The sequence below is a fragment of the Lissotriton helveticus genome, chromosome 5_2 (genome assembly GCF_964261635.1).
Source record: "Lissotriton helveticus chromosome 5_2, aLisHel1.1, whole genome shotgun sequence".
Lineage (NCBI taxonomy): Eukaryota > Metazoa > Chordata > Amphibia > Caudata > Salamandridae > Lissotriton > Lissotriton helveticus.
The window spans coordinates 12,817,105-13,105,462 of record NC_136066.1 but is presented as its reverse complement, the minus strand read 5'-3'; the positions used below and the strand labels follow the sequence as shown (position 1 = coordinate 13,105,462).

The window sequence follows — 288,358 nt, the reverse complement described above, 5'->3', positions numbered from 1 at the left end:
TGGTCGCGGCAGTGTAATCTGGAACTGGATATGCTTCTGTCCACCTGGACAAAGCGCATACTACTACGAGGACATACTTGAAACCTCGACATCGCTCCATCTGAATATAATCCATCTGGAGGACTTCAAAAGGGTGGTCAGGAGGATGGAATCCACCTTGTTCCACCGGGACACCTTTACCTGGATTGAACTGACAACAAATCATGCAGGTACGCACTTTCTGCTTGGCTGCTGCTCGTAAATGCTTGTTGAACCAAAGGTTCTGAATACTGTCTAGCATGGCTTTTTCTCCTAAGTGTGCTGGACTATGTGCGGTGTTAATAATAACTTGAACCATAGAGTCGGGGAGAAACCATGTGGCTTTTCCCTTCGTCAACCATCCTTGATCTGTCTGGACCCCTCCTTGTTCAGACCATTTCTTGATTTCATCGGGAGTAGCATGTAACTGTATATCTAGTACGTCTTGTGTAGGGTCCTTAACTGTCATACAAGTAGTCTGATCTGGAATGTGTGTCTGTGTCGTGTTAACTGGAATGTCTGGAGTCTGAGCTTTGAGCTTGGCTGTTCGATCTGCTAGATCGTTACCCTGGGAAATAATGTCAGTGGCTTTCGTATGTGCCTTGCACTTCATGATAGCGATAGCTGTCGGTAAATGTATTGCATCTAACAGAGCTTGAATGAGGGGGCCATGCTGAATCTTGGTTCCATGAGAAGTCATAAAACCTCTTTCTTGCCAGAGTACTCCAAAGTCGTGTACGACTCCGAATGCATAACGTGAATCTGTGTATATGTTTACTTTCAGGTTCTTAGCTCGTATGCAGGCTTGAGTCAGAGCGACAAGCTCTGCTGCTTGAGCAGACAGGGTGTCAATACGATGTGTTTCCATAACTGCAGTTTCAGTAGTCACTGCATACGTGGCTACTAGTTCTCCTGTACTTGTTCTCATACATGAACCATCCACATAAAGTGTCAGGTCGGGATCAGGTAATGCAATGTCTGTCAAGTCTTGTCTTGGCTTTGTCATGGTGTTAACAACTTCCACAGAGTCATGTGTGGCAGGATTTGAAGTAACTGACGGTAACAGTGTAGCTGGATTTAAAATGTTGCAGCGTCTGATTTCTATGTGTGGCTGAAACAGTGTCAGTTCATAACCTGTTAAACGTGCAATTGTTAAGTGCTGAGTCTGTGTTCGGTTTAAAAGAACTTCCACGGAGTGTGGAACTTGTACTGTCAGGGAGTGTCCTAACACTATGGAATCACTTTGTCTGATAGCTAGAGCTGTGGCTGCAACTGACTTGAGGCACGCAGGCAGAGCCTGGGCCACCGGATCTAATGTGCTAGAAAAATAAGCACAGGGCTTGATTTGTCCTGCTTGATCTTGTGTGAGAACAGATAATGCAGTACCATCACGTTCAGTGACAAAAAGTGTAAAAGGCTTACTGTAGTTCGGTGTTGCTAGAACAGGTGCTTGGCATAAAGCTTTCTTTAACTCATTAAAAACAAGTGTATGTTCTTGGGTCCAAGGGAGGACAGTCGATACGGCTGCCTCCTGTGTCGTTAACTGTATCAGTGGCTTGGCTAGAAATGCGTACTGAGGAATCCATTGTCTGCAGTAAGAAGTGAGGCCGATAAAAGCTCGTACCTCCTTCTGAGTCTTGGGCTGTGGAAGATGTGCTATTAACTGGATACGGTCTGGTGTCAACTGCCTACCCCTCTTGGACAGTAAGTGTCCAAGGTAGACCACTTGCTGGACACAGAATTGCAATTTGGAAGAGGACACCTTGTGCCCCATTTCGGCCAGGAAATACAATACTGTAAGTGACGCACGTTCGCAGTCACGTTCAGAACGGGCTGTGATCAATAGATCATCGACATACTGGAGCAGGGCAGTGTCAGTTGGCATGTGAATATCGTCTAGTTGTCTTTTCAGTGCTTGACTATAAATGCTAGGGCTTTCTGTGAAACCTTGAGGAGCTCGTGTGAATTTATAGCTTCTTCCATTTAAACAGAATCCGAAAAGGAATTGGCTGTCTGGATGAATGGGGACACTAAAGAATGCGTTCTTGAGATCGATAACTGTAAAGAACGTAGCTTCAGAATCAATGGCAGTCAATAGGGAAGAAATATCTGGAACCACTGGGTACTGGGGTATGATACATTTATTAAGTTCTCGAAGGTCAATCACTAATCGATAAACTGGAGGTGCATTGGGATCAGTACGTTTCAGAATCGGAATGATAGGAGAATTACATACATTGGAATCAGTTTCTACAACTACTCCTTGAACAATCAGCTCGTCAATAATTTTGGATAAGGCTGCTACAGCCTCAGGTGGCAATTTGTACTGTCGGATTCGTGGTAATACAACACCTTTCTTCAGAGTGACACGATGGGGTGTGATGTGCATACAACCTACATCAGTTGGACCTTGCGCCCATAAATGCTGTGGTACATTCAATAATCTTGGATCAAAATCACGCAGTACATAATGACCTTTAAAATCTCTCAAAAACAGTCGCACCCCTTCTGGGGAACAGCATATTACTGCTCCTAATTCTTTCAGGGTCCTAATGCCTAGTAAATTTTCTGGACATGATTTCGTGAGTAACAAGTCTGTAGTTCGGGACAATGGACCAACTTCTAGAGTAACTGGTTTCGATATTTCATTAACAATAGGCTTTCCTGAAAATCCAAGGGAAACATTTCTAGAGCCTGAGAGTGGAGCCCCTGGAACCTCGTCATGACTGATGGTAGTCCTACTTGCCCCTGTATCAATCAGAAACTTTCTGTCTTTCCCTAATACTTGACTGTGTACATAGGGACCCTCTTGATCTACAGGAACCTCGATGAGAGGCAAGCCAACCTCCCTCTCTAGGCTGTTTCATGAATATGGCTGGTAATCTGGATACTCTGACTGTGCGTACTGGTACATCTGCTGTGTAACGTGTTGCGTTGCAGCTATAGGCTGCGGCACTGTAACTGTCTGTTGTGCATTCTGCGGTGGCTGAGAATTCTGTGAAACTTGTTCTTGTCTAGGCGGACGTGGTCTCTCTTTCGTTTTACCAGTAGCTATGTTGTGTTTCAGAACTGCACATTCGTTTATATAATGACCTGGCTGTTTACAGTAATTGCAGGTCCCTTTAACGGGAGCTGTAGGATGACTGGCTTGATTCGGACCCCTCTTCTGACTGTCTTGCGGAACAGACTGTGCAACTAGTACTTTCATTTTCGTGTCTTTCATACGTCTCCTTTCGTGTTCCTGCTCTTCCCTGATTCTGTTCTGGTGGTACTGTAGCATCTGGAGCATCTGTGACGGAGTGTTAGCTTGCCAGGTACTTTCGACTTTCAGTACTCGATTTTTAACTTGTGGACTTGAATTCTCAACTAGTTTGGTGACGAAAAGATGGGGATACGATTCACTACTCGTTTTCAGACCACTATTAATAATGAAACATTTCTCAAATCTAGAATAGAAATCACTAGTATCTTCGTCTTGTTTCTGTTTACAGGCTGAGATGGCATCCCAATCTTCCTTTTTCGTGGCTAGTAATCTTGGCAAAACTTGTATTAAGAACTCGGGCAATGCTTTAGCTTTATCCCCAAGACCGGTACCTGGAACTCGTGTGTTATCTTCAGTTTCTAATGCGGTCCAATCTATCTTTTTCTCTCCCACCTCCCATTCTTTTTCTTTGAGTTTTTCATATATGCCCGCAGGCAACAGGACTTTTAACATTTTAATGATATCAGGATACGTGTATTCTCCCATACGGAGCATGTCCTTTAGTTCACGGTGGAACCCTGCTGGATCTTTATCGTGACAGGGAATTAACTTCTTCATTTCCAAGAGTTCTATTTTTGTGATAGGGGTGTAAACAAATACTCGTTCTAGGCCACCCCCCTCTACCTTAACTGGATGTACTTCTCGTAACGGATTCTGTCTGTCTGTGTAGAATGATTTTCTTTCTGGGGGTCGAACGGGAACAAAATGTGGATTCAGGAACGTTCTGAATTTGTGGCGCTGTTCTAATATGACACTAATTAAATCGGTACCTAGACCTTTCCATCTGTTTAGGAGTAACTCGTTTAATACATCATGTAAAGGACCTGGATCAGAATGCTGATCCTCATACAGTGTAATGAGGTGTTGGATCATATACGTACCCACCAGACGCTGCTCGGCTGGGGGCAGTTTCAGAAACGTTTGGGCCACTATTTCATCTGGAAACGTGGTAGAATCACTAGTCCATCGGACTGCTGATCGGGCTAGTTCTTGTTCATGCATTGTACTAAGCTCGCTATAACCTATTCGTGTTTTCAGAATTTGATCGGTGGCCTGGAATACTTGTTCAAGAGAACACTGTTCTGGTACTGGAGGAGTAAAAACTTTCTTGTAATCTAGGCGTGAATGTCTGTCGGAAAATCTAGTTCTACCTACATACGCTATTCTGGAGGGATTCTCGCTGTCTACCTCTTCACTAGAAGAGTCATACTCTTTCTCGGTTGCTCTCTTTGCTTCCTCTTTCTGGTGTATACTTATAATTTCCTCACGGATTTTCTTGTACATACTTTCTACACTACCTTGTGTCTTGTGTTTTCCCTCGGCTATATTGTCACTCCACTTAGTCAGACCTTTCATCTCGTCTTTATCTTTATCAGGATAATCTTGCTCTCTTATTAAACAGTTAATCAAGAACTGTAAAATCATATGTTGAGTCTCGACTTTTCTGTGTGCCATAGCTTCGTGAATACTTCCTGGATTCTCTCCTGTATGGATAAAACGATATATTCTGTCTAGATGTTCCTTCATGTCGGGCAGGGTGGCCAGAAAGTTGGCAACCCGTCTTAAACGTAATGAATATATTACCATGTGATCTTCGCCTGGAACTGGATCATATATACAGTCAGTAAGAAGTCGCTTGAGATCTGCGTGTGTAGCCAGTTTTGGCGTACGCTGTAACGCTGCGTCGTGCGGCGTCAGTCGTCTTACATGAGGCGGGGTGATAGGAGCACTTCCCCCCACTGCTCCTGAACTAGAATCGTCAGTTAATACTGTACGTGCTGGCAAAGTGACTGGCAAAGCGGGTACATTTACTGTGGGCTGGTCCGGGGGTACTGGCACATTAACTTGGCCCCCGGGACCAGTAGCTGGAGGAACAGGAATTACATTATTTACAGGATGCTGAGGGTGAACGGGCGGAATAGGATTTGCATATTCTGGGACTGTGTCGTCCAAGTAGGACGAAAGAAAAATGTCAGCTGCGGTCGGTTTATGACGTAGCTTAATCGGGACCAATGGTGGCGGTAAATTACAGGGTGCTTCCGGGGTTGCCTTCGGCAAGCCCTCGGCAAGAAGGGGATACATACCTTTAATAAGGGCATTTCTCTGTCTGTCTGACTGTTCTGCTCTAACTCGTTCACCTTCTTCGATTAACTCTCTTTCTTGGGCTTTTTCTGAGGATTCCCTACTTAATTCTGTTTTTCTGAATTCTTTTTCGGTTCTTTTATGAGATACTTTGCGCCATAACTCGATGGCATCTTTCTGGGACTGTCTGGCTTTCTTCTTCCATAATGCTTCTTCTACTCGCATGATGCACTCGGCATCCCATGTACCTGATACAGGCCATCTATATTTCTCTTCAAGATCTTTCGTATAATCCGCCCATAAGTCTAGATATAATGTGGCATCTAAGCCATGCTTGTGATACATGAAATGTCCAGGACTGTCCCTAGGGGGGACAGGAACTGCTTCTTCGAGTAACCCTTTTCTGGTTTTTATCTGACGTAATTTCGAGAACAGAGGCATGACTGAGTTATACTTGGAACACAATACACAATAATCACAGTAATGAAATGGCAAACAAATCACTCATACCACGACATAGAAATACATTAATGACAGTTCGAACAGAATACTACCTGATACACTGAAAACATAACACTTGAATTTCTCGAGAACGGACTTACTAGAATTACTGGATGCACTGCTAAAACAGTACAGAACATACCGGTCTCATAAAGAGACACGTCATACCATATCCACCTAGGTGAATACTTCGGACTGGATCTGTGTACCCAAACCCATCGGACCAGGAACAAACTAATGAACCTGTCTAGATACTTCCCCCGCAACGGTACTCACCGGGAAGCAGAAACTGAAGGCCTCGGACTGGACTGGACTGCTACGACGTCGGACTACGAACTTCGGACTTCAGAAACAGGTGGGCCTCCGGATACCTCGGACCTTGCTCTCTCGGCTTGGGCTCTGGTCGGGACGAACCGCATTCCACACCGCCTCGTCTGGATGCCGGACCGCAGTTCCCGTCTCCTCCGTGGGCCTGAGGGAGACTTGAAGCAGAAATATCTGCACGTGCACGGTAGAGTTCCGTCACGGCTGTAGAAGGGTCAGGGGGCCTGCGTTACATCGCCGGCACGTGGGGAAAGGGCTCGTCCCTATTCGGGCGCCATTTATGTGGTAAATAAATAATTAATTACCGGTACTATTTTTGAATACATTAATAATAACAGATAGCTCAATAAATAAGAGGCAGGATCCGATGTATCTGAGTCGAACAGGCTTTATTCAGGCACAAGGGAAGGGACAGGATCGGGACAGCCTGAAATAAAATAGAGAGGCAGCTGCAACGTCTCATTAACAGTACAAGGTATATATAGTAAAACATCACAATTGCATTACATACAGTAGGCGTAACAAGCGACAAGCGTAAGATAAGAACACATGGGCGTGAAAAGAAGGCGTGCACAGGGCGTACACGTAGACATGTGATGAGAACGTCACAGAAGTGTCATAAAGTGGGTGGAAACATGGAGGGGGCTACCTGAGCAGCTGGAACCTTTAACCTAGTGGTGCGCGCAAACGGGCTATGACGTGTTACCGGGGAGAACTGGGGGCTACGACTTCTGCACTAGAAGAGGAGACTAAAGTCTGCGGTGTCAGGACGCCATGTACCTATAGCATATCTGGTATCTGGTGTTTGGAGTGCATGTTGATAGAATCTAAAAGTTATCAGGGCAAAGGCTACTTGACACTAAGGCTGGTGCATGCATATATTCTACATGTATTGCGTGTGCTATGAATCTTCCATGAATATTAATACAGTAATTCACTTGCATGAAGACAGAAAGACTAGACTATGACTGAAACTGTTTATATGGTTCGCTAGCTTAGGAATGTGAAGACGGAGAGCTGAACTGATAACTAGAGGCATAACATATTCTTGGCAGACAGGCAGGCAGAGCCAGGCCGGGCACCGCGCTGCGCGGCAGGAAGTAAGTGAAGGGTCAGGGATGCAGGTGGGGGCTGCATCGCTCCTCGGAGTGGGTTCAGGAGACTGGAGATTGAATCTGGTGTCCGGGCCCTTTGAGGCCTAGAAACGGGGACAATGCGGGGAATTAACGTGCACACTGTAAAACGTGGCGACATAGGCCTGATACTCGTTGCTTTCACGAGAACTGGAAACTGGCATACTAGAGTTGGACACAACTATAATTGCGTCTTTAATCGATCATAGGGGGATATATGCATGTCGATCATGCACATATAACATAGGATGGGGAACACGTAGGCACACATGACAAGGCAAAATTAAATTTTCCTCATTGGTGGAGAGGGTGTCATTGCTGTCTGAAGTGATGCTCTGGGGGTCGGGAGGAGTGGTGGAGAGGGTGTCACTGATGTCTGAGGCGATGCTGTGGGGGTTGGGAGGGGTATTGGAGAGGGTGTCACTGATGTCTGAGGCGATGCTGTGGGGGTTGGGAGGGGTGGTGGAGCGGGTGTCACTGCTGTCTGAGGTGATGCTGTGGGGGTGGGAGGGGTGGTAGAGAGGGTGTCACTGCTGTCTGAGGTGATGCTATGGAGGTTGAGAGGGGTGGTGGAGAGGGTGTCACTGCTGTCTGAGGTGATGATCTGGGGGTTGGGAGGGGTGGTGGAGAGGGTGTCACTGTTGTCTGAGGCGATGCTGTGGGGGTTGGGAGGGGTGGTGGAAAGGGTGTCCCTGTTGTCTAAGGTGATGCTGTGGGGGTGAGAGGGGTGGTGGAAAGGGTGTCACTGCTGTCTGAGGTGATGCTGTGGAGGTTGAGAGGGGTTGTGGAGAGGGTGTCACTGCTGTCTGAGGGGATGCTGTGGAGGTTGAGAGGGGTGGTGGAGAGGGTGTCACTGGTGTATGAGGTGATGCACTGGGGGTTGGGAGGGGTGGTGGAGAGGGTGTCACTGCTGTCTGAGGTGATGCTGTGGGGTTCGGGAGGGGTGGTGGAGAGGGTGTCACTGCTGTCTGAGGTGATGCTCTGGGGGTTGAGAGGGGTGGTGGAGAGGGTGTCACTGCTGTCTGAAGTGATGCTCTGGGGGTCGGGAGGGGTGGTGGAGAGGGTGTCACTGCTGTCTGAGGTGATGCTGTGGGGTTCGGGAGGGGTGGTGGAGAGGGTGTCACTGCTGTCTGAGGTGATGCTCTGGGGGTTGAGAGGGGTGGTGGAGAGGGTGTCACTGCTGTCTGAAGTGATGCTCTGGGGGTCGGGAGGGGTGGTGGAGAGGGTGTCACTGATGTCTGAGGCGATGCTATGGGGGTTGGGAGGGGTAGTGGAGAGGGTGTCACTGATGTCTGAGGCGATGCTGTGGGGGTTGGCAGGGGTGGTGGAGAGGGTATTACTGCTTTCTGAGGTGATTCTGTGGGGTTTGGGAGGGGTGGTGGAGAGGGTGTCACTGTTGTCCGAGGTGATGCTGTGGGGGTTGGGAGGGGTGGTGGAGAGGGTGTCACTGCTGTCTGAGGTGATGCTGTGGGGGTTGGGAGGGGTAGTGGAGAGGGTGTCACTGATGTATGAGGCAATGCTGTGGGGATTGGGAGGGGTGGTGGAGAGGGTGTCACTGATGTATGAGGCAATGCTGTGGGGGTTGGGAGGGGTGGTGGAGAGGGTGTCACTGGTGTATGAGGTGATGGTCTGGGGGTTGGGAGGGGTGGTGGAAAGGGTGTCACTGCTGTCTGAGGTGATGCTCTGGGGGTTGGGAGGTATGGTGGAGAGGGTGTCACTGCTGTCTGAGGTGATGCTCTGGGGGTTGGGCGGGGTGGTGGAGAGGGTGTCACTGCTGTCTGAGGTGAAGCAGTGGGGGGTGGGAGTGGTGGTGGAGAGGGTGTCCCTGTTGTCTGAGGTGATGCTCTGGGGGTCGGGAGGGGTGGTGGAGAGGGTGTCACTGCTGTCTGAGGTGATGCAGTGAGGGGTGGGAGGGGTGGTGGAGAGGGTGTCACTGCTGTCTGAGGTGATGATCTGGGGGTTGGGAGGTGTGGTGAAGAGGGTGTCACTGTTGTCTGAGGTGATGCTGTGGAGGTTGAGAGGGGTGGTGGAGAGGGTGTCACTGTTGTCTGAGGTGATGCAGTGGGGGTTGGGAGGGGTGGTGGAGAGGGTGTCACTGCTCTCTGACGTGATGCTGTGGGGGTCGGAAGGGGTGGTGGAGAGGGTGTCACTGCTGTCTGAGGTGATGCTTTGGGGTTGGGAGGGGTGGTGGGGAGGGTGTCACTGCTTTCTGAGGTGATGCTGTGGGGGTTGAGAGGGGTGGTGGACAGGGTGTCACTGCTGTCTGAGGTGATGCTTTGGGGGTTGGGAGGGGTGGTGGAGAGGGTGTCACTGATGTCTGAGGTGATGCAGTGGGGGGTGGGAGGGGTGGTGGAGAGGGTGTCACTGCTGTCTGAGGTGATACTGTTGAGGTTGAGAGTGGTGGTGGAGAGGGTGTCACTGCTGTCTGAGGTGATGCTCTGGGGGTCGGGAGGGGTGGTGGAGAGGGTGTCACTGCTGTCTGAGGTGATGCAGTGAGGGGTGGGAGGGGTGGTGGAGAGGGTGTCACTGTTGTCTGAGGTGATGCAGTGGGGTTTGGGAGGGGTGGTGGAGAGGGTGTCACTGTTGTCTGAGTCGATGCTGTGGGGGTTGGGAGGGGTGGTGGAGAGGGTGTCACTGTTGTCTGAGGTGATGCTGTGGAGGTTGAGAGGGGTGGTGGAGAGGGTGTCACTGTTGTCTGAGGCGATGCTGTGGGGGTTGGGAGGGGTGGTGGAGAGGGTGTCCTGTGGCGCACATTAACTGGCGCATCCCTGGGGATGCGCCAGTTAACGTAAATCTGCCCCTTAGTTTCATAAAAACCGCAAACAGCCGACGGGTTTCGGTTCTTGTTGCCGAAGGACTTTCCTCAGGGCTTCGATCTATAAAGAGTGTATCTGACCTCTGACCTCCGTGTGTTGGAGACACTGGAAGGCACCGGGTCAGGGGCAGGAGCGGCATCATGATGCCGGCCCCAGGGGTGGGGGGCACCTGTGCCCGCCTTGGATGACGCTTGAGGGCACCTTCCTCATCTATGAACTCCTCTGAGATGCAAATGAGCTGCGATCAAAGGCTGCTGAACAAAGGACGCGTCTGATCAAAGACAAAGAAGGCTCAGGGGCAGCGAATGAAGGAAGAAATATATTTACATCAAGCATTGGTAACAAAGCAGCGCAGGCCCAGGAGCTGCTGCCCCCCCAGACCCCCTCCAAACACAAACAGCCTTCAGTGCACCCCCCCTCACGGGTCCAGAGGGTGAGGCCTGTCCTCCCCCCCCCATCACGGGTCCAGAGGGCGAGGCCTGCCCCCCCCCACCCCCCATCACGGGACCAGAGGGTGAGGCCTGCCCCCCCACCCCCCATCACGGGTCCAGAGGGTGAGGCCTGTCCCCCCCACCCCCAATCACGGGTCCAGAGAGTGAGGCCTGCCCCCCCCAACCCCCATCACGGGTCCAGAGGGGGAGGCCTGCCCCCCCCACACCCCATCACGGGTCCAGAGGGTGAGGCCTGCCCCCCCCACCCCCATCACGGGTCCAGAGGGTGAGGCCTGTCCCCCCCCCATCACGGGTCCAGAGAGTGAGGCCTGCCCCCCCCCCCCCCCCCCCCATCACGGGTCCAGAGGGTGAGGCTCTGTCGTTGGGACCTCTCCCACTGGATCCACGTGTCGCTGATGGGCCCCACGTTTGGGACGCCAATTGTAAAAAGGCAGGGCCGATGTCGACCAAGAACCTTCAGTGTTTGCCCGGCGATAGCCGCCTCTCATACCATTCAATATTACCAAACAAAGAGGCAGGCGCTGGAGACTGGAAGGCAGGAAACAGGAGTTTATTCCGACGGAGCAGAACACGTCAAATCAGACAACAGGTTATCTTCTCGAGGTGCTCTAACCGCATCTCTGAGGCCTGGCCTCTTATACACAGGTTTATGGCTTTATTACATACATTGCATCCGTAATGTTTCTTTGAAGGCCAGAAAAGACATCCTCGGAATCCCCGGTCCAGGCCCGTTCCCACACACATCTACAGTAGAGTTCCCACCCCGATCTCAGCATGTGATGGTTATCGCGCAGCTGGACATTCCGCTGGGAACGGGAAAGTGGGCGATCGGTCGGATCTGGAGGTGTGAGGGTATTGATTAACCCCCGCTCCTTTGATATGGGGTGAGTTCCTACTGTAGGCGCAATAAACTGCAGCTGCAAGGCTAGGTGGTGGCCTGGGAACGGTTCAGACAATGGACGAGGAGGGAGAGTTTATCAAAAGGCCCGCTCGCGTGAGAGAGATGAAAGGAGTGCGAGGGTTCAGCACGGGATGTGGCTCTGGGGCAGGGTCGCGCTGGAGGTGCGTTTATGGCCCAAGCAGGAGAGACCGGGGGCTGTCGGGGCGCGGGGGAAGGCTTGCGAGGCCGGGGAATGAGAGGGAGAGACGCGCAGGCTATTGGCAGTGGGCAGAGAGGTCATGACACACAAAATGGCTGTCACCTACGTGCATGATGGGGCCTAAAAGGGACAAGATGGCGTGGCCACTGTTTTGTGATTTTCACTTTACTTTCAAAAGTGGCTGTGGTGAACATAAATGAACGCCGCTTATGTATACCTAATTTTAGTCATTTTCCCCAGTTTTTATCATAAGTTCGTTCATTCCTGTTCATGTCATAGGTGAGGATGTACAAGCCGACATTAGTTATACAATTCGCTTTGGTAGCCCATAGGCATTACAGGCAGATGGAAATAATTCTGCTATCAATGTAGACAGAATCGTACATAACCATATGTAGTCAATGTGATGGGCGGGGAGGCAGTGCATACAAAATGACATTAGCTGTGTCATACATTAGACCTGGAGGTGGGGACATTACTTAGATGATGTAGGGAATTTGTTCGAATACAAACATGATGTCATACAAAAAATGTTCTGGCAGAATAAGGGCTATTATCACTTGAGGTCTGGACTCCGTGGGGATCAAAACTCGACAGCATGTTCATGTGTATAACTGGTGTTCTATAATCATCATGATACAGAGTTAACACTTTCTTAGTTACCCATGTACAGTTGAAAGTGACCGATGTAAGGTTTCGAAAGCTCAATTGGGTGATAATCAATACAAAGTGGTTGGGAGAGGAATACAACTTAATACAAGGGACAGTCAAGGGGTGGCAATGTTCAAAAAGGGTTCGTCTTCCCAGTGTCTTATTTACAGCGAGCCCTCACTGGTAGGCTCTCATTGTTCTTCCTCTTTCGTTGGCACTGTTGAGCACCGGCGGTGGAGCTATGCGTCCAGCTCTACTTTAGATCTCGCGTTGCAGGGTGTGGCCATTCTTTGCTCTCGGACCACAGTCCTGTTTTTGTCCTGTTCCCTAACTAATCTATCATAGGTACCTTAGGCGGGGTACCCGCATTCCGTTCTTCCTTCGTGACAAACCCTATTCTATCTTTTGTGCTGTCTTTCTTCTCCAAGTCAAGTTCAAAAACTCCATATAAAAAAGGGGGGGGGTGATGGGGCGTGCTTTGGGAGGCCGAGGGAAGAGAGGGTGGAGTGGGATCAGATCTGAGACGGACCAAGGAGGGCAGAAATTTCAAGCAAGTGGGCCCATCAATCGGGCACAATGGGCTGGGACTTTCGGCACGAGCTCATCAACATGCAGGGGCTTCTGGGCAGCCCTTCTTTCCTTCACTTTCCACGCTGAGAATGGTGCCTTGTCCCGCAACTCTTTGCTCTGTGGCTCCACCTTGGTCGAGGTCATAGATATTCCCCGATCTGCAGCCAGGCTGTGCGTCACGTCCGGCCCCTCTCTTTCGACGACTGCAGGTTATCTTTAAATGAGTACAAAAAAACTAGTCTTAGAGAACTGGCAGGGGAAGACGTTTACACACTTTAATTTCTCTCCCAACCCCAAGTAGTTGGGGAAACGTTTATTGGTCACGATAGGGTGGATGCTTAGTAATCCTTACAATCGGTGTATGCTGTTAACTCATGCACCATTGCTGTAGTGCAGGTCGGCAAGCATTTTTCTAAACATCATGTCTGTCTGGTGTTTAATGAAGTAGTGTGGCTCACTGGTTAGAGGCGGCAGACCCGAGAGCAGAGGACGGCCCGGGACCAGGGTTCGATTCCCGGCGCGGCAGGTTTCTGGACCAGGGTCAGCGGACTCGATAATTCTCTCGCCTCGGTGCCCACTCTGATCAGCGATCACACTCGGCGACTCTGGGCATTAGCTTGCCTCATCTTCACTAACGGCCCCACCAGACCGCCGGGGATGCCTGGTCTCACCCTGGAGATACCCATTAAGGGACCATCTCTCAGGGAAGCCAGGAAGGGTTTCGCAGCGGTCGAAGCGCCTTGGGACCCTACGGGTAAGTAGTGCGCTATATAAATGCCTATACACATTCCTGTTATATTTGCGAACGTGGCAAGAAGTCTGATATCTAAAAAATTACATGGTTTATCGAATTCAAACCGGCTCCTCCAGTAGAGACTCGTGTTTTTCTAAAGCAAATCCTGTTGAGCTATATTTTTCTTCAAGGTCTGCTAATTTATAAAAAGTGTGAAGTGCTATTATCATGGGCGTACAGCTACTTTTTCCAGGGAAGGACATACGTTAAGCATTTTTTTCTTTTCTGAAAACAACGGCTAACCTTCATCAGTTTTAGACGATTTATCTTTAAAAACAGGGTCATCAGCTACAGTCTTTAAGATTTTCTGGGACGGCTGGTACAGAACTGGGACCATTCTGGAAAAACGGGGACGTTTCGGACATTCTATTTTTGTGCAATGGGCGGTGGTAATCCGAATGATGAGGGTGGTGTTACTAAAGCACTAAAACAAAAGCCACTGACATATAGTTCCCTTTTAAGGGTCAGATTAGGGGACATCAGTCGTCTTACCTGTCCTTTCTTTCTCAGCCAATTAAGTTCCATCATTTTACAGAAAGGAGAGGTAGTAATATGGCAAAAATACGATCGTTTTGTTTCTGTCAATTTGTTCAAACACTGTCGTGTCTAAAAGCCAATTATACCTGTACCGGCGAGGTACAGTGTCGTCATTTATTCAAGAGGGAGCAAGGGAGCCCTCAGAGGGAGAGAGCGTCGTGCGCACCAAATAGGCTATTAGTAAACGTACAACATAAAGAGAGAGAGAGAGAGGAAAAACGTGTATAATAATAGGCTGTTCAGTGCACACACATATAGAACAGTACGGGTCAGTTTTACGTGTAAAAACACAAGCTGAGGGAAAACATAAATTCCTAGTTTACGTACACATGGATACCAGATAGGGCGCGACAGTACATACATCAAGTACGAAAACCTAAGACAAAACACAAACCTATTTTGGGCAAAAGGACTTTGTCATGCGTGTTGCGTATTCTCAGTATTCCAATTAATTCATTTGGGGGTCGAGCTCTTTGTTCTCCTTCCTTCCTAATAGTAGACAATTTTGTTAGTAACCTCGTTTCAAAAATACTTACTCCTTTTAATTGGTCGGACACTAGTCCAGCCGTGCTTGTACTCACGGTGGGGTCTTCCAACATCTAGCAAATGATGATGATAATGGTACAATTCTGATTTTCCTATGAGGATGGAAGAAGAAGGGGTAAATCTAAAACATGACAATATCCCTAATTTCTGGGCTGAGGGGGATTTTGGATGAACCCCGACCCGGGGTACTCCCAACTTCTCTTATTTAGTCAGCACATAAATTGACTCACTGGTGCGCGTTATTACGGATATATATATTTGGGGTATCGGTTGGGGTCGGGTTCGTTGCACTGCAATAACCCTTCAAGTTTCTGGTGTAGGCCACTCTCCCATTTACTAGCTCCAGAGAGAGAGTCGTCTCTAATTAAGGAATGTGCTATATTCTTATTCGTTTTTCACATGCAGGTAGCATGTTCAGGCTTAATTTTCCTATCCCATTAACCATTCGATCAACACCTCAGTCATACAAAAAGCATTCCTTAGTCAACCCAGACGTACGCCACACGTAAGCATTCATACGACACAAATCAGGGCCCATGCGCACATTCATACCATACAAAATGTTTTTCTTTTTGCGTGGAACACGGTGCGTTTTAGGTCTTCTCCATACTTCAGCTGAAATTCCGATATTAACCTGCAGAAAAAGAAAAGAGGGGGGGGGCAGCGTTCAAAGCACATCAGCGCGCATAAACACGAAAATGTTTTTACCTACCACGTACCTGACTTATCTTCTTTGGGATGCAGTACCTCGCATCTCGGCATTGAAGCCCAGAGGAACTGGTCTACTGTCCTATTCATAGATATATCTAAATATCAGGATCTTTACCTATTGCTTATGCTGCAGGAATGTAAAATACGATAGATCCTGACTATTCTTTTCGCATTATTTCTGTGTACCATGTCTTTCTAATTTTTCATAACCAAAATTGCTTCATTTTACTTGCCCTTTATTTATTTGAGTATAGTAGCCTTTATTCGAGAACCTACCAATCTAAGTGACTGTTATGAGGCTAGTTCCACATATTTAAAAAAACTTTATTTGTGAAGATGCCAGCATTCAAATACGGGCCTCCAACCATGTAGGCCGGTCACGGAGCAGACGGGAAACGCATGAGGTAAGGAGACATTACACTGTAGTATAGAAGTAAGTAAAGGACGAGCCATTTAATTAAAAAACTAAACACGACTAACGGTTGCAGGACCAGTGAAGGTTTATTTTATAGTTGGAAGTATAACAGGATCAGTTACATACGCACACCATGGGCGAGTATCATGAGTAACATTACTTTGAAGCTATAATAATACAATAATTAATAATGACTAAAAACCACATCAATAGGGTTGTCCGCATGCCCAGCCAGTACCCTTCCCCGCCCGCCGTGTGCACAAAGACCGCATACATATCCCATAACATCAAGGCTTAAGCAACTAGAACGTCATAAGGAGTTGCGAAGTGGAGTGGAGAAGTGTGGCTCAATGGTTAGAGTGGCAGACCCTGATGCAGAGGTCTAGCCCGGAACCAGGGTTCAATTCCCCGCCTCGGAGGGTCTTGAGCTAAAAAATTCCACGGACCTGATAATTCTCGCCTCTGTGCCTATTCCAATCATTGAGTCCAACTCTGCAACTCTGGGCAATAGCTTGCTTAATCTCCACAACGGCCCCCACAACGCTAAGGATGCCTGGCCTCCACCTTGGGGGTGCCCAGGAGTGGACACCTCACAGGGAAAGCCAGGATGGGTTCCACAGCGGTATTCGTACAAGCGCCTTGAGACCCTTGCGGGTGAGTAGTGCGCTATACAAGTATCAATTTACATTTACAATTTACATTTACAAGTCCCGCCTATACTGGCGCCATTTTGGTCGAGGCCGGGCGGGTCCAGAGTATAGTCCAAATGCCTCCAATAACTAGTGGTCGGACCAGAACCCTTTTCGGCAGTTCAAAAAAATTCCGTTAACGCCAGCAGAAAGGACAGGCGGCATGAACCGCGACTTAAAGGTGAGGAAGGCAAAATCTTCCCTACCGGGTCACGCTGAGGTCCCACCGGAGCTGATCGAGTTGACAGTCTACAGTGTCTCTTAGTAATTCGGACAAAAGCTGGCGTCAGCATGAGAGCACCGCCATCTTGTGACAACGTTGTGGCCACTCCAGGGAGCGGGACAGCAGGCGTGTCCCTCCACCGATGCGCTGAATCAGCCTTTCCTACGGCACCAGATGTGGCTAAGGCGGCGGTCACCCGGGGCAGCGGCATCCATGGGGGGATAGTCGAGCAACAGTGGCGGTTGCCCCCACCGGGAGTCCTAGTGGACCAGGCCCAAATCCGGGGAGCCGGCCGCCATCTTGAGAGTCCCGCAGCAGCCGCCTTCACCACGGCCACCGGAGCGGGTCCCCCGGCCAGTCAACCGCGGGGGCCCGTTGAGTGGAACGCTAATGGCAATCTTGGTGCAGGAGAGGAACTTCCACCTGGAGGGGGAGGGGGCCGTCCGCGACGCCTCTCCGCGGGCGCCCCACGCCATCTCCTGGCGAAGGCATACAAAATGGCCGGACCCACGACCCTGAGTTTAAGAGTCTCATGCTCGATCGATTGAGCTAGCCGGGCCCGGCAACAAAAAGGAGTGCGGGGGGTGAGGAGAGCCATCAGCAAGGCATCCCCCGCACACAACTTGCTGGACACCACCTCTGGACGTTCTGGGGACGGCCTCGGCGCGTGGTGTTGCCTCCGGGCTATTCGCACAACGGTCCTCCACCCCAGGCAGCCACCGATGCTACCTCGCCGGCTGATGGCTTTTGTAGACTTTCTATAGCCCAAAGCCAACTAAAAAGTAGCCCAAAGTAGCCCAACATTGCTACTTTAAGGAAGGAGGGACAGGAACAGCGTCAAGCAGACGGCGGATGCATTGGGATTGATGTTGCAGCCGGCTGCCATGTAAATATTTGTATAATAAAACGTTTTAACATATTACTTTGTGGTTCTCAAAATCCGGACCCTGGTGTTCTTCCGATATCGAGGTCCAATACCCGTGTCTCGAAACCTCAACGTATCGAGACGATTTTGGTGTCTACGAACCGATAATGATTAGGACATCATTCCTATGTATTTGCGTTACAATCGAGGGTTGCCAACACCCCTAAATCACAGTTTCCGTCCCGTCCCGTAAACTCCATTTTGTGAACGGCATCCATCTTGCATCTTGCCCTCATGATAAGTCAATTAAAGGTCGAGCTTGATCCAAATAGACACGTCCACCTTTCGTGACTTTCCCCTGACCTGTCCCAACTGACTCCACTGTCTTCGGCCAAACCTGTTTAGGCAGCTCCTCGCCCAGTGGCCGAATGCGATAGCATCTATGCATAGCATTCCATGAACCATTCACTACATACAGACCATGCTTTCTGCAAACATGCACCTGTCCGCGTTCCTTGTTTATGGCCAGGTTTATGACTGGGTTGTACCTTTCTTTATTGAGTTTCATCGATATCTGATGGGAGTTCCAGGCATAACTGGGTAATCTATCAACTGACTGGACATCTAAAATATGGGCTTGCTTACATGACTTCGCTCTTTGTATTATTGTAGAAATAATTATATTTCCATACCATAAACTCAAGAATTCTTGCTTGAAGCCATGTATCTTGTATATAAGGAGAAGGCTGGTTCTGTAAAAACGAACAGTCTCCCAAGAACCTACTCCCCGTGTGGTGTACTTCTGGGACACGTGTTACTTGGTAGCTACCAATAAACCTTGATCTTTGACTGCGACTAGAAGACTCCGTGTTTCTGTGGTCCGGAACAAGGGAGAACTCAGAGGTCTTCGGGTGTTGTCCCCTGACGCCAGCGGGTTCCTAAAAACCCGTTACCTCAGTTGGCGCCCAACTCGGGGCGATATCAAGCGGTGACGGTCCAAGCCAGATGTTCGTGAGGAGCTTCGTGTGAAAATTCCGGAGGACGGCCAGCCACTTCAGCGACCCCTGTATGTCGACGTGGTTCCGAAGGTCTTTGCTGCGAGGTTCCCCGCGTCCCGACGGCTACGAAGGACTGCTGCCCTGACTATCTACCCAGTGATCCTTGGTAGAGCGAAACGATAGACGAGTCTTCTAGCGACGTCATCGATCTTCAAATACTTCAGTTAAGTATAAGTGGAGCGTCTCCCAGTCCTTAATTTGTCCTTAGTTTTTGGTATCCTTGTGATACGACTTGATTTGGTACTTGCAAGCCCCAAAGCCGAAGGACTCGTGTATTCACGAGAAATATCGTAACAGATAAACCTTTGAAGTTTGAAGCTAGACTAGTGAGCGAAGATGCCTGGTTTTAGCAGACTTGGAAACTTGTTTTGTCTTGGTTGTAGTAAGGACTCCCAATTGGAAGATTCTTGTCCGGGTCCTCCAATTGGAACTCCAACGTATGAACTCTATGTGAAGCACGGTGTAGGTCCTATAACATATAACGAGGTATGGATAAAATACACCCGCAAGGATGGTGTTTTGAAATGGCCCCAATATGGTAGTTTCGACTCAGAAGTTTTAGATAACCTAGAGGTCAAATTGTTCAAGAAGAAAGCCCGGCCGGCGATGTTTGACTCTTTCCGCTTATGGCGCAAAGAAGCCAAACAGAAAGAAATAAGATTAGCTAAAAATAATAAAAGAGGTATGTCAATGGTACAAGCTGCCGTTGCATACAGAGATAACGAGGAAGAGCAGGAGAGCGAACAGATGCTTAGGAGCAAGAAATTCGCGATAGATAAATGTTACCCGATGCTGCCAAATAAGGGACAGGGTCAAAAGGAAGGATCCGAGAAAGATCCGTTAATGTCCCACCTACTAAATTCTCCGCCACCCTATGCACAAAATGCCACAGCACCTCCGCAACCTTTAGTTGCACCTTTGGTAGCTGTAATACAGGCTCCTTTACAGCACTCACCGGCTACTCTTCAGCTGGCTCCTGTTTCTTTGGCGCAGCCTCCTCAAGGCTCACCGATCATGTCTATTTCTCCTACCGTTCCCTCTAAAATTTCGCCTAGCGCACCTTCTAGTCTCTCTGATACTCGTTCTACGAACATTTCTGTTTCTGCTTTGCGTGACTCTGTTCTACTACCAGTTATTCCTCCACTTTCACCTTCCGTCTGGCATAAAATGGCCAGCATTGTTACTAACTTTCCTTCACCACTTTTTCGGTCGCCTAAAACGACCCCTAACACGGAACGAAGACAATTACGAAGCCAAATGCCTGATTATCAGGAAAGGGAATCATTGAATAAATTAGCACGAAATTGGGCTATGGATACAGCGAGATATGATGTAGAGTCTGTCATGAACGTCTTCCGTCAATGGGATGAACCAACGCAAAGATACGTCTTTGAGCAGATGTGTGTTTTCCTGTGTGAGGATTTGGAAGATAATGGTCAGAAGAGCAACCAGCAAGAGTTGTGTAGTGTGCGATTTAAATTTGGGGAGGGTATGATAGTTGGTCCCGATGTTGAAAAAGCAGTTGAGATATTATTATCACATCGAAGTACGGGTGGTAATTCTGGGTCATCCTCTGACAGTGGTACGTCTAGTAGGAAAAGAGCGAGACAGTACCCCATGAGAGAGGTTCCTCCGGTTTGGAGGGAAGGTGATGCAAACGCAGTTCCACCGGTTCTGCCTCATTTCCAGCGTGTATGGGTACATGTCCCCTGGAAAAGATCCGAAGTTTTAGCACTCAAACAGACACTACCCGATCCCCGTAAAAACCCGACTGGGTTTTATAAGGAGTTGTCCCAAACTGCAAGCTCATGTATAATGAATTTAGCGGATATAGACATGCTGTTTGGGAACGTTGTTCCACATCCTTTATGGAGTAAGATGCGTCATACGGATCATGACCAAGAATTAGGTGACTCATGGGCGAACATTGCGACTACAGATGCTAGACAAATAGGTGGTTTCAAGCCTGAGCCGTTAATAGCTGAACTTCCTGGTAGAATCATTGCGTACATGAAGACAATTATGCCTGAAGTACGTGTAAACTGGGACAAGCTATTCGCGTGCAAGCAGAAGAAAGACGAGAATGTGTCTGACTTCTTCACGAGATTTGAGGAAACTTTCACTGACCATAGTGGTCAGGATATGGCTACCGAGGGTGGCCAAAGACTGTTTGTAGACAAGTTTGTACATAACTTGCTTCCTGAACTGTGTGCTAAACTAAAAGACTCAGAAAGTGCTTGGGCTGTCTCTACGTCAGCGCAGATTCTAGCAACAGCCCAGTACTATGAAAATAGGCGTAAAGACGAGTTAGACAAGGCAGACAAAAAGACGAAAGATTTGAAAACTAAAGTTCTGCTCCAACAGGCCTATCCGCCTCGTATGGCTAGCCTGCCCAATTATCAACAGAATCAGCAGTACTCTAGAGACACGCGAGGAAACGAGCTTTCCCATCCGCGTCCTACGTATAGCCCGCATCAATGTGCGTATTGCAAAGAAGAGGGTCATTTTAAAGGTAATTGTCCGGCTCTTGCACGACGTTTAAACGGTGCCCAAGGTGTAAGGGGAAGAGGTGTTCAGCATGCACCTAGAGGTAGAGGCCGTGGAAATCTCACTCAGAATATAACTTCGTTTCCGCCTCAGAAATCCATGAATAGCTTTGATCAACAGAGTAATTCATCGTCCAAGTCAGCTCAGTACTATGCTGACGACTATTACACCGAACACGACAATGAGGGTAACGATCGCTAGGACAGCCATGGACAAAGAGAGGGAGTTGTTTCAGTTCCAGTAGATCAGGATGGACCTTATGTCGAGGTAATTACCTCAGGAGTGTCAGAGCCATTTCTGCTGGATACTGGTGCTACAAAAAGTTCTATTATGCACTCAAAACTTCCTGGCGCACCTTTGTCTGGCGAAATGAATGTCTCAGTAGGCTTCTCTGGCGCCCCTGTTAGAAACCCGATCTCTAGTCCTGTTTCCCTTTCTGTTGGCCCCTGTGAATTAGAAGCACCCCTCATTCTTACAACAGGTTGCGGTGAAAATTTGTTAGGATTGGATTTACTAAAAAGGTTATACGCGACTTTGTACTGTTCTCCCTCGGGAGTACAGCTTACTTTAGGGAAAAAAGTCGTTTCTCCAATGTACTTGTCAAAAGAAGGTATCCCAACCGAATTGTCATCACTTCCGGATATACTGTGGGCTAATGGTTCCAACGACGTAGGTCGTTTAGAGATAGCACCGTATGTCATAACTTTGAAAGCAAACGTCAGATTGCCACGTATTCCCCAATACAAAATATCTAACGAATGCGAGATGGCATTGCTAACGATCATTTATGATTTGATCGATAAAGATGTTATCAAAGAAACAACAGGAAACATTTGTAACAGTCCAGTTTTACCGGTCTTAAAACGTACTGATCCTTCGCAGCCCCCTGTGTATAGGTTTGTGATTGACCTCCGAGAAGTAAATAAGGTAGTTATACCGCAGTTTCCAGTCGTCCCCGACATTACTGCTTTATTGACAATGGTTCCAGCTTCAGCAGCCTGGTTCTCGGTGATTGACCTGAAGAACGCTTTCTTCAGCGTCCCGATCGCCGAAGAGAGTAGAGACCTTTTCGGCTTCAATTTAGGAGGACGAAGCTTCCGCTTCAAATGCGCTCCTCAAGGCTACTGCGAAAGCCCATCAATATTCAGTCAGGCTCTGAAAACACAACTAGACACAATTGTACTGCCAGATGGGTCAACATTGATTCAGTACGTAGACGATCTACTGATCGCTGCAGACACTGAAGAGATTTGCAAGGAAGCTACGTTGTCGCTATTACGTCACCTATGTGACATGAAGCACAAAGTCTCCCTTTCAAAACTGCAATTTTGTCGACAAGAAGTAACCTACCTAGGTCACATCTTATCGAAGGAGGGAAGGAGACTGACACCAGAAAGAATACAGGCGATCACAAAACTAAGTGCCCCAAGGACACAGAGAGCTGTTCGAGCTTTTTTGGGCATTACATCGTACTGTAGACAATGGATACCGAATTTCTCACTACTAGCCAAACCCTTACTGTCACTACTCCGCAAAGACACGCCTAAGCCTATGCCTTGGTCTGAAGATTGTCAGACGAGTTTCCACGAGTTGCGCGATGCATTGTGTTCGGCCCCTGTGTTGGGAAACCCCAACTACAGTAAGCCTTTTACATTGTATGTCCACGAAAGAGAAGGTTGTGCATTATCAGTCTTAATGCAACTCTTTGGGGACAAACAGCGCCCATGCGCGTATTTTTCGGCGACTCTGGATCCAGTGGCTAAGGCACTGCCAAGTTGTCTAAGAGCAATAGCCGCAGCAGCTGTCTGCATTCGACAGTCTGCTGGATTAGTCATGAATAACACGTTGATCGTTATGGTTCCGCATGCAGTAGACATTTTACTAAATAGGACAAAGACACAACACCTTACTAGCGCTCGACTATCCAGTTACGAACTTACCCTGCTAGCAAGTCACATCCATATAAAGAGGTGTGATACACTCAACCCCGCTACGTTATTACCCATCCCGACAGAGACAGACAAGATTGACAAACATGACTGCTGTTTCAGGACCGAGGAAGAGACAAAAGGGAGAGTAGACTTACAAGACACTCCCCTTCCCGAATGCAATGATACTCTATGGGTTGATGGTTCATGTTTCAAGTTGCCGAATGGTGATACGACTACAGCATATGCCGTAATGACGTTACACACCATTGTAGAGACTGCACGCATTTCCCACAGTTCTGCACAAGCTGCAGAGTTGATAGCGCTTACTAGAGCATGTGTGTTGGCGAAAGGAAAGCGAGTGAATGTGTACACTGACAGCCAATATGCCTTTGGTGTGGCTCACAGTTTTGGGAGATTATGGCGTGAACGTGGGTTCCTTACGTCCCATGGTGCAAAGATACAACATGGCCAGCTAGTCAATGAGCTCCTTGAGTCACTCACCTTGCCCCTACAAGTCGCCATTATAAAATGCAGTGCACACAAAAAGATTCAGGATGATGTTGGCCGTGGGAATGCATTTGCAGATGAGGTTGCGAAAGAAACTGCAAGGAACACAATGAGTCGGATGTATGTTACGGGTCCCGCTAGATGGATTGCTGATGTGGGAATGTGTGAAGACACCATTGAAAGCGTAAAATCGATACAAGCCGAGGCCACTGAGAACGAGATGAATGAATGGAGAGTGTGGAAAAGTAAATTTTGCCATGTTCTGTGTCCCTACGCCTCATCCATCATATGTTATGTGTGCATGACCAATATGCATATGTTATTCCCCATGTCCGATTAATGACGCAATTACAGTTGTGTCCACCTCTGGTATGTCATTTTCCAGTTCTCGTGAATACTACGAATATCAGACCTAGGTAAAGTTATGTTGCCACGTTTCTTAGTGTGCACGTTATTCCATTATAAAGTCCCCGTTTCCAGGCCTCAAAAGGGCCCGGACATCAGATTCAGCTCCTGTCTCCTGAAAGCCTCGCTGAGGAGCGATACAGCCCCCACCTGTATCCTCGACCCTTCACTTACTTCCTGCCTCGCAGAGCCCGGTGCAGCTTGGCTCTGCCTCTGAGTCTGCCAAAAGTATGTTATGATTCCAGCTATCAGTTCAGTCCTCCTCTTCTGCATTCCTAAGCTACTGAACTGCATCAATAGTTTCCGTCATTGTCTAGCCTTCTCGTCTCCATGTTAGAGAAATACTGTATTTAATGGTCATTTAGTATTCTTCATCACGCATTTCATGTAGAATAATGTATGGTCCAGTCTTAGAATCAAGTTAGTCTCTCCCCTCATGACTTCTAGTTTATATCAACATGTTCCCTAAACATTAGATACCAGATAGGGTTTAGGTACATGTCGCTCCGACCCTCCAGACTCTAGTCTCTGCTCCTAGCACAGAGTTCGTAGCCCCCAGCTTCTCCTAGTGATACGTCATTGCCAGTTTTCGCGCACCACCAGGTTAGAGGTCCCGGCTCCTTAGGTAGCCCCCTCCTATGTTTTCCGCCCATTCATGACATATTCTGTTACGTTTGCATCACATGTCTATGTATACTCCCAGTTACACCTCTTTTCACTGTTATCTTTCGCGACTGCTACGCGTCACGCCTTCTGCTCCACCCACTGCTACGCCTACTGCAATGTAATGCTATGTGTTTGCGCTATGTATATAAGTTGATGTATTGTTATTAAAAGTTAGCGCGCTCATCCCAGACCAAGCCCCAGCAGCTGCTGGGTCATCCTATGCAGGTTGTCCTGATCCTGTCCTTATGCTGTAATAAACCTGCAGAAACTCCTACTACCTCGAATCTTGACTCTTATTTTATTGAGCTATCTGTTATTCATTCATTCATTCAAAAATAGATCCGGTATTATTTATTTATATACCACATAATGGCGCCCGAATAGGGACTTGCCCTTTCCCCACGCGTCGGTGAAGCCACGCCGACCCCCTGACCCTCTGCAGTCGTGACGGAACCATACCGTGCACTGGCAGATATTTCTGCTCCAAGTATCCCTCAGGCCCACGGAGGAGACGGAGGAGGCGGTCCAGCATCCGAACGAGACGGTGGAGGAACGCGGCGAGTCCCGACCAGAGCCCAAGCCGAGAGTCCAAGGTCCGAGGTATCCGGAGGCCCATCCGTAACTGAAGTCCGAAGTTCGTCGTCCGTCGTCCAGTCCAGTCCGAGGCCTTCCGTTCCGTGCTGCCCGGTGAGTACCATTGCTGGGGTAGTATCTAGACAGGACCAATCTAAATTGACTCCTGGTCCGTGGGTTGGTGGTGCCCAGACTCACAAACGAAGTGTTCACCTAGGTGGATACGGGTCTTGATGCGTCCCTTTATGGGACCGGTATGTTCCGTACTGTTACAGCAGTGCATCCAGTAATTTTAGTCTGTTCCGTTCTCGAGAAATTCTGTTCTGTTTCTGCTCTCAGTATTCCAGGTAATATTCTGTTCGAACTGTTATTTATTATGTTCTTCATGTATTTCAATGTCGTGGTATGAATGAGACAATAAGTATCGTGTTTACTGTGTATTGTATTGTGTCTAGATTACAGTTCAGTCATGCCTATATTTTCCAAGTTACGTCAGTTGAAAACTAGAAAGGGTCTGTTAGAAGAAGCAGTTCCTGTCCCGCCTAGGGACAGTCCAGGTCACTTTATGTATCAGAAACATGGCATAAGCGCCATAATGTATCTAGATTTATGGGTAGAGTATACCAAACAGTTAGAAGAAAAGTATAGATGGCCCGTATCGGGTACATGGGATGCCGAATGTATCATGTGAGTAGAAGAAGCATTATGGAAAAAGAAAGCCAGACAGTCACAGAAAGATGCCATCGAGTTATGGCGTAAAGAAGCGCATAGAAGAACGGAAAAGGAAGTCAGAAAGTCAGAGTTAAGTAGAGAATCCCAAGAACGAGCCCAAGAAAGAGAATTAATCGAGATAGGTGAACAAGTCAAAGCCGAACAGTCAGACAGACAGAGGCATGCCCTCATTAAGGGTATGTATCCTCTTCTTGCCGAAGGTGTGCCAAAAGCGACCCCAGAGGCATCCAGTAATTTCCCGCCACCATTAGTTCCGACCAAGCTACGTCACAAACCGACCGCAGCTGATATTTTTATTTCGTCCTATCTGGACGACATAGTCCCAGAATATGCAAATCCTGTTCGCGCTCCGCCAGTCCCTGTAAATCAGGCACTTCCTGCTCTTCCAGACACCGGGGTGCCCTTAACAGCCCCCCGGTCCAGCCCGCCATACAAGTCCAGCCCACGTTACAATTACCGACTCTGCCAGGACGAAGAATGTCAGTCGACGATTCTAGTCTAGGGGCCGCAGGAGGAGGTCTTCCTCAAACCCCGCCGCCACACAAGCGTTTAACATTACTCGAATTACATGCTCAAGCGTTACAGCGCACGCCCAAACATCAGTCTGTTACAGAAATCAGGCAAACCCTTACCGAATGTGTCTATGATCCAGTTCCAGGCGAATATAATATGGTTTTATATTCCTTACGTGTAAGGAGAGTGACCGAGTATCTAGTCACCTTACCGAATATGAAAGAAGATCTAGACAGAATATATCGTTTCATCCGTACAGGGGATGATCCAGAAAGTATTGGCGAGATTATGTCTCAAAGGAAAGCCGAGATTCAGCTCATGATATTAAAGTTCCTGATCAATTGTCTAATAAGAGAACAAGATTACCCGTCTAAAGATCCCGCCGAAATGAGAATCCTGACAAGGTGGAGTGATAATATAGCCGAGGGTAAGCACAAGACCGTCGGTGCCATGGAGAGTATGTACAAGAAAATTCGTAAAGAAATAATAAAGATACACGAACAACGTAAAGCAGCACAAGTAAGCGAGAAAGAAAGTATCTCTGATCCTGAAGAGGACGACGAGAATTCCGCCAGAATAGCGTATGTAGGAAAATCTAGATTTCCAGATCGTCATTTACGTCTAGAACACAAGTCTGTTTTTCATCATCCAGCACCAGAACTAGGTTCTCTAGAACAAGTATTTCAAGCTACCGATCACATTCTGAAATCACGAGTCGGTTACAGTGAATTAAGTACCATGCATGAACAAGAACTAGCCCGATCAGCAGTCCGATGGATTACTGATTCTACCACTTTTCCAGACGAAATAGTGGCACAAATGTTTCTGAAATTGCCCCCAGCCGAGCAACGACTGGTGGGTATGTATATGATCCAGTACCTCATTACTTTGTATGAGGGTCAACACTCTGATCCAGGCCCGTTACACGATATCCTGAACGAGTTACTCCAGTATAGATGGAGAGGTCTAGGTACCGATTTAATTAGTGTCATTCTAGAACAGCGTCACAAATATAGAACGTTCCTGAATCCGCATTTTGTTCATGTCTCACCCCCAGAAAGTAAATCATTCTACATAGACAGACAGAATCCGTTACGAGAAGTCCACCCAGTCCAAGGGGCGGGTGGCGAAATGCAACGAGTGTTTGTATACACTCCAATTTCAAAGATGGAACTTCTTGAAATGAAGAAATTAATTCCCTGTCATGACAAAGATCCAGCAGGGTTCCATAGAGAATTAAAAGACATGCTCCGTATGGGAGAATACACTTACCCAGATATCATTAAAATGTTAAAGGTCCTGTTACCCGCAGGGGTGTATGAAAAGTTAAAGGAAAAAGAATGGGAGGTGGGAGAGAAAAAGATCGATTGGGCAGCTCTAGAAGCTGAAGACAAGGCACGAGTACCAGGTACCGGTCTTGGAGATAAATGTAAAGAATTACCAGAATTATTGATTCAAGTTTTACCCAGATTATTGACAACTAGGAAGGAAGACTGGGATGCAATCTCAGCCTGTAAACAGAAACAAGATGAAGATATTAGTGATTTTTATTCTAGATTTGAAAAATGTTTCAGTATCAACAGTGGTCTCAAGACAAGTAGTGAGTCATACCCTCATCTTTTTGTTACTAAATTAGTCGAGAATTCAAGTCCACAAATTAAAAATCGAGTTTTGAAAGTCGAAAGCACCTGGCAAGCAAATACTCCGTCCCAGATGCTCCAGATGCTCCAGTATCACCAGAATAGAATCAGGGAAGAGCAAGAACACGAGAGAAAACGTATGAAAGACACGAAAATGAAAGTGCTAGTTGCACAATCTGTTCCTCAAGACAGTCAGAAGAGGGGTCCGAATCAAGCCAGTCATTCTGCAGCTCCCGTTAAAGGGAACTGCAATTATTGTAAACAGCCAGGTCATTTTATAAACGAGTGTGCAGTTCTGAAACATAATATAGCTACTGGTAAGACTAAAGAAAGACCACGTCCGCCTAGACAAGAACAAGTTTCACAGATTCCTCAGTCACAGAATGCACAACAGACAGTTACAGTACCGCAGCCCATTGCTGCAACACAGCACGTTACATCGCAGATGTACCAGTATGCACAGTCTGAGTATCCAGAGTACCAGCCATATTCATGAAACAGCCTAGAGAGGGAGGTAGGCTTGCCTCTCATCGAGATACCTGTAGATCAAGAAGGTCCCTATGTTCACAGTCAAGTATTAGGGAAAGACAGAAAGTTTTTGATCGATACAGGGGCAAGTAGGACCACAATTAGTCATGCCGAAGTCCCAGGGGCTCCGCTCTCAGGCTCAAGAAATGTTTCCCTTGGATTTTCAGGAAAGCCAATAGTTAATGAGATTTCTAAGCCAGTTACTCTAGAAGTAGGTCCATTGTCCCGTACTACTGATCTGTTACTTACTAAGTCATGTCCAGAAAACCTATTAGGCATTAAGACACTGAAAGAATTAGGTGCAGTTATTTGCTGTTCCCCAGAGGGAATACGTCTGTTCCTACGTGACTTTAAGGGTCACTATGTATTACGAGATTTTGATTCAAGATTGTCTAATGTTCCACAGCATTTATGGGCGCAAGGTCCAACTGATGTAGGTTACATGCAAATCACACCCCATCGTGTGACTCTCAAACCAGGTGTAGTGTTACCCCGAATCAGACAGTACAGATTGCCACCTGAGGCTGTAGCAGCCTTATCCAAAATTATTGACGAGCTCATGGCTCAAGGAGTAGTTGTAGAAACTGACTCCAATGTATGCAATTCTCCGATCATTCCAGTCATGAAACGTACTGATCCGAATGCACCCCCAGTATATCGATTAGTGATTGATTTACGAGAGCTTAATAAATGTATTATTCCTCAGTACCCAGTTGTCCCAGACATCTCTTCCCTGTTAACTGCTATTGATTCCGAAGCCATGTTTTTCACTGTCATAGACCTCAAGAATGCATTTTTTAGTGTTCCAATTCATCCAGACAGCCAGTTTCTTTTCGGATTTTGTTTAAATGGAAGGAGCTATATGTTCACACGCGCTCCTCAAGGTTTCACAGAAAGCCCTAGTATTTACAGTCAGGCACTCAAGAGACAACTAGACAATATTCACATGCCAACTGACACTGCCCTGCTCCAGTATGTCGATGACCTACTGATCACAGCCCGTTCTGAACGTGACTGCGAACGAGCGTCACTTACAGTTTTGTATTTCCTTGCCGAGATGGGGCACAAAGTGTCCCCTTCGAAGCTTCAATTCTGTGTCCAGCAAGTGGTATACTTAGGACACTTGCTGTCCAAGAGGGGTAGGCAGTTGACACCCGACCGTATCCAGTTAATAGCGAGTCTTCCCCAGCCCAGAACCCAGAAGGAGGTACGTGCCTTTATCGGCCTTACTTCTTATTGTAGACAATGGATTCCTCAGTATGCATTTCTAGCCAAGCCACTGATACAGTTAACGACACAGGAGGCAGCCGTATCGACTGTCCTCCCTTGGACATCTGAACATACACTTAGTTTCAACGAGTTAAAGAAAGCCCTATGTCAAGCTCCAGTTCTAGCCACACCGAACTACAGTAAGCCTTTTACACTTTTCGTTACTGAACGCGAAGGTACAGCATTATCTGTTCTCACACAAGATCAAGCAGGACAATACAAGCCCTGTGCCTATTTTTCGAGCACATTAGATCCAGTCGCCCAGGCGTTGCCTGCGTGCCTCAAGTCAGTTGCAGCCACAGCACTAGCTATCAGACAAAGTGATTCCATAGTTTTAGGACACTCCCTGACAGTACAAGTCCCACACTCCGTAGAAGTTCTTTTAAACCGAACACAAACGCAGCACTTGACAATTGCACGTTTAACAGGTTATGAATTGACACTGTTCCAGCCACACATAGAAATTAGACGCTGCAACGTCCTGAATCCTGCTACACTGTTACCATCAGTTAATTCAAATCCAGACCCCCATGACTGTGTGGAAGTTGTTAACATTACGACAAAGCCAAGACAAGACCTGACAGATATTCCGTTACCAGATCCTGACCTGACACTTTATGTGGATGGTTCATGTATGAGAACTAGTACAGGAGAACTAGTCGCCGCATATGCAGTAACTACTGACACCGACGTTATTGAAACACACCGTATTGACACCCTGTCCGCTCAAGCAGCAGAGCTAGTCGCTCTGACACAAGCCTGTATACACGCCAAGAACCTGAAAGTTAATGTCTACACAGATTCACGTTACGCATTCGGAGTTGTACACGACTTCGGAGTGCTCTGGCAGGAGAGAGGTTTTATGACTTCTCATGGAACCAAGATTCAGCATGGTCTCCTTATTCAAGCCCTGTTAGATGCCATACATTTACCGACATCTATTGCTATCATGAAGTGCAAAGCACATACGAAAGTTACAGACATTATTTCCCAAGGTAATGATCTAGCAGACCGCACAGCCAAGCTTACAGCACAGACTCCAGACATTCCAGTTAATCAGACACATACTCCAGATCCGATTACATGCATGACAGTTAAGGACCCTACTCAAGATGTCATAGATATCCAGTTGCATGCTACTCCCGATGAAATCAAGAAATGGTCTGAACAAGGAGGGGTCCAGACAGATCAAGGATGGTTAACGAAGGGTAGAGCCACATGGTTTCTCCCCGACTCTATGGTTCAAGTCATTATCAATACCGCACATAGTCCAGCACATTTAGGAGAAAAAGCTATGTTAGACAGTATCCAGAATATTTGGTTCAATAAGCATTTACGAGCTGCAGCCAAGCAGAAAGTCCGTACCTGTATGATATGTTGTCAGTTTAATCCAGGTAAAAGTGTCCCGGTGGAACAAGGTGGTTTCCAGCCCCCTGACCACCCTTTTGAGGTCCTCCAGATGGATTATATTCAGATGGAGCGATGTCAAGGTTTCAAGTATGTCCTTGTAGTTGTATGCGCTTTGTCCAGGTGGACAGAAGCATATCCAGTCCCAGATTACACAGCCGCGACCACTGCCAAGCAGTTGGTTCGTGAATTTTTCCCTAGATATGGACTCCCTAGAGTCGTATATTCTGATAACGGTCAGCCATTCTCCTCAGAGTTAATGAAGCACGTTTCCCTGTTGTTAGGGTACCAGTGGAAGTTTCATTGTGTACGCCATCCTGAAGCAGCCGGTCTGGTCGAGAGACATAATCAGACTCTGAAAATCCGCATTGCTAAAGTCTGTAAAGAAAAAGGTGTGGACTGGCTAGTAGCTCTGCCAGTCGCTTTGTTTTATATGCGCATGGTCGCACATTCCAGATCAGGTCTGTCCCCGTATGAGGTCGTATTCGGCCGCCCCCCTAACATGTGGGGTACTCCTAGACCCCGAAGTATTACTGATGTTTCATGTAATATGCTGACAGATTACCTAGCTTCCTTGATGTCTGCCCTCAACTCATGTCGTTCACAGGTTGCTGCCGCCTTTCCAGACAATACCGAGGTGGCACCACATGAAATCGTTCCAGGCTCCCTAGTGATGGTCCGGAATTTCGACAGATCAAGTCCGTTGGAACCACGTTGGAAGGAGCCACGTCAGGTCCTCTTGACCACCCGTACAGCCGTCAAGTTGGAAGGCAGAAAAGGATGGATCCACCTGTCTCATGTTAAACTTTTTAAAGGATTGAAACCGGTTTCTAAAAACATTTCCAAGGATTCCCAAGATTCTAAAGACTGTCAAAACATTGTTTTAAAGGACTGTCCCGCACAAGACATTATTACAACCCCTCCCTTGTTAGAGAAAACTCCGCAGCAGGAGTATAAGTTAAAGCTCAGGTCTAGTAAAATAAGTCAGTCAGTTTGATTGTATAAGTCCTCCCCTAGGTGAAACGGTTAGACTGTTTCTGACATGTATAAAATAGACCCCCATAGTGAGAGAGTCAGTCGAAGTTCAATTCAATGTATCGTTTTTCTGAGTTTCGTATTATTCATCAGCATTTTGATTTCCTGCACCAGCTATGCGTTCTATCTGTATTTTCCAGTTCCTCATGTAAATATGTCTGCTAATGCTACAGTAGAGCACACGTTTAGTGATCTGCCTCCTCACGAATATTCATACCGCCTCGCTATGCGCAACAACACATTTATCCGTATGTTACATTATTCACACCAGACCAGCAATGCCACTAATTGTTGGGTGTGTGGTCGACTCCCCCCTTTTCAGACACCGAAGGGAGTTCTGCCACTCTTTCCTTATCCATTCTCACACAATGGTTCGTGTGGAGCATGGTCCACGTTAACGTCATCCTCAACAGATATGTCTTTTCTTAACAGTACATGTTTTCCAGACAAGCAAGGTTTCCCCCACAGAACAGGTTTAGATCTAGAAAATGAAGTATATAATTTAGGTAATTATTCGTCGAATTTCATGGTCCTGAATGTTCAGTCTGATACTACTCCAGACTTACCTGCTATTTCAGTACTACCAGTCAAAGGCGAATTATGTGTCCGTAGTTATGGTTCTATACATGTAGGTCATAGTGACTGTACTACTGTTATCAAGTATAGTGACAGTAGGAAATCTGTTTTCAAAGCTTCACGTCATTCTTATTTTATTTGTGGTCAGACTGCCTATGTCCGTCTGCCCCTCGATTGGGAGGGAACCTGTTACATTGCTTTCCTACTGCCACCTGTTTTCCTAGCCCCATCTGATTATCACCGAAACACACATCTAGTACACATTAGACATAGAAGGGAGTCCCCAATTGTCGATTATACTGAAACTACTCTAGAACAGTATACAGATTTCAATAAAGGTTTCTTCTTCTTTGTAGGACCTGTCCAGAATAGTAAACTAATCCGTAGGTTAACAAGAACCCTTGAAGCTGTAATAAATGAGACTGCCTCTGCTCTAGGTAACTTAACCGAAGAACAATCTGCTATGAGATTTGTCGTTTTGCAAAATCGTCTCGTCCTTGACGTCATACTGGCCGATAGGGGCGGGGCCTGTAGAGTCATCGGATCTAGTTGCTGCATTTTCATTCCAAATAACGCGCCGTCTGTTTATTCAGCTATAACCAGACTCCATAAAATTGCCCATCTGTTACACCAAGATTCAGGCACCTGGACATGGTCCGGTTGGTTCTGGAATATAATTTCCGCATGGGGATGGAAAGTCCTGTCCTTTTTGGGTATTGCAGTAGCGATCATATTTAGCTGCTGCCTCTGTATACAATGTGGCCCTGCGATTTGCAGCATGTGTGCTACCTCTTGTATTCCTAGTCCCAAGCCCCGTTCTAAGTCCCGTTCCAAGACAATTCGAGACGAGCAAATGATACTGTATGAAATGATAGATGGTATCATGAAAATTGATGTTTCCTGATGGAAACGTAGTGACAAGGAGGGAATGTGGAAAAGTAAATTTTGCCATGTTCTGTGTCCCTACGCCTCATCCATCATATGTTATGTGTGCATGACCAATATGCATATGTTATTCCCCATGTCCGATTAATGACGCAATTACAGTTGTGTCCACCTCTGGTATGTCATTTTCCAGTTCTCGTGAATACTACGAATATCAGACCTAGGTAAAGTTATGTTGCCACGTTTCTTAGTGTGCACGTTATTCCATTATAAAGTCCCCGTTTCCAGGCCTCAAAAGGGCCCGGACATCAGATTCAGCTCCTGTCTCCTGAAAGCCTCGCTGAGGAGCGATACAGCCCCCACCTGTATCCTCGACCCTTCACTTACTTCCTGCCTCGCAGAGCCCGGTGCAGCTTGGCTCTGCCTCTGAGTCTGCCAAAAGTATGTTATGATTCCAGCTATCAGTTCAGTCCTCCTCTTCTGCATTCCTAAGCTACTGAACTGCATCAATAGTTTCCGTCATTGTCTAGCCTTCTCGTCTCCATGTTAGAGAAATACTGTATTTAATGGTCATTTAGTATTCTTCATCACGCATTTCATGTAGAATAATGTATGGTCCAGTCTTAGAATCAAGTTAGTCTCTCCCCTCATGACTTCTAGTTTATATCAACATGTTCCCTAAACATTAGATACCAGATAGGGTTTAGGTACATGTCGCTCCGACCCTCCAGACTCTAGTCTCTGCTCCTAGCACAGAGTTCGTAGCCCCCAGCTTCTCCTAGTGATACGTCATTGCCAGTTTTCGCGCACCACCAGGTTAGAGGTCCCGGCTCCTTAGGTAGCCCCCTCCTATGTTTTCCACCCATTCATGACATATTCTGTTACGTTTGCATCACATGTCTATGTATACTCCCAGTTACACCTCTTTTCACTGTTATCTTTCGCGACTGCTACGCGTCACGCCTTCTGCTCCACCCACTGCTACGCCTACTGCAATGTAATGCTATGTGTTTGCGCTATGTATATAAGTTGATGTATTGTTATTAAAAGTTAGCGCGCTCATCCCAGACCAAGCCCCAGCAGCTGCTGGGTCATCCTATGCAGGTTGTCCTGATCCTGTCCTTATGCTGTAATAAACCTGCAGAAACTCCTACTACCTCGAATCTTGACTCTTATTTTATTGAGCTATCTGTTATTCATTCATTCATTCAAAAATAGATCCGGTATTATTTATTTATATACCACAAGAGAAAGCACAGGTAGATTGGATGCGAATGGTTGTTGGGTCGAATTATCGGAACACCAGCGATGGCTATTACCTAATGCATACGTACTTGCAGTGGTAACGATGGCTCACGGAATGGCACACATCAGTTCGAGAGGAATATGTAAACTATTGGCCCCAGTATGGCAGAATAGCAATATCCCAAAATGTGCAAAGAATGTGGTCGAAAAGTGTATGGTATGTTTGAAGTACAATCCCGGTAGGGGAACGCCAACTCCAGCTGGTCATTTTGCGCCTCCAACGTACCCGTTCGAGGTTTTGCAGCTCGATTTCATCCACATGGAGAGGTGCAACAATCTGAAATACGTTCTCGTTGTTGTTTGCGCCTTTTCAAGGTGGGTGGAAGCGTACCCCCTTAAGGACAATACCGCTTTATCAACTGCCAAAGCCCTTGTCAAAGAGTTCTTCCCTAGGTTCGGTATGCCTAGAATCGTCTGGAGTGATAACTGAAGTGAATTCGTAGGATGCGTGATGAAGAGAGTGTGTGAGTGTTTAGGGATCCACCAAAAATTCCACTCTGCAAATCACCCCCAATCAGCTGGATTAGTAGAGTGCTACAATGGCACTCTAAAACTCAAACTAGCCAAGATCCAAGCCAGTACAGGTCTTAAATGGCCTGACGCCCTGCCTCTAGCACTTTTGTCAACCAGGACGACTGTCCACTCCAGGTTAGGACTAAGCCCCCATGAGATTGTGTTTGGCCGCCCAGCCAACGTCTGGGGCGTGCCAAGACCCAAGAAACTAAGCGAGATAGAACACCCCGTACTGTTTGACTATTTGTGCGAATTGACAACTAAATTGCGTGTTTTACACCAACAGGTTCACAGTTCTTCTCCACCAGCCTCTGACGATCCAGGTCACCTCATCGAACCCGGTTCGTGGGTTTTGTTGCGGAATTTTCAGCGCACCAACAACGGACAACCGAGGTGGACCGGACCGCACCTGGTACTACTTTCAACAAGATCTGCTGTGCGAGTGGAAGGCAAGAAGAACTGGGTACATGGGACCCACTGCAAACGGGTCCCTCTACCCCTTCAATACGACCGGTGGGTCAACAAAGGACTTGCCGACTCTGAGACAGAATCCGTACCTCGCTTCATCCCTTTCAGCGATGCCCGTTTGAAAGAAATTAGTACCGAAAAGGAGAGTGATCATATTTTGCAAGGACTTGTGTCACCATCTATGCAATTGGACACTACTGAACCTGAAACGCTGTTTGAAGATCACACCGTACCTGGGAAACGACGATACAACCTGCGATCTAGACAAAAGAACTAAATAAAAGTTTGATCTAATGTAATTTCCTTTTTCCCCTAAGAACTATTTTTGAATTTTCAGCTCTCTCGTCCCAAGGGAACTAGCTCATTTTTGATTTTTTGAACCGCCATCCGGTTCTGCTGCTAGGGTCGCGGTCGAAGTCTGGGGAGTGCAACTGGGAAGTTCTAGGTCCACGGTTCTGATTGGTCCACGGGAGTTACCCTGGACTGAGCAGAGCGCGCTCCCTGGGAGAATCAATCAACCACCGCGGGCAGCAACTAGAGGATGGAGTTTCCAAGGGTAGAGAGACCTGTCAGGCTCACGAACTTCAGAAAACAGTTATGCACAATACTGTCCAGAAGAAGATTCCTGATACTATGTGTTTTAATGTTATGTAGCATACTTGTGTTTTTTACTAGTTATACGCTATTCGTTTTTAAAGTTACCTTTTCGAATGACACCCAGCCACCACCTCCTCCCACTATTTCTCCACACTACTTTCACCCTTTACCTGAACACGAGTCTGCTCGAAGACTCGAATTTGCAAACAACTCTTTCATTCAGCTTCTACACCAACACCAGTCCATAATGAACACGTCAAACTGTTGGATGTACGGACTTATGCCACACACAACCGATAAGGGGATCCCATACTTCATTTTGCCATTCAGCTACTATGGTTCTCTGTGGGCTTTCCAGACCATGTTCTTATTCGCCCTAGAACCGTACCCGACCCGTTCCGCTGCGAGCGATTCCAGCAACAAGGCACTAATTGCAGGGATAAGGAACATGAGTAGGGATATCGACACATATCTGACAATGCCCAAAGAAGAACTGAGTCCCTACACCCGTTGGAACGTGACCAAACATGGGGTCTACCTGGTCAAAAGCCAGGCAGCACAGAAATCTCGCCCAGTTTAGATAGTTCCCCACCGAGGTCACTTATGCTTACAGGGTATTGGTAGGAACCCCACAGCACAGTTGGGAAGGAGCGTTTGCACGGAAACATATGTATTTGCTTCCCGAACTTCCCCTATACTTTTGGCAGCCAAAGGCACGTATTTCGTTTGCCACGACCAAGCCTACACGTGGTTGCCCCTTGATTTCTCAGGTATATGTTTTATTTCATTTCTGCTGCCTCCTACCTACACGGCCCGAGCAGATTACCATCGGACAAGGACAGCTAGAGGTGTCGTGAGTAAAGACGACACCACGGGTCAGGAATTCGCTGACTTCGCAAAGGGTTTTCTGCCATTTTGGGGGCCCATGGTGAACAGCAGAAATATTCGACAGTTAGCGAGGATAGTTGAATCCGCCGTGATTACTACGGCCGGAGCCCTTGGCAATTTGACAACAGAGCTTCAGTCGGATCGACTTATGACCCTTCAGAACCGAATTGCCTTAGACATCATACTCGCCGATCGTGGTGGTGTGTGTAGAGTCATCCAATCCAGTTGCTGCATATTCATCCCTGATAACGCACCGACGGTATACCAGGCCATCTCCAAACTGCACGAAATATCTGGTTCCCTTCACATTGAGAAAGGGGATTGGTCCCTGCTGGGGTGGTTCTGGGAACTGATCACTGCCTGGGGATGGAAAACTTTGATTTTCATTGGGATGATCTTGGCACTTCTGTTCATGTTTTGCTTGTGTATACAGTGTGCTCCTGCACTATGTGGCCTCTGTGCTACCTCGTGTGTACGGAAGCCTGTGTCGCAGGACGAGCTGAGTAACAGAATGATGCTACAGCAACATCTCCACGAATTTCTTCATACCGATTTGGACTCAGATTAGCATGAGTTATTGGCTTATATGAGGGCAAAAGGAGGGTCTGCGGTTCTCAAAATCCGGACCCTGGTGTTCTTCCGATATCGAGGTCCAATACCCGTGTCTCGAAACCTCAACGTATCGAGACAATTTTGGTGTCTACGAACCAATAATGATTAGGACATCATTCCTATGTATTTGCGTTACAATCGAGGGTTGCCAACACCCCTAAATCACAGTTTCCGTCCCGTCCCTTAAACTCCATTTTGTGAACGGCATTCATCTTGCATCTTGCCCTCATGATAAGTCAATTAAAGGTCGAGCTTGATCCAAATAGACACGTCCACCTTTCGTGACTTTCCCCTGACCTGTCCCAACTGACTCCACTGTCTTCGGTAAACCTGTTTAGGCAGCTCCTCGCCCAGTGGCCGAATGCGATAGCATCTATGCATAGCATTCCACTAACCATTCACTACATACAGACCATGCTTTCTGCAAACATGCACCTGTCCGCGTTCCTTGTTTATGGCCAGGTTTATGACTGGGTTGTACCTTTCTTTATTGAGTTTCATCGATATCTGATGGGAGTTCCAGGCCTAACTGGGTAATCTATCAACTGACTGGACATCTAAAATATGGGCTTGCTTACATGACTTCGCTCTTTGTATTATTGTAGAAATATGTATATTGCCATACCATAAACTCAAGAATTCTTGCTTGAAGCCATGTATCTTGTATATAAGGAGAAGGCTGGTTCTGTAAAAACGAACAGTCTCCCAAGAACCTACTCCCCGTGTGGTGTACTTCTGGGACACGTGTTACTTGGTAGCTACCAATAAACCTTGATCTTTGACTGCGACTAGAAGACTCCGTGTTTCTGTGGTCGGGAACAAGGGAGAACTCAGAGGTCTTCGGGTGTTGTCCCCTGACGCCAGCGGGTTCCTAAAAACCCGTTACCTCAACTTTGCTGGAGTGTTGTATATATTTATAATATTTGCATAGGGTTTGTCGTCATTTGGGCGGGGTGGGCGGCGGAGTCGAGCTGTCTTGCGGCCATCATGGCGTCGAGCTCGGCTCCTCTCACTAGTTTCATATTTCTCATGAGGGGTTGTTCCTAATGTTTCTATTTTAGCGAGGTCAAAAAAAGAGATCCCATCAGTGGCCTACTGACTTCGCTCGATTCCTTTTGTTTTTCCTAGCGATTTTTATGTCATAGTTCGTTGCAAAGATACAGCGGCTAATCCGCATTTTATATACATGTCCTTTTTATTAGGGGTGCCCTCCGGTGGAGCCGGATGATCTACCTCTAATAAACGGTCCGGGCTGAACCAACTACCAACAAACGGGGCAAAGATAGGCATGACGGGTTACAATGGGGACAAAAGTCTGCACTACCTATCCTTCACTATTCACAAAGACTAAACAGAGTATTGCGACTCTGTGCTTATTTGTAAATAGAGAATAACCCAAAGAGAACCAATTCCGAACGATCAATGTTCGGAGAGACAATCAATCAAAATGAGGGATAAAAATAGGCACGACGGATTACAACGGGGGCAAAAGCCTGCGTTACCTATCCTTCACTATCTGCAAAGACTGAACAGAGTATTGCGACTCTGTGCTTGTTTGCAAATAGAGAATGATCCAAAGAGAACCAATTCCAAAACAGTAAATGCTTGGATAACAATCAATCAAATGGAGAGGGAAGCAGGCACGACGGATTACAACGGGGGCAAAAGCCTGCGTTACCTACCATTCACTATCTGCAAAGAGAGAATACTCCTATTCTTCCCTGTTTGCAGACAGAGAATCTCTCAGAAACAATCAAATGAGTAATACTAGTATTTTCAAACAATCAAACAATCAATTCGCAATTCGTCGTGTTACACGACCTTACCCGGACCGCATGGACAGTTTCTCGTCTTCCGCTTCCAGCGCCTGATCGTCCTCTATTCTCCGTAATTGCTGTGGCACTCCTGATGGTTCCCAGTCAGGACCGTAGATCACTCGAGAGAGGTCTGCTCGGAACCGGTGAAGTTCGGATGATCGGCTGCCAGACGAGGGTCTATCGGGCAGGTGCACTTCCCGATCGTTGCAGTCGTTCACTCTGTCGTTGGGACCTCTCCCACTGGATCCACGTGTCGCTGATGGGCCCCACATTTGGGACGCCAATTGTAAAAAGGCAGGGCCGATGTCGACCAAGAACCTTCAGTATTTGCCCGGCGATAGCCGCCTCTCATACCATTCAATATTACCAAGCAAAGAGGCAGGCGCTGGAGACTGGAAGGCTAGAAACAGGAGTTTATTCCGACGGAGCCGAACACGTCAAATCAGACAACAGGTTATCTTCTCGAGGTGCTCTAACCGCATCTCTGAGGCCTGGCCTCTTATACACAGGTTTATGGCTTTATTACATACATTGCATCCGTAATGTTTCTTTGAAGGCCAGAAAAGACATCCTCGGAATCCCCGGTCCAGGCCCGTTCCCACACACATCTACAGTAGAGTTCCCACCCCGATCTCAGCATGTGATGGTTATCGCGCAGCTGGACATTCCGCTGGGAACGGGAAAGTGGGCGATCGGTCGGATCTGGAGGTGTGAGGGTATTGATTAACCCCCGCTCCTTTGATATGGGGTGAGTTCCTACTGTAGGGGCAATAAACTGCAGCTGCAAGGCTAGGTGGTGGCCTGGGAACGGTTCAGACAATGGACGAGGAGGGAGAGTTTATCAAAAGGCCCGCTCGCGTGAGAGAGATGAAAGGAGTGCGAGGGTTCCGCACGGGATGTGGCTCTGGGGCAGGGTCGCGCTGGAGGTGCGTTTATGGCCCAAGCAGGAGAGACCGGGGGCTGTCGGGGCGCGGGGGAAGGCTTGCGAGGCCGGGGAATGAGGGGGAGAGACGCGCAGGCTATTGGCAGTGGGCAGAGAGGTCATGACACACAAAATGGCTGCCACCTACGTGCATGATGGGGCCTAAAAGGGACAAGATGGCGTGGCCACTGTTTCGTGATTTTCACTTTACTTTCAAAAGTGGCTGTGGTGAACATAAATGAACGCCACTTATGTATACCTAATTTAGTCATTTTCCACAGGGTCTCACTTGCTTCTTCTCTCTCCACAGAGCTCCTCTGCACCGCACCCTCAGGGGTCCCACTTGCTTCTTTTCTCTCCACAGAGCTCCTCTGCACTGCACCCTCAGGGGTCTCACTTGCTTCTTCTCTCTCCACAGAGCTCCTCTGAGCTGCCCCCAGGGGTCTCACTTGCTTCTTCTCTCTCCACAGAGCTCCTCTGAGCTGCCCCCAGGGGTCTCACTTGCTTCTTCTCTCTCCACAAAGCTCCTCTGCACTCCTGCGTAGGTGTCTCACTGCTGCCTCCTCTCTCCACAGAGCTCCTCTGCACTCCCTCAGGGGTCCCACTTGCTTCTACTCCCCCCACAGAGCTCCTCAGCACTGCTCCTCAGGTGTCTCACTTGCTCTTTCTCTCTCCACAGAGCTCCTTCGCACTCCCACAGGGGTCTCACTTGCTTCTTCTCTCTCCACAGAGCTCCTCTGCGCTCCCTCACAGGGGTCTCACTTGCTTCTTCTCTCTGCACAGAGCTCCTCTGCGCTCCCTCAGGGGTCTCACTTGCTCTTCCTCTCTCCACAGAGCTCCTCTGCACTGTACCCTCAGGGGTCTCACGTGCTTCTTTTCTCTCCACAGAGCTCCTCTGATCTGCCCCCATGGGTCTCACTTGCTCTTTCTCTCTCCACAGAGCTCCTCTGTGCTCCTTCACAGGGGTCTCACTTGCTTCTTCTCTCTCCACAGAGCTCCTCTGCACTCCCTCAGGGGTCTCACTTGCTTCTTCTCTCTCCACAGAGCTCCTCTGCGCTCCCTCACAGGGGTCTCACATGTTTCTTCTCTCCCCACAGAGTTCCTCTGCATTGCTCCCTCAGGGGTCTCACTTGCTTCTTTTCTCTCCACAGATCTCCTCTGTACTGCTCCCCCAGGGGTCTCACTTGCTTCTTCTCTCTCCACAGAGCTCCTCTGAGCTGCCCCCAGGTGTCTCACTTGCTTCTTCTCTCTCCACAGAGCTCCTCTGAGCTGCCCCCAGGGGTCTCACTTGCTTCTTCTCTCTCCACAGAGCTCCTCTGAGCTGCCCCCAGGGGTCTCACTTGCTTCTTCTCTCTCCACAAAGCTCCTCTGCACTCCTGCGTAGGTGTCTCACTGCTGCCTCCTCTCTCCACAGAGCTCCTCTGCACTCCCTCAGGGGTCCCACTTGCTTCTATTCCCCCCACAGAGCTCCTCAGCACTGCTCCTCAGGTGTCTCACTTGCTCTTTCTCTCTCCACAGAGCTCCTTCGCACTCCCACAGGGGTCTCACTTGCTTCTTCTCTCTCCACAGAGCTCCTCTGCGCTCCCTCACAGGGGTCTCACTTGCTTCTTCTCTCTGCACAGAGCTCCTCTGCGCTCCCTCAGGGGTCTCACTTGCTCTTCCTCTCTCCACAGAGCTCCTCTGCACTGTACCCTCAGGGGTCTCACCTGCTTCTTTTCTCTCCACAGAGCTCCTCTGATCTGCCCCATGGGTCTCACTTGCTCTTTCTCTCTCCACAGAGCTCCTCTGTGCTCCTTCACAGGGGTCTCACTTGCTTCTTCTCTCTCCACAGAGCTCCTCTGCACTCCCTCAGGGGTCTCACTTGCTTCTTCTCTCTCCACAGAGCACCTCTGCGCTCCCTCACAGGGGTCTCACTTGTTTCTTCTCTCCCCACAGAGCTCCTCTGCATTGCTCCCTCAGGGGTCTCACTTGCTTCTTTTCTCTCCACAGATCTCCTCTGTACTGCTCCCCCAGGGGTCTCACTTGCTTCTTCTCTCTCCACAGAGCTCCTCTGAGCTGCCCCCAGGTGTCTCACTTGCTCTTTCTCTCTCCACAGAGCTCCTCTGAGCTGCCCCCAGGGGTCTCACTTGCTTCTTCTCTCTCCACAGAGCTCCTCTGCAGTCCCTCACAGGGGTCTCACTTTCTCTTTCTCTCTCCACAGAGCTCCTCTGCGCTCCCTCACAGGGGTCTCACTTGTTTCTTCTCTCCCCACAGCGCACCTCTGCTCCCTCAGGGGTCTCACTTGCTTCTTCTCTCTCCACAGAGCACCTCTGTACTCCCCCAGGGGTCTCACTTGCTTCTCTCTCCACAGAGCTCCTCTGCACTGCTCCCCCAGGGGTCTCACTTGCCTCTTCTCTCTCCACAGAGCTCCTCTGTGCTCCAGCAGGGGTCTCACTTGCTTCTTCTCTCTCCACAGAGCTCCTCTGAGCTGCCCCCAGGGGTCTCACTTGCTCTTCCTCTCTCCACAGAGCTCCTCTGCACCGCACCCTCAGGGGTCTCACCTGCTTCTTCTCTCTCCACAGAGCTCCTCTGATCTGCCCCCAGGGGTCTCACTTGCTCTTTCTCTCTGCACAGAGCTCCTCTGCGCTCCCTCAGGGGTCTCACTTGCTCTTCCTCTCTCCACAGAGCTCCTCTGCACTGTACCCTCAGGGGTCTCACCTGCTTCTTTTCTCTCCACAGAGCTCCTCTGATCTGCCCCATCTGTGCTCCTTCACAGGGGTCTCACTTGCTTCTTCTCTCTCCACAGAGCTCCTCTGCACTCCCTCAGGGGTCTCACTTGCTTCTTCTCTCTCCACAGAGCACCTCTGCGCTCCCTCACAGGGGTCTCACTTGTTTCTTCTCTCCCCACAGAGCTCCTCTGCATTGCTCCCTCAGGGGTCTCACTTGCTTCTTTTCTCTCCACAGATCTCCTCTGTACTGCTCCCCCAGGGGTCTCACTTGCTTCTTCTCTCTCCACAGAGCTCCTCTGAGCTGCCCCCAGGTGTCTCACTTGCTCTTTCTCTCTCCACAGAGCTCCTCTGAGCTGCCCCCAGGGGTCTCACTTGCTTCTTCTCTCTCCACAGAGCTCCTCTGCAGTCCCTCACAGGGGTCTCACTTTCTCTTTCTCTCTCCACAGAGCTCCTCTGCGCTCCCTCACAGGGGTCTCACTTGTTTCTTCTCTCCCCACAGCGCACCTCTGCTCCCTCAGGGGTCTCACTTGCTTCTTCTCTCTCCACAGAGCACCTCTGTACTCCCCCAGGGGTCTCACTTGCTTCTCTCTCCACAGAGCTCCTCTGCACTGCTCCCCCAGGGGTCTCACTTGCCTCTTCTCTCTCCACAGAGCTCCTCTGTGCTCCAGCAGGGGTCTCACTTGCTTCTTCTCTCTCCACAGAGCTCCTCTGAGCTGCCCCCAGGGGTCTCACTTGCTCTTCCTCTCTCCACAGAGCTCCTCTGCACCGCACCCTCAGGGGTCTCACCTGCTTCTTCTCTCTCCACAGAGCTCCTCTGATCTGCCCCCAGGGGTCTCACTTGCTCTTTCTCTCTCCACAGAGCTCCTCTGTGCTCCTTCACAGGGGTCTCACTTGCTTCTTCTCTCTCCACAGAGCTCCTCTGCACTCCCTCAGGGGTCTCCCTTGCTTCTTCTCTCTCCACAGAGCTCCTGTGCGCTCCCTCACAGGGGTCTCACTTGTTTTTCTCTCCCCACAGAGCTCCTCTGCATTGCTCCCTCAGGGGTCTCACTTGCTTCTTTTATCTCCACAGAGCTCCTCTGTACTGCTCCCCCAGGGGTCTCACTTGCTTCTTCTCTCTCCACAGAGCTCCTCTGAGCTGCCCCAAGGGGTCTCACTTGCTCTTTCTCTCTCCACAGAGCTCATCTGAGCTGCCCCCAGGGGTCTCACTTGCTTCTTCTCTCTCCACAGATCTCCTCTGCACTCCCTCACAGGGGTGTCACTTGCTTCTTCTCTCTCTCTCCACAGAGCTCCTCTCAGCTCCCTCACAGGGGTCTCACTTGCTTCTTCTCTCTCCACAGAGCTCCTCTGCACTCCCTCCGGGTTCTCACTTGCTTCTTCTCTCTCCACAGAGCTTCTCTGCACTCCCTCAGGGGTCTTACTTGTTTCTTCTCTCTCCACGGAGCTCCTCTACGCTCCCTCACAGGGGTCTCACTTGCTTCTTCTCTCTCCGCAGAGCTCCACTGCACTGCTCCCCAGGGGTCTCACTTGCTTCTGCTCTCTCCACAGAGCTCCTCTGCGCTCCCTCACAGGGATCTCACTTGCTTCTTCTCTCTCCACAAAGCTCCTCAGGACTGCTCCCTCAGGGGTCCCACTTGCTTCTTCTCTCTCCACAGAGCTCCTCTCAGCTCCCTCACAGGGGTCTCACTTGCTTCTTCTCTCTCCACAGAGCTCCTCTGCACTACTCCCCAGGGGTCTCACTTGCTTCTTCTCTCTCCACAGAGCTCCTCTGCACTGCACCCTCACAGGGGTCTCACTTGCTTCTTCTCTCTCCACAGAGCTATTCTGCGCTCGCTCACAGGGGTCTCACTTGCTTCTTCTCCCTCCACTGAGCTCCTCTGCGCTCCCTCAGGGGTCTCACTTGCTTCTCTTCTCTCTCCACAGAGCTACTCTGCTCCCTCACAGGGGTCTCACTTGCTTCTACTCTCTCCACAGAGCTCCTCTGCACTGCACCCTCAGGGGTCCCACTTGCTCTTTCTCTCTCCACAGAGCTCATCTGCCCTGCTCCCCCAGGGGTCTCACTTGCTTCTTCTCTCTCCACAGAGCTCCTCTGAACTGCACCCTCAGGAGTCTCACTTGCTTCTTCTCTCTCCACAGAGCTCCTCTGCACTGCACCCTCAGGGGTCCCACTTGCTTCTTCTCTCTCCACAGAGCTCCTCTGCACTGCACCCTCAGGGGTCTCACCTTCTTCTTCTCTCTCCACAGAGCTCCTCTGCACTGCACCCTCAGGGGTCTCACTTGCTTCTTCTCTCTCCACAGAGCTCCTCTGCACCGCACCCTCAGCGGTCCCACTTGCTTCTTCTCTCTCCACAGAGCTCCTCTGCACTGCACCCTCAGGGGTCTCACTTGCTTCTTCTCTCTCCACAAAGCTCCTCTGGGCTGCCCCAGGGGTCTCACTTGCTTCCTCTCTCTCCACAGAGCTCCTCTGAGCTGCCCCCAGGGGTCTCACTTGCTTCTTCTCTCTCCACAAAGCTCCTCTGCACTCCTGCGTAGGTGTCTCACTGCTGCCTCCTCTCTCCACAGAGCTTCTCTGCACTCCCTCAGGGGTCCCACTTGCTTCTACTCCCCCCACAGAGCTTCTCAGCACTGCTCCCTCAGGTGTCTCACTTGCTCTTTCTCTCTCCACAGAGCTCCTTCGCACTCCCAAAGGGGTCTCACTTGCTTCTTCTCTCTCCACAGAGCTCCTCTGCGCACCCTCACAGGGGTCTCACTTGCTTCTTCTCTCTGCACAGAGCTCCTCTGCGCTCCCTCAGGGGTCTCACTTGCTTCTTCTCTCTCCACAGAGCTCCTCTGAGCTGGCCCCAGGGGTCTCACTTGCTCTTCCTCTCTCCACAGAGCTCCTCTGCACTGTACCCTCAGGGGTCTCACCTGCCTCTTTTCTCTCCACAGAGCTCCTCTGATCTGCCCCATGGGTCTCACTTGCTCTTTCTCTCTCCACAGAGCTCCTCTGTGCTCCTTCACAGAGGTCTCACTTGCTTCTTCTCTCTCCACAGAGCTCCTCTGCACTCCCTCAGGGGTCTCACTTGCTTCTTCTCTCTCCACAGAGCTCCTCTGCGCTCCCTCACAGGGGTCTCACTTGTTTCTTCTCTCCCCACAGAGCTCCTCTGCATTGCTCCCTCAGGGGTCTCACTTGCTTCTTTTCTCTCCACAGAGCTCCTCTGTACTACTCCCCCAGGGGTCTCACTTGCTTCTTCTCTCTCCACAGAGCTCCTCTGAGCTGCACCCAGGTGTCTCACTTGCTCTTTCTCTCTCCACAGAGCTCCTCTGAGATGCCTCCAGGGGTCTCACTTGCTTCTTCTCTCTCCACAGAGCTCCTCTGCAGTCCCTCACAGGGGTCTCACTTGCTCTTTCTCTCTCCACAGAGCTCCTCTGCGCTCCCTCACAGGGGTCTCACTTGTTTCTTCTCTCCCCACAGCGCACCTCTGCTCCCTCAGGGGTCTCACTTGCTTCTCTCTCCACAGAGCTCCTTTGCACTGCTCCCCCAGGGGTCTCACTTGCCTCTTCTCTCTCCACAGAGCTTCTCTGTGCTCCAGCAGGGGTCTCACTTGCCTCTTCTCTCTCCACAGAGCTCCTCTGCGCTCCCTCAGGGGTCTCACTTGCTTCTTCTCTCTCCACAGAGCTCCTCTGCACTGCACCCTCAGGGGTCGCACCTGCTTCTTCTCTCTCCACAGAGGTCCTCTGATCTGCCCCCAGGGATCTCACTTGCTCTTTCTCTCTCCACAGAGCTCCTCTGTGCTCCTTCACAGGGGTCTCACTTGCTTCTTCTCTCTCCACAGAGCTCCTCTGCACTCCATCAGGGGTCTCACTTGCTTCTTCTCTCTCCACAGAGCTCCTCTGCGCTCCCTCACAGGGGTCTCACTTGTTTTTCTCTCCCCACAGAGCTCCTCTGCATTGCTCCCTCAGGGGTCTCACTTGCTTCTTTTCTCTCCACAGAGCTCCTCTGTATTGCTCCCCCAGGGGTCTCACTTGCTTCTCTCTCCACAGAGCTCCTTCGAGCTGCCCCAAGGGGTCTCACTTGCTTCTTCTCTCTCCACAGAGCTCCTCTGCACTCCATCAGGGGTCTCACTTGCTTCTTCTCTCTCCACAGAGCTCCTCTGCGCTCCCTCACAGGGGTCTCACTTGTTTTTCTCTCTCCACAGATCTCCTCTGCACTCCCTCACAGGGGTCTCACTTGCTCTTTCTCTCTCCACAGAGCTCCTCTGCGCTCCCTCACAGGGGTCTCACTTGTTTCTTCTCTCCCCACAGCGCACCTCTGCTCCCTCAGGGGTCTCACTTGCTTCTTCTCTCTCCACAGAGCTCCTCTGTACTCCCCCAGGGGTCTCACTTGCTTCTCTCTCCACAGAGCTCCTCTGCACTGCTCCCCCAGGGGTCTCACTTGCTTCTCTCTCCACAGAGCTCCTCTGCACTCCCCCAGGGGTCTCACTTGCCTCTTCTCTCTCCACAGAGCTCCTCTGTGCTCCAGCAGGGGTCTCACTTGCCTCTTCTCTCTCCACAGAGCTCCTCTGCGCTCCCTCCAGGGTCTCACTTGCTTCTTCTCTCTCCACAGAGCTCCTCTGAGCTGCCCCCAGGGGTCTCACTTGCTCTTCCTCTCTCCACAGAGCTCCTCTGCACTGCACCTTCAGGGGTCTCACCTGCTTCTTCTCTCTCCACAGAGCTCCTCTGATCTGCCCCAGGGGTCTCACTTGCTCTTTCTCTCTCCACAGAGCTCCTCTGTGCTCCTTCACAGGGGTCTCACTTGCTTCTTCTCTCTCCACAGAGCTCCTCTGCGCTCCCTCACAGGGGTCTCACTTGTTTCTTCTCTCCCCACAGAGCTCCTCTGCATTGCTCCCTCAGGGGTCTCACTTGCTTCTTTTCTCTCCACAGAGCTCCTCTGTACTGCTCCCCCAGGGGTCTCACTTGCTTCTTCTCTCTCCACAGAGCTCCTCTGAGCTGCCCCCAGGGGTCTCACTTGCTCTTTCTCTCTCCACAGAGCTCCTCTGCACCGCACCCTCAGGGGTCCCACTTGCTTCTTCTCTCTCCACAGAGCTCCTCTGCACTGCACCCTCAGGGTCTCACTTGCTTCTTCTCTCTCCACAGAGCTCCTCTGAGCTGCCCCCAGGGGTCTCACTTGCTTCTTCTCTCTCCACAAAGCTCCTCTGCACTCCTGCGTAGGTGTCTCACTGCTGCCTCCTCTCTCCACAGATCTTCTCTGCACTCCCTCAGGGGTCCCACTTGCTTCTACTCCCCCCACAGAGCTTCTCAGCACTGCTCCCTCAGGTGTCTCACTTGCTCTTTCTCTCTCCACAGAGCTCCTTCGCACTCCCACAGGGGTCTCACTTGCTTCTTCTCTCTCCACAGAGCTCCTCTGTGCACCCTCACAGGGGTCTCACTTGCTTCTTCTCTCTGCACAGAGCTCCTCTGCGCTCCCTCAGGGGTCTCACTTGCTTCTTCTCTCTCCACAGAGCTCCTCTGAGCTGGCCCCAGGGGTCTCACTTGCTCTTCCTCTCTCCACAGAGCTCCTCTGCACTGTACCCTCAGGGGTCTCACCTGCCTCTTTTCTCTCCACAGAGCTCCTCTGATCTGCCCCCATGGGTCTCACTTGCTCTTTCTCTCTCCACAGAGCTCCTCTGTGCTCCTTCACAGGGGTCTCACTTGCTTCTTCTCTCTCCACAGAGCTCCTGTGCACTCCCTCAGGGGTCTCACTTGCTTCTTCTCTCTCCACAGAGCTCCTCTGCGCTCCCTCACAGGGTCTCACTTGTTTCTTCTCTCACCACAGAGCTCCTCTGCATTGCTCCCTCAGGGGTCTCACTTGCTTCTTTTCTCTCCACAGAGCTCCTCTGTACTACTCCCCCAGGGGTCTCACTTGCTTCTTCTCTCTCCACAGAGCTCCTCTGAGCTGCACCCAGGTGTCTCACTTGCTCTTTCTCTCTCCACAGAGCTTCTCTGAGATGCCCCCAGGGGTCTCACTTGCTTCTTCTCTCTCCACAGAGCTCCTCTGTAGTCCCTCACAGGGGTCTCACTTGCTCTTTCTCTCTCCACAGAGCTCCTCTGCGCTCCCTCACAGGGGTCTCACTTCTTTCTTCTCTCCCCACAGCGCACCTCTGCTCCCTCAGGGGTCTCACTTGCTTCTTCTCTCTCCACAGAGCTCCTCTGTACTCCCCCAGGGGTCTCACTTGCTTCTTCTCTCTCCACAGAGCTCCTCTGCACTGCTCCCCCAGGGGTCTCACTTGCCTCTTCTCTCTCCACAGAGCTCCTCTGTGCTCCAGCAGGGGTCTCACTTGCCTCTTCTCTCTCCACAGAGCTCCTCTGCGCTCCCTCAGGGGTCTCACTTGCTTCTCTCTCTTCTCTCTCTTCTCTCTCCACAGAGCTCCTCTGAGCTGCCCCCAGGGGTCTCACTTGCTCTTCCTCTCTCCACAGAGCTCCTCTGCACTGCACCCTCAGGGGTCTCACCTGCTTCTTCTCTCTCCACAGAGGTCCTCTGATCTGCCCCCAGGGGTCTCACTTTCTCTTTCTCTCTCCACAGAGCTCCTCTGCGCTCCCTCAGGGGTCTCACTTGCTTCTCTCTCTTCTCTCTCTTCTCTCTCCACAGAGCTCCTCTGAGCTGCCCCCAGGGGTCTCACTTGCTCTTCCTCTCTCCACAGAGCTCCTCTGCACTGCACCCTCAGGGGTCTCACCTGCTTATTCTCTCTCCACAGAGGTCCTCTGATCTGCCCCCAGGGGTCTCACTTTCTCTTTCTCTCTCCACAGAGCTCCTCTGTGCTCCTTCACAGGGGTCTCACTTGCTTCTTCTCTCTCCACAGAGCTCCTCTGCACTCCATCAGAGGTCTCACTTGCTTCTTCTCTCTCCACAGAGCTCCTCTGCTCTCCCTCACAGGGGTCTCACTTGTTTTTCTCTCCCCACAGAGCTCCTCTGCATTGCTCCCTCAGGGGTCTCACTTGCTTCTTCTCTCTCCACAGAGCTCCTTTAAGCTGGCCCAAGGGGTCTCACTTGCTCTTTCTCTCTCCACAGAGCTCCTCTGATCTGCCCCCAGGGGTCTCACTTGCTTCTTCTCTCTCCACAGATAACCTCTGCACTCCCTCACAAGGGTCTCACTTGCTCTTTCTCTCTCCACAGAGCTCCTCTGCGCTCCCTCACAGGGGTCTCACTTGTTTCTTCTCTCCCCACAGCACACCTCTGCTCCCTCAGGGGTCTCACTTGCTTCTTCTCTCTCCACAGAGCTCCTCTGTACTCCCCCAGGGGTCTCACTTGCTTCTCTCTCCACAGAGCTCCTCTGCACTCCCCCAGGGGTCTCACTTGCCTCTTCTCTCTCCACAGAGCTCCTCTGTGCTCCAGCAGGGGTCTCACTTGCCTCTTCTCTCTCCACAGAGCTCCTCTGCGCTCCCTCAGGGGTCTCACTTGCTTCTTCTCTCTCCACAGAGCTCCTCTGAGCTGCCCCCAGGGGTCTCACTTGCTCTTCCTCTCTCCACAGAGCTCCTCTGCACTGCACCTTCAGGGGTCTCACCTGCTTCTTCTCTCTCCACAGAGCTCCTCTGATCTGCCCCCAGGGGTCTCACTTGCTCTTTCTCTCTCCACAGAGCTCCTCTGTGCTCCTTCACAGGGGTCTCACTTGCTTCTTCTCTCTCCACAGAGCTCCTCTGCGCTCCCTCACAGGGGTCTCACTTGTTTCTTCTCTCCCCACAGAGCTCCTCTGCATTGCTCCCTCAGGGGTCTCACTTGCTTCTTTTCTCTCCACAGAGCTCCTCTGTACTGCTCCCCCAGGGGTCTCACTTGCTTCTTCTCTCTCCACAGAGCTCCTCTGAGCTGCCCCCAGGGGTCTCACTTGCTCTTTCTCTCTCCACAGAGCTCCTTCGCACTCCCACAGGGGTCTCACTTGCTTCTTCCCTCTCCACAGAGCTCCTCTGCGTTCCCTCACAGGGGTCTCACTTGCTCTTTTTCTCTCCACAGAGCTCCTCTGCACTCCCTCACAGGGGTCTCACTTGCTTCTTCTCTCTCCACAGAGCTCCTCTGCGTTCCCTCACAGGGGTCTCACTTGCTCTTTCTCTCTCCACAGAGCTCTGCTACGCTCCCTCAGGGGTCTCACATGCTCTTTCTCTCCACAGAGCTCCTCTGCGTTCCCTCACAAGGGTCTCACTTGCTCTTTTTCTCTCCACAGAGCTCCTCTGCGCTCCCTCACAGGGGTCTCACTTGCTCTTTTTCTCTCCACAGAGCTCCTCTGCGCTCCCTCACATGGGTCTCACTTGCTCTTTCTCTCTCCACAGAGCATGCTCACAGGCTTGATGTATTACCGGCCAGAAGACCCCCTGGATTTCCTGGAGAGCTGCCTGCAGAGGGCCCGGCTCCTGGGTGGCCCTGACAAGGTCCAGTGGGACACATTCATTGGCCAGGAGCCTCGGACCCTGCCGCCCATCCATGGTGGGCTGGGGCGGAGGCCGGTGTTCTGGACAGGTGAGTGTCGGGCGGGGGCTGTCAGAGTGGTCTGTGGAGGGCCCTGGGGGTCATGACCCTGAGGTGTGTGCTGGGTGCCCTCAAGACAGAGTCCTGGAGACTCGAGTGTGTTACACCGTGATTGAAGCTAATGTGATGGAGTGATGTATGGGGGCAGCTGTTCACATCTGGTGGCAGAAATGGGGTGAGGGACCAACTGTGGCTGGAGGTTTTTACTACCTGGTGAGCAAAAAACTAAAACAAACTCCATTTGCTACAAAATCCTCCAGGGAAAGGCAAGCACAGTCTCCAGACCCCTTCAGAGAACTATCACTGACTGAAGCCAGCAGGCGGCCCCTCTACCCTCCTCCACCTCAAAGTTTCAAAAATGTCTTTCATCCTCTGCTGCCATCCCAGTCAGAACACTCATCAGCAGCTCCTGACTGGAAGAGGTGCTACATTAGCTATTATCTCCACCTGAGGTGACCTTGTAAACACGGTAGAGCTGAACAGCCTTTCTTCTCTAGGACCTTTCAGCAGCCTTGGCACAGTGGGCCACTGTACACTCATCCAAAGACTTGAGGACGCAGAATAGAGGGCACATCCTTCCCTTATGCCACATCCTACCTACACACCAAAACAAACAGCACCCACGCTCCCCCGTTCTCTCCTAAACCTTACAGCTTTAAAGCAGGAGCCGCTCAATGGTCAGCCATCTCACTTCTACTTTTCAACATCTACACAAGATCATGACTGATTACGCTAAATGTACTCCTCGCCTCCCTACTAAAGTCAGCACTGATGGTCTTTTATTTTCCTGCTGAAAGTGGTTGAGGGGAGTAAACAAGTCAAGATTATACTTACAATTTAGCACACTTAAAAACCACAGACTCCAGACTCCAGTTTTATGGATTTATTATAAGGCCAAAAATAATTGAATATAAAGTATAAACACATCTTAATATTAGAGTAAATAAGTATATAAAAATCAATAGAGAGCCGATTCTACAAATATAATTCATTCGGCATAAAAGGCATAATGTGATAAATTCCAAAATCAAAATACAACCCAAATAGAAGCCGAGTCCAATTCCTTTTTCATGGAGAAGGACAACAAAAGTTATCTTTCACTGCTCTGCTCTCGATGAGGTCCTGCCTATCTCCCTTATATCATACCCCAAAGGTCTCAGCACGTGTTGACTTCCTAAGAAGTACGCACGTCAAATGGGTCTGATAGCTTAAGGCTATGGAGCTCGCTCTAAGATGCTCCTTCTCCTCCGAAAAAATCCATATGTCTCTCGAATCTGTCCCTGTGCATCATACAAATAGACAAAGTTCAGCCCCCAATAAGTCACATGATAAACTTTCAATTGCAACCTTCTGTACTTTTCCACAGGAGCCGTGTTGTTCAGCTCCTTCTCAGTGGCCTTGGTTCCGAGATCAGCCAGACACGAAAGGCGTCCTTGTTTTCGCCTTCTAATCTTCTTCAAAGACATTCCGGGTATCTCCTTGAATCCAAGAATAACGAGGTAGAATTCCTGCACCTGCAGTGGGATGAGAACATACTGTCTTCGCATACAAAAAGGATTAATTTAATGATTTCTTGAGCAACCAAGGAGAGACGAATATTCAAAACAACCTGCAGTGTTGGGCCTACAGTGCAGGCAACTTAAACGATACGCAGTTACAATATATAGGTATAATGTGATTCTCCACATTATGCATACAGGAATTATAGGCTTTTCTAATACATACGAAATCCTACTGAAATGTACATACAACATTTTAATGCTCATATGATTTGAATAAATGCATCTTAATAGTCACGAACCACTGCAAACGATAAAATATATTTTGCCATTTGTAAGCTTTGATGGCTCCCAATAGTACAGTTATACAAATGACTGCTATTATGATAAGTTTCAAGATGTATCCCATTATTCCTTGTCCCAGACTTCCAAACCAGCTTCCAATCTTCTCAAATCCCTTGCCAATTTGTTCCCAATTCCAATCTGCGGTATACAGCGCCAGGACACCACGTAACGAGGTAACAGTGCGCTTTACAAGTATACATACATTACATTACATCACATCTGCAGCCAAATCACATACATCTTGATGTATCTCTGAGATGTTACTAATATATTTTCGTAAATCCCGACTATTGTCAGGAATATATGTGCAGCACTGTTGAACTTTCAATAATTTACAGACTCCTCCGGCTTTTGCTAATAGTACGTCTAAAGCAAGACGATTTTGAAGAACCATAGCCCTTATCGAAACCATCTCTCCATCAACAAGTAATACAATTTGAGCTGTATTCAAAGAGAGCTTATCCACTATTGTTGCCAATTTTCTAATTTTCACATCATTCAGAATCTCACCCACACTAGGTATCATGGCTCCAAATACATCTCCAACAATTCCTCCCGCACTTGCACCACGTTTCCCTCTGTGAGATCCTTTTCCTTCCTTCCAAAGGCCACATTTCATCCACATGGACTATTTTAGGGAATATCACAGCCAAATAACATGTACCATATCAATTCTTAGGCAATTTCACATAGGCCCTTTTTCCACACACAAAATACACATTTGGAACTATCGTTAATTTATCCAACAGCGCCTTTCTTATTGACTCCTCAATTAAGAAAATGTGTTCACAATCACTTTCACCCACAAATATTTTGTCATATATGGTGACGGGTGTCTAATGCACACTTTCCCTTATCAGACCCCCCAGGATATAGCGGCATGGATTAGCAAATTTAGCGGCACAAAAATGGAAATTTAGCGGCACAAATATGGAAATTTAGCGGCAATTTAGCGGCATTTTATTTGTACTTTTTTCCTACAACAAACACAGATATCTGTGTGTGTTGGTCCATGGTGTGTCTGTGGTCTGTGTGTGTTAGTCTCTGGTGTGTGTGTGGTCTGTGTGTGTTGTTCCCAGTGTGTTTGTGGTCTGTGTGTGCTGGGCTAAGGTGTTACCAAATGTATGATGTACATATTTATTTATTATTTATAAACAATACATTCCAACAAGCTTGTCAGGCAAAGAAGCAAATGATTAAGGTAATAGACAACGCTTCATTTAAAGAAAGAATAACCACGTGTTTAAACGATCACTTACATAGTATTAACTTCCAAACAAATATGCACACTCCCACAGAACAAATACAAGCCGAGAAATTGTTCAAGAGAATCGAATGTGATTGTAATGTTCAACAAAGGCAGCCAAAAACAATTTGTGAAGCATAAAAAAACATGATTGTCATCACATTACATTTTGATTAGGAATTTGAAGTGACCTCCTGATCGTAGAAGGACAATACAAAAACAAAAAATAAAATGTGGAAGTGAACATTTAGGTTTCATCTACCTATCACACATCGGATGTTCCTTTTATAACTCTATTAAGCTAACAGAGCGTAAAATAGCTCAAAGTCACAACATTAAAAAATAAACTGGTGGCAAACATGTTCGGTACATTTCAAACGCACTTTTTATAAATGCTGAAGATGATGCTGAGGTTATTGTAAAAAGTTGCTCAGCAATGGAAGAATACACTTTGTCTGATCAAAATGAAAGGTAAAGAAGAAATACTAACTGAAAGGGACATATGCAAAAATAGGAAAGAAAGCCATCCAATAAAAAGAAACCAACTAGGATAGACAAGAAACTGATCCTATCACCTGCACAGGACAGACCGAAAACGTGCTCTGTGGAGTAGTGTGTGTTAAGCTGTCTGCAGCAGATAGCTAAAGCAGTCTACCAGAAGAAGAAAAAGGTTTGCATTTACATAGCGCTTGCTACCGCTGATGTAGCATACATAGGAAATGCAATCGCTCTGAGAATACAAAACGTTCCCTTTCCGTACAAAAACAAACGTCTACATTGTCTCCTCAGCACACGTTTCAGGTCTTTGACCCATCTAACGCTCCTCCTTGCAAATCAGGAGGATACGTGCCCATAAAACGCCCAGCTTTTCAACAAAATAATGAAAGGTCATAAACAAAAAAAGTGTCACTCAAAAAGTTTCTCCCTAGTACACACGTGTACCACTTATTCTCCATCAGACAAATCAATCCGTAGCCCAGACGGATCCGATTTTAGTCCCCAAGATAGTTCGGCTCCCCAACCCCCCTGCACCTCCCATTAACAGGCAAGCCTCCTCCTCGTTCTGGAAATCTACTAGCCTCTCAGATGATTCACGCAACGAGAGTAACAGATTGTTGGCGCTTTGCATTTCAGCTCCATGCAAGGCGCAGAGTAAGGTAGCTGACTGTCCAGAAATGCAGCGAGACTGCAGCTCCCCCTAGTGGAACCTCTGAGTTAATCCCAGGAACAGGATTACATCCATTAGACCCCCAGGATATAGCGGCTTTGTAAAAATGCCGCGATTTCTACTAAAGTGCCGATTTCGCGGGCACTTTGGTAAAAATCGCGGCATTTTTAAAAAAGTGCCGATTTCGCGGCAAATCGCGAAATCGCGAAATCGCGATATCCTGGAGGGTCTGCCTTATTGCTGAAAGTCCAAAGCTATTGGACCAGAGCTTCCCTTTGCCTTATGGTCTAATTCTTCCTGTGTCCATGGGATAACTTCATGTTTTGGATCTGGCCTAAATAAAGTCTGCCTATGTCGATCTTCGAATTTCTTTTCGATATCAGATAACATGCAAGTCAGATTGTGTCTATGAGCATACGATGTATCCAAAGTAATAGTGGGTACAAAATACTTAGACATCCTCTCTACCTCCTTATAGTAATCATATTAATTCATGTACTTAAGAACTGGAACTTCTGAGAGTACCACATCATAATTCTCACAAGGACCCTCACAAGAACCCCTGACCTGACGAGAGTCCACTCCTGAGCAAGGACCTCAGGGCCAGAACCACAGTGAATTCCGCACCAGATCTCCATGGAGCAGCGTCCCCAGGAACGACGACTGTCCTTAAAATGGCCACCAATGCTCTACCCACGGTCCCCTGCTCTATCCACGGTCCCCTCCAACACCAATTGCTAGGGCTCGCCGAGCTCCGAGGCCCCCAGCGATGCCGACCGAGGTCTCTTACTCCCATTAACGGACCAGTGGAGACCCGGGACTGCGGTGAAATAGCGAGCAAGTCCTTCACAGAGCCCCGCTCCTTCATCTGAACCTGCCTGGCCACAAGAAGACCGATCCCTGACTCTTGACGATCCACTTTGATTTAAATTTAGGATCTTGAAATACAACTAACGCTGCAAGGGCCATCATGTAAAAGGAATCTAACGACCTTCTGCCCATAATTAAAGAATAATCTGAATAACAGCGCGCAATTCCTGCATGGAGCCCCACTCCAGCCGAATCTACCTGGCCTCAAGATGGCTGATCCTTGACTCTAGGTGATTCACGGCTATTTACAGATAGGATTTTTAAACTCAACCAACAGTTGCAAGGTTCATCAAGCAAGAGGATCCCAGCGGCCTTCTGCCCATAATTGAATAAGAATCTGAAAGTAGCGCGCAGGTCCCACACGGAGCCCCACTCCTTCATCTGACTTTGCCTGGCATTAAGATGGCCGAACCCTGATTCTCAGCGATCTGCGTCTATTTAGAGATAGGATCTTTAAATACAACCCAACCGCTGCAAGGGCCATCAAGTAAGAGGAACCAAACGACCTTCTGCCCATAATTATTGAAATATCTTGCCTTTACGCAACCTCTCATTCTCCAGTGCGCAATGCACTTTGCCCGTTCCAAGATGGCCACCCTCATCATCACACTGAACACACCCATATCAAGATATTGAGCTACACCCTGACTCATCTCTGCTGCAAAACATATTCACATAGTGAGTGTTCTAGGGCGACCAGAATTTTAATGACAAAAACCAGGTCTCCTCAAGAAAATACTAAAAGGACTACAGTTTTACATGTTAACCTAAGTACTTTCTCGAAACAACTGCTAAGTATCCCTGCCTGGTAAAATATAAACAAACACCTACCCGCCTGATCTTCACTGGCAGGTCAATAAGGGACCGTACAGTTGCAACCTTATCCTCCCTGGCACAACTTTAGGTGACAATTTTTAACTCACCCCTAGCTGTTCTATCCAAACGCAGTAACTGTCCTAGACTCCCTATCAGATGCACGGTTCCCCCTCTTTTAGAAATCCCACAATGTCACTGGGCACGCCAATTCACTCAAACCAACCCATATCGACCCACCTGAAACCTCAGAGCGCAAACGCATTCACTATTAGCTTCCCCCCAACCTTTCTCTTAAAGCGAGAAGAAATCTCAAGCAGAGACTGATTAGACAGCACAAAGAAACTCTATTTACGGACACAATTCACTGCCCTTCCAAAGGACAGATTAAGATGGACTTAATCTTTCACACTGAAAGACCGGAGGACTGGAACACCACTTTCAGATCACAACTCTACATCTCTAAAACCACAACTACCTCACATAGCTGCAAACTAACAACCTTGCTCCCTAATCGCTTATCAAGGGGTGGGAATACGTCTGTGACCATCTACACTAACGGCACTGTCCTTATTCAGGCAAATAACGCGAACCTAGAAGCTTTCGACTCCCTCTTCCCCACACTCTGATCCACTCTCCTTCACATGTCTCAACCCTTCCTGACCCAACTCCCGCTAACAGATAACCGACCACACCAGGAAAAACAAACTATCACTACCTCGCCCTACGCCTCCTCCCCCCTTCTCCCCCGAGTCACCTCCCACTCCAGCGCTTCCACAAAACGTGCTCTCCTACTCCCAGAGGAACGTCAAACTCAACTTCCTCATTTGATCCACCCACCTCAACACCACGACCCCGCTCTACCGACATCGACCTTTATTCACGCTAGTACTCGCGCAGTCTCAGAAGGTCGAATTAACGTCATGACCCAACGGACCCCCCTCCCAGGGTCCCAAAAAGAAACATCATGTTCTACACAAGTAGTAATAGGCAACATAACCTGAACACGACCTACTCTACGCAGGGCGACCCTCCCCAAGATGCCCTCACCTCTGCCCACGACATCATGGCGCAGCGTCTCGCTTCTCTAGAAATCCAGCTAGAAACGTTATCCCGGGGCTTGAATGAAATCTGCACCAACCTCGACAAGGCCTGAAGGCCCCAGCAATCCCCTCCGAGAGTGCCCTCTCCATTCAACCCCAACCACCCTAGGCACCCTACAAGGCCCGTAGCAACCCCAGTGACACGGTTACAGAGACCCTCAAGAACGGACGCTGAGGTCCTTTCACACAGAGAACCCTAGGAAACACAGCCCTCGGCACTAGGGTTCAGAGACGTATAAATGCCGACATCGAGCCCATGACTTCAAGACCCACTAGGACCGAAGCCCCAGTGTCTAATAAAGAAGCGGCTGATCTAGCCTCTTCAAACGACGCACCTCCCACTGACTCCCCAAAATCCAATTGATCACGGGTTTCTGAAGAGACCATCCTTGCACGAAACCCCCTAGACCACCCTTCCTCACCACCCTACCTAGGGCGCCCAGGGGTAAGAACCCCGGCAAAAAAGAGCTTTCCACCAACTGCATGCTCATCAACTGCAGATCCTCGTCTCTGCATGCAACCGAACTTAGTAGAAGCCATCCTCTCTCAAGACATTGACATTGCGTTCATCACGGAGGCCTGGCTCAATGAGCTCTCCTCACCATGCTCAGATATGCTGGTGCCCCAGGTTTTTCCATTAATAACAAAGACAGAAAAGACCAACGAGGGGGAGGGGGAGCTATCATTCATAAGGACAACATCGCCATCATGGAAATAGACTCATGCAAGTACAACACCTTTGAATGTCTTACCGCCAACATAAAGTCTAAAGATAATGGATCACTACGCTGCCACCTTATCTATCACCCACCAGGCAACACCTCTGCATTCAGGGAGAATTTATCCAACCTGATTGCTCACTGTGCACTCGGAGACGCCAACAACTTAATTCTTGGTGATCTTAACCTGCAGTGGAATTAAACAAACAACCTGCTTATTCAAACGCTATCCAATCTTCTCTGTGACAACAACTTAACCCAACACTGCAAAGACGAAACGCACTACAAAGGGTCTTCCTTGGATGCCATCATCGCTCAACGAGGCGCAATTACGATCAACCACATACTCCCTGTGGACTGGCCGGACCACCACATGATCTTATTTCATATCAACCCACAAATACTCTCTCAACCACCTATGCAAGTCCCCCCAAATGGGCAGAAACCCCACCCAGATTCCCAATGTAGCCCTTGAAGAAAGGATAAGCTTGCTCCTTCCCTGCGCCAACGGCCACCTCTCTACAACCGAACTCACAGTGCTTTACAACTCACATTTAGTGGCTATGCTTGACCAACTAGCTCCTCTAAAGCTAAAAAAAGCTGAACCATTCCGTCCAGGTCATGGTTCAACACTGGCATCAAGTACGAAAGGAGAGAATTAAGAGCCAAAGAAAGAAGCTGCAGGAATAACCCTACCTCCACCCTCCGCAAACAACTTAAAACAGCTTGTAGGAAGTACAACAATCCCATCAAGAACAAGAAATCTACTTTCTTCTGCTCTGCACTGGACAGCGCAAAAAATAGACCCAAAGAGCTCTATAGCATTATCAGGCAACAAACCTCCAAGCCCGTTACCTCCTCTATACTGGCATCCAAAGAACTCTGCGACAACTTCACCAACTTCTTTAATGACAAGATTACTAAGATCAAACTCTCACTGGACACTATCAATACTCACCCCACAAAGAGCAGCACGTCCGGGGCGTACAATATCGCTCTTTGTCCCTCTTCCAAATCTTGGCTAAGCTTCTGCCCCATTCAGGAATCTGATATAATCACTCCGATCTCCACCTCCAAACCCTCATCTCATGTCCTAGACCCCATTCCTCCCCTACTGACCAAAAAGCTGTTGCGCTCCCTAGCACCGCTTTGGTGTGCGATCATAAAGAGTTCCATGAAAAATGGAGTCGTTCCAGCCTGCCTTAAAGTGGGACAAGTGACACCCTTGCTGAAAAAATCCGGCCTTGACATAACAGACTTGAATAACTTTAGACCTGTATCCAACCTTCCCCTCCTGTCCGAAATCCTAGAAAGATGCGTCCTCCAAAAACTAACCCAACACCTGGACAACATCAACCTCCTGGACTTCCATCAATCTTGCTTCAGAAAAGGCTGTAGCACTGGAACCGCGATCCTCAACATCATCGACGATATCCACAAATCACTTGACTCTGACCAATGCTGCCTCCTCATTCTCCTAGACCTATCGGCAGCATTCGATACAGTGGACCACAAACTCCTCATTAGGGCTCTCCAAGAAAGAGCCGGTCTTGGCAAGGCGGCCCTCCAATGGTTTTCTTCTTCCTTCCTGCACAATCGCACTAAAAAAATAAAAATCAAAAACTTTGCTTCCGACGTCCACCCAGTCAACAAGGGAGTCCCTCAAGGCTCAGTGCTCTCCCCGCAAATCTTTAACATCTACAGGAGCCTCTCACCAAACTACTGAAAACAGCCAACATTTGCTTCCATCTTTATACTGACGATACTCAGATATATTTGGAAACCACCTTCTTCGGAGACATTCAAAGACTCACTGACGTACTGAGAGATGTCCAACCCTGGCTGTCATGTAATCTCCTTAAAACTAAACCCCGACAAAACCGAGATACTCCTCATCCCGAACAAAGAGGAGAACCCCCAACTTGCTGAATGGCTAAAGGCCGTCGATGCGCTCAACGGGAATCTCACCCTGGCTGACTCTGTCAAATCACTAGGTATCACGCTAGACCCGAAACTGAACATGACCAGACACATCAAGAACTCAGGCAAGAGCGCTTTCCGTAACCTAAAACTACTGAACAAAATAAAACCTTTCATTCCGCCCAGTGATCTTAAAAAGGCCACTCAAGCACTGGTAGTATCAAGGCTGGACTATGGGAACGCAGTCCTCTCAGGACAGCAAAATCACATCTGGCTCCCATCAAAACAACTCTGAATGAGGCAGCCAGAATGGTCATCGGAATCAAGAAATTCGACCATATTTCTCCTGCACTCAGAGAACTTAAGTGGCTCCCAATCGAAATGCAGATTAGCTTCAGAACAACCTGCCTCACTCATAGAGCCCTACACACCGGCAAACCCGAATATTTGGCGGACAAACTCAAAAAAGCCGGTCAGGCCAGGCACCCCAGAAGCTCAAACTCCCTCCTACTCTTGCTGCCAAAAACTCAAAAACAAAAAAATGTGGCACGATCCTTTGCCGGAAGCGCGCCTAAAATCTGGAACTCTATTGCCCCTCACATCAGAACCATTCCCTCTTTTGTAAAATTCAAAAGCCAACTCAAAATGCTGTTCCTCGATCGCTCCCTAGGGAGTCGATAGGATCACTTGGAGCGGGAAACAGACACCTCGCACTGCTCCGACTCCTTGTCCTCAAGACTACGAAGCTCCCAAACTGTCCAACAATGTCAATGTGTTCTTTCTTCTTGTTTTGTTTGTTGTAAACCTCCAGCGGTGAGGCTTCTTGACTCCGCCGCTGGCAGGTGCGCTCTTGGGGGTAGTCTTTCCTTGTGTCTGATGCTTGGGGGATTGTGTGTCTGTTACACATCTGCAGTGTGACTGTTGTGTTGATGCAGTCATTCGTCTCAGGGCCCCTCCCTCCTCTGTTCCAGTGGCGGGGCAGGCTCGGAAGGTGCAGCAGCTGTCGTCACTTCCGTCCAGCGTCACTGCCTTCAGAGGGGCGCACTGGAGTATCTGCCCCTCAAGTCCATGCCAGCCCCTTCACTGGACCAAACACCTAGCCCATTAAACACCTGGGGGCAGATTTATGATAACTGGCGCATCCCTGCATATCCCCAGGGATGCGCCAGTTATTTTGCGCCGCTGCTCCGCCACCCATGGTGCACCGCATTTACAATGCGACGCACCACGGGTCAAAAACGGCACAGATGCGTGATGCATCTGTGCCGTAAAGGTGGCGCATTGCTGGAGTTGCGTCGCAAGCGCGACGCAGCTCCAGCAAGGCTCGGGGGTGCCCATCTCCACAATACTGCGTCAAGACCTACGCCTGCTTCAAGCAGGCGCAGGGTTTTGACGCAGCATTGGCCTGAAAGTGACTGAGTGAAATCTTATAGATTTCACTCAGCCACTTTTGCGAGGCGCACCTGCCCCGGAACGCCCACCCTGCGCCGGAACGCCCACAAGCGGCGCAGGGCTTTACAACGTGACGCATCTGCCTAGATGCGTCACGTTGTAAATGGGTCGTAGGGATGCGCCACGTTTACGCCGCAGTTGCGTGATGCAAACGTGGCACATTCCCAACATAAATCTGCCCCCTGGAGCCTGGGATTGTCGCCCCCTGGCTCTGTGCCCCTAACTTGGAAGCTGTACCCCTACATCTTCTGAAGTTCTTTAAAGACTTCGGGGCATATTACCAAGCAATAGCGATAATTATCGCTATTGCTTGGTTAGAGACAAACATTTACCGCTGAGCTGCGGCGATTTTTATCGCAGATAAACCTTGGTATTACCAAGGTTTATTGCAAATGCGATAAAAAACGGCCGCAATGCATGAATATCGCTGAAAAGTCAGCGATATTCATGCATTACCGAGCTAATGCTCTTAGCCATGTTATCCACCTCCCATTGGATAACATGGCTAAGAACTGCTCAGGGCAGGTGTTAGCTTTTGGAGATATTCGCCCTTAGCGCGAATATCTCCAAAAGTTGGTAATAGGAGATAGCGATGTTAGCGACTGTTTCCAGTCGCTAACATCTTGGCACGCCCACTTTGCATGTCATTAGTGATAAATATCACTGACATGCAAAGCGGGGCCCAAGATGGTCGCTATCTCCTATTAGCTGTGGCTAACTGGTGTTAGCGACAGCTTGGTAATAGGGAGATAATTTTATCTCCGCTTTCTTGGCTTTTAAAGCCAAAAAAGCGGAGATAAACCCCCTTGATAATATGCCCCTTCCTTTTCTAGATTTCTTCCCTTCTGGCTACGAACGATTCTTTTTTTGGCAAATCATCTGCACTTATTACTGACTCGGTTCACGATGTACACGTCACAAACAACATGCAAACAGTAAGGCACTAAAACAACAACAAATTGTCTGACCCTTGCCCTGTCTGAGTGATGACCTCAGACTCATGGGCCTCTGTTTCTCAGATTTACAAGACACTGGAAAGAGGGTCAAGGCCAAGGGGAGCTTTAACCCCCTCCAACCCCTCGCCTCCCGCACAGGACTTCATTGTATTCTTTTATAGACACGGAGAAGCCATGGGCCTCATTTCAAAAACATTCTGACAGAGCAGTTTTGCTTTGATATTTCCACTGACCACATTCAACAAGCCATGGCAAAGCCAATAGGTCTTGCCTAAGCAATTTCTGTTGGCTTTGTCAATGTTTCTCTAATGAAAATTACCAAAGACAATGGGGCAGATTTATGAAGGCCTTGCGCCTCCTTGCGCCGCAATTGCGTCACGTAATGTGACGCAACGGTGGCGCAAACAATGCGCCCTATTTACAACATGACGCATCTAGGAGATGCGTCACGTTGGAAAGCCCTGCGCAATAAGGAGGCGTTCCTGCGCAGGGGGGGCGTTCCTGCGCAGGAACGCCTCCTAAAAGTGGCTGAGTGATATCTATGAGATTTCACTCAGTCACTTTCTACGTCACTTCCTTACGCCTGCTTGAAGCAGGCGTAAGGGTGAAGCACAATGCATAGAATAGATGGCTCCTGTGCATTGCAGGAGTCATGTCGCACTTGCGACATGACTCCTGCAATGCGCCGCCCGTGCGCCGAGAGATGCGTCACGCATCCTCACTGCCTTGCACCATGGTGCGATGCGGCGCACCATGGGTGGCGGAGCAGTGGCGCACCGTGGCGCATGTTAACTGGCGCATCCCTGAGGATGCGCCAGTTAATATAAATCTGCCCCAATATCTTTCTCGTGCGCGTCTCCCTAACATTGAGTTGGTGAGCGAGCGAGAGAAAATCAAGCTCTAGACCACCTCCCGGTGAGATATCTCGACACGGAGGGTCGCGACAGGTCACTACCGTTCATGTTGAGAAAGCTGCAGCTCGAGTAGAAAATCTACTCGAGTAACTGAAAGAAGCAGCGCCCGCTGGCGCACCACGAGGTATGTACGCACTGATTATACAGCGCCGAACAAGCTCCTGGCACTACAAATATGCACGAACAGCACAAGGGGCCGAATTACACACTCGCCGAATCCACTGAATTTTGCAGAGTTTTTGGTTAACCCTGCGGAATTCTGCAGAGTGAAACCCCCCCTCTTACCATGACTTACAAAAAAACCTACTACTTTTCGTTTCAAATCAATTGGCCTCACTCGATCCCTACTCTAAACTCTACTGAACGCACAAGAAATTATGGGGCAGATTTATGAAGGCCTTGCGCCACGTTTACGCCGCTGTTGCGTCACGCAAGGCGGTGTAAACGTGGCGCATCCCTACGACCCATTTACAACGTGACGCATCTAGGCAGATGTGTCACGTTGTAAAGCCCTGCGCCGCTTGTGAGCGTTCCGGCGCAGGGTGGGCGTTCCGGGGCAGGTGCGCCTCGCAAAAGTGGCTGAGTGAAATCTATGAGATTTCACTCAGTCACTTTCAGGCCAAAGCTGCATCAAAAGCCTGCGCCTGCTTGAAGCAGGTGTAGGTCTTGACGCAGCATTGGTCAGATGGGGCACCCCCGAGCCTTGCTGGAGCTGCGTCGCGCTTGCGACGCAACTCCAGCAATGCGCCACCTTTACGGCACAGATGTGTCACGCATCTGTGCCGTTTTTGCCCCATGGTGCACCGCATTATAAATGCGGCGTGCCATGGGTGGCGGAGCTGTGGCGCACTGTGGCGCACATTAACTGGCGCATCCCTGGGGATGCGCCAGTTAACATAAATCTGCCCCCAAGAGCACAAACCTAACATAACTTACGTACAAGGAAAAAACACACTAATCTACTAACAATCTTTAATTTTAGGTTCCAGAGTACAGTGCGGCTCGCTGCAAAGCGCTTCAATGTCTCGTCGGGGCTAATAGGAGCTATATATATATATACAATAGACAGGGGCGTAGCTAGAGCTTGTGGCGCCCGGGGCTATCCCACAGGTTGCCGCCCCTGGTGGTTGGGGGAAGGGGTGCTGGGGAATAGGTACGGCGAGCAATTGAAAGAGGCCCGAGAGACATGTAGTATCGCTGCTAATAGTTACCTCGATCAATCATGCAAGTTACATAGATGACACGGTCCAAGGCTACACAGTTGAATACACTGGTGACCGGCAGTACAAAGGAGAACACATAGAGTGCATAATCGAACTGGGGACTCAGAAACACTGCATGCGACATCCATCAGAGAGATGCATGAACGATTACCTGGTAATCCCCTTAGCACAATGCAAACATACACATACATGACACTGTTCGGGGATCCATCATCTACAGCTGACATTAAATGACCAAACATCATGGTCCCCCATTAAAGCAGTGGGGACCTGCACAAACGTGATGTGCTCTGACTTGAGGTACAATAATGCAATGACGAACTCAGAACAGCATGAACTACTGAGGGGAGGTGGGGGCAGGGTGGTACACATATAGCCTGGCCTTAGAACAGATTCACACCAGTCAGACCCACGCCATTGCAGCCAGAGACTTTCTGCCAAACTCCGAGTGCCTACTGCTTGGTGCTGATCTAAGTTGGAGTGTGTGCAACAGCTAAGTTCAATTCAAGTCAAGGGAGATTTCTGATTTCTGAGTATCTTGTCACCAACCTAGTATCAGCCTGCATTAATTGAGAGTTGCTCTAGTGGCCCACCACAGCAGCAAGCCACTATAGCAACAACAAAGTTCGACCCTGCAGGGTTACAGCATCACCATCCACCAAAGCATCCAGGCCTATCAACAGTGCCGGCTTCTTAACGGATGTGTTCTCATTCCTTGAGAATCCCAGGCCCCGCCAACTTGTCATACCAGCACCCATCAGGATGCAGAGTCGTAGCGGAAAAGGCACCTGAAATCAAACACGGAAATGGAAAATATAGTGGTGTATGCCAAATAAGAACACGCCCCCATGATACGATGCGGGCAGAGCACATCTCCCTTAACACCCTTGACAAGGGAGATGCCGTTGCCGTGTCAGCACGAGAACACATCTCCCCGCCCTTCACTTTAGGGGGTGTCAGATCTTGCTCTCCCTACACCCAGGGTATTCAGCAGTACGGAACACATCAACGTTGTCCCCCCTAAGCCGCATTTCCTGGCGTGTCCACCTCACCCTTCTGTACGGCAGTGCCACAACATGCCCCCCTACATTTCCCTTCACTCTCATGCCTGCAGTTCCAATCCACACATCCTTCTTTGCTCCCCCTTGACCCCAAATCACACTGATTTCAATGGCCACAAGGCAATTACCATATAGCCCAGTCTGTTCCTACTTTGCTTTTATTATTATTATTACTGTCACCCTACACTAAATATTACGGCTGCATTGCACTGATTATGAAGACTACCCAGGCTCTGCACAAATAAGGAATTCCACTTTTCTCTTATATTTGTGGTTTTTCTGCCCCTAGGATTTCCACTGTGCAACTGAGATGCCTAGGCCAGGGTAATTTGGTAAAAATAATCAAGCTGCCCGTTTCCGCCTGGAATCATCTAGCAATCAAAACAGAAAACGAGAGCCACCAGATCTGCGTTGGGGCTGCAGCCAGTGCCCCTTTCAGTATGATGTGGGCGCTGTTCTCTTAATACATTCATGAGGAAAGCTTGCATGCATGCACACGCCGCCTTTCTCTTGTAACACAGTTACCACTCACATTTTGTTTGCTTTTGATACTTGCACAAGTGCCACCACTGCCTATTTAATGTTTGTACTTGTGCCTGAGTGTCTCCCAGTTATTTCAGCATCATACCTCTAATTGTACTTTGTTTTCTCTTGTAACCTGCACACGTCACTTTTTCCTCCTGTAACGCACCGTTTGCTCCTCTTGTATTTTGTTTGCTCAAAATTGTCACTTTTGCCCCCTCATGTAATTTAATGTTTGTTTTTGTAATTTGTTCACTTGTAATTGTCTCCTCATGTATCATTACTGTTCCTAATGTGAAGCGCTCTGACGCCTTCGGGAAAGTCCGCGCGAGATAAAAATGCATAAATAATACAATATTGAAATAAATACGAGAATAGGTCACAGTACCTTTCACTGCGAAGCGTCAGTGACTGTAGCTGCAGAATCGGCTCTGTGCGCTGCCTCCTCCGCACTGTACGCAGCGCCCGATGCAGCCAGGCCTCTCATGATAGTGCCGCGCCATTGAGGATTGTGAGGCCGAGTCTCAAGGGCGGGTGACACTACACGCTCAACACCATGCTACTGCTGACACTGAGTAAGTCTGTTACAGCGTAAGGCGGCAGTCTATCACCCTTTAAGGGCTATTGGATGGCGGCCGCGGGACGGGGGTAAAAGGAATTGTGTCACTACGTCCTGACGTTGCGCGCGCGAGAAGTGCAGACTAAGGGTGATATCTGGTGGTACCAGAGAGAGGTTGGGGTCAGCTGTGGCTGTAGGTTTGCACATGACAGGAGGCTGTGTTACGGACACCAGAAAACCTAAAAAGTCGGTGCACTCCCCAGTTTAGGTTGTAAGATGACCTTAACTTCCATCACTCCATGCACAATGTGTAGGAGTCGCCTTGTATAGGGGGACCTTGCTTCCATTGGTGCAGCAGACTCTGTGGCAGGGGCGTAGCTTCATGGGGGTGTTTGGGGTGTTACACCCCACTCATAAAGGTATTCTCTGGTAAATAGTGGAGGACAGGTGCTTTCATCCAAGTTTGGTGTAGTATCTGTCAGAATGGGTGTTTTCCATACACAATTTCTCCATGTCTCGGTTTTGAATGTTGGCTATTTTTTTTTATAACCAATTTTATTGTTTTACAAAAAGGAAAGACAAATGTTGGTTATTTAACAAAATGCTGTGATTTCTCCCACTTCGTACCGCTGCCAATCCTCAGTCCTTTCCCTTTTCACTGCCCCTAATGCCTCGCTCATGTATCCTGCTTGTGGTATGGTGTATTTCAACATTATATTGATGGAAAATGTAGATTTTTCACAGTCAGGTGGGCAGAAAATCTGGATTTTATTAAAGACACGGAGGCTAAGATTATGGTTTGTGTCGGCTGGGCTCTGTATCGTGATATTCAGCAGGAGTCTGCTTGTGTGAATGATGTACTTGAGGGCGCAGTGTTTTTAAAGTCCTCAGCGTGACTCCCCCACTAAGGCACGCCCTGACTCCCGTCTTACCCTCCCCTCAGACACAATACCTGCCCCCTGTCGCCGATACGAGCGGCTGCCGCCCATCCAGGCCCAGTTCTCCATCGAGAGCGACTCCGACATGACGGAGTGCACCGGCCTCATCCAGGAGTTTGATGTCTTCGACCCCAGCAGAGCGCGCCCCAAAATCATCTTCATCATTGGTGAGTCACCACCGACCCCCCTCTGGGCGGGTGGACCCTTGGGATGGGGGTGGGGTCACGAGGAGGGAGTGAAGGGATCCAGGATGGGGTAAAGGAGGGGGTTTGTCTGAAAAGGGCAGAGTGTATGGTTGCATGGGCTCATGGGATGGAGTCTGCGGATCAGATGCAATGTGTGTGCTTGTGGTGTCACGTGGCACTGCTCATGGATGTGGTGTGCGTTTGTGGTGTGCGTTTGTGGTGTGGCGTGGTACTGCTTGTGGAGGAGATTAGCTCACTCTGTGTTCTTCTGGTACTGCTAGTGAATGAGGTGTGATGTGTTGTGTACTGGTGGAGTTATGTGGCACTGCTTGTAGACAATGCGTGTGCTTGTGATGTGTCTCAATTAATAAGAGCGCGGCCTTGTGGCACAGTACCCGTGCTCCTTGTGCTAGCTACGAAACAAAATAAGGGGTAGCTGTTCCACAATTGGGCTCAAAAAAGGCCCCCACACACAGAAGAAAGAGGAAAAGGGAAAAGGAGGGGGAGGGAGAAAAGGTCTTAGGCCTAGAACCCACCAGTAAGAGGCAAGCACCAGTCTTGTCTCTTGCTGCCCTCACACACCCCGAAGGATGTCACGCTTCATCATCAGGTGTTTGCTCCTCGTCTGGCCGGCGCTGCAATGCCTTACGGGTCCCCCGAAGGGTCACTTTGGCGGAGATCTTTTATTTAACAGCCGTCAGATGAGTGTGGGTGTGGGGGGGGAGAGAGTCCTATGTGAGTAGTGAGAGGGCGCGTGAAAGGTTAAAACTGACTAAGGGATACCAGGGTAAATACATTTCATTATAAAGGTTCCCTTGTCATAATAAAAGACCCTGAAGGCCATGAGTTGCTACAGCAGTCGTAATGTGCACAGTAAATAGAAGGTCGACATGTTTCGAGCCTCAGCGGTCAAAAATATCCAGGGCGCTTCATCAGGACTAGAAAACCGTGGATGTGAGAGTGAGAGTGAGTGATGGGGTCAAGAAACCCTGCTAAGCCAGGGCGGGCCGCACCTGTGGACGACTCCAGGTGGGCTTAAACTAAATCGCTATACCGCTCCTGATGCAACCTAGAGTAAAAAAGAGACAAAAAACATAAGTGGAGTCAGTAAGAACCTCCACATGGCGCCACATTGAGCGCAAAAAGCGCCTGGAGAACCAAAACGAACAGACAGACAGACAGACTACACACAAGGAAAAACATTTTCTCTCCCACAGTGGTGGCTGTCGCGGTGGGCGTAATGCAGCAGCTATAGGTCATGCCAGAGAGCTGGCAAGGGCATTTGCGGTGCACCCCAGCCACCCCACGATCGTTAACCTGCCCTGCAAGGAGAGGGCAATGTAATAGTGCCCATAGGACGAGATGCCCACTAGCCACACTGCATGTAGGTGCCTCACATCAGCGGACGCGTGGCGCAAGGAACGCGCCGTGACATACTATGGGGGCGCAGGAAGTCTACTCTTACCTAGCTTCAGGTAGAGGGTTACTCCATAGGGTAATGCGTGAGTAACCTGCACCTTAACGGGCTGGAGTAGAGAAAAGAAATGTGGAAGCAGACAGAAAGTGGGACACATGCATCCAACAACACTGTCAGCGTGGCCTGGTCACGGCCTTGTGGAATTACTCACAGTTTCCGCTGGGTGTAGTGGCTTTAAGCACCCACCCGCCATTACGCCTGCCTGCATATTGCATGTCCGGGGTGTAAGCATGCTTAAAGTAGTGTCAGGGCTAACGAGCAATGGAGGTACCTCCTTCCAGTATGTCATGTCATGGATGACTGCGCTACGCATGTGCGTGCGCCATGTCTAAGTGTTGGGAGGTTCGTAAGGAGAGAGGGGACGGTACAGGGCTCGCTGGCCATGCGTGGGCACCATATTAGAGTGTCGATATGCAGAGAGGTGCATAATATGATAGTCAAGGTGAGAGTCACAAAGAGAGAGTCAGTAGGTATTTAGTTCATCTCAGAGAGAACGGTATGACATGTCATCAAAGTTCTGTCCATGGTATGTCATCGCTGAGGCCTCGTGTGTTAGTCTGGAGGCGGTGAACCCAGCGCTGTTCACGGCTGAGGAGCGAGGCATTGTTCAATGCTTGATTGGACTCAAGGATGGTCCACTGAATGTCATCACACGAGTGTCCTTTTTCAATGAAGTGATTGCACAGCTTGGTTGCAGTCCGGCCACACCGAATCGTGCTCTTTTGCTCACTGATCCTGGTTTTCATGGGTCTGATTGTCCTCCCCACATACATGCGGTTGCAGGGGCATGAGATCATGCACACACAATTTTTAGTATCACAGTTTGTATGAGTGCATTGTTCCCAGGTAAAGTCCCCCATCTGTGGGTCTTGGTATGTTTAGTGGCGGTGCAGGTGTTACACTGGCCACAGGGATACCGCCCTGTCACCGGAGGAAGATTCCACAGGGTAGCCTCTGCTGGCTTCTTCTCGTGGCGTGGTCCTGTGTTGACCAAATGATCCCATCGGTTAGTCGTCCTCTTGAAATCAAACCCGGCCTGCCAAAATTAAGGAAGCTGGTGCTTAAGATCTTCCAATTGTGTCGGATGATATTTTTAACTTGGTTGGACAGTGGGGTGAAGGTCGTGATACAGGTCATGACATCACTCGACTGGCGCTCCCTGGTGCTCTTTTTCTAGATTTTTGTATGACGTCTGCTGGGTAATCACTCTCTCTTAGATTCCTGGCGAGCATGGATGCTTGCTGGTCGAACTCAGAAATGGAGCTGCAATTACGCCCGATCCTGAGGAACTGGCCATAGGGTAAATTCTCTCTAAGGGCCTTCGGGTGGTAGCTTTTGAAGGAGAGGAGGCTGTTGCAGTCTGTTTCCGTCTTGTATGTCCTCGTATGCAGGTGGCCCCTCTCCAAGGAGATCATCAGACCCAGGAAGGGAATCTCCTTGTTCTGGTGAAGCGCAGATAGGTGTCCAAGTCGTTGATCCACTTGTGGAACGCTGAGCAGGTCTCGTCCGTGCCCTTCCAAAGAATGAGGATATTGTCGATATACCTCTTCCACTTCAGGATGTTCTCCTGAAACAGGTTGGAGTCCGGGAAGATGTGAAGTGACTCAAAGTGAGCCATGCACAGCCCCGCCTGACCAGGCGCAAATGTACTACCCATAGCGGTCCCTTGTACTTGGTGGTAGGTAGTTGTCCTGTACATGAAGAAGTTGCTTTTGAGTGTGATGGTGATGCAGTTGAGGATGAAATCCACAGGAGTATTGGTAGGGATGTCAGCATCCCGTGCGAAGTTCTCCACGACTTCAATGGCGGCATCTTCATGGATGCTCGTGTACAGGGCCTCGACATCGAGTGTCAGTAGGAGGGTAATTTCTTCAATGTTGTTTTCATTTATATCCTCAATTAAGTTGAGGACGTCGCGTGTGTCCTTCAGGTAGGCGGGTGTCTCTTGAACGAGAGGTCGTAGGAAGAAGTCACTGAACTGATTCAGGGGTTCCAGAAGGCGACCAATCCCTGAAACAGTTGGCGTCCAGGGGGTGGGATAACGCCCTTATGAATCTTTGGGAGGAGGTAGAAATGTGGAATTTTGGGATTAGTGTTGACAAGGAATGCTGCTTCCTCATTAGCAGTCTCGTTAACTAAGATCCTGATGTGGGTCAAAAGCTGTTCTATCGGGTCAGTATCCAATTTGTCATAATTTTGAGTGTTGTTCAATTGCCGTATGCATTCTTGTTCGTAGTCCATGGCGTTGAGGATCACTGCGGCTCCCCCTTTATCCGCAGGCTTTATGATGATACTGTCATCTTCTTTGAGGGATGAGATTGCCTTGTGAAGGTGTAGTAGTTTCTCAAGTTTGAGCTCTTTAGAGGCTTTTTGAGACAGTTCAATGTGTTTGTCAATGTTGACAGATTCCTCCAGAGAAGGATTCTTTAAGATGGGGGTGTGGGGGTTGTACATTTTGCATGGTGTGGTCTTGTGCTGTGATATGGTTACTTTATGTGTCCTGGCTGTGGTTTGCTGTGTGGTCTTGTGATATGTTGTTGGTGCAGTATGTGACCTGCCTTATTGTTAGTTTATGTGACCTGGCTGTGGGTTGTCATGTGGGTTGTGCTGTTATATGGTTACTGTAAATGACTCGGCTGTAGGTTGTCGTCTGGTCTTGTGATGTGTTGTGTGCGCAGTATATGACCTGTTGTGGGTTGTCGTCTGGTCTTGTGATGTGTTGTGTGTGTGCAATATATGATCTGGCTGTGGGTTGTTGTCTGCTCTTATGCAGTGCCATTATTATTGTATGTGACCTAGCTGTGTGTTGTTGTCTGGTCTTGAGATGTGTTGTGTGCGTAGTATATGACCTGTTGTTATAGTATGTATGTGACCTGGCAGTAGGTTGTTGTGTTCTCCTGTGGTGTGGTGTGTTGTGTAGGACCTGCTAGTGGTATGTCGCTTTGCCATGTTACAGTTGAGTTCACAGGATTCAGAGTGTGCCTGTGATGCCATGCAGGCATGTAGCACCTTGATCTCATGTACCGTGACGCCTTCATGTGATATGTGCTGTGTGGTACATGTGCCCATGTTCCCTGCAGGTGGACCTGGCAGTGGGAAGGGCACACAAAGTGCCAAGCTGGCCTCTCACTTTGGATTCACCTGCATCTCCGTGGGGGAGATTCTGCGTAAACAGCTGATCCACCGCGCAACGAGTGACCGGAAGTGGGAGCTGATCGCCAAGATCATCGCCAATGGAGAGCTGGCCCCCCCGGTAAGATGCCCTGTTCCCCATAGGACAGTCCCGGGACCTGGGGGGCAGGGGGGAGATATGTTAGGGGGTGCTGCCCCCGATAAGATGCCCTGTGCCCCACAGGAGAGTCCTGGGACCTGGGAGGCAAGGGAGAGATATATAAGAAGGAGTGTGAACCCCCCCCCCCACACTCCCACACCGCCCCCTGTAAGATGCCTGCATGTCACAGGAGAGTCCTGCAACCTAGGGGGCAGGAAAGAGACATGTTAGGGGGTGCTGCCCCCCCAAGTAAGACACTCTGTGTCCCCTCAGGAAAGTCCTGGGACCTAGGGGGCAGGAGAGAGATGTGTTAGGGGGTGCTGCCACCCCCACCCCCCACGTAAGACACTCTGTGTCCCTCAGGAAAGACCTGGGACCTGGGGGGCAGGGGAGAGATATATAAGGATGAGCCACCCTCTCCCCAATAAGGTGCCCTGTGTCCCGCAGGATCATAGGACCCAGGAGGCGGGGGAGAGATATGTCAGGAGGAATGTGCTCCCCCCTGATGCCCTGTGCCCCACAGGAGAGTCCTCGGGGGCAGGCGAGGGAGATACAGGGAGGGACTCACTCTGGTCCTAGTGGGGCTGCATTTCTGCTGAATCCCTCGGCCCCACCACCGAGGCGTGAATGTTTGGCCAACTTAAGAGGCTACGATTCTCTTTCTCCACAGCTGGCTCGCCCGCTCTCCACCAGGAATTCAGTTCCCCCTAACCTCCCTTCTAGCGTCCACTTACCTTGCTCTCCTGTACATCAGAGCGGATATCGTCCTCAGGGGATGTCCCCCCTTTGCAATGTCCCCTTTCCTTGAACTCACCTTCTAGCCTAGTGAACAACTCTCCTACTCCCCTCCACAAGAGCCTTGATCCACAGTTGGATCTGCTGCTAAGCTCAAGGAAATAAACCAGGAACTTCTAAATCTCAAAACTGTCAATCAAAATCTCATTAACTTCACCCCGGAACTGGCCCTTGATCTCTCTTCCAACAAGACCTCGCAGGAGATCCGGCATTTGATCCAAAACCACCATAATCTACCATCTACTACCACTATGTTACCGATTGACCCCGGGCAGAGACCCCCAGGCCAGAACTGGAATACCACCCCCTACCCTAACGCACCTTCCAGACCCGGCAGATCCAAAAATCTTTTATCAGAACCAGATATTCTCTCCCTCCTCCGAGCCTACAACGCTCCTCATACACACATCTCAGTCCCTTCTGGAACGCCACAATCCACCCCTTTAAATGCCCTGGGATCTACCAATCCCAAGCAAGGCAATACAGAGGCTATTCAAACCTCACATCTAACCCGCATACAGCTCCCAGACTCAACACCAATGCCTTAAACATTAATAACCTCGTGCAGATCCCCGTTACGCAGCCCTCGCTCACTGACCACAAAACACACCTGAAATGCGTGTTACTCAACTGTAGATCAGCGGTGAAACATACCACAGACCTTGCAGATCTCATCCTGGCTCAGGAACTTGACCTCCTTATCCTCACCAAAACTTGGCTCACCGACTACTCAGGCCCCATCCTTGACATTCTAGGCCCGCCCAGCCACAACATTATCAGACTCGATCGAGCTAAGAAAAGTGGTGGTGGCATCGCAAGTATCCAACAATATTTAATTTTTTTAATGATTTATCTTATATCCTCCAATTGCCTCGAACTCAGCAAACGGCCCCAAAATCCTATCAATATTTTGTTTTTCCGGTTCAAGATAGAGTATAACGTCGTTGGCAAATAGTTTTATTTTAGGCATCCCATCTATTGGAGTTTTTATATCTAAATTGTATTGAATGTTTACTGCCAGAGGTTCTATAAAGAAAGTAAATAACACTGGTGACAAGGGGCACCCTTGCCGAGTCCCGCGTTTAATATCTATCATCCCTGCGGATTTTGAATTTATCCTGATCTGAGCTTGGGCTTCTTGATATAAATTCTGGAGCATAGAAATTATTTGATTCGGGAAACCAAATCTTTCAAAGCCATAAAATAATGCATCCCAATTCACAAGGTCGAATGCCTTCTCGGCATCAACCATCATTATTATTGCGGAGGTTTGGTGGATATTAAAGTAATCAATTGCTTGAGTTAAATAGGCAGTATTTGATGACATTGACCGGCCTGCTATAACACCAGATTGGTCTGTGTGGATCGCATATTGTGCCGCAGGGGTGAATCGGTTGGCCCATATTTTCATCAGTAATTTATAATCTGAATTTAAAAGGCTGATTGGCCTATAGGAGCCAACCTCCCTAGGATCCAAGCTTTTTTAACAAAACTGACTATCGAAGACTCTTTAAAGGCCACTGGAACGTCCCCCCCCTGCTTTAACATAATTGAATAGCTCGAGCAAAAATGGTAGTAGCTCTTTTGAGAAAACCTTATAAAATTCAGTCGGGAGGCCATCGTTTCCACAGGCCTTTCCTCCAGGCATTGAAATCAAAGCCATAACACCAAACCCGGTCGACATTGTCCCCAGATCTTCCTTGGTGACTTCAATCTCCATTGGAATGAAACGCAGGATCAGGCGAATACCACCCTCAAAAACTTCCTAACCGACCTCTCCCTGACCCAATTCAGTGACAGTCCCACGCACAACTTAGGCTCGACCGTAGATCTAATCATCTCCAATCCCAACTCCATTCACCTCTAATCTATTCTACCCTGTGACTGGTCAGACCATCACTATATCACCTTCCGTACCCTTGAAAGTTGGAACTCCAAAAGATCTCAACCACTAAAGAAAAACATTGGAAAAGATCGCAAATACTTCGCAAACATAAATGAAATCATATCTCGCTGCAATATCTCCCTGCCGCCACCTGCAAACATGAACGACGATCACAACCTCACTGTGCACTATAACAACGCCATGTTGTCTGCCCTGAATGCAACTACCCCCTTCAACTAAAAAGAAAACCCATCAAAGTCTCCAAACCATGGTTCAACGACAGCCTAAACACTGACAGACGCAGCATGAGATTAGCAGAACGTGCCCGGAGATCTGCTTCATCCACTGGTCTACTAAAAACTCTAAGACTAAAAAGGAGTTGATACAATAAACTCATCAGAACGGCGAAAGCCACCTTCTCCAAATCCCAACTTGACAAAGCCAAAAACCGCCCGAAAAGGCTAATTGAGTTGATTAAGTTACAATCCCATAACACTTCTGTCCAATCTCCGCACTTCTCCTGCTCTCAGCAAAATAGTGATGCTGTTGCTGACTTCTTCCTCGAAAAGGCGAGTAAGATCGAATCCGACCTAAAATCTGCTCTAATCGAAATCTCAACCTCTCCTGACTCCTCCTTATCCTCACCCCCCCCACGCCACCCTGTCTCTCCCCCAAAAACAATGCCCCCTGGAGTCAATTCTCACCCCTCAACGACTCTACCATCCTCAACATGCTCTCGGCCCTGAAACCTTCAAATCACTTCAATGATCCCCTCCCCCCAACTTCTTTAATAAAATGATAGGATCACTAGTCTCGCTCTGATCCAAGATCATCAATGCCTCTCTTCTTCAAGGTGAGGTGCCGGACTGCCTCAAGGCGGGCCTTGTGCTCCCTATTCTCAAGAAACCCACGGCGGACCCTGAAGACCTGAATAACTATTGACTAATCACAAACATCCCTAACCTGGCGAAGCTCCTTGAGAAATGTGTACATCAACAACTGCGCAAACACATTGAGCAATTCCAACTTATGGACCAATTCCCATCGGGCTTCCTTACTGGCCACAGCGCGGAGACGGCCATCACTCATATAGTGGACGACGCTCTCACTTTGCTTGATCAGAGTGAAGCCTGCCTGCTAATACTACTCGATCTCTCATCCGCATTTGACACTGCCAAACATGACAATCTGCTTAACCTCTTGGAACGCAGGATGGGGCTCTCAGGCACAGTCCTTTAATGGTTTGCCTCTTTTCTCAACAACAGAACGCTGGGGGCCATATTATCAAGAACGACGATATGTTATCGCTGCTTTAGCGGCAGGAAACTGCCGCCAAAGCGGCGATAAGGGTCTTGATAATATGCCCATGTGAATTCCCATAGAATCCCAGGTTTGATGTCCTTCACCCCAGAACCTGGCCTTATGGGAATACACAAGGGCATATTATCAAGACCCTTATCGCCGATCTTGATAATATGGCCCAGAGAGTTAAAACCAATCAAACCCTATCCAATCCCGGTCCCTTCTCGCTGGCGGTCCCCCACGGGTCTTCACTCTCCACCGCGCTCTTCAACCTTTCCATTGAACCACTGTCTGCTATCCTCAAAGATTCCGACATCCAATGTCACATGTATACAATGACACCCAACGGTGCATGGAAATATCTTCACCCGAAGATATCCAGTCTCTCAACAGAACCCCGCACAAAACCTTAAACTGGTTAACCTCCAACCACCTCAAACTAAACACCCTTACAACGGAATTCCTCCTCATTTCACCCACTAGGCAAACTCCCACTGTTGTGAAATATCTAGGAAACCTCACCGCTCTTAACTGCACACCACACCAGTGGTGTGCAGTTAAGTGGAAGTGGAGAAGTGTGGCTCAATGGTTAGAGCGGCAGACCCTGATGCAGAGGTCTGGCCCGGGGCCAGGGTTCAATTCCCGCCTCGGCGGGTCTCGGGCTCAAAAATTCCACGGACCTGATAATTCTCGCCTCGGTGCCTATTCTAATCATGGGTCCCACTCTGCAACTCTGGGCAATAGCTTGCTTAATCTCCACAACGGCCCCCACAACGCTAAGGATGCCTGGCCTCCACCTTGGGGGTGCCCAGGAGTGGACACCTCACAGGGAAAGCCAGGATGGGTTCCACAGCGGTATTCGTACAAGCGCCTTGAGACCCTTGCGGGTGAGTAGTGCGCTATACAAGTATCAATTTACATTTACATTTACATTTCACACATCATTGACTCCACAAAATCACTGGGAGTGGTGTTAGATAAGAACCTAAACATGCAAGATCACATCAGAGCATCTACCAAAGGAGCGAACCTCCAACTGAGCATCCTAAGAAAACTCAAACCCGTCCTTCCCCAAGAGGACTTCAAATCAGCGGTGCAAGCACTGGTCATCTCAAGACTTGAATACAGAAGTGCCACTCTATGGGGGCTACCGAAACTCAGTTTAGCCCCCCTCAGAGCATCTCTGAATGCTGCGACTTGACTCATCACTGCTTCCAAGAAGACCAACCGCATCTTGCCGGACCTGAAATCGCTCAACTGGCTTCCATTTGAGGCAAGGAGCCAATTAAAAATGTCTTGTATGACCCCTAGAGCTCTTCACTTCAATACCCCACTCCAACTGACAAATAAGCTTGAACTCTCGGTTGGCTCCCGGCCCTCAAGGAGCACCGGCACACTGCTGCTTGAGCCGAAGAAATTCAGAAAACGAAAGACCTACAAGCGTACATTCTTTGGCATTGTCCGAGAATCTGGAACTCCCTACCCCTGGAAACAGGACTGATTCCCTCAACAGCTGCCTTCAAAAGGGGAGTGAAAGCTCTACTGACGAACACTGCATTGAACTAGAAGCTTTTTTCCTTTGTCGCCTATCTTGTTTAGCTGATTTAGCTACTACCCGGCATCTGTACGGCCCAGTGTCGTCCACCAATATGCCATTTTTGTTCCTGATGTATATTGCTTTACTTTTCTCCCGCAGCTATCTACCTATGTCTTCCACAACCTCTATGTAAAGCGCTCTGATACCCGCTTGGGTCATGTTCACGCTATATAAAACTTTAAATAAATAAATACGTGGCATATGTATAAGGAGTTAACGCCGCCTGAACAGCACTTTTTTGACGTTATTGCGACAATGTTTTTATCGCCATATGTACAAGCTGTTGCTAACCTCAGTGGCAGCTTTCCGGCTAAAACGTCCATAAAAAAGATCGCCACTTCTGTTAGCAATAATGACGTGCAAGGGAGGCGTTCCAGTGCAAAAGCGGCCAATAACCCCACTTCGCAATATTTACGAGGGAATCCATGAAGTTTGGAAGACCAAAAACCGTTTTTAAGACCAGAAAAGAGCTTGGAGCATGGAGATAACACTTGGGGCCTCATTTCAGAAGGTTTTGGTGCTGGACAGCGCTGCAAGGAATGTTTCTGCGCAGCCCTGTGAAAAAACTACAGGGCAGGAATGAGCACCATCAATTTATTTATTTATGTATTTTATTTATTTATGAAATTTATTAAGCGCAGGCAAATGCCCAAGGGCGTCTCGGCGCTGTGGATAGAGACAGACCAGAGGAGTGGTAATGGGGATTATTGACTAAAAAGCCAAGTTTATATTTTTCTTCTGAAAAGAATAAGGGTGGGACAGGATCTGATGTCCGTATCAAGTGAATTCCACAGTTTGGATGTGGCAACGGTGAAACGACGGTCACCCCATGAAGCTATTTTAGTCCGGGGCACGGTCATCAACAGGGCATTCATAGAGCGTAGTGTTCTGTTGGGGGCATAAAATGTCAAGGAATTGATGAGAAAACGGGGCCCTAATTTACGGGAGGCTTTGTAGGCTATGCAAAGTGCTTTAAATTTCATTCGATTATTTACTGCCAACCAGTGATAGTTTTTGATCACTTGGGTGATTGGTTTGAATTTTGGGGTACCAGAAAGCATTCTTGCAGCTGCATTTTGTACAGACTGTAATTTGCGGATGACTTTCTGTTGAGCATTGATGAAAAGTCCATTGCAATAGTCAAGGGATGACATAACAAAGGCCGTGACCAGAGTTTTACCTGAGTCAGGGGGAAGGAAGGGAAGAATTTTTTTGATGGATTTAAGTTTGTAAAACGCAGTTGAAACAATAGAATTTGCATGTGCAGCAAATGTTAGTTTATCGTCTAGCAGTATTCCCAGATTTTTTACTTTAGTGGTTGGTATGGGCGGAGGGCCTAATTCAGTGGGCCACCATGCTCCTGGCCAATTAGGGGAAAGATTTCCAAAGATCATTACTTCCGTCTTATTGGAATTTAACTTAAGACAGTTGGTTGTCATCCAGTTACTGATGGTCACCATACCTTGTTGAAAATTAGCCGCAATTTTATCTCCGTTGTTTTTTATTGCTAAGATCAATTGGGTATCATCCGCGTAAGATGTTAGGCTCATCCCAAAGTCCTTGATGACCTTAGCTAGATCTGTCCCGTAGACATTAAATTGCGTTCGACTTAGGGATGAGCCTTGGGGGACGCCGCAGGGAAGTGTCATCCGGGCGGAGCTAAAATTACCCAGTTGTACCATTTGGGTGCGGTTGGAGAGAAAGGAGGTGAGAAGATCTTTGGCCTTATTCTGAATACCTATAGCATTGACACTGTCGATCAGGATGTTATGATCGACCGTGTCAAAGGCAGCAGATAGGTCGAGCAGGATAAGTACTGCCGTCCCTCGTTGATCGAGAATTGTTCTTATCTCGTCTGTGGCTTTAATAAGTGCTGTCTCGGTGCTATGGTGTTTGCGAAAGCCAAACTGGTCATCGTCTAATAGCAGGTGATCTTCAATGTACTGGGATAGTTGTATATTCATCAGTTTTTCTGCTGTTTTGCTGCAAAAGGCAAGCTGGCAATAGGCCTATAGTTGTTGGGGTCCTCAGCGTCCAAGTGAGGTTTTTTCAAAAGACGTTTGAGAAGGGTGTCTTTCCAGATGGCAGGATAGACCCCTGGGGAAAACATAGAATTAAAAATTTCTGTGAGTTGGGGGGCTACTATGTCAGCTACCGGAAAAAGAATTTGAGGAGGGCAGGGATCATAGGCAGAGCCTGATTTGATGGTGGTCATGATCCGGGAAACCTCAGCTATATTGGTCGCTGGAAACTGCCCAAAGGTAGGCTGGGTAAATTTACGTGAGGTCGTTTGGGGAGGACAAGAATAATCTATTTTCCTATAGGAGAAATTAGTGTAGATATTATTGACTTTGTCGTAAAACAAACTTGCAAGTTTATTACAAAACAATTGTGAGGGGATGGGCAGTGATTGAGGGGGTAGCTTTGAGAGTTTGGATACAACCTGATACAGTTGTTTATTGGAATGTTTAGCTTGCTCGATCTGAGTACAGTAATAAAGACTTTTTTCTTGCAAAATCATTTTTTTGTATGTTGCAAGTTCGTTTTTATAGAGGGATTTGTCCTCGGCAGTATAGGCCTTTCTCCAATGTCGTTCTCGATTTCGACATTTCTGTTTTTGGAGTCTAAGGGCGTTGGTAAACCAAGGAGCTGAGGGGAGGGTACGGTATCAATAAGAGAGTGCGCATTCCTGGGCCTCAGCCATGAAAATTGTTGCAGAGCTGCAACAAGACAGCGTTGCAACACTTTTCACTACACCCTTCTTGCAACACCATGGATGCCCTGTGTTCACTGGACAGCGCTCCATGACGCAAGTAATGACAGGTACGTCTGGAATCCTGATGTATCTGTCAACGCTAAAGTCACGCATTGCTGCAGTCATGTCACAAGCATGACACAACTCAAGCAGTGCAGGGGGGCGGCCTGTCCCTGTGGCACTGCGTCACCCTTATGCTGTAACCAGGCGTCCTATGCAGACACATACTACATGTATACTGTCCCAATACCTAGTTTCTTTTGTTTTTTCATTCACCCTTATGCCTTCCATCAGGCTGGCGTACGGTACTGACGCAGAGCCGTCCTACAATTGTCGCAGTGAAATCTCATGGATTTCACTGAGCCACTCCTATGAGTCCTTGTCGCGTGGGATCGCACATCCTGCATGCATTATACCTGAAACAGGTATGATGTGGCACAGGGCTTTACAAGGTCACGCATCTGCCTACATGCATCCCTTTCCAAATACAGCGCAACGTGGTGCTAGCTTTTGCCTGGTCTTTTCTTGAGGGGTGCCAGCGCAGTTGGAGATCCATCAGTGGCGTTTGCGTGCTGCGGTGTTATCGTCTGTAAGCGTTGGCGGAGTGGTGGTGCTGAGGGAGTTGGCGAGACGTACTTTGGTGACCTTGATCCAGCTGCGAGGGGGGCATAGATGGTGGTGTTGTACAGTCGGCGTGGTGAAGACATGATGTATACAATGATGGTCGGTCCAGGAGAGTCCGGTGGTGTAGCTGTAGTTGAAATTCTCGCTGGCGGAGGCGACGTGCTCGATTGTGTGTCCTGCTATGTGGCTTGCTGCGGTGACTAGCTGCTTGAGTCCGATGGTGGCGAGCTTCCCCAGGAAGGGGTGGGATTCTGGGGTTGTCCATGGGGAACTGGAGTCCACCAAGTAGGATGTTGTTGGTGGATGGGAGACCCTGGGGTGCAAGAGGTCTGCACTGGTATCGGAGAATGGGGGCCCATGGCCCGGGGGGGCCTGCACATGAGGGTGCCGCCGAGGATGTACTTGGGCTTGGTCTGGATCTGGGAGTTGAGGTGGTCCGTGGTCGCCGTTGGGTCATTAGAGTGCGTGATCAGTGCAGTGTGCTTCTGTAGGTGATGGAAATGCCTCCTCCTGGACGGTCGGGGTGGTCCTTGCGGGTGATTTAGTAGCCGTTAGTGTTGGCTATGGAGATGTCCTGTCCGGATCTGAGGTTGGTCCTGGCAGGCGATGTGGCGTCCAGGGTTGATGGCGAGGCGGCTGCTGGCGCCGTAGGGGTGGAGTGCCTGAGAGGAAGGGTCCTCTGTGCTGAGTGCAGGGTCAGATGGACGCAGACAAGCTTGTCTATGGCTTACCTTTGGCACAGGAGATGGCCATTACAATGCAGGCATTATATTGTGATGCCTTTACAACACAACTTCTACAACGCAGGTGCCTTTATATCGGATGCCATTCCAATGCATTGTGAGGTTAGCAATGGAGATTTTTAAGTTCCATGGTGGGTATGGGTTTCTGGGGTCAACTATGAAATTTGGGGGGTGTTTTGGGGTAAAATATTAATTTTAGGGTGTGTTTTTTGGGTCAGAGATGAATTTCAGGGTTTGTTTTGGGGGGCCAAAGATGATTTTTAGGGTTCAGGGTGTGTGTTGGGTTGCACTCACTGAAGTGGGAATAGTAATTTTTTCATCTCCGCTATCCAAAACTTTCCCTATTGTTGCAATATGGATATTGGTTCTTTATAAAAATCCTGGTGAGTATCAAATCAGGCTCTCCCTTTGACCCTCTCCCGGCTTCAGTGCTCCTGCAAATGGAACAGCCCGCTTTTGGAGTTGTTATGGAGCTACTTAATGCCTCTCTTAGCGAGGCAGTGATGCCCTCTGTCTGGAAACATGCGATGGTCGTGCCTTTGCTGAAAAAGTTAAATGCGGATCCTGCTAAGCCGACTAATTTTAGGCCTATTTCCATACTCCCGGTGTTTTCCAAAGTCTTGGAAAAACACGTGAACTCCCAATTGTCTACGCTTGTGGAATCCTCTAATTTTTTGCACTCCTCCCAGTCGGGCTTTAGAGCAGGGTTCTCAACTCAGACTACCCTGTTGGGCATCACAGAAATGTTACGCCAGCGTTTGGATGCAGGCGATACAGTGGCCCTTATATTATTAGATCTAAGCGCCGCATTTGATACGGTTTCTCATACCATACTAATTAAGTCTCTACATGCTCTGGTCATTTTTGGATCGGCACTTGGCTGGCTGTCCTCTTTTTTATCTGAACGGACATTCCAGGTCTTCTCCTCCAGGGCCGCCTCAAAGTCCTACTCTTCCCCGTATGGGGTGCCACAGGGCTCAATTTTAAGCCTGCTTTTTTTCAACATCTATGTGCAACCTTTGGCAGTGATCGCTGAAGAAGCAGGGCTGGCGCTTTTCTCGTACGCCGATGACACTCAGATCATCTTTTCCTTATCGGCTGACAAGAGATCGGGTCCTTCTACCCTGCAATTGAGCTTGCGTAATATTGCATCGTGGATGCAATTTAACCTGCTCAAGCTCAATGGGGGAAAGACGGAGGTTCTCATTTTTGGTACAAATACAGACCATTGGGGCCCTCAACATTGGCCCGTTGAAATGGGGCCTTTACCTATGCCCTCCCCCTAGGTCCGCAATCTTGGCGTCATTATCGACAATAAATTGTCATTGACACAACAGGCAGTACAAACTGCAGTCACCTGTTTTACCATCCTCAAATGGTTAAAGAAAATCATTTGGATGCTCCCTGTCGCTACCCAAAGGACGGTAGTCCAGGCACTTGTAACATCACGCCTGGACTATGGAAACGTCCTCTTTTTGGGTGCAAACAGTGACGTGCTGCGTAAGCTTCAGGGGGTGCAGAATTCCGCAGCCAGATTGCTGTGTAGACTCCCTAGAATGGCCAGTATGTCTAACGCCCTGAGAGAACTGCATTGGCTCAGGGTGGAAAACCGTACAAAATTCAAAGCCCTGTGCTATATGTTCAGAATCAAGAATGACTCCGCACCCAAATACTTGCAAGATCTGGTACGTCCCTATCATCCCACCCGTCTGTTACGTTCCTCCACGGAAGAGAAATGTGAAATTCCCAGGATTAAATTGGTGAGAATGGGAGGTCGCGCCTTCTCCTATCTTGGCCCAACCCTGTGGAACTCTTTACCTGACGTGATGCGGAAAGAGAATTTGTACTCCAACTTCCGCAAGCAATTAAAAACTTGGATATTTAATCAATAATTCTAATCTAGGTTTCAGAGTTTCTTTCCGGACCTGTGCTGGGAAACCCTTGTTGGGTAGCTGTGCGCATTAGAAAAATAAATTAACATAACATAACATGCGTAGTATTAGTATGCATTGTAATGGAATGAGATGTAATGGTATGCGTTTTAATGTCATATAAATGTATGTGGCTTGTAAAGCGCACTGCTGCCCTGAGGCGTCGTGGCGCTGTAGACCGCTGGGGAAACCGTCCTGGCTTTCCCTGTGAGATGGTCCCTACTGGGTATCTCCAAGGTGAAACCAGGCATCCCCGGCGTCTGTGGGGGGGCCGTTGTAGAGTTGAGGCAAGCTAATGCCCAGAGTTGCCGAGTGAGACCCCTGGTTAGAGTAGGCACCGAGGCGAGAATTATCGAGTCCGCTGACCCTGGTCCACGACCCTGCCGCGTCGGGAATTGAACCCTGGCCCCGGGCCGTTCTCTGCTTCCGGGTCTGCCGCCTCTAACCAGTGAGCCACACCTCTCCATATACACCTTTGGCGCACCAGTGGTATGCCCGCTGCGCCCGGGTGCACAGCGGCTGCCACTGAGGAGTGCTGCAGGGGGGGACTGGACAGCTGGGAGGCGGGAAACGCCGGAAAGGACACTGGATGGAGGGGGGTGGGGTGTGAGCGGGTGTTGTAAATATTTTAATGAATGGAATCTTACCACGAGGCCGGGTCCCGTGTCTTAGTTGCTCCTGCTCTCCTGAGTCTGCCTCCAGGAACAGGAAGCAGGCTGCCAGGCTCCCTCCCCTAAGCCAATCGCAACGCTGCAATGTGGCGTTGTGATTGTTCTTGAGCGCTGTGACACGGCGTTCAGCCAGGGGCTGGAGGGGCGGGCATGTTCTCCAAGCGGGCTGTAATGCAGCATGCACTGCGAACAGGAAAGTGCACATGACTGCTTTGGCGGCCGGAGCAGGCCGACCAAACAGTCATTGTGCACTTGCGAGGGCATACCACTCCGCCCCTGCCCTGCTCCGTGTGTAGAGCACCCTACCCACCCTCCCACCCCCTAAGGAAACATAGCATGAGTACATCAGGAAGTTATCATCATGTGATTGTTCCTCTTCTTGCACTGCTTGAAAGCAGTGGCGTGATGCGCTTCCACAATTGCGGATGAGCCGCCACTGGGGTGCGTCACACCAGGTGCTAGGCCTGGGCGACTTGACCCCCGGGCCTCGTCTGATACACGTTCCACCTTCTCCTTACCTGGAAATTGACACCATGGTGCAATCAGCTGCACTCTCTCCAAATCTGTGACTCAGCCAGGAGGAGCCTCAGCCAGGCGGGATTTCACCAGCCAGAGTAGAGCAGCCGCCACCAAGTCCGCTGGGGAACCACCCGAGGCAGCTGATGCAAGTTTGGCGCAGCTCAGGGGCATCACCCTTCACAGCGTCCGGCAGCGTAACCTCATTCAGCCTGTGATGCAGAGAGGCGCCGCCCACCGTTGGTAATCCTCTCTGTGCATCCGTTGTGGTGGTGGATCGTAGTATGAAATGAATAAAATGAAAAGTGAATTTATAGAGCGCGATTGCTGCCCAGGGGCATCCAAGCGCTAGTGTAGACTAGTAGTAACAGAACACTCAAAAGGGATCAGCCAAAAAGAATTAACAAGGGGTAGTGAACAGGAAGGTTTTTAATTGTTTCCGGAATGATAGCAGATTGGGATTAGACCGAAGTTGAAGAGGGAGAGAGTTCCACAACTTGGCAGCATTTAGTGTGAACATCCTGCCACCAGCTCTTGCTCTTTTTACTTTGGGTATTGAGGCTAGAAAGGCCTGGGTGGAGCGGAGATTTCTGGTCGGGTGATAGTGAGCTATTAGATTGCGGCTAATTGCTGGTCCCGACTGCCAGAAATCCTGATGAGAGATGCACATTGCCTTGAAGGCAATTCTCTGTCGAACCGGTAGCCAATGCAGCTTGCTAAGTCCGGACTTGACTGATTGTCTGCGAGGCGGCTGCAACAGGGTGCGAGCTGCACAGTTCTGGACTACCTGGAGCTTTCGCAGTGTGAATTCCGGGGCACCAAGGTAGAGGACATTACTAAAGTCCAGCCGGGACTGGATAAGACCCTGGACTGCAACCTGCTTGGCCTCCATAGGTAGAAGCGGGAGGACTTTCCTCAACATTCTGAGGAGGCCAAAACAGGTCGCAGACAGTTTGGTGGCCTGGGTGTTGAAGGAGAGGGTCTTGTCAAGCCATACCCCTAAGCTCTTTATGTTGTCTTTGGGTGTTGGGGGGGTGCCCAGGCATGGGGGCCAGAGGGAATTGAATGGTACTGGAGATGTTGGTCCTAGGAGCATCAGCTCTGTTTTATCCCCATTGAGCTTTAGGGAGGACATTGTCACCCATTCCTTGATTTCCTCAAGGCATTTCATAAGACCTGATGAAGGAGGTCTGTTGCCTTCCTGCGCCAAGGAAACCACTAGCTGAGTGTCGTCAGCGTATGAAATGATCTTAATACAAAACGGCTGGACGACCTCGGCCAGTGGTTTCATGTAAATGTTAAATAGCGCAGGGCTTAAGGAGGAGCCCTGCGGTACCCCACAGCTCAGTGATCTGCTGGCAGACACCGTATCCCCGTCAAAGATTTGGAACGATCTATTGCCTGACCACTGCGCCTTTCAGTAGGCCGGGTCACCCCCCTTGTTCCAGCCGCTACCTGCTCCTGCCGATCCTGCTGGGACTCCCGCCCGCCTGCTCCTGCCGCCGCTGCCCTCCCTGCACCCGAGCGACCCAGCCACAGCTGAGCCGCACGGCCGCCAGTTTTTCCCGCCGCTGACCCCCTGCGGCCCCGCCCACCACCAGCCCATTGGCCGCCCCGCTCCCGCCAACCCAGCTGACCCGCCCTCCCGTCCCCCTACTTATGACGCCCCCTCAGCGACCGCGCAGCGGACGCGCGCAGCGGGAGCGCCGACCGAGCGCTGAAGGTGCGCCAAAGGTAAGCCCGTCTGCGCCCGTCCGCGCCTGGACTGCGCCCAGTGCCAGGACCCCTTCTCCCGCAGACACCAGCCCACCCGCCGGACCTACGACGCCACCGAACTCTACGCACTCAACGCCGGCCGAATCCCGGGCTGCTATCGAGCCACCCCGAGACGCACCCACGGACCCTTCTGCTGCCACTCCTGCAAGTTCACCTGCATCCGGACCTGCACTACACCAGCACCGACCAAGCCGAGCACCAGCAGCAACCACCTCAAGGGCATCCTGCTCAACACCCGCTCCATCCACAGACACGCCGTCGAGCTCTGGAACCTGCTCGACACCACAGCCCCAGACGTTTCCTTCCTCACGGAAACCTGGATGAACGCCTCCTCAGCGCCCGACATTGCCATCGCCATCCCGGACGGCTACAAGATCATCCGGAGGGACCGCATCAACCAGACAGGAGGAGGCATCGCCATCATCCACAGGAACACCATCCGCATCATGACCAACAACGACGACACCCTCGCACCCGCCGAACACCTGCACTTCCAGATCCACATCAACCCCAAGACCACCCTCAGAGGCACCCTCATCTACAGACCCCCAGGACCACGCACACAATTCAGCGAAGACATCGCCGACTTCATCAGCCCACACGCCCTCCTCTCCGCTGACTACATCCTCCTCGGGGACCTCAACTTCCACCTGGAGAACAACAACGACCGCATCACCACCACCCTGCTGGACAACCTCGCCAACCTCGGTCTCAAGCAGCTGGTGACCACCCCCACCCACTACGTCAGACACACACTCGACCCCGTCTTCTCATCCAGCAAGGACATCACCTTCAGCCACGCCACCGGACTCCACTGGACGGACCACAGCTGCGTCCACTTCAGCTTCAGAAGGACCACGATCCACCACCACCAGCAACAGGCTGCACGCAGAAGCTGGAACAAGATCACAGCCGACCAGCTCGCGACCTCCCTGAGCATGAACCCTCCCACCAGCGCAACCAACCCAAGCCAGGCGGCCACCGACCTCACGAAGTGGATCAGCGACTGCGCAGACGACCTCGCCCCTCTGAAGACCCCGCCTAGCAGACCCGGCAGCAAGAAAGCCCCATGGTTCACCGACGAACTCAAGAGCTCCAAGAAGAACTGCCGAGCACTCGAGAAAGCCTGGCGCAGAGACCCAACACCGAACAACATGACTGCCCTCAAGCTCGCCACCCGAAAACACCACCAACTGATCCACGCCACCAAGAAAACTGCATTCAAGGAACGACTGGACAACAACGCACACAACAGCAAGGAACTCTTCAACATCGTTAAAGAGCTCTCCAACCCCAACGCCGGAAACAACGACATCACCCCTTCGCAAGACCTCTGCAACTCCCTCGCCTCCTACTTCCACAACAAGATCGCGGACATACACAACAGCTTCAGCACTCAACCGATGCACGCCACGACTGAACCACCGCCCCCCCCACCACCCTCCGCGCATGGACCCCGATCAGCACCGAAGACACCATCCGCACGATGAACTCCATCCACTCCGGATCTCCGACCGACCCCTGCCCTCACCACGTGTTCAACAAGGCCGACGCTGTCATCGCACCCCACCTGCGGGACATCATCAACACCTCCTTCGACACCGCTACCTTCCCGGAGAGCTGGAAGCACGCCGAACTCAGCGCTCTACTAAAGAAGCCATCAGCCGACCCCACCGACCTCAAGAACTACCGCCCTATCTCGCTGCTCCCGTTTCCCGCAAAAGTCATCGAGAAGACCGTCAACAAGCAGCTGGCCGCCTTCCTCGAGACGAACGGATCCCTCGACCTCTCGCAGTCTGGCTTCCGGGCCAACCACAGCACCGAGACCGCCCTGATCGCAGCCACCGATGACATCCGAGCCCTGCTCGACAACGGAGAAACAGCGGCCCTCATCCTCCTAGACCTCTCCGCGGCCTTCGACACTGTCTGCCACCGTACCCTAGTGCGGCGCCTCAGCAACGTCGGAATCCAGGAGAAGGCACTGGAATGGATCATCTCGTTCCTCGCCGGAAGGACACAGAGAGTCCGCCTCCCCCGTTCAGATCAGAAGCCACCGAAGTCATCTGCGGCGTTCCTCAAGGCTCCTCGCTCAGCCCAACCCTCTTCAACGTCTACATGAGCCCCCTCGCAGCCATCGCACGCCAACACAACCTCAACATCATCTCCTACGCCGACGACACCCAGCTGATCTTCTCCCTCACCAACGACCCCGCTACCGCCAGAGCCAACCTACACGAAGGGATGACAGACGTAGCCAAGTGGATGATGAACAGCCGCCTGAAACTGAATTCGGACAAGACGGAAGTCCTCATCCTGGGATCTTTACCCTCCACCTGGGACGACTCCTGGTGGCCCCCCGCCCTGGGCAGCGCACCCAAACCAACAGACCACGCACGCAACCTGGGCTTCATCCTGGACTCCTCCCTCTCCATGACCAGACAAGTCAACGCCGTCTCCTCGTCGTGCTTCAACATCCTGCGCATGCTACGTAAGATCTTCCGGTGGATCCCCACCGAGACCAGGAAGACGGTCACCCAGGCCCTCGTCACCAGCCGCCTGGACTACGGCAACTCCCTCTACGCCGGAACCACCGCTAAACTCCAGAAGAGACTCCAGCGGATTCAGAACGCCTCAGCACGACTCATCCTGGACATCCCCCGACGCAGCCACATCTCCGGACACCTGAGAGATCTGCACTGGCTCCCGGTCAACAAGAGAATCACCTTCCGTCTCCTCACCCACGCACACAAAGCCCTACACAACCAAGGCCCAGGATACCTCAACAGCCGCCTCAGCTTCTACGCTCCCACACGCCAGCTTCGATCGACCGCCCACACCCTCGCCTCTGTCCCCCGCATCCGAAGAGCCACCACAGGAGGAAGGTCCTTCTCCTACCTGGGCGCCAAGACTTGGAACTCCCTCCCGACCCACCTCCGCCTGACCCAGGACCACCTTGCCTTCAGGAAGCAGCTCAAGACCTGGCTGTTCGAGCAGTAGCGGACCCCCCCTCCCCTAGCGCCTTGAGACCCTCCGGGTGAGTAGTGCGCTTTATAAATGCCTTGATTGATTGATTGATTGATTGATTGCTCAGAAATGATTTGAGCCATCTGAGTGCATTGCCTGTTACTCCGATGGTAAATAGGCGGTTCAACAAGGTGGCATGATTGACCGTATCAAAGGCAGCATTTAGGTCAAGGAGGACCACTGCCACTGATCCTCCTTGATCCAAAATCCTTCGGGTTTCTTCGGTGACCGCCAGTAAGGCGGTTTCGGTTCCATGCCTGGGTCTGAAACCAGTCTGGGTAGCATCCAGTAGCAAAATATTCTCGAGGAACTTCATCAAATAAGCATTGATGTGCTTCTCGAGGATTTTGATAACCCAAGGGAGAAGCGAAATCGGGCGGTAGCTGCTAAGATCCTCTGGGTCGAGATTTGGCTTCTTAAGCAGGGCCAGAACCATGGCTTTCTTCCATGCAATGGGCACGGTGCAGGATGAGATGGAAGCGTTTAATAGGTTCAGTATTACAGGCAGGGTAGCCTGGCTCGCCTTTAACATGGCCTCTGGTGGAGCTGGGTCACGTGGGGATCCTGATTTTACTTTGTGGGCTAGCTGGTCAAGAGCTTCAAGATCTAGAAGGGGGAATTGATCTAGTAATACCCGGTCCGGGGGGGGGGGGAGCCTGTCTCAGTGGCACCTGATCATGTACTCTTAGATCTGTGACAGCCGTTGGGAACGTGGAGTAGATCTGAGTAACTTTTTTATGAAAGAATTCTGCTAGATCATTACATTGGGCTCGAGTCTTAGCAGAAGGTGCGGTTGAGCTAGCCACTTTGGTTAATTTTTTCACTAAGTGGAAAATTTCCTTGGGTTTAGATTTAGCTGCCATGATTTTATCGGCGAAGTGGGCTGATTGAGCGACTATTATCTCGTCTTTGTAGGCCTTAATTGCTTCTCTATATTGAACCTTTTTTTCTGGTAAATAATCCAGGCGCCACGATCTCTCTAATTTTCTACAGAGACGTTTTTTGTCTCTGAGGGTGTCTGAGAACCAGGGGGCCGATTTATGTGCCCTTTTAGGTGTAATCTTGCGAAGTGGAAAGGAGGTTTCGAGAGATTGTATAATCCAGTCTTCGTATTCCTGGTGTGCTATGCTAGGGTCTGCGTTGTAAGACGGGCAGGTAGCTTCTAGATTGTGAATCCAGGACTCGATGGGTAATCTGGCTCAGTTCAGATGCAGACCTCCCTACGTTGGTGCGCAGGAGCGCCTCTACCATTTACAGTTCCAAAGGGCCTCAAGGCGGTCTTCTCACACAGGTCAGCAACGTGTCTCCGTGCGACCTGCCAGATGTCACCACCGAGTAAGGGCGATCACCGCGCCTCAATATCTACTGCCATGGCTCATCGACTCCACAGCACCTCCGTATCCCGCACCAGGCTCCAGGCGCAGGTCCAGCGAGGCATCCAGGCTCCAGACACAGGTCCAGCGAGGCATCCAGACTCCAGACGCAAGTCCAGTGAGGCATCCAGGCTCCAAACAGAGGACCAGCGAGGCATCCAGGCTCCAGACGCAGGTCCAGCGAGGCATCCAGGCTCCAGACGCAGGTCCTGCAAGGCATCCAGGCTCCAGACGCAGGTCCTGCAAGGCATCCAGGCTCCAGACACAGGTCCTGCAAGGCATCCAGGCTCCAGACGCAGGTCCAGCGAGGCATCCAGGCTCCAGACACAGGTCCAGCGAGGCATCCAGACTCCAGACGCAAGTCCAGTGAGGCATCCAGGCTCCAGACGCAGGTCCAGCGAGGCATCCAGACTCCAGACGCAAGTCCAGCGAGGCATCCAGGCTCCAAACAGAGGACCAGCGAGGCATCCAGGCTCCAGACGCAGGTCCAGCGAGGCATCCAGGCTCCAGACGCAGGACCAGCGAAGCATCCATGATCCAGACACAGGCCCAGCGAGGCATCCAGGCTCCAGACACAGGTCCAGCGAGGCATCCAGGCTCCAGACGCAGGACCAGCGAGGCATCTAGGCTCCAGACGCAGGACCAGCGAGGTCTCCAGACTCAAGACACAGGTCCAGTGAAGCATCCAGGCTCCAGACGCAGGACCAGTGAGGCATCCAGACTCCAGACGCAGCTCCAGCGAGGCATCTAGGCTCCAGACGCAGGACCAGCGAGGCCTCCAGACTCCAGACGCAGGTCCAGTGAAGCATCCAGGCTCCAGATGCAGGACCAGTGAGGCATCCAGGCTCCAGACGCAGGTCCAGCGAGGCATCCAGGCTCCAGGCGCAGGACCAGCGAGACATCAAGGTCCAGACGCAGGTCCAGCGAGGCATCCAGGCTCCAGACGCAGGTCCAGCGAGGCATCCAGGCTCCAGACGCAGGTCCAGCGAGGCATCAAGGTCCAGACGCAGGTCCAGCGAGGCATCCAGGCTCCAGACGCAGGTCCTGCAAGGGGTCCGGGCCAAGGGAATGTCTGCCCTTTCAAGGTTTTGGATGTCATGGTGTTGCGAAGAGTGCGCAATGAGAAGTGATGCATCACTGGTGTTGCACCGCGATGCGCCCCTTTTCATGGATGTAGCCCTGCATTTCCTCTTCCCCTGGGACTCTGGCTGATCATCCTGGATGTAGGGGGGCCAGAGAGGGTTGTTGATCTGTGCTGCACTCGGCCCTGGCTGCTCCATTCTGCATTCCATTGTTTTTTTGCCTATTTTTTATTGGAGGTCGACTGTTTGGGCTGACTAACATGCATTTTTTGCCGCTAATGGGCCTTTTGTTGTTTTTCGCCCGCTACCGCCGAAATTCCTATCGCCATCACGCTAATGTTAGCGGCAGTTTCCACCGCTGATCCCTGAGACTATCGACATGTAGGGACGTCACCGGTGAGAAAACTGCTGCTAACTAGCGTTAGCGCTACTTATCGCTAGTCCTTGTTGTAGCGTTCTAGTTTATGCACGTCACGCAGACGTGACGTGCGGCGGTCATTTTGGCGGCGATGCGCGCGCATCGCATTGCGCGCCGAGAATCAGAGTGAGAGCAGCGCCGGCCGGCGCTCCTCGGAGAAATACATTTAAAACTGCGAATAAACCCAGTTGTTCAACTACCACTGCTGGTCTGTAATTATTACATAACTTTACAGTGGCGACGAGGTCGGGAGGCATCTCTGGACACCACAACAGAGGAAGCAACCCCACGTGGGCAACCTGAAGGGGAATACAAACCTGGACACAGCCACTGGGCCACCCGGACCCAGTCAAGGAACCCTGCACTGCCCCGCTGACCAGACCGATCATCAGACCACAGCAGGACACGCAGGAGGTACGGCGAATCCGAGGAGCGTGGCAGTGCCACAGCTATCCACAGAGGCGGCGAACAGGCCCGAGCAGCAACGCGAGCCCCCCCCCCACAGCTGCAAGAACGCATGACACCCTAATTAACCACGCCAAAGTTGCACAGCGCTGGCTACCAAAGGAGAGGAAGTGGGGACCAACACCAGGAGTCCCCAGAGAGAAGCGAACACAGAGTTCAAGGACAGCACCCCAGGCAGCCCCCCCGGCAAAGACGCCGACACAAAAGTCATCAGGGAAGGAAAAATTAGCACACCGGCGGGGTATGCTATAGCCCCTGTGCAATTTCTACCGAAGCCGGGTGAACCACTAATGAAGTGGGAAGATTGGAAAGAATATATTGACAATTTCATAGGGGTCCTGGAGGATGAAAATGAAGACAAATTCACCCCCCAAAGAAAGAAACGCATCCTGTTACTGAACCTGGGACCGGAGGGTCTCAGGATTTACAAGAGTCTGGTGCCCAAGAAGAGAGAGGACACAGATAAAGACGTGTATGCCCATGCAGTGGAAGACCTAGATGAACGATATCGCCCTACCATCTGTGTGTCAGTGGACAGGTTTAATTTCCAGCAGAGAAAACAACGGGCTGGAGAGACCATAGAAGAATACGTGGCGGCCTTGAGGAAGCTGGCGTCACCGTGTAAATACGCACTGTGGGAAGACGAATTTATCAAGGATCAGATTGTGATGCACACTACGAGCACAAATGTTCAAGACAAGCTATGGGCAAGCGGCGACACCACACTCAAAGACGTAATGGTCATTGTAAAGAGGGCGGAGCTTGCACGGAGGTGTGCTGACGCAACCAAGAAAGACATGGCTACCCCAACCATGGTGAACAGGATACAAGAGAGAGATCACCGCAAAGACCAGAGAGACCAAGATCAAGGGGCCAAAGGGACCAACAGATGGCAAGGGAAGCAGATGGGCATTGATGGCAAGAAATCATGCTACAGATGTGGAAGTTGGTCCCACGATGCACGTGATAGAAGATGTCCAGCGTTCCGAGCCAAGTGCCTACACTGTGGCATCTTAGGCCACTACGAGAAAGTGTGTAGGAAGAAACAAACCAGGGGCATGGTGAAATGCGTTGATCAAGGCGAAGAAGAGCTGGAAGAGGTTGCAGAGGAAGAGGTGGTCACCGTCTTATGTATATATGACCAAGTGTTGAGTGTAGAAGGGAAGAAGTCTACAAAACCTGTCCTGGACATGTCAATGGGCGGAATTAACATCACCGTGGTGGCAGACACCGGATCTCCATTCACCATAGTCCAACGGGAAGTGTGGGAAGAAGCGTTCAGGCCTAAGCTGGGCCCAGAGTTGGAGAAACTAGACATTCGGCCGGTCACCTACAATGGCGACCGCATCCCAATGGTGGGGTTCCGACGCCTGTTGTTCGAATTTAGGGGCCGGTCAGCATGGTGTAAACTGTACATCGCAGAGAAAGGACCCTCCGTCCTAGGGTGGCTGGACCAGGGCGACCTAGGAATAAAGTTGGATCCGGGAGGAAAAGAGCAAATACTGCTCACCGAACAAGAGGAATGGCCGGACCTGAACAAATGGAAGGAGAACTACCCCAAAGTATTTGGAGGCACGGTGGGAAAGATGGAAAAAATCCAACACAAGATCGTGCTCAAGGAAGGAGCCATCCCGGTAGCTCACAAGGTGAGGAACGTACCAATTGCTGTAAGAGATGCAGTCCAGAAGGAACTCCAAGAATTAGAAATGAAAGGAATAATAGAACCGATCACCTGCGCAGAATGGCTGGCGCCCTTAGTGGTCGTAATGAAGCCCAATGGGAAGGTCCGGCTCTGTGTGGACCTGAGAGAACTGAATAAAAATATCGTGGTGGAGAAATTTCCCCTCCCTAGGATAGAGGAAATGTTGACCAAGACCAGAGGGGTAAGGTGGTACTCCACTATCGATTTGACCTCGGCCTATCACCAAATAGCACTCCATCCGGACAGTAAAAGCTTGACATCCTTCATCACCCCGTTTGGGTGCTACCAGTTCTGTCGTATGCCGTTTGGCCTGGCCTCGGCGGCCGCAGTTTTCCAGAAAATGATGCACCAACTGTTCAGAGGTTGCAAGGACGTCCAATATTTCCAGGATGACATCCTGGTGATGGGGCGTGACAGACTAGATCACGATCAAAAGCTGGGGAAGGTGTTACAAACGCTGGAGAATAAAGGCCTTACTGCGGAGTGGACCAAGTGCCGGTTGGGCCTGCAATCGGTAACATACTTAGGCCACGAGATTGGACAGCAGGGTGTCACACCCAAGGCAGAAAACGTAAAAGCCATCGCAGAAGCACCGCCCCCCAAGAACAAGGAAGAAGTCAGGTCGTTCCTGGGGATGGTGGAGTACTACAGCAAGTTCGTAGTACACTTTGCCTCCAAGACCCACAACATGAGGCTGCTGACCAGGGAGAGCACTGTGTTCCAGTGGACACCGGAAGCCCAAGCAGAGTTTGAAACCATAAAAAAGGACGTCACGGGGGCGCTACCTCTCAAAGGCTATGACCCACAAGGCACCACAGTACTCACGACTGACGCCAGCGACAAGGGCCTGGGTGCTGTGCTCATGCAAGACCGAGGAAGAGGGGAAATGGAGACAATAAGTTTTGCATCCAGAGCATTGACGGATACAGAGAGAAAATACAGCGTGATTGAGAAGGAGATGCTGGCGGTGGTATGGGCCATGACGAGATTTCGGCAATTTCTGTGGGGAACCCGGTTCCTACTCAAAACAGATCACAAGCCGTTGGTAAAGGTGTTAACATCGAGTGGACATGCCAGTGCCACACCCCGGATATCAAAGATGTCTCTAAAGTTACTTGAGTTTAGGTACGATGTTGAGTACATTCCTGGAAACCGGAACCGAGTAGCGGATTATCTGAGTAGAGCTGCCGCCATGGAGCCCGGAGAGGAAGACCCTGCAGGCAATGAGGAGTTGGTAGCTCTTATTGAAGACCAAGAGAAGTTAATCAGCCAACAAGAATGGGCTGAAGCATACGAGGAGGACACCGACATGAAGGAAGTAAAGGAACATGTTGTACAAGGATGGCCGGACAAAAGAAGTGTGAGGGCGAGCCTCAGGCCATACTACGAAGTGCGGGAGGAACTGTCGGTAGGAGACAAGGGGGTATTCATCTACAGAGGAGACAAGGTGATCCCTCCAAGGAACCTCACCACCAAACTGTTGGGCCTGCTACACGAGGGCCACCTGGGCATAGGAAAACTCAAGGCAAGAGCTAAACAAAACTACTGGTGGCCAGGCATGGACATAAGGGCCGAAAGGCACGTCAGAGAATGTCCACAATGTCAAGGAGCAGACAAGACCCTAAAACCCTTGAGACCAGCGCTAGGGAAGTTTGACCCCCCCGAAAATCCGTGGGAAGAACTATCTGTAGACATTTTGGGACCCGTCCTTGATGACCAGGGCACACAGAAATACGTGTGTGTACTCATGGATCGATATTCCAAGTGGCCGGAGTTGAAGGTGGACGAGTCAATGGACACAGAGAACATCCTAAAGTTTCTGTCAGAAACCTTCACCAGGGAAGGAATCCCTAAATCGATCTTGAGTGACAATGGCCCCCAGTTCACGTCGGAAAGGTGGAGTAAGTTTATGCAGAGAAATGGCATCACTATCAAACGTACAGCAATATACCATCCAGCTGGAAATGGCTTAGTGGAGCGATTTAATAGAGTGGTGATGGGAGCCATACAAGCCGACATATCCAGCGAACAAAATTGGGAAAAGGCGCTAGAGAACATGGTGTGGGCCTACAGGATAACCCCCACTGGCACGGGGTACAGCCCATTTCAAATATTGAGAGGACGTGAACCATTCACGCATGACAACAGGATCTGGAAGGAAAAGGTTGTTACCAGCGAATGGTCCCCTGCCGTGGTACGGGCCAACCTGGAAAGAGCACAGACAATCTACACCAACAACTACAACAAACGAAGGAATGTGAAAGAGACTGGCCTGGAAAAAGGAGAGTGGGTAAGAGTAAAGCTAGCCACCCTGCAGAAGAAAGGAGACAGCAAGTATAGCAAGCTGATGCAAGTCCAGGAAGTGTATGATCGAGCGGCCTTGCTGAGTGATGGAAACGTGTGGTCCCAGGACCGCATGGCCCGGTGTAACAAGGTATTGAGATGGGAACAACCGGAATTGGAATGGGCAGAAGTGGAGGAATCGAATATGGAAAGGGGACAAGATGGAAGTGAACAAGGTGATGGAGCAAGTACAGAGAGGGGGAGAGAAAGTGAAGAAATGGGCGAGAGTCAAGGAGCCGAAATGGACAGACCTAGAAGAAGTGTGAACGATGAGGGAGAAGTAAGTGATGAAATGGAAGGAACTGGTATGCAGCACCAAGGGACTATGGGGGACCCCGTCAGGGTCACCAGGAGCGGAAGGCAGGTGGTGAGACCTTCCAGGTTCCGAGATTTTGAACTGGACAATGATCGTAAGTGACTATTTAAAATTCTGTAAAAGGGGGAGATATGTAGCGTTCTAGTTTATGCACGTCACGCAGACGTGACGTGCGGCGGTCATTTTGGCGGCGATGCGCGCGCATCGCATTGCGCGCCGAGAATCAGAGTGAGAGCAGCGCCGGCCGGCGCTCCTCGGAGAAATACATTTAAAACTGCGAATAAACCCAGTTGTTCAACTACCACTGCTGGTCTGTAATTATTACATAACTTTACACTTGTACATATGGCGCTACATGTTGGAGTCGGGGCGTCTCTCTGCACAGACCCCGCCCCATGAGTCTAACTGATCCTTTGCGGGTGGGAGGCCGGGCGCCTCTTCCCCCCCTGGGTTCGGGGTTCGGGGGTCTGTACCCCGTAGAAGCTTGAGCTGACTCTGAGTTTAAACTATAAAGTGCTCTGGGTGAGTCCGAGTCTGCGGAGGTCAGTGCGAGGGGGTGAAGGACAGCGCGGGTCTCTGGCCTCCTGTGGAGTCCGGTGCACCGCGCGCCCCCCTGATGCCTCTGTCATTTATGGTTTTGGGTGCTGTGAGGAGAGGGCAGCTCCTTATTAGAGTGTGTGATGTGAGACCTCACAGTGCAAAGCATTTCGAAGTGTCAAAACAGCTGCCCAAGAAAGAAACACAACGCAAATAAAATCCAGCAACAATTTATAGAAATTGATCTTATTTTTATTAATTTTTAGACACCAAAGTGAACAAAATCCACCTGCGGGTTCCAGAGATATAAATTATTGAGCAAGTTGTAATTCAGAATGTAAACAAGCATTGGTAACTACAGCGGTTAGTGGTTACTTTGAAAACATTGGTAAAATTGTCTATGGTTACTCTGGCACATTTTGGGCAACCAATTCTGGCAGGGAGTAAGTTAGAGGGGCCAGTGAGGCTTAGCAGGATGGTTGCCTTGCAGTCACAGCAGTCTCCAGCCAATCCCAGGCTCTATAGGTGAACCACCGTAGCCCTCAATGAAGTGGTCCTGATGTGGGGGGTGCGGGCTCCTGAAGGATGATGTGGATGCTGACCTGGTAAACAGGGGTCTTCCTGGAGTCATCCCTCAGTCCATGAACACTGGGAGGCGACTTTGTCCACAGAGGTCAATGTCCCACGAAGTCCAGGTGAAGTGCGGCCAAAACCCAGTTGCCACAGGTCTCCTCGTTTCTCGTCGCAGCGAAATCAGTGCTTCCGAGTCCAGTGTCCGTCTTGGACAACCAAAGTGTTCTCCGAAGACTTCTGGGTCAAGCAGACTCGGCAGAAACGTTTGAGCATCAGGACTCAGACTCCCAGGATGCACCTCTGTGGTTAGTAGCGATCAAGCAATTGTGGCTACCACTTGCCAAGGAAAGCTTTTTTGGCCCACGAGCTTTAACAAGAAGCCCGCCAACTGGCATTTGGAGTTTACGTCTTCTATGTGAGGCTCTGAGACAGCCTTCCTTGAGCAGGACTCCACGGACACAGTCCTCTCTTCACGAGCCCAAGATGCAGCCGCTGCTGTCCAGCCGTGGTGCGGCCTCGCATTGCCAGGTCCAGGGGACAGCAGCGCAGCATTTCTTCAGTTTTCTCTCCAGTAAAGACGTGATCTGAGGCCTAGGTGCCAAGGATGCTACTTTTAAGCCAATAAGTTGCCCTCTGGGGATGTGGTGACTACTAGCCAGATGGCTACCAGGTCCCCTCCCACCTGATGATGACTTCCTGCAAAGTATGGCAGCTGGCTATCCCAGAGTGCAATATTCTGCCCACTCCCAAGAAGGCAGAACACTTCTCTCAGTTTGTGGGGCTTTGGAGCCCACCCTGGAGGTGTAGCTACCTGAGGGCTACACACCCACAGGAAAACTGGTTTGGCAACTGTTCCCCCCCCCGTGTCCCGATGCCAGCCTGTCGGCAAGAACGAAAGAGCAGCCCCTCTACTGAGTGTGCACCATTTGCCCTTCTAAAGGCGCAAGATGTACAACGCAGGGGCTATTAGTGAAGAAGGACGGCTAGGAGGAGGCAGGAGAGCGGCCATGTCAAGCAGAAGGCCGCCACGGGGCAGGAAAGTGCCCTTTTAATTACTATTAATTACTTTGGGAGGGCGTGGAGCAAAGTTCCACAAAGTTGCTTTCCAACTCCGTGGAACTTGGCGTAGAGGCTCTCCGCCAGCTCTGCCCAGGGTCAGTCAGGACATGTAGGAGGCTGGCTCTGTGTATACTATACACCAGTAAGGTATAGAGCGTACAGAGTCCAGGGGGTCCCCAGAGGCTTTACAGAGGCTCAAGTGATGGTACCTTACTCTCTTTAGTGGGGGTGTTGGAGAAGGCTGTGTTAAGCATGTGTTGGACACTCACAGGGGAGAAATGAGGCACACCTCAATGACTAAATCCAAGACCAATGGTTTGTAAAATATTTACTTTTTTGTATATTTATTTCTTAGATCCAAAGCTACTGTGCTGCAGTTAAATAGGTTTTGCAATATATCACTGTTTCTCATTGTAAAAGGTGGGCACAGTGCATTATTCAATCAGTCCAATGTATCTTATGGGAGGAAACTCAATCAGTAATATGCAGGTAAGTAACCGATTTCCAGTTTTGAGCTTTTGGATGAAGAGTCAGTACCAGGCAAGGTTGAGGTAAGTGACCTCGCTGCATCACCAGCGTCACTGGGGTGGGCGGGTGCAGAGGTCAAACGTTGCATCTGGTGCCATTGTTACCCAATGGAGAAAGGAGGCAATCAAAGTGGTACTACCTGCAGGTAAGTAGCACGGATTTAGAACCCAGTCTCAAGGGGTTACGGAAAGCACAGGGGGCCACAAGGCAGCACCAAACTTACACCCTTAGCGGCACAGGGGCGGCCAGGTGCAGAGTGCCAACACAGCGTCGGGTGCCCAATGCAAACAAACCGAGAATATCGAACTTGGAAAGTGGCTGCAGGCTCAGGCCGGGAAGCTGGACAAAAGATACCTACAGCTGCACAGGTAGGTTGGGATTTGCTTTAGAGTCTGGACACCGTCAGTAGATCTCCCCAGGGCCCAGAGACTTGGGGTGCAGAGATGTCCTTTGGCATTGGAAATCAGCTTACCGGTGTGGTCGCAGTTGGGGGGACAGTCCTACATAGGCTGCAGGCATCGATGTAGAGTCCGGCAGGGGTCAACCTATGAGGAACTCTTGCTCAGGATCGTTGGGGAACCTTTTCTGGACTGGTCGGCCTCCTGGACTCAGGCCGTGGGCATCAGATGCAGAGGTCCACAGGCAGAGCTTTGGGCTTTAAACTTGAATTTCCTCTGGACAGGTCTGCTATTCACGGGAGATCAGGAGTCTTTTTAGAAGCCGGGAAGTCCTCCCAGGCTTCTGGAGGTCACTGGGCTGCGAGACGAGCCGCTGTCCTGTAGCAGAGACTTTGAGGGCTGCAGACAGGCCGGTAGGGCTGGGGCCAAGTCAGTTTGTGTCTTCAGTCTCTGCTGTTGCATGGCTCGTCTTTGCCCTCTTCTTCGTAGGTCGTCGGTAATCTGAGGATTAAGGTTCCGGGTGCCCCTAAATACTCAATTATGGGGCGTTACAGGGATTCAAAAGTAGTAGCGAATGGGCCACTTGCCTTCAGGGTGACTGCACCCTTGGTACCCTCGGTGGGAGGGGGCATACTCCGAACCCTATTGGTTAGAATCCTTCAAAACAATATGGATAGTTCTGAAAGGAAGGGGTCACTTCAGTTCGGGACACCGTAGGGGTGGTCCTGACTGAGAGGAGACACGCCTCTGCCACTAATTTCCCCGCCGACCGGCCAAGAGTGGGGCTCAGTTAGGGAGGACGGGCATCTCCGCTAGCTGCGAGGCCCTGGTCAGCGTGACGAAGGACGGGAAGCCTTTGAGGCTCCCTGCCGTTCAATGCTGTTCCTGCTGCTTCCTGCTTCCTGATTTGAAGCAACGCCACCCAGTGCAGGCTTCGTTTCTGACCCATGAGACCGAATGGCTCCCACCTGTGGCCGTGGGTGGTCCTGATGCTTCGTGTCCTGTGAGGGTCACAGATGAGTCACGGACTCAGATGATTCTGGGCAGGAAGCTCAGGCAGCGGGAGACTCTGGGTGATTTTACTTCTTCGGTGCCTTTGGGTGGCACGGGTGCTCCAACATTCGGAGGCGATCCATCTTTGGATTTTGTTTAGGTCTCTGTGTTCCCGGGGTGAATCTGGCATCTCGGTCACTGTACGGTAATATAAGATCCCAGATCTCCCCCCCCCCAGTGCCTTGAGACCCTTCCGGGTGAGTAGCGCGCTATACAAAATGTTCTGATTGATTAATTGATTGATGTCGGTGTAGGTCTAAGGTCTGAGCGGTCTCCAGGAGTTTCCGGATTTCATAAATCCCAGGGCGATTCGTGGCCTCCAGTTTCATTCATGGTCTCCGAGGGGCTCGTTTACAAGCTGTGTGCGCCCCCGGAACGTCACTTTTAATGGCGTCCCCAGCGCACTGGGCTTACCCATGTCTAAAGGCCACGTAAAGCCGCCCTGCGTGGCTTCACATCGCCCCGTAGATATGGTGTGAGGCAACACAGCACAAGTCGCTGCGTTTCCTCACTACAATGGGGGGCCGTGCCGTGGGCGCTCTGGTGGGTGTCCCCACGGACCACCCACGGCGCTTGACACGTTCCCAGATTTCAACACGCTGTGAACCTGGGAATGCGTCAAAAGCCGACGCCTCCACGGGGAGGTGGAGGGGAGGGGCAGCGAGGAGGAATAACGGTATTTCTCCAAGTGTTTTTCCTCTTTCTATGGGCGCTGCATCCAGCAGCACACGTACAAGGGATGTGCCCGCATTGATTGTCCCTGTGCCTGTGTTGGCGCGAGGCCGTCCTTTGAGCGCCCGCGCAGTCAAAGAGGACAGGAATGCGCTGTGTCTTATAGATACTTCTTGCGCAGCAGGAAGTCTTGCGGCGCTGCCCGACGCCACAATACTGGACGTGAGGGCCGGAGTCTTCCAAGCGATTTATGAATCCGAGTGATTTTAAGGTTTGAGTCTCATGGACTCACGGTTATGTTTGTCTCGTATCAGCTCCTGGGACTCAGTACTCCGGGGTGATACAGGGTCTGCAGTTTCTCTAATTTGGAGTCCAAGGGATTTAGGTTCCCAGATGCTCTTCGTTCATTGGGGGTCTCGGGTGTCCGGCTGATCGATGGTCTTGGATGCCACCAAGTCATTCAGAGTTTTGGGTGGCCAGGTGTGTCATGACCCTGGAAAGGTGGAGCCTCAGACACTTTCAGGTGACTTACGGTCTGAGACGCTCTTGTGTCATTGAAGGTGCCAGGGGCTTCAAGTAACTCATGGTCTCAGATGTCCAGCCGGTCCAGGGCAGTGGGCGTCCAGGTGATTTATGGCTGTGGTTGTTTAAAGTGCTTTATCCAGGTGTTGTGTCCATATGACTCTGACCTCTCTTTCCTTGCAGGAAACAACCATTGAGGAGCTGAAACAACAGTTCATCCGGCATCACGATGCGCCCGGCTTCATCGTGGACGGTTTCCCCCGAGAGATAGGCCAGGCCTTCACCTTCGAGGAGCAGGTGAGGAGGGGCCAAGGCCTGCAGGGGATGCAGATGAATGTATGACGTTACAATGCAAACATTTACAATGCAGTTTTTACATCGCAACATCTATTACAATGCATGATTTTACATTGTATGCCATCACAACGCATTTTTAGAAACTATATTTATAATTCATTCCATTACAACGCATATTACTTTTAGGGGAACAGTAGGGTAAGTGTTTGATATTGTATGGGTAAAAATTACTATTCCCACTCCAGAGAGTGCAGCAGGAGGGTAAGTGTTGGATAGTGTCCTGGAACTGTTTCCCATTAGAAGCCAAAGCCCTCCACCTATGGCCGGAGGCGTTGGTTTTGTTTTGTTCTGATAATATGGCGGTGGTACAGGCCATAAAAGGACAATCAGAGAAGTGTCCACTGGTGCTCTGTTTACTGAGGAAACTTGTGAGGCCTTGCCTGCATAATGATGTGGAGTTTAGGGCTCGGCACATGCAAGCGGTCAAGTACGTGGCAGCTGACGTCTCTCGTTTTCAGTGGCTCTGTTTCCAGGAGGCGTGGCTGCGAGCGAGAGCAGAGACGACTCCTTTTCTGGCACACCTCTGCCACCCACTCATATGGCAGGGGGCTACCTGCTCATACACGCAGATCTCTCGCCTCTCTCCAAGCTCCACGTTGAGCAGGTGATGAGCTCTTGCCTTGAGTTGTCAGGAAACTCTGGGCCGGGAAAGCGTTTTTCCAGTCATTCCTTCCGGATTGGAGCGGCCACCTCAGCCTTTGAGGTCGGTTTGTCTCCTGACCACATCAAGAAAGCAGGGCAGTGGGACTCCCAGCGCTACAAGCACTATATTCACCCATAAAGGTTCACAAAGGAATAGTGGGGGAACAAATGTAAACTAGTGTGTTTCGCAGAAGCGTGTTATCAGCGTGCAGTGTTATTGTGACCACATCGTGGTTTTGTCGTGTCAATTTGTGAGACTCACGTTTCACAAGAGTGCTTTGTGTATGTAAAATGAAATGGTGTGTGCAATTTTGCATTTCTTTATTTCACCAGGGTTCAAAGAGTGGGTGATCGGCCACTCTGGCATCGCTAGGGGCGCACTGGGCAGAGACCAGGGCTGGAGGCACGGGTTCTCCCGCACACAGAGAGCCTGGTTGGGGTTCCCGGGCATGCGATGGCACAGCTTGCTCAACCACCTGCAGCAGAAACTAGCTGGGGGGGACCCCCCTAACATTTTGGTCGTTCACCTCGGTGGCAACGACCTGACGTCTACGAGGAGAGCAGCACTAATGCAGGCGATGATGGGTGAGATAGCAATTGTATGGGGCAATGTGAGTTATGGTGGTCAGAGATGACCGCGCGGAGGGCCTGGCACGGGGCCAGGTCGGGGAAGACCATTGACCATTCCCGTAGAAGGGTAAATAAGCGCAAGTTCACGGAGCAGAGGGGTTTGGGCTTCATTAAACATGACTTATACACGCCAACGCCCCGGATATTTGGAGGAGGACGGGGTTCACCTGTCAAAGGTGGGCATTGACTTGTTCTCGGTGGACCTGGCCGAAGCCCTGGAGGCAGCGGGTCGTAAGTAAGAAAGGCGCCTGCCTTGGTGGGGGGCCCTGGAGACAGCGGGTAGTAAGTAAGAAAGGCGCCTGCCTTGGTGGGGGGCCCTGGAGGCAGCGGGTCGTAAGTAAGAAAGGTGCCTGCCTTGGTGAGGGGCCCTGGAGACAGCGGGTAGTAAGTAAGAAAGGTGCCTGCCTTGGTGGGGGCCCTGGAGACAGCGGGTTGTAAGTAAGAAAGGCGCCTGCCTTGGTGGGGGGCCCTGGAGGCAGCGGGTCGTAAGTAAGAAAGGTGCCTGCCTTGGTGGGGGGCCCTGGAGACAGCGGGTCGTAAGTAAGAAAGGTTCCTGTCTTGGTGGGGGGGCCTGGAGGCAGCGGGTTGTAAGTAAGAAAGGCGCCTGCCTTGGTGGGGGGCCCTGGAGGCAGCGGGTCATAAGTAAGAAAGGTGCCTGCCTTGGTGAGGGGCCCTGGAGACAGCGGGTAGTAAGTAAGAAAGGTGCCTGCCTTGGTGGGGGCCCTGGAGACAGCGGGTTGTAAGTAAGAAAGGCGCCTGCCTTGGTGGGGGGCCCTGGAGGCAGCGGGTCGTAAGTAAGAAAGGTGCCTGCCTTGGTGAGGGGCCCTGGAGACAGCGGGTAGTAAGTAAGAAAGGTGCCTGCCTTGGTGGGGGGTCCTGGAGGCAGCGGGTTGTAAGTAAGAAAGGTGCCTGCCTTGGTGGGGGGCCCTGGAGGCAGCGGGTTGTAAGTAAGAAAGGTGCCTGCCTTGGTGGGGGCCCTGGAGGCAGCGGGTCGTAAGTAAGAAAGGTGCCTGCCTTGGTGGGGGCCCTGGAGGCAGCGGGTAGTAAGTAAGAAAGGCGCCTGCCTTGGTGGGGGCCCTGGAGGCAGCGGGTAGTAAGTAAGAAAGGTGCCTGCCTTGGTGCGGGGGCCCTGGAGGCAGCGGGTAGTAAGTAAGAAAGGTGCCTGCCTTGGTGGGGGGCCCTGGAGGCAGCGGGTTGTAAGTAAGAAAGGTGCCTGCCTTGGTGGGGGGCCCTGGAGGCAGCGGGTTGTAAGTAAGAAAGGTGCCTGCCTTGGTGGGGGCCCTGGAGGCAGCGGGTCGTAAGTAAGAAAGGTGCCTGCCTTGGTGGGGGCCCTGGAGGCAGCGGGTAGTAAGTAAGAAAGGCGCCTGCCTTGGTGGGGGCCCTGGAGGCAGCGGGTAGTAAGTAAGAAAGGTGCCTGCCTTGGTGCGGGGGCCCTGGAGGCAGCGGGTTGTAAGTAAGAAAGGTGCCTGCCTTGGTGGGGGGCCCAGGAGACAGCGGGTAGTAAGTAAGAAAGGTGCCTGCCTTGGTGGGGGGCCCTGGAGGCAGCGGGTTGTAAGTAAGAAAGGTGCCTGCCTTGGTGGGGGGCCCTGGAGGCAGCGGGTTGTAAGTAAGAAAGGTGCCTGCCTTGGTGGGGGCCCTGGAGGCAGCGGGTCGTAAGTAAGAAAGGTGCCTGCCTTGGTGCGGGGGCCCTGGAGGCAGCGGGTCGTAAGTAAGAAAGGTGCCTGCCTTGGTGGGGGCCCTGGAGGCAGCGGGTAGTAAGTAAGAAAGGCGCCTGCCTTGGTGGGGGCCCTGGAGGCAGCGGGTAGTAAGTAAGAAAGGTGCCTGCCTTGGTGCGGGGGCCCTGGAGGCAGCGGGTTGTAAGTAAGAAAGGTGCCTGCCTTGGTGGGGGGCCCAGGAGACAGCGGGTTGTAAGTAAGAAAGGTGCCTGCCTTGGTGGGGGGCCCTGGAGACAGCGGGTCGTAAGTAAGAAAGGTGCCTGCCTTGGTGGGGGGCCCTGGAGGCAGCGGGTCGTAAGTAAGAAAGGTGCCTGCCTTGGTGGGGGGCCCTGGAGGCAGCGGGTCGTAAGTAAGAAAGGTGCCTGCCTTGGTGGGGGGCCCTGGAGGCAGCGGGTCGTAAGTAAGAAAGGTGCCTGCCTTGGTGGGGGGCCCTGGAGGCAGCGGGTAGTAAGTAAGAAAGGTGCCTGCCTTGGTGGGGGGCCCTGGAGGCAGCGGGTAGTAAGTAAGAAAGGGGCCTGCCTTGGTGGGGGCCCTGGAGGCAGCGGGTCATAAGTAAGAAAGGTGCCTGCCTTGGTGCGGGGGCCCTGGAGGCAGCGGGTCGTAAGTAAGAAAGGTGCCTGCCTTGGTGGGGGCCCTGGAGGCAGCAGGTAGTAAGTAAGAAAGGCGCCTGCCTTGGTGGGGGCCCTGGAGGCAGCGGGTAGTAAGTAAGAAAGGTGCCTGCCTTGGTGCGGGGGCCCTGGAGGCAGCGGGTCGTAAGTAAGAAAGGTGCCTGCCTTGGTGGGGGGCCCTGGAGGCAGCGGGTTGTAAGTAAGAAAGGTGCCTGCCTTGGTGGGGGGCCCTGGAGGCAGCGGGTTGTAAGTAAGAAAGGTGCCTGCCTTGGTGGGGGGCCCTGGAGGCAGCGGGTCGTAAGTAAGAAAGGCGCCTGCCTTGGTGAGGGCCCTGGAGGCAGCGGGTCGTAAGTAAGAAAGGTGCCTGCCTTGGTGCGGGGGCCCTGGAGGCAGCGGGTCGTAAGTAAGAAAGGTGCCTGCCTTGGTGGGGGGCCCTGGAGGCAGCGGGTCGTAAGTAAGAAAAGTGCCTGCCTTGGTGGGGGGCCCTGGAGGCAGCGGGTTGTAAGTAAGAAAGGTGCCTGCCTTGGTGGGGGGCCCTGGAGGCAGCGGGTCATAAGTAAGAAAGGCGCCTGCCTTGGTGGGGGCCCTGGAGGCAGCGGGTCGTAAGTAAGAAAGGTGCCTGCCTTGGTGGGGGCCCTGGAGGCAGCGGGTCGTAAGTAAGAAAGGTGCCTGCCTTGGTGGGGGCCCTGGAGGCAGCGGGTCGTAAGTAAGAAAGGTGCCTGCCTTGGTGGGGGGCCCTGGAGGCAGCGGGTCGTAAGTAAGAAAGGTGCCTGCCTTGGTGGGGGCCCTGGAGGCAGCGGGTCGTAAGTAAGAAAGGTGCCTGCCTTGGTGGGGGGCCCTGGAGGCAGCGGGTTGTAAGTAAGAAAGGTGCCTGCCTTGGTGGGGGGCCCTGGAGGCAGCGGGTAGTGAGTAAGAAAGGCGCCTGCCTTGGTGGGGGGCCCTGGAGGCAGCGGGTCGTAAGTAAGAAAGGCGCCTGCCTTGGTGGGGGCCCTGGAGACAGCGGGTAGTGAGTAAGAAAGGCGCCTGCCTTGGTGGGGGGCCCTGGAGACAGCGGGTCGTAAGTAAGAAAGGTGCCTGCCTTGGTGGGGGGCCCTGGAGGCAGCGGGTCGTAAGTAAGAAAGGTGCCTGCCTTGGTGGGGGCCCAGGAGACAGCGGGTCGTAAGTAAGAAAGGCGCCTGCCTTGGTGGGGGGCCCTGGAGGCAGCGGGTAGTGAGTAAGAAAGGCGCCTGCCTTGGTGCGGGGCCCTGGATGTGACGGTTGCCACATCCAGAGCATTGGCAGAGTTACAGGGTGATCCGGAGGCTGAATGGTGATAGGGGTGCCCTCTTCCGGAGCACAGAGGGGTGCCTCTGCTAAACATCCCCAGGAGTCTTTACGGCAGGACCCTGGATGAAAACGACAGCGATGCGCTAGTCCTTCGGGCGGTTATAAGCCTGAGCAACCGGGGACTTGCCTGGCAACACTCCGCCCCTTAAAGGCGTGAGTAAAGTGATGGACTGGTGGTCCACGCTATTTAAAGGGGGTAATCCCCACAAAAATGGTGGCCCTGATGGGGTTGGCCACGTTGCAGTTGGCTCATCGGGCAGGCAGGGCAGCTTAGGTCAGGCTCACCTGCCTGCCCTTGGATCGCCCATAAGTTAACCCACCACGTTGACACATTTCTTGTATGAAATAAACCTGCAGCAAAATGTGTTTCCAACAAGCATGTCCTGTGTGTTTTTTGTTGCTGTGCATGCTGTGTTCATCATGGGGGGGGGGGGGGGAGTCATATATGGCACTGCCACAGCAGGCCGGGTGTGCCCACCTTCACCCAGGCTTGCATTTCCATCCCTGTTCCACAGATTGGCTCTCCGGACATGGTGGTCTTCCTGGCCTGCTCCACCCAGCGCCTGCGCCACCGCCTGCTGCGGCGGGCGGCACACGACGGCCGCCCCGACGACAACTCGCACGCCATCCACCGGCGGCTCGACACCTTCAAGCAGCACGTCCTGCTGATCGTGAAGTATTACCAGGAGAAGGGCATCGTGGCACGGGTGAGTGCTGCCCGGGCGTGGCATAAGGCCTTGTGGCCCCGTCTCTGCATAACACATTATAACATACGACAGTGTGAGATAGCGTGGCATAGCATCACACAGCAGATCATAGCATCATTTAACATGTTATAGCATAGCATAGCATAATTTAACATGATATAGCATAGTGTGAAATAACATGGCATAGCATAGCATAGCATAGCTTTGTGTCATATAACATATTATAGCACGGTGTGAGATAACATGGCGTAGCATAGCATAGCATTGTTGCATATAACTAACTAAAACAGTGTGAAATATGGCATAGGTTAATATAGCATAGCATCATATACATTAGCACGTTGTTAGATAACATGGCATAACATTGCACAGCAGATCACAGCGTAATATAGCATAACATTACCTAACATAACGCAGCTACCAGCATAGCATACCAGAGATTAATATAGCACAGTGTAAGACAAAATGCCATACCCGAGCATGGCAGCACAGAGCATAATTTAACATATTATAGCATAGTGTAAGATAGCATGGCATAGCATAACACAGCATAGGGAAAAAAATAACATTTTCGAGCATAGTGTGAAATAACATGCCATCACATAACATAGCATAGCACGGTGTAAAATAGCCACCTGTGGTATTGTTCACATGTACCGTCCACCCATCACAGCACGCAGCGTGGGGCACTGGGCATCCCTCTTCATTTATTGGTCGCCTGTATTATCAATCACATGTACCGTCCACCCAGCACGCAGCGTGGGGCACTGGGTCATCCCTCCTCATTCTTTGGTCGTCTGTGGTATCATTCACATGTACCATCCACTCAGCACAGCACACGGGGTGGGGTACTGGTTCATCCCTCCTCATTCATTGGTCGTCTGTAGTATCAATCACATGTACCGTCCACCCAGCACGCGGCGTGGGGCACTGGTTCATCCCTCTTCATTCATTGGTCACCTATAGTATGACTCACATGTACCCTCCACCCATCACAGCACGCGGCGTGGGGCACTGGGTCATCCTTCCTCATTCATTGGTCTTCTGTGGTGTCATTCGGATCACTGAAATAATATCGACTACCAAAATATCGACTACCCAAAATATCGAGGAAAAAATATCTACAACCAAAATATCGAGTTTGTATGTACAAACAGGTAAGTACAAAAATATCGAGTACAAAATATCGTTTACAAAAATATCGTTGTAAAAAATATCGACTTTACTAAAAACAATGTTTAATTACATTAATATAAAAAATTAATTACTAAAATATAATTAACAATACTTAAAATAACTTTTAATAATTAAATAATTAATGAAAGTAAAAAAATAATATTTTTTAATCATATTTCTTAAAACATATATATATAGTAACAAAATTTAATTAAATAATAGGCAATATTGTATATGTACCCCAAAAACCCAAAAATGACCCTGAACCCTAAAAATACCCCTTTACCCAAAAACTAAAAACTGACCCTGAACCCTAAAAATACCCCTTTACCCAAAAACTAAAAACTGACCCTGAACCCTAAAAATACCCCTTTACCCAAAAACTAAAAACTGACCCTGAACCCTAAAAATACCCCTTTACCCAAAAAACTAAAAACTGACCCTGAACCCTAAAAATACCCCTTTACCCAAAAACTAAAAACTGACCCTGAACCCTAAAAATACCCCTTTACCCAAAAACTAAAAACTGACCCTGAACCCTAAAAATACCCCTTTACCCAAAAACTGAAAACTGACCCTGAACCCTAAAAATACCCCTTTACCCAAAAACTAAAAACTGACCCTGAACCCTAAAAATACCCCTTTACCCAAAAACTAAAAACTGACCCTGAACCCTAAAAAGACCCCTTTAATTTAACATAATTAGCAATTAATCAATTAAATTAAATTAATTACCAATTACATTTTAATTAATTAACAAATATTTTTTAATTAACAATTAATTAAATATTACTACCAATTATTAAATTTACATATTTAATAATTATAATTAAATTACTTCCTACCCTATTCCCCTATAAACCCACAACCCGCTACAGAAAATACATTATTTTAATTTACATAATTAGCAATTAATCAATTAAATTAAATTAATTACCAATTAAATTTTAAATAATTAACATATATTATTTAATTACCAATTAATTAATTATTACTACCAATTAATAAATTTACATATTTAATTAATTATAATTAAATTACTTCCCACCCTATTCCCCTATAAACCCACAACCCGCTACAGAATAAAATTACACAATAATTAAAAAAAATCATTAATTAAAAATAATTATAAAATAAAATGACACTTTTCACACATATTATAACATAAAAACACTATAAATAATTAAATATTATTTAAAAAACTATATTTTTTACTATCTAGATTATATACTTGGATATTTTCACTGTCTATATTATTTACAGTCGATATTACTTCACTTACCTTAAAAACGATATTTTGGCTGTCAATATTCTGTCTAGTCGATATTTTCTCCAAACGATATTTAAAACTCGATATTCTGTCCAAACGATATTTTGGAGTCGATATTATGTGCACCGTGTCATTCACATGTACCGTCCACTCAGCACAGCACATGGCGTGGGGCACTGGGTCATCCCTCTTCATTCATTGGTCGCCTGTGGTATCATTCACATGTACCGTCCACTCAGCACAGCACATGGCGTGGGGCACTGGGCATCCCTCTTCATTCATTGGTCACCTGTGGTATCATTCACATGTACCGTCCACTCAGCACAGCACGTGGCGTGGGGCACTGGTTCATCACTCTTCATTCATTGGACGCCTGTAGTATCAATCACATGTACCATCCACCCAGCACGCGGCATGGGGCACTGGGCATCCCTCTTCAATCATTGGTCACCTGTGGTATCACGTATCATCAATTGGTGGAGGGAGAGAGAGTAGAGATCCTTTCAATCTCCTTTCAATAGTTATAAATCAATGTGGAAAGGATCACTGGTCCTGCATAACCAAGGTCTGCAGGTGGATCGGTAGGTGTCTCCCAAATAAAAGACCCTCATACACGTGTTTTTTCAGAGTCGTGTAGCGGTATATGATGTGTCCCCGCTTCTTGTAACACGTGTCCGTGCGTAATCCTTGGGTCAGTTTTTGTTTGCACCCTCCGCCAGGAGGTTGTACCATTGGTTAAAACAGTAGTGATGGTGAATAGGTGAAATAGTGCTATAAAGGTGTTCTAAAATACCTGGACAGCCAGAGGTTCAACTTTAATATTTCTGGATTCGGGTAGAAGGTTAAGGCGTGTCGCTATGGAATTATTTAGGAATTCTAGCGTACTAAACTTGTGAGGTTAAAAGTGGTCGACATGTTTCAGCCTTATCTGCCTGTTGGTCAGTCGGCTTTCCTCAGGACCATAAAGTGATTAAGTGAATAAAGGAAAGAAAAAGGTAAATTTGTAACCTGATTCGTTTTGTGGTAGTAGGTCACATTGTACCTGTAATGAGAGAAAAGGGAGATGGTGCAACCACATTTGTAGCGAATAAGTGGGAAAAGACACTTCAGCAATGTACAATGACATAGAGACACAGTTGAGAATTATGAAGCATATTATTAAAAAACATATAATTAAAAGCGAGTTGTGCAATACTAGACTCAGAGTCACATTCTTATTAAGCGTCAACTTACTCATTCTCAAAATTCTATGCGGAATATTGTGATGTATAGATCCCAAAGTCGTATTTAGGCGTCATGGATTCATTTCTTTATAGTGCCCTGATATTAAAAGCGCTATTTACTTTAGGGCGCAATTTCATTGTTACATTACCATGACGTCAAAGGCGCTAATCAATTTTACTGTGTCATCGCCGATTATCTTAGATATTAGTATAACGATGTAATACCTGTTCGAGTATAGACTCTTACTATTATTTCAAAGTACATGCATTCATTGTTAGACGGTACCAAGCACTCGTTCTACATGTATTCTAAAAATCGAACATGTGCATACTGCCGCTATAGTATCTTTAAATGCGCACTCTGGAAAGCCTATTCAGAAAAAGATTCTATTCGAAAAGTAGGCACTTCTAACAAAAGTCTAAAACTAAGCAAAACTCAGTACAGAGCAGGGTCTTCACATGCGCTTATGCGTAACTGGACCGTATGGAATGTACCTCTACATTATGTAAGACTTGTCTCCTCAGGAACCAAGGCAGTTAGGGGGAGGCTTCACTGTTGTGGAGTGAGGAAAAAAGGGGTTTAGTAAAGGGGTTTTAATACTTGCAGTTTACTCCATAACGAAAGGGCAATGCTCCTCAATACCTCTAGCCTTCAAACACCCGTCTAGCAGCTTGTGCTGTCTCTGCCCTTGGTGACCCGGAATCAATCGCCAGTGTGTAACCTGTCTTCTTTTGTTGCATAGTGATGGAAACTGAAGAGTTACTCGAGTGTTTGTACTTATTAGTTGTACTAAATTGTTATACCTAATTTTCAGATAAGAATTGTAATCATTTCTAACTTAGAAATAGATGACAGATGGAATTTATGAAAATTTATTCTTTTGGTGCTCATTCTGTATTTTCTTATAGTTAGAGAGCGTTAGAAAAGTCGTAATTCAGACAAAATATCAATTATTTGTTAAGACATAACCACGGAACGACATCATTCAGGCCCTCACTGTCTGTCTTAAGTCTGTGCACAGACTTTATGAAAATGTATTCTTTTGGTGCTCATTCTGAATTTTCTCATAGTTAGAGAGCGTTAGAAAATTCGTAATTCAGACAAAATATCAATTATTTGTTAAGACATAACCACGGAACGACATCATTCAGGCCCTCACTGTCTGTCTTAAGTCTGTGCACAGACTTTATGAAAATGTATTCTTTTGGTGCTCATTCTGAATTTTCTCATAGTTAGAGAGCGTTAGAAAATTCGTAATTCAGACAAAATATCAATTATTTGTTAAGACATAACCACGGAACGACATCATTCAGGCCCTCACTGTCTGTCTTAAGTCTGTGCACAGACTTTATGAAAATGTATTCTTTTGGTGCTCATTCTGAATTTTCTCATAGTTAGAGAGCGTTAGAAAATTCGTAATTCAGACAAAATATCAATTATTTGTTAAGACATAACCACGGAACGACATCATTCAGGCCCTCACTGTCTGTCTTAAGTCTGTGCACAGACTTTATGAAAATGTATTCTTTTGGTGCTCATTCTGAATTTTCTCATAGTTAGAGAGCGTTAGAAAATTCGTAATTCAGACAAAATATCAATTATTTGTTAAGACATAACCACGGAACGACATCATTCAGGCCCTCACTGTCTGTCTTAAGTCTGTGCACAGACTTTATGAAAATGTATTCTTTTGGTGCTCATTCTGAATTTTCTCATAGTTAGAGAGCGTTAGAAAATTCGTAATTCAGACAAAATATCAATTATTTGTTAAGACATAACCACGGAACGACATCATTCAGGCCCTCACTGTCTGTCTTAAGTCTGTGCACAGACTTTATGAAAATGTATTCTTTTGGTGCTCATTCTGAATTTTCTCATAGTTAGAGAGCGTTAGAAAATTCGTAATTCAGACAAAATATCAATTATTTGTTAAGACATAACCACGGAACGACATCATTCAGGCCCTCACTGTCTGTCTTAAGTCTGTGCACAGACTTTATGAAAATGTATTCTTTTGGTGCTCATTCTGAATTTTCTCATAGTTAGAGAGCGTTAGAAAATTCGTAATTCAGACAAAATATCAATTATTTGTTAAGACATAACCACGGAACGACATCATTCAGGCCCTCACTGTCTGTCTTAAGTCTGTGCACAGACTTTATGAAAATGTATTCTTTTGGTGCTCATTCTGTATTTTCTCATAGTTAGAGAGCGTTAGAAAATTCGTAATTCAGACAAAATATCAATTATTTGTTAAGACATAACCACGGAACGACATCATTCAGGCCCTCACTGTCTGTCTTAAGTCTGTGCACAGACTTTATGAAAATGTATTCTTTTGGTGCTCATTCTGAATTTTCTCATAGTAAGAGAGCGTTAGAAAATTCGTAATTCAGACAAAATATCAATTATTTGTTAAGACATAACCACGGAACGACATCATTCAGGCCCTCACTGTCTGTCTTAAGTCTGTGCACAGACTTTATGAAAATGTATTCTTTTGGTGCTCATTCTGAATTTTCTCATAGTTAGAGAGCGTTAGAAAATTCGTAATTCAGACAAAATATCAATTATTTGTTAAGACATAACCACGGAACGACATCATTCAGGCCCTCACTGTCTGTCTTAAGTCTGTGCACAGACTTTATGAAAATGTATTCTTTTGGTGCTCATTCTGAATTTTCTCATAGTTAGAGAGCGTTCGAAAATTCGTAATTCAGACAAAATATCAATTATTTGTTAAGACATAACCACGGAACGACATCATTCAGGCCCTCACTGTCTGTCTTAAGTCTGTGCACAGACTTTATGAAAATGTATTCTTTTGGTGCTCATTCTGAATTTTCTCATAGTTAGAGAGCGTTAGAAAATTCGTAATTCAGACAAAATATCAATTATTTGTTAAGACATAACCACGGAACGACATCATTCAGGCCCTCACTGTCTGTCTTAAGTCTGTGCACAGACTTTATGAAAATGTATTCTTTTGGTGCTCATTCTGAATTTTCTCATAGTTAGAGAGCGTTAGAAAATTCGTAATTCAGACAAAATATCAATTATTTGTTAAGACATAACCACGGAACAACATCATTCAGGCCCTCACTGTCTGTCTTAAGTCTGTGCACAGACTTTATGAAAATGTATTCTTTTGGTGCTCATTCTGAATTTTCTCATAGTTAGAGAGCGTTAGAAAATTCGTAATTCAGACAAAATATCAATTATTTGTTAAGACATAACCACGGAACGACATCATTCAGGCCCTCACTGTCTGTCTTAAGTCTGTGCACAGACTTTATGAAAATGTATTCTTTTGGTGCTCATTCTGAATTTTCTCATAGTTAGAGAGCGTTAGAAAATTCGTAATTCAGACAAAATATCAATTATTTGTTAAGACATAACCACGGAACGACATCATTCAGGCCCTCACTGTCTGTCTTAAGTCTGTGCACAGACTTTATGAAAATGTATTCTTTTGGTGCTCATTCTGAATTTTCTCATAGTTAGAGAGCGTTAGAAAATTCGTAATTCAGACAAAATATCAATTATTTGTTAAGACATAACCACGGAACGACATCATTCAGGCCCTCACTGTCTGTCTTAAGTCTGTGCACAGACTTTATGAAAATGTATTCTTTTGGTGCTCATTCTGAATTTTCTCATAGTTAGAGAGCGTTAGAAAATTCGTAATTCAGACAAAATATCAATTATTTGTTAAGACATAACCACGGAACGACATCATTCAGGCCCTCACTGTCTGTCTTAAGTCTGTGCACAGACTTTATGAAAATGTATTCTTTTGGTGCTCATTCTGAATTTTCTCATAGTTAGAGAGCGTTAGAAAATTCGTAATTCAGACAAAATATCAATTATTTGTTAAGACATAACCACGGAACGACATCATTCAGGCCCTCACTGTCTGTCTTAAGTCTGTGCACAGACTTTATGAAAATGTATTCTTTTGGTGCTCATTCTGAATTTTCTCATAGTTAGAGAGCGTTAGAAAATTCGTAATTCAGACAAAATATCAATTATTTGTTAAGACATAACCACGGAACAACATCATTCAGGCCCTCACTGTCTGTCTTAAGTCTGTGCACAGACTTTATGAAAATGTATTCTTTTGGTGCTCATTCTGAATTTTCTCATAGTTAGAGAGCGTTAGAAAATTCGTAATTCAGACAAAATATCAATTATTTGTTAAGACATAACCACGGAACGACATCATTCAGGCCCTCACTGTCTGTCTTAAGTCTGTGCACAGACTTTATGAAAATGTATTCTTTTGGTGCTCATTCTGAATTTTCTCATAGTTAGAGAGCGTTAGAAAATTCGTAATTCAGACAAAATATCAATTATTTGTTAAGACATAACCACGGAACGACATCATTCAGGCCCTCACTGTCTGTCTTAAGTCTGTGCACAGACTTTATGAAAATGTATTCTTTTGGTGCTCATTCTGAATTTTCTCATAGTTAGAGAGCGTTAGAAAATTCGTAATTCAGACAAAATATCAATTATTTGTTAAGACATAACCACGGAACGACATCATTCAGGCCCTCACTGTCTGTCTTAAGTCTGTGCACAGACTTTATGAAAATGTATTCTTTTGGTGCTCATTCTGAATTTTCTCATAGTTAGAGAGCGTTAGAAAATTCGTAATTCAGACAAAATATCAATTATTTGTTAAGACATAACCACGGAACGACATCATTCAGGCCCTCACTGTCTGTCTTAAGTCTGTGCACAGACTTTATGAAAATGTATTCTTTTGGTGCTCATTCTGAATTTTCTCATAGTTAGAGAGCGTTAGAAAATTCGTAATTCAGACAAAATATCAATTATTTGTTAAGACATAACCACGGAACGACATCATTCAGGCCCTCACTGTCTGTCTTAAGTCTGTGCACAGACTTAAGACAGACAGTGAGGGCCTGAATGATGTCGTTCCGTGGTTATGTCTTAACAAATAATTGATATTTTGTCTGAATTACGACTTTTCTAACGCTCTCTAACTATAAGAAAATTCTGAATGAGCACCAAAAGAATACATTTTCATAAATTCCATCTGTCATCTATTTCTAAGTTAGAAATGATTACAATTCTTATCTGAAAATTAGGTATAACAATTTAGTACAACTAATAAGTACAAACACTCGAGTAACTCTTCAGTTTCCATCACTATGCAACAAAAGAAGACAGGTTACACACTGGCGATTGATTCCGGGTCACCAAGGGCAGAGACAGCACAAGCTGCTAGACGGGTGTTTGAAGGCAAGAGGTATTGAGGAGCATTGCCCTTTCGTTATGGAGTAAACTGCAAGTATTAAAACCCCTTTACTAAACCCCTTTTTTCCTCACTCCACAACAGTGAAGCCTCCCCCTAACTGCCTTGGTTCCTGAGGAGACAAGTCTTACATAATGTAGAGGTACATTCCATACGGTCCAGTTACGCATAAGCGCATGTGAAGACCCTGCTCTGTACTGAGTTTTGCTTAGTTTTAGACTTTTGTTAGAAGTGCCTACTTTTCGAATAGAATCTTTTTCTGAATAGGCTTTCCAGAGTGCACATTTAAAGATACTATAGCGGCAGTATGCACATGTTCGATTTTTAGAATACATGTAGAACGAGTGCTTGGTACCGTCTAACAATGAATGCATGTACTTTGAAATAATAGTAAGAGTCTATACTCGAACAGGTATTACATCGTTATACTAATATCTAAGATAATCGTGATGACACAGTAAAATTGATTAGCGCCTTTGACGTCATGGTAATGTAACAATGAAATTGCGCCCTAAAGTAAATAGCGCTTTTAATATCAGGGCACTATAAAGAAATGAATCCATGACGCCTAAATACGACTTTGGGATCTATACATCACAATATTCCGCATAGAATTTTGAGAATGAGTAAGTTGACGCTTAATATGAATGTGACTCTGAGTCTAGTATTGCACAACTCGCTTTTAATTATATGTTTTTTAATAATATGCTTCATAATTCTCAACTGTGTCTCTATGTCATTGTACATTGCTGAAGTGTCTTTTCCCACTTATTCGCTACAAATGTGGTTGCACCATCTCCCTTTTCTCTCATTACAGGTACAATGTGACCTACTACCACAAAACGAATCAGGTTACAAATTTACCTTTTTCTTTCCTTTTTTCACTTAATCACTTTATGGTCCTGAGGAAAGCCGACTGACCAACAGGCAGATAAGGCTGAAACATGTCGACCACTTTTAACCTCACAAGTTTAGTGCGCTAGAATTCCTAAATAATTCCTTAGCGACACGCCTTAATCTTCTACCCGAATCCAGAAATATTAAAGTTGAACCTGTGGCTGTCCGGGTATTTTAGAACACCTTTATAGCACTATTTCACCTATTCACCATCACTACTGTTTTAACCAATGGTACAACCTCCTGGCGGAGGGTGCAAACAAAAACTGACCCAAGGATTACGCACGGACACGTGTTACAAGAAGCGGGGACACATCATATACCGCTACACGACTCTGAAAAAACACGTGTATGAGGGTCTTTTATTTGGGAGACACCTACCGATCCACCTGCAGACCTTGGTTATGCAGGACCAGTGATCCTTTCCACATTGATTTACACCTGTGGTATCATTCACATGTACCATCCACTCAGCACAGCACATAGCGTGGGGCACTGGGTCATCCCTCCTCATTCATTGGTCGCCTGTGGTGTCATTCACATGGACCATCCACTCAGCACAGCACGTGGCGTGGGGCACTGGGCATCCCTCTTCATTCATTGGTCACCTGTGGTATCATTCACATGTACCATCCACTCAGCACAGCACGCAGCGTGGGGCACTGGTTCATCCCTCCTCATTCATTGGTCGTCTGTGGTATCATTCACATGTACCATCCACTCAGCACAGCACACGGGGTGGGGCACTGGGTCATCCCTCCACATTCATTGGTCACCTGTGGAATCGTTCGCATGTAACGTCCACTAAGCACAGCACTCAGCATGTGGCACTGAGTCAACCCTCTTCATTCATTGGTCGCCTGTGGTATCATTCACATGTACGGTCCACTCAGCATGTGGCGTGGGGCACTGGGTCAACCCTCTTCATTCATTGGTCGCCTGTGGTATCATTCACATGTACCATCCACTCAGCACAGCACATGGCGTGGGGCACTGGGTCATCCCTCTTCAGTCAGTGGTATCCTGTGTGTGAGTGACAGCATTCTGCAAAAGTACTGGACCATCATCTCACAAACTAGTGGGTCAAATTTTCTGCTTTAAATCTTTCTGATTGATTGATTGATGCTGATGCCTAAGGCAAGCCCGTCTGCGCCCGTCCACGCCTGGACCGCGCCTGGACCGCGCCCAGCGCCAACCCCCTGGCCCCCACAAATGCCACAACGCCCGACGCTGCTACAACACCAATACCCTCCATGAACTCAACAACAGCCGATCATCCATCTGCTTCCAGGCCTCCCCGAAGCTCACCCACAGACCCTTTTCCTGCCTAAGCTGTGGCTTCACCAGCCAGAGAACACCTGGGACCTACTCAACTCATCCTCCCTGGATGTCGCCTTCCTGACGGAGACCTGGATGTACCCCTCCTCGGTGCCCGACATAGCCATAGCCATCCTGGACAGCTACAAGATCACCCACAGGGACCGCACCAACAGACCAGGAGGAGGAATCGCCATCGTCCACAGAAATACCCTCAGAATTTTTACCAGCACTGAAGACACCCTCAGTGCTGCCGAACACCTGCACTTCCAGATCCACACCGACCCCAACACTACCCTCAGAGGAACCCTTATCTACAGACCCCTCCGGCACCCGGCCACTGTTCAGCGACGCCATCACTGACATCGTCAGCACTCACGCCCTTGCATCCACAGACTATATCCTCCTCAGAGACCTGAACCTCCACCTCGAGAACACCAACGATAGCAACTCCACCACCCTGTTCGACAACCTTGCCAACCTCCGACTCAAACAACTCGTCACAACACCCACCCACTCCGCCGGACACACGCTCAACCCAATATTCTCCGCCAGCAACCACGTCACCTTCAGCCACACCACCGAACTTCACTGGACCGACCACAGCTGCATCAACTTCTCCTTCGAGAAACACACCACGCACTACTACACGCAATGAACTCCGCACCGCAGCTGGAACAAGGTTACCTTAGCCCAGCTAATCACCACCCTCACCGGAGGCCCACCAACAACCCCACCAACACAGCTGCCTACAACTTCAGACACTGGATCGATGACTGAGCCAACACTCTTGCCCCGATCAAGAAACCCTCAAACAGATGCACAGCCAGAAGGGCCATCTGGTTCGCCACCGACCTCCAGGAATCCAGGCAGTCTCGCCGAATACTCGAGAAGAAGTGGCGCCATGAACAGACACCGGACAACCACGCAGCCCTTAAGAACGCCCGCTGCAAGCACCACCAGCTCATTCGAAGCACCATAAGGACCTCCTTCAAGGAATGTATCAACAACAATGTGCACAACAGCAAAGAGCTCTTCAACATCGTGAAGGAATTTGCCAACCCCAGCTCCAGCGACATCCCACCGTCGCAAGACCTCTGCAACTCCCTAGCCACTTTCTTCTACCGCAAGATCACAGACATCCATGACAGCTTCAACACCTCTCACTCACCGCCTCCCGGCCACACCGGCCTCCTGCTCTCCTGGAACCACGCCAACAACGATGACACCATCGAAATCAAGAAAAACATCCACTCCGGCTTACCTTCCAACCCCTGCCCTCACCACATCTACAACAAAGCAAGCTCCTTCATCGCACCCCATCTCCGGAAGATCGTCAACAGCTCCTTCGAAACCGCCACCTTCACGGAGAGCTGGAAACACGCCGAGATCAACGCCCTACTCAAGTAGCCCAAGGCGAACCTAAAGGACCTCAAGAACTTCCAGCCCATCTCCCTGCTCCTGTTTCCGGTGAAAGTTATCGATAAGATTGTCAACAGGCAACTGACCCGCAAACTCGAGGAGAACAATGCCCTGGACTCATCCCAATCTGGATTCTGCAGCAACCACAGCACCGAAATCGCCCTCATCGCCGCAACCCTGCTTGAACGAGGCAAAACCGCGGCCCTCATTCTCCTGGACCTCTTGGCCGCCTTCGACACCATCTGCCACCACACCCTATGCACTCGCCATCACGATGCAGGGATCCACGACAAAGCCCTGGACTGGATCACCTCCTTCCTCACAGGCAGAACCCAGAGAGTCCGACTCCCCCCATTCAGATCCGAAGCCACCAAGATCACCTGCGGCGTACCCCAAGGATCATCCCTCAGCCCGACCCTTTTTAACGTCTACATGGCACCGCTCACCAAAATCGTCCAATCGCACGACCTCAACATCATCTCATATGCCGATGACCCCCAGCTGATCCTCTCCCTCACCAAGGACCCCACCACCGCCAAAACCAACCTCCACAAAGGAATGAAGGCCATCACTGAAGGGATGAAGAACAGTCGCCTGAAACTGAACTCAGACAAGACGGAGGTCCTTATCCTTGGCTCCACCCCCTCTGCCTGGGAAGACTCCTGGGGGCCGGCCACACTGGGAGCTGCACCGACACCCACCGACCGCGCACGCAATCTGGGGGTCATCCTGGACTCATCGCTCTCAATGACCCAGCAATTCAATGCTGTCTCCTCCTCCTGCTTCAACACCCTCCGCAAGATCTACAGATGGATCCACACCAGAACCAGAGGGACGGTCACCCAGGCCCTCGTCAGCAGCAGGTTGGACTACGGCAATGCCCTTTATGCTGGAACCACGACCAAACTCCAGAAAAGACTTCAACGCATACAGAACGCCTCCGCATGCCTCATCCTCGACATCTACCACCACAGCCGCATCACCGCCCACCTGAGGGACCTGCACTGGCTCCCCGTCAACAAGAGGATCACCTTCAAGCTCCTCACACACGCGAACAAAGCACTCCACGACGCCGGACCGGCATACCTCAACAAACGACTCACCTTCTACACCCCCAACCGCAAGCTTCGCTCCGCTGACCTCGCCCTCGCCACCGTTCCACGCATCCACCGAACAAATACCGGCGGCAGATCTTTCTCCCACCTCGCCACCAAGACATGGAACACCCTCCCCACCCACCTGCGACAGACCCAGGACCTGCTGACCGTCAGAAGACTTCTCAAGACCTGGCTGTTTGAGCAGTAGCAGCACCCCCTCTCCCTCAGCGCCTTGAGACCCTCACGGGTGAGTAGTGCGCTCTGCAAATGTTGTTGATTGATGTGAAGGACTGCAGCTCCGTAGAGACAGGTACAAAACCCTGTGTTATGCTTGCAGCACACCCAATCCCTACCTGTGAATGGGATTAAAAAAATCAAAGATGGCCACCTGAGTGTATGCATAGAACTGGGAGCACGAGGGTGGCCATCTTTGAATGATTTTACAAAAGTAGAACAAATACAAAATTCAGAGAAGGCAGACACGCATGCCTCAGAATGCTCCTTCTAAATCTAACCCACTGTGTGCGGCTACGAAAGATCTCTGTGCACTACAGCCAAGGTTGCGTCCACTACAGCCAAGGTTGCGTCCACTACAGCCAAGGTTGCGTTCACCACGGCGAAGATTGCGTTCACCACAGCCAAGGTTGCGTTCTCCACAGCCAAGGGTGCGTCCACCACAGCCAAGGTTGCGTCCACCACAGCCAAGGTTGCGTTCTCCACAGCCAAGGGTGCGTCCACCAAATCCAAGGATGTAGCTGCGTTCACCACAGCCAAGATTGCGTTTACCACAGCCAAGGTTGCATCCACTACAGCCAAGGTTGCATTCACCACATACAAGGTTGCATTCACCACAGCCAAGGTTGCATTCACCACAGCCAAGGTTGCGTCCACTACAGCCAAGGTTGCATTCACCACAGCCAAGGTTGCGTCCACTACAGCCAAGGTTGCATTCACCACATACAAGGTTGCATTCACCACAGCCAAGGTTGCATTCACCACAGCCAAGGTTGCGTCCACTACAGCCAAGGTTGCATTCACCACATACAAGGTTGCGTGCACCACAGCAAAGTTTGCGTGCACCAAAGAGTTGTTTTAAAGGCCAATAGTGCTGGCCATGAGTCAGTCGCATAAGGCTATGACTCACAGTGTTTGTGGCCTGTGACTGGTGTATCCAACCATACACAGTGGTCTTAGGAAAGGCCCTCGCCTGCCTTGACGTCCCCATGATACCCGAAACAACAGAGCACCCTGCATCAGAGGGCAGGGCACAGGCATCTCTTTGCACCTCCTTTCCCTCACTTAAGGAACCCCTTCCCTGTGGGCGTCTGACTTCTGTGGCCCTGAGATGAACCGCATTGTACACAGCCCGACTCCTCTCCGCGGACTAGTAGGGTGGGCTAGCACTTCATGATCTGATGCAGCGGTGAACGAGCCACTGATGGCCACTGAAAGCTCAAGCCAGGCTCAAGCCAGAAGACACGATCTGGTTCGGCTCAAGATCCTCGTGGGACCCGGAGACGGGGCCAAACTTTCACGTAGCTCCTGCCTGGCAACACACTCTAACCTCATGCACCTAGAAATACAAACACAGCAGGTCTCTTTGATGCAAGAGAGAGGAGAGCAAGCCAGGCTCATCTTGTGTCAGAAGTTACGAGGTGGATGCAAAGCCTGGGCTCAACTCCAGCGTCCCTCTTTCATCCAAGTGTGTGACTCTGTGCAAATATTTCATCAAGCCTCCTGTGCCTTCATTATTAGAGATAAGAGTATGTTCAACCACTGGTCCAGGACGGGCGCTGTACAGAGTGCTGTAGTGTTTGAATGAATACACTATAGCGTTGCGCTAGAGGTGGGCGAGCCATTGAACGCGCGAGCCAGGCTCGAATCAGAGGCCTCCAGCCCACAACCAGCCAAACCTTCTCAGGAGGTGATGTGACCTCTCAGCCATAGCTGCCGGCCATGTAACAGGGGATAAAGGGTTCAAAAATCTGCTGCAACTTTCACTGTGCTGAAACAAACATGTTTATAGCCGGCAGTGACCATTGTGAAGGGCTCTCATGACCCTGGGCAAGGTTTGCACTATATGACCCGGCAAAAAATACAATGTGAATTCTGCCTGTCGCCTACTCTCCAACCCAGGGGTCTCCAAGGTTTTCTGTAGTGAGAGCTACTTCTGATCGGTGAAACTCATCGTGAGGTTCTGAAGGCGGACACGCGTGTACAGTGTTACCAGACACCCCACGCTCCGCCTCGTTGACTAAACCTAATGTCCACAGAGCCAGATACTATGGTTTGAACAAAATTCTCTAACAAGGGTCACTTTGACAGGGCTGCCGTGTGCGTCAGTGAGAGCGCGGTCTTTTGGGGTGTATAAACGTGTGCATATGAATGGGATACACGTGTATGGGTGACTGAGAGCCTGTCCCATATATACTTGTGGAACAGAACATACCTTTTGCCAAATGTGGCACCGATACATGTACAACACAAACATGCAACCATCCTTTTTAATAGGAAAATTTAAAGTGCAGAAACATGTTCTGCAGAAATATTCATTATATGGAACATTTGTATGCACTTTAAATGTCTCCCACTTTAAAACAAGCATTTACAATGCAACGGTTTCGCCTTTGGAAAAGTTTGAGCTATTGGCATTGTAAATGACAAAATTTGTATTTATGTGCTGGTTTTGAAAACAGATAAATAAATGGCATTGTCATTTACATTGCCAATAGCTTAATCTCTCGCAAATGTGAGACCTATTGTACCCTACGGACGAGCTCAGCAGACAGCAATTACTACCACACACACACACCCAGAGCCACACACACACACCCAGAGCCACACACACACACCTAGAGCCACACACACACACACCCAGAGCCAGCCACACACACCCAGAGCCAGCCACACCCAGAGCCACACACACCCAGAGCCAAACACACACACACACAGAGCCCCACACACACACACACACACCCAGAGCCCCACACACATACCCAGAGCCCCCCCCACACACACACCCAGAGCCACACACACACACACACCCAGAGCCACACTCACACACACACCCAGAGCCACACACACACACACAGAGCCACACACACACACCCACACACACCCAGAGCCACACACACACCCCCAGAGCCACACACACACACACACCCAGAGCCACACACACACACACACACACACACACCCAGAGCCACACACACACCCAGAGTATAATATAATAAATAATATTTATACTTTGGGGTAGTTTAAGGACAGCGGAGATCAGAATTTTTCATGCATTAGTTTGATTAATTAGGTTAGTGTATTTCCATAGGAATTACTTGGCATATGATGTTACAAACCTTTTTAAAGTTGCATTTTGTGCTAATAATGGTTTGTGGTATAGCGTTTTATTGCACGGATACCAACACAGCCGGCAAAAATCTAAGGAAAAGTCTGTTTTTGTAGTAAAAAGGAACAACAGTGAAGGGATCTGGCCAGAACGCATGGCATGTCCAGCATTAAGTGGGGGAGGGTCGGCCGCCAACAAGGTTTTAACTCCAAGCCGGGAAATCGGAAAGGGGAGAGGCGTCCAGCATCGCTAAGCTTTTGGGCAACCCTGTCCACACCATGGCAAATATGCCTGGGTCTTTCATGTACCGCCTGACTGATGGAGGTAACTCGCGCCGAAAGCAAAAAACTCCAAAGACAATATTTTTATATTCACCTCGACAAATAAACATCATAAGAACTAAGGCCCCAGGCGCTGCCGCTCACGGCGATCGTGCTAAGTGCATCATCGATGCCACATTTTAAAAGGTCGAAACAAGCAATGGCGGTAGCGTGACTAGAGGGGAACTTAGAGGTCCAGTTCGCGCCGTCCCTTCACGGTACACCGAAGGTCAGGGGAGAGGGCATTCTGGAGCCAGTTAGATGTTGCACGCGAGGTAGATTACAACTCTCTGCCCTCAAACTACATACACACCACAAAGTGCCTTACTTCCTGCATGCGCCAAGCTTAAAGAAGTACACAACCACCACGCTTAGCAAGAGAATGGCAAAACGGGGCTTCACCCACACACACCCAAGTGTTGGTCCTGGAATCCATAACGGAGAAGATGCATTTCTGTCAAACAGTTTTTTCCTAGTTTGTTAAAACAACGGCCTAAGCCACCAGAAATGTCACGATCTTTGGATTTTTATGGGTGGCTTAGAAGACATAACCCAAAAAAAGTTCAATTCAGCATAGATCAGTGACCCTCGCACTTCAATAAGCACCAACGTTTCGTGAGCTAGATCAAAACAAAAGATTTGAAGTTAGCTGTGCCAAAGACCCCTACATGGAAAAATAGTCACCCATCATGTGCATGTTGCGCCCTCGCGTGCCCAGCCCGAATCGCTCATCTTGACCATCTGTTATTTTGTGTTCTTCAAATTCTCACCCATGAAGTGTGCACTGCCTCCCTCGGGCGGCTTACTTCAAGGAACGTGGAGACAGCATGGCAAGCAGCACCCTCATCAGCCATTCCCGCCCTCCCAAGAGCAGTCACCCCGGGCGCGAGGCATTCACGTCAACAAGCCCGCTCGCGCTGCTCACCTGGTCTCCTGGTTGCTGAACTTCTTGGTCACCACCTTGCCCAGTTTCAGGCCGAGCCGGTCGGCCACCTTCTGCGAGAGGTCCTGGTGGGAGCTGCCGCTGAACAGCACGATGTTAGGCATTGTTTCTCGCGGGAAGCAGGAGGACAGAGAGAGGCAAAGGAGAGCGGCGGACAAGGGAGGGGCGCGGTGTTACTTATTTTTTTTTCCCTTATAATTTTATACTTTATTTTGCTTTTTGGTTTCCCCTCCCTTTCCTTTGGATTCTTTCTCTCCTGCTGCTGCAGCTCTTGCAAGCCCGTATCACGCGGCGGCCATGGAGCTTGGAGAGGAGGGATTTAAGGTACTGGGAGGAAGTGATGCTTTCATTTGCTGTGCGATTCCCTCCCACAGCCACTCCCATTCCACACCCACTGCCCTGCCCCTTTCACTCTCTGCTCTTACCTTCCATACTGGAACAAAATCACCACCGACCAGCTCTTCTCGTCACTTCAACAAAACACTCCTGCCAATTCATCGGACCCAAATCAAGCAGCCACCAACCTCACACAATGGATCACCCACAGCGCAGACGAAATAGCACCCTTGAAAAACCATCTAATCAAGCAAGGGAACAAAAAAGCCCCCTGGTTCAACGATGACCTTAAGAATTCCAAGAAGTTCTGTCGGACTCTCGAGAAAACCTGGAGAAAAAACCCTACCACTGACAACCTGGCCTCCTTCAAGAACGCCACCCGCAAACACCACCAACTCATCCGATCCACCAAGAAATCAGCATTTAAGGATCGACTTGACAACAATGCCCAAAACAGCAAGGAACTATTCAACATCGTCAAAGAATTCACTAACCCCTCCGCAGGCACTAACGACATCACCCCCTCCCAAGACCTCTGCGATTCTCTATCATCATTCTTCCACAACAAAATCGCCGAAATACACAACAGCTTTCAAAACCAGTCCGAAGACCAGCCCACTCCACCCACCTCCGAACCAAAAGCCCTCTCTAACAACCTTTGCACCTGGAACCCAATCACCACTGAAGACACCATCCGCCTGATGAATTCCATCCACTCAGGATCACCAACCGACCCTTGTCCCCACCACATCTTCAACAAAGCAGACTCCATCATCGCACCCCACCTCTGAAACGTCATCAACTGCTCCCTCAACTCCGCCACCTTCCCAGAAAACTGGAAACATGCCAAACTCAGCGCCCTTCTGAAGAAACCCACGGCTGACCCAACCGAACTTAAGAACTACCGCCTCATCTCGCTCCTCCCATTCCCCGCCAAAGTCATCGAGAAAGCCGTCAACAGTCAGCTCGCCGCCTTCCTCGAATCCAACAAATCCCTCGACTCCTCTCAATCAGGCTTCCGAGCCAAACACAGCACCGAAACCGCCCTCATCGCAGCAACAGATGACATCCGAACACTACTGGACAACGGAGAAACAGTTGCTCTCATCTTACTTGACCTCTCCGCAGCCTTCGACACAGTATGCCATAGCACCCTCATACAACGCCTCAGCAACATCGGAGTACAAGGAACTGCACTGGACTGGATCATATCGTTCCTCACCGGAAGAACCCAGAGAGTCCGCCTCCCCCCTTTCAAATCAGAGGCCACCGAAGTCATCTGCGGCGTACCACAAGGATCATCACTCAGCCCCACCCTCTTCAACGTATACATGAGTCCCCTCGCATCCATCGCGCGCCAACACAACCTCAACATCATCTCCACCGCAGACGACACCCAGCTGATCCTCTCCCTCACAAAAGACCCAAACACCGCCAAAACCAACCTACACGAAGGAATGAAAGAAGTAGCCGAGTGGATGAAGAACAGCCGTTTAAAACTAAACTCGGACAAAACAGAAGTCCTCATCTTAGGACCATCCCCCTCTGCCTGGGACAACTCATGGTGGCCACCGGCCCTCGGAACCGCACCCATACCTACGGACCACGCACGTAACCTGGGCTTCATCCTAGACTCCTCCCTCTCGATGACCAGACAAGTCAACGCCGTCTCATCATCTTGCTTCAACATCCTACGAATGCTCTAAAAAATCTTCCATTGGATCCCCACCGAAACAAGAAAGACAGTCACCCACGCACTGGTCACAAGCCGATTGGATTACGGCAACACCCTTTACGCCGGAACCACAGCCAAACTACAGAAAAAACTCCAACGCATCCAAAACGCCTCAGCCAAGCTCATTTTGGACATCCCTCGGCAAGCTCACATTTCCGACCACCTGAAAGACCTACATTGGCTCCCTGTCAACAAGAGAATAACGTTCCGTCTCCTCACCCACGCACACAAAGCCCTCTACGACCTAGGACCCGAATGCCTCAACACGCGTCTATCCTTCTACACCCCCTCCCGCCAACTACGATCGTCCAATCAAGCCCTCGCCGCAATCCCGCGCATCCACAGATCCACCATGGGGGGAAGATCCTTCTCCTACTTAGCGGCTAAAACCTGGAATTCTCTCCCCACCCACCTCCGCCTCACTCAGAACCACCTCTCTTTCAGAAAGCAACTAAAAACTTGGATATTCGATAAGTAAATTCACCTCCCTCCCACAAGCGCCTTGAGACCCTCTGGGTGAGTAGTGCGCTATACAAATTTTTGAACTTGAACTTGAACTTACGATAATACCTTACGTCACGACGCTGCGGTGTAAAGAACATATATATTGTGGCATTAAATGCTCATAGTATATAATATAATGCAGACTTTTGTAAAACCGCTGCGCTTTCAATTGAAACTGAAACTTGTGGTTGAGGTTTTGCTATTTATCATAGTCGGCAGGAAGTACTGCCATATTTCGAGTTGTTTATCAGCGCTTTAAATAGACAGGCACTCGGTATCGGCACTTCTTTAATTTTGAAGGGCGAGTACATGCACTTCTCCGAAAAGGACCAATGGTTTTAATGGGAGAGTAACAGCACTTTCAATACAAGCATTTACAAGTGGGGCCGGTACGTAACGTGTAGGAAAATTAAAAAACTTACCTCCGGGAGTCGGGTCGGAGTAGGGAGCGGGTTGGGTCTGCGTCCTCACAGGGAGAGCCGTCCGGCTGGTGTGACGAAGGATGCCGAAAAGAAAAAAAAAAAAACCCCGCCCACCGCCGCATGACGTGGGCAAAAAGAGAAAAATTCTACGGAACGCCCACGAATCGCCTCGGACAATGACGGACATATCTCTGTTCCAATGGCTAGCCTCCATTTTTGGAGCTAGCCAATGGAACAGAGAGGCGGGACAAAGCCCCATACTGGTAAACAAAAGTTTTCACCTGCGCGAACGCTGCTGCGCAGCGGATTGCCAGGCGAAACCTAAAAATTGGCATATTTTCAGTAATAAATATGGCACTTGTCTGCTGGCCATTGGGAGTAAGAGGTCTGCTGTGTTCACATGCAACAGTTTGAGATGGGGGGAAATTAAACCGAAGCGTTAACGTTATGTTTATACACATTCTATAAATTCCATCATTTGAACTTTCTCCCGTTTCCAAGTGGCCATTTACAAACAACAGGCATTTTGCTCCCAGTGGCCTGTAGACACCGTACCACATTTATAACAGAAAAATACAACTGTTTGTTTAAATGGGAGGTATTTAAAGCGAAGAAACATGCTGCATCAAACATTAAGACATCATTGTCTTGATTGACAGTACAGAAAAACATTAAGAATGAATGTTTAACCAAACATCTTTCTACACTTTAAAAATCTCCCATTTAAAAAAGTGAGGGTATTTTTCAGTTATAAAGATTAGGCCTGGGTGGTAAATTCTGTTCTGCTGGCGGAATTTGGGTAATTTTGCGTTCCACTGAGAACGGACAGTTGCCAAAAATTTTGCGATCCTCGGCTTCGCAGAATTTTTTGCTTGTTTGCGCTTTCAAATTGCGTTTTTGAGAGATATTTCCCCGAGCACACAAACAGCCATAAGCCAGAAAGCCAATTCACATAAATTACACAAACATGCCAACTTCTAGAAGTGGCACTTCCACACTAGACACATTTATGCCGCACACATCATCGCGCAGCATTTAATCACATGAGTCCGCACATACCAAACTCGAGCCTGCACTCCCCACGCGTTAGGAACTAACATGGACACATACATTCCTCATGCATTCCTATGGGGGGGCAGGCCAATCTCACCACACGCACTCAGAGAGCACACGCACTTTACACTGGGACACAGTGAAAGTGCGCAGAAGCCAAAAAAATAACTAACACCAAGTCACACTCAAAAGCAAAAAGTTCAGGGGTGAACCTGCCAGAAGGGCCAAGTCCAACACCTCTACATTCATTGGCCACCCGTGGAATCATTCACATGTACCATCCTCCCAGCATCGCACGCGGCATGGGGCCCTGTGTCATCCCTTTTCATTCATTGTTCGCCTGTGTCATCAATCACATGTACCATACACCCAGCACCGCACGTGGCATCGGGCACTGGGTCATCCCTCTTCAGTCAGTGGTATCCTGCTGTGTGAGTGACAGCATTCTGCTAAAGTACAGGACCGTCATCTCACAAACTAGTGGGACAAATTTTCTGCTATAAAAAAAAAGCCTTTTTAGTTTTAAATCTTTCTGATTGATTGATTGATGCCGATGCCGAAGGCACGCCTAAGGCAAGCTCGTCTGCGCACGTCCGCGCCTGGACCGCGCCTAGCGCCCGACCCCCTGGCCCCCATGAACGCCATGACGCCCGACACTGCTACAACACTAATACCCTCCATGAACTCAACAACGGCCAATCATCCATCTACTTCCAGGCCTTCCCGAAGCTCACCCACAGACCCTTTTCCTGTCTAAGCTGCGGCTTCACCAGCCAGAGAACACCTGCTCATCTTTCCCGTCCCACCATGGCAGGTCGCAACCACCTCAGATGCATACTACTCAACACTCGCTCTGTACTCAAGCACGCCATCGAACTCTGGGACCTACTCGACTCATCCTCCCCGGACGTCGCCTTCCTGGCGGAGACCTGGATGAACCCCTCCTCGGCGGCCGACATTGCGATAGCCATCCCGGACGGCTACAACATCACCCACAGGGACCACACCAACAGACCAGGAGGAGGAATCGCCATTGTCCATAGGAATACCCTCAGAATTTTGACCTGCACCGAAGACACCATCAGTGCTGCTGAACACCTGCACTTCCAGATTGACACTGATCCCAACACCACCCAGAGAGGAAACCTCATCTACAGACCCCCCGGCCCCCGGCCACGGTTCAGTGACGCTGTGGAAAAGTAAATTTTGCCATGTTCTGTGTCCCTACGCCTCATCCATCATATGTTATGCGTGCATGATCAATATGCATATGTTATTCCCCATTTCTGATTAAAGACGCAATTACAGTTGTGTCCACCTCTAGTATGCTATTTTCCAGTCCTCGTGAATACTACGAATATCAGGCCTATGTAAGTAATGTTGCCACGTTTCTCAGTGTGCACGTTATTCCATTATAATATCCCCGTTTCTAGGCCTCAAAGGGCCCGGACCACAGATTCAGCTCCTGTCTCCTGAAAACCTCGCTGAGGAGCGATACAGCCCCCACCTGTATCCTCGACCCTTCACTTACTTCCTGCCTTGCAGTGCCCGGTGCAGCCCGGCTCTGCCTCTGAGTCTGCCAAAAGTATGTTATAGTTCCTGCTATCAGTTCAGTCCTCCTCCTCTGCATTCCTAAACTACTGAACTGCATCAATAGTTTCCGTCATTGTCTAGCCTTCTCGTCTCCATGTTAGAGAAGTACTGTATTTAATAGTCATTTAATATTCTTCACGCACTACATGTAGAATAATGCATGGTCCAGTCTTAGAAATCAGGTTAGCCTCTCCCCTCATGACTTCTAGTTTATATCAACATGTTCCCTAAACATTAGATACCAGATAGGGTTTAGGTACATGTCGCTCCGACCCTCCAGACTCTAGTCTCTGCTCCTTGCACAGAGTTCGTAGCCCCCAGCTTCTCCTAGTAACACGTCATTGCTAGTTTTCGCGCACCATTAGGTTAGAGGTCCCGGCTCCTTAGGTAGCCCCCTCCAATGTTTCCGCCCATTCATGACATATTCTGTTACGTTTTGCATCACATGTCTAAGTAAACTCCCAGTTACACCTCTTATTTCTGTTATCTCTCGCGACTGCTACGCGTCACGCCTTCTACTCCACCCACTGTTACGCCTACTGCAATGTAATGCTATGTGTTTGCGCTATGTATATAAGTCAATGTTATGTTATTAAATGTTAGCGCGCTCATCCCAGATCAAGCCCCGGCAGCTGCTGGGCCCCAGTTGTCCTGCTGGGCCTTATTGTCCTATTCCCATGCAGGTTGTCCTGATCCTGTCCTTATGCTGTAATAAACCTGCAGAAACTCCTACTACCTCGAATCTTGACTCTTATTTATTGAGCTATCTGTTATGCTATAAGTCTAGTCAAAAATAGGGTATTATTTATTTATTTACCACATAATGGCGCCCGAACAGGGACTTGCCCTTTCCCCACGCGTCGGTGAAGCCACGCCGACCCCCTGACCCTCTGCAGTCGTGACGGAACTCTTCTGCGCAGTGGCAGATATTTCTGCTCAAGTATCCCTCAGGCCCACGGAGGAGACGGAGGAGGCGGTCCAGCATCCGAACGAGACGGTGGAGGAACGCGGCGAGTCCCGACCAGAGCCCAAGCCGAGAGTCCAAGGTCCGAGGTATCCGGAGGTCCACCCGTAATTGAAGTCCGAAGTCCGAAGTTCGTCGTCGTAGTCCAGTCCCGTCCGAGGCCTTCCGTTCCGTGCTGCCCGGTGAGTACCATTGCTGGGGTAGTGTCTAGACAGGGTCAGTCTAAATTGACTCCTGGTCCGTGGGTTGGTGGTACCCAAGCCCACAAACGAAGTGTTCACCTAGGTGGATACGGGTCTTGATGTGTTCCTTTATGGGACCGGTATGTTCCGTACTGTTACAGCAGTGCATCCAGTAACTCTAGTCTGTTCCGTTCTCGAGAATTCTGTTCTGTTTCTGTTTTCAGTATTTTCAGGTAGTATTCTGTTCGAACTGTTATTTATAATGTTGTTTAATGTATTTCCAATGTCGTGGTATGCCTGAATTGTTTTCCCAATTGTTATTGTTTTTCGTGTATTGTATTGTGTTCCGATTCAAGTTTAGAATGCCGCTCTTTTCCAAGTTACGTCAGTTAAAAACTAGAAAGGGTCTGCTGGAAGCAGCAGTTCCTGTTCCGCCTAGGGACAGTCCAGGTCACTTTATGTATCAGAAACATGGCATAAGCGCCATATTGTATCTAGATTTATGGGTAGAGTATACCAAACAGTTAGAAGAAAAGTATAGATGGCCCGTATCGGGTACATGGGATGCCGAATGTATCATGCGAGTAGAAGAAGCATTATGGAAAAAGAAAGCCAGACAGTCACAGAAAGATGCCATCGAGTTATGGCGTAAGGAAGCGCATAGGAGAACGGAAAAGGAAGTCAGAAAGTCAGAGTTAAGTAGAGAATCCCAAGAACGAGCCCAAGAAAGAGAATTAATCGAGATAGGTGAACAAGTCAAAGCCGAACAGTCAGACAGACAGAGGCATGCCCTTATTAAGGGTATGTATCCTCTCCTTGCCGAAGGCTTGCCAAAAGCGACCCCAGAGGCATCCAGTAATTTCCCGCCACCATTAATTCCGACCAAGCTACGTCACAAACCGACCGCAGCTGATATTTTTATTTCGTCCTATTTGGACGACACAGTTCCAGAATATGCAAATCCAGTTCGCGCTCCACCTGTCCCTGTAAATCAGGCACTTCCCGTTCCTCCAGACACCGGAGTACCTGTTACGGTACCCCCGGGTCAGCCTGCCATACAAGTTCAGCCCACGTTACAATTACCGACCCTGCAAGCACGAAGAATGTCAGTCGACGATTCTAGTATAGGGGCCGCAGGAGGAGGTCCTCCTCAAACCCCGCCGCCACACAAGCGTTTATCAGCACTCGAATTACATGCTCAAGCATCACAGCGTACTCCTAAAAGTAATAAGTCTGTTACAGAAATCAGACAAGCCCTTGCCGAATGTGTTTATGACACAGTCCCAGGCGAGTATAATATGGTTTTATATTCCGTACGCGTAAGAAGGGTGACCGAGTATCTAGTCACCTTACCAAATATGAAAGAAGATCTAGACAGAATATATCGTTTCATCCGTACAGGGGATGATCCAGAAAGTATTGGCGAAATTATGTCTCAAAGGAAAGCCGAGATTCAGCTCATGATATTAAAGTTCCTGATCAATTGTCTAATAAGAGAACAAGATTACCCGTCTAAAGATCCCGCCGAAATGAGAATCCTAACAAGGTGGAGTGATAATATAGCCGAGGGTAAGCACAAGACCATTAGTGCCATGGAAAGTATGTACAAGAAAATTCGTAAAGAAATAATAAGGTTACACGAACAGCGTAAAGCAGCACAAGTAAGCGAGAAAGAAAGTATCTCTGATCCTGAAGAGGAAGACGAGAATCCCGCCAGAATAGCGTATGTAGGAAAATCCAGATTTCCAGATCGCCATTTACGTCCAGAACCTAAGTCTATTTTTCATCATCCAGCACCAGAACAAGGTTCTCTAGAACAAGTATTTCAAGCTACCGATCACATCCTGAAATCACGAGTCGGTTATAGCGAGTTAAGTACCATGCACGAACAAGAACTAGCCCGATCAGCAGTCCGATGGATTACTGATTCTACCACTTTTCCAGACGAAATAGTGGCACAAATGTTTCTGAAACTGCCCCCAGCCGAGCAACGACTGGTGGGTATGTATATGATCCAGCACCTCATTACCCTGTATGAGGGTCAACATTCTGATCCAGGCCCGTTACATGATATCCTGAACGAGTTACTCCAGTACAGATGGAGAGGTCTAGGTACCGATTTAATTAGTGTCATTCTAGAACAGCGCCACAAGTATAGAACGTTCCTGAACCCGCATTTTGTTCATGTCTCACCCCCAGAAAGTAAATCATTCTACATAGACAGACAGAATCCGCTACGAGAAGTCCACCCAGTCCAAGGGGCGGGTGGCGTAATGCAACGAGTGTTTGTATACACTCCGATATCAAAGATGGAACTTCTTGAAATGAAGAAATTAATTCCCTGTCATGACAAAGATCCAGCGGGGTTCCATAGAGAATTAAAAGACATGCTCCGTATGGGAGAATACACTTACCCAGATATCATTAAAATGTTAAAGGTCCTGCTACCCGCAGGGGTGTATGAAAAGTTAAAGGAAAAAGAATGGGAGGTGGGAGAGAAAAAGATCGATTGGACAGCTCTAGAAGCTGAAGACAAGGCACGAGTACCAGGTACCGGTCTTGGAGATAAATGTAAAGAATTACCAGAATTATTGATTCAAGTTTTACCCAGATTATTGACAACTAGGAAAGAAGACTGGGATGCAATCTCAGCCTGTAAACAGAAACAAGATGAGGATATTAGTGATTTTTATTCTAGATTTGAGAAATGTTTCAGTATTAACAGTGGTCTCAAGACAAGTAGTGAGTCGTACCCTCATCTTTTCGTTACCAAATTAGTCGAGAATTCAAGTCCACAAATTAAAAACCGAGTTTTGAAAGTCGAAAGCACCTGGCAAGCAAATACTCCGTCCCAGATGCTCCAGATGCTCCAGTATCACCAGAATAGAATCAGAGAAGAGCAAGAACACGAAAGAAAACGTATGAAAGACACGAAAATGAAAGTGCTAGTTGCACAATCTATTCCTCAAGACAGTCAGAAGAGGGGTCCGAATCAAGCCAGTCATCCTGCGGCTCCCGTTAAAGGGACCTGCAATTATTGTAAACAGCCAGGTCATTTTATAAACGAGTGTGCAGTTCTGAAACACAACATAGCTACTGGTAAGACTAAAGAAAGACCACGTCCGCCGAGACAAGAACAAGTTTCACAGACTCCTCAGTCACAGAATGCACCACAGACAGTTACAGTACCGCAGCCTATTGCTGCAACACAGCACGTTACATCGCAGATGTACCAGTATGCACAGTCCGAGTATCCAGAGTACCAGTCATACTCATGAAACAGCCTAGAGAGGGAGGTAGGCTTGCCTCTCATCGAGATACCTGTAGACCAAGAAGGTCCCTATGTTCATAGTCAAGTATTAGGGAAAGACAGAAAGTTTTTGATCGATACAGGGGCAAGTAGGACCACAATTAGTCGCGCCGAAGTTCCAGGGGCTCCGCTCTCAGGCTCAAGAAATGTTTCCCTTGGATTTTCAGGAAAACCCATAGTTAATGAGATATCAAAGCCAGTTACTCTAGAAGTAGGTCCATTGTCCCGTACTACTGATCTGTTACTTACTAAGTCATGTCCAGAAAATCTATTAGGCATTAAGACATTGAAAGAATTAGGTGCAGTTATTTGCTGTTCCCCAGAGGGAATACGTCTGTTCCTACGTGACTTTAAGGGTCACTATGTATTACGAGATTTTGATTCAAGATTGTCTAATGTTCCGCAGCATTTATGGGCGCAAGGTCCAACTGATGTAGGCTACATGCAAATCACACCCTATCGTGTGACTCTCAAACCAGGTGTAGTGTTACCACGAATCAGGCAGTACAGATTGCCACCTGAGGCTGTAGCAGCCTTATCCAAAATTATTGACGAGCTCATGGCTCAAGGAGTAGTTGTAGAAACTGACTCCAATGTATGTAATTCTCCGATCATTCCAGTCATGAAACGTACTGATCCAAATGCACCCCCAGTATATCGATTAGTGATTGATTTACGAGAGCTTAACAAATGTATTATTCCTCAGTACCCAGTTGTCCCAGACATTTCTTCCCTGTTAACAGCCATTGATTCCGAAGCCACGTTTTTCACTGTTATTGACCTCAAGAATGCATTTTTCAGTGTTCCAATTCATCCAGACAGCCAGTTTCTTTTCGGATTTTGTTTAAATGGAAGGAGCTATATGTTTACACGCGCTCCTCAAGGTTTCACAGAAAGCCCTAGTATTTACAGTCAAGCACTCAAGAGACAACTAGACAACATTCACATGCCAACTGACACTGCCCTGCTCCAGTATGTCGATGATCTACTGATCACAGCCCGTTCTGAACGTGACTGCGAGCGAGCATCACTTACAGTTCTGTATTTTCTAGCCGAGATGGGGCACAAGGTGTCACCTTCGAAGCTTCAATTCTGTGTCCAGCAAGTGGTATACTTAGGACACTTGCTGTCCAAGAGGGGTAGGCAGTTGACACCCGACCGTATCCAGTTAATAGCGAGTCTTCCCCAGCCCAGAACCCAGAAGGAGGTACGTGCTTTTATCGGCCTTACTTCTTATTGTAGACAATGGATTCCCCAGTATGCATTCCTAGCCAAGCCACTGATACAGTTAACGACACAGGAGGCAGCCGTATCGACTGTCCTCCCTTGGACATCTGACCATACACTTAGTTTCAACGAGTTAAAGAAAGCCCTATGTCAAGCTCCAGTTCTAGCTACACCGAACTACAGTAAGCCTTTTACCCTTTTCGTTACAGAACGCAAAGGTACAGCATTATCTGTTCTCACACAAGATCAAGCAGGTCAATACAAGCCCTGTGCTTATTTTTCGAGCACATTAGATCCAGTCGCCCAGGCGTTGCCTGCGTGCCTCAAGTCAGTTGCAGCCACAGCACTAGCTATCAGACAAAGTGATTCCATAGTTTTAGGACATTCCCTGACAGTACAGGTCCCACATTCAGTAGAAGTTCTTTTAAACCGAACACAAACTCAGCACTTGACAATTGCACGTTTAACAGGTTATGAATTGACACTGTTCCAGCCACACATAGAAATTAGACGCTGCAACGTCCTGAATCCTGCTACACTGTTACCATCAGTTAGTTCAAATCCAGACACACATGATTGTGTGGAAGTAGTTAACATTACGACAAAGCCAAGACAAGACCTGACAGATATTCCGTTACCAGATCCTGACCTGACACTTTATGTGGATGGTTCATGTATGAGAACTAGTACAGGAGAACTAGTCGCCGCGTATGCAGTGACTACTGACACTGAAGTTATTGAAACACACCGTATTGATACTCTGTCCGCTCAAGCAGCAGAGCTAGTCGCTCTGACACAAGCCTGTATACATGCCAAGAACCTGAAGGTTAATGTTTACACAGATTCACGTTACGCATTCGGAGTTGTACACGACTTCGGAGTGCTCTGGCAGGAGAGAGGTTTTATGACTTCTCATGGAACCAAGATTCAGCATGGTCTCCTTATTCAAGCCCTGTTAGATGCCATACATTTACCGACATCTATTGCTATCATGAAGTGCAAAGCACATACGAAAGTTACTGACATTATTTCCCAAGGTAATGATTTAGCAGACCGCACAGCCAAGCTTACAGCACAGACTCCAGACATTCCAGTTAATCAGACACATATTCCAGATCTGACTACATGTATGACAGTTAAGGACCCTACTCAAGATGTCATAGATATCCAGTCACATGCTACTCCCGATGAAATCAAGAAATGGTCTGTACAAGGAGGGGTCCAGACAGATCAAGGATGGTTAACGAAGGGTAGAGCCACATGGTTTCTCCCCGATTCTATGGTTCAAGTCATTATCAATACCGCACATAGTCCAGCACATTTAGGAGAAAAAGCTATGTTAGACAGTATCCAGAACATTTGGTTCAACAAGCATTTACGAGCTGCAGCCAAGCAGAAAGTCCGTACCTGTATGATATGTTGTCAGTTTAATCCAGGTAAAAGTGTCCCGGTGGAACAAGGTGGTTTCCAGCCCCCTGACCACCCTTTTGAGGTCCTCCAGATGGATTATATTCAAATGGAGCGATGTCGAGGTTTCAAGTATGTCCTCGTAGTTGTATGCGCTTTGTCCAGGTGGACAGAAGCATATCCAGTCCCAGATTACACAGCCGCGACCACTGCCAAGCAGTTGGTTCGTGAATTCTTCCCTAGATATGGACTCCCTAGAGTCGTATATTCTGATAACGGCCAGCCATTCTCATCTGAACTCATGAGACACGTTTCCCTTTTGTTAGGGTACCAGTGGAAGTTCCATTGTGTACGCCATCCAGAAGCAGCTGGACTAGTCGAAAGACATAATCAGACTCTGAAAATCCGTATAGCAAAAGTCTGTAAAGACAAGGGTGTGGACTGGTTAGTAGCTTTGCCAGTCGCTCTGTTTTACATGCGTATGGTCGCACATTCCAGATCAGGTCTGTCCCCGTATGAGGTCGTTTTCGGCCGCCCCCCTAACATGTGGGGTACTCCTAGACCCCGAAGTATTACCGATGTTTCATGTAATATGCTGACAGATTACCTAGCTTCCTTGATGTCTGCCCTCAACTCATGTCGTTCACAGGTTGCCGCCGCATTTCCAGACAATACCGAGGTGGCACCGCACGAGATCGTTCCAGGTTCCCTTGTGCTGATCAGAAATTTCGACAGGTCGAGTCCGCTGGAACCACGTTGGAAGGAGCCACGTCAGGTCCTCTTGACCACCCGAACTGCCGTCAAGTTGGAAGGCAGGAAGGGGTGGGTCCACCTTTCTCATGTAAAACTTTTCAAAGGACCGAAACCAGTCTTCAAAAACATTTCCAAGAACATTTCCCAGGATTCGAAGGATTGCCAGAACATTGTTTTAAAGGACTGTCCCGCACAAGACATTATTACAACCCCTCCCTTGTTAGAGAAAACTCCGCAGCAGGAGTATAAGTTAAAGCTCAGGTCTAATAAGTCAGCCAGTTTGATTGTATAAGTCCTCCCCTAGGTGAAACGGTTAGACTGTTTCTGACATGTATAAAATAGACCCCCATAGTGAGAGAGTCAGTCAAAGCTCAATCAAATGTATCGTTTTTCTGAGTTTCATATTATTCATCAGCATAATGATTTCCTGCACCAGCTACGCACTTTTTCTGTGTTTTCCAGTTCCTCATGTAAATATGTCTGCTCATGCTACAGTAGAGCACACGTTTAGTGATCTGCCTCCTCACGAATATTCATACCGCCTCGCCATGCGTAATAACACATTTATCCGTATGTTACATTATTCACACCAGACCAGCAATGCCACTAATTGTTGGGTGTGTGGTCGACTCCCCCCTTTCCAGACACCGAAGGGAGTTCTGCCACTCTTTCCTTATCCATTCTCACACAATGGTTCGTGTGGAGCATGGTCCACGTTAACGTCATCCTCAACAGATATGTCTTTTCTTAACAGTACATGTTACCCAGACAAACAAGGTTTCCCCCACAGAACAGGTTTAGATTTAGAAAACGAAGTATATAATATAGGAAATTATTCGTCGAATTTCATGGTTCTGAATGTTCAGTCTGATACTACTCCAGACTCACCCGCTATTTCAGTACTACCAGTCAAAGGCGAATTATGTGTCCGTAGTTATGGTTCTGTACATATAGGTCATAGTGAATGTACTACTGTTATCCAGTATAGTGACAGTAGGAAATCTATTTTCAAAGCTTCACGTCATTCTTATTTTATTTGTGGTCAAACTGCATATGTCCGTCTGCCCCTCGATTGGGAGGGAACCTGTTACATTGCTTTCCTACTGCCACCTGTTTTTCTAGCCCCACCTGACTATCATAGGAATTCTTTCTTAGTACACACTAGGCACAAGAGAAATCTCCCGATTGTCGATTATACTGAAACCGCCGCAGAGCAATTCATTGATATAGATAAAGGTGTTTTCCCTTATTTAGGTACAGTTGTAAATAGTAAGCTCATTCGTAGGTTAACAAGAACCCTTGAAGCAGTAGTAGATGAGACTGCCTCCGCTCTAGGTAACTTAACTGAAGAGCAATCCTTTATGAGAATTGTCGTTTTACAGAATCGTCTCGTCCTTGACGTCATACTGGCCGATAGGGGCGGGGCCTGTAGAGTTCTCGGATCCAGTTGTTGTATTTTCATTCCAAATAACGCGCCGTCTGTTTATTCAGCTATAACCAGACTCCATAAAATTGCCCATTTGTTACACCAAGATCCAGGCACCTGGACATGGTCCGGTTGGTTCTGGAATATAATTTCCGCATGGGGTTGGAAAGTCCTGTCCTTTCTAGGTATTGCAGTAGCGATCATATTTAGCTGCTGCCTCTGTATACAATGTGGCCCTGCGATTTGCAGCATGTGTGCTACCTCTTGTATTCCCAGTCCCAAGCCCTGTTCTAAATCCCGTTCCAAGACAATTCGAGACGAGCAAATGATACTGTATGAAATGATAGACGGTATCATGAATATTGATGTTTCCTGATGGAAACGTAGTGACAAGGAGGGAATGTGGAAAAGTAAATTTTGCCATGTTCTGTGTCCCTACGCCTCATCCATCATATGTTATGCGTGCATGATCAATATGCATATGTTATTCCCCATTTCTGATTAAAGACGCAATTACAGTTGTGTCCACCTCTAGTATGCTATTTTCCAGTCCTCGTGAATACTACGAATATCAGGCCTATGTAAGTAATGTTGCCACGTTTCTCAGTGTGCACGTTATTCCATTATAATATCCCCGTTTCTAGGCCTCAAAGGGCCCGGACCACAGATTCAGCTCCTGTCTCCTGAAAACCTCGCTGAGGAGCGATACAGCCCCCACCTGTATCCTCGACCCTTCACTTACTTCCTGCCTTGCAGTGCCCGGTGCAGCCCGGCTCTGCCTCTGAGTCTGCCAAAAGTATGTTATAGTTCCTGCTATCAGTTCAGTCCTCCTCCTCTGCATTCCTAAACTACTGAACTGCATCAATAGTTTCCGTCATTGTCTAGCCTTCTCGTCTCCATGTTAGAGAAGTACTGTATTTAATAGTCATTTAATATTCTTCACGCACTACATGTAGAATAATGCATGGTCCAGTCTTAGAAATCAGGTTAGCCTCTCCCCTCATGACTTCTAGTTTATATCAACATGTTCCCTAAACATTAGATACCAGATAGGGTTTAGGTACATGTCGCTCCGACCCTCCAGACTCTAGTCTCTGCTCCTTGCACAGAGTTCGTAGCCCCCAGCTTCTCCTAGTAACACGTCATTGCTAGTTTTCGCGCACCATTAGGTTAGAGGTCCCGGCTCCTTAGGTAGCCCCCTCCAATGTTTCCGCCCATTCATGACATATTCTGTTACGTTTTGCATCACATGTCTAAGTAAACTCCCAGTTACACCTCTTATTTCTGTTATCTCTCGCGACTGCTACGCGTCACGCCTTCTACTCCACCCACTGTTACGCCTACTGCAATGTAATGCTATGTGTTTGCGCTATGTATATAAGTCAATGTTATGTTATTAAATGTTAGCGCGCTCATCCCAGATCAAGCCCCGGCAGCTGCTGGGCCCCAGTTGTCCTGCTGGGCCTTATTGTCCTATTCCCATGCAGGTTGTCCTGATCCTGTCCTTATGCTGTAATAAACCTGCAGAAACTCCTACTACCTCGAATCTTGACTCTTATTTATTGAGCTATCTGTTATGCTATAAGTCTAGTCAAAAATAGGGTATTATTTATTTATTTACCACAACGCCATCACCGATATCGTCAACACGCACGCCCTTGCATCCACAGACTATATCCTCTTCAGAGACCTGAACCTCCACCTCAAGAACGCCAACAACAGCAACTCCACCACCCTCGCCAACCTCGCCAACCTCGGACTCAAACAACCCGGCACAACACCCACCCACGCACTCTGCCAGACACATGCTCAACCCATCTTCTCCGCCAGCAACCACGTCACCTTCAGGCACACCACCAAATTCCACTGGACCGACCACCACTGCATCCACTTCTCCTTCAAGAAACACACCATGCACTACTACACAAAACAAACCCCGCACCGCAGCTGGAACAAGGTTACCGAAGACCAGCTAATCACCACCCACACCCAAGACCCACAATTGACCCCACCAACACAGCTGCCTGCAACTTCAGACACCGGATCGACGACTGCGCCAACACTCTCACCCCGATCAAGAAACTCTGAAACAGATGCACAGCCAGAAGGGCCATCTGGTTAACCACCGACCTCCAGGAATCCAGGCAGACTCGCCGAAGACTCGAGAAGAAGTTGCGGCACGAACAGACACCAGACAACCACGCAGCCCTTAAGAACGCCAGCCGCGAGCACCATCAGCTCATTCGAAGCGCCAAAAGGACCTCCTTCAAGGAATGTATCAACAACAACGCGCACAACAGCAAAGAGCTCTTCAACATCGTGAAGGAACTCGCCAGCTCCAGCAAAATCCCGCCGTCGCTAGACCTCTGCGACTCCCTAGCTACTTTCTTCCACCACAAGACCACAGACATCCACTGCAGCTTCAACACCCAGACCCCCCCAACAGCTGATGACACATCTCACTCACCGCCCCCAGCCACACCAGCCTCCTGCTCTCCTGGAACCACGCCAACAACGATGACACCATAGAAATCATGAAAACCATCCACTCCGGCTCACCTTCGGACCCCCTGCCCTCACCACATCTTCAACAAAGCAAGCTCCTTCATCGCACCCCATCTCCGGAAGATCGTCAACAGCTTCTTCAAAACCGCCACCTTCACGGAGAGCTGGAAACACGCCGAGATCAACGCCCTACTCAAAAAGCCCAAGGCGGACCCAAAAGACCTCAAGAACTTCCAGCCCATCTGCCTGCTCCTGTTTCCGGTGAAAGTTATTGAGAAGATTGTCAACAGGCAACTGACCCGCTACCTCGAGGAGAACAATGCCCTAGACTCGTCCCAATCCGGATTACGCAGCAACCACAGCATCGAAATCGCCCTCATCGCCGCCACCGATGACATCAGGACCCTGCTGGACAATGGCAAAACCGCAGCCCTCATTCTCCTGGACCTGTCGGCCGCCTTCGACACCGTCTGCCACCACACCCTACGCACTCGCCACCATGGTGCAAGGATCCGCGACAAAGTCCTGGACTGGATCACCTTCTTCCTCACCGGCAGAACCCAGAGATTCAGATCCGAAGCCACCAAGATGACCTGCGGCGTACCCCTAGGATCATTCCTCAGTCCGACCCTTTTTTAACGTCTACATGGCACCGCTCAACAAAATCGTCCTATCGCACAACCTCAACATCATCTCTTACGCAGATGACACCCAGCTGATCCTCTCCCTCACCAGCGACCCCACTACTGCCAAAACCAACCTCCACAAAGGAATGAAGGCCGTCACTGAATAGATGAAGAACAGTCGCCTGAAACTGAACTCAGACAAGACGGAGGTTCTCATCCTTAGCTCCACCCCCTCTGCCTGGGAAGACTCCTGGTGGCCGGCCACACTGGGAGCTGCACCAACACCCACCAACCACACACCCAACCTGGGGTCATCCTGGACTCATCACTATCAATGACCAAGCAATTCAATGCTGTCTCCTCCTCCTGCTTCGCAAGATCTACAGATAGATCCCCACCGGAACCAGAGGGACGGTCACCCAGGCCCTCGTAAGCAGCAGGTTGGACTACGGCAACGCCCTTTATGCAGGAACCACGGGCAAACTCCAGAAAAGACTTCAACGCATACAGAACGCCTCTGCACGTCTCATCCTTGACATCCCCCGATGCAGCCACATCATCGCCCACCTGAGGGACCTGCACTGGCTCCCCGTCAACAAGAGGATCACCTTCAAGCTCCTCACCCACGCGAACAAAGCACTCCATGACGCCGGACCAGCATACCTCAACAAACGACTCACCTTCTACACTGACCTCGCCCTCGCCACTGTTTCACCCATCCACTGAACAACCACCGGCGGCAGATCTTTCTCCCACCTCGCCACCAAGACATGGAACACCCTCCCCACCCACTTGTGACAGACCCAGGACCTGCTGACCTTCAGGAGACTTCTCAAGACCTGGCTGTTCGAGCAGTAGCAGCACCCCCCCCCCCAGCGCCTTGAGACCCACATGGGTGAGTAGTGCGCTCTACAAATGTTGTTGATGTATTGATTGATTGATGTGAAGGACTGCAGCTCCCCAGAGACAGCTACAAAACCCTGTGTTATGCTTCTAGCACACCCCATCGCAACCTGTGAATGGGATAAAAAAATATTCAAAGATGGCCACCTCAGTGTATGCATAGAACTGTGAGCACGCAGGTGGCCATCTTTGAATGATTTTACAAAAGTATAACAAATACAAAATTCAGAGAAGGCAGACACGCAGGCCTCAGAATGCTCCTTCTAATTTTAACCCAGTGTGTGCGGCTATGAAAGATCTTTGTGCACCAAAGCCAAGGTTGCGTCCACCACAGCCAAGGTTGCGTCCACCACAGCCAAGGTTGTGTCCACCACAGCAAAGGTTGCGTTCACCACAGCCAAGGTTGCATTCACCACAGCCAAGGTTGCGTCCACTACAGCCAAGGTTGCATTCACCACAGCCAAGGTTGCATACACCATAGCCAAGGTTGCGTTCACCACAGCCAAGGTTGCGTTCACCACAGCCAAGGTTGCGTTCACCACAGCCAAGGTTGCATTCACCACAGCCAAGGTTGCGTTCACCACAGCCAAGGTTGCGTTCACCACAGCCAAGGTTGCATTCACCATAGCCAAGGTTGCATTCACCACAGCCAAGGTTGCGTTCACCACAGCCAAGGTTGCGTCCACTACAGCCAAGGTTGCGTTCACCACATACAAGGTTGCGTTCACCACAGCCAAGTTTGCGTGCACCAAAGAGTTGTTTTAAAGGCCAATAGTGCTGGCCATGAGTCAGTCGCATAAGGCTATGACTCACAGTGTTTGTGGCCTGTGACTGGTGTATCCAACCATACACAGTGGTCTTAGGAAAGGCCCTCGCCGGCCATGACGTCCCCATGATACCCGAAACAACAGAGCACCCTGCATCAGAGGGCAGGGCACAGGCATCTCTTTGAACGTCCTTTCCCTCACTTAAGGAACCCCTTCCCTGTGGGCGTCTGACTTCGGTGGCCCTGAGATGATCCGCATTTTACACAGCCCGACTCCTCTCCGCGGACTAGTAGGGTGGGCTAGCACTTCATGATCTGATGCAGCGGTGAACGAGCCACCGATGGGCCACTGAAAGCTCAAGCCAGGCTCAAGCCAGAAGACACGATCTGGTTCGGCTCAAGATCCTCGTGGGACCCGGAGACGGGGCCAAGCTTTCACGTGGCCCCTGCCTGCAACACACTCTAACCTCATGCACCTAGAAATACAAACACAGCCGGTCTCTTTGATGCAAGAAAGAGGAGAGCAAGCCAGGCTCATCTTGTGTCAGAAGTCACAAGGTGGATGCAAAGCCTGGGCTCAACTCCAGCGTCCCTCTTTCATCCAAGTGTGTGACTCTGTGCAAATATTTCATCAAGCCTCCTGTGCCTTCATTATTAGAGATAAGAGTATGTTCAACCACTGGTCCAGGACGCGCGCTGTACGAAGTGCTGTAGTGTTTGAATGAATACACTTTAGCGTTGCGCTAGAGGTGGCCGAGCCATTGAACGCGCGAGCCAGGCTCGAATCAGAGGCCTCCAGCCCACAACCAGCCAAACCTTCTCAGGAGGTGATGTGACCTCACAGCCATAGCTGCCGGCCATGTAACAGGGGAAACAGGGTTCAAAAATCTGCTGCAACTTTCACTGTGCTGAAAAAAAATGTTTATAGCCGGCAGTGACCATTGTGAAGGCTCTCATGACCCTGAGCAAGGTTTGCACTATATGACCCGGCAAAAAATACACTGTGAATTCTACCTGTCGCCTACTCTCCAACCCAGGGGTCTCCAAGGTTTTCTGTAGTGAGAGCTACTTCTGATCGGTGAAAATCATCGTGATGTTCTGAAGGCGGACACGCGTGTACAGTGTTACCGGACACTCATGTGCAGTGTTACCAGACACCCCACGCTCCGCCTCATTGACTAAACCTAATGTCCACAGAGCCAGATACTAGGGTTTGAACAAAGGGGCATATTACCAAGTAATAGTGATAATTATCGCTATGCTTAGTTAGCGGCTAAAATTATATCGCTGCGCTCCGACGATTTTTACCGCTGAGATACCTTGATATTATCAAGGTTTATCTCAAAAGCGGTAAAAATCCTGCGAAATGCATGAATATCGCTGAAAAGTCAGCAATATTCATGCATTACCGAGCTAATGCTCTTAGCCATGTTATCCACCTCCCATTGGATAACATGGCTAAGAACTGCTCTGGGCAGGCGTTAGCTTTTGGAGATATTCACGCTTAGCGCGAATATTTCCAAAAGTAAGGCTTTGTTGATAATTGGAGTTAGTGATGTTACAAGCCCCTTGCGCCCTTTTATGCCGCCGTAGCTTCACTTTTGTGATGCAGCGGTAGCGCAAAAGATGCGCCGTAGTGCGGGGTATTTACAACGTGACGCATCTGGGAGATGTAAAGTTGTAAAGCCCTGAGCAAGAATTTTACTCAGTCACTTTTGGGCCCATGCTGGGTCAAAACCCTGCGCCTGCTTGAAGCAGGCGTTAGGATTCACGCAGCATGTTATGGATAGGGCACCCAGCTCCAGCAATGCACCGCCTTCACGGCAGAGGTGCGTCACGCATCTGTGCCGTTTTTGCCCCACGGTGCGGCGCATTGTAAATGCGGCGGATCCATGATGGCGGAGCTGCGGCGTACAACAACTGGCGCATCCCTGCTGATATGCAGGGATGTAGCAGTTATTGTAAATCTGCCCCCAGGTGCGCCTGGAAGATCTCGAAATGGGCACCACCCTCTGGCAGCTAACTGCCCCTGCAGGGTAAATACCCGCACACGGCCAGATACCAGTTCACCCCCTGCAGCTTCCCTGCTGTGCATGGCGCTCTCGCCCTGACATACATATTGTGAGAAGTTGGCCTGATAGGTGATGTTTCCAATTCTGGAACCACCTATTATCAGGCCAAACAATCCCTTATGGTGTCTGGTTGTAAGTCAACCTTATTAGACAAGCTATCCTAGGGGTAGCATGGACTAAGCAGCCTAAAGGCTTAACTTAAGAGGTCGTGTTAAGCGAGCTGTTTTACCACATACAATCCTGTAATATCAAATGAAAGGACACCACACAAGTATATATTATAAAAATATATGTGTTTATTACTAAAAACAATCCCCAGTATTCTTTATGAATAAAGGGGCACAAGCGTTAAATCAAAAGCACTGTTTAAACATACAAGTTGCACAATTATGGATGAGGGCGGGGGGTCACTCAAACCATATACTAAACAAGTGGTATAAGAGATGCCACTCGAGCAGTGGTTAGGCCTAGGGCCTAGGGAATCGCTGGGAGCAGTCAGGACAAGCAATGCTGAAGTCGGGAATGGCCCTCGGGATTCGGGAGATGTGCGGAAAGCGCACGCATGCACCAATGTTAACCAATGGTGCGTAAAAGTTGTAAAGTTAAAGTTTAAGGACACTTCCGCTGGACCTAGAGGAACAAAACTTAACACACAGACCCTAGAGATGTGCACCAGTGTGGGAACACCGGCGGAGCAAAGTTACCTCACCCACAGGAAGTGGGTGCACAGGGTCAAAGATGCGTCGGGTTTTGACTCGCAGGCTCTTGGTGCTTGAAGCTGAAAGGGCTGCAGGCGGGTTAAAGATGAAGTGTCCGGTGGAGTCCAAGGGTGGACTCAAGTCAAAGAGTACCTGAAAGCAGAGGGGACAGAGTCTGGGTCACTCAGCAGTGACCAGGGTGGAACCAGGACGGAACCAGGCAATGTCGGGCGCAATCAGGTGGTCGTTGAGGAGCTTCTCTCCGCTGTCACGTGGGCTCTGGGGCATCTGCGACGTCCAGGAGCAGGACACGATCTGTCCCACAAGGGCTCTCACCGTCGGTGCAGTCGGCTTCAAGTTTGGAGCAAACAAGCCTTGGTAAGAGCAATCCACGCGGGATCGGAAGATTGCTTCTCACTCGGACCAGGAGGGTCAGAGTGGGGGCTCCTTTTCAGGGGAGCTGGTGTGGATCTGGAGCAACCAGATTCACGAGTCTTCTTTGTAGTTTCGTCGGCACAGGGGCCACTAGCCAGCTGGCAAGTGACCGGGCCAACGCGTTGAGCCAAATGGAGCAGAAGGGCCCCACGCAGCGCTCGTCGAGTGTGGAGGGCTGAACTTCGGCTCAGGAGTAGCTCAGGGTAGGGGCTTCTCAAACCCCGGTGCACAGCTTCGAGGGTCACTCGTGGGCTGCACGGTCAGCATCTCGTGGTCAATTCAAGATGGCGTGCCCCACGCTTCCGGTCGCCTCCACGGGTCTCAGCTCTGCAGGGACTGTGGATCGGGCTGTTAGAAGGCAGGCAAGCTTGATCTCGTCGATCTCAGTCGCTCGAGTTCCGGCGGGAACTGCAACTAAGTAGACGTCGAGGGCTGGATGGTGCCTGCTGCTGCAGGGTAGTCACTCCTTGACCACAAGGGAGATTCTTCTGGCTTCCACGTTGAGATGGAGGTCCAAGGGTCCAGAGTTTCGTTTCTAATGTTTCTTCCAGGAAATCTGATGTGCATTGGCACTGCTCCCACTCTTATTCGAATCTGGGGGGCGTGATTACCTGCTAGGTCCCCCCCTATGGGTGGGACCCAGGAAGGGGGTGGATACACCCCTTTCCTTTGATCCAGGCCGCCCTGGCACGAGGGCTGGAGTGCCCCAGAACCGGTTTGGCCGGATTATGCAAGGGGCAGCCTTGTGCGCCCCAGGCAGTGTCTGGTTTCTTTCAGACCTCCCTGCTACAATCCACTATCTCCTGTCTGGAGGGTGGTGACACCCTCCTGTGGCAGGAAACCCTTTGTCCAGGCCCCATTTGCTGAGTTTCGGTCAGCTGCAGGGGTCCAGACTCTTGTCTGTGGCAGAGGCATCCATTTTGTGGATCTAAGGCCCTTTTAGAAATTAACCGCATTAAAGTAAAGGAACATGTCTTACCCCTCTAGAGGGGTGGAATGCTATCCCCGTCGCCAGAACTGGCGAGGGGATAGTATTCCAAATCGTATGACACCTTACACGACATGTTTTGATAAAGCCAAACCAGAGTTGCTATATAACCGCGAGGATTATAAGGCACTTAAGAGTATATGGTATGGCATTATCCTGAAACAGCTTAGGGAGTTGTTCCCGACAGCTGCAGACAGGCTCAGCTCATGCTAGAGCTCCATCTCACATTAAACCACGCACTCTGCCTCCAGGATTGATGAGGCCTTCCATAGGAGTGGCTCACAGGTTTACATGTGTCCAGATATAGGTTTAGATATAGGTATACTATATCTAAGCAAGGGGTGCTTACACCACCTTACCCCAGCTGAGTGATCAGCCAGTTGTGTCAATTTAAGAACCATCCAGGGGTGGCAAAAGATATGCTGCAGCCCCTGGTAGGCCTTGGTGGCCCCTATGCCCTGGGCACCTATAGTGCATTATACAGGGGCTGACAAGGAGTCCATTTCCAATTGTGGTATGTACCTAGGGTACATGGAATCCATTTTACAGAGAGAGCAGATGGCCTGGGGCCCTGATTAGCAGGGAACCAGGTCAACTAAGTCAAAAAACCAGCTAAACACAGGCAAAAAATCTGGGGTAACCATAGTCAGGTAGCCACCTTCCTACACATATGGACGGCCCTTATCCCCTCATCCGATCGCTGCCACCGCGAGGACCGCTGGCCCATAGCGCGAATATCTCCAAAAGTTGGTAATAGGAGATAGCGATGTTAGCGACTGTTTCCAGTCGCTAACATCTTGGCACGCCCACTTTGCATGTCATTAGCGATATATATCGCTGATATGCAAAGTGGGGCCCAAGATGCTCGCTATCTCCTACTAGCTGTCGCTAACTGGTGTTAGGGACAGCTTGGTAATAGGGTGCGTGGTTTAATGTGAGATGGAGCTCTAGCATGAGCTGAGCCTGTCTGCAGCTGTCGGGAACAACTCCCTAAGCTTAGGGAGTTGTTCCCGACAGCTGCAGACAGGCTCAGCTCATGCTAGAGCTCCATCTCACATTAAACCACGCACTCTGCCTCCAGGATTGATGAGGCCTTCCATAGGAGTGGCTCACAGGTTTACATGTGTCCAGATATAGGTTTAGATATAGGTATACTATATCTAAGCAAGGGGTGCTTACACCACCTTACCCCAGCTGAGTGATCAGCCAGTTGTGTCAATTTAAGAACCATCCAGGGGTGGCAAAAGATATGCTGCAGCCCCTGGTAGGCCTTGGTGGCCCCTATGCCCTGGGCACCTATAGTGCATTATACAGGGGCTGACAAGGAGTCCATTTCCAATTGTGGTATGTACCTAGGGTACATGGAATCCATTTTACAGAGAGAGCAGATGGCCTGGGGCCCTGATTAGCAGGGAACCAGGTCAACTAAGTCAAAAAACCAGCTAAACACAGGCAAAAAATCTGGGGTAACCATAGTCAGGTAGCCACCTTCCTACACATATGGACGGCCCTTATCCCCTCATCCGATCGCTGCCACCGCGAGGACCGCTGGCCCATAGCGCGAATATCTCCAAAAGTTGGTAATAGGAGATAGCGATGTTAGCGACTGTTTCCAGTCGCTAACATCTTGGCACGCCCACTTTGCATGTCATTAGCGATATATATCGCTGATATGCAAAGTGGGGCCCAAGATGCTCGCTATCTCCTACTAGCTGTCGCTAACTGGTGTTAGGGACAGCTTGGTAATAGGGAGATCATTTTATCGCCGCTTTAGTGGGAAAAAGTCCCGCTAAGGCGGCGATAATGGCCCTGTCTTTGGGCAGCCGCGTAGCTAGGAGGGTGCGAGGGGGGGGCGGCCACTGGGAGCGTGAGGTTGGCCACTGGGAGCGTGAGGTTGGCCACTGGGAGTGTGGGGCCGGCCACTGGGAGCGTGAGGCCAGCCACTGGGCGCGTGAGGCCGGCCACTGGGCGCGTGAGGCCGGCCACTGGGAGCGTAAGGTGAGGCCGGCCACTGGGAGCGTGAAGCCGGCCACTGAGAGTGTGAGACCGGCCACTGGGAGTGTGAGGCCGGCCACTGGGAGCATGAGGCCGGCCACTGGGAGCGTGAGGCCGGCCACTGGGAGCGTGAGGCCAGCCACTGGGCGCGTGAGGCCGGCCACTGGGCGCGTGAGGCCGGCCACTGGGAGCGTAAGGTGAGGCCGGCCACTGGGAGCGTGAAGCCGGCCACTGAGAGTGTGAGACCGGCCACTGGGAGTGTGAGGCCGGCCACTGGGAGCATGAGGCCGGCCACTGGGAGCGTGAGGCCGGCCACTGGGAGCGTGAGGCCGGCCACTGGGAGCGTGCAGCCGGCGGGTTGTAAATGTGACACTTGGAAATGTGAGAACATAAAAATGAAGAGTTAACTTAATCATTACGTTAACTCTTCATTTTAACTTTCTCCCATTTAGAAACATTCAGAAACATCATTTTGTTCTCATTTTCCAATATGGAGTTGAGAAGGATGTTGAGTGCTTCAGTCCGTCACCCCTGTGCCCGGCCCCCCCTCCCCCTTACCTGGGGTGGCGCGGTGAGCAAAAGAGCGATGGATTGAACCCAGATCTCTTGGCTGGGGGTGAATGTTTGATTTATTCAGCATCCGTCCATCGTTTGTTTGCGCCCCCCCCCCCTCCCCCGTCATACCTCTGAGAGGGGCCCCGCTCATTATCAGGCCCTTCTACCTGCAGCCTGGTAATAATGTCAATTAGCCACTGTATTTCCATAAAGTTCAAAGGAAAAAGCATCACATGTTCCTGGCAGCGCTCATTGGAGAATGACCTCGCGGCTGCGGCTCCTCTGGAGCTGCTGCTCTCACCTCATCCTCAAAGAATCACGAAAAGAGCCTCGACCGCTGAGGTCAGCGACAGCCCTTCTTGTGGTCGAGCTGCAGTGGAGACTGGACGAGCAGGGACGCTGGGATTGATCCCGGATTTCAAATTGTGTGATCCTGGGCAAATATTTTGGGGCAGATTTATGTTAACTGGCGCATCCCCAGGGATGCGCCAGTTAACATGCGCCGCTGCTCCGCCACCCATGGTGCGCCGCATTTATGATGCGGCGCACCATGGGGCAAGGCAGTGAGGATGCGTGACGCATCTCTCGGCGCACGGGCGGCGCATTGCAGGAGTCATGTCGCAAGTGCGATATGACTCCTGCAATGCACAGGAGCCACCTGTTCAATGCATGCTGCGTCACCCTTACGCCTGCTTCAAGCAGGCGTAAGGAATTGACGTAGAAAGTGGCTGAGTGAAATCTCATAGATTTCACTCAGCCACTTTTAGGAGGCGTTCCTGCGCAGGAACGCCCCCCCTGCGCAGGAACGCCCCTCCTGCACAGGAACGCCTCCTTATGGCGCAGGGGTTTCCAACGTGACGCATCTCCTAGATGCGTCACGTTGTAAATAGGGCGCATTGTTTGCGCCGCTGTTGCGTCACATTACGTGACACAATTGCGGCGCAACGAGGCGCAAGAGCCTCATAAATCTGCCCCATAATTTCTCCGAGCCTCCTTTTCGTTCATTATAACAATTGCGAACACCTGGGAATGTGTCTCATCAGATGTGCTCTGCACAAAAACCCTCATGCGTTTGATTTAATAACCCACTAGCTGCCCGTCCCGACGTTGTCCGGGTATAAAAAAGACGCTGAAGGGCACGCACACCTCACGACGTGCACGAACGTTAATCTCATCACAGTGAGATTAGCGTTTGTGCACGTCGTGAGGTGTGCGTGCCCTTCAGCGTTGTTGTGTGTGGACGTGTGCATTCTGAGACGCCGGCTGCATTGTAAGGTGGGGGGGTAGCGTTCGGTAAGGTTTGCCGTCCTTCGGGTAAATCTTTTTTATACCCGGACAACGTTCTCTGAACGCACACGCCCACCCACACGCCCACCCTCGCAGAACGCACACACCCACCTCAGAGATGGCGCTACTTACAAGGGACTACTTTGTCAAACAAAATACTTTGCCCTTCTAAAGTATATGTTTTGCTGGTATATAGCCTATGTCCATCTGCTTACCCTGACATTTCCAATGCTGTATTGGGTGTTTTGATTGGGGCTGTGGTTCCTGAGATTACCCGCCTCAAAGGTTTGGGTTCTCTCTCTTTATTATATTAGTATGGATATAGTTGATGAGAATCAGTCCAGGTATACGTCACACATGAACATTGACTTGCCAAATAGGTCACTGATCGCCTCGTCATCAGGGCGGGGCAGGAATGTTTCTCAGTGCATCTTAAAATACTCTCTCTTTTAACAAATACTTTCAAATATTATGATGTCTAAGGTGGAAAGCTTCTATGTATTGAAGACAGACCCTTTCTGATGTTTGACGACCCTCATCGTATTCCAACATTATATCTGTTGCATGATTCACATGGCAACCTCGTGCCCAGCTCCTAGAGCCAGGCCCCCCTTGGATGGGCTCTGCTCTCCCTTTAAATTTGCTTCCTCGCTGTCAGGATTTCCTTAGTCAGAGTCCAGAAAAGGAAACCTCGACCTCAACGCAAGGGTTGCATCTCCTCAGGGTGGAAGAAAAGACATCGGATGACCATCCTGATGTGCAACCAGTGTTTGAGGGTTATACAGAACTCAGCAGGAAATCAAACATGGCGGAGCAGAACGGACGCAGCCACTACTGGTCAGCAGTCTAGTGTCTGCTCTGCGCGTGAGCATCAAAGCAAACAAGGTGCGCGTTCGTAATTCGAACTGCGCACTTCAACTGTGTTCCGGCGGACAAGCACGTTCAGCTTTGAGCTCCGTGCCGGAATAGAAAACCAAAGTTCGAGAATCTTGTCACAGACCTTCAGAGGAAGTCCACAGTGTTTTCCGAAGCAACCAAGTATCGCATGCGCAACGAGGGATGCCTTTTCAGCTGACTTGAGGAGAAGCAGTATCCAGTCAGGCTTGTTCGTTATTTTTTCCTTTAAAGTGAAATTATTCTAGAAAACTTTAGTTAAAAAACATTTTTTCCTGGAACTAGCATTTCAAAGACAACGTAAACCAGAACATTCAGAATTTGACATTCGCTGCAGTTTGAGTTTTTATTCTAAATTGTCAGTCAAGAAAGCCGCAGAAGCGCAGTTGAACTTATGAGCCCCTTCACGCTACAATCAGGTAATGAGTGGTAGCAATGTTCAGGAGAGTGTAGGAGTTGAGCGTAATATTCTAGGTGGGTGTAATTTCATGTAAATCTGTTTTCTCCTTTCAGCATTGAAGTAGCCAGAGGGATTAAAACAGCCATTATAATACAAGAGAGAAGCAAAGACCTAAAACACTAGGGGTAATTGTGGTTTTCCATAGATAATGTTTATAGTCTAAAGAGTATTCAGGAAAGTGTGTTCTATAAAATATTGTTTCCCTTCAGGTATAGTCAAGAAGACGCCCCGACCCACGACAGAAGAATTGTCGTCCAATTCCATTGAGGTCGTCTCTCTTTTTGTCTCTCCACTTCCCCTTTCCCCCCCGTTTCGAGCATTACCTGGAATTATAAATATTCGGGTGGTGTCTGAGGCGGAGGGGCGTTGGGTACATCGTCGGCTCCTGTGGATGTTCCAGGCACCCTGACAGATTGAAGTGCCACGTATATCCACCCGAGTCGAGATGGCAGAGGGGTTAGATTTAAAGGCCCTAGCAGGAATACTAGAGGGCTTACAGAGTCAGTTATCTCGGTCAGCTGAGGAGAACAGAAGCCTTAGAGAGGAAGTTAAAAGATCCCAACAAGAAACTCATCATATTAAAGTAAAAATGGATGAACTCCTGGCCGGTACTACTCCATTGCCGGGGTTGGATCCTAGTCGTAGAACGTCCGCAGAGGCAGCTACGCAGGTGATACATTCGGTGGCCCCAATTGTTCCATTGGCTAATCCTGAAAGGTTCACAGGGGACCCCCACAAGGCCCAGATATTTCTGACCCAGTGCTCCTTACATTTCTTATGTAGGTCTGTGGTCTTTAAAGAAGATCAGACCAAGGTAGCGTTCATGCTGTCTTACCTGAGCGGTGACGCAGCCGCATGGTCAATGCCACTAGTATCTCGAAACGACCCGGCCTTGTACGATTTCCAACTATTTAAGAAGGAGTTCTTGCGAATTTTTGACCGAAGGACGGCTAATCAAGCAACTGATAACGAGTTACTAGACCTCAAGCAAGGGAGCCGTGATCTGGTTGCTTATATTGCGCAATTTAACAAACTGATTGTGGAAACCGACTGGCCAGAGGCAAAACGGTCTGCTATCTTTTATCGAGGTCTAAAGGATGAGTTGAAGGATGCCCTAGCGCAGATACCAAAACGACCCCAGGAAATCTCCGAGCTAATCGACTTGGTTCTTCAAATTGAACATCGATTGTCTGAAAGACGTTCTGAAAAGAAAAAAGATTTCCGACCTTTTGTTCCCAGGTTAGACCGCATCAAATCCGAAAGTGTTAAGCCGGATCAAACCACAGGAGAAGAACCTATGCAGATTGGTTCCATCAGAGGCCCTCTTACCAAAGAGGAAAAAGAGAAGAGGAGGTCTCAGAATTTGTGCATGTATTGCGGAGGTTCAGGGCACTTTGTGAAAGAGTGTCCAAAAAGATCCAAAAGCAGTGTGGGGTTAAAAGACAGGTCCCACCAGTGAATGGGGTTGCCCTGGTGGGAGGTACTGAGGAACTTACGCGAGAGCCTCAGCAATTAGTCAACACCCTACAATCAGCCGCACCGCATCTAACAGTTTCATGTACCATACGATTTGGAGCTCGAGGAAATCAGGGAGCATCGGTCATGATAGATTCGGGCGCCACCGGAAATTTTTGTGACATAAAGTACGCACAAGAAATTGGTATAAAGGCCGTGAGGAAGAAACAGTGCGAGGCGGTCAAAGCGGTGGATGGTACTAACCTCACCTCTGGTCCAATAACTGAAGAAACAGAGACGCTTGAATTGATTGGGTTACAGGGCCATCGTGAGTACATACGATTTAACCTTATTGACGCTCCACAGTTTCAATTAATCCTGGGCCTTCCGTGGTTGTCCGAACACAATCCGACCATTGATTGGGAAAGAAGAACAGTTACCATGGATTCGGAATACTGTCAGAAATATTGTCTCCAGGCAACAAGTAAACAACCAGAGGGGTCACCAGCTAAGGAACTCGCCCAAATCACGAACAACATTTGTGTATTGGAAACTCGAGAAATTCCAAAAGAATATGACGATTTAGCCAGCGTGTTTGACAAGAAAAATGCCGAGAGACTTCCTGAGCATCGTGAATACGACTGTAAAATCGAGTTAGAGCCCGGAGCTAAACTTCCATGTAGTCGCATATACGCCTTAACGGAGTCAGAGAATGTCCATCTAAAGGAGTATTTGGATGAATATCTGAAGAATGGGTTCATCAGGCCTTCCCAATCCCCGGTGTCATCGCCTCTGTTTTTTCGATCAAAAAAGGATGGCACCTTGCGTACCTGCATAGACTACAGAGCCTTGAATCAAGTGACCGTAAAGAACAGATATCCTTTGCCCCTTATATCACAGCTTCTAGATCAGGTCAAAGGAGCTAGGATTTATACTAAGCTCGACTTAAGAGGGGCATACCATTTGGTGAGGGTTGCCGAAGGCGACGAATGGAAAACTGCCTTCAGAACCAAATATGGCCTGTACGAATATCAAGTGATGCCATATGGTCTATGCAATGCACCAGCAGCGTTTCAACATCTAGTCAACGATGTGCTTAGCGAATTCCTTGATCGTGTTGCCGTTGTCTACATAGATGACATCCTAATCTTTTCCAACTGCATGGAAGATCATGTGAAACATGTCAGAGCCATTTTGAAAAAACTTTTGGACAATAACTTGTTCGTCAAACTAGAAAAGTGTGTGTTCCATTCGGATCAGGTGGAATTTTTAGGATTTGTGTTATCCCCAGAAGGAGTCGCTATGGATCCTACCAAAGTGCAAGCCATTCAGGATTGGCCGTCACCACGAAATGTAAAGGGAATACAAAGCTTCCTCGGGTTTGCCAATTTCTACCGGAGGTTCATACCAAATTTCTCCACCTTGGCCTCTCCTATCACTCAGTTGTTAAGGAAGGGCAAAAGATTTGAATGGTCACCAGAGGCAGAAGAGGCATTCCAGTGTTTAAAGAAAACTTTTGTGACGGCCCCTATTTTGGTGCACCCAGATCCAGAACAGGCTTTCTATGTCGAAACCGACGCTTCCGATTTCGCTACAGGAGGAATTTTATCACAGAGAAGCAAACTGACAGGGCAACTTCATCCAGTGGCATATCGATCCCGGAAATTGTCAGAATGCGAAATTAATTATTCCATAGCTGACAAAGAACTACTGGCTGTAAAAGAAGCGTTCCAGGATTGGAGACACTATTTGTTGGGAGCCAGGCATTGTGTGACCGTCTATACAGATCATCGTAACTTACAGTTTTTAAAGTCAGCAAAGACACTTACTCCCAGACAGTTAAGATGGTCATTATACTTCTCGGAATTTGACTTTGTCATCACATACAAACCAGGAGTGAAAAATGGGAAAGCAGACGCCTTGTCTCGAATTGGGTCTACAGATACAGTGAAAGAGACTACAGCGGAACCCATAATTCCGCAAAATAAAATTATTGGAGCCATTCATTCTAGTGAATTCACCACCGAAATTTTGAAAACTCAGTCTGACGATCAGCTAAGTAAGTGGGCAAGAGAAGATGACAGAAGAAAACTAGTGGATGGTCTTCCATACCATGATGGGAAGTTGTACCTTCCAACCGAAGAAATGCAAGAGAAAGCTATGAAGAACTGTCACGACGATCGTCTGGCGGGTCATAAAGGACCCACGAAAACTTTGGATTTGGTCAAGAGATACTTTTGGTGGCCAAAAATGTCGGCTCAGGTGAGACAGTATGTAAGAACATGTGAGTTATGCATAAAAGGGAAACCCAATCGGCAAGCCCCACAAGGGTTGTTGCAACCTTTGCCTAATGCACCCTACCCCTGGCATACCGTCTCATTAGATCTGATTGTAGATCTCCCTAACAGTCAGGGTCACACCGCTATATTAGTGTTGGTAGATTCCTTTTCCAAAATGAGTCACTTTGTTCCGCTAAAAGCTGTGCCCACTGCTTCTCAGCTGGTTCAAGTGTTTAATCAACATGTGGTCCGAGCTCATGGGATCCCGCAAATAGTTATCTCTGATAGGGGAACACAATTTGTATCAAAATTTTGGAAAAAATTCATGCAAAATTTGGGAATTGACTCTCGCTATTCTACCAGTTACCACCCAGAAACCGATGGTCAGACAGAGAGAGTCAATCAAGAACTGGAACAATATCTGAGGCTCTACTTGATGGAACAGGAGGGTAATTGGTCAGATCTGTTGTGGACTGCAGAGTTTGCTTACAACAATGCAGTGCACAGTTCCACAGGTTACACTCCTTTTTTCTTAAACTCAGGGAAACATCCTAGTTTAGTGTTAGGATCAAAAGATGATTCAGTCCCTGCCATTTCCAATCTAATGCATGATTTAAAAAACACTTACAGGAAGGCTCTAGAGAATCTGTCGAAAGCTAAGGCATCCTACAAAAATCAAGCTGATAAAAAGAGAAGAGAGGGAACCAAATTTGAAGTGGGAAATCAAGTGTGGCTTTCCACTAAGCATTTGAAATTGAAGGGGAACAGGAAATTCCAACCCAGATTTATTGGTCCTTTTAAAGTTCAAAAAATCATAAACCCAGTAGCGGTCAAGTTGCAGCTCCCTAGTTCACTAAAAATTCATTCCACCTTTCATGTATCGCTGCTCAAGAAAAATCCACCCAATGTTAGACTTAAGAAAAAACCACTAGCCATTACTATGGAGTCAGAGGAAGAGTTCGAAGTAAGTAGGATCTTAGATTCTAAAATCTCTAGAAATCAGCTACATTATTTAGTTGACTGGAAGGGTTATGGGCCTGAAGAAAGATCATGGGAGCCCTCTTCCAATGTGCACGCACCCAGATTGATAAAGCAATTCCATTTGGCAAATCCTACTAAACCCACATTGGGAGGGTCCCCTTTGGAGGGAGGTACTGTCAGGATTTCCTTAGTCAGAGTCCAGAAAAGGAAACCTCGACCTCAACGCAAGGGTTGCATCTCCTCAGGGTGGAAGAAAAGACATCGGATGACCATCCTGATGTGCAACCAGTGTTTGAGGGTTATACAGAACTCAGCAGGAAATCAAACATGGCGGAGCAGAACGGACGCAGCCACTACTGGTCAGCAGTCTAGTGTCTGCTCTGCGCGTGAGCATCAAAGCAAACAAGGTGCGCGTTCGTAATTCGAACTGCGCACTTCAACTGTGTTCCGGCGGACAAGCACGTTCAGCTTTGAGCTCCGTGCCGGAATAGAAAACCAAAGTTCGAGAATCTTGTCACAGACCTTCAGAGGAAGTCCACAGTGTTTTCCGAAGCAACCAAGTATCGCATGCGCAACGAGGGATGCCTTTTCAGCTGACTTGAGGAGAAGCAGTATCCAGTCAGGCTTGTTCGTTATTTTTTCCTTTAAAGTGAAATTATTCTAGAAACTTTAGTTAAAAAACATTTTTTCCTGGAACTAGCATTTCAAAGACAACGTAAACCAGAACATTCAGAATTTGACATTCGCTGCAGTTTGAGTTTTTATTCTAAATTGTCAGTCAAGAAAGCCGCAGAAGCGCAGTTGAACTTATGAGCCCCTTCACGCTACAATCAGGTAATGAGTGGTAGCAATGTTCAGGAGAGTGTAGGAGTTGAGCGTAATATTCTAGGTGGGTGTAATTTCATGTAAATCTGTTTTCTCCTTTCAGCATTGAAGTAGCCAGAGGGATTAAAACAGCCATTATAATACAAGAGAGAAGCAAAGACCTAAAACACTAGGGGTAATTGTGGTTTTCCATAGATAATGTTTATAGTCTAAAGAGTATTCAGGAAAGTGTGTTCTATAAAATATTGTTTCCCTTCAGGTATAGTCAAGAAGACGCCCCGACCCACGACAGAAGAATTGTCGTCCAATTCCATTGAGATCGTCTCTCTTTTTGTCTCTCCACTTCCCCTTTCCCCCCCGTTTCGAGCATTACCTGGAATTATAAATATTCGGGTGGTGTCTGAGGCGGAGGGGCGTTGGGTACATCGTCGGCTCCTGTGGATGTTCCAGGCACCCTGACACTCGCCCACCTTATGTCACAGTATAAGGAAATAGTACAACATGTTTCGGTCTTCGAGCCCCATCGGCGGTTGACTTCCTCAGATTAAGTTCACGGTAAATTTCCTTACATATGGCTTGTCTGTTGCCGTTCCCTTATATGCAGCCCCGGACACGTCAATACAGATGTGATTTTGATTGTAAATCCCTTCAGACGGCGGTGGCATAGCCAATGCTCCTGGCCCCTAATGGAAGCACAATCAATTTCCCCTTTACTGGGTCAGAATTAAAAGTCCTCGATCGTCAGTAGTGATAGCCGGGCTGAACTCTTACACAGTGCAGCCGAGGGCATGTCCTCCACTGCCCTATCGGATTACAGCCCACAATGTTTAGAGTTCCCTGACTGCCCGGCGGAGTCTCTATCGCTTTAAACAATTGCATCTGCTTTCACAAACCATCCAGACCTCTCCGCTCTTCGGACTCCAACTTGAACAAATCCCATACACACGAAAAACCAGATCTGGCAGTCAGACACCCTACATCACTCCTTAAGCATGGAACGACCAAACCTACACATAAGAGCCCCACCAAGCATGGAACGACCGACCCTACACATAAGAGCCTCCACCAAGCATGGAACGACCGACCCTACACATAAGAGCCTCCACCAAGCAAGGAACAACCGACCCTACAGATAAGAGCCCCACCAAGCATAGAACAACCAACCTTACACATAAGAGCCTCCACCAACCATGGAATGACCGACCCTACACATAAGAGCCTACACCAAGCAAGGACAGAGAGAGAGAGTCAGTCAGAGAGAGAGAGAGTCAATCAGTCAGAGAGAGTCAGTCAGTCATTCGGTCAGAGAGAGAGAGTCAGTCAGTCAGTCAGTCAGAGAGAGAGAGTCAGTCAGTCAGAGAGAGAGAGTCAGTCAGTCAGTCAATCAGTCAGAGAGAGAGATAGTTAGTTAGTTAGAGAGCGTCAGTCAGTCAGTCAGAGAGAGGCAGTCAGTCAGAGAGAGAGTCAGTCAGTCAGAGAGAGTCAGTCAGTTAGAGAGAGTCAGTCAGAGAGAGAGTAAGTCAGTCAGAGAGAGAGTCAGTCAGTCAGTCAGAGAGAGTCAGTCAGTCAGTCAGTCAGAGAGAGAGTCAGTCAGTCAGTCAGAGAGAGAGTCAGTCAGTCGGAGAGAGAGTCAGTCAGTCAGAGAGAGAGTCAGTCAGTCAGAGAGAGAGAGAGTCAATCAGTCAGAGAGAGTCAGTCAGTCATTCGGTCAGAGAGAGAGAGTCAGTCAGTCAGTCAGAGAGAGAGAGTCAGTCAGTCAGAGAGAGAGAGTCAGTCAGTCAGTCAATCAGTCAGGGAGAGAGATAGTTAGTCAGTTAGAGAGCGTCAGTCAGTCAGTCAGAGAGAGGCAGTCAGTCAGAGAGAGAGTCAGTCAGTCAGAGAGAGTCAGTCAGTTAGAGAGAGTCAGTCAGAGAGAGAGTAAGTCAGTCAGAGAGAGAGTCAGTCAGTCAGTCAGAGAGAGTCAGTCAGTCAGTCAGTCAGAGAGAGAGTCAGTCAGTCAGTCAGAGAGAGAGTCAGTCAGTCGGAGAGAGAGTCAGTCAGTCAGAGAGAGAGTCAGTCAGTCAGAGAGAGAGAGAGTCAGTCAGTCTGTCAGAGAAAGAGAGTCAGTCAGAGAGAGAGTTAATTAGTCAGTCAGAGAGAGAGCCAGTCAGTCAGAGAGAGTCAGTCAGTCAGAGAGAGAGAGTCAGTCAGTCTGTCAGAGAGAGAGAGTCAGTCAGTCAGAGAGAGAGAGACAGTCAGTTACAGAGCGTCAGTCAGAGAGAGTCAGTCAGTCAATCGGAGAGAGTCAGTCAGTCAGAGAGAGAGTCAGTCAGTCAGAGAGAGTCAGTCAGTCATTCGGTCAGAGAGAGAGAGTCAGTCAGTCAGTCAGTCAGAGAGAGAGAGTCAGTCAGTCAGAGAGAGTTAGTCAGTCAGTAAGAGAAAGTCAGTCAGAGATAGAGAGTCAGTCAGTCAGAGAGAGTCAGTCAGAGATAGAGAGTCAGTCAGTCAGAGAGAGTCAGTCAGAGATAGAGAGTCAGTCAGTCAGAGAGAGTCAGTCAGTCAGTCGGTCAGAGAGAGAGAGTCAGTTAGTCAGTCAATCAGTCAGAGAGAGAGAGTCAGTCAGTTAGAGAGTGTCAGTCAGTCAGTCAGAGAGAGAGAGTCAGTAAGTCAGAGAGAGTCAGTCAGTTAGAGAGAGTCAGTTAGAGAGAGTCAGTCAGAGAGAGAGTAAGCTAGTCAGAGAGAGAGTCAGACAGAGAGAGTCAGTCAGTCAGTCAGAGAGAGTCAGTCAGTCAGAGAGAGAGAGAGTCAGTCAGTCAGTCAGAGAGAGAGTTAGTCAGTTAGTCAGAGAGAGTCAGTCAGTCAGAGAGAGTCAGTCAGTCACAGAGAGAGACTCAGTCAATTCAATTCAATTCAAAAATACTTTATTCAGTAGTTCATTTGTTAGGAACACCATAAAAGTTCATAAAATACGATTTAGAAAGTTAATCATATAATAAAATCACAGTTTTAAAATGATAAAAACAGTTTAAAAAAGAATTAATTTAAGAAAAACATCTCAGTTAGGAAACAACAAGATATGGCGTCTAATATATCATACATCCGAGGACCTAAAGATTTGTACACCCTCTTTTTCTTGCTCCTGGACAGGAAAATTCAAAGGTTGCGACGATGTTGGATACAAAATTTAAGAAAACGTACAATCGCTTTGGCATATTTTTCATTTTCTAAGTATTGAAGTGCCAAGAATGCAGGACGGCATTGGCGTAACCCCCAGAATTTTAAGATGGGGAGTATCCAGCGACTACGAGGTTCTACAAAGAATTTACAGAATAAAATAGTGTGTATTGTTGATTGTGTAGATACCAAATCACACGGACAGCATGCCCGTGTTGACACCCAATCATTTTGGATTGGAAAAGAAACTAGCAAATGAAACATATCAAACCTTAAACGAGTTAGCAGCATTTTTTCAAATTGGGTTAAATTAAAAGACAAATAAGGTTCCGATGCAAAGACAGTCTGCACTACTATAGCTTGTTGTACAGATTGTTTGTGAATCTCTGTTACTAAGCGTAGCTGTCTCAAATGTGCAAGACATTCCTTTTTTAGATCCGTCTTAGAAATTTCATTTATCCTGGACGGGTAGTCAAAGTATTTTTTGTAGCCCAAGTCCTCTAATGTTGCTTTGACAAAGGCTAACCATTTGATTTTTTTACATTGGTCTAGGCTCAAAATGTCTTCAATGATGGATCTCGTTAGGTGGCATTGATCTGTGACCCATATTCTACGCCACAACATTACTGGCTGTAGTTTTATAATGTCTGTTATGTAGTCTAGTCCCAATTCTGTGTGACATGCGTATGTGGAGCTGCTCTTTGGGACCGCAAGTAAGTATCTTAAGAAGGAGTTCTCAATCTTTTGTATAGCATCCACATTTACAAAGCCCCATATTCCCGCCCCGTATATTGCCGTAGATATGCATTTTGCGTTATATATCATGGAGTAAGTTTTCTTCGCGTTTAATTTCAGATTCAAAGTGGCCATAAACGCACAGTATCTGTCTAATGCACATTGGAGCTCGTTTGGGGTTCTTGCTAAAATAACGGCATCATCGGCATATAGCAATGCGGGTATCTGACGACGAGCTATTGTAGGTAAATCTTTACTGCCATGAAGCATAACTGCCTCCAGTCCATTAGTATAGACAGTGAATAACAAGCATTTACAATGCAATGGTCTCGGCATCATTAAAGGTAGAGCTATTGGCATTGCTCATGACATTTCTTTTTTATCTTTAAATCATAAATAAATGGCCTTGTCATTTACATTGTCTATACACACCACTCTGCACTCAACAGCACACACCGCTCTGCACCTGCACTCACTGCTCTGCACACTCACTCTGCATTCTGCACTCACACTCTGCACTCACTACTCTGCACTCACTACTCTGCACTCACAACTCACTACTCTGCACTCTATACTCTGCACTCAATACTCTGCACTCAATACTCTACACACTCAATACTCTACACACTCAATACTCTACACACTCAATACTCTACACACTCAATACTCTACACACTCAATACTCTGCACTCAATATTCTGCACTCACTACTCTGCACTTACTACTCTGCACTCACTACTCTGCACTCACTACTCACTACTCTGCACTCTATACTCTGCACTCAATACTCTGCACTCAATACTCTGCACTCAATACTCTACACACTCAATACTCTACACACTCAATACTCTACACACTCAATACTCTACACACTCAATACTCTACACACTCAATACTCTGCACTCAATACTCTGCACTCACTACTCTGCACTTACTACTCTGCACTCACTACTCTGCACTCACTACTCTGCACTCACTACTCTGCACTCACTACTCAGCACTCACTACTCTGCACTCACTACTCTGCACTCTGCTCTCAATACTCTGCACTCACAACTCTGCACTCACAACTCTGCACTCTGCACTCACTACTCTGCACTCACTACTCTGCACTCACTACTCTGCACTCTGCACTCACTACTCTGCACTCACTACTCTGCACTCTGCACTCACTACTCTGCACTCACCACTCTGCACTCTGCACTCACTACTCTGCACTCTGCACTCACTGCTCTGCACTCACCACTCTGCACTCACCACTCTGCACTCACTACTCTGCACTCACTACTCTGCACTCACTACTCTGCACTCACAACTCTGCACTCACCACTCTGCACTCACCACTCTGCACTCACCACTCTGCACTCACTACTCTGCACTCACTACTCTCCACTCACCACTCTGCACTCACCACTCTGCACTCATTACTCTGAACTCACCACTCTGCACTCACCACTCACTACTCTGCACTCACCACTCTGCACTCACCACTCTGCACTCACCACTCTGCACTCACCACTCTGCACTCACCACTCTGCACTCACAACTCTGCACTCACCACTCACTACTCTGCACTCACCACTCTGCACTCACCACTCTGCACTCACCACTCTGCACTCACCACTCTGCACTCACAACTCTGCACTCACAACTCGGCACTCTGCACTCACTACTCTGCACTCACTACTCTGCACTCACTGCTCTGCACTCACTACACTGCACTCTGCACTCACTACTCTGCACTCTGCACTCACCACTCTGCACTCACCACTCTGCACTCACCACTCTGCACTCACCACTCTGCACTCACTACTCTGCACTCTGCACTCACTACTCTGCACTCACTACTCTGCACTCACTACTCTGCACTCACCACTCTGCACTCACCACTCTGCACTCACCACTCTGCACTCACCACTCTGCACTCACCACTCACTACTCTGCACTCACTACTCTGCACTCACTACTCTGCACTCACAACTCTGCACTCTGCACTCACTACTCTGCACTCACTACTCTGCACTCACTACTCTGCACTCTGCACTCACTACTCTGCACTCACTACTCTGCACTCTGCACTCACTACTCTGCACTCTGCACTCACTGCTCTGCACTCTGCACTCACTGCTCTGCACTCACCACTCACCACTCTGCACTCACCACTCTGCACTCACTACTCTGCACTCACTACTCTGCACTCACTACTCTGCACTCACCACTCCTCACCACTCTGCACTCACCACTCTGCACTCACTACTCTGCACTCACTACTCTGCACTCACCACTCTGCACTCACCACTCACCACTCTGCACTCACCACTCACTACTCTGCACTCACCACTCTGCACTCACCCCTCTGCACTCACCACTCTGCACTCACCACTCTGCACTCACCACTCTGCACTCACTACTCTGCACTCACTACTCTGCACTCACTACTCTGCACTCACTACTCTGCACTTACTACTCTGCACTCACTGCTCTGCACTCACTACTCTGCACTCACTACTCTGCACTCACTACTCTGCACTCACTACTCTGCACTCACTACTCTGCACTCTGCACTTACTACTCTGCACTCTGCACTCACTACTCTGCACTCACTACTTTGCACTCTGCACTCACTGCTCTGCACTCTGCACTCACTGCTCTGCACTCACCACTCACCACTCTGCACTCACCACTCTGCACTCACTACTCTGCACTCACTACTCTGCACTCACTACTCTGCACTACTCTGCACTCACCACTCTGCACTCACCACTCTGCACTCACCACTCTGCACTCACCACTCTGCACTCACCATTCTGCACTCACTACTCTGCACTCACTACTCTGCACTCACCACTCTGCACTCACCACTCTGCACTCACCACTCTGCACTCACCACTCACCACTCTGCACTCACCACTCTGCACTCACCACTCTGCACTCACCACTCTGCACTCACCACTCTGCACTCACTACTCTGCACTCACTACTCTGCACTCACTACTCTGCACTCACTACTCTGCACTCAAACTCTGCACTCACTGCTCTGCACTCTGCACTCACTACTCTGCACTCTGCACTCTGCACTCACTACTCTGCACTCTGCACTCACTACTCTGCACTCACTGCTCTGCACTCACTGCTCTGCACTCTGCACTCACTACTCTGCACTCTGCACTCTGCACTCACTACTCTGCACTCTGCACTCACTACTCTGCACTCACTACTCTGCACTCACTACTCTGCACTCACTACTCTGCACCCACTACTCACTACTCTGCACTCACTACTCTGCACTCACCACTCTGCACTCACCACTCTGCACTCACTACTCTGCACTCACCACTCTGCACTCACCACTCTGCACTCACCACTCTGCACTCACTACTCTGCACTCACAACTCTGCACTCACAACTCGGCACTCTGCACTCACTACTCTGCACTCACTACTCTGCACTCACTACTCTGCACTCACTACTCTGCACTCACTACTCTGCACTCTGCACTCACTACTTGTAGGAAGGTAGATCCCTGACTATGGTTGCCCCCAACTTTTTGCCTGGTGTTTTGCTGGTTTTCTGACTTAGTTGACCTGGGGCCCTGCTATTCAGGACCCCAGGCCTACTGCTCTCTCTGTAAAATGGATTCCATTTACCTTAGGTACATATCTAATTGGATACTGAGTCACCTTATCAGTCCCTGTACAGTGTACCTTAGGTACCCAGGGCATAGGTGTACCCAGGGCCTACCAGGGGCTGCAGCATGTATTATGCCACCCCTGGCTGGCCATCCAAATCTGACACAACTGGCTGCACGACAGCTGGGGCAAGGTGGTGTAATCACCCTTTGCTTTAGATATAGTATACCTATATCTAACCCTAAAATGGGCACACAGATCTCCTATCAGTCACTCCTATGGCAGGCCTTGACAATCCTGAAGGCAGAGTGCTTGGAATCGTGTGAGATGGTGCTCTGGCATGAGCTGAGCCTGTCTGCGGCTTTCGGGATCTATCCCTTAGCCGTTTCCCTGATAACGCATACCATATACTCTTAAGTGCATTATAATCCTCGCGGTTATATGCCAACTCTGGTATCGCTTTATCAAAACATGTCGAGTAAGGTGTCATACGAATTGGAATACTAACCCCTCGCCAATTCTGGCGACGGGGTTAGCATTCCACCCTTCTAGAGGGACACGACATGTATGTAACCTGTAACCCCGGTTAAAGTCAGACATAGCCTTAGCTCCACAAAATGGATGCTGCCACCAAGACACAAGTCTGCCCTCCTGCTGCTGGGAGTCCTCCCAGCGCAGGAGGCAAGGACAAAGGGTTTCCTGTCAGGGGCGGTGCTAGCACCGTCCCAGACAGGATTTTGTGTATCCTAGGTAGGCAGGGCTTTAGAGGAAGGTGACTGCAAGTGGCACCCCGGTGCTCACTATGCATAGGCCGGCTTGAACCAGTTCCAGGGGCACTCCAGCCCCTGCTCTGGGGAAAAGCCCGCCAAAGGAGAGGGGTGTAACCACCCCCCTCCTGGTCCCACCCATAGGGCAGGACTTAGTCGCGTGCCAGCCCCCTTTTGCAGGATAAAGGTAGGAACTGGCCCCCTTCCAAATCAGATCATCTTTGAATCCTGAAACTACTTTCTTCAAGAAGGAACTCAAGACTCTTCTCAAGATTTCTCCCTTGTGACTAAGGAGTAGTCACCCTGCAGCAGCAGGCACCAACCAAGCATCGCGGTTTGTTGCCAGTCTCTCCTCCGGATCAAGACTGCCCAGCACGACGAGAACCAGCTTCCCTGGCACCTCTGACCTCAACCTACATCATCAGCCCAGCTGTGATCCGTGGGTGCGACGAGACCTCGAGGGACCGGCCATCTTCAGAACTGCACGACGCTTGTCCAGCACGACCACCGAGTGACCCTCGACTGAGTGCTTTGGGGTAAGAGAAGCCCCGACCCTGAGCAGCTCCAGCACCGAAGTTCAGCCCCCCTGCATCCACGAGATCTGCGTGGGGCCCTTCTGCTCTTTGCTGCCCACCGCGTTGTCCAGGTCGCTTGCCCGTTGGCTAGTGGCCCTTTCACGACACTCCACGACGACAACTACTGCTGGTCTGGTTGCTCCAGACTAGCCCTTGCTCCCCTCCAACAGAGGAGCACCCTGGACCCTCCTGGTCCACTCAAGACGCCATTTTAGGTCCACCGCGTGGGCCTTGCATTTGCCAAGACTTGTTGCCCAATCCTGGGTCCAGCGACGTCAGCAGCAGATACCTTCGTGGGACAGCTCGCACCTCCATCCTGGTCACCGACAACGCCTCCTGGTCCGAGAGAATGCAGAGCCCAGCAGCGCCCACTCACCTGGCTGAGGTGACTTCGCCCGGTGCCACTCTGGTGCACACCTAAATCACTGGCTAGTGATTCAGAACTTGGTCCCCTCTGCTTTCAGGTTTCTTCTTCCTCGATCCAGGCTTGGATCCAACGAACTTTCCTTCACTGGTCGCCTGCCAGCAACTCTTTCTTCAGGCTCCTGGTTCTTCAACGAGGGTTTCCGACGTAATTTCAACCCTATGCAGCCGCAGCCCCTGGGCTAGGTAAACCAAGTACTCCGGTGCTTCAGCATAGTCCAACACCCTAAGTGTTCCGATCCACTCCCGTTTTCGACCCACCTAGTCGGGTTCGCCCGAGAGCAGTAACTTTGTGACTACTAGCCTCCATAGACTTTTTCCCGCCTTACGCGTGAGAGTTCCCACTCTGCACACGACGTCCACAGGCCTCCTGCAACTAATCCAAGTGTTTAGCATTGTAGGACTAGCGTTTCTAAAGTCTATGAGAATAGTTACTTACCTGCTAGTAGTTCGCATTCCACTTTTGTAATATATGGTTTTTCGTGCCCCTAGGGCATTTGTGTAAATTGTGCGACTTAAAGTATTTTCGTAAGAGTTTTGTTATGTGCTTAGCTCCCTGACTCATAAAGAGTTCAGGGTAGTCTCGTTATAAATAAATATCTGTTTATTTTCATAACAACTTGTGTGGTGTCCTTTCACTTGGTGTTCAAGGGGTAATGTGATGGTAAAACAGCTGGCTTAACACGCCCTCTAGAGTCTTAGCCTTAGACTGCTCGTATCCATGCTACTAGGATAGCTGGTCTATAAGGTTGACTTACAACCAATCATCAATAAGGGTTGTTTGGACTGATACAAAGTGCTCACTAGAATAGTGAACATTATATATCATGCCAACTTCTCACACTACTGTGCACTCACTCCTCTGCACTCTGCACTCACTACTCTGCACTCACTACTCTGCACTCACTACTCTGCACTCTGCACTCACTACTCTGCACTCACTACTCTGCACTCACTACTCTGCACTCACCACTCTGCACTCACCACTCTGCACTCACCACTCTGCACTCACTACTCTGCACTCACCACTCTGCACTCACCACTCTGCACTCACTACTCTGCACTCACAACTCTACACTCACAACTCGGCACTCTGCACTCACTACTCTGCACTCACTACTCTGCACTCACTGCTCTGCACTCTGCACTCACTACTCTGCACTCTGCACTCACTACTCTGCACTCACTACTCTGCACTCACTACTCTGCACTCACTACTCTGCACTCACTACTCTGCACTCACTACTCTGCACTCTCTACTCTGCACTCACTACTCTGCACTCATTACTCTGCACTCACCACTCTGCACTCACCACTCTGCACTCACCACTCTGCACTCACTACTCTGCACTCACCACTTTGCACTCACCACTCTGCACTCACCACTCTGCACTCACCACTCTGCACTCACTACTCTGCACTCACAACTCGGCACTCTGCACTCACTACTTTGCACTCACTACTCTGCACTCACTACTCTGCACTCACTACTCTGCACTCTGCACTCACTACTTGTAGGAAGGTAGATCCCTGACTATGGTTGCCCCCAACTTTTTGCCTGGTGTTTTGCTGGTTTTCTGACTTAGTTGACCTGGGGCCCTGCTATTCAGGACCCCAGGCCTACTGCTCTCTCTGTAAAATGGATTCCATTTACCTTAGGTACATATCTAATTGGATACTGAGTCACCTTATCAGTCCCTGTACAGTGTACCTTAGGTACCCAGGGCATAGGTGTACCCAGGGCCTACCAGGGGCTGCAGCATGTATTATGCCACCCCTGGCTGGCCATCCAAATCTGACACAACTGGCTGCACGACAGCTGGGGCAAGGTGGTGTAATCACCCTTTGCTTTAGATATAGTATACCTATATCTAACCCTAAAATGGGCACACAGATCTCCTATCAGTCACTCCTATGGCAGGCCTTGACAATCCTGAAGGCAGAGTGCTTGGAATCGTGTGAGATGGTGCTCTGGCATGAGCTGAGCCTGTCTGCGGCTTTCGGGATCTATCCCTTAGCCGTTTCCCTGATAACGCATACCATATACTCTTAAGTGCATTATAATCCTCGCGGTTATATGCCAACTCTGGTATCGCTTTATCAAAACATGTCGAGTAAGGTGTCATACGAATTGGAATACTAACCCCTCGCCAATTCTGGCGACGGGGTTAGCATTCCACCCTTCTAGAGGGACACGACATGTATGTAACCTGTAACCCCGGTTAAAGTCAGACATAGCCTTAGCTCCACAAAATGGATGCTGCCACCAAGACACAAGTCTGCCCTCCTGCTGCTGGGAGTCCTCCCAGCGCAGGAGGCAAGGACAAAGGGTTTCCTGTCAGGGGCGGTGCTAGCACCGTCCCAGACAGGATTTTGTGTATCCTAGGTAGGCAGGGCTTTAGAGGAAGGTGACTGCAAGTGGCACCCCGGTGCTCACTATGCATAGGCCGGCTTGAACCAGTTCCAGGGGCACTCCAGCCCCTGCTCTGGGGAAAAGCCCGCCAAAGGAGAGGGGTGTAACCACCCCCCTCCTGGTCCCACCCATAGGGCAGGACTTAGTCGCGTGCCAGCCCCCTTTTGCAGGATAAAGGTAGGAACTGGCCCCCTTCCAAATCAGATCATCTTTGAATCCTGAAACTACTTTCTTCAAGAAGGAACTCAAGACTCTTCTCAAGATTTCTCCCTTGTGACTAAGGAGTAGTCACCCTGCAGCAGCAGGCACCAACCAAGCATCGCGGTTTGTTGCCAGTCTCTCCTCCGGATCAAGACTGCCCAGCACGACGAGAACCAGCTTCCCTGGCACCTCTGACCTCAACCTACATCATCAGCCCAGCTGTGATCCGTGGGTGCGACGAGACCTCGAGGGACCGGCCATCTTCAGAACTGCACGACGCTTGTCCAGCACGACCACCGAGTGACCCTCGACTGAGTGCTTTGGGGTAAGAGAAGCCCCGACCCTGAGCAGCTCCAGCACCGAAGTTCAGCCCCCCTGCATCCACGAGATCTGCGTGGGGCCCTTCTGCTCTTTGCTGCCCACCGCGTTGTCCAGGTCGCTTGCCCGTTGGCTAGTGGCCCTTTCACGACACTCCACGACGACAACTACTGCTGGTCTGGTTGCTCCAGACTAGCCCTTGCTCCCCTCCAACAGAGGAGCACCCTGGACCCTCCTGGTCCACTCAAGACGCCATTTTAGGTCCACCGCGTGGGCCTTGCATTTGCCAAGACTTGTTGCCCAATCCTGGGTCCAGCGACGTCAGCAGCAGATACCTTCGTGGGACAGCTCGCACCTCCATCCTGGTCACCGACAACGCCTCCTGGTCCGAGAGAATGCAGAGCCCAGCAGCGCCCACTCACCTGGCTGAGGTGACTTCGCCCGGTGCCACTCTGGTGCACACCTAAATCACTGGCTAGTGATTCAGAACTTGGTCCCCTCTGCTTTCAGGTTTCTTCTTCCTCGATCCAGGCTTGGATCCAACGAACTTTCCTTCACTGGTCGCCTGCCAGCAACTCTTTCTTCAGGCTCCTGGTTCTTCAACGAGGGTTTCCGACGTAATTTCAACCCTATGCAGCCGCAGCCCCTGGGCTAGGTAAACCAAGTACTCCGGTGCTTCAGCATAGTCCAACACCCTAAGTGTTCCGATCCACTCCCGTTTTCGACCCACCTAGTCGGGTTCGCCCGAGAGCAGTAACTTTGTGACTACTAGCCTCCATAGACTTTTTCCCGCCTTACGCGTGAGAGTTCCCACTCTGCACACGACGTCCACAGGCCTCCTGCAACTAATCCAAGTGTTTAGCATTGTAGGACTAGCGTTTCTAAAGTCTATGAGAATAGTTACTTACCTGCTAGTAGTTCGCATTCCACTTTTGTAATATATGGTTTTTCGTGCCCCTAGGGCATTTGTGTAAATTGTGCGACTTAAAGTATTTTCGTAAGAGTTTTGTTATGTGCTTAGCTCCCTGACTCATAAAGAGTTCAGGGTAGTCTCGTTATAAATAAATATCTGTTTATTTTCATAACAACTTGTGTGGTGTCCTTTCACTTGGTGTTCAAGGGGTAATGTGATGGTAAAACAGCTGGCTTAACACGCCCTCTAGAGTCTTAGCCTTAGACTGCTCGTATCCATGCTACTAGGATAGCTGGTCTATAAGGTTGACTTACAACCAATCATCAATAAGGGTTGTTTGGACTGATACAAAGTGCTCACTAGAATAGTGAACATTATATATCATGCCAACTTCTCACACTACTGTGCACTCACTCCTCTGCACTCTGCACTCACTACTCTGCACTCACTACTCTGCACTCACTACTCTGCACTCTGCACTCACTACTCTGCACTCACTACTCTGCACTCACTACTCTGCACTCACCACTCTGCACTCACCACTCTGCACTCACCACTCTGCACTCACTACTCTGCACTCACCACTCTGCACTCACCACTCTGCACTCACTACTCTGCACTCACAACTCTACACTCACAACTCGGCACTCTGCACTCACTACTCTGCACTCACTACTCTGCACTCACTGCTCTGCACTCTGCACTCACTACTCTGCACTCTGCACTCACTACTCTGCACTCACTACTCTGCACTCACTACTCTGCACTCACTACTCTGCACTCACTACTCTGCACTCACTACTCTGCACTCTCTACTCTGCACTCACTACTCTGCACTCATTACTCTGCACTCACCACTCTGCACTCACCACTCTGCACTCACCACTCTGCACTCACTACTCTGCACTCACCACTTTGCACTCACCACTCTGCACTCACCACTCTGCACTCACCACTCTGCACTCACTACTCTGCACTCACAACTCGGCACTCTGCACTCACTACTTTGCACTCACTACTCTGCACTCACTACTCTGCACTCACTACTCTGCACTCTGCACTCACTACTTGTAGGAAGGTAGATCCCTGACTATGGTTGCCCCCAACTTTTTGCCTGGTGTTTTGCTGGTTTTCTGACTTAGTTGACCTGGGGCCCTGCTATTCAGGACCCCAGGCCTACTGCTCTCTCTGTAAAATGGATTCCATTTACCTTAGGTACATATCTAATTGGATACTGAGTCACCTTATCAGTCCCTGTACAGTGTACCTTAGGTACCCAGGGCATAGGTGTACCCAGGGCCTACCAGGGGCTGCAGCATGTATTATGCCACCCCTGGCTGGCCATCCAAATCTGACACAACTGGCTGCACGACAGCTGGGGCAAGGTGGTGTAATCACCCTTTGCTTTAGATATAGTATACCTATATCTAACCCTAAAATGGGCACACAGATCTCCTATCAGTCACTCCTATGGCAGGCCTTGACAATCCTGAAGGCAGAGTGCTTGGAATCGTGTGAGATGGTGCTCTGGCATGAGCTGAGCCTGTCTGCGGCTTTCGGGATCTATCCCTTAGCCGTTTCCCTGATAACGCATACCATATACTCTTAAGTGCATTATAATCCTCGCGGTTATATGCCAACTCTGGTATCGCTTTATCAAAACATGTCGAGTAAGGTGTCATACGAATTGGAATACTAACCCCTCGCCAATTCTGGCGACGGGGTTAGCATTCCACCCTTCTAGAGGGACACGACATGTATGTAACCTGTAACCCCGGTTAAAGTCAGACATAGCCTTAGCTCCACAAAATGGATGCTGCCACCAAGACACAAGTCTGCCCTCCTGCTGCTGGGAGTCCTCCCAGCGCAGGAGGCAAGGACAAAGGGTTTCCTGTCAGGGGCGGTGCTAGCACCGTCCCAGACAGGATTTTGTGTATCCTAGGTAGGCAGGGCTTTAGAGGAAGGTGACTGCAAGTGGCACCCCGGTGCTCACTATGCATAGGCCGGCTTGAACCAGTTCCAGGGGCACTCCAGCCCCTGCTCTGGGGAAAAGCCCGCCAAAGGAGAGGGGTGTAACCACTCCCCTCCTGGTCCCACCCATAGGGCAGGACTTAGTCGCGTGCCAGCCCCCTTTTGCAGGATAAAGGTAGGAACTGGCCCCCTTCCAAATCAGATCATCTTTGAATCCTGAAACTACTTTCTTCAAGAAGGAACTCAAGACTCTTCTCAAGATTTCTCCCTTGTGACTAAGGAGTAGTCACCCTGCAGCAGCAGGCACCAACCAAGCATCGCGGTTTGTTGCCAGTCTCTCCTCCGGATCAAGACTGCCCAGCACGACGAGAACCAGCTTCCCTGGCACCTCTGACCTCAACCTACATCATCAGCCCAGCTGTGATCCGTGGGTGCGACGAGACCTCGAGGGACCGGCCATCTTCAGAACTGCACGACGCTTGTCCAGCACGACCACCGAGTGACCCTCGACTGAGTGCTTTGGGGTAAGAGAAGCCCCGACCCTGAGCAGCTCCAGCACCGAAGTTCAGCCCCCCTGCATCCACGAGATCTGCGTGGGGCCCTTCTGCTCTTTGCTGCCCACCGCGTTGTCCAGGTCGCTTGCCCGTTGGCTAGTGGCCCTTTCACGACGCTCCACGACGACAACTACTGCTGGTCTGGTTGCTCCAGACTAGCCCTTGCTCCCCTCCAACAGAGGAGCACCCTGGACCCTCCTGGTCCACTCAAGACGCCATTTTAGGTCCACCGCGTGGGCCTTGCATTTGCCAAGACTTGTTGCCCAATCCTGGGTCCAGCGACGTCAGCAGCAGATACCTTCGTGGGACAGCTCGCACCTCCATCCTGGTCACCGACAACGCCTCCTGGTCCGAGAGAATGCAGAGCCCAGCAGCGCCCACTCACCTGGCTGAGGTGACTTCGCCCGGTGCCACTCTGGTGCACACCTAAATCACTGGCTAGTGATTCAGAACTTGGTCCCCTCTGCTTTCAGGTTTCTTCTTCCTCGATCCAGGCTTGGATCCAACGAACTTTCCTTCACTGGTCGCCTGCCAGCAACTCTTTCTTCAGGCTCCTGGTTCTTCAACGAGGGTTTCCGACGTAATTTCAACCCTATGCAGCCGCAGCCCCTGGGCTAGGTAAACCAAGTACTCCGGTGCTTCAGCATAGTCCAACACCCTAAGTGTTCCGATCCACTCCCGTTTTCGACCCAAATAGTCGGGTTCAACCGAGAGCAGTAACTTTGTGACTACTAGCCTCCATAGACTTTTTCCCGCCTTACGCGTGAGAGTTCCCACTCTGCACACGACGTCCACAGGCCTCCTGCAACTAATCCAAGTGTTTAGCATTGTAGGACTAGCGTTTCTAAAGTCTATGAGAATAGTTACTTACCTGCTAGTAGTTCGCATTCCACTTTTGTAATATATGGTTTTTCGTGCCCCTAGGGCATTTGTGTAAATTGTGCGACTTAAAGTATTTTCGTAAGAGTTTTGTTATGTGCTTAGCTCCCTGACTCATAAAGAGTTCAGGGTAGTCTCGTTATAAATAAATATCTGTTTATTTTCATAACAACTTGTGTGGTGTCCTTTCACTTGGTGTTCAAGGGGTAATGTGATGGTAAAACAGCTGGCTTAACACGCCCTCTAGAGTCTTAGCCTTAGACTGCTCGTATCCATGCTACTAGGATAGCTGGTCTATAAGGTTGACTTACAACCAATCATCAATAAGGGTTGTTTGGACTGATACAAAGTGCTCACTAGAATAGTGAACATTATATATCATGCCAACTTCTCACACTACTGTGCACTCACTCCTCTGCACTCTGCACTCACTACTCTGCACTCACTACTCTGCACTCACTACTCTGCACTCTGCACTCACTACTCTGCACTCACTACTCGGCACTCACTACTCTGCACTCACCACTCTGCACTCACCACTCTGCACTCACCACTCTGCACTCACTACTCTGCACTCACCACTCTGCACTCACCACTCTGCACTCACTACTCTGCACTCACAACTCTACACTCACAACTCGGCACTCTGCACTCACTACTCTGCACTCACTACTCTGCACTCACTGCTCTGCACTCTGCACTCACTACTCTGCACTCTGCACTCACTACTCTGCACTCACTACTCTGCACTCACTACTCTGCACTCACTACTCTGCACTCACTACTCTGCACTCACTACTCTGCACTCTCTACTCTGCACTCACTACTCTGCACTCATTACTCTGCACTCACCACTCTGCACTCACCACTCTGCACTCACCACTCTGCACTCACTACTCTGCACTCACCACTCTGCACTCACCACTCTGCACTCACCACTCTGCACTCACCACTCTGCACTCACTACTCTGCACTCACAACTCGGCACTCTGCACTCACTACTCTGCACTCACTACTCTGCACTCACTGCTCTGCACTCACTGCTCTGTACTCTGCACTCACTACTCTGCACTCTGCACTCACTACTCTGCACTCACTACTTTGCACTCACTACTCTGCACTCACTACTCTGCACTCACTACTCTGCACTCTGCACTCACTACTCTGCACTCTGCACTCACTACTCTGCACTCACTACTCTGCACTCACTACTCTGCACTCACTACTCTGCACTCACTACTCTTCACTCTGCACTCACTACCCTGCATTGACTACTCTGCACTCACTACTCTGCACTCACTACTCTGCACTCACTACTCTGCACTCACTACTCTGCATTCACTACTCTGCACTCACTACTCTGCACTCACTACTCTGCACTCACTACTCTGCACTCACTACTCTGCACTCTGCACTCACTACTCTGCACTCACTACTCTGCACTCTGCACTCACTACTCTGCACTCACTACTCTGCACTCACTACTCTGCACTCACTACTCTGCACTCACTACTCTGCACTCACTACTCTGCACTCTGCACTCACTACTCTGCACTCTGCACTCACTACTCTGCACTCACTACTCTGCACTCACTACTCTGCACTCACTACTCTGCACTCACCACTCTGCACTCACTACTCTGCACTCACTACTCTGCACTCACTACTCTGCACTCACTACTCTGCACTCTGCACTCACTACTCTGCACTCTGCATACTCACTCTGCACACTCACTCTGCACTCACACACTGCACTCTGTACTCTGCACCCACTACTCTGCACACTCACTCTGCACTCACTACTCTGCACTCACTACTCTGCACTCACTACTCTGCACTCACCACTCTGCACTCACCACTCTGCACTCACCACTCTGCACTCACCACTCTGCACTCTGCACTCTGCACTCACTACTCTGCACTCACTACTCTGCACTCACTACTCTGCACTCACTACTCTGCACTCACTACTCTGCACACTCACTCTGCACTCACTACTCTGCACTCTGTACTCTGCACTCTGCACTCACTACTCTGCACTCACTACTCTGCACTCACTACTCTGCACTCACTACTCTGCACTCACTACTCTGCACTCTGCACTCTGCACTCACTACTCTGCACACTCACACTCTGCACTCACTACTCTGCACTCTGCACACTCACACTCTGCACTCACTACTCTGCACTCTGCACCCACTACTCTGCACTCACTACTCTGTACTCACTACTCTGCACTCTGCACTCACTACTCTGCACTCTGCACACTCACACTCTGCACTCACTACTCTGCACTCTGCACCCACTACTCTGCACACTCACTCTGCACTCACCACTCTGCACTCACTACTCTGCACTCACTACTCTGCACTCTGCACACTCACTCTGCACACTCACTCTGCACTCACACTCTGCACTCACACTCTGCACTCTGCACTCACTACTTTGCACTCTGCACACTCACTCTGCACTCACACTCTGCACACTCACTCTGCACTCACTACTTCACACTCTGCACTCACACTCACCTTCTGCCTCACATAGGGATGAAGTGAGCGCAGTAGGCGTGAAGGTCGCCAGGGGTGCGCACGTTGCCAGGGGCGTGCACAGCAGTGCGCAGCCCCTGCCAGAGAGGACGAGGAGCCCCCACGATGTGGACCGGCCCGAGGCCCGATGCAGGCCGCAGTTACAGCGACCTCATGGATGGCGGACGCTTCGGATCTGCAGGGTGCTCCCAGAGTCGAGGGATGTCATCCAGTTCTGCATTCTTATCCCCGCGGTGGCAGCAGACGTCAGGAGTGGCGGCTGAGGCCGCTGATGCGGTAAGTGGGGCTTAATTGTGGGGGGGAAGGCGGCGGTGTGTGTGTGTGTGTGTGTGTGCGGGGGGGCGGCGGCGGTGTGTGTGTGTGTGCGCCTGTGTGCGCCTGTGTGTGTATGATGTGTGTATGCGTGTTTGTGAGTGCCTTTGGCCTTCAGTAACTACTCTGCACTCTGCACTCACTACTCTGCACTCTGCACTCACTACTCTGCACTCACTACTCTGCACTCACTACTCTGCACTCACTACTCTGCACTCACTACTCTTCACTCTGCACTCACTACCCTGCATTGACTACTCTGCACTCACTACTCTGCACTCACTACTCTGCACTCACTACTCTGCACTCACTACTCTGCATTCACTACTCTGCACTCTGCACTCACTACTCTGCACTCACTACTCTGCACTCACTACTCTGCACTCACTACTCTGCACTCTGCACTCACTACTCTGCACTCACTACTCTGCACTCTGCACTCACTACTCTGCACTCACTACTCTGCACTCACTACTCTGCACTCACTACTCTGCACTCACTACTCTGCACTCTGCACTCACTACTCTGCACTCTGCACTCACTACTCTGCACTCACTACTCTGCACTCACTACTCTGCACTCACTACTCTGCACTCACCACTCTGCACTCACTACTCTGCACTCACTACTCTGCACTCACTACTCTGCACTCACTACTCTGCACTCACTACTCTGCACTCACTACTCTGCACTCTGCACTCACTACTCTGCACTCTGCATACTCACTCTGCACACTCACTCTGCACTCACACACTGCACTCTGTACTCTGCACCCACTACTCTGCACACTCACTCTGCACTCACTACTCTGCACTCACTACTCTGCACTCACTACTCTGCACTCACCACTCTGCACTCACCACTCTGCACTCACCACTCTGCACTCACCACTCTGCACTCTGCACTCTGCACTCTGCACTCACTACTCTGCACTCACTACTCTGCACTCACTACTCTGCACTCACTACTCTGCACACTCACTCTGCACTCACTACTCTGCACTCTGTACTCTGCACTCTGCACTCACTACTCTGCACTCACTACTCTGCACTCACTACTCTGCACTCACTACTCTGCACTCACTACTCTGCACTCTGCACTCTGCACTCACTACTCTGCACACTCACACTCTGCACTCACTACTCTGCACTCTGCACACTCACACTCTGCACTCACTACTCTGCACTCTGCACCCACTACTCTGCACTCACCACTCTGTACTCACTACTCTGCACTCTGCACTCACTACTCTGCACTCTGCACACTCACACTCTGCACTCACTACTCTGCACTCTGCACCCACTACTCTGCACACTCACTCTGCACTCACCACTCTGCACTCACTACTCTGCACTCACTACTCTGCACTCTGCACACTCACTCTGCACACTCACTCTGCACTCACACTCTGCACTCACACTCTGCACTCTGCACTCACTACTTTGCACTCTGCACACTCACTCTGCACTCACACTCTGCACACTCACTCTGCACTCACTACTTCACACTCTGCACTCACACTCACCTTCTGCCTCACATAGGGATGAAGTGAGCGCAGTAGGCGTGAAGGTCGCCAGGGGTGCGCACGTTGCCAGGGGCGTGCACAGCAGTGCGCAGCCCCTGCCAGAGAGGACGAGGAGCCCCCACGATGTGGACCGGCCCGAGGCCCGATGCAGGCCGCAGTTACAGCGACCTCATGGATGGCGGACGCTTCGGATCTGCAGGGTGCTCCCAGAGTCGAGGGATGTCATCCAGTTCTGCATTCTTATCCCCGCGGTGGCAGCAGACGTCAGGAGTGGCGGCTGAGGCCGCTGATGCGGTAAGTGGGGCTTAATTGTGGGGGGGAAGGCGGCGGTGTGTGTGTGTGTGTGTGTGTGCGGGGGGGGCGGCGGCGGTGTGTGTGTGTGTGCGCCTGTGTGCGCCTGTGTGTGTATGATGTGTGTATGCGTGTTTGTGAGTGCCTTTGGCCTTCAGTAACGCTGTGTGTGTGCGCATGCGCGCTAAGCGCGTCCACATACCCTAAGCGGCTCGTGCACCTGTCTGTCTCCCTTGGGAGACATTTTAACAACAATAGGTCTCGCTCCCGATACCTAATAAAACAAGTGTAACAAATCGGTCACGCCCATTCAGCAGGGTAGAGGTAAGGTGTAGTTTGTGTGAGGGGGATGGAGTCATTTGGAGGACACTTTCGTAAATGTATTACTAAAGAATGGTGTACCTGCTCAGTGTCATTTACAGACATCACATTTTCAATTGAAATGACCAATAAATTTGCAGTTGTATTGATAAAACCATATATAAAGCACAAATGATAATAGTGGGAAACTGGTTTCAGTGTATATTCATCATTTGCGTATCACCAAGTGTCTCGGTTCGTTTTGATCATATTAAAATCTTTGTTCCGTCACACTTCACAACTATAAAAATGTGCCTCATTTGAGCTTTCCTTGCTGCTAGTGTATCGTGAAATAATGGTACAGTCCATTTACAGATACTTAAATCTTGTTGCAAGTTAGGAAAAAAATGGGCACCCTACCGCCTTTCCTTTCATACCACAGCAATATTGTGACATAGGTCACTTTATAAAATCTTTTCACTTTGCAGTCATAAGATGTAAAGTAAAAATCAATATCCCTTTTACAAAAATGAGAAACATTTTGTCAGAAGACATAACCTGACATTTGACCCCTATCTTTGAACGCTTTGCAAATGCAACAAGATAAAAGCTAAATGTAAAGGCATGTTTAGCGTTCATTCACTTTCGGAAATCCAGCATGCTTATTTTGGGGGTGCTGTAACACCACCCTGACGGCTTTGCTATCAGAGAATTGTCTCCCTAAAGTAAGTGCTGTGGACCCGCTGTCAACCACTGGCACAAAGTAGGTACTGGCACTGTAACAGGTAACCTGTTGCTTCATAAAAGTGCCAATACTCTACCATAAGAAGTAAGAAGCCTACGCAGAAGTGTGTGCGCCTTGCCAGTCAAATTAAAGGAGGACAGGTAATCGTCACCTGACAGTACCTACCCAGTTATCGTGCTATGATAGGACCCCGGTCTACAACTCCGACCTTGAGTATAATGACGACTAATAGTTGAACTTGCGGCGAAATTCCGTCTCTTAACGAAGGTACCACACTGCCCTCTGCAGGAAACATTCAACAGGCCAGCGTGCAGCCAAAGCCCAATCTTAAACAAGCATTTACAATGCAACGGTTTCGCCTTTGCAAAAGTTAGAGCTATTGGCATTGTAAATGACAACATTTTTATTTATGTATTGGTTTTGAAAACAGATAAATAAATGGCATTGTCATTTACAATGCCAATAACTTAATCTCTCGCAAATGCCACACACCCACACAGAGCCCCCCCACACAGAGCCCCACCCACACACACGCCTCAACGGGGTGCAGCCAGAAAGGTAGACCCCCTGGGAATTTCAGGGCAACCATTCAAGCACACAAGGAATACTTGCCTCAGAACGCCGCTCTGTGATTGGCTCACAGCGGGCGCTGGTTAGCAGCATGCGTCGCCCAGCGGGCATCTCGCTGGCGCAGTAATGTTTGTTTTTTAGTCCAATTATTCCGTTTTTTAACCCCCCGTTGCCATTTTAAAGTGACAGGTGATGTGCTTAAATATGGACAGTGAAATTTTAGTCCTATAATCAGTTTATAAATTGCGAACTAGAAAACAACACTTTTGCAGTTTTGTTTTTCCCATAGAAGTTTAAAAGCCTGTTTCACATTAGCGATTCTGATAGATAAATAAAAAAGACGAAGGAATTAAACTCGAGTCATGTGAATAGCTAGTTGTAGAAATCACATTGAAGCGCCCAGACACTTGATATATTTTCAGTGCTAAATATATTCGATGAATGCTCCGAGTATCGCAAAAGATTTCGAGATCTAAGCCCGGCGGGGTGACCAATCAAAGAGCTCGCAACATGGCTGAGCTGGGTCGGAGCCCCAGTTTTGTGGTGGTTTATAAAACTAAAGGGGCATGCGAAGTTTGCAACGAAAAAACAACTTAAAAGGCGGTATTTAAACAAAACAACCTTAAAGGCTGTAAGAGTGGTTTTCTTGGTCAGGGACGAGAACACGTTCACATCCGACAATTTATATCACAACGAATAAATAAGGCGGGGCTCGTGTTTGAACAAAACAATTTGTCACACATGGTTTGTCAAACATGAGCAGCAAAAACAACGAACAAACAGGAAACCGCCCATGAAAGAGCGGGGTTCAGACACCCTGAGCACGTTCGCGCCACAAGATACATAAAGTCGGAATGGTGTTGCCTGCAAACTGAACAATTAAACAACTTGCGAGGGGGCAAATAAGACATCTCATAAAGGTAAACGAAATGGCGTTTGGGAAATGTATCATTTGCCAGTATTACCTTCTAAAGTTACTGTGCCCCGTATAATGGTTCAGCATATGCAACATTTTGACAGGTATCATTTTTTTAAGTTTAGGAAATATAAGTTTATTAAAATGATATGCAGATAGGATACAAAGAGAAAAACACATCAACACAAAATATCCCTACAGATATGATATAGTGATCACTTTAAATATGTTCGTTTATAATCTAGTTTGAATTCGTTTTTAAGATATTTTAGATTTCAAACTACATTGAAAACTTCTTTTGCAACTGAATTGGTTTATTAATTAGTGACCTCATCGCTGGCATAATTAAACACTAACGGACCTCTGGGGTTAAGTGGCAGTTACTGTTTATTATGGTTCGTCAGGGGAGAGACGGACGTTTACATATAACGTGTGGCATTAACGCTCTCCACTAACGATAAAGACACCCGTCAATAAGTAGGGTTATTTTAACATCGGTTTATAGCGCTCCAGACCACGAAGTGGTTCTTTCGTATTCGAGGCACTATTAGCTCATAACGTCCCACTAGTGTCACGGAAAAGCACTTGCCATGCAGTAGACGCCAACAAACGTACTGTGGTATTAGTCATCCATGGGGTTTGTCTGCTGGTCATGTAGTTGCTATGTGACACGAGGGCATTAACACGAAATAACGGACTGCTAGCCGTCAACATTTGGAGGTCTTAATGGAGTTATTTTTGTGTACATATCGCTGTTAAGCAGCAACACATTAATGGCTCCTGCCGTACGGTGTTTCCTGCCCGCCACAAGGGCAAGCATTGCTGCCCTGATTGTGGCTGGCGCCCACATAAACATCTTGGCGGGGCTCCGCAGAAGGCGGCGATTAGCGCTAAACATCTGGGCCTGCTGCTCAACACTAGATCCCTGGGCCGGCATGCTCTGGATATATTTGATCTGCTGGAGTCAGAAAAACCCCTGTTTTTGATGCTCACCGAGACGTGGCTCGGCGAGGCGTCCAACCCCGATATCGCTACTGCTCTCCCACCCGAGTATAACATCTTCAGGCAGGACAGGCTGAAGGGGCGTGGAGGGGGGGTTGCACTAATAGTAAAGAAGTCAGCCACCTGTACCATCATCCCCTCGGACGCGATCAAGGACTGTGAATCCCTTGCCTTTGCCATTTCCCTTTCACCACACCATTCGATGAAGGGTCTCCTAGTCTATCGGCCGCCAGGGCCCTTGGGTTCTTTTTTTGAAGAGTTCCAGTCGGTGACTTCTTCTGTGTTACTCACGTCAGAGCATTGTATTGTCGCCGGGGACTTTAACGTCCACATGGACGTGGAAACGGATGCCGATGCAATTAAAATGTTGGAGGTCACAGCCCCTCTGGGACTGGTTCCCTATTATGTTGGACCGACCCATGAGAAGGGACATACCCTAGACCTGACCTTCTCTACGTCCCCTATAGAGATGCTGGCTCCTATCCAGGTGCTTTGGTCTGACCATAGGCTGGTGAAATTTTATTTCGCGGAAGTTAGGAAGCCTTCCGGTGCCCCCCGGCAGACTTCCGTGGGATTCAGGGCACTTCACCGGATTACTCCGGAACTGTTGGCACAGGCTTGTGCGGACCACCCCTGCGTGTTAACGGGGAACTTAGAGGAGGATGTGGAGCGATTGCAGGTCTGGCTCTCAGAGAGACTTAATGATCTTGCTCCTCTGAGACCTCTCCGCAAACTTGGAAAAGGTGCATCTGCCCCTTGGTTTACGGAAGCATTAGCGGCTTCACGGCGGCAATGCAAGGTAGCGGAAAGAGCATGGCGCGTGAAATACGACGCGACGGCGAAACTCGCCTACAGGTCTATGGCGAAAGCTTATCATCGGAACATCCTCGCGGAGAAGAAGGTTTATTTCGCGAGAAAAATTGAAGCGGCCTCCAATTCCTGTAAGGAGCTTTTCGCCATTGTGCGGGAGTTTACAACGTCTCGCGCAGCACCAACCCAGACCCCCCCTTCTGCGCCTTGGGTCAGGGCGATTGCGGATTTTTTCACCACTAAGATCCAGCGGATCCAGGACTCCTTCCATGTGCTGGAGCCTGAGATGCCAGGTCGGGCGGAGAATGCCGCTGTTACCCGACCTAACGCGGGTGTGGCCCTGGCAGCTTTCCCTCCTCTCTCGCTGACCGCTTCACTTGACCCGATGGCTGGGCTTAAATCAGGTTCCCCCCGGGACGCCTGCCCCGCTAAATTTTTGGCTAAAATGGCAGCTGTCATTAATCCACTCGTGAACCCCCTGTTGAACTGTTCTCTTGCACAGGGTGTGGTTCCCCAGTCCTGGAAGCAGGCAATGATCATTCCCCTGCTAAAAAAGCCTGGCCTGGATGCGGAGGTGTTGGCGAATTATAGACCCATCTCGCTTCTGCCGGCTTTTGCGAAGGTCATTGAAAAGCATGTCCATAAGGTGCTTGCCGATTACCTGGAGTTCCACGACCTACTGCACCCCACCCAGTCGGGTTTCCGCGCCAATCTTAGCACCGAAACAGCTCTCCTGGAAGTCTCGGAGGCGATAAAGGAGGTGCTGGATTCGGGCGGGAGAGCGATGCTGGTGATGTTAGATCTGTCGGCGGCCTTTGACACCGTCCCTCATGAGGGTCTTCTTGCAAGACTCTCAGAGATTGGTCTCCAAGGGACGGTGCTCCAGTGGTTTCGATCATTCCTGGCAGGCCGTCGACAAACGGTCTGGGCTTCTGCTTGCTCCGCCGAGATGTCGCCATTGGGTGTCGGAGTTCCTCAGGGCTCTGTCCTGAGCCCAACTTTATTTAACATCTTCATGACCCCTCTGGCGGCACTGGCGGAGTCTTTCGGGGCCCAGATCGTTTCTTACACCGATGACACCCAGCTCCTCTTCACCTGTGAGAGGGGTGCGGACTTCGATGGAGGTAGGATCCAGGGTTGCCTTGAGGCTGTGTTTCAATGGTTCCATCATAACAGCCTCAAGTGCAACTCGGATAAATCCGAGGTCCTCTTTTTCGGGTGCAGTGCGGATCCGGACTGGAAAGTGTGGTGGCCTGAGAACATGTTTCCACCAGCAAGTTCGTCCCAGGTAGCTAAAAACCTTGGGATTAAGATCGACAATGGCCTCACACTACGCTCACAGGTAATCGGTCTCACTGGCACCTGCTTTGGCCTACTCCGGATGCTACGCAAGTTCCTTCCCCTGCTATCGGAGGAACATAGGAAGATCACGGTGCAGGCGATTATAGGCTCGAGAATTGACTATTCCAACGTCCTTTATCTCGGCCTGCCAGAATACCTGCTCCAACGGTTACAGGTTGTCCAGAATTCGGCAGCACGTGCCATCTTTGGACTATCTCGCCGTGCTAGAGCCTCGGGCCTCCTGGAGGCTCTGCACTGGCTCCCTGTCCGGAAGCGGATAATTTTTAAGACTCTCACCCTGGCACACAAAGCCTTGCACGCCTCCGGAGCAAAATACCTTCAGAAAAGGTTGACCTTTTACCTTCCTGCCAGGTCGCTTAGGTCTGAAGCCCTGTCCCTGGCGGCTGTTCCTCGTGTGAAGAGAGCTCGCATCGGTGGCCGCTCTTTTAAACTACTAGCGCCTCAGTTGTGGAATAAACTGCCGGTGTCCCTGCGCAGCATTCCGAATTTGTTGGCCTTTAGGAAAGGGCTCAAAACCTGGCTTTTTACCTCTTAGTTCCGGCCCCTATTAGGTTTTCTTTTTCTCTGGTTTCTCTCTTATTTACTTTCTCTGTTGTGTTATGTGATTAGTGTGCAATTCAAAGCGTCGGGACACTCCTTCGAGTAGCCGCACGCTATATAAAACCCCGGTATAACATAACATAACATAACATAACATAAAGTCCAGCTGGCATACCAGGCAAGAGAGGCCCCGAGAGACCCATGAACATGATAGATTAATAGGTTGTAGAGTAGGCGGGTGGGTCATGAAAACCAAATAACGCGGCTACCCGGTGTCACTAAGATGCTCTATCGTAGGCAGGTTAATTTTAAAATAAGTGTCAATAACCATCTGCACGTGCGTTAACACATAACGGCCCGCTCGTTTAGTTCAATTGAAGGGTACTTTTAAATGGCTTAAGGCGCAGAACAAAAGTTTGAACACTCATTTTTGACAGCTAAACACCAAATTTAATCCTTGCATTCAAAATTCTGCCCCCCTCAAAATGAGACCGGCTCCTTACCTGCCCTGCTTGGTAACTATCATCTCCGTCTGGTGCCGGTGAAACTTCAGCCAGAGGGTCCGGTTACAGAGGAAGACCTGAGCCCGCAGGCCCTGGCCGGAGCCTCCCAGGCCGCCTGCGCTGCCGCCCATCCCAGGGTAAGGGCTGTAGAGCGCCGCCGGGCCCTGCCCATACTGGTAGCCGGGACTGAACTGCCCCCGGGCGAGGCAGACGGAGGGCGAGATAGCAGCGGGAACCCTTCCTTGGCATTACTGGACCCGGAGGAAGAACAGTCACATGTTTGTCTCCGAGGCTTAATCTGGACATTTCATTTGCGTGCTCGGTAATGGTTCTGCTAAGCATGCGCATGTTGTGCTGCGCTGCACCTTGCATACTTTGCTCTGCATGGATTAATCTTTGCAGTGCGGAGATATCAGCACACATTAAACATGTGCGGGCATAACCTCAGTCAGCAGCTCCGGGGCAGGGATCGCGGCTCCTTGTCGAGTGAGGGCGGCGTAATCCAGGTGGAAACCCTGATACTCACTCACGGAATGAACTCAGGGTAACCTGAGGTGATTTTGTGTGTGTGTGTGTGTGTAGGGGGGGAGGAGGTAGGCATATCCCGCAAAACAACACTTCCTTTTGCGTGCCCCCAGTACAGCCGTCTGTTCTGGAGTAGTGATGCCCAGATAGATGTGCTCTATTCTCCACTCCCCAGCGAAGCTGGGCCCCCGAATCTTACTCCTGTGTTGGCCTGGAGAGTAATAGTCAAATGTTGTTACAACCAGGATCTATTAAAAAAAAAGAAATTTAAAGGATTACTTCCCGTGTGTGGGCTTGTTGTCAAGAAATAGAGTTTCAGAACGAGTAAACGTCACACTAGTGCGGCACAACTGTATCAAAAAAGCCGTTGTACTCCACAGTCCTGGGCAGTGTGTCATTAACACGCGGTGCACCGGCAGGCAATGGGTTCTCACGTTTCACTTCTCGCCCGAGTTTTACGAACCGCTCCAAAAGCGCTTTTAAGAAATTGCGCACCGAGCAATCCAATATATTAAACATATTTAGTGATAGCAGACACTGACACAAAGGTGTTGGTACACACTGGAGTGAACGCCGCGGCAAGAAGTGAAACAGCCCGTGTGAGCAGACACTGAAATGAAAATAGGAATTTATTTATTTATTTATATTATTTATTTATTTATTTATTTATTTAAACACTTGTAAAGCGCTACGAAGGCCCTTGGGCATCTCGGCGCTGGTATCTGCTGAATTCAACCCTACAGGAAAATCTGATTATTGGTCAAATAACCACGTTTTGAGTTGTTTTCGAAAGGACCACAAGGAGGGGCTGTTCTTTATGATTAGTGGCAAAGAGTTCCAGAGCTTGGATGCTGAAACAAGGAAAAATAAGTCACCCATTCATCTTCGCTTATAGCGACGTCGATGGAGGGTGTTTCATTTTTATTTGCTAAAAACGGTGACCTTATTATGTGCCAAAACATTGCGCTATCCTTCAACTCTGTACTTTTGCTGAGGCGGTTCCATAAATCGGCTTTTAGTTCTTGTTTTCTTAACCTAATCACTACAGCATACTCTTTCCTTAATCTGCCAACCTCGGCTCTGTCCCTATTTTCCTTATTCAAGGCCTGTTTTAATCTTATGTGTGCCTTTGTACATGCCGAATTGAACCAACTATTATTTTGATCTGTTTCGGACTTTTGCTTACAATTCCTAGTTAGCTCTTTATGTATATTTTTTAAAACTGCATTAAAACTGTTTATTACCTCCTTTGGCTGTAGATTAGGGTCAAGACAGTTCGTAATTTCGGCACAACATTGATTGACTATTTTATTAGTTGTGGCATCCTTGTCGATTTTCCCCCATTTTAAAGTATAGCCATTCTGTGAGCCAACCGCAAGTTCTTGTTGGGTTAAAACGGCCATAACGTTAGTGGGTTTATAAAATCTATTTTCCACGAGGGATACAATAATTGGAAAATGATCACTCAGTGGATTTTTTGCCACTTCAAACAGTTCGATATCTATCCCATTCAGGGGTGAAATTAATATATAGTCTATCAAACTTGTTAGGCCTCTTCCATTGAAAGTTGGCATAAAGGGAGCAGGAGGATTTTTTTTTTCATTTAAGAAACCTAGCTCTAGTTCGGCCATGACCTCGTTTATTTTCTCGCCTTCAATAGAGTGTGTAAAATGAGTTATACCGTTTTCCTCCTCATCGGTGATACCACATGTTAGAAAGGCGACCCCGGGGGAGACAGAAGATGTCTGACTGACCACCCCTAGGTCCACCTCTCCGCCGAGAAGTAGCCGAGCGTTACCGAGAGGCCTCCTGGGTGAGGGCCCTCTCCTAGGATCGTACAGCAGAGTAACCACAACACTACAAACGGACACCACACAAGAGGTTAAGTTCTTAGGTTTTATCAAGAATAAAGGTTGCGGGGTTTCAGCGGTATGTACAGGCAGATCGAGGGATCTGTAGAGTCTTGTAAAAGGGACAAGGTAGCGGGACAGTCTCGGTATGGATACAGGAAGGGATACCCTGCGCACAGCTCTCAATCCTCGAACCGGGGGTCCCTAGAGGTCAAGCCGCGGCAGCGCCAGCAGGCTCTCAAGATGGTTCAGCAAAGGTGAGCCGCGGCAGCGCCAGCAGGCTCTCAAGATGGTTCCGCAAAGGTGGGCCGCGGCAGCGCCAGCAGGCTCTCAAGAAGGTTCAGCAAAGGTGAGCCGCGGCAGCGCCAGCAGGCTCTCAGGGTCTCTTCAGGTTACAGGCAAGGAGTTCTTCTGGTGTCGGCCGTGACAGCGTCAGCAGGGCTTCCAGTCCAGGATACAACTGCCGTCCTACTCCGGGGCTGGCCCAGATATAGGACTGGAGTCCTTTGATGTCCGGACCCTCGCGCCTGGGGGCATGAGGGGCCGGGAAGATGGTGTCCAGACACCCAGCAGGGGGGTGGAGCCAGCACCCAGGGATGCCGGGGGCGATCGATACCAGGCGTCCGGGGACGGTTGGAGGCCCATCAAAACTCCCCTTCCTCCGGGATCTGTCGAGTGGCCACTCGACCACCTGGGTAGATCTGGGCGCCTCGATGTCGGGGCTTCGCTGGGGCCTGGGCCGGGGCCGAGGCCACGTGTTCGTGACGTGGTGGTGCCAAGATGGAGTCCGGCGAGGCCTCGTGCTCAGGACGTGATGGGCCCAGGATGGAGTCAGGCCGGTGTGGTGGCCCGTGGTGGTAACCGGACCGGTAGTGTTGGGGCGTGCAGGATTGGGCGGACGGGGCCGCCTGGGGCTCTGTGGAGGGCCGATGTCGTCCGGGGCCCGCCACGCGGGAGGGGTAGGACCACGCCACGAGGCCGGGTCCAACACGCGTCCCCCCCAGCTGAAGGCAGGGGAGAGTCACCCATCTTCTTGGGGATTCTCCTCGCCGAGGCGGAAGAATCGGGACAGGCCGTCAGCATTGGCGTGGTCGTTGCCGGGGCGATGCTCCACAGTGAAGTCCATCCCTTGGAGGGAGATTGACCATCGCAACAGTTTCGGGTTTTCTCCCCGCATCTGCATCAACCACCGTAGAGGCCGGTGGTCGGTCTGGACCCGGAAGTGGGTGCCGAAGAGGTAGGGCCGGAGCTTCTTTAGGGCCCACACGACGGCGAAGGCTTCTCTCTCGATAGTGCTCCATCGCTGTTCTCTGGCCAGCAGCCGCCGGCTGATGAAGGCAACGGGGAGGTCGGCCCATTCAGGGTTCACTTGGGAGAGGACCGCCCCAATGCCGTGCTCCGAGGCGTCGGTTTGGACCACAAACTCTCGGCTGTAGTCGGGGGCTTGGAGCACAGGGGCGGTGCACATAGCGGTCTTTAGGGTGTCGAAGGCTACCTGGCACTCGGGGGTCCAGTGCACCCTTTGTGGTAGTCTCTTTGAGGTCAGTTCTGTGAGGGGCCCCACAATGCTCCCATAGTTTTTGATGAAGCGCCGATAGTATCCAGTGAGCCCCAAGAAGGCTCGGACGGCGGTCTGGGTGATCGGGGGCTCCCAGGCCTGGATAGCGTCAATCTTTGGCTGGAGGGGAGCCACCTGGCCGCTCCCTACTTGGTGTCCCAGATACGTCACGGACCCTTGTCCTATCTGGCACTTGCTGGCCTTTATGGTCAGTCCGGCCCGACGGAGGGCCGTCAGGACCTCCCGGAGGTGGGTCAGGTGCGCATCCCAGTGGAGGCTGTACACCGCAATGTTGTCTAGGTAGGCGGCGCTGAACTCTTCTAGCCCGGCCAGCACTCTATTCACGAGTCTCTGGAAGGTGGCCGGGGCGTTTTTCATGCCGAAGGGCATCACCTTGAAATGGTAGTGGCCATCAGGGGTCGAGAAGGCTGATCGCTCTTGCGCTCCAGGTGTGAGGCTGATCTGCCAATACCCGGCCGTGAGATCGAAGGTGCTGAGATACTTCGCAGCCCCCAGGCGATCGATCAGTTCATCCGCCCGGGGGATGGGATGGGCGTCGGTCCTGGTGACGGCATTCAGCCCCCGGTAGTCAACACAGAACCGGAGCTCCGGGGGCGTGCCGGGTGCGGCGGCTTTAGGGACCAGGACAACTGGGCTGGCCCACGGACTGTCGGAGGGTTCGACTACCCCCAGCGCTAGCATCTTGGCCACCTCGGACTGGATGCAGGCCCGCACTCGGTCGGGCACTCGGAAAGCTCGGTGTCTTACAGGCGGGCTGTCTCCAGTGTCTACATCGTGGACACACCACTGGGTGACTCCAGGGGTGAGGGAAAACAGATCTGCAAACTGCCCCAGCAGCTGCCGGCAGTCATGGTGCTGTTCGGGGGTCAGGGTGGAGGAGAGCATGACCCCTTCGATGGAGCCGTCCTTCTCAGTGGTGCTCATGAGATCTGGCAAAGGTTCGGAGTCGTCTTCAGCTCCGTCATCGGTCGCTAACAGCAGACTTAGTTCAGTGCGGGCAAAGTGCGGCTTGAGCCGGTTAGCGTGTAGAACCCGGAGGGGGTTCCTGGGGGACTCCATGTGCACCAAGTAAGTGGCGGGGCTCTTGCGCTCCACCACCTTGAAGGGCCCCGTCCATTGGTCCTGGAGGGCGCAAGGTTCAACCGGGGACATGACCCAGACCTGCTGGCCCGGCTCGAATTCGATGGACGAGGCGTTCCGGTCATACCAGCGTTTCATCTCCTCCTGACTAGCCTCCAGGTTGGCTTCGGCCAGTTCCAGGAACTTCCGAGTTTGGTTGCGGAGGGTCAGGAGGTACTGGTAGACATCTGGTGGAGCACCTCGGACAGCCGTCTCCCAGCCTTCTTTGGCCAGGCTGAGGGGGCCTCGGACCGGGTGGCCATACAATAGTTCGAAGGGGCTGAACCCCAGGGACTTCTGGGGTACTTCGCGATACGCAAACAGGAGGCAAGGCAGCAGAACATCCCATTTGCGCCGTAGTGGCTCCTCTAGGCCCTTGATCATTCCCTTCAGTGTTCGGTTAAACCGCTCCACAAGTCCATTCCCTTGGGGGTGATACGGGGTGGTGAACTTATATGTGACCCCGCACTGTTGCCACTGGGATCGCATATACTTGGAGATAAAGTTTGTGCCCCGATCACTCACGACTTCTCGGGGGAAGCCGACTCTGGAGAAGATCCCCATTAGGGCTCGACCTACTACTGGGGCCGTGATGGTTCGGAGGGGGATGGCTTCCGGATAGCGGGTGGCATGGTCCACCAGAACGAGGATGAAGCGGTGCCCTTGAGAGGTCCAGGGGCCCCACGATGTCTATCCCCACTCGCTCGAAGGGGGTGGTGACCATGGGAAAAGGCGGGAGCGGGGCTTTGACTTTCCCCCCGCTCTTCCCGCTGGCTTGACAGGTCGGGCAGGTTCTGCAGTGATTATGCACATCGTTGCGCATTTTCGGCCAGTAGAAATGAGTCACCAGGCGGCTGTAAGTTTTGTCCTGCCCCAGGTGCCCGGCGAGGGGCACATCATGTGCTAAGTTCAAGAGGAAGTCTCTAAATCGGAGGGGAACGACCAGCACCCGGTTGGCCCCTAGTTCGGCAATCTTCTGCTCACTGTAGAGAAGGTCGTTGTCCCAATAGACCCAGTGGGACCCCGCCGGGTCTCCAGCGGCTTGAGTGGCGGCTTGTCGTCGAATTCCCTCGAGGGAGGGAGAGGTGCTCTGTTCTTGTCGGAATTGTTCGCGGGTGGGGCCACCTTCTTGGCGCCACTGAGCTAGTCCTGGAAGGTGGCCGAGCTCGGTGATTTCTTCATGGCTGGGCCCCTGGGGGCCGGGTTCAGGGTCGGCGTCCTCGGGGACGGCGGGCGGTGGAGGTGCGGGCCACTCCGGCTCCTCGATAGGGTGTTCCTCCGTTGGGGTGGAGGCCCGGGCGGACATGGAGCGGGTGGTCGCACAGACCCACTCGGGAAGGCCTAGCATCCCCAGATGCTCTCTCCGCTCTACGCCGGCCCAGAGGGAACTTTCCAGGTCGTTCCCGAGGAGGCAGTCCACGGGGGAATCGTCTCGGACAGTCACTTTCAGCATGCCCAACACCCCTCCCCACTCGAAGGGGATGCGGGCCATCTGGCACAAACTCTCAGAGTTGTCCGCCGACCGTACTGGGCACAAGACGTTGGTAAGAATTTGTTCGGAGGTCACCAAGTGGCAGCGGACCGCCGTCACGCTGGCTCCAGTGTCCCGGAGGGCTTCGGCCCGGCGTCCATTGATGGTGACCCATTGGCGGTATTTCTGGGTGTTACCTGGGATCGGGTCTCGGGGGATCATGGCTCGATCACCCAGGCATGCTAAGATCATGGCGGCGGGCTCCCACTCGGCCTGCTCGGTGTCATCGCCTTCTTCTTCGCCTCCCTCTGCACTCAGGGCGGCGGCCGCGATCTGGCGGCTTGGGGGACCGGTGGTGCCGGGTCGCTGGTTCATCGGGCAGAGAGGGTCGTTCGCATAATGGCCCTGCCGCTGGCATCTGTGGCATGTAACATTCGGGCGGGGCCCGGGTCTTGCCGGGGGGCCCCCCCCTCCAACCCAGGGATGGCGACGGGGAGGTAGGGGATGACCCCGTGGGGGTGTCTCGGCCCCGGCTCTGGCCTCCTCCGCCGCCTCGTGGTCGGTGGTTTCCCGGGGATCCCCGGCCGTAGACTCCCATCGGACTCCGGGGAACTCGGGTGCTCACCCATCTATCCGCCTCGACAGCGAGTTTTCGTGGCTCTGTCAATTTGCTGTCGAGGAGGTGCTGCCGGAGTTCGATGAAGCAGTTATTGGAAAGATGTTCCCATTGGATGAGGTCGACCAACTGCTGGTAGGTGGTGACCTGGCAGCCTCTGATCCACCCTTCGAAGGCTCTGCTGTAAAAGTTCACGTACTCCACCCAAGTGGTACCGGGGATTTTTTTACAGTCTCGGAATCGCTGCCGGTACATTTCGGGGGTGAGTCCGTAGCGAGTGAGGAGGGCGGTCTTCATGTGTTCGTATGAGGTCATCTCGGCGTCGGGGAGCTCTAGCAGTGCGTCTCTCCCCTCATTGATGAACTTTCCCCATAAGCCGGCGCCCCAGTCTTTGAGGGGTACTCGATGGGCGGTCATGGCGACCTCGTAGGCTTTGAACCACTGTTGGATGTCGTTGTTCTTATAGTATTCTTTGACGACCTCCTTGGGTATGTGCACCTTCGTGTCCACCGGCGGGGGTGAGGTCTTGCCCCCGGCGGTGCCGGTTTCGTTTGTCTTGGCCTTGATTTCCAGTTCTTTGAGGCCGCGCTCATGCTCGAGCACGAGTTTCTTTTCTTTGAGGTCTCGTTGTCTTCGCCTTTCCTCTAGGTCTCCTTCCAGCCGTAGTTGCTCGAGGGCTAATTTCCTTTCTGCCAGCTGTATCTCTCCTTCTTGTCGGAGTCTGGCAAGCTCCAATTCGTGGAGCCGGTTCCTCTCTCGTTCTCGGGCGTCTCCGTGGGGGAGGCCCGTGTCTAGGTTTGCGGGTCTTTCCCCCGCTGGGTTCGCGTCGGTCTCCGGACGTCCGTTCGGGCTCGGGTTGTCTTCATTCTGGGGTGGCGCGTTATCGGCGTCCGCCCAGGCTTGCAGGGCTGATTTAAAGTCCTCTTTGGTGTTGAGGCCCGTGGTAGCGATGCCTAGGTCCTTGCAGAATTGTTTTAATTCCTTGTGGCTGTAATCTTCCATCTTTTCTTTCTGGAATTCCGCAGTCGGTCTGGTTTCCTGAGTAGTCATGGTCGCGGTGTGTTTTTCTCGGTAGTGAGTGAATTACTCTCTGTATGATCTGCGTCGGCTCGGATCCCGTCGCCTGCCACCAATGTTAGAAAGGCGACCCCGGGGGAGACAGAAGATGTCTGACTGACCACCCCTAGGTCCACCCCTCCGTCGAGAAGTAGCCGAGCGGTATCGAGAGGCCTCCTGGGTGAGGGCCGTCTCCTAGGATCGTACAGCAGAGTAACCACAACACTACAAACGGACACCACACAAGAGGTTAAGTTCTTAGGTTTTATCAAGAATAAAGGTTGCTGGGTTTCAGCGGTATGTACAGGCAGATCGAGGGATCTGTAGAGTCTCGTAAAAGGGACAGGGTAGCGGGACAGTCTCGGTATGGTTACAGGAAGGGATACCCTGCGCACAGCTCTCAATCCTCGAGCCGGGGGTCCCTAGAGGTCCAGCCGCGGCAGCGCCAGCAGGCTCTCAAGATGGTTCAGCAAAGGTGAGCCGCGGCAGCGCCAGCAGGCTCTCAAGAAGGTTCCGCAAAGGTGGGCCGCGGCAGCGCCAGCAGGCTCTCAAGAAGGTTCAGCAAAGGTGGGCCGCGGCAGCGCCAGCAGGCTCTCAAGAGGGTTCGGCAAAGGTGGGCCGCGGCAGCGCCAGCAGGCTCCCAAGATGGTTCAGCAAAGGTGGGCCGCGGCAGCGCCAGCAGGCTCTCAAGAGGGTTCGGCAAAGGTGGGCCGCGGCAGCGCCAGCAGGCTCTCAAGATGGTTCGGCAAAGGTGGGCCGCGGCAGCGCCAGCAGGCTCTCAAGATGGTTCAGCAAGGGTGGGCCGCGGCAGCGCCAGCAGGCTCTCAGGGTCTCTTCAGGTTACAGGCAAGGAGTTCTTCTGGTGTCGGCCGTGACAGCGTCAGCAGGGCTTCCAGTCCAGGATACAACTGCCGTCCTACTCCGGGGCTGGCCCAGATATAGGACTGGAGTCCTTTGATGTCCGGACCCTCGCGCCTGGGGGCCGGAGGGGCCGGGAAGATGGTGTCCAGACACCCAGCAGGGGGGTGGAGCCAGCACCCAGGGATGCCGGGGGCGATCGATACCAGGCGTCCGGGGACGGTTGGAGGCCCATCGAAACTCCCCTTCCTCCGGGATCTGTCGAGTGGCCACTCGACCACCTGGGTAGATCTGGGCGCCTCGATGTCAGGGCTTCGCTGGGGCCTGGGCCAGGGCCGAGGCCACGTGTTCGTGATGTGGTGGTCCCAAGATGGAGTCGGGCGAGGCCTCGTGCTCAGGACGTGATGGGCCCAGGATGGAGTCAGGCCGGTGTGGTGACCCGTGGTGGTAACCGGACCGGTAGTGTTGGGGCGTGCAGGATTGGGCGAGCGGGGCCGCCTGGGGCTCTGTGGAGGGCCGATGTCGTCCGGGGCCCGCCACGCGGGAGGGGTAGGACCACACCACGAGGCCGGGTCCAACACCACATTTACTGTTATTGCTGTTCCTACATAAATGGAGATTGAAATCTCCCCCCCCAAATTATTATGCAAGAATTTTTTGCGTATTTTATAGTTTGTTCTTGTAATACTGCTGCAATCTCTGTAAGAGTAGTTAGTAAGTTAATTTGCGTTAGATTGTTGTAAAAATTAACTAGTATATATACTTCTTGTTTTCTCCTTTTTAAAATTATGATTTGGAAGTTATCTTTTATTATTAGGGGTACGATATCCTCCATTTGTATGGTATTTAGAATATAAGTGGCGAGACCGCCACTATTTCTGCCCGAGCGAGATTTCGTTGCGGGGGACCAAAATGTTTTAAAGCCCACTATGTGTATGGGCGTGATGGCCCAAGTCTCCTGGAGACAGATAATAGCACTTGAATCCAGTTGGATCAAAAAGTTGGGATTGCTATATTTATGTGCTAAGCCAGCAATATTCCAAAATGTAAAATGTAGTTTTGACCTACTGTGACTTGGGTCTATGACAGTAAGTAAGTTATCTGCATGACTCAATGTGTCAGAGCTAATAGGAGCAGATGGTGTATTCAAAACGTCCTCTTTTTCAGAGGGCCCCGATGGTACTGACATAGATATACCCCCAGGTTGTGAGTACTCCTCTATTTCTAAGGTAGGTGCATCTTTCCGGTTGGTTATGTGGGTTATAAGTCAATCATTGTTGTCTAAGCCGGAAAATGCATTATATCTATTGTAAGTAGGAATATTATAAGAAGTAATTGGCAGTTGAGCAGCTTGGAACCATCGATTATCCCCATAATCCTGGTGAAGAGTATTAGAGAGATAGGGACGGATCGGTGGATGCAAGCGAGTTTGACTCTGGTGCCATTGTGCTAATCCTGTGGGGTAAGCAAAGTTGGAATTTTGTTGAGGAAAGGGAGTCTTCATTTCTGGGAAAAAATGCCTATCATAGGAAGGAATCTTAGGGTTGGGCGGTATGCTTGAAGTTGATGGGAGCAAGTGCCTATAGAAGTAGCCCAGGGGAAGCAAGGTAGTGTTGAATTCCCATGTAGAGGGTGGGGGGGCATTGGCAAGAGTCTTCTCTGCCCATTGAGGGTTTCTGAAATTAAGTATTACACAGTCGCCCTCAATTTTTTTTCGTAAAGGGCCTATCCATCCCACTCTCTGTACATGGGTGATCTCCCCCACACATTCCGTTGGAAAGTTACAATTTGACGAGAGCCAGTAAAGGATTTTGTTTTTTATTGATCGAACAGTTTCTGACTGTTCTTGGTTAAGTATAGGTACGTTAACTAACAAAAGTACAGAGGCTCCACATTCTGGCGGTAAGGTGATACATGGAGGAATTTGCTTAGCTTTATAAGGAAATTCGGAAGGAATCTTAGAATGGAGTGTTGTTGCCGTCATGTTTCTGGTTCGAGTGGGGGTTTGTGACGCGTGTTTCGAGACATTTTGAGGTTTTCTAAGGTGAGTACTGCTGGTCGTTGAGGGAAGGCTCATTGCTGGTGCAGGGTGGATTGCTGGAGTTGGTTTGTTAGCTATTTTCTTTTGTATTGTCTCAGCAACTCCACCAGTTCTAGCTTTTGGTTGAGGCAACACTATTTTGTTGTCATTGGATTTTACTTTTTGTGCTCCAGCCACGTTAAGGGGAAGGGCGGGGGGAATATTTTTATTTAAAGATACCAGTTCTTCAATTCTCTTCTCTAGTCGAGCGAGCCTGGTTTCAACTGGTGATAAGTATATGCTCAGAAGATCCCCGATTCGCTCGATCAGGTGATCACAGTCGATATTGTTATCAAGCTTATCTCTGGATGCGTGACTGATATTTATATTGCGAGACTCGTATTGTTGATGTACGTCAGCCAACGTGGCTTTACCTTTTTTCCCTCTCGGGCGTTTACATTTCTTACGAGTCGGTGGCAAAGGTTGCATAGAGGATACAGCTGTTTTTGAAATTGCCCCCCCCCTGTGTGTCCCCCAAGGCATTCTTGTGAGTGACCTCCACTAGTTCAGGAGTCAAAGCCACATTAAGGAGGGGAGATCTTTCTAAATCACTGTCCAGCCCACAATTAGTACTTGTGTCCGATACTGATAAATTTACCTCATTCAATAAAATGTGAGGTACGTCTACAATGTCGTTGGTGTCTTCCACTCTCAGGGTATCCACATAGCCTGGTGTTCTGGCTGATTGAATGCTTCCCAAAGAAGAGCGTTTCGCAAACTCCAACTCCCGGGATACCCTTCGTTGTAATAATGAGATGCTAAGATCGATAGCATCAGTGGTACGTGTGATAAAGCTATCTAGTGGACCTATCAGTGTAGCCGCCCCGGCGGCAGTCTTGCTCCTGCTGCCCCTTGTAGACATGTTTTTAGGGATTATGTGCTTATTACGGGAGGTAGAAAAAGATGTTTATTAACAGCTAAGCAGAACGAGAGTCAATGTATGCTGCGAATCGATTATAAAATAACATTATAATACATATCGAGGAAATCCTACTTGTTGTAGAGGAGTACAAGTTAGAGGGTGGGTCCGTCCAGTCCTCGGACGGCCACAGACGGCCCGCCCTTTGCCCGGGCTTAGCCTCGGGCGTCCCGCCCCGCATCCCGCAAGGCGTTTTCACTCCTGGTGATATAGATGGTAGGGCGTGTGTGGGCGGGGCACGCAGGGGGCGCTGACCGGATGTTGCTTGGTCAGGCAGGGACTCCTGGGAAAGTGAGTCCCTGCCGCGCTACTCCCCCGCAGCCTCTCTATACCACTGATGATCCTCGGGCTCGGTTGAGCAAGCAGCTGGCAGCGTTGGTGGAATGGTCCTCCCACGAAGCAGCTTCCGCGCAGCGGGAGCGGCGAGGAGAGAAGGTCAGAGGTAGAAAGCGAGGGAAGGCAAATAAACAGAGTGTCCCCGCAGTGTCAGAGTTAGCGCAGAAGGTCACTCAGTCAGTCTGTCAGAGAGAGAGAGAGTCAGTCAGTCAGTCAGAGAGAGAGTCAGTCAGTCAGAGAGAGTCAGTTAGCCAGAGAGAGAGAGAGTCAGTCAGTCTGTCAGAGAGAGAGAGAGAGAGTCAGTCAGTCAGAGAGAGAGTCAGTCAGTCAGTCAGAGAGAGAGAGAGTCAGTCAGTCTGTCAGAGAGAGAGAGAGAGAGAGAGTCAGTCAGTCAGAGAGAGAGTCGGTCAGTCAGAGAGGGTCAGTCAGTCAGAGAGAGAAAGGCAGTCAGTCTGTCAGAGAGAGAGTCAGTCAGTCAGAGAGAGAGTCAGTCAGTCAGTCAGAGAGAGAGTCGGTCAGTCAGAGAGGGTCAGTCAGTCAGAGAGAGAAAGGCAGTCAGTCAGTCAGAGAGAGAGTCAGTCAGTCTGTCAGAGAGAGAGAGTCAGTCAGAGAGAGAGTTAGTCAGTTAGTCAGTCAGTCAGAGCGAGTCAGTCAGTCAGAGAGAGAGTGTCAGTCAGTTAGAGAGAGCCAGTCAGTCAGTCAGAGAGAAAGTCAGTCAGTCTGTCAGAGAGAGATAGAGAGTCAATCAGACAGAGAGAGTCAGTCAGTCAGAGAGAGAGAGAGTCAGTCAGTCTGTCAGAGAGACAGAGAATTAGTCAGTCAGAGAGAAAGTCAGTCAGTCTGTCAGAGAGAGAGTCAGTCAGTCAGAGAGAGAGTAGGTCAGTCTGTCAGAGAGAGAGAGTCAGTCAGTCAGTCTGTCAGAGAGAGAGAGTCAGTCAGTCTGTCAGAGAGAGAGTGAGTCAGTCAGAGAGAGAGTCAGTCAGTCAGTCAGTTACACCTATTGGCCCAAGCATATCTGTCAAATGAGGAAGAAGACACCTGCAGACCCAGATGGCAGGAAACCTATAGATTTCTGGCAGCCTGTAGACCCAACCCCAAGGACACCAAGAGGCTCTGGTGTATGGCCACATAGAAACAAGCTCAACCATACCCATAGGTCTAGACATCGGGCTACCTATAGACTCCTATGTCAGAACACCTATTGATGTCCGAACACCAAGAGAAGAGGCTTCAACCCTGATAGTACCATAAGCATAGGGGAAGATACAAATCTATGCGTCAGATCACGCAGAGCAGGTATCAGGACAAGCACAGATACCGGCAAAGGATTAACCCTGGGCAAAGCACTATGCTATGCTCGCATAGTTTGCGAAGTTTGTGCTACTTTGCAGTACGCGAACTGCTCATAGCACAGTGCAAACACGCGTAGCGTAGTGCAGCGGTCATTTTTTGCTTGCTCGCGGTCCTCAACGTCAAGTTGGCGACCGCGAGCAAGCAAAATGACATCCCGGCGAGACTTTTTCCTTGTTCGCAATCAGCAACATCAAGTTGCCGATCGCGAGCGTGGAAAATAAACCGCCCGGCGAGATTCTCATCGCGGGGAGGTCAGGTTTCTCATTGAGAGTGGTCGCGTTTGCTCGGGACCGCTCGCGATGAGAAACTACCAGTCCGCGTTGAGAAAGCTGCAGCTCAAGTTAAAAATCTACTCGAGCGGCAGAAAAGTACAGCTTGCACTGTGCAAGATGACGTTTTCAATGATTGCACAGTGCCGGATGCTTGTCCGCACTGTGCAATCATTGAAAACGGAATCTTGCACAGTGCGAACAGGGTACTACGCAATTCGCGTAGTGCTATGCGTAGCGCGTAGTGCACTTCGTATAGCTACCCGTAGCGCTACATCGTGAACTACGCCCAGCCCAACAAATTATCACATATAATCAGAGGTGCAACTAGCGCCAAATTTCAGGGGGGGCTAGTAAAAATTTCAGGGAGGGGGCTGTTTCTTCCAGCAATATGCAGAGTGTAGCTGCAGGGGCTCTAAGAAGGGGTGAAAAACAACAAATCCTCATTAGCAAGTAAATGGTCTTTTAAAGACCTGTGAAGTACTCGGGTGTGGCTGTGTGTGTGCCCGGGAAGCTGTTTCCGCCGAGGCTGACCCACACGACGGGGGGGGGGGGGGAATGAAGCCCTTTGAGCCCAGTGGGCGGTGTGCGCCTGCATATAATACATTTAGGCATCAGGATGCCTATGTACCAAGATTTCAAGAAACCTATAGACTGATACACACAAACACCTATACAGCCAGTCATCAAGGCATCTTACAGATCAAAGCATTCAGTCAAAACCCTACAGAGCAGGACACTATGAAACGCATAGATACAGACGTCAGACCACGTAGTAACAGGAAACAGAACGTCAACATATCAACACCACAACACACGTATATATATATATACTGCCACTAGGGCATATGTAACCAGACATCTGAAGTGCTTTGAATGCAAATTTTAGGACACCCAAAGGTCCAGGTGTTGGATACCAGTTTGGTCGCCAGACGCATGGTCGATCCAAACGCCATAGCGCCTATAGATCCATACACTGAGACATATAGATGCAACACGTCCAGCCATTTATTCGACGCTCGTTTTTGGGAAAAAGGAAACTGTTGTTCATAGATGCGAAAGACCCACCACTTGCAGTCAGTGACACATAGACAATAAGCGCGACGCAGCCGCCTAACCCTAGTATGTGGCGCTATGAAATGTGACATTTTGTTAACAGACCTTGTAGCACATTAGCACCATCTCGTAATTGTTTTAAACGTTCACGTTAATGCTTAAGTCTCCTGGTGTTATGAAAGGTGGAGGGAAAAAAGTATATATTTTTTCTATAATGTTGTGCTGTGTCTGTCTGCTGGCAATCGAAAACACGCGAAAGTGAAAGAGCTCACGCTGGGTAAACACAAAACCTGTGACGTGATCATAGAATGCAGCCTGGAGTGCACGTGGCACACTGCGCGCCCCTGCTCGCTCCCGAGACACATAGGCTAGGGGAGTAAACATTTAAAGAAAAGGCGGGACATACCCACGCCTTTGGCCATTTGCGTGCTTTCATTTGTGAAAGCCAGATGCAATGGCCAATTAAATGTGTGGGCGTAAACAAATCAATATAGCCGGCGGGTTTTCAATTACCTGGACTCAAGAATGCACTGAGTTATTGATATACATCATTTTTCAAATAATATATCATGTTTACATGAACTGTTCAACAGTATTTACCATACTATTCCCAGAAATCATAATCATTTCACTTTACAAATACATTTTGAATAAACAGTTACAATAAATTTACTGTTTCACAACCAATGTATTAATGCTCGTGAATCTTCGCCAATGCATTTCGAGATAACATGTCCCTTCGTCAGGGGCAAAACGATTAAAACTGCTGCACCAACATCATAACCACTGAACTCATCTTCGCCTATATGTGTGCTGCTTTCTCAGCTCTGCAATCCTACGAGACGGACTGAATGCTTAGAGGTCGTCGATAGTTGTCTACGAATTCAATTGCCTCGCCGTATCATCTTGGTACCAGAACGATTCCACACAGAAAAGTTGCTAGGAAGTTGGGAGTGCTCACAAGAAGCCTCCCCTAGAGCAGCACACTAGGCTCGACCTAAAAATGGCCTTGCCATTCCACGTGTCCATGTGTAGGAGCCCCCATTGAAGCTTTTCCGAGCTTCGGTGTATAACAGGACCAAATGATCGTAACTGAAACATTTCTGTAGATAATGGACCCTTAAGTGGCAAGGGCTTGATAATGCATGGGTCCCAGGAACACTGCCTGAATCGAAAACGCTAACAGTCCTACAACCCGACCCAGGGATCTCAAAGATACCATCTGTATGGACAGAGTAGATCTCATTTCCTGTTTGATGAATATCACTTTCAGAGGTGGAAGAAGAAGTTGGGCCTTGACAGAATCCACCTAAAAAAATGGGAATTCTTTTTGTTGCGAGGGAACTATCGTAGATTTCTTGAAATTGATCCCTAAGCACAATTCTTGAAACAGGGACACTACCCAAGGCTAGTGTGTCAAAAGCTGTTCCTTGTCCTGTGCCAAGAGAATCATGACGTGCAAGTAGACACGCATGTGAATCTCCAACTCCCTCACGCATTCCACCACAGGTTTCAGGAGCTCGGTGAAGACCCAAGGGGCAGAGGAGAGACCGAAGGGGCGGGGCAGCTGCTCGTACCATTGATCCTTCCAACAGAACTGAAGGAACCATCGATGAGGAGGAAAAATCGAAACTGAAAGATAGGCATCCTTGAGGTCGAGGCGCTCCATCCAATCTCCTTCCTGAAGAAGATTGCTTAGCAAGTGGATACCCTCCATCGTCAAATGCTTGTAAACCACAAATGGCTTGAAGTCCCTGAGGTTGAGAACTAGTCTCCGACCTCCGCCCGTCTTCTGAGCCAAAAACACGTTGCTGCAAAAAAAAAGAACAGGTGATGAGAGGTTGGAGCAATGAAGTGACCCACGCAAGCCATACCTGGCTGGAACCCGGGGCCACAAACTCATGGGACCCCCCTTGCAAAACCAGGTTGTTTTGTGATAGATAATTTTGATATTGCCTCAATAGGTTTTGGGCCCTTGCTTGTCGTGGGTACTTAACCCCCCACGCGAGTGAGGTACCATTTTTATCGGGAGACCCGGGGGAACGCTGGGTGGGAGGAAATTTGTGTCAGCTGGGTGTTCCTACAACTTTCCCACATTGAAATTTGGAAAAAAAGTGGGGGGTTTTCAGCAAAATTTGAGGTTTTTAGTGGATTCTGGGTAGGGAAATATTGGGAGATCCACGCACGCCATGCCTCACTAGACTCCCCCAAGTGTCTAGCTTTCAGAAATGTGTTGGTTTAGTAGGTTTACCAAGATGGCCGCCGAGCCCGGGGCCAAAAACTCAGGTGACCCCCACTTGTAAAACCAGGTCCTTTCAAAATAGGTAATTTTGATGTCTCCGCATTACGTTTTGAGCCCTTCCCTGCCACGGGTACTTGGCCCACCCACACAACCGAGGTACCATTTATATTGGGATACTTGGAGAAATGCTGGGTGGTAGGAAATGTGTTGTTTCTTTCTGAAGCCTGAACAGTTTGGTACAATAATGCAAGGAAAATGTGACAGACATTTTGAGGTTTGAAGGACATTGTGGGTAAGATAACTTGTTGGGATCCACAAGGGAGACATCACCATGTACTCCCATGGGTCTTTAGTTTACGACAATATCTACACTTGGTAGGTTTTTCGAAGATTAAATGTACACCTTGACAGAGACAAAAAAGACAAGTATTACTGCACAGCCATCTAATCCTCAATCACACACATACTGGTTGGATTTGGCACGAGGGCGTGGGATGGTTCAGTTTACAAAATTTTATTAACAAGAGATTTCACAAAAATGAAATGCTCTGTCAATAATTAAATGGACAAAAAAACAAACCAGTGACTCGCAGCTCGTGAGCTGTAAAGCCACGGCAAGGCACCAACCGTTTTACAGGTCATTCACACACCTTTCATACGTGATACACACAAGACCATTCACACCACCAGGCACAACATTACAACATTCCCAAAAAGGGACAAGTTACACACTGCTTGCGAAAGACAGAAAAGACAAATATTTCTGAACAACCACCTATTCTTCAAGCACACAGACATACTGGTTGGATTTGGCAAGAGGGTGAGTGATGGTTCTGTATATACAGTTGTATTAACCAGAGATTTCACAAAAACAAAATGCACTGTTAATAATTGAAAGGACGAGAAACTGAACCATTGACACACAGCTCGTGAGCTGTAAAGCCACGACAAGGCACCAACCTCTTTACAGGCCATTCATACACCTTTCATACGTGTGACACATACATAACCATTCACACCGCCAGCCGCGGGCCCATCACATTACAACACTCACACCAGCAGACAGCACCATTCAAGGGCCCATCACTTTCACACGCCCACATTCCAGACACAGCAACTACTAACTGATGGATTGAGTGGAGTGCGTTTAGCTAGCAGTCTGTGTGTAGTGACTAGCAGCAAGTCACTACTCACACACCACCAGCCAAGCACCAGTCCACGCACACCGCCAGCCAAGCGCCAATCCACGCGCACAGCCATCCAAGCACCAGTCCACACACACCGCCAGCCAAACGCCAGTCCACGCGCACAGCCATCCAAGCACCAGTCCACACACACCGCCAGCCAAACGCCAGTCCACGCGCACAGCCATCCAAGCGCCAATCCACGCACACCGCCAGCCAAGCGCCAGTCCACACACACCGCCAGCCAAGCGCCAGTCCACGCACACAGCCATCCAAGCACCAGTCCACACACACCGCCAGCCAAGCGCCAATCCACGCACACCGCCAGCCAAGCGCCAGTCCACGCGCACAGCCATCCACGCACCAGTCCACACACACCGCCAGCCAAGCGCCAATCCACGCACACCGCCAGCCAAGCGCCAGTCCACACACACCGCCAGCCAAGCGCCAATCCACGCACACCGCCAGCCAAGCGCCAGTCCACGTACACCGCCAGCCAAGTACAAATCCATGCACACCGCCAGCCAAACACCAGTCCACGTACACCGCCAGCAAGCGCCAATCCATGCACACGGCCAGCAAAACGCCAATCCACGCACACCGCCAGCCAAGCGCCAGTCCACTCACCGCCAGTCAAGCACCAGTCCACGCACACCACCAGCCAAGCGCCAATCCATGCATACCGCCAGCCAAGCGCCAGTACACACACACCGCCTGCCAAGCGCCTGTCCACGTACACGCCAACCGAGAAGTTTTTGAGTACATTTGATCTAACAGCTGACTACTGGCAGATCAGACTAGATGATGATGCAAAAGCCAAAACAGCATTCTCAAACCCAAAAAGGGAGCATTTTTAATTTCACCCAGTTCAAGGTGTCCATATACAAACAACAGGCCTTTTGCTCCCACTGGTCTGTAGGCGCCATATTTAGAACAGAAAAATACATCCATTTAAATTGGAGAAAAATGTTGCATAAAATATTAAGACGTAAATGGCTTTATTGAAAGTAGAGAAATTTAAAGATATTTTTCTTCACTTTAAATTTCTCCCATTTAAAAAAACAATAATTTTATTTCTGAGTTATAAATATGGCACCTGTCTTCTGGCCACTGAGAGCAGGAGGCTGCTGTTTGTAAATGTGATGCTTTGAAGTGGGGAAAAGTAAAATGAAGTTAACTTAATCATTAAGTTAACTCTTCATTTTGATTTAAAAGCCTCCAGAAGCATAATTTTGTTGTCACACTCCTAAATTGAGCTGCAAGGACATGGATCTGAGAGGCGCACGGCTCATTATTGGGCCCTGCTATCTTCAGCCTGGTAATAATGTCAAATAAACACAGCTTTTCCATAAGATTAAAAGGAGAAAGCAACACGAATGGATTGACTCAGCGCTTATTTAAAAATGAACTCAAGGCTGCCCGCGACGCTGGATTTGTCCGCGAGCTACGGTAGCTCATGATCAACTGGTCACCTGACCTCGAACGTAGTTAATGTAGAGTGAGAGAAATCCAGAATGCGTCCTCTAACCCTTCCATGTCCCTGGAGCAAGTCATATGTGTGTGTGTGTGTCTGGGTGTCTGTGTGGGTGTGCGTGTGTGTGTGCACGTGTGTGCATACATGTGTGCATGTGTGTGTTTGTGCACGTGTGTGCATACATGTGTACGTGTGTGTGTGTGCATATGTGTATGCGTGTGTGCGTGTGCATGGTTGTGTGTGTGCATGGGTGTGTGAGTGTGCATATGTGGTTGCGTGTGTGTGTGTGTGCCTGAGTTACAGCTCTTGTTCACTGCCTCCTTTCTAGTCTCTCTGTACCTGGTCACTCACGCTCACAGGTCTGATCGCTTCTATCTCTGTCATACATTCCCTTACTCAGCCCTTCCCTGTCTCACCCTTCGCTCTTCCCCTTCCCTGTCTCATCCTTCCTTGTCTAACCTCTTTCAGTCTCATTCCTTCTTGTCCCTCTTGTAGGAAGGTGGAATCTGTCTACATGGTTGCCCCCACTTTTTTGCCTGGTGTTTTGATGGTTTTTGACCTAGTTTGGCTGGGATCCTGCTATCCAGGGTCCCAGCCCATCTGTTTTCCTCTCTAAAATGATTGCATGTACTTTAGGTACACTCCAGATTGGTTACTCGGGTACCCTTGTGAGTCCCTAGTATATGGTACCTTAGGTACTAAGGGCATAGGTACCCCAGAGGCCTACCAGGGGCTGCAGCATGTATTGTGCCAGCCCTGGGAAGCCTTCCAAAATGTCACCACAGGTCTGCTACTGCAGCCTGTGCAAGGTGGTGCATGCACCCCTTACTAAGATATAGGTTCCCTATATCTACCTTTAATCACTGCACATATAAACCTATGTCTCTCCTACGGCAGGCCTTATCAATCCTTAAGGCAGAGTGCTTGGTTTTATGGGCGAGGGTACCCCTGCATGAGCCGAGCCCCTATGCAGCTTTCGGAGCCTATTCTCTGAGGCTGTTCAGTGATGCAGCCAGACCATATACTCTTAAGTGCATTATAACCTCACGGTAAATGCTAACTTTGGAATGGCTGCATGGAAACAAGTTGTGTTTGGTGTCAAACACTTTGGAATCCTATCCCCCCCCCTCCAGTCCTGGCAGCGGGGGTAGAATTCCACTGTTCTAGACAGAGAGACATGTATACACTGGTCTAACCGGTAATGGTTGCTGCAGCCACAGACATGAGTCTGGCCTCCTGCTGCTGACCGAAACTCCATCAGGGGAGGCCTGGACAATAGGATTCCTGTCACATGGAGGTGTCACCACCTCCCAGACAGGCTTTAGTGTATTGGGGCTGGGTGGGTGCACTCTGAGAGAGCTTTGAAGTCAGCACTGGGGGCACATTTGGTGTCCCTGCGCATAGTCCAGTTCAAACCGGTTGCAGGGGCACACAGGCCCTGCTCTGGCGCGAAACTGGACAAAGGAAATGGGTGTAGCCACCTCTCTTTCCAAACTATCCCATAGGTGGGTCCCCAGAGTATGTCCAACCCCTTTTCTTAGTAGAAGTAAGGGACCCCTGGCAACAGGACTTTAGATTACACCTGGACGAAACTATGAAACTGAATCCTGGAACTTCGATGCTCTACTAAGGACTAGAGGACGGATGAATCTCCCTTGGGGTCAAGGAGTGACTTCCCTGTTCAAACAGGCATCAACAAGGCATTTGCCGGTCTGCATCTCCGAAGTTCCCGCCAGACTCCAAAGTATTTGCAGCCCAGGAAAAGGATTTCCAGACTTCTCAAAGGCCGACCCGAGTCCCCAGTAAAGCTGAGACCCACAGCCCTCACGAGTGATGTGGAACCGGAACCCCTGGACTCTGTGCACATTTGCTAGTGCATTGACTTCCCGAGCTTTCTGAAGTTGTGCATTGAGTTACTTATAGCCCAAGCCCCATCTGCACTGAAGATTGTGGGCCTACACTCCACGAGTGTTCCGTGAGGCCGCTTCTTGCATTTCTGCTTGAGGCTCCTTCGCGATCCCTCGTCTGTCGACTGGTGGGTCCCCTCAAAGGTAACTCTACTTTTCCGTGGGCTTCCCTGGTTGCTTCAGATGTGCCCTGACTCCCTACCAAGTGGTGGGTCCCTCAGACCTTGCTGGTCTGCACCGAAGCCAATTTCTGCTTTCTGCGTGGGTTGCTGTTGCCAAGGCTTGTTGGGTTTAATCCGGAAACTGACACTTCAGCACTCGACATCCATCATGGGACAGTTCAATTCCAGAACCTGGTTGTCGTTGACGCCTCCTGGTCCTCGTGGCTGAAGAGTCAAGCTTCACCTTCTTCTCCTGAAATCACCCGACATCGGTGGGCATTCGACTATCGTACCCCAGGTCGCTGGCAAGTGACCCAGACTCTGTCCCCTCTGCTTTCAGGTTCTTCTCATCTTTGATCCAGGCTTGGATCACACCGGACACTTTCCACTTGGACGCCAGCAGCCCTTTGCAGCAGATCGCCATTGAAAACAAGGTGGAAACCCGTCACGAAATGACACCTATGCACCCGGCTTCCCTGGGTGAGGTAACTCGAGTACTCCAGTGCTCCCGTGGGTGTTGACTCTAGCACCTCCTAGTTCTAAAGGGGTTTGCTCCAAGTTCTCTTCTAAGTGTCCTTTATCTTTAAAATTCCAACCGTGACTTTCCCCATAGAAGTTAATAGTGATTTGTGGCTGTGTTTAGACACTGCACACGACCCCCGTGGGTCCCCTGTGTCACTACCTTGGGTGGTTTCTGGTGGCTCCAGCAGTTCTAAAGGCTCCAGGCCTTGTCTCTATGTGAGTCGTGGTTCTTATCCCACTTTCTTAATATATGGTTTGGTACGCCCCAAGGGCTCAACGTATATTGTGCTAATTTACTGTGTTATTAAGTTTACTGAATGTACTTTTGCCTCTAGCCTCATAAAGAGACTTGTGGGATGTGTTTAGAATAAATACATATATTTTATATATATACCTAGTGTGGTTCTCCTTTCATTTGGTCATTCAAGAGATTATAGATTGGTAAAACAAGCTGCTTTACATTCTCCAAGACTTAACCTGAAGGCTGCTCTCCCCAGCTACCTCTAGGATAGCTTTCTATGTAGGCTGTCTTTAGACCTACCATCAATAAGGGTCGTTTGGACTGGTGCAAGGTGCCCACTAGAATAGTGGACAGCATATGCCAGGCCAACTTCTCACACCTCTCCTTCACTCTATCACCTCTTTCTTGCTTCACCTCTTCTTTGTCTTAACTCTTTTGTGTTTCATTCCTTCCCTGTCTCACTCCTTCTCTCTCTCCCTTGCCCTTTTTGCCTCTCCTTCTTCTCTTCCACCCGTTCTCTCTCTCTCTCCCTCTCTCACCCCTTTTTCTCACACTTTCCCTCTCACCCCTTCCCTGTATCGGCGTGTAGAAACCTTACACGTTTTCTGACTACAGCCATACAATTTAGAGCCAGAGTTCAAATCTTCAGAACTGTAGCATTTCTGTAGCTCGGCCTTTAGTGCCTCTCGATTGGAATGGTCACATTTAATCAAAACAGGCTCACATAATACTTCTCAAAAATGACAGAAAATAGACCTTGTTGAATGCTTTACGTAATTATTAAAGTCAGAATATTAGTACATTGGTGGCATAGTATATAAATCATAAGTGAAAGAACTCAGTACAGCTCAGTATGAAATCCGGCACACAGTTTCACCTTCTAAGAAAGTGAGTCGGGGCTCAGCTTGTGACAGAAATGCACACATAGATAGAGCTTTAGACAATGGGGTTCATACATTCTGTGGGAACACATGATTTATTAAGTTTAAACAAATAGGAAACAGTCTAAATGGAACATTTCTACACATAATACATTCTCTGGTTTCCCCACCTCCAATACATTATGTTTCATTCGTTCTCACAATCTTGGCTCTACAATTTAAATGATACATTAATAATTGGATTGCCTCATATCTACCAGCAGAACCCAAAGGATCTGTCTCTCACCGCTCACCTCCGACCCCAAGAATATCATCTGCGGAGCCCCACAAGTATGACGTTATAACGCATACTTTTACAACACCTACCTTTACAACGAAATTTTTACAACGCAAAAACTATTACAACGCATCCATTTACAACGCAATTTTTTACAACGCATATACTTTTACAATGCATACCATTACAACATAAGTATTGGTAAATATATAATTATTTTTTTTATGTAATATAAGTAAAATTAATATAATTTATTTTAATTTTATTTCATTTAATTAATTTATTTTAATTTTTTTTTTACCCTGTACCCCTGTACCCCAAAAACCCAAAACTGATCCTTAACCCTAAAAATACCCCTTTACCCAAAAACCCAAAAAAGACCCTGAACCCTAAAAATACCCCTTTACCCAAAAACCCAAAACTGACCCTGAACCCTAAAAAAAACCCTTTACCCAAAAACCCAAAACTGACCCTGAACCCTAAAAATACCCCTTTATCCAAAAACCCAAAACTGACCCTGAACCCTAAAAATACCCCTTTACCCAAAAACCCAAAACTGACCCTGAACCCTAAAAATACCCTTTTACCCAAAAACCCAAAACTGACCCTGAACCATAAAAATACCCTTTTACCCAAAAACCCAAAACTGACCCTGAACCCTAAAAATACCCCTTTACCCAAAAACCCAAAACTGACCCTGAACCCTAAAAATACCCCTTTACCCAAAAACCCAAAACTGACCCTGAACCCTAAAAATACCCCTTTACCCAAAAACCCAAAACTGACCCTGAACCCTAAAAATACCCCTTTACCCAAAAACCCAAAACTGACCCTGAACCCTAAAAATACCCTTTTACCCAAAAACCCCAAACTGACCCTGAACCCTAAAAATACCCTTTTACCCAAAAACCCAAAACTGACCCTGAACCCTAAAAATACCCCTTTACCCAAAAACCCAAAACTGACCCTGAACCCTAAAAATACCCCTTTACCCAAAAACCCAAAACTGACCCTGAATCCTAAAAATACCCCTTTACCCAAAATACCAAACATATAACATTTTAAATATAATTATATACTTACCAATACTTACGTTGTAATGGTATGCGTTGTAAAAGTATCTGCGTTGTAAAAACATGCGTTGTAAATGTATGCGTTGTAATCGTTTTTGCGTTGTAAAAGTTTCGTTGTAATGGTAGTGCGTTGTAAAAGTTGCGTTGTAAACGTTACATACCCCCACAAGGTCCCTCCCTCAGCCCAACCCTCTTCAACACCTACGTGACCCCCCTTGTTAACACCGTCAGATCACACAAACTCAACATCATCTCCTAAACCGACGACACACAGCTCATAGTCACACTGTCTGAAGACCCCTCCACCACAAAAGCTAACTTGCACAGATTCAAGATAAATGTTGCGAACTGGATGAAGGATGTGAGAAGTTGGCCTGGTATATGATGTTCACTATTCTAGTGAGCACCTTGCACCAGTCCAAACAACCCTTATGTGATGGTTGTAAGTCAACCTTATAGACCAGCTATCCTAGTGGTAGCATGGACAAAGCAGTCTTAGGCTAAACTCAAGAGGGCATGTGAAGCCAGCTGTTTTACCATATGTAACCCCCTTAATACCAAGTGAAAGGACACCACACAGGTTGTATATCAAAATATATACGTATTTATTTCTAACACAATCCTCTGAACTCTTTATGAGGTCAGAGGCACCAGCACATAACAAGATACTTAATTAAAATACAATAAGTTGCACAAAATGCAGTAATGCCCTAGGGGCACTTCAAACCATATACTAAAATAGTGGTATAAGAACCACATCATGAACAAAGGATAGGCCTAGGGCCTGGAGAATCGCTGGGGCTACCCTGGACTACCAAAGGATAGGGAGCAGGAGGCCCACGGGATGCGCGTGCAGTGTCTTTACACACACACGAGTTACCATAGAGTTAGAATGGGAACGAAAGAAATGGAATCTAGTTCTTTTAGGACACTTCCGGATGGACTAGGGAAAAGCTACTTGAAACGAGGACACTGGGATAGTCAATACCTACAGAAGTACCGAAATACTCGTGTTACCTCACCCACAGGAGCCGGGTGCATAGGTGTCAAAGTGTGTCGGGTTTCGTCGCTGATTCCTATGGAGCCTTGGAGGAAGATGCTGTAGGTGACCAGGAGGACCTGTTTGCCCCCCTAGTCAAATTCCCTCGTACTAGGCATCGGAACTCCCATAGGTGGTTCTCTGACAACCTCAAAGCTCAGAAACTAAAAACACGCCAGTTAGAACGCACCTGGAGACATGACTACTCTGACTCAGCCAGACAGGCCTACCTTGCCGATCGTAAAGACTTTAAAGCAGCTATCCGCTCAGCCAAAATGGAACACTTTTCCAACAGGATCTCCTCGGCAGCCGACAAATCCAAGGAGGTGTTCAGAGTCTTGAACGAGCTAACTACAGACGACAGAACCCTCCCAGCCCAGACCCCCGCCCAGGAGGCCTGTGATACCCTGAATTCCTTCTTTCTAGAAAAGATCACAAAAATCAAAAAATCCATCTCTCCCCTTCCCCAGTCACCCCCACCGGATAACTCCTCTAACAACCCCTCGACTTTTACCACCTTTCCTGCTCTAGATTCCACCTCCCTAGCGGAACTACCCACCCGCGTGAAATCTGGCTCCCCGAACGACTGCTGTCCATCGTCTGTCCTGCGGAGCATATGTCTTAATTTGCCAGACTGTATTCTACACTTACTCAATAGATCTCTCAGTAGCGGCATCTGTCCTATCTCCTTTAAGGAGGCCATCTTGGTACCCCTTTTAAAAAAACCTGGCGCTGACATTGCGGAGCCATCGAATTACCGCCCCATCTCCCTCCTCCCGTACTTTTCCAAACTTATGGAGGCCCATGTCACCCGGTGCCTGTCAAATTTCATAGAATCCTCCTGCTATCTTGAGCTGAATCAGACCCGCCCACTCCACAGAGGCCGTCATCCTGGCAGTCCTTTACACACTCAGGAGCAACGCGGACGCGGGGATCCCCCAAGCCCTCGTCCTACTCGACTTGTCGGCTGCGTTCGACACGGTGGATCATAACATCCTTCTCCACCGTGTCGGGCAGGCAGGTATCCAGGGCGTTGCTCTTGAGTGGGTCAGGTCCTTCCTTACGGGAAGAACACAGGCGGTTCGTCTGGGTCCCTACACTGCCAAAAAAAAACCCACATCCTGCGGAGTCCCCCAGGGCTCCTCCCTCTCCCCGCTCTTATTTAATTTATATCTCCGACCACTGATCCAGTCTCTTCTAAAATGGGACATTATCACCTATAATTACGCCGACGACCTACAAATCATTTTCTCACTCAATTCACCGCATGCCATTAAAACTTTCCACGGAGCCATGATCCACATCCAACTCTGGATGAACCAGAACCAACTGAAGTTGAACCCCGGTAAAACCGAGCTCCTCCTTCCTGGACTCAGTCACATCTACTGGGGCCCGCAGTTCTGGCCTCCGGAGTTTGCCCCCCCCCCCTACTCCAGTCAAAACAGTAAAGAGTCTGGGCATAATCATCGACGCCGAACTCTCCCTCAGGGCTCAAGTTGGAGCGGTGGTCTCTTCTTGCATGTACCAACTTCGGAGAATTCGCAAAGTTCGTCACCTTCTTCCCCCCGCGGCACTTACCCCAACTGTCATCTCACTTGTACTTTCCCATCTGGATTTCTCTAACTCCATCTATCATGGCCTTCCACAATTTCTGTCACGACGTCTCCAAGTTGTCCAGAATCAAGCGGCCTGCTTGATCCATGGAATTCCCAGATGGCAATCTGCCAAGCCTCTGCTCATCAGCCTCCACTGGCTTCCTATTGACCAAAGGGCCGCCTTCAAGGTGGCATGCCTCACCTTTAAAGCCCTTCACTGCTCTGGTCCCACGTTCCTTAAATCTCTCATCCGTCCTCACTGCCCAACACGCAACCTCCGATCAGCCCACCGTGATCTGCTAGTCACCCCCAAAAGCAAAACTAAGAAATTCGGCGGTCGCCGCTTCTCCTGCCTAGCCCCTGTGCTTTGGAACCTTCTTCCTCTCTCAATCAAATCCTCCCCTTCCCTCCTTAACTTCAGAAAACTGTTAAAAACTCATCTTTTCCCCACCCGCAGCTAGAATCTCACCACCTGTGCTCCCCCCTCACTTGCTCTGTCTGTCAGCGCCAGGAAGCTTCGGTGTCAGTGCGCTTTATAAATTGCACCTAAGATAAGATAAGATAAGGAGGAAGATGTCCGGTTGGATCCAAAGGTGGATCGAGGATGAAGAGGACCTGAAAGCAGAGGGGACAGAGTCTGGGTCACTAGCCAGTGACCAGGATGGAACCAGGAAGGAACCAGGCGATGTCGCGAAGCAATCAGGTGATGTCGTGAAGCTTGTCTCTGCAGCCACGTGGACCAGGAGGTGTCAACGACAACCAGGAGCTGGGCACGGGCTGCCCCACGAAGATCTTGCTGTCGGCGGTGTCGGCTTCCGGATTGGAGTCAACAAGTCTTGACAAAGGCAACCCACGCAGAAAAAGAAGATGGCTTCTTAATCAGACCAGCAAGGTCTGATGGGCTGCTCCTTTTCAGGGGAGCAGGGGCCAGTCTGGAGCAACCAGACCAGCATTGTAAATCAAAGGTTTCGTCGTCACAGAGGCCACTAGCCAACGGGCAAGTGACCAGACAGACGCGTCAAGCAGGAAAATGCAAAAGGGCCCCATGCAGAACTCGTGGAGTGTGGAGGGCTGATCTTCGGTGCAGTTGGTGCTCGGGACTGGGGCTTCTCAATCCCCAATGCACAACTTCAGAAGTTGCGCGGAAAGCAATTCGCTGGCTTTCCAAGATGGCCGGTCCCGCGTCTCGCGTCGCCTCCACAGGTCTCAGCTCTGCTGTGGCTGTGGATCGGGCTGAAGAAGTCTGGAAGTCCGGGTCTTGTCAGGCTCTGTGCTCGGGCTCCGGCGGGAGCATCGACAAAGCAAACCATTGATAGCTTGATGGTGCCTGCTTGCACAGGGTGGTCACTCCTTGACCACAAGGGAGATTCTTCAGTCTTCTACGTCGAGTAGGATGTTGAAGGTCCAGAGTTTCGTATCAGAGTTTCAGTCAGGATAAATCTAAAGTCTTGGGACTCAGCTCCTACCTATATACCAAATCTAGGGTCTGGATTACCTGCTAGGTCCCTCCTATGGGTGGGACCCAGGAAGGGGGTGGTTACACCCCTTTCCCTTTGTCCAGTTTCGCGCCAGAGCTGGGGCTGGAGTGCCCCAGCACCGGTTTGAACTGGACTATGCATGGAACACCTTGTGAGCCCCAGGCAGAATCTCATTTCATTCAGCCCTCCCTGCCCCAATACACTATCGCCGGTCTGGGGTGGTGCTAGCACCTCCCAAAACAGGAAACCTATTGTCCAAACCTTCCTCGCTGAAGGGACTCCCAGCAGCAGGAGGTCAGACTTGTGTCTGTGGCAGCAGCATCCATTTTGTGATGCTGAGGCTCTGGTTAACTTTAACCGGGATTAGTGGAAGTAACATGTCTTCTCCCTCTAGAAGGGTGGAATGCTACCCCCGTCGCCAGAACTGGTGAGGGGGTAGTATTCCAAAGCGTATGACACCTTACACAACATGTTTCGATAAAGCCAAACCAAAGTTAGCAATAACCGCGAGGATTATAATGCATTTAAGAGTATATGGTATGGCTATATCCTAGAACAGCTATAAGGACATGGTTCCGAAAGCTGCAGACAGGCTCAGCTCATGCTAGAGCACCCTCTCACATAAAACCAAGCACTCTGCCTTCAGGATTGTTAAGGCCTGCCATAGGAGTGACTTATAGGTGTATATGTGTCTAGATATAAGGTTAGATATAGGAATACTATATCTAAGCAAGGGGTGATTACACGACCTTGCCCCAGCTGAGTGATCAGCCAGTTGTGTCAGTTTGGATGGCCAGCCAGCGGTGGCAAAAGATATGCTGCAGCCCCTGGTAGGCCTTGTGTGCACCTATGCCCTGAGTACCTATAGTACACTGTACAGGGACTCACAAAGGTGACCCAATATCCAATTGGTGATGTACCTAAAGTACATGGTGTGAATTTAGAGAGAGAACAGCAGGCTGTGGGTCTGATTAGCAGGCCCACAGCCACATCTAAGTCGAAAACCAGTGAAGCAAAAAGCAAAAAGTGGGGTGACCATAGGAAGCAGACCCTACTCTCCTACAAAGGACAGCTGTTTTAAACTCAACTCAGAAAAAACTGAAGTGATCATCTTTGGGAACAACACCTCGCCATGGAATGGCTCATGGTGGCCCGTGGAGCTCGGTACACCCCCGAACGAACAGACCACGCCCGCAACCTTGGTATCATTTGGATTCCTGGATAGCAAGCTAACCATGAACAAACCAGTCAGCTCAGTCTCTTCTGCCTGCTTCCGCACCGTTTGCATGCTCTGCAAAATCTTCCGGTTTCCGGTAAATAGAAGAACATCCATTCAAGCCCTCATCACCAGCAGACTGGACTACGGAATCGCTCTCTACATGGGAATCATTGCAAGTCTCTTGAAGAGACTCAAGACTATACAGAACTCAGGGACAAGACACATACTTGTCCTCTCCAGAAGGTCGCACACCATCACTCCAACAATTCAGAAGAGAACTAAAGACCTGGTTGTTTGGATTCTTCTGTTTGGTCTCTTCGAGCAGTAGCGGACCCCCCCCCCCCCCTCCGCGCCTTGAGAACGTCCGGGTGAGTAGTGCGCTATACAAATGTTCTGATTGATTCTAAATCCTTCATGTTATCATAAAGTTCACTTTCTATCCCCTTGACTTTGACATCAAGTCTCTTTTGTTTTCTTCCTCTCGCTGCTAACATCTTCTCATACCCTGAAGTCATTCTCTTCGATGATGAAATTGCTCTGCAACATTTCAAGAAAATAGGCACAAATGAAATGCCGATCAATGTAACAAAAATTGGTGTTTATAGTATCATCAAAACTCCTCAAACTCCTCCATCTACAGTGCCTCGTCATTGACCTATCTTTACAAAACCATTACCAACTGATCTGAAAAATGATGCAAATCCTTCCCAGGCACCTGTCTCTTCTAGTCCGGTTAATTCATGTAATATATTTGTAATATTAATGATGTAGCCATTAAGCTGATTATCTATGCAAGGAGTGTAAGGACAGCACTCTTGAGCATTAATGACTTTGCAAACTCTTCCTCCCTTTGTGAGGAAGAAATCCAGCACAAGACTGTTTTACATGAGCATCTCTCACATTGCAAACATTTTTTATTAATCAAGGTTAAGGCACCTTCGGTGTTAGTAGTAAGTCTGTCAACTAAGGTAGACAATTTTCATCATTCTGCTTAAAGCTTTGCCTACTTCATCTAATATAATTGCCTAAAGGTGAATCTAACCTATTAGTATGGTAAATTCAAGGAAAAACAAATGCAGCATAGCAACTTCCTACCCAGCTATGTGGTAACTGGAAATGAGCTGATTTACCACATACATAATATACGCCTTTGATGCTAGATTTTACATTGGAAAGAGTCTTTCCTTTTACTAAATAGCTGTGTTCACGCTCCCTCCATCCTAATTTCTTGACTCTCTCATTTCCCTCTGGATGTCGTACCATACGATGCTCCTTTCTTTTTCACTTGAAGGATCAATTTAGGAGGAGGTTCCTTTGAAATCCTCCCACCTTTCCCAATAATATAGACAGCATTTGTTTTCTCTTCATCTAGTTTTATCCTTTCATTAAATTCATCTATGAAGATTCTTCCATCTGTGTTAATTTTCCTTGCTACATCTTGCACGTTAGGATCAGTAATGCTTTTGTTAGCTAAAGGCAGTGGCGTAGCAGGGTCAGGTGGTACCCGGTGCGGCGGGGGGTAGTGGGGAACACAGCGAGACGCGTCGAGTTCAGTTGCATTTCGAAGGAGGTGTGACAAAATGGCAAAAATATGTGTTTTTACTGTAAAAACAAATATTTTTGCCGTTTTGTCACCCCCCTCAGTGATGACACTTGGGGCGGCCCACACCCATTGCACCCCCCTTCCTAAACTGCTGGCTAAAGGAGTAAAGAATGTGATCATATACTCTTGCTGTTCCCTTGATTTTGACCATTTATAAGTAGGAGACATATCTCTGGTAGTCCACAGATATATATATTCACTACAATAGGCACATTTTCTAATGAATTATCAAAGTGAGAATAAAACAAATTAATCGAGTTTTGTTGATAACATAGATTAAGGAAAACTGAACAAGAAAGAAAAGGCAAAGGAAGGTGAAAATAAGCTGCTTCTTCAACTGCCGAAGCAGGCAGATAAGAACAAATAAAGCAGTTTTCAATTTGCATAACCTTTTTATATTCTGATAACATTTGATAATACACTTTACAGCTATACACATTCTCCTGCTGTGGGAGGTGTGAAATCATTCTTTCCTCAGATGGCGGGCCAGCCACAAAAACAACAAGAGCATTATGTGGATTAGGAAGGCCCCCCCCCACAGCAAATAAACGTCCAACAGCGATCCAAACATAGAAAAAGAAACGTCAACTGCCATACTTACGACTATAATTATGCAGTGTGACTGCACCATGATCAGCATCATGCTATTAAAGGAAACCTCTAAATAAACAAGAAATAGTGTAGGCCTGGGCGGACAACTACACTACGCTTACGTAGTTTGCGAAGTTTGCGCTACTTCGCACTACGCGAACTGCACGTAGAACAGTGCAAACACTCGTAGCGTAGCGCAGCGTAGTGCAGCGGTCATTTTTTGCTTGCTTGCGGTCCTCAACGTCAAGTTGGCGACTGCGAGCAAGCAAAATGACATCCCGGCGAGACTTTTTCCTCGTTCGCGATCAGCAACATCAAGTTGCCGATCGCGAGCATGGAAAATAAACCTCCTGGCAAGATTCTCAACGTGGGGAGGTCAGGTTTCTCATTGTGAGTGGCCGCGTATGCTCGTGACCGCTCGCGATGAGAAACTATTAGTCTGCATTGAGAAAGCTGCCGCTACGTGAGCGGCAGAAAACTACAGCTCGCACTGTGCAAGATGCTGTTTTTCAATGGTTGCACAGTGCCGCATGCTTGTCCGCACTGTGCAATCATTGAAAACGGCATCTTGCACAGTGTGAACAGGGTACTACGCAGTTTGCATAGTGCTACACGTAGCTCGCGTAGTGTGAAGTGCACTTCGCGTAGCCACGCGTAGCGATTCTTCGTGAACTACGCACCGGGTTACTCTAGAGGTTAACCTATTGTCCCCACCCTATCTCGGAAACTATTAGGATCTTTTATTCCACATCAGCTGGACGTCTTAAGGGGCAATTATCCTTTAACAGTTAGCCTCACTCTCGAATAGTCAGTTTAATGTTTGTCTGATGTTAATGTTTGAAATCTTTACAGCTTTTTCATCTTTCTTTTGTTTGATTCAAGAAGTTTCATCTGAATCTGTCAGGCAATCATCTGACTCAAATTTCATTTTGGCATAATATGCCCAGTCTGGACCAGCGTACGTTCGATCCACCTTTCTATCTTTTTGGCCATTTTACATCAGTTGATTCCAAATCAGAGTCCTGAATGTCCATGTGTTTTTGTTCTTCTATCTCACTATCTTCCCATATCGTCTCTGGTCTTGTCTTATGTCTCAACTGTCTATTTCTAAGAGTTGTTGTCTTTGGCCACCTTTCCCTTGAAGTTCTCAAGATTCTTGATTCCTATTTAACTTGTTCATTTTCCACAGTAGAGTCTTTATGTTCAGTTTCAGACTCTGTCGCTCCGGTAGGTTGTTGTGGCAGATTAGTTTCAGCTTCCCATGTATTCCCACTACCTCTGTGTATGCGTATTCTCAGTCTAGATGTTGGTATCACAGAAGTGGCCGGGTTTGCATCCTCCACATCAGTCTCTGATTCAGCAAGTTGTTCATTCAATTGAGATGGAAGGTTTTCTGTCTGGTCCTCCTCCTTCTCTACTGAAGCTTCAAACATCTCAGATTGCTAGTGACTAAGAGAAGTGACAGATGTTGCACACTACTTCTTCCCCTTTGAACCTTGCCCTCTTGGTATGGGAGGTGTGTTTCCAGTTCAGAAGACTAGCGTACTTGAAAGAAGTTCATAGTTACAGTGGAATCTTTGGTCAACCCCTAAAGCTGTACATATCAACTGCATAATCTCACTTTTAAAGTTGGCTCCTTGATCAGATGCAAGGTGAGCTGGCATGCCAAAACGTGATATTAGTTTGGCAACTGTTAAACTGTCACATCTTTGGGTGGGATAAGCCTCAAACCATCTCAAGAACAAACAGACAATCACAAGGATATGCCTCAGCAGATTACATTGATACATTTCCAGGGAAATCGATTTGGAGGCGATTAAATGGACCATCAGACTTTCCAATGTGACCCATTGTTACTGCTACTCTCTAGCCCACATTTTGTTTTTCACAGATCATACACCTCATACAATAATCTTCTGCCATCATTGTGAACCGAGGCTTTTGCCAATCGGAACGGAAAGTAAAACCCATCCCGTCTCTTCATACATTCGTTGGACCATGCATATGTCACACCATAGCTGGTAAAAGGGAGTCTGGCGTTGCTTCATTGGATACACAAATATCACTCGCATCTTTTATTAATCCCATTCCATCCCATTTGACCTTTTCTATTTCGGGGGCAGCATGTTGTAATTCTCTCGAATCATTAAAAGTGTTTACAGTATTAATTTACATATGCCATGGTTCTTTCTTCTATATTATATGGGTCATCTGAACTCAAGAGCACAGTATTGGGCAACTTCATCTACATATTGGTTGCCACTTGTGACAAAGTCATTTCCGCTTTTGTGTGCAGCACATTTTACTACTGTGATCTCCTTTGGCAATTGTAGAGGATTCCGTAAATTTGAAATATACAGTCCATGTTTGATAGGACTGCCAGATCAATTTAAAATTCTTTATCTGACCAGAATTGACCCAAGTCATGCACAACTCCAAACCCATACTGGCTGTCAGTGAAAATGGTGACTCATGAACGTTCCAAGGTACAGCAGACTCTGGTACGGGCAATGAACTCTTGTGCAGAGGTTAGGAAGCACACGTAGGAAGCTTCCACAACTCCATTTAAAGTACATATGGCATGGGCAGCTCTTCGGATAACACGTTGATCTGTTAGACATGATCCATCAACAAAAAGAGTATGGTCAGGATTTGTAAGTGGAACGCCTAATATAGCTGGGATTGGTTTTGTGCATAACTCAGTTACATTGAAACAGTCATGGTCGGAGACTTTCTCATCCTCTCTCTCCAGAGTAGGCGATTGAGAGGCTGGATTTGGTGTGTTACATCTCCGGATGGAAAGAAGCTTAGCTGCAAGAATATTTCTCTCATAGCGGGTAGGCGGCTATTTGTCATATGCTGCGTTCTGCAACGAGTGATGAGAATCTCAATCTAACGAGGTACCATAACAATCAAAGGATAATCCATCACAGTCCCATCTGGTTCTGTCCACTGAGACTAACTGCTGCAACCGATTCAATACAACCAGGCAAAGCTGTCACCACCAGATCAAGAGTAGCTGAAAAATAGCCAATGAGATGTTTCGTATCACCATGGGCTTGAGTTAGTACAGACAATGAAGCGCACCCATCTCTTTCGTGACAAAAGACACAACATCTTTTGTATAGTGTGGCCTACAAGAGCAGGTTCACTGCAAAGTCAATTTTTAAGCTCTTGGAAGGCTTCCGTGCTTTCTGAATCCTTTGGTATTTGCTCATTGACATCAGCATGTGTCAGCCTTATGAAAGGCTTTGCAACCAAAGGAAAGTTAAGTATCCACTGTCGGCAGTAACTGACCATTCCCAAAATAATGTTGCTTCTCTCTGAGTAGTTGGGAATTTGGGGGCATATTATCAAGGGGGGCAATAGGGAAATATCGGCACTTTAGCGGCCGTATTCGGCCGCTAAGCAGCGATAATTCTATCGCCCTATTAGCAAGCTGTCGCTAACAGCAGGTAGCGACAGCTTGTAGGCGATAGCGAGCGGTTTGGGGCCCGCTTTGCATGTTAGCGATAATTATCGCCAGTGACATGCAAAGTGGACGTACCCAACCTGTTAGCGACTGAAAGCAGTAGCTAACGTCGCTATCGCCTATAACCAACACAGGCGTAGCAATGGAAATATTCGCGCTAAGCGCGAATATCTCCAGAAACTAACGCCTGCTCAGACCAGTTCTTAGCCATTATATCCAATGAGAGGTGGATAACATGGCTAAGAGCATTTTGTTGCTAATGCGGGAATATCGCTGTATTCTCAGCGATATTCACGGATTTTGCCGCTATCGCCGGGAATTTTATCGCTTTTGAGATAAACGTTGCTAATAGCACGTTATCTCAGCGATAAAATCCGGTGATGCGCGGCGATAAAAAAATTGCCGCTAAGCCTACTTAGCGATAAATATCGCTATTTGTTGATAATATGGCCCTTCATTTTAAGGACTGTCTCTATTCTTCTATGAGACACTTGTCTCACTCCTTTTGATATTTGGTGACCTAAGTACATAACTTCCTCCAACCAGTACTGCAACTTCTTAGGTCAAAACTTGTGCCCATTCTCAGCTGATTAAGTAATGCAATGGTATCTTGTTTACAAGCTTCTTTTGTCATTGAAGTGATCAGTAGATTGTCAATATATTGGATTAGGGTCGAACTATATGGTAACTGCAAGGCCTCTGAATTATTTTTAATAATTTGATTGAAGTATGAAGGACTCTATGTATGCTCTTGTGGGGTGTGACACCGCACAAGTGTTCTCTCTTGGATCCGAAATCTCTCTTCAGGCAATGGAACAGAGAGAAGGCTTTGCAAAGATCAACAACCGTAAACCACTCTGCATCTGCAGGAATTTGGAACAAAATCACAGCAGAAGTAGTATTACAACAAACCGCTGCTTTTAAATTGCTGGTTTATTAACGTCCATGGATATATTATTAAGCAATATTCTATATATTTATTGTCTCTTGCTGTGGAAATTACTTAACCGTGAGTGTTGGTATTATGGTCTTAACATCTAGTATTATAACAAACTGCTGCTCTTAAGATGCTGGTTATTAACTTTTAAGGAGTTTTCATTATGTATATTTTATGGTATTTATTGTTTCTTTTTGTGGAAATTTCCTCATGAATTATTTGTATATTCGATTATAGTGATGCAAAAAAAAATAAAGGATTTGGTGCCACGGGATAGCATGGAACGAAACTCTGATTATTCTTTCAGAGATCTTGTACTATCCTCCATTTCTCATTTCTACCCGAGCTGCAGGAATACCAGCACAAACTGCAGTTCGCGCTGCAGTCTGCCACTTGCGGAACTTTGCGGAGTTTTTTGTAACTTTGTGGAGTTCTGCTTAGCAAAACTCCGCGAACTATGCCCAGGCCTACTGGCAACACACCCACGCAAGAAAAATATGCTTCTAACTTGGTGTGACTGATAAGGCTTTACAATACACCTCTCTTAGCAGGCAAGGTTACCAACTCAACTTCTAACTTGAGGTACCTCTGGTGTAAAATTTGAAAAACACCATCAACACCACAATACCTATAACTCCAATAAGACCAAAAATCAAAGCCATCCAATATTTCTCCTCAATTATTGCCCATAGTATCCCTCTCTCACCATGCTTACTACAACTCCCAGCATGCACTACAATATTTACTTCATGCAATCTCTATGGATACTCACGTTGTTGTTCTTCCATCAGCCACCACTCGTTTCTCTGAAACCAGGATCGGGTTGGAGGGGTCAATTTAAATCTATAGGCAAACTGTCTGGACCATGAATGGAAAGCAGCACAGATAATGCCTATTCGAAAGAACATGAAGGCCAATCTGACCGATTTGACCAATCTCCGTCCCATTTCACTCTTGCCATTTCTGAGTAAAGTATTAAAGAGACATTTCAACAAACACCTCCTGTTAGAAATGGGATCCCTGGCTGGCCAGGGCTCGCGCCAAAACCAGTCAGAGACCACCATTCTAAGTCAGGGCAAGGGAGTTACACACCAAGATAGCCCCTGCTCACCCTCTAGGTAACATGGTGCGAGCAGCAAGGCTAAACTCGGAGGCAATGTGAGTTAAGTATTTGCGCACGCACCCCAGCAACAACACCCAGGACCCACCACAAAGGAAACTCCACACAAGGTGTATAAAAATAGCCTTTGTATTACACCAAAACACATTAGATAAAAACACACACTTTACAATGTGCCAGAGGCACGGGCAGAATGTACAGGGGATATGTACAAGACAGGGCCACCTGGACCACTGCCAGGAATATGCACTTGTAGATTTTAGAGTACTTGGAGAAATAGCACTTGTTAGAACATAGAATGATAATCACTGTAACACACAATAGGAAATAGAGCACACAACCAGTAACTACTGGTAACAGGTAAGTACCACCTACGCAACCCTAACCACCTTAGGAGAATGTCACGCAGGAAACCTGGGCTTCACTAGCAACACCTGTACTAGCAAGAACAACCACCTCAGTATCACCATACATTTAGGGGTATAAGCATGAACATATTACAAATGATGCTTCACAACATTCAGAGGTGTAGGGAAGGAAAACACATGGTGCATCAACAATACATTCAGTGGTGTAAGAACAAGGCACATGACGCATCAAAACACATTCAGAGGTGCAGCACAGAATAATTCACAGAAATTACGTAAGCCACAACCTGTGGCTGTCCCCAGGCCAACTGACCTCTTAGGGGGCTAGGACGCCTTGTGTCCCAATCTCAGGGGGGCCTAAACGTAGCAGCTGCCCACTAAGTGCTGGGCAGCTGGAGAACTGATGGGGCCAACACGTGGGAGCCTCGTAGGCTCGGGCCAAGAACACTCGTAAGCCTCGTGGACGCTAGAATAACTCGGGGCAAGTGGGAGCGGCACGCTGCTTTCCGGGGCCCCTCTACCACACCTGAACAAGGCCCCCTTAGTCGTCGGACTCCCTCTCGGGGGACTCGAGAACAAATGGCCACCAGGAGCCTCTCAGGCTCGTAAATCAAATAGGCCGGGTTGAGCCTCTCGGGGCTCGTGGCACATCAATTGCCACCTGGGTGGAGTCTCTTGTGGCTCCAAAACGAAGCAATGCCACCTGAGCCTCGGGGACGTTAAAACAGCAATGCCCCCTCACGTTGTTGCGACCCGCGGGTCTACTCCGGGGAACCTGGACAAGAGAGGGGGAGCCCTTCCTCACCGGGCTCTCCTCGACGCTGTCCTCGGCGAGGGCGGCGCCCTCCTTCTCACCCGGTCCTGCTCCTGGGGGCCGGGTGTTAACAATGGAGGCTCTCTTCCTCGGGAGAGCCTCGCCGGGGAACCAGCCCGCTTCCTCTCTCGGCTCCGGGTTCGGCCCTGTTTCCTGGGGAAGCCCTTGAGCCGGGAACCAATCCCAGTGAGGCCTTCGGGAGACTCAGGGGCGCTTGGGCCAATCCCAGCGCAGCCCTATTGACGAGCCTCTCACAGGGGAACCAATGGCAGCCACGGCAACTCTTCTTTGGGGCAGCCAATGGCAGCCTGGCCCTACTGACGAGCCCCCTGGCTCCGGTCACGCTGCTGAGGCCAAAGCGGCGATTTCTTTGCCAAAGCACGGGGTGGGCCCCCGTTGTAATTAAAATAGTGGAAAAATATGCGGCGTGGGCAGCCGCTTGGGAGGTTTTAAATATCCAAAGCGGCCAAACCTGCAGGGTGGGCTCCTGCGAGGGTAACAAGAAAGGGCTACCAAGCGCTTAGTGGAAAAATAACGCGCTCCCAGGCGCTAGTGCAGAATAAAGCGCTATGAAGCGCTGGGGGCCAAATAAAGCGCTCCCAGGTGCTAGTGACCCAAAAGTCCAGCAACAAAGTCCTTCAAGAGGTGGGGGGCAAGGCTGGGCCCAGAGCCATCTCACAGGGTCCTCCTAGGCAGGGAGGCAATCCCCAGTGGCGGTCCTCCTGGCGCCTAGCAGCAGCCCCCCTCAGCAACAGGATCCAAGAAGAGAACATTTTGTAAGGGGGACACAGCCCCTTCTTATACTAGAAAATCCTTTGTCTCAGGGTGCAGGGTGGGGGAAAAGCCAGTCGCAGCTGGTTTTGGAGCACTCTTGATGTGCTCAGCCACCCTTCCTATTCACTAGTTAGGCTAGGGTCATCAGTCGCACCACAGGGGGGCGGAGCCAGCATTGTGTGGGGAAAGCCCAGCCCTATTCAGGTCCCAGGTGCACCCCTCCCTCACATCAGTATGCTAATCTCAACACTCACCACCGGGGCAGACCCATCTTGACTCCTGGAGCCAGGCTCATCAGCCAGCTCCAGCCAATCACAGGCCAGCACACTCACTGCACACGCACACCCATGTCTAGAAGTGGCACTTCCACACTAGACACATTCACGCCGCACACATCATTGCTCCACATTCAATCTCACAACTTCACACATACCAAACTCGGACCTGCACACCCCACGCATCAGGAACTACCAGGGACAGCTACATTCCCCATGCATTCCTTTGGGAGGGCAGGTCTATCTCACCACACGCACTCAGAGTGTGCATGCACTTTCCACTGGGACACAGTGAAAGTGCGCAGAAACCACAAATCACCATCCCTAGGTCACATATAAAAAGCAAAAAGTTCAGGGGTTAACCTACCAGAAGGGCCAAGTCCAACACCTCCCTAGCTTTGTCGAATCTTTAGGCAGTCTAGACTCTTCTCATTCAGGTTTTAGGCCCAAATATAGCACCAAATCAGCCCTGCTAGTGGTCACAGATAACATCAGAATGACCCTAGACAAGGGTCATTCTATGATTCTGGTGCTATTGGACCTATCAGCTGCATACAACACCGTCTCCCATCAAATACTACTCAGAAGGCTGAAGGAAATGGGACTAAGGGACTCTGCCTTTTGATGGATGGCAAGTTTTCTATCTGGTCGGACTCAGACTGTTAATCTAGGTTTGTATCGCTCTGCACCCATGGAACTTACCAAGGGTGTTCCACAGGGCTCCTGTTTGAGCCAAACTCTATTTAACATCTATGTGGCTCCCTTGGCTAATGTTCTAAGAAAGTATGGGTTTGTTCCAATATCATATGCCGACGATACACAGCTGCTTTTCCCCTTCGATGAACTTACTCCCACCATCCAGGAGACATTCTCTCTGGGCATGAATGCCATCTCACAATGGATGAGGAGCAATTTTCTTCAATGTAATGTCGGGAAAACTGAGCTCTTACTTTTTGGAGAGGCTCCTATATTATGGTTCCCTAATTGGTGGCCCATCAATCTTGGAAAGCCTCCCGCTCCAAAAACTTCTGTTAAAAACCTGGGAGTTCGGCTAGACCAGGCCCTCACTTTTAAAGAGCATGTTGGTCAGACAGTTGGTGCGTGTTTTCATACTCTGGGCCTACTCCAACAAGTCTTTCTCCTACTCCCAGACTCTGTTCGAAAGACTCTGACTCAGGCACTTATACTGAGCCGCCTAGACTATTGCAATGGTTTGCTGCTTTCTGCTAACGAAACCTCAATTAACAAACTACAAGTGGTCCCGAACACAACGGCACGATTGGTCTTGAACATGCCACCTACATCAGCTTCCCACCCTCTTCTTCTAAAACTCCACTGGTTCCCAATACGCCAACGGATAAGGTGCAACGTCTGCTGTACTATCCACAAAGCACTGCACAACCTTGGCCAAAGCTATCTGTCAGAAAAGTTCATTCCCTATCTTCCCCGAGAGCTCTGCGCTCCAGTACTAAATATTTGCTGACAGTTCCCAGAATTAGGAGAGTGAGACTGGGGGGTAAATCTCTCTCATACCTTGGACCGAAACACTGGAACGACCTCCCCCTTCCACTAAAAGAATGTTCGAATCATATTGTCATTTGGAAATTATTTAAAACCTCTCTGTTCTGTTTTTTAAATCTATAGGTTCCGCACGAACAGGTGATAAGCTTCCAAAAAAGCGCAGACATACTCCTTGGAGTCGATTCTGGCGCTATATAAACCTTTAAATAAATAAATAAATGAAGGTTCTGTACTGGGTCTACATCCAATTAATATCGAGACATAGGTCCGTTCCAATTGGACCATCCTCTGCCACCACGATCTGTCAGCGGGTGGAAACCTTGCAAGTTTCCTGACTGTAGTCATCCAATTTAGCGCTGGAGTTCAAATCTTCAGGGCATTGTCGTCCCTGTGGCTAAGACTTCGGTGCTCCCCGATTGGGACGGTCACTTTCAATCACAACGGATCCACATAAGACTTCAGAATGACAGATACTAGATTGTTTTAAATGCTTTATGTAAGTATTAAAGTCAAAATACAGAGCGGCAGATTTATGAGTTCTGGTGCATCTCTGCAAATCAGCAGGGATGCGCCAGAACTGATGCGTCACGCAATTCCCTCCTTGCGGCACCACAGATGCGCCGCATTTACAATGCGGTACACCATGGTGCAAGGAAGGGCAGATGCGTGACGCATCTTGTGGTGTACGGGCGGCGCATTGCTGGAGTAGCGACGCAAGTGCGAGGCAACTCCTGCAATGTACAGAGGCCACCCATACATAACGTGGTGCGTCACTCCTTACGCCTGCTTCAAGCAGGCGTAAGGATTTGACACAGCAGCGTCGTAAAACTGACTCAGTGAAATCTTGTAGATTTCACTGCGTCAGTTTTACGGGGCTTTCCTACGAGGGAACGCCCACCCTGCGACAGAACGCCCACATGAAACCTGACGCAGGTTTCATGTGGCGCAGGGCTTTACAACGTGACGCATCTGCCTAGATGCGTCACGTTGTAAATAGGTCGCAGGGATGCGCCACGTTTCCGCGCCGTTGTGTGACGCAACGGTGGCGTAAATGTGGCGCAAGTCCGACATAAATCTGCCCCAGAATATCTCATCAGTATATTAACATCACAGCATAAGTAATTGAACTCAGTACATTTCAATTTGAAAGCTGGCATCGATTGGTCTTATAAGAATGAGAGTCGGGCTCTCCCCCACTTGTGAGAGAAATGCACACTTATATAGAGCTTTGAACAGTGGGATTCATTCATTCAATGTAAGAATATTTATTTTAGACTGTTTTCTCTTTGTTTAAGCTCAATGAAACAAAGAGAAAACATTCTAAAATGAATATTCCTACATTGAATATATTGGGTGATTTTCATTATGGTTCGATGTTTCTCACTGTCTTGGCTCTACGGTTTAACGCATACAATGTTATCAGAACTGGGACAAGCAAGATTTGTCATTGACTTAGTACATTCAGGAGACTTTCTCCGAGAGCCTTTTCTGCTGACTTATGTGAAACTATTAAAGTTTATTTTAGAAGTGGACTCAACAAAAATATCACAGGACATAGGATGAAGTTTAATCAAGATTTAAGACGATGTAAACACAGTTCAATATTAGCGGTAGCTCAAATATAGCACCTTATTTTTATTAACAGTGAATTAGCGCTCACACCTGTCTCACCCTGTCCATCTCCAACCCCTTCCCTCGTTACACTGTTCTGGTCTCAACCCTCTCTTCTCTAACCGCTTACCTATCTGACCTCACACCTCTTCACTATCTAACCTTGTGCCTCTTTTCCATCTAACCTCATACCTATTAACTATATAACCTCTTACCCTTTCCCTATCTAACCTTGTACCTCTTCACTCTCTAACCTTGTGTCTCGTCTCTATTTAACCTCTTTCATCTTCACTATCTAACCTCGTAATTTTACCCTATGTAACCTTTTACCTCTTCAAAAATCTAACATCTTACCTTTTCACTAACCTCTTACCTTTTCTCTATCTAATATCTTACCTCTTCATTATCTTACCTCTTACCTCTTCACTAACTTCTTACCTCTTCTCTGTCTAACTTCTATTATCTTCTCTGTCTAACCTTTTGCCTCTTCTCTATATGACTTCTTACCTCGTTTCTATTTAGCCTCTTACCTCATTATTATCTAACCACTTTCCTTGTCCCTACCTAACCTCTTACCTCTTCACTATGTAATCTGCTGCCTATTCTTTATCTAACCTCTTGTCTCCACACACTCTACCCTCATACCACTTCTTTATCTAACCTCTTACATCACTATCTAACCTCTTACCTCTTCACTATCTAAACTCTTGGCTACTTAACCAAAATTCTAACCTCTTAACTCTTCTTAATCTAACCTCTTCTCTATCTGACCTCTTCTCCATTTAACCACGCACCCCTTCACTATCTAATCTCTTACCTCTTTACTAACCTCTTCTCTACCTAACCTCTTACCTCTTCTCTATCTGAATTCTTATATCTTCTCTATCTCGCCTCTTATCTCTTCACTATCTAACCTCGTAATTTTACCCTATGTAACCTTTTACCTCTTCAAAAATCTAACATCTTACCTTTTCACTAACCTCTTACCTTTTCTCTATCTAATATCTTACCTCTTCATTATCTTACCTCTTACCTCTTCACTAACTTCTTATCTCTTCTCTGTCTAACCTTTTGCCTCTTCTCTATATGACTTCTTACCTCGTCTCTATTTAGCCTCTTACCTCATTATTATCTAACCTCTTACCTCTTCACTATGTAATCTCCTGCCTATTCTTTATCTAACCTCTTGTCTCCACACACTCTACCCTAATACCACTTCTTTATCTAACCTCTTACATCACTATCTAACCTCTTACATCACTATCTAACCTCTTACCTCTTCACGATCTAAACTCTTGGCTACTTAACCAAAATTCTAACCTCTTAACTCTTCTTAATCTAACCTCTTCTCTATCTGACCTCTTCTCCATTTAACCACGCACCCCTTCACTATCTAATCTCTTACCTCTTTACTAACCTCTTCTCTACCTAACCTCTTACCTCTTCTCTATCTAAATTCTTATATCTTCTCTATCTCGCCTCTTATCTCTTCAATATCTAACCTTTTACCTTCTCTCTATCTAACTTCGTACCTCTTCCCTATCTAAACTCTTGGCTACTTAACCAAAATCTAACCTCTTAACTCTTCTCAATCTAACCTCTTCTATATCTAACCACGTACCCCTTCACTATCTAATCTCTTACCTCTTTACTAACCTCTTCTCTACCTAACCTCTTACCTCTTCTCTATCTAAATTCTTATCTCTTCTCTATCTAAGCACGTACCTGTTCTCTATCTAAGCTCATACCTCGTCCCTATCTAACCTCTTACATCTTCTCCATCTAATCTCTTTCTTCTTCACCATCTAGCCTATTGCCTCTTCTCTAACTAACCTCTTACGTGTCTCTCCCCTTCCTTTTGAATTTCTTGCCCAGTTTGACGCAGACCGAGAAGAGGACATTGTTTTCGATGAGATCAGGGCCTCCGTGCAGGAGCAGCTGTTCCCCGGGATGGAGGTGACAGGTGAGCGCTCTGCGACGGGTGTCACAGGCGAGTGCTCTGGGATGAGTATCACAGGCGAGCGCTCTGGGATGAGTATCACAGGTGAGGGCTCTGGGATGAGTATCACAGGTGAGCTCTCTGGAATGAGTATCACAGGTGAGGGCTCTGGAATGAGTATCACAGGTGAGGGCTCTGGGATGAGAATCAAAGGTGAGCTCTCTGGAATGAGTATCACAGGTGAGGGCTCTGGAATGAGTATCACAGGTGAGGGCTCTGGGATGAGTATCACAGGCGAGCGCTCTGGGATGAGAATCAAAGGTGAGCTCTCTGGAATGAGTATCACAGGTGAGGGCTCTGGAATGAGTATCACAGGTGAGGGCTCTGGGATGAGTATCACAGGTGAGGGCTCTGGGATGAGAATCAAAGGTGAGTGCTCTGGGATGAGTATCACAGGTGAGCTCTCTGGAATGAGTATCACAGGTGAGGGCTCTGGAATGAGTATCACAGGTGAGGGCTCTGGAATGAGTATCACAGGTGAGGGCTCTGGGATGAGAATCAAAGGTGAGCTCTCTGGAATGAGTATCACAGGTGAGGGCTCTGGGATGAGTATCACAGGTGAGGGCTCTGGAATGAGTATCACAGGTGAGGGCTCTGGGATGAGAATCAAAGGTGAGCTCTCTGGGATGAGAATCAAAGGTGAGCTCTCTGGAATGAGTATCACAGGTGAGGGCTCTGGAATGAGTATCACAGGTGAGGGCTCTGGGATGAGTATCACAGGCGAGCGCTCTGGGATGAGTATCACAGGTGAGGGCTCTGGGATGAGAATCAAAGGTGAGTGCTCTGGGATGAGAATCAAAGGTGAGTGCTCTGGGATGAGTATCACAGGTGAGCGCTCTGGGATGAGAATCAAAGGTGAGCTCTCTGGAATGAGTATCACAGGTGAGGGCTCTGGAATGAGTATCACAGGCGAGCGCTCTGGGATGAGAATCAAAGGTGAGCTCTCTGGAATGAGTATCACAGGTGAGGGCTCTGGGATGAGAATCAAAGGTGAGCTCTCTGGAATGAGTATCACAGGTGAGGGCTCTGGGATGAGAATCAAAGGTGAGCTCTCTGGAATGAGTATCACAGGTGAGGGCTCTGGAATGAGTATCACAGGTGAGGGCTCTGGGATGAGAATCAAAGGTGAGCTCTCTGGAATGAGTATCACAGGTGAGGGCTCTGGGATGAGAATCAAAGGTGAGCTCTCTGGAATGAGTATCACAGGTGAGGGCTCTGGGATGAGAATCAAAGGTGAGCTCTCTGGAATGAGTATCACAGGTGAGGGCTCTGGGATGAGAATCAAAGGTGAGCTCTCTGGAATGAGTATCACAGGTGAGGGCTCTGGGATGAGTATCACAGGTGAGGGCTCTGGGATGAGAATCAAAGGTGAGTGCTCTGGAATGAGTATCACAGGTGAGCGCTCTGGGATGAGAATCAAAGGTGAGCTCTCTGGAATGAGTATCACAGGTGAGGGCTCTGGGATGAGTATCACAGGTGAGGGCTCTGGAATGAGTATCACAGGTGAGGGCTCTGGAATGAGTATCACAGGTGAGGGCTCTGGGATGAGTATCACAGGTGAGGGCTCTGGGATGAGAATCAAAGGTGAGTGCTCTGGGATGAGAATCAAAGGTGAGTGCTCTGGGATGAGAATCAAAGGTGAGCTCTCTGGAATGAGTATCACAGGTGAGCGCTCTGGGATGAGAATCAAAGGTGAGCTCTCTGGAATGAGTATCACAGGTGAGGGCTCTGGAATGAGTATCACAGGTGAGGGCTCTGGAATGAGTATCACAGGTGAGGGCTCTGGGATGAGTATCACAGGCGAGCGCTCTGGAATGAGTATCACAGGTGAGGGCTCTGGAATGAGTATCACAGGTGAGGGCTCTGGAATGAGTATCACAGGTGAGGGCTCTGGGATGAGAATCAAAGGTGAGCTCTCTGGAATGAGTATCACAGGTGAGGGCTCTGGGATGAGAATCAAAGGTGAGGGCTCTGGAATGAGTATCACAGGTGAGGGCTCTGGGATGAGAATCAAAGGTGAGCTCTCTGGAATGAGTATCACAGGTGAGGGCTCTGGAATGAGTATCACAGGTGAGGGCTCTGGAATGAGTATCACAGGTGAGGGCTCTGGGATGAGTATCACAGGCGAGCGCTCTGGGATGAGTATCACAGGTGAGGGCTCTGGGATGAGAATCAAAGGTGAGGGCTCTGGGATGAGAATCAAAGGTGAGTGCTCTGGGATGAGAATCAAAGGTGAGGGCTCTGGGATGAGTATCACAGGCGAGCGCTCTGGGATGAGAATCAAAGGTGAGCTCTCTGGAATGAGTATCACAGGTGAGGGCTCTGGGATGAGAATCAAAGGTGAGCTCTCTGGAATGAGTATCACAGGTGAGGGCTCTGGGATGAGAATCAAAGGTGAGCTCTCTGGAATGAGTATCACAGGTGAGGGCTCTGGGATGAGTATCACAGGTGAGGGCTCTGGGATGAGTATCACAGGTGAGGGCTCTGGGATGAGTATCACAGGTGAGGGCTCTGGAATGAGTATCACAGGTGAGGGCTCTGGAATGAGTATCACAGGTGAGGGCTCTGGAATGAGTATCACAGGTGAGGGCTCTGGGATGAGTATCACAGGCGAGCGCTCTGGGATGAGTATCACAGGTGAGGGCTCTGGGATGAGAATCAAAGGTGAGGGCTCTGGAATGAGTATCACAGGTGAGGGCTCTGGGATGAGAATCAAAGGTGAGCTCTCTGGAATGAGTATCACAGGTGAGGGCTCTGGAATGAGTATCACAGGTGAGGGCTCTGGGATGAGAATCAAAGGTGAGCTCTCTGGAATGAGTATCACAGGTGAGGGCTCTGGGATGAGAATCAAAGGTGAGCTCTCTGGAATGAGTATCACAGGTGAGGGCTCTGGGATGAGTATCACAGGTGAGGGCTCTGGGATGAGTATCACAGGTGAGGGCTCTGGGATGAGAATCAAAGGTGAGCTCTCTGGAATGAGTATCACAGGTGAGGGCTCTGGGATGAGAATCAAAGGTGAGCTCTCTGGAATGAGTATCACAGGTGAGGGCTCTGGAATGAGTATCACAGGTGAGGGCTCTGGGATGAGAATCAAAGGTGAGCTCTCTGGAATGAGTATCACAGGTGAGGGCTCTGGGATTAGAATCAAAGGTGAGCTCTCTGGAATGAGTATCACAGGTGAGGGCTCTGGGATGAGTATCACAGGTGAGGGCTCTGGGATGAGTATCACAGGTGAGCGCTCTGGGATGAGAATCAAAGGTGAGCTCTCTGGAATGAGTATCACAGGTGAGGGCTCTGGGATGAGAATCAAAGGTGAGGGCTCTGGAATGAGTATCACAGGTGAGGGCTCTGGGATGAGAATCAAAGGTGAGGGCTCTGGAATGAGTATCACAGGTGAGGGCTCTGGAATGAGTATCACAGGTGAGGGCTCTGGAATGAGTATCACAGGTGAGGGCTCTGGGATGAGTATCACAGGTGAGGGCTCTGGGATGAGTATCACAGGTGAGGGCTCTGGGATGAGAATCAAAGGTGAGGGCTCTGGAATGAGTATCACAGGTGAGGGCTCTGGGATGAGAATCAAAGGTGAGGGCTCTGGAATGAGTATCACAGGTGAGGGCTCTGGGATGAGAATCAAAGGTGAGGGCTCTGGAATGAGTATCACAGGTGAGCTCTCTGGAATGAGTATCACAGGTGAGGGCTCTGGAATGAGTATCACAGGTGAGGGCTCTGGAATGAGTATCACAGGTGAGGGCTCTGGGATGAGTATCACAGGTGAGCTCTCTGGAATGAGTATCACAGGTGAGGGCTCTGGAATGAGTATCACAGGTGAGCTCTCTGGAATGAGTATCACAGGTGAGGGCTCTGGGATGAGTATCACAGGTGAGGGCTCTGGGATGAGAATCAAAGGTGAGTGCTCTGGGATGAGTATCACAGGTGAGCTCTCTGGAATGAGTATCACAGGTGAGGGCTCTGGAATGAGTATCACAGGTGAGGGCTCTGGAATGAGTATCACAGGTGAGGGCTCTGGGATGAGTATCACAGGCGAGCGCTCTGGGATGAGTATCACAGGTGAGGGCTCTGGGATGAGAATCAAAGGTGAGCTCTCTGGAATGAGTATCACAGGTGAGGGCTCTGGAATGAGTATCACAGGTGAGGGCTCTGGGATGAGAATCAAAGGTGAGCTCTCTGGAATGAGTATCACAGGTGAGGGCTCTGGAATGAGTATCACAGGTGAGGGCTCTGGAATGAGTATCACAGGTGAGGGCTCTGGGATGAGTATCACAGGCGAGCGCTCTGGGATGAGTATCACAGGTGAGGGCTCTGGGATGAGAATCAAAGGTGAGCTCTCTGGAATGAGTATCACAGGTGAGGGCTCTGGAATGAGTATCACAGGTGAGGGCTCTGGGATGAGAATCAAAGGTGAGGGCTCTGGAATGAGTATCACAGGTGAGGGCTCTGGGATGAGAATCAAAGGTGAGCTCTCTGGAATGAGTATCACAGGTGAGGGCTCTGGAATGAGTATCACAGGTGAGGGCTCTGGAATGAGTATCACAGGTGAGGGCTCTGGGATGAGTATCACAGGCGAGCGCTCTGGGATGAGTATCACAGGTGAGGGCTCTGGGATGAGTATCACAGGTGAGGGCTCTGGAATGAGTATCACAGGCGAGGGCTCTGGGATGAGTATCACAGGTGAGGGCTCTGGGATGAGTATCACAGGTGAGCGCTCTGGGATGAGAATCAAAGGTGAGCTCTCTGGAATGAGTATCACAGGTGAGGGCTCTGGAATGAGTATCACAGGTGAGGGCTCTGGAATGAGTATCACAGGTGAGGGCTCTGGGATGAGAATCAAAGGTGAGGGCTCTGGGATGAGTATCACAGGTGAGGGCTCTGGAATGAGTATCACAGGTGAGGGCTCTGGGATGAGTATCACAGGTGAGGGCTCTGGGATGAGTATCACAGGTGAGGGCTCTGGGATGAGAATCAAAGGTGAGCTCTCTGGGATGAGAATCAAAGGTGAGGGCTCTGGAATGAGTATCACAGGTGAGGGCTCTGGAATGAGTATCACAGGTGAGGGCTCTGGAATGAGTATCACAGGTGAGGGCTCTGGGATGAGAATCAAAGGTGAGGGCTCTGGAATGAGTATCACAGGTGAGGGCTCTGGGATGAGAATCAAAGGTGAGGGCTCTGGAATGAGTATCACAGGTGAGGGCTCTGGAATGAGTATCACAGGTGAGGGCTCTGGGATGAGAATCAAAGGTGAGGGCTCTGGAATGAGTATCACAGGTGAGGGCTCTGGGATGAGAATCAAAGGTGAGCTCTCTGGAATGAGTATCACAGGTGAGCTCTCTGGAATGAGTATCACAGGTGAGGGCTCTGGAATGAGAATCAAAGGTGAGGGCTCTGGGATGAGTATCACAGGTGAGGGCTCTGGAATGAGTATCACAGGTGAGGGCTCTGGAAAGAGTATCACAGGTGAGGGCTCTGGGATGAGAATCAAAGGTGAGGGCTCTGGAATGAGTATCACAGGTGAGGGCTCTGGGATGAGAATCAAAGGTGAGCTCTCTGGAATGAGTATCACAGGTGAGGGCTCTGGAATGAGTATCACAGGTGAGGGCTCTGGAATGAGTATCACAGGTGAGGGCTCTGGGATGAGTATCACAGGCGAGCGCTCTGGGATGAGAATCAAAGGTGAGGGCTCTGGGATGAGTATCACAGGTGAGGGCTCTGGGATGAGAATCAAAGGTGAGGGCTCTGGAATGAGTATCACAGGTGAGGGCTCTGGGATGAGAATCAAAGGTGAGGGCTCTGGAATGAGTATCACAGGTGAGGGCTCTGGGATGAGTATCACAGGTGAGGGCTCTGGAATGAGTATCACAGGTGAGCGCTCTGGGATGAGTATCAAAGGTGAGCTCTCTGGAATGAGTATCACAGGTGAGGGCTCTGGAATGAGTATCACAGGTGAGGGCTCTGGAATGAGTATCACAGGTGAGGGCTCTGGGATGAGAATCAAAGGTGAGCTCTCTGGAATGAGTATCACAGGTGAGCGCTCTGGGATGAGTATCAAAGGTGAGCTCTCTGGAATGAGTATCACAGGTGAGGGCTCTGGAATGAGTATCACAGGTGAGGGCTCTGGAATGAGTATCACAGGTGAGGGCTCTGGGATGAGAATCAAAGGTGAGCTCTCTGGAATGAGTATCACAGGTGAGGGCTCTGGGATGAGAATCAAAGGTGAGTGCTCTGGGATGAGTATCACAGGCGAGCGCTCTGGGATGAGAATCAAAGGTGAGCTCTCTGGAATGAGTATCACAGGTGAGGGCTCTGGAATGAGTATCACAGGTGAGGGCTCTGTAATGAGTATCACAGGTGAGGGCTCTGGGATGAGTATCACAGGCGAGCGCTCTGGGATGAGTATCACAGGTGAGGGCTCTGGGATGAGAATCAAAGGTGAGGGCTCAGGAATGAGTATCACAGGTGAGGGCTCTGGGATGAGAATCAAAGGTGAGCTCTCTGGAATGAGTATCACAGGTGAGGGCTCTGGGATGAGAATCAAAGGTGAGCTCTCTGGAATGAGTATCACAGGTGAGGGCTCTGGGATGAGTATCACAGGTGAGGGCTCTGGGATGAGTATCACAGGTGAGGGCTCTGGAATGAGTATCACAGGTGAGGGCTCTGGAATGAGTATCACAGGTGAGGGCTCTGGAATGAGTATCACAGGTGAGGGCTCTGGAATGAGTATCACAGGTGAGGGCTCTGGGATGAGTATCACAGGCGAGCGCTCTGGGATGAGTATCACAGGTGAGGGCTCTGGGATGAGAATCAAAGGTGAGGGCTCTGGAATGAGTATCACAGGTGAGGGCTCTGGGATGAGAATCAAAGGTGAGCTCTCTGGAATGAGTATCACAGGTGAGGGCTCTGGAATGAGTATCACAGGTGAGGGCTCTGGGATGAGAATCAAAGGTGAGCTCTCTGGAATGAGTATCACAGGTGAGGGCTCTGGAATGAGTATCACAGGTGAGGGCTCTGGAATGAGTATCACAGGTGAGGGCTCTGGGATGAGTATCACAGGTGAGGGCTCTGGGATGAGTATCACAGGTGAGGGCTCTGGGATGAGAATCAAAGGTGAGCTCTCTGGAATGAGTATCACAGGTGAGGGCTCTGGAATGAGTATCACAGGTGAGGGCTCTGGAATGAGTATCACAGGTGAGGGCTCTTGGATGAGTATCACAGGCGAGCGCTCTGGGATGAGTATCACAGGTGAGGGCTCTGGGATGAGAATCAAAGGTGAGTGCTCTGGGATGAGTATCACAGGTGAGGGCTCTGGGATGAGAATCAAAGGTGAGGGCTCTGGAATGAGAATCAAAGGTGAGTGCTCTGGGATGAGTATCACAGGTGAGGGCTCTGGAATGAGTATCACAGGTGAGGGCTCTGGGATGAGAATCAAAGGTGAGCTCTCTGGAATGAGTATCACAGGTGAGGGCTCTGGAATGAGTATCACAGGTGAGGGCTCTGGGATGAGAATCAAAGGTGAGCTCTCTGGAATGAGTATCACAGGTGAGGGCTCTGGAATGAGTATCACAGGTGAGCGCTCTGGGATGAGTATCACAGGTGAGCGCTCTGGGATGAGTATCACAGGTGAGGGCTCTGGAATGAGTATCACAGGTGAGGGCTCTGGGATGAGTATCACAGGCGAGCGCTCTGGGATGAGTATCACAGGTGAGGGCTCTGGAATGAGTATCACAGGTGAGGGCTCTGGAATGAGTATCACAGGTGAGGGCTCTGGAATGAGTATCACAGGTGAGGGCTCTGGGATGAGTATCAAAGGTGAGGGCTCTGGAATGAGTATCACAGGTGAGGGCTCTGGAATGAGTATCACAGGTGAGGGCTCTGGAATGAGTATCACAGGTGAGGGCTCTGGAATGAGTATCACAGGTGAGGGCTCTGGGATGAGTATCACAGGTGAGGGCTCTGGGATGAGAATCAAAGGTGAGCTCTCTGGAATGAGTATCACAGGTGAGGGCTCTGGGATGAGTATCACAGGTGAGGGCTCTGGGATGAGAATCAAAGGTGAGCTCTCTGGAATGAGTATCACAGGTGAGGGCTCTGGAATGAGTATCACAGGTGAGGGCTCTGGGATGAGAATCAAAGGTGAGCTCTCTGGAATGAGTATCACAGGTGAGGGCTCTGGGATGAGAATCAAAGGTGAGCTCTCTGGAATGAGTATCACAGGTGAGGGCTCTGGAATGAGTATCACAGGTGAGGGCTCTGGGATGAGAATCAAAGGTGAGGGCTCTGGGATGAGAATCAAAGGTGAGGGCTCTGGGATGAGTATCACAGGTGAGGGCTCTGGGATGAGAATCAAAGGTGAGCTCTCTGGAATGAGTATCACAGGTGAGGGCTCTGGAATGAGTATCACAGGTGAGGGCTCTGGAATGAGTATCACAGGTGAGGGCTCTGGAATGAGTATCACAGGCGAGCGCTCTGGGATGAGAATCAAAGGTGAGCTCTCTGGAATGAGTATCACAGGTGAGGGCTCTGGAATGAGTATCACAGGTGAGGGCTCTGGAATGAGTATCACAGGTGAGGGCTCTGGGATGAGTATCACAGGCGAGCGCTCTGGGATGAGTATCACAGGTGAGGGCTCTGGGATGAGAATCAAAGGTGAGGGCTCTGGAATGAGTATCACAGGTGAGGGCTCTGGGATGAGAATCAAAGGTGAGCTCTCTGGAATGAGTATCACAGGTGAGGGCTCTGGGATGAGAATCAAAGGTGAGCTCTCTGGAATGAGTATCACAGGTGAGGGCTCTGGGATGAGAATCAAAGGTGAGCTCTCTGGAATGAGTATCACAGGTGAGGGCTCTGGAATGAGTATCACAGGTGAGGGCTCTGGAATGAGTATCACAGGTGAGGGCTCTGGGATGAGTATCACAGGTGAGGGCTCTGGGATGAGTATCACAGGTGAGGGCTCTGGAATGAGAATCAAAGGTGAGCTCTCTGGAATGAGTATCACAGGTGAGGGCTCTGGAATGAGTATCACAGGTGAGGGCTCTGGAATGAGTATCACAGGTGAGGGCTCTGGGATGAGAATCAAAGGTGAGTGCTCTGGGATGAGAATCAAAGGTGAGGGCTCTGGAATGAGTATCACAGGTGAGGGCTCTGGGATGAGAATCAAAGGTGAGCTCTCTGGAATGAGTATCACAGGTGAGGGCTCTGGGATGAGAATCAAAGGTGAGCTCTCTGGAATGAGTATCACAGGTGAGGGCTCTGGGATGAGAATCAAAGGTGAGCTCTCTGGAATGAGTATCACAGGTGAGGGCTCTGGGATGAGTATCACAGGTGAGGGCTCTGGGATGAGAATCACAGGTGAGCGCTCTGGGATGAGAATCAAAGGTGAGTGCTCTGGAATGAGTATCACAGGTGAGCGCTCTGGGATGAGAATCAAAGGTGAGCTCTCTGGAATGAGTATCACAGGTGAGGGCTCTGGGATGAGTATCACAGGTGAGGGCTCTGGAATGAGTATCACAGGTGAGGGCTCTGGAATGAGTATCACAGGTGAGGGCTCTGGAATGAGTATCACAGGTGAGGGCTCTGGGATGAGAATCAAAGGTGAGCTCTCTGGAATGAGTATCACAGGTGAGCTCTCTGGAATGAGTATCACAGGTGAGGGCTCTGGAATGAGTATCACAGGTGAGCTCTCTGGAATGAGTATCACAGGTGAGCTCTCTGGAATGAGTATCACAGGTGAGGGCTCTGGGATGAGAATCAAAGGTGAGCTCTCTGGAATGAGTATCACAGGTGAGGGCTCTGGGATGAGTATCACAGGTGAGGGGTCTGGAATGAGTATCACAGGTGAGGGCTCTGGGATGAGTATCACAGGTGAGCGCTCTGCGACGGGTGTCACAGGCGAGCGCTCTAAGATGGGAATCACAGGTGAGGGCTCTGGAATGAGTGTAAGGGTGAACTCCCTGGGATGAGTGCCGTAGGTGGGTGCTCTGTAGGGGTGTGGCCCAGGCCTGGGCTGTGAACTCTGCTCCCTTTCAGGAGTTTGCAGAGTTTTCCACACTCCACGCTCTGCGGAGCATGCAGAGTTGCGAAAAACTCAGAGCAGAGTTTTTTTCCACGCTCGCGGCCGTCAATGTTAATTAAAATCCAATGCTAGACCACCTCCCAGAGAGATTTCTCAACACGAGCGGTCGCACGCGTTGAGAAACCATCCGTTTGCGTTGAGGAAGCTGCCGCTCGAGTAGAAAATCTACTTGAGCGGCAGAAAGAAGCAGCGCCCTCTTTTGCTGCACGTGGTGGTGTTCACGCCGGGACAAACACCCAGCGCTAAAAATCAAAGAAAAATGCACATGACCTAACAAACTCCGCCACTTGCCAAACTCCGCGTAGCATGGCGTTTTTTTATCACATCGCGAAGTACCACGTAGGGGAACTCCGCCCAGGCCTAGTATGGTCCCGTTCAATGGGAGTCACAGGTGAGTGCTTTCGAGAGGTGTAGACCCCTTCAATGGGTGTCGCAGGCGAGTGCTCTGGGGAGATATGGTCCCCCTCAATGGGTGTCGCAGGTGAGTGCTCTGGAAAGGGTGTGTACTCCTTTGATGAGAGTCACAGGTGGATGCTCTGAGGTGGTGTATACTCCTTTGATGGGTGCACAGGCAAGTGCTCTGGAGGGGTGTGGTCCCCCTCAATTGGTGTCACAGGTGAGTGCTTGGGAGGGGTGTGGTCCCCCTCAATTGGTGTCACAGGCAAGTGCTCTGGAGGGGTGTGGACCCGTTCGATGGGTGTCACAGGTGAGTGCTTGGGAGGGGTGTGGTCCCCCTCAATGGGTGTCACAGGTGAGTGTTCTGGATGGCAAGGACCCTTCAATGGATGTCACAGGTGAGTAATCTAGATGGTTTGGACGCCTTTGATTGGTCTCACAGGTAAGTGCTCTTTAGAGCTGTGGATCTCTTTGATGGGTGTCACAGGTGAGTTCATTGGATGACTGTGGACGCGTTTCATGGGTTTCACAGGTGAGTGTTCTGAGTGGCGTGTATCCCTTCGATTGGTGTCACTGGTGAGTGCTTGGGAGGGGTGTGGTCCTTTTCGATGGAAGTTACATTTGAGTTCACTGAATGACTGTGGACTCCTGTGATGGGTTTCACAGGTGAGTGCTCTGAGTGGTTTGAACCCCCTCAGTGGGGGTCATAGGTGAGTGCTTTGGAGAGGTGTGAACCTCTTCGATGACTGTCACGAGTGAGTGCCCTAGGATGACTGTGGACCCCTTTGATGGGTTTCACAGTTGAGTGTTCTGGATGGTTTGGACGCCTTTGATTGGTCTCACAGGTAAGTGCTCTTTCGAGCTGTGGATCTCTTTGATGGGTGTTACAGGTGAGTTCATTGGATGACTGTGGACGCATTTGTTGGATTTCACAGATGAGTGTTCTGAGTGGGGAACATCCATTACAACGCGGTTGTTACACCGCGCTACCATTACAATGCGGGCAATACATCGCAAGTCGTTACCACGACTTGCGCTGGAGGGCGCTCTAGGCTAAGGAATAGTAGATTTACTATTCCAACACCTTCCCTACTGTACGCAGGCTGGAGTTGGAATAGTAAATCTTACTATTCCCAAGTCCAGCACCCTACAGCGCAAGTCGTGGTAACGACTTGCGTTGTATTGCCCGCGTTGTAATGGTAGTGCGGTCTAACAACCGCGTTGTATTGACATACAACCGCAAATACAACAAGATGATGTCGGGAGTGCTGAAACTTTTCAACCACTCACCCCCAGTCAAGAGATCTTGGTTTAATCCATCTTTTCTTTAGCTCACTCCGCCACCCCAGTTTTGACCCAGCAATATGCAAACCAGTCTCACGCTGTGCCTCATGGGAACAGTCCAGCCCGAACTGCCAGGCCAGGTCTTCCCTGAACCGGAAACAAGCATCCGGGGACCGGCTTCGGGTTTTCACCTCTCATCAGCCAGGCTGGCTTGAATCCAGTAGCACAGCGAGCAAGGGACACACATCTGGGCATAACGTTGGCCACTTAGGGTGAACATAGCAAACACAACAAGATAATGGACGGAGCGCTGAAACTTTACAATAACTCACCCCAGTCAAGAGATCTGGGTTGAATCCATCGTTCTTTTGCTGACTCTGCCACCCCAGTTTTGACCCTGTCATATGAATATCTCGTAGTCAGATGGTAGAAAAGGGAATCCCCCAGGGATCAATACTTAGTCCTATGCTTTTCAACCTCTATGTGGCATCTCTGCCCAAGGTAATTAGATCTTATGGGTTCGATGTAGTGTCATGCGCTGGCGACAATCAGCTGTCAATCACTCTCGGTCCCAACCCAAAAGATGCCAGAAGCGGATTGAAAAGCTGTATGACTCACATCAACATCTGGATACAAACAAACCATCTTCAACTTAATGCAACTAAGACAGAGGTCATTCTATTCGGAAAAGCCCATGAACTTGGGTCCAACGACTGGTGACCTCAGAGCCTTCGCCCCTGTCCATCTACGGTACGTAACCTTGGAGCCTCCGTCCATGAAAGACCGCGTAAGTCATATCATGAGTATCTGTTATGGCATAATGCAAAACGTACGTAAAATCTTCCAATTGACTCCAATGGAATCAAGGAAACCACTCGAGCAGGGTCTACTAATCAGTCGTCTGGACTATGGAAATGCTCTGATGGCCTCTATCGATAAAGAGCTATTTACCAGACTACGCCCAGCCGACTCAAAACCTGTCTCTTTTGATTGCTTTTCCTTTTCCTGTTTGCCGTCAATCTTCACCTTCATTTGTATTCGCCACAGCGCTTTGAGACTCCTCTGGGTGATATGTGCGCTCAATAAAAACCTTATAACATAACAATACAAATCAGTCTTGAGCCTGTTCCTTATGGGAACAGTCCGAACTGCCAGGCCAGGTCCTCCCTGGACAGGAAACAAGCATCCTGGGACCGTTTCCTGGGTTTCACCACTCATCAGCCAGGCTAACATGAATCCTGCGGCACAGCATGCAAGGGACCTACGTCTGGGCGTACCCTTGGCCACTCAGGGCGAACATAGCAAACAGAGCAAGATGATGGACTGAGCACTGAAACTTTTCAACCACTCACCCCCAGTCACAGATCTGGGTTGAATCCATCACCGTTCTTTAGCTCACTTCGCCACCTCAGTTCAGACATGGCCATATGCAAATCAGTCTTGGCCCTGTGCCTCATGGGAACAGTCCAGCCCGAACTGCCAGCCTAAAGGAACAGGGTCAACAGTGAACCTTAGGCAAATTCACATGACCCAGCCTAGTCACACTGACTGCAAATCACATCTAAAGTGCATACTGCTCAACTGTAGATCTGCGGTGAAACATGCTACTGACATCACTGGCCTCATCTTAAATCGGGAACTTGACCTCGTAATGCTCACAGAAACCCAGCTAAAGGACTCATCAGGACCTGTCCTTGACATCCTTGTCCCCCCGAGCCACAACATAATCAGACTTGACAGAGCTAAGAGAGCGGGCGGAGGCATCACCTGTATAATCCATAACAGTCTCAGCTGAGCAATCTCCCTCGGCAGCTCGCTCTTCATGCGAATATCCTCTATAGACATTATCAGTTACTACACGCACTTATGCAACATACACTTTTTTTACCATCCTCCGGGAGTCAACCTCCTTTTGGTCGAACAAACTATGGAAACCATCTCATCCAACTTGGGGCGATGTTGTCCCCAAGTATTCCGGGAAGACTTCAATTTTCATTGAAATTACCCAAATGATCAGGCGGTGAATAGTCTTAAAAACGTCCTGGTGCACCTCAATTTGACTCAATTCTGTGACAGCTCAACGCACAACTTAGGCTCGACCCTGGACCTAATCAGCTCGAACCCAAACTCCATTCAGTTGGAATCAATTACCCCATGTGACTGTTCGGACCACTTCTATATCACCCTCCTCGTTTTAGAATGTTGGAGCATCAAGATCGCCCAACCCAAGAAACAAAGACACGGGGAAAGAACGTTGCAAAACACAAAAGTGAAGAAGCTAATTTCTTATTGTAATCTGGCCCTGCCTCCTCCTATGGTCAAGTCAGATGTTCATGAACTCCTGAACACTACAACAACTCTATACTGAAAGTTCTCAATGTAATGGCTCCCCTAAAACTGAAAAGAAAGTTCAACAAAGATTCCAATCCATGGTACAATGACAGTTTAAACTCAGACAGACGGAACCTGAGGGTATCAGAACGCGCATGGAGATCCTCTCCATCGCCGGAACTCCTTAGGCTCCTGAGGCAGAAAAGGAGTGTGTACAGCAAACACATCAGAACGGCAAAGCGTCCTTCTTCAGAAAAGCAACGGGACAATGCCAAAAATCACCCCAAAATGCTGTTTGATCTGATTAAACGTCAATCCAACAACACTACCACCCAGTCAACACTCATCTCCAGTACACAACCAAATTGCGAGGACTTTGCCACCTTCTTCCTCGAAAAAGCTAACAAGATCGATTCAGAGCTAAGTTCGGCCATGATTGATCTATCACTCGTACCAGACTACGCCCTCCCCTCGCAGCCCCAGCTGGTGGCAAGTCACTCCCCAAAAAACAATGGGCCTCATTTAGGAAAAGTGACGCATCTCTGCGTGAAAACAGCGATGCGTCACTTTTCATTGCACCCTCCTTGCGACACCAATGATGCGTCATATTTACAGTATGACGCATCGTTGCGCAAGGAGTTAAAGATACGTCAGTATTTCTGACGTATCTGTATGGCGTAAAAGTGACGCATTGCTGGAGTGTGTCACAAAAGTGACGCAACTCCAGCAATGTGTCCTTTCACATGGGGCAAGCCCCATGTGAAAGGGCCTGCGTCAGTCTTACGCCTGCTGTGAGGCAGGCGTAAGAAATTGACGCATTTGTATCCTAGAAGTGGCGCAGTGAAATCTCATAGATTTCACTGCATCACTTCTATGACCTTTTCTTGCGCTGGAACGCCCACCGTGCATACATTATACCTGGTGTAGGTATAATGTAGCGCAGGGGTTTACAAAGTAGTACAAAAGGGGGTGGTGATGGACGGAGCATCTGAATCAATCAAACACTCACACCCAGTCAAAAGATCTGGGTTTAATCCATCACCGTTCTTTAGCCCACTCTGCCACCCCAGTTCAGACATGGTTATATGCAAATCAGTCTGACCCTGTGCCTCATGGGAACAGTCCAGCCCGAACTGCCAAGCCATGTCTTCCCTGGACCGGAAACTAGCATCCTGGGACCGGTTTCTGGCATTCCAGCCGTCTTCAGCCAGGCTTGCTTGACTCCAGTGGCAAAGAGAGCAAGGGACCCACGTCTGAGCATACCCTGCCACACTTATGGCGGCCAAAAGCAGTGCAAAAAAACGATGGATTTAGGCCAAGATCCTTGTACTGGGGTGAATGTATGACATTGTTCTACATTCTGTCCATCAACTGTGTTTTTTGGGGTTTACAAAGTGACGCATCTACCTAGATACGTCACTTTGTAAATTTGGTGCAACAAGGCACATTTTTAACGCTGCTGGTGCCTCACAAAAAGTGACGCACCAGCAGCATAAAAGTGACGCACGGCCTCATAAATGTGGCCCAATGCCTGTTGGAGTCAATTCGCTCCCTTCAACGGCACATTCATACTCAACATTCTTTCTACCCTGAAACCCTCTAATCACTGCAATGACCCCTCCCCTCTTTTTTCTTCAAAGATCTGATAAGGTCACTAGTCCCTCTCTGGACTAAGATTATTAAGGCTTCCCCCTTTCAAGGTGAAATCTCCGACTGCTTAAAGTCCAGTCTGGTGCTGCCTATTCTTAAAAAACCCTCAACTGACCCGGAGGACCTGAACAACTTCCGACCAATCACAAACATCCCCACTCTGGCAAAACTCCTTGAGTACTAGCCCCAGTGGCTAATCTGCCCCTTCGGTGACCACTTCCTGGGGAGGTTGGCACCTTTTTTTAACTAGAAGCGTCTATTGTGCCACTTTTAAAAATGGCAGGACCATTTTTCAGCTGTACAGACCAGGTATCCCACCTTAGGGATGTGGCTACCCTTCTGGAGGTATTAACCTCCTGACAATCTACTTTTCCTGCCTGCCCGGGTTGCAAATGTGCCTGAGGCAGGGGATGGCTTTTTCCTCTCCTGGGAGGAAGCGTGCTTGCAGATCAGGGGCGGTAAGAGCTTTGAAGCTGTTGGACACGGCCTCGTGGCGTGGTCCGACCCCTTCTGCATGGAGGGCCCAGGATGACATCGGCCCTCCATTTACCTACTATCGACCCCCCTGACACGCACATTCACGAACCATCGGCGAGAGCAGCCTCCCCGGCCACCTACAACCCCTCCCGGGTACCCCGGCGGATCCTGCTCGCCATCGCTGCCAGCCTGGCAACCTGACCAGGCCACCCTTTCCGGCCGGCTCCATCTCGGGGCCATCACGACCCGAACACGTGGCCGCAGTCATCCCGGGCCCCGGCCCCAGCAAAGCCCCGACATTGAGGCACCAAGATCCTCCTAGGTGGTAAAGTGGCCACTCGACAAGATCCCGGAGGAGGAGAGTTTCGATGGGCCTCCAGCCGCCCCCGGACGCCTGGTATCAATCGCCCTCCAGCCTCCCTGGGCGCTGGCTCCACCCCCCTGCTGGGTGTCTGGACACCTTCATCCCGGCCCCTCTGACCCCCAGGTGCGAGGGTCCGGACATCAAACGCCTCCAGTCCTATATCTGGGCCAGCCCTGGATTAGGACGGCAGTTGTATCTGGAGTCGAAGCCCTGCTGACCTCGTAGCGGCTGATCCTGATCCGAACTCTTGCACCTGGAACCTTCGAGGCCCTGCTGACGCTGTCGCGGCCTGACCAAACTGAACCACCTTCGAGGCCCTGCTGACGCTGTCGCGGCCTGACCAAGCTGAACCCCCTTCGAGGCCCTGCTGACGCTGTCGCGGCCAGACCAAACTGAACCACCTTCGAGGCCCTGCTGACGCTGTCGCGGCCTGACCAAGCTGAACTACCTTCGAGGCCCTGCTGACGCTGTCGCGGCCTGACCAAGCGGAACTACCTTCGAGGCCCTGCTGACGCTGTCGCGGCCTGACCAAGCGGAACTACCTTCGAGGCCCTGCTGACGCTGTCGCGGCCTGACCAAGCTGAACTATCTTCGAGGCCCTGCTGACGCTGTCGCGGCCTGACCAAGCTGAACCACCTTCGAGGCCCTGCTGACGCTGTCGCGGCCTGACCCCTTGAACTATCCACGCACCAGTGGGTGCCAAGACTGTCCCGCTACCCCCTTTCCCCGAGACCACGACTTTACGGATCCCTCGATCCTTGCCCGCTATCCTGCCAAGACCTTGCTTTGATTACTTATATAAAGATTCTTGTGAATATCCTTCCTGTGTGACGTCTATCTGTAAGTAGTGTGATTACTCTGCTGTTACGATTGTAGGAGAGAAGCCTCGCCAAGGAGGCCTCCCTACGGCGCTCGGCCTGTTCCAAAAAGAGAGGTGGGTCTCGGGGCGAACAGTCAGACACCTTCTGTCTCCCCTGGGGTCGCCTTTCCAACATTGGTGGCAAGCGACGGGATCCGAGCCCGCGCAAATCGTACAGCGAGTAACACGTCACTACTGACAGAGACCCACAGCCACGATGACTACTAAGGAAGCCGGAACCACTGCAGAATTCCAGAAAGACCTGTTAGAGGAGTATACCCATAAAGAACTTAAACAATTTTGCAAAGACTTGGGTATCGCTACCAGCGGACTAAGCACAAAGGACGATTTCAAAGAAGCGCTGCAAACCTGGGTGGAGACCAGAGAGACCCCACCCCAAACGAACGATGACATTGTCCGAGAAGTACCCGTGAGTACCGTCATAGCCCCCATAGAGGAAAGAACCGCCAACAGGGACCCGGGCCTCTCCCACGAAGACGCCCGGGAGCGAGAGAGGAGTCGGCTCCATGAACTAGAGCTCGCCCGACTCCGGCTGGACGGAGAACTCCAATTAGCAGAAAAGAAAATGGCCCTTGAACAACTGCGATTAGAGGGAGATCTGGAAGAAAGGCGGCGGCAAAGAGAATTGGAAGAAAAAAAACTCGCATACGAACACGAGCGTGGCCTCAAAGAACTAGAGATCAAAGCCAAACTCGAAGAGGCTGGCGCCGCGGTAGCCCGGAACCCTCCACCTCCTGCCGACCCAAAGGTCCACATCCCGAAGGATATCGTCAAGGAGTACTACAAGAATGACGATATCCAGCAATGGTTCAAGGCGTACGAAGTTGCCATGACCGCGCACCGCATTCCGCGAAAAGACTGGGGTGCCGGCTTATGGGGGAGATTCGTCAGCGAAGGAAGAGACACCCTGCTGGAGCTGGCCGACGACGTAATGTCCTCCTATGACCACATGAAGGAGGCCCTGCTCGTCCGGTATGGCCTCACCCCCGAGATGTACCGGCAGAGATTCAGAGACTGCAAGAAAATCCCCGGTACCACGTGGGTCGAGTACGTGAACTTTTATAGCAGGGCCCTGGAAGGATGGATAAAGGGCAGCAAAGTGTCCACCTACGAGCAGCTGTTCGACCTCATCGTTTGGGAGCACCTCTCCAACAACTGCTTTGTCGAGCTCAGACAGCATCTGCTCGACAGCAAGCTAACCGAGCCCCGGAAACTCGCCGTCGAGGCGGATCGATGGGTGAGCACCCGGGTCCCCCGAACACCGATAGGAGAAACAGGACAGGGCGGCCGGGGGCACCCCCGCCAGCGTGGAGGCGGAGGAGGACAGAACCAGAGCCAAAGCTTCCCGCCGGCCCCGGGCCGGGGCCCCCCTCAGGGGTCCCCCCCGAATAACCCTTCGCCGTCCCTGATCAGAGGAGGGACCCCCCCAGCACGGCCGGGGCCCCACCCGAACATTACTTGCCACAGATGCCAGTGGACCGGTCACTATGCCAATGACCCCATCTGCCCCATGAACCAGCGCCCCGGCACCACTGGGCCTCCGACCCGCCAGTTCGCTGCTGCAGCCCTGGGAGAGGAGGGAGAAGAAGACGTAGAGGTCTACGAGGAAGGTCAAACCGAGTATGAACCGGCCGCCATGGCCCTAGCCTGCCTGGGCAATAGAGACCTGGTCCCCCAGGCCCCGCTACCGAGCAACACTCGAAAATACCGTCAGTGGGTACACATCAATGGACGACGGACCGAAGCCCTCCGAGACACGGGAGCCAGTGTGACGGCCGTCCGCTGCCACTTGGTGACCCCCGAACAGATCATCCCGAACGTACGATGCCCCGTGAGGGCCGCCGACAACTCTGAAACTCTATGCCAGATGGCCCGAATTCCCTTCGAATGGGGGGGAGTGTCGGGCACTGTTAGAATTGGGGGTCTCTGGTTGGCGCAGGTTTGTACTTGCGACAAGCAGGGACCCTCTCCTCTAAGTCAGGGCCAAGGATTACTCCCAGAAATAACCCCTACTCGCCCGTTAGGTAGTGTGGCGCAAGCAGTCTAGGCTAAACTCTGGAGTACATAGGGTTAAACATTTGCAACATCACACACAATGACCATCAACCCACCACACAATGACACTAGACTGTATTTTCTGTAAAAATATCTTCTTTATATATATCTTTAGATCAGGCTTGTAAATACAGTCTTTGCGTAGTTTAAGAAAATGGTTCCAGTTACTCTCTGATTATGCCACAGGTCTTTGTATCAGCGTTAAAAGAATTGTTCTGGTGCTTAAAAAGGGTTGCGGACTCTTCCCTAGTCCTGGTACGTTCCTCCAGCAAGAATTTCAATCAGCCAGGGCCTCTCTGCGCCCACGATCGGACCCGGTCTGCCCAATCTCACGCCTCTAGCGGGATCGGCGGCCGGGGAGTCACTGGCAGCCTGACGAGCGCGCTGCACGGCTGTCAGGGGAGAGAGCGGGGGCCCGGGGAGTGCTCACTGCGCGGCCCCGGGGGCTCGGCTGAGGCAGATGGCGGTGCGAGCGAGGTGGGACAGGGGCTCGCACCGCGGGACGGGAAACAGTACCTTTGTCTTTTTGCAGGGGTCGGGTGCAGGCCGGCTCGGTGGTCCACGTCGCGGTGTCTTCCTCCCGAGGTTGGGGCGAGCGGCGGCTCGGCTCTGGCTCGGAGGTTGGCGTTGCGGCGCGGGTCGGGTAGACGGCGACACACCTCAGGTCCTGGAAAAGGGGGGGCAGAGCCCCGGGTAGCAGCGTGAGGCGCACACAAGCCTCTCAGGTCACAGCAGATACTTGGCTAAGTCCGTTCTTGCGGTGCTTCGCAGTTAGGCAGGCGGTAGGGACGGTGATTAGGCCAGCGAGGCTGGGCCTTTCGGTGTCACCTGGTGCCGGCCAGTTAGCGGATGCGGTGCTCGGCGGGACGGGGTGCCAAGGGCCTCGTAGGAGGGGCGCAGGGATTCTTTCACGGCGCGCTCCTCTTTCCTTCAGCAGCTGTGTCGATCAGGTTGCTGGCTCACAGCAGCTCCTTCTTCCAGGGGGACAGGGTAGCGCCCACTGTTCCTGGGGCGCTGGTCAGGGGGCAAGTTCACAGCAAGCCCTTGGAGATCTTGGTAAAAGTTTTGGCACAAGGTGGATAAAAGCAAAGTCTTTCAGTCTTTCTTCTCCTGCTCTCCTTCAGCAGCAAGGCACCCACTACAGGCCAGTCTCTTGGGGTCAGAGTCAGTACTTCTCCTTGCAGCTTCCAGGGTCCTTCTCTTCAGGCAGAGCTTCTTCTTTGCGCAAACTGGATCTAATTTACAAGGAGCAGGGCTCCTACTTTTATACACAGTTTCTTTTGTTCTCACTGGCCAGGGGGGCCTCTGCATAACTGCTCTCAGCTCCTGAGCACTTGCGGTGGGTACTTCTGCTTCTGCATTCAGTGTGAGGGCAGGCACATCAGCCGCTCCCCAGGGGGGCGGAGCCGGCATTGAGAGGGCAGGAGTGGCCTGAGTACTTTGTTGACAAGCTTCGGTCCTTCCTGGGCCAGGTGCAGGCTGAGTCATCAGTCGCTCCCCAGGAGGGCGGAGCCAGCATTGTGGAGGCAGAGCACAGCCTGATGCATCATTCAGGGGAAACTCCCACCACCCACTAAGGTGTCATCTGGCTATTCACTACCTGTCAACTCCCAGCCCTGTCACTCACACACACCAGACAGTCAGATCCACATCCAAGCAGAGGCGGGCTGAAATGGTTAGGCAAGCAAATGCTAACTTTCTAAAAGTAGCATTGGCAAACACAGGATATTAAAATAAACTTTACTAAAAGAAGTATTTTATTATTCTGAGTTCAGGCATACTAAACATGAATTTCTACCATGTTCCCTGAGCCTGCTGGGATTATAGAGTGTAATAATTCCAGCAGCCCATCTGGCCTAGAAGGGAACAGGTAGCCTTACAATAGTGAAAAACGACTTTGGTAGTAATTCACTATTAGAACATGCCACACACATCAGGGCATGTTCTACCTTACACTACAATGCACCCTGCCCTCAGGCCTACCATAGGGGTGACTAATATGAAGTTAAGGGAAGGTTCAGGGGCTGGCAAGTGTGTGCACTTGCCCAGCTAGCATGACAGTACCAGACTGCACGCAGGTTCTGCAATGGCAGACCCTAGACACATTTTAAGGCTGCTTCTGTGGGTGGCGCAACCAGCGCTGCAGGCCCACTAGCAGTATTGGCATTCACAAGCCCTGGCACTCCTGGTGCACTTTACTAGGGACTAACAGTAAATCCAATGAACCAATCATGGACATCAATCACATGTACACTTTACAACAGGGAGAGCATATGCACTTTAGCACTGGTCAGCAGTGGCAAAGTGCCCAGAGTCATTAAACCAACAAAAACAGGTCAGAGAGAGTATTGGAGGAAGGCAAAAAGTTTAGGGATGACCCTGCCAAGAGGCCCAGGTCCAACACAACCCCCTTCCAGCCAAAACGCAGGGTAGACCAATCACCACTGTGATGGGCTTCCCTGCTTTGGGCGATAGAACCTGGACCTGGCCCGCAACAGCAGGGGCACATTCCAGTTCTACGCCAATCTGCACCTCCTTCAAATCCTCTGTTCATACTCTCAGGGTCCACCAAGCCAATCCATGGGAAACCCTTCTCTACACCTGTGGACACCACCTGTGCAGCCTTGAACCTTAATTCGCTCATAGGTGTGTCCCAACAGGCAGACAGAAAAATGTCACAGTGGCCACTGACAGTAGTCAGGAATGAGACCCAAGCCTTACGCCTCTCAGGGCTCTCAAACCTCTGTGGCCTTAAGGAGTGGGGGGCATTAGCCCCAGGTGCTTGGCACCCTTGGTCCACTCTCCCTCCTGTCAGGTCAGGTATGCCATCCTGGCACTGACCCACCAGCCTCAGGTCTGTACCTGACGGCTGTACTAAAGACTGGGGTGGCCTCTCCCACACCCGGTCCTCCTCCTGGGGGCTCTGTACCCTCCCACCTGGAGTGGTACCCCCTTCCAGAATTGTCAGGGCACCTGGGGCAGGTGACCTGCACAATTCGCCCACCAGTTCAGGGGTGCTATCCTGCAACTGGGGCACCAGGTCAGGGGGGACACCCTGCACCTGGCCCTTAAACCTAGGGTCTAAACCCTCAAACTGCACCGGGGTCAGAGGCGAGGACTCCCTCCCTCTGCACCCCCTTCCACAGTACTGCCCACTCCCAACTGGAGAGGTACCCCTAGAAGTGACATGGGCCAGGACACTGATTACAGTGGCCCTGCCCTCCAGGTCAGACAACACCTGACCCTGGCTTCTCAACTCAGGGACCCAACCCTGCAGTTGAACACTTGCCTGGCGCACCAGGACTTTCCGGGGAGCACGCCTGCCCCCCCTGAGGGTGGCACATAGCTCATGTGCTGTGCGACAGTCTGCCTGGCGCAGATCTCCCAAACCCTGTCCCTCTGACAGTGTGGGAAGATCCCCCAGGACAGAAGTGGTGTCCCCCTGGTCATTCACTGGGGACGCAGCCCTGCTGGCTGGCCCCTGACCCACTGGTTCTTCCACTGGGGACTCTTTCCCCCTCTCGCCCCTCTTTCTGGACTTCTGCACCCTCCCAACTGGAGTGGTACTGCCAGTCACCAGAACTACTGGAGCCCTGTTTACAGAGCCTCCACGTTCTCTAGCCACTGGGGGATCCCCCTCCGCGGGTGACTCATCCGGACAGCCTAGGCTCCCCACCTGGTGTTCCCTTAAAGAACCATCCAGGCTCTGAGACTGAGGTTGGGTACTACCGGGACAAAACCCATTCTCACTCCTTCCCCTTAAGGACAGGACGTGAGGCCCTACACCCATCTCACTACTACAGGACCTAGCTGGGCTACTCTGCGCCACTTCCACCACTCTGGGCTGGAAGATACCTGAGACACTCCCCACAGGATCACACCCCAATGCCTCTCCAGACCCTCTGGAATCCACCACAAGGTCTGCCTCCAATGTGAGCTCCCTGGGGTCAGAGAACTCACTCTCAAACAGGGGTTGGCATAGCTCTGGAAAACTGGGACTTACAATATGCTCTCCCAGAATTGGATCACACAGCCCCCTAGCAGGGTTAACCAAATTATCCTTCACCTCACCATCCAGCGCCTCACACACATACTCCACACCATTCTTCTGAGACTGGCCAGACAGTAGCGAACTGTCTCTGTCACACAACCCACACTCTTCTGGGCGGTCCTTACACTCACCCACCAGGACCTCAACCATGGGGGAATCCCTCCCACCACTAGGACCATGAACTCCTACGCCAGCTACCCTATTCCCTTCAGGGACGCTGCGCACTACTGGAGCTACCTCATGCCCTTGAACCTCCTGGTGTATGTTAACCCCCTCCAAGTCAGGTGCCATATCTCTAGGTGCGCGCGCTATGCTGTCTGCACTAGATACATTAAGGTTGCTGCCACCATCTGAGCTGGACTCCACCTCCAACTCAGCAAAGCTCAATCTGTGAGCTACCCATATTTCTTGTTGCTGGGCTGAAGCCCTCTTGGCCTCAAGCCCCTCGAGCTCCAAGTCAAGTTCCCTCATTCTTAAGTCATGCGCAAGCTCCATTTTCATTACTTCCAGGGCTAACTTCCTAGATTCTAGCTCCAGTTGCCCATTTATTTCCAGCTCTGCCAACTTCAATTCATGATCTCGGGTTGCCCGTCTGTCCGCCAGCTCCTCTGGCGACAGACCTCGGCCAGAAACACTGCTACCCAATGGGGAGGTTGCACCCCTCCACTCTGGAGTCAGGGGTCCCTCCAGCTGCTGTTCTGCATGCTCAAATTCAAAATCCTTTCCAGGGGCATTCCTTGCCTTGACCCAGGCCCTCAGCGCCTTTTGGAACTGCTCCCTTCTGGAGAGTCCGGTCATGGAAATGTTCAAATTTTTGCAGAACCTCTTGATCTGTTTCCTGGTGTAGTTTTCTAGTTTCTCCCAATCACAGTCAATAGAAGAAATGGATGCTGCCTTTTCCATTTTCACTGACACAGGCATGACTTCAAAAACACATTGAGATCTCTTCTCGCAAATCATAAATCCCAAAAAAACAAAGTCTGTGGCTAGTTACTGGACTGTCATCACTGTGCAATGGTCAATAGTCAATGTATGGACACTGCAAATGTAAATTCGAGATCCCACCGCTGCCACCAATGTTAGAATTGGGGGTCTCTGGTTGGCGCAGGTTTGTACTTGCGACAAGCAGGGACCCTCTCCTCTAAGTCAGGGCCAAGGATTACTCCCAGAAATAACCCCTACTCGCCCGTTAGGTAGTGTGGCGCAAGCAGTCTAGGCTAAACTCTGGAGTACATAGGGTTAAACATTTGCAACATCACACACAATGACCATCAACCCACCACACAATGACACTAGACTGTATTTTCTGTAAAAATATCTTCTTTATATATATCTTTAGATCAGGCTTGTAAATACAGTCTTTGCGTAGTTTAAGAAAATGGTTCCAGTTACTCTCTGATTATGCCACAGGTCTTTGTATCAGCGTTAAAAGAATTGTTCTGGTGCTTAAAAAGGGTTGCGGACTCTTCCCTAGTCCTGGTACGTTCCTCCAGCAAGAATTTCAATCAGCCAGGGCCTCTCTGCGCCCACGATCGGACCCGGTCTGCCCAATCTCACGCCTCTAGCGGGATCGGCGGCCGGGGAGTCACTGGCAGCCTGACGAGCGCGCTGCACGGCTGTCAGGGGAGAGAGCGGGGGCCCGGGGAGTGCTCACTGCGCGGCCCCGGGGGCTCGGCTGAGGCAGATGGCGGTGCGAGCGAGGTGGGACAGGGGCTCGCACCGCGGGACGGGAAACAGTACCTTTGTCTTTTTGCAGGGGTCGGGTGCAGGCCGGCTCGGTGGTCCACGTCGCGGTGTCTTCCTCCCGAGGTTGGGGCGAGCGGCGGCTCGGCTCTGGCTCGGAGGTTGGCGTTGCGGCGCGGGTCGGGTAGACGGCGACACACCTCAGGTCCTGGAAAAGGGGGGGCAGAGCCCCGGGTAGCAGCGTGAGGCGCACACAAGCCTCTCAGGTCACAGCAGATACTTGGCTAAGTCCGTTCTTGCGGTGCTTCGCAGTTAGGCAGGCGGTAGGGACGGTGATTAGGCCAGCGAGGCTGGGCCTTTCGGTGTCACCTGGTGCCGGCCAGTTAGCGGATGCGGTGCTCGGCGGGACGGGGTGCCAAGGGCCTCGTAGGAGGGGCGCAGGGATTCTTTCACGGCGCGCTCCTCTTTCCTTCAGCAGCTGTGTCGATCAGGTTGCTGGCTCACAGCAGCTCCTTCTTCCAGGGGGACAGGGTAGCGCCCACTGTTCCTGGGGCGCTGGTCAGGGGGCAAGTTCACAGCAAGCCCTTGGAGATCTTGGTAAAAGTTTTGGCACAAGGTGGATAAAAGCAAAGTCTTTCAGTCTTTCTTCTCCTGCTCTCCTTCAGCAGCAAGGCACCCACTACAGGCCAGTCTCTTGGGGTCAGAGTCAGTACTTCTCCTTGCAGCTTCCAGGGTCCTTCTTTTCAGGCAGAGCTTCTTCTTTGCGCAAACTGGATCTAATTTACAAGGAGCAGGGCTCCTACTTTTATACACAGTTTCTTTTGTTCTCACTGGCCAGGGGGGCCTCTGCATAACTGCTCTCAGCTCCTGAGCACTTGCGGTGGGTACTTCTGCTTCTGCATTCAGTGTGAGGGCAGGCACATCAGCCGCTCCCCAGGGGGGCGGAGCCGGCATTGAGAGGGCAGGAGTGGCCTGAGTACTTTGTTGACAAGCTTCGGTCCTTCCTGGGCCAGGTGCAGGCTGAGTCATCAGTCGCTCCCCAGGAGGGCGGAGCCAGCATTGTGGAGGCAGAGCACAGCCTGATGCATCATTCAGGGGAAACTCCCACCACCCACTAAGGTGTCATCTGGCTATTCACTACCTGTCAACTCCCAGCCCTGTCACTCACACACACCAGACAGTCAGATCCACATCCAAGCAGAGGCGGGCTGAAATGGTTAGGCAAGCAAATGCTAACTTTCTAAAAGTAGCATTGGCAAACACAGGATATTAAAATAAACTTTACTAAAAGAAGTATTTTATTATTCTGAGTTCAGGCATACTAAACATGAATTTCTACCATGTTCCCTGAGCCTGCTGGGATTATAGAGTGTAATAATTCCAGCAGCCCATCTGGCCTAGAAGGGAACAGGTAGCCTTACAATAGTGAAAAACGACTTTGGTAGTAATTCACTATTAGAACATGCCACACACATCAGGGCATGTTCTACCTTACACTACAATGCACCCTGCCCTCAGGCCTACCATAGGGGTGACTAATATGAAGTTAAGGGAAGGTTCAGGGGCTGGCAAGTGTGTGCACTTGCCCAGCTAGCATGACAGTACCAGACTGCACGCAGGTTCTGCAATGGCAGACCCTAGACACATTTTAAGGCTGCTTCTGTGGGTGGCGCAACCAGCGCTGCAGGCCCACTAGCAGTATTGGCATTCACAAGCCCTGGCACTCCTGGTGCACTTTACTAGGGACTAACAGTAAATCCAATGAACCAATCATGGACATCAATCACATGTACACTTTACAACAGGGAGAGCATATGCACTTTAGCACTGGTCAGCAGTGGCAAAGTGCCCAGAGTCATTAAACCAACAAAAACAGGTCAGAGAGAGTATTGGAGGAAGGCAAAAAGTTTAGGGATGACCCTGCCAAGAGGCCCAGGTCCAACAGGCACCCTCAAGGTGACCGTCCGGGACGACGCCCCCGTGGACTGCCTCCTTGGGAACGACCTCGAGAGCTCTCCCTGGGCCCAAGTCGAGCGGCGAGAGCACCTAGGAATGATGGGACTACCCAAGTGGGTCTGTGCGACGACCCGATCTATGGCGGCCCGAGCCCCGGCAACGACCGAGGCCACCCCGACCGAAGAGCCGGAGTGGCCCGAGCCACCACCCCCTGCCATCCATGAAGAACGACCGATGCCACCCCGACCGAATAGCCGGAGTGGCCCGAGCCACCACCCCCTGCCATCCATGAAGAATGCGGCTCCGAGACCAGGCCATCGGAGCCCGGAAACCACCATGAGCTCAGCGACATCCCCGAACTCGCCCAATGGCGACAAGAGGGTGGTCCCACCCGAGAACAGTTTCGGCAGGAACAGAAGACCTGCCCTTCCCTCGAGGGGACCCGCCAACAAGCCGCTGCCCAAGCTACCGGGGACACCTCAGGGTCCCACTGGGTCTACTGGGACCACGACCTCCTATACAGTGAACAGAAAATTGCCAAGCTGGGGGCCAGCCGAGTGCTAGTGGTTCCCCTGCGATTCAGAGACTTCCTTTTGAACCTGGTGCACGATGTGCCCCTCGCCGGGCACCTGGGGCAGGACAAAACTTACAGCCGCCTGGTGACCCATTTCTATTGGCCGAAGATGCGCAGCGATGTGCACAACCACTGCCGAACCTGCCCGACATGCCAAGCCAGCGGAAAGAGCGGGGGGAAGGTGAAGGCCCCGCTCCAACCTTTTCCAGTAGTGACCACCCCATTCGAGCGAGTGGGAATAGACATTGTGGGGCCCCTGGATCCTCAAACCTCGCAAGGGCATCGCTTCATACTTGTCCTGGTGGACCACGCCACCCGCTATCCTGAGGCCATCCCCCTCAGAACCATCACCGCTCCCGTGGTGGGGCGAGCCCTGATGGGGATCTTCTCCCGAGTAGGATTCCCCCGAGAGGTCGTGAGCGATCGGGGCACCAACTTTATATTGAAGTATATGCGGTCCCTGTGGCAACAGTGCGGGGTCACATACAAGTTCACCACCCCGTATCATCCCCAAGGGAATGGACTTGTGGAGTGGTTCAACCGGACTCTCAAGGGGATGATCCAGGGCCTAGAAGAGCCACTACGACGCAAATGGGATGTCCTGCTGCCCTGCCTCCTGTTTGCCTATCGGGAGGTACCCCAGAAATCCCTGGGGTTCAGCCCCTTTGAACTCTTGTACGGACACCCTGTCCGAGGTCCGCTCAGCCTGGTCAAAGAAGGCTGGGAAACTACAGTCCAAGACGCACCACCGGATGTCTACCGGTACCTCCTGACCCTCCGAAACCAGACTCGGAAGTTCCGGGCCCTTGCGGAGGCCAACCTGGAGGCCAGTCAGGAGGACATGAAACGCTGGTATGACCAGAACTCCTCCTCCATCGAGTTCGAGCCGGGCCAGCGGGTCTGGGTCATGTCCCCGGTCGTACCATGTGCCCTCCAGGACAAATGGTCGGGGCCCTTCAAGGTGATCGAACGCAAGAGCCCCGTCACTTACCTCGTGAACATGGAGTCTCCTCGGAACCCCCTCCGGGTTCTGCACGCCAACCGGCTCAAACCTCATTTCGCCCGCACAGAACTGAGCCTGCTGCTAGCTACCGACGATGGGACCGAAGACGACTCCGAGCCCTTGCCCGACCTCCTAAAGTGCACTGAGAAGGACGGCTCCGTCGAAGGGATCTCTCTCTCTCCCGACCTGACCCCCGCACAGCGCCGAGACTGCCAAGAACTGTTGTGACAATTCACAGATCTGTTCTCCCTCACCCCCGGGGTTACCCAATGGTGTGTCCACGATGTCGACACCGGGGACAATCAGCCAGTACGACACCGGGCCTACCGGGTCCCCGACCGAGTTCGGGCCTGCATCCAGACGGAAGTTACCAAGATGCTGGCCCTGGGGGTGGTCGAACCCTCCGACAGTCCCTGGGCCAGCCCAGTTGTCCTGGTCCCCAAGGCCGCCGCACCTGGCACCCCGCCAGAACTCCGGTTTTGCGTCGACTACCGGGGACTGAATGCTGTTACAAGAACCGACGCCCATCCCATCCCCCGGGCCGATGAACTGATCGACCGCCTGGGGGTCGCCAAGTACCTCAGTACCTTTGACCTCACCGCCGGGTATTGGCAGATCGGCCTCACCCCTGGCGCCCAGGAGCGATCAGCCTTCTCCACACCCGACGGCCACTTCCAGTTCAAAGTGATGCCCTTCGGCATGAAAAACGCCCCGGCCACCTTCCAGAGACTAGTAAACAAAGTACTGGCGGGGCTAGAAGACTTCACTGCCGCCTACCTAGACGACATTGCGGTCTACAGCCTCCACTGGGCCGAGCACCTGAACCACCTCTGGGAAGTCCTGACAGCCCTCCGCCGGGCCGGGCTAACTGTGAAGGCCAGCAAATGCCAGATAGGCCAAGGGTCCGTGACCTATCTGGGACACCAAGTGGGGAGCGGCCAAGTGGCTCCCCTCCAACCCAAGATCGACGCCATTGTAGCCTGGGAGCCCCCGGTCAACCAGACCGCCGTCCGAGCCTTCCTGGGGCTCACTGGGTACTATCGGCGTTTTATCAAGAACTATGGGAGCATTGTGGGGCCCCTCACGGAACTGACCTCGAAGAACCGGCCCCAGAAAGTGCAGTGGACACCCGCGTGTCAGGTGGCCTTCGAGACCTTGAAAGCAGCCATGTGTACCGCCCCTGTGCTCCAGGCCCCCGACTACAGCTGAGAGTTTGTGGTCCAGACCGACACCTCGGAACACGGCATCGGGGCGGTCCTGTCGCAAATTGACTCCGAGGGAACTGACCATCCTGTGGCCTTCATCAGCCGGCGGCTGCTGGCCCGTGAACAGCGATGGAGCACCATCGAGAGAGAGGCCTTCGCTGTCGTGTGGGCCCTCAAGAAACTCAGGCCCTACCTCTTCGGCACCCACTTCCGGGTGCAGACTGACCACCGGCCCTTAAGGTGGCTGATGCAGATGCGTGGCGAAAATCCAAAACTGTTGCGATGGTCCATCTCCCTCCAAGGCATGGATTTCACTGTGGAGCATCGCCCTGGCAGCGACCACGCCAACGCTGATGGCCTGTCCCGGTTTTTCCGCCTCGACGAGGAGAGCCCCCAGGAAGATGGGTGACTCTCCCCGCCTTCAGCTGGAGGGGACGTGTGTTGGACACGGCCTCGTGGCGTGGTCCGACCCCTTCCGCATGGAGGGCCCAGGACGACATCGGCCCTCCATTTACCTACTATCGACCCCCCTGACACGCACATTCACGAACCATCGGCGAGAGCAGCCTCCCCGGCCACCTACAACCCCTCCCGGGTACCCCGGCGGATCCTGCTCGCCAACGCTGCCAGCCTGGCAACCTGACCAGGCCACCCTTTCCGGCCGGCTCCATCTCGGGGCCATCACGACCCGAACACGTGGCCGCAGCCATCCCGGGCCCCGGCCCCAGCAAAGCCCCGACATTGAGGCACCAAGATCCTCCTAGGTGGTAAAGTGGCCACTCGACAAGATCCCGGAGGAGGAGAGTTTCGATGGGCCTCCAGCTGCCCCCGGACGCCTGGTATCAATCGCCCTCCAGCCTCCCTGGGCGCTGGCTCCACCCCCCTGCTGGGTGTCTGGACACCTTCATCCCGGCCCCTCTGACCCCCAGGCGCGAGGGTCCGGACATCAAAGCCCTCCAGTCCTATATCTGGGCCAGCCCTGGATTAGGACGGCAGTTGTATCTGGAGTCGAAGCCCTGCTGACCTCGTAGCGGCTGATCCTGATCCGAACTCTTGCACCTGGAACCTTCGAGGCCCTGCTGACGCTGTCACGGCCTGACCAAACGGAACCACCTTCGAGGCCCTGCTGACGCTGTCGCGGCCTGACCAAGCTGAACTACCTTCGAGGCCCTGCTGACGCTGTCGCGGCCTGACCAAGCTGAACTACCTTCGAGGCCCTGCTGACGCTGTCGCGGCCTGACCAAGCGGAACTACCTTCGAGGCCCTGCTGACGCTGTCGCGGCCTGACCAAGCGGAACTACCTTCGAGGCCCTGCTATCGCTGTCGCGGCCTGACCATGTCATGTATTCCTATAGGTTCTGAATCGATCCCCCTATTCCTGACCCTATTCTGGTTAAACTAACTATCAAGTTAACTAACAGTCAGCCCATGAGGCAAGAAAGCCCCCATGATGCAGATACCGTTATCTGACGCAGTCACACTACGGCACAGGAACGTGTTATCTGATTAGGTCATAACGCTTGAGATCTAATTAGACAAGCGACATTCCTCCAGCCCCTGATAAGGCATACGACGTTCTTGTGGTAAACAAATAAATAATACCTCTCTTTTTGAATGCATAAATGATTGACAGATAGCTCAATAAATAAGAGTCAAGATTCGAGGTAGTAGGAGTTTTGCAGGTTTAATACAGCATAAAGGACAGGAACAGGACAACCTGCACGGGAACAGAATGGTAAGCCCTGGCAGCGCTGCCAGGATCTGGACAAGAAGGCTAGGAAGGATAACTTTTTAATAACAGTACATGAGCATATATACATAGCGCAAGCACATAGCATTACATTGCAATAGGCGTAGCAGTGGGTGGAGCAATAGGCGTGACGCGTAGCAGTCGCGAAAGATAAGGGTGAAAAGAGGTGTAACAGGGCGTATACATAGACATGTGATGCAAACGTAACAGAATATGTCATGAATGGGGCGGAAACCATGGAGGGGGCTACCTGAGGAGCCGGGACCTCTAACCTGATGGTGCGCGCAAACTGGCAATGACGTATCACTAGGAGAAGCTGGGGGCTATGAACTCTGTGCTAGGAGCAGAGACTGAAGTCTGGAGAGTCAGGGCGACATGTACCTAAACCCTATCTAGTATCTGATGTTTAGGGAACATGTTGATATAAACTAGAAGTCAGGAGGGGAAAAGCTAACAGACTCTAAGACTGGAGCATGCATTATTCTACATGTAGTGCGTGATGAAGAATATTAAATGACCATTAAATGCAGTATTTCTCTTACATGGAGACGTAAAAGCTAGACTATGACGGTAACTATTGATGCGATTCAGTAGCTTAGGAATGCAGAGAAGGAGGACTGAACTGATAACTGGAATCATAACATACTCTTGGCAGACTCAGAAGCAGAGCCAGGCTGAACCGGGCACTGTGAGGCAGGAAGTAAGTGAAGGGTCGAGGATACAGGTGGGGGCTGTATCGTTCCTCAGCGAGGGTTCAGGAGACAGGAGCTGAATCTGGTGTCCGGGCCCTTTTGAGGCCTAGAAACGGGGACTTTACAATGGAATAACGTGCACACTGAGAAACGTGGCAACGTAACTTTACATAGGCCTGATACTCGTATTATTCACGAGAACTGGAAACTGGCATACTAGAGGTGGACACAACTATAATTGCGTCTGTAATCAAACATGGGGAATAACATATGCATATTAATCATGCACATATAACATATGATGGATGACACGTAGGGACACAGAACATGGCAAAATTTACTTTTCCACATTCCCTCCTTGTCACTACGTTTCCATCAGGAAACATCAATATTCATGATACCATCTATCATTTCATACAGTATCATTTGCTCGTCTCGAATTTTCTTGGAACGGGATTTAGAACGGGGCTTGGGACTAGGAATACATGATGTAGCACAAATGCCGCAAATCGCAGGGCCACATTGTATACAGAGGCAGCAGCTGAATATAATCGCTACTGCAATACCTAGAAAGGACAAGACTTTCCATCCCCAGGCGGAAATTATACTCCAGAGCCAACCGGACCATGTCCAGGTGCCTGGATTTTGATGTAACAGATGGGCAATTTTATGGAGTCTGGTTATAGCTGAATAAACAGACGGCGCGTTATTTGGAATGAAAATGCAGCAACTAGATCCGATGACTCTACAGGCCCCGCCCCTATCGGCCAGTATGACGTCAAGGACGAGACGATTTTGCAAAACTACAAATCTCATAGCAGATTGCTCTTCGGTTAAGTTACCTAGAGCAGAGGCAGTCTCATTCACTACTGCTTCAAGGGTTCTGGTTAATCTACGGATTAACTTACTATTCTGGATAGGTCCTATAAAGAAGAAGAAACCTCTATTGAAATCTGTATACTGTTCTAGAGCAGTTTCAGTATAATCGACAATTGGGGACTCGATCTCCCTTCTATGTCTAATGTGTACTAGATGTGTGTTTCTATGATAATCAGATGGGGCTAGGAAAACTGGTGGCAGTAGGAAGGCAATGTAACAGGTTCCCTCCCAATCGAGGGGCAGACGAACATATGCGGTTTGACCACAAATAAAATATGAATGACGTGAAACTTTGAAAATAGATTTCCCACTGTCACTATACTTGACAATAGTAGTACAATCACTATGTCCTACATGTACGGAACCATTATTTCGGACACATAATTCGCCTTTGACTGGTAGTACTGAAATAGCAGGTAAGTCTGGAGTAGTATCAGACTGAACATTCAGGACCATGAAATTCGAAGAATAATTACCTAAATTGTACACTTCATTTTCTAGATCTAACCCTGTTCTGTGGGGAAGACCTTGCTTGTCTGGAAAACATGTACTGTTAAGAAAAGACATATCTGTTGAGGATGACGTTAACGTGGACCATGCTCCACACGAACCATTATGTGAAAACGGATAAGGAAAGAGTGGCAGAACTCCCTTCGGTATCTGGAAAGGGGGGAGTCGGCCACATACCCAACAATTAGTGGCATTGCTGGTCTGGTGTGAATGATGTAACATGCGGATAAAAGTATTATTACGCATAGCGAGGCGGTAAGAGAGTTCATGAGGAGGCAGATCACTAAACGTGTGTTCTACTGTAACATTAGAAGACTTATTTACATGAGAAACTGGAAAATACAGATAAAATGCATAACTGGTGCAGGAAATCATAATGCTGAGAAATAATATGAAACTTAGAAAAACGATACATCGGATTGAGTTTTGACTAACTCTCTCACTATGGGGGTCTATTTTATACATGTCAGAAACAGTCTAACCGTTTCACCTAGGGGAGGACTTAGACAATCAAACTGGCTGACTTATTTTACTAGACCGGAGTTTCAACTTATACTCCTGTTGCGGAGTTTTCTCTAACGGGGAGGGTGCAGTATCATTGTTCTTTGCGGGACAGTCCTTGAGAATAGTACTTTGGCAATCCTTCAAATCCTGGGAAATGTTCTTTGAGACGGGTTTCAGTCCATAAAATTTCTTTACGTGCGAAAGGTGCACCCAGCCTTTGCGACCCTCCAACTTCACGGCTGTACGGGTGGCGAGGAGGACCTGTCGGGGCTCCTTCCAGCGTGGCTCCAGCGGACTTGAGCAGTCAAAATTGCGAACCAAGACCATGGATCCGGGAACGATTTCATGCGGTGCCACCTCGGTATTGTCTGGAAATGTGGCGGCAACCTGTGAACGACAAGAGTTGAGGGCAGACATCAAGGAAGCTAGGTAATCTGTCAGCATATTACTTGAAACATCGGTAATACTTCGGGGTCTAGGAGTACCCCACATGTTAGGGGGGCGGCCGAAAACGACCTCATACGGGGACAGACCTGATCTGGAATGTGCGACCATGCGCATGTAGAACAAAGCGACTGGCAGAGCTACTAGCCAGTCCACACCTTTCTCTTTACATACTTTGGCGATGCGAATTTTCAGGGTCTGGTTATGTCTCTCCACGAGACCTGCTGCTTCAGGATGGCGTACACAATGGAACTTCCACTGGTATCCTAACAAAAGGGAAACGTGCTTCATTAACTCTGATGAGAATGGCTGGCCGTTACCAGAATATACGACCCTAGGGAGTCCGTAACGGGGGAAGAATTCACGAACCAACTGCTTGGCAGTGGTCGTGGCTGTGTAATCTGGGACTGGATATGCTTCTGTCCACCTGGACAAAGCGCATACAACTACAAGGACATACTTGAAACCTCGACATCGCTCCATCTGAATATAATCCATCTGGAGGACTTCAAAAGGGTGGTCAGGGGGCTGGAATCCACCTTGTTCCACCGGGACACTTTTACCTGGATTAAACTGACAACATATCATACAGGTACGGACTTTCTGCTTGGCTGCAGCTCGTAGATGCTTGTTGAACCAAATGTTCTGGATACTGTCTAACATTGCTTTTTCCCCTAAATGTGCTGGACTATGTGCGGTATTGATAATGACTTGAACCATAGAGTCGGGGAGAAACCATGTGGTTTTACCCTTCGTCACCCATCCTTGATCCGTCTGGACCCCTCCTTGTTCGGACCATTTCTTGATTTCATCGGGAGTAGCATGTAACTGGATATCTATGACATCCTGAGTAGGGTCCTTAACTGTCATACATGTAGTCGGATCTGGAGTATGTGTCTTGTTAACTGGAATGTCTGGAGTCTGTGCTGTAAGCTTGGCTGTGCGATCTGCTAGATCGTTACCCTGGGAAATAGTGTCAGTAACTTTCGTATGTGCTTTGCATTTCATGATAGCAATGGATGTCGGTAAATGTATGGCATCTAACAGAGCTTGAATAAGGAGACCATGCTGAATCTTGGTTCCATGAGAAGTCATGAAACCTCTCTCCTGCCAGAGCACTCCAAAGTCGTGTACGACTCCAAATGCGTAGCGGGAATCTGTGTAAATATTAACCTTCAGGTTCCTGGCGTGTATGCAGGCTTGAGTCAGAGCAACTAGCTCTGCTGCTTGAGCGGACAGAGTGTCAATACGGTGTGTCTCAATAACTTCAGTATCAGTAGTCACTGCATACGCGGCGACTAGTTCTCCTGTACTTGTTCTCATACATGAACCATCCACATAAAGTGTCAGGTCGGGATCTGGTAACGGAATATCTGTCAGATCTTGTCTTGGCTTTGTCGTAATATTAACTACTTCCACACAGTCGTGTGTGTCCGGACTTAAAGTAACTGATGGTAACAATGTAGCAGGGTTTAAAACGTTGCAGCGTCTGATTTCTATGTGTGGCTGGAACAGTGTCAATTCATAACCTGTTAAACGTGCAATTGTCAAGTGCTGAGTCTGTGTTCGGTTTAAAAGAACTTCCACGGAGTGTGGAACTTGTACTGTCAGGGAGTGTCCTAATACTATGGAATCACTTTGTCTGATAGCTAGTGCTGTGGCTGCAACTGACTTGAGGCACGCAGGCAGAGCCTGGGCTACAGGATCTAATGTGCTCGAAAAATAAGCACATGGCTTGTATTGTCCTGCTTGATCTTGTGTGAGAACAGATAATGCTGTACCTTCACGTTCTGTGACGAAAAGTGTAAAAGGCTTACTGTAGTTTGGTGTGGCTAGAACTGGAGCTTGGCATAAAGCTTTCTTTAACTCATTGAAGCTAAGTGTGTGTTCAGATGTCCAAGGGAGGACAGTCGGTACGGCTGCCTCCTGTGTCGTTAACTGTATCAGTGGTTTGGCTAGAAATGCATACTGAGGAATCCATTGTCTACAATAAGAAGTAAGGCCGATAAAAGCACGTACCTCCTTCTGGGTCTTGGGCTGAGGAAGACTCGCTATTAACTGGATACGGTCTGGTGTCAACTGCCTACCCCTCTTGGACAGTAAGTGTCCTAAGTATACCACTTGCTGGACACAGAATTGAAGCTTCGAAGGGGACACCTTGTGCCCCATCTCGGCTAGGAAATACAGAACCGTCAGTGACGCTCGCTCGCAGTCACGTTCAGAACGGGCTGTGATCAGTAGATCATCGACATACTGGAGCAGGGCAGTGTCAGTTGGCATGTGAACATTATCAAGCTGTCTCTTAAGTGCTTGACTGTAAATACTAGGACTTTCTGTGAAACCTTGAGGAGCTCGTGTGAACATATAGCTCCTTCCATTTAAACAGAATCCGAAAAGAAACTGGCTGTCTGGATGAATGGGAACACTGAAAAATGCGTTCTTGAGGTCGATTACAGTAAAGAACGTGGCTTCGGAATCAATGGCTGTCAATAGGGAAGAGATATCTGGAACGACTGGGTACTGAGGAATAATACATTTATTAAGTTCTCGTAGGTCAATCACTAATCGATATACTGGGGGTGCATTTGGATCAGTCCGTTTCATGACTGGAATGATCGGAGAATTGCATACATTGGAGTCAGTTTCTACAACTACTCCTTGAGCGATGAGCTCGTCAATAATTTTGGATAAGGCTGCTACAGCCTCAGGTGGCAATCTGTACTGTCTGATTCGTGGTAACACTACACCTGGCTTGAGAGTCACACGATGGGGTGTGATTTGCATGTACCCTACATCAGTTGGACCTTGCGCCCATAAATGCTGCGGAACATTAGACAATCTGGGATCAAAATCTCGTAATACATAGTGACCCTTAAAGTCACGTAGGAACAGACGTATTCCCTCTGGGGAACAGCATATAACTGCACCTAACTCTTTCAGTGTTTTAATGCCTAATAGGTTTTCTGGACATGACTTAGTAAGTAACAGATCAGTGGTACGGGACAATGGACCTACTTCTAGAGTAACTGGCTTTGATATTTCATTTACTATAGGTTTTCCTGAAAATCCAAGGGAAACATTTCTTGAGCCTGAGAGCGGAGCCCCTGGAACTTCGGCGTGACTAATTGTGGTCCTACTTGCCCCCGTATCAATCAAAAACTTTCTGTCTTTCCCTAATACTTGACTGTGAACATAGGGACCTTCTTGATCTACAGGTATCTCGATGAGAGGCAAGCCTACCTCCCTCTCTAGGCTGTTTCATGAATACTGCTGGTACTCTGGATACTCGGACTGTGCATACTGATACATTTGCTGTGTAACATGCTGTGTTGCAGCAATAGGCTGCGGTGCTGTAACTGTCTGTTGTGTATTCTGTGGCTGAGGAGTCTGTGAAACTTGTTCTTGTCTAGGCGGACGTGGTCTTTCTTTAGTCTTACCGGTAGCTATGTTGTGTTTCAGAACTGCACACTCGTTTATAAAATGACCTGGCTGTTTACAATAATTGCAGTTCCCTTTAACGGGAGCTGCAGGATGACTGGCTTGATTCGGACCCCTCTTCTGACTGTCTTGAGGAACAGATTGTGCAACTAGTACTTTCATTTTCGTGTCTTTCATACGTTTTCTCTCGTGTTCTTGCTCTTCTCTGATTCTATTCTGGTGGTATTGGAGCATCTGTAACATCTGGGACGGGGTATTAGCTTGCCAGGTACTTTCGACTTTCAAAACTCGATTCTTAATTTGTGGACTTGAATTCTCGACTAATTTAGTAACAAAAAGGTGAGGGTATGACTCACTACTTGTCTTGAGGCCACTGTTGATGCTAAAACATTTCTCAAATCTAGAATAAAAATCACTAATGTCTTCGTCTTGTTTCTGTTTACAGGCTGAGATTGCATCCCAGTCTTCCTTTTTCGTTGTTAACAATCTGGGTAAAACTTGAATCAATAATTCAGGTAATTCTTTACATTTCGCTCCAAGACCGGTACCTGGTACTCGTGCCTTATCTTCAGCTTCTAGAACTGCCCAATCGATCTTTTTCTCTCCCACCTCCCATTCTTTTTCCTTGAGCTTTTCATACACCCCTGCGGGCAACAGAACCTTTAACATTTTAATTATATCTGGATACGTGTATTCTCCCATACGGAGCATGTCTTTTAATTCTCGGTGGAACCCTGCTGGATCTTTATCGTGGCAGGGAATTAATTTTTTCATCTCTAGGAGTTCCATCTTTGTAATCGGAGTGTAAACAAACACTCGTTCTAGTTCGCCACCCGTTCCTCTAACTGGGTGGACTTCTCGTAACGGATTCTGTCTCTCCATGTAAAATGGTTTACTTTCTGGGGGTGAGACATGAACAAAATGCGGGTTCAGAAACGTTCTATATTTGTGGCGCTGTTCTAGAATGACACTAATTAAATCCGTACCTAGACCTTTCCATCTATACTGGAGTAACTCGTTCAGGATATCATGTAACGGACCTGGATCAGAGTGTTGACCCTCATACAGAGTAATGAGGTGCTAGATCATATACATACCCACCAGTCGTTGCTCGGCTGGGGGCAGTTTCAGAAACATTTGTGCCACTATTTCGTCTGGAAAAGTGGTAGAATCAGTAATCCATCGGACTGCTGATCGGGCTAGTTCTTGTTCATGCATAGTACTTAACTCACTGTAACCGATTCGTGATTTCAGAATGTGATCGGTGGCTTGAAACACTTGTTCTAGAGAACCTTGTTCTGGTGCTGGATGATGGAAAGTAGACTTGTGTTCTAGGCGTAAATGGCGATCTGGAAATCTAGATTTTCCTACATACGCTATTCTGGCGGAATGCTCGTCGTCTACCTCTTCAGTATCAGAGTTACTTTCTTTCTCGCTTACTTGTGCTGCTTTACGCTGTTCGTGTAACTTTATTATTTCTTTACGGATTTTCTTGTACATACTCTCCATAGCACCGACGGTCTTGTGCTTACCCTCGGCTATATTATCACTCCACCTTGTCAGGATTTTCATTTCGGCCGGATCTTTAGACGGGTAATCTTGTTCTCTTATTAGACAGTTAATCAGGAACTTTAGTATCATAAGCTGGATCTCGGCTTTCCTTTGAGACATGGCCTCGCCAATGCTTTCTGGATCATCCCCTGTACGGATGAAACGATATATTCTGTCTAGGTCTTCTTTCATATTCGGTAGGGTGACTAGATACTCGGCCACCTTTCTTACGCGGAATGAATATAAAACCATATTATCCTCGCCTGGGACTGGATCATAGCCGCATTCATTAAGGGCTTTTCTTATTTCTGCTACAGACTGATGTCTGGGCGTACGCTGTGACGCTTGTGCATGTAATTCGGCTGACGTTAAACGCTTATGTGGCGGCGGGGTCTGAGGAGGACCTCCTCCTGCGGCCCCTAAACTAGAATCGTCGACTGATCCTCTTCGTACTAGTGTGGCAGGAAATTGAAATGCGGGCTGAACTGGTATGGCGGGCTGGACCGGGGGGACCGTAACAGGTACTGCAAGGGGTACCCCGGTGTCTGGAGGAACGGGAAGTGCCTGATTTACAGGGACTGGCGGAGCGCGAACAGGATTTGCATATTCTGGGACTGTGTCGTCCAAATAGGACGAAATAAAAATATCAGCTGCGGTCGGTTTGTGACGTAGCTTGGTCGGAACTAATGGTGGCGGGAAATTACTGGATGCCTCTGGGGTCGCTTTTGGCAAGCCCTCGGCAAGAAGAGGATACATACCCCTAATAAGAGCATGCCTCTGTCTGTCTGACTGTTCGGCTTTAACTTGTTCACCTATCTCGATTAGTTCTTTTTCTTGTGCTCGTTCTAAGGATTCTCTACTTAATTCTGACTTTCTGATTTCTTTTTCGGTTCTTTTATGAGCTTCTTTGCGCCATAACTCGATGGCATCTTTCTGTGACTGTCTGGCTTTCTTTTTCCATAATGCCTCTTCTACTCTCATGATGCACTCGGCATCCCACGTACCTGATACGGGCCACCTATACTTTTCCTCTAACTCTTTGGTATACTCTACCCATAAATCTAGATATAATATGGCACTTATGCCATGCTTCTGATACATAAAATGACCTGGACTGTCCCTAGGCGGAACTGGAACTGCTGCTTCCAGCAGACCCTTTCTAGTTTTTAACTGACGTAACTTAGGAAACAAGGGCATGACTGGACTGTAATCTAGACACAATACAATACACAATGAACACGATACTTATTCCCCATTCATACCACGACATTAAAATACATGAAGAACATTTAAAATAACAGTTCGAACAGAATACTACCTGGAATACGGAACACAGAATACATGAATTTTCTCGAGAACAGAACTGACTGGAACAGAAACTAGATGCACTGCTGAAACAGTACGAAACTTACCGGTCTCATAAAGAGACACGTCAGGACCCGCATCCACCGAAGTGGACACTTCGTTTGTGGGTCTGTGTACCACCAACCCACGGACCAGAGTCAATCAGATTGACCCTGTCTAGATACTACCCCAGTAACGGTACTCACCGGGCAGCAAGAACGGAAGGCCTCTGACTGGACTGGACTGCTACGACGACGGACGACGAACTTCGGACTTCAGTTACGGGTGGACCTCCGGATACCTCGGACCTTGGACTCTCGGCTTGGGCTCTGGTCGGGACTCGCCGCGTTCCTCCACCGTCTCGTCTGGATGCTGGACCGCCTCCTCCGCCTCCTCCGTGGGCCTGAGGGATACTTGAAGCAGAAATATCTGCCGGTGCGCAGAAGAGTTCCGTCACGACTGCAGAGGGTCAGGGGGTCGGTGTGGCTTCACCGACGCGTGGGGAAAGGGCAAGTCCCTGTTCGGGCGCCATTATGTGGTAAACAAATAAATAATACCTCTCTTTTTGAATGCATAAATGATTGACAGATAGCTCAATAAATAAGAGTCAAGATTCGAGGTAGTAGGAGTTTTGCAGGTTTAATACAGCATAAAGGACAGGAACAGGACAACCTGCACGGGAACAGAATGGTAAGCCCTGGCAGCGCTGCCAGGATCTGGACAAGAAGGCTAGGAAGGATAACTTTTTAATAACAGTACATGAGCATATATACATAGCGCAAGCACATAGCATTACATTGCAATAGGCGTAGCAGTGGGTGGAGCAATAGGCGTGACGCGTAGCAGTCGCGAAAGATAAGGGTGAAAAGAGGTGTAACAGGGCGTATACATAGACATGTGATGCAAACGTAACAGAATATGTCATGAATGGGGCGGAAACCATGGAGGGGGCTACCTGAGGAGCCGGGACCTCTAACCTGATGGTGCGCGCAAACTGGCAATGACGTATCACTAGGAGAAGCTGGGGGCTATGAACTCTGTGCTAGGAGCAGAGACTGAAGTCTGGAGAGTCAGGGCGACATGTACCTAAACCCTATCTAGTATCTGATGTTTAGGTAACATGTTGATATAAACTAGAAGTCAGGAGGGGAAAAGCTAACAGACTCTAAGACTGGAGCATGCATTATTCTACATGTAGTGCGTGATGAAGAATATTAAATGACCATTAAATGCAGTATTTCTCTTACATGGAGACGTAAAAGCTAGACTATGACGGTAACTATTGATGCGATTCAGTAGCTTAGGAATGCAGAGAAGGAGGACTGAACTGATAACTGGAATCATAACATACTCTTGGCAGACTCAGAAGCAGAGCCAGGCTGAACCGGGCACTGTGAGGCAGGAAGTAAGTGAAGGGTCGAGGATACAGGTGGGGGCTGTATCGTTCCTCAGCGAGGGTTCAGGAGACAGGAGCTGAATCTGGTGTCCGGGCCCTTTTGAGGCCTAGAAACGGGGACTTTACAATGGAATAACGTGCACACTGAGAAACGTGGCAACGTAACTTTACATAGGCCTGATACTCGTATTATTCACGAGAACTGGAAACTGGCATACTAGAGGTGGACACAACTATAATTGCGTCTGTAATCAAACATGGGGAATAACATATGCTTATTAATCATGCACATATAACATATGATGGATGACACGTAGGGACACAGAACATGGCAAAATTTACTTTTCCACATTCTCATAACAAATCAAACCTATGACAACCTGGAAAATCCGTGCGGCCATTGTTTTGATTTCACAGAGAACTTCAGTAAAAGAATGTGCTAACGAGCAAGTCGTATGACATCTTTATTGACGTATCTATGTCCATCCTTACGTCAATCCCGGCACCTTTAAGGTATAAATATTGCCGATCTTGCCCTATGCAAACACACGCGTGGTGACGAGACGGAGCAGCCATACTTGCCGAAGCCCAGAAGCAGAGCAGACCCCGCTGGCAGCAGCCCCGCCTTCCTGACGCGCTGAGAGACGCGCTGCTATCTCCTACCGAGAGACCCAGCACCGGCGCTTTCGGGCAGCCCTCGCAGGCAGCCTGGAATATCGAGACCAGAGAAAGAGATACCATTCCTCATTCATCCTAACTTCCAGGTACAGAACTGAATAACCCCTCACAGAGAATTCTTTAGTTATTCACTTGGCAAAAACAAACTTAACTTAAACTGTAACTTTCTATTCCCTCCCACGCATTAGACTTAGGTCAGGTACACGGGGTAGGCGTATCTAGAAACACCAGTTGAGTACGTTTAGTCAAATGTATATGTGTATGTAAATATATTTTAATCATTTTAAACATCATATGGCTCAGAAACCATATCAATGTTTTTACAGTATTATTTTATACTATTGCTTTTAATGTATGCACTTTACTTAACTATAAGTATTGCAATAATATCGATCCATTTCTCTTGTACGAGAAAAGAGACTGATCAATAAATAACACCTTTTTATTGAACACGCCCGTCTCTTCCTTTTCTCTACAATCTGATGAGACTAAGAATGCACGTACTGACTGAGTAAAATAATTGCCTTGTGCTCACACGACTCTGGAGATACACTCTTGATTAGGGGAGAGCAAAGTTGTCATGTTCTATGGTTGTCAGAAACTAAATCCCTTCTTGTCTAATCAGGGGAGTTAATTCTTTCCTGAACATTCGAGAAAGTTTCTAGCGAACTCTGAGCTACGCTGGCAAACCCAAAACTTAAGTCTAGTATCGACAGTAGTAGACCTAGTTAACGTCTGGCCTAGGCCTTTACTGCTGTAGGTATTATTCCAATGCGCAGAGCCTATTGGGAAGATAGGAACTACACTACATGGCGCCCAACGCGTTTGGAAAGGGCGATAAAACTAACGTAAGACATTTAGAGTAACTCAGTCGTGCTTTCTCACTCAGACCCCTTTTCCCAAATACTCCAAAGACGTCTGGAGTGGGTGAAAGGTAATATCCTCCAAAACCTCGCAGGAGGGAACTCCTATGTGAGGTTCTTGGTTTAGTCAACGTTGAAGGATACACTGTTCCAAAATATTGTGCATCTAATCTTTGCTCCATAAGAAACCTGATCTGCAAACAAACAAAATAACCTTATTGACAGTAAAATGTCTGACAATGAGGATGAAAGAGAGGCAGTTAGATTAGCAGCTGAAATAGCAGCAGCTGATACTGCAGCACTAGATGCGGACGGGGATATAATACTTATCCCGGTCGCCAAAAGGAAATCTATAACCTTAAAACTTATAGAAAATGGACTGACACCTAGAGGTGGCACAGTCATATTCGTAATTGAGGCACACGAATATCGGCAGACAGAGGTATACTATACATGGATACATTTTCCAGCAGCAAATGCTGTAACAAAGTACTTCCACTATTACAAAATAGAGGAACCTCCTAATGAGTACACTCCTTTCGAGGAGGTGGAAGTACCACTCAAATTCCAAGAGCATTTGCTCTTATTTGATGGCGCCCTAATACATAACAATCACATTACAAGGCTCGGTCCTTTAGGTAGACCAGGAGCAACGTGGCCGGTCTTAGCCGGATACACACCACATCCAGACATCGATGGGATGTCTGCACCAAACCTTTTAACACAGCTAAAACAATTAATAAAAATTCATAGACAATTAGTCCAGTATGTAATGCGGACTTCAACAATTCAGCCAGCGATTAAACTTCCACAGCTGACCCCTCACCAGGGGAACACAAATAAAATCACACCACAGAACATCCAATCCTGCCTAGGTAAAGTTCCGGCTAAACGAGAACAAATACCATTCTGGTTGGCACAGAAAATCACCCAAATAGAGGCGGTGTTTCCTGACACCACCCCGCTAGAAAAACACAGGATTCTGACTATATGTCTCCCAATGGGAATCGCACCACACATAGAGGACTGTGACACTTGGGGTACAGTCTTTGCTTCAATCTACACAAAAACGCACGGTGTTCCATCCATTTCGGTAATACCAGATGTGCTAAAACAAATTCAAGATGAATACGGTCCAGAACCAGCTTTAACTCTTGGTATGAAATTACTGAAAGACTTCAAGCAGGTCTCGGCTATATTATTAGCCAATATAAAAGGTGAAGCAGCAACCGTGGCGATCCGCCAGAGGTTAAAAGAGACAGATATAGCAGACCAACCAGCTGAAATTGCCAGAATCATAGAAAAATCCTATGAAGAACTAGGTAGAGATAGTTTAGGTGGAATACCAGTAAAACCGCAACTGACTGAAAGTCCAGAAAAAATATTTTTCAATAATAATTCACCAAAAAAGAACTGGGATGGAAACAAACAATCCAATCCAAAAGAAAAGAAATTCCAGTCCCGAGGAAGGTCTCCTAGGCGAAGGGAGAAATCTCCGAACCAGAGACACAGGTCACCCCAGAGTGACCCCTCTGGGAAAAGATATAACCTTAGAAATAGGGATAATATTAAAAAACCTGATAGATATCAAGACATTGATACACGTCCCTCTCAATCTTTTCAGACTTCCTCGCAGAAATCGGAAAGAAGAGGACGATCAGATCCATTTCTCTTGTACGAGAAAAGAGACTGATCAATAAATAACACCTTTTTATTGAACACGCCCGTCTCTTCCTTTTCTCTACAATCTGATGAGACTAAGAATGCACGTACTGACTGAGTAAAATAATTGCCTTGTGCTCACACGACTCTGGAGATACACTCTTGATTAGGGGAGAGCAAAGTTGTCATGTTCTATGGTTGTCAGAAACTAAATCCCTTCTTGTCTAATCAGGGGAGTTAATTCTTTCCTGAACATTCGAGAAAGTTTCTAGCGAACTCTGAGCTACGCTGGCAAACCCAAAACTTAAGTCTAGTATCGACAGTAGTAGACCTAGTTAACGTCTGGCCTAGGCCTTTACTGCTGTAGGTATTATTCCAATGCGCAGAGCCTATTGGGAAGATAGGAACTACACTACAACCAAGCTGAACTATCTTCGAGGCCCTGCTGACGCTGTCGCGGCCTGACCCCTTGAACTATCCACGCACCAGTGGGTGCCAAGACTGTCCCGCTACCCCCTTTCCCCGAGACCACGACTTTACCGATCCCTCGATCCTTGCCCGCTATCCTGCCAAGACCTTGCTTTGATTACTTATATAAAGATTCTTGTGAATATCTTTCCTGTGTGACGTCTATCTGTAAGTAGTGTGATTGCTCTGCTGTTACGATTGTAGGAGCGGAGCCTCGCCAAGGAGGCCTCCCTACGGCGCTCGGCCTGTTCCAAAAAGAGAGGTGGGTCTCGGGGCGAACAGTCAGACACCTTCTGTCTCCCCTGGGGTCGCCTTTCCAGCAGAAGCTCACCAATCTGATATGCCACATCTCTAGCCATCCTGTGAGGGAGGGAGGTGATACCTCCCGCCCAGGCAGGTCTTTGTTTCTGACTCCCGAGAGAGTTCGCACCACCTGGCAGGGGCTTCGATTCCTATCGTGGCTGCAGCAGCCGCAGGCTGTCAGCCAGGGCACAGAAAAGTCTGGGGCAACTAGGTGGACAAGCTCTAAGGTAGTCCCCTGGGTGCATGCCACATGCCACATGCCACATGCCACATGCCACATGCCACACTACAATCAACTCTAGGAAAGGCTCAGGTTTGATGAGACACGCTGTTTGAAACCAAACATCACATTTTTTAGTGGGACCTTAACGGATCTGACAACTTGGGGGTGCCCGGGTGCCAGTCCATGTTATCCAGTGGCACCCCTGAACACTTCGAGCAGCCCCAATGGAAGGAGGCAACTGTAGGGACATCTAGGCTTGTATTTATATGCCCACACTTTTAATATAACGCACCCTGCGTCCTGGGCTCAGGCAGCCTACCGTAGGCGTGTCTGACATACATTAAAAATAGTGCTGTGACCTTGCCACCCATGGTGAGGGCAAAGTTCAGTTTGAGTCGTTTGCACGACTCATGCAGTCTGCAATGACAGGCCTGCTGTCATCAGTTTACCTGGGCACTCAGGGCGGCACAATCAGTGCTTCAGGCCCTGGTGACCCCTTTAACTCCCATGCCCAGGGCACCACTGGTACCACTTACAGGGATTTATAAGGGGGTTAAAGCCCTTGCCAATTGGGGTTACCAATTCACATGCATCATATTTTATGGAGAGAGCACTGGCACGGGGGCCTGGTTAGCAGGCTTCAGTGCACTTTCAATGTCAAAACCATCCGCACTGGAGAAACCATACAAAAAGGGCACGTTCATGCAAAAAGGGCACTTTCAAATAAAAAGGGCACGTTCATGCAAAAAGGGCACTTTCATACAAAAAGGGCACGTTCATGCAAAAAGGGCACGTTCATGCAAAAATGGGCACGTTCATACAAAAAGGGCCCGTTCATACAAAAATGGGCCAGTTCATACAAAAAGGGCAATTTCATACAAAAATGGGCCCGTTCATACAAAAAGGGCACGTTCATGCAAAAAGGGCACATTCATGCAAAAAGGGCACGTTCATGCAAAAATGGGCACGTTCATACAAAAAGGGCCCGTTCATACAAAAATGGGCCAGTTCATACAAAAAGGGCAATTTCATACAAAAATGGGCCCGTTCATACAAAAAGGGCACGTTCATGCAAAAAGGGCACTTTCAAGCAAAAAGGGCACGTTCATGCAAAAAGGGCACTTTCATACAAAATGGGCACTTTCATGCAAAAAGGGCACTTTCAAGCAAAAAGGGCACGTTCATGCAAAAAGGGCACGTTCATACAAAAAGGGCACGTTCATGCAAAAAGGGCACGTTCATACAAAAAAGGCACGTTCATGCAAAAAGGGCACTTTCAAGCAAAAAGGGCACGTTCATGCAAAAAGGGCACTTTCATACAAAATGGGCACTTTCATGCAAAAAGGGCACTTTCAAGCAAAAAGGGCACGTTCATGCAAAAAGGGCACTTTCATACAAAAAGGGCACGTTCATACAAAAAGGGCACGTTCATACAAAAAGGGCACGTTCATACAAAAAAGGCACGTTCATGCAAAAAGGGCACTTTCATGCAAAAAGGGCCCTTTCATACAAAAACGGCACGTTCATGCAAAAAGGGCACTTTCATGCAAAAAGGGCACTTTCATACAAAAATGGGCACGTTCATACAAAAAGGGCACTTTCATACAAAAAGGGCACTTTCATTCAAAAAGGGCACTTTCATGCAAAAAGGGCACTTTCCTACACCACTGAAGACCTCAAACAAGTACAACCTGAAGTGTGACACAGAACATTGAAAATACCAACTAAAAGGGAGAGAAAACTCGGGGGCAGATTTACAAGACCGTTGCGCTGCCAGTACGCCACTTTTTGTGACGCACTGGCAGCGCATTTTGTCTGCCCCATATTTACAAGGAGAGGAAGAGCCACCCTGCGTGGCTTTTCTTGTCCTTGTAAATACGGCCCCTTCACACTCAGCACTTTGCATTGAAGGGGCATTCCATGGGTGTTGCTGTGGGTGTTGCTGTGGGTGTTGCTGTGGGTGTTCCCACACAACACCCGTGGAAGGAGACACATCTCCAGATTTATGAGGAATCGTTAACCTGGAAATGCGTCAGTTTGCTGAGCCACCCTAGGGGTGGCGTAGTGAGGCGCAACGAGGAGAAATATTTTCATTTCTCCTCCTTTTTTCCTCTTTCAATGTGTGCTGCATTCTACAGCACGCATTGAAGGAGGAAAATGCCTGCAGTGATTGCTTTTGTGCAGGAAGGGGCCACTTCCTTCACAAAAACAATCCCCCCACGACGCAGGCATCATTGCACCACAGTGCAAGGGTGCCTGCGCGGGCGTGTGGCAGCTGTTTGTGCTCCAGTGCAGGAGAGAGCACAGGAATGCGACATATCATTGTAGATATGTCTCATTGCTGGGCTCTGAAAGTGCCGCAGCGTGGCGCAGCCAACGGGCTTGCGGTGCCACACTGCGGCACTTTCTCGTGAATCTGCCCCTCTGTGTCCTACAACTTGGAAGAGATCATAAGATGAAAAAGACAGAACTCTACTACATCATTATAAATGATGATACGAAGCAGCGATCAGACCTGCAACAACCCAACACCACTCCAAGTGCACAATGCAAAGGGGCTGCCCCCCAAAGGACTTCACAACATCCTGCAGGTTTATTCCACTCTGAGTGCTGTATCTCAAGCTTTCTGTGACTGATCTAAAAATGATAAAACTAGAGGCCCCCCTCCATCAACACATAACCAACTGTACTTTCCCAGACAGTGAAACCTCCACAGAAACAGACACAGTCAATCAGGCACCTCTTGCTACCTTCAACTCACTAAGGAAGAATTCCACAACCTTGGAAAGGCAAGCAGACCATAAAGATAGCTTCAAACCTGCCCCCAACAAGCATTTCAAAAATATCCATCTGACAACCTGTGCCAAGGAGGAAGCTAAGAGCTTCCAGAATTATGGAGATTCCTTTGCTGAATGTGTCTGTGGTGAAGACCACCCACATAAGACCACTGCTCAAAAGAAGGATCTTGATTCTTCCAGAAAGATGCAGGGAAGTAGAGAAGGAGCGCGAGGCGTGAACAACCAGAATCCTTTGTTCGAGCAATTTATAGCAACATCTTCATTGTACTATTAGGCTAGAAGACATTTAGGGCAATATTATCAAGGGGGTTTATCTCCGCTTTTTTGGCTTTAAAAGCCAAGAAAGCGGAGATAAAATTATCTCCCTATTACCTAGCTGTCGCTAACACCAGTTAGCGACAGCTAGTAGGAGATAGCGACCATCTTGGGCCCCACTTTGCATGTCAGTGATATTTATCACTAATGACATGCAAAGTGGGCGTGCCAAGATGTTAGCGACTGGAAACAGTCGCTAACATCGCTATCGAATATCTCCAAAAGCTAACGCCTGCCCTGAGCAGTTCTTAGCCATGTTATCCAATGGGAGGTGGATAACATGGCTAAAAGCATTAGCTCGGTAATGCATGAATATCGCTGACTTTTCAGCGATATTCATGCATTGCGGGCGATTTTTATCGCATTTGCGATAAACCTTGGTAATACCAAGGTTTATTTGCGATAAAAATTGCCGCAGATCAGCGGTAAATTTTTGTCTCTAACCAAGCAATAGCGATAATTATTGCTATTGCTTGGTAATATGCCCCTTAATGTATTGATGACAGCAATAGGACAAATAACACAGTAGTAGAGGGGGAAGACATCTCCAATCGACACCGTGGTTGTGTCCGTTTCAGCATTGAGAGAATCGGTTGCGTTTGGTGCTCATGCGAGGCAAAGATGGTGCATCTGACACGTGTTTCACCCCCTATTCATGTGCAGGTCTGAGGCTTTCTCAAGGCTTCCAAATTATCCACAAAGCGTCTCATAGAAGAGAATGCATGCGACACAGGGTTCACTCACACAAGTCCATATTGTGATCTGAGACCGTGAGGGCAGAGGTGCTCCAAGACACGTGTTTCTCCCCTCATTTGTGCGGAGGCCTAGGGCTTTCTCAAGGCTGAAATAGTGATCAAAATATAATGTAAAGCATTATTACAGAACAAAGTGCATTATCGAAGTATCACTGGTGGACAGTGGTAACGCTTGTGTTACAACAAACAGTGCATAGAAGTCGACAAACTGAAGTGTGGCACATCTGGAATTGTCCATCAACGGTGAGAGGATTAAGCTACAATCATTAAATGCATATAACAATAGATGACTCTTGTGA

General features: G+C 49.5%; 1 protein-coding gene across 1 annotated transcript; it reads left to right on the top strand.

Annotated features, from left to right (window-relative positions):
* Positions 1-52,067: 52,067 nt before the first annotated feature.
* LOC144761176 (adenylate kinase isoenzyme 5-like) lies at positions 52,068-287,263 on the top strand. The gene is made up of 7 exons (XM_078646684.1): positions 52,068-52,251; positions 69,574-69,735; positions 74,311-74,483; positions 105,345-105,458; positions 110,955-111,146; positions 237,370-237,538; positions 286,890-287,263. Exons 1-7 carry the CDS (start codon positions 52,068-52,070, stop codon positions 287,261-287,263), a joined length of 1,368 nt encoding a protein of 455 aa, XP_078502810.1.
* The last annotated feature ends 1,095 nt before the right edge of the window (positions 287,264-288,358 follow it).

Excerpts from the sequence above, each read along its gene's own strand:
- LOC144761176 (XM_078646684.1), top strand. The coding sequence starts at position 52,068 with ATGCTCACAGGCTTGATGTATTACCGGCCAGAAGACCCCCTGGATTTC. Across the intron at positions 111,147-237,369 it reads AGAAGGGCATCGTGGCACGG|TTTGACGCAGACCGAGAAGA; the intron begins GTGAGTGCTGCC and ends TTTCTTGCCCAG. Across the intron at positions 237,539-286,889 it reads CTCTGGGATGAGTATCACAG|ACAGTGAAACCTCCACAGAA; the intron begins GTGAGGGCTCTG and ends GTACTTTCCCAG.